At 28.5% G+C, this 288358-nt stretch overlaps 12 protein-coding genes and 3 pseudogenes across 17 annotated transcripts in view; 6 read left to right on the top strand and 9 right to left on the bottom strand.

Annotated features, from left to right (window-relative positions):
- The window catches only part of LOC132945226 (ring canal kelch homolog), a 13351-nt gene extending 8455 nt beyond the window's left edge, over nt 1-4896 (top strand). The window contains exons 11-19 of the mRNA XM_061014898.1: nt 691-835; nt 917-1092; nt 1169-1262; nt 2045-2204; nt 2862-2977; nt 3038-3334; nt 3404-3544; nt 3622-3871; nt 3946-4896. Of these exons, the coding sequence (XP_060870881.1) occupies nt 691-835; nt 917-1092; nt 1169-1262; nt 2045-2204; nt 2862-2977; nt 3038-3334; nt 3404-3544; nt 3622-3871; nt 3946-4133 (1567 nt within the window). The 3' untranslated portion in view covers nt 4134-4896. The remainder of the gene's footprint in view (nt 1-690; nt 836-916; nt 1093-1168; nt 1263-2044; nt 2205-2861; nt 2978-3037; nt 3335-3403; nt 3545-3621; nt 3872-3945) is intronic.
- A 7028-nt stretch (nt 4897-11924) lies between these two features.
- Nucleotides 11925-16257, top strand: LOC132945043 (ring canal kelch homolog). 3 transcript variants are annotated; one of them, XM_061014659.1, is made up of 12 exons: nt 11925-12084; nt 13018-13124; nt 13361-13518; nt 13582-13810; nt 13898-14073; nt 14153-14249; nt 14685-14838; nt 14912-15024; nt 15089-15385; nt 15447-15587; nt 15657-15903; nt 15975-16257. In XM_061014659.1, the coding sequence occupies exons 3-12, from the start codon at nt 13370-13372 to the stop codon at nt 16154-16156; spliced, it is 1785 nt and encodes a 594-aa protein (XP_060870642.1). In that variant the 5' UTR covers nt 11925-12084; nt 13018-13124; nt 13361-13369; the 3' UTR covers nt 16157-16257. The 3 variants fall into 3 exon arrangements, with proteins under 3 accessions (XP_060870642.1, XP_060870641.1, XP_060870640.1); XM_061014658.1 differs by lacking the exon at nt 13018-13124 and having other exon boundaries at nt 11926-12084; XM_061014657.1 differs by lacking the exons at nt 11925-12084; nt 13018-13124 and having other exon boundaries at nt 13319-13518.
- A 35816-nt stretch (nt 16258-52073) lies between these two features.
- On the top strand, nt 52074-52655 carry LOC132945617 (uncharacterized). The gene has a single exon (XM_061015389.1). The coding sequence runs from the start codon at nt 52074-52076 to the stop codon at nt 52653-52655; it is 582 nt and encodes a 193-aa protein (XP_060871372.1).
- An 18864-nt stretch (nt 52656-71519) lies between these two features.
- On the bottom strand, nt 71520-77036 carry LOC132945045 (kelch-like protein 2). Of its 2 annotated transcripts, none has more exons than XM_061014662.1 (11): nt 76333-77036; nt 75617-75770; nt 75325-75553; nt 75086-75261; nt 74904-75000; nt 73074-73227; nt 72953-72999; nt 72527-72826; nt 72325-72465; nt 72013-72259; nt 71520-71944 (listed from the first exon to the last, which is right to left on the bottom strand). In XM_061014662.1, the coding sequence occupies exons 2-11, from the start codon at nt 75748-75750 to the stop codon at nt 71760-71762; spliced, it is 1710 nt and encodes a 569-aa protein (XP_060870645.1). In that variant the 5' UTR covers nt 75751-75770; nt 76333-77036; the 3' UTR covers nt 71520-71759. The 2 variants fall into 2 exon arrangements, with proteins under 2 accessions (XP_060870645.1, XP_060870644.1); XM_061014661.1 differs by having other exon boundaries at nt 72887-72999; nt 76333-77035.
- A 6394-nt stretch (nt 77037-83430) lies between these two features.
- LOC132945616 (uncharacterized) lies at nt 83431-85166 on the bottom strand (annotated as a pseudogene).
- Nucleotides 85167-88835: 3669 nt separating this feature from the next.
- Nucleotides 88836-108385, top strand: LOC132945615 (uncharacterized). The gene is made up of 20 exons (XM_061015387.1): nt 88836-88990; nt 89052-89280; nt 89463-89638; nt 89718-89814; nt 92666-92819; nt 92893-93005; nt 93066-93365; nt 93427-93567; nt 93633-93882; nt 93959-94134; nt 105278-105435; nt 105500-105719; nt 105798-105973; nt 106043-106139; nt 106777-106930; nt 107004-107116; nt 107174-107470; nt 107531-107671; nt 107740-107983; nt 108054-108385. Exons 1-20 carry the CDS (start codon nt 88857-88859, stop codon nt 108230-108232), a joined length of 3549 nt encoding a protein of 1182 aa, XP_060871370.1. The 5' UTR covers nt 88836-88856; the 3' UTR covers nt 108233-108385.
- Nucleotides 108386-113832: 5447 nt separating this feature from the next.
- Nucleotides 113833-122149, bottom strand: LOC132945042 (ring canal kelch homolog). 3 transcript variants are annotated; one of them, XM_061014655.1, is made up of 11 exons: nt 121800-122149; nt 118713-118870; nt 118420-118648; nt 118173-118348; nt 118002-118098; nt 115662-115821; nt 115476-115588; nt 115116-115415; nt 114903-115043; nt 114591-114837; nt 113833-114510 (listed from the first exon to the last, which is right to left on the bottom strand). In XM_061014655.1, the coding sequence occupies exons 2-11, from the start codon at nt 118868-118870 to the stop codon at nt 114329-114331; spliced, it is 1803 nt and encodes a 600-aa protein (XP_060870638.1). In that variant the 5' UTR covers nt 121800-122149; the 3' UTR covers nt 113833-114328. The 3 variants fall into 3 exon arrangements, with proteins under 3 accessions (XP_060870638.1, XP_060870639.1, XP_060870637.1); XM_061014656.1 differs by having other exon boundaries at nt 118713-118854; XM_061014654.1 differs by lacking the exon at nt 121800-122149 and having other exon boundaries at nt 118713-118912.
- Nucleotides 122150-122878: 729 nt separating this feature from the next.
- LOC132945050 (uncharacterized) lies at nt 122879-123539 on the bottom strand (annotated as a pseudogene).
- Nucleotides 123540-124106: 567 nt separating this feature from the next.
- On the bottom strand, nt 124107-135365 carry LOC132945048 (uncharacterized). Its single transcript, XM_061014664.1, has 6 exons — nt 134982-135365; nt 133037-133252; nt 129485-129607; nt 125255-125820; nt 124498-124574; nt 124107-124412 (listed from the first exon to the last, which is right to left on the bottom strand). Exons 3-5 carry the CDS (start codon nt 129604-129606, stop codon nt 124555-124557), a joined length of 708 nt encoding a protein of 235 aa, XP_060870647.1. The 5' UTR covers nt 129607; nt 133037-133252; nt 134982-135365; the 3' UTR covers nt 124107-124412; nt 124498-124554.
- Nucleotides 135366-136176: 811 nt separating this feature from the next.
- LOC132945044 (ring canal kelch homolog) lies at nt 136177-139785 on the top strand. The gene is made up of 10 exons (XM_061014660.1): nt 136177-136376; nt 136442-136670; nt 136753-136928; nt 137008-137104; nt 138093-138246; nt 138317-138429; nt 138493-138789; nt 138851-138991; nt 139061-139304; nt 139374-139785. Exons 1-10 carry the CDS (start codon nt 136177-136179, stop codon nt 139550-139552), a joined length of 1830 nt encoding a protein of 609 aa, XP_060870643.1. The 3' UTR covers nt 139553-139785.
- A 4078-nt stretch (nt 139786-143863) lies between these two features.
- Nucleotides 143864-150170, bottom strand: LOC132945046 (ring canal kelch homolog). The gene is given in 13 exon segments (XM_061014663.1): nt 143864-144400; nt 144474-144717; nt 144783-144923; nt 144989-145288; nt 145354-145466; nt 145540-145693; nt 147404-147500; nt 147577-147752; nt 147825-147918; nt 147920-148051; nt 148121-148265; nt 149534-149647; nt 149716-150170. Coding segments are annotated over 11 exon segments (1761 nt in total). The 5' UTR covers nt 148255-148265; nt 149534-149647; nt 149716-150170; the 3' UTR covers nt 143864-144224.
- A 513-nt stretch (nt 150171-150683) lies between these two features.
- LOC132945047 (kelch-like protein 2) lies at nt 150684-156503 on the top strand (annotated as a pseudogene).
- A 6458-nt stretch (nt 156504-162961) lies between these two features.
- LOC132945614 (uncharacterized) lies at nt 162962-184107 on the bottom strand. Its single transcript, XM_061015386.1, has 25 exons — nt 183785-184107; nt 183621-183725; nt 182176-182331; nt 181880-182108; nt 181626-181801; nt 180924-181020; nt 179455-179614; nt 179272-179384; nt 178915-179211; nt 178712-178852; nt 178399-178645; nt 178149-178330; nt 168631-168699; nt 167559-167675; nt 167300-167436; nt 166791-166946; nt 166495-166723; nt 166241-166416; nt 166072-166168; nt 164418-164577; nt 164232-164344; nt 163884-164171; nt 163681-163821; nt 163369-163615; nt 162962-163297 (listed from the first exon to the last, which is right to left on the bottom strand). Exons 3-25 carry the CDS (start codon nt 182322-182324, stop codon nt 163116-163118), a joined length of 3903 nt encoding a protein of 1300 aa, XP_060871369.1. The 5' UTR covers nt 182325-182331; nt 183621-183725; nt 183785-184107; the 3' UTR covers nt 162962-163115.
- A 7840-nt stretch (nt 184108-191947) lies between these two features.
- LOC132945052 (kelch-like protein 2) lies at nt 191948-212008 on the bottom strand. The gene is made up of 21 exons (XM_061014666.1): nt 211860-212008; nt 211564-211792; nt 211310-211485; nt 210561-210657; nt 208898-209057; nt 208715-208827; nt 208358-208654; nt 208155-208295; nt 207844-208093; nt 207644-207772; nt 206547-206552; nt 206355-206378; nt 195406-195503; nt 195152-195327; nt 194983-195079; nt 193319-193478; nt 193136-193248; nt 192779-193075; nt 192576-192716; nt 192266-192509; nt 191948-192195 (listed from the first exon to the last, which is right to left on the bottom strand). The coding sequence occupies exons 1-21, from the start codon at nt 212006-212008 to the stop codon at nt 192011-192013; spliced, it is 3282 nt and encodes a 1093-aa protein (XP_060870649.1). The 3' UTR covers nt 191948-192010.
- Nucleotides 212009-221461: 9453 nt separating this feature from the next.
- On the bottom strand, nt 221462-241790 carry LOC132945051 (kelch-like protein 2). Its single transcript, XM_061014665.1, has 21 exons — nt 241510-241790; nt 240138-240291; nt 239842-240070; nt 239591-239766; nt 239429-239525; nt 237509-237668; nt 237323-237435; nt 236966-237262; nt 236763-236903; nt 236453-236699; nt 236253-236384; nt 230772-230794; nt 225007-225108; nt 224756-224931; nt 224594-224690; nt 222997-223156; nt 222815-222927; nt 222458-222754; nt 222255-222395; nt 221940-222189; nt 221462-221871 (listed from the first exon to the last, which is right to left on the bottom strand). The coding sequence occupies exons 2-21, from the start codon at nt 240284-240286 to the stop codon at nt 221687-221689; spliced, it is 3285 nt and encodes a 1094-aa protein (XP_060870648.1). The 5' UTR covers nt 240287-240291; nt 241510-241790; the 3' UTR covers nt 221462-221686.
- Nucleotides 241791-288358: the final 46568 nt, after the last annotated feature.

Below are 288358 nucleotides of genomic sequence, written 5' to 3'. Positions count from 1 at the left end.
TCACTTGTTCAAGGTTTCCTCCATCTCTCAACACTTCCGGATCGCAGACATGCGATGAACATCGGATTTGTCGTGAACGGTAAAATCGACTTCCCCACAACTCCTAAGTCATAACAATCGTTAATTGCAATTTATCTTGCCGTTCTACCACACTCGCATAATCAATTCCATACACGTATATCTCCAGCAAACCATCTTAATAATTCTCCAATCGATCGATTAATAAGCACTGAAACCTCGACCCCCTCTCTTTCAATCTAATTGAATATTTATTGCCCAATTTGTAATTTAACTGTTTCACTGTTGCACTGATTTTTTTGTGCTTGTATCGTGTGATGTATAAAATAAAATGAAATAAAATAAAAAATACTTGATATATTTTGAAGGTAAAACTCTAAAAGAAATGGACGCCTTGCAGACTTCATCCTGTGAAAGTGAAAGTGATCCAATCCAATTTCTGACATCCAAAGAATGTAAACCAATAACGTTTAGAAATATCTCTCACTCTTTCAGAATACTAAAATACATGCAATCTTTACGCAAGTATGTTAAAGGTGATTTTTGCTTCATTAAAAATAAATATCAGTAACGCATTTTTGTTTTTAGAAATGAAGTCTTATGTGATATTAGATTTGAAACCGATGACGGCTCTATAGTATCAGGACATAAAAATGTCCTAATCGCAGCTAGTCCATATTTTCGGGCAATGTTTAACAATTTCGACGAAAGCAATAAAGATCTTGTCAAAATTAGAGAATTAGATTCCGCCCTATTACGATTATTAATAGATTATATTTACACTGGGAAAATTAAAGTATCGGAAGAAAATGTACAGGTATAATTAAAAAATTGATTTGTTATAGACTAATTTAGTAACAAAAAATTGTTTTAAATGTGTTATTGTCGATTTATCAAGGGTCTGTTGCCAGCCGGAAATATCTTTCAATTAGATTTTGTAAAAGATTCATGTTCTGATTACCTACAGAAGCAACTGGATGCAACAAATTGCCTTGGTATCAAAGAATTTGCTAATCTACATAACTGTAGGGAATTGTTGTCGAGTTCTGAAAAATACATTAAAAGACACTATTTGTATGATCAACATATTTTAATTCTGTATATCAGTCAGTAATATATTATATTTAATTATAATGATTAATATTTTCAGAAAAGTAGTTAAGAGTGAAGATTTTCTATCTATGTCTGTTGATGATTTGGCGAAGTTAATCGCCTGTAATGACCTTTTTGCGTTCGAAGGAAATGTAAGCAAACAGCAATTAGTGATTGATGTATCGAAAATCAATTTATCAAAAAGAGCAAACATATACATTTAATATGATATTATACTACATTATAGTGGTGGTTTGAAGATAATATATATAGATATAATTTACTATTTTAGAGTAGTCACCAACAAAAAAAAATAAATAGTTCCCTATGAATTAATTATATAAATAATTATTGATAGGTAGATGATTGTAGATATCACGCAGTTAAAAAATAGGCTTTACTGATTCAGTTGTAAAGGTTTATGTTAATCTTTGAGTATCAAAACTAATTGTCAAGCTGTAACAGTGTAGTAATGGAAGCTTTATAAATAAAAATAAATTAAAAATTATTAAATCTCTGTTAACTACATAACCACACCGGCCACAAAGGTATAATATTTAAATTAAATTAAATTAATAACCATTAACACATAACAAATAATAAGCTAAATTTAATAAAATAGCCTTTAAGAATGCGTAAAAATATTATTAGTAATAACATTAATGATAAGTGTACAAAATGTTATCAAAGTAATGAAATTATTTAACTTTAACTAGATTTGATACCATAACAATATAAATATATATTCCTTACCTTGCAGTAAAATGAGACGCTGTATTAATCATAGACTAATGAGTATTAATGAGTATTGGGGTACTTTAAGTATTTAACAAATACATTTTATTTAAGTATGGAAAAAAATAGATAGAAACACCAATGGTCTTATGTAATAAATATTAACTTTTTGTGATATTTTAATTATTTGTTTTTGTAGATATATGAATCTGTTATAAAATGGATAAGACATGATTTGGAACGGAGAAAAGATTTTTTGCCAAGGTTGATGGAACATATATGCTTGCCATCATTACCGTCCTTGCCTGATATATTAAATAGCTTAGTTGAAGAACCTCTCCCGAATACTAGTCCTGAATGTATGTATATTATCAATTCCAAATTATGCAAAATATGCACCCTCCTGGTAACCAGTGAAAACAAAACAATTTTTTTTTTAAATTTTTACTATCCATTTCATTTGCGGACTAACAAAACAAAAGTCAATATGGATACTGTATTGTATGCAGTAGAAAATATTTTTTTGCTTTTGTAAAATTATAAATGTTTAATAATATTAAATGTATATTATCAGGCGGCGACAAACATTACCGTCATGCGTTCCATCTTTCATCGACCTCCGTAAATATTTTTAAATTCAATTTTTGTACGTTAATTAATTTTTTTATAGTTGAGTAATAGTCCAACCCAGGACGTTGCTTGTACTAAAAATTTGTTTTTTTATAATTTTATTTTTTTTTAAATGTATTTTTATTGTAATAATTATAATAGTAGCATAATATACATATGATAACAAATGGAAGCTATTTAAATAATAAACAAAAACAAATATTCTTTTTTCGCGAGCTAAAAAAAATGCTTCACCAACCTTTTAGTTATAGGGGTTGAAAAAATGTTAACTGCCTAAGGGTCCACAAATGTTTAATCCTGCACCGTATATTATTATAATAATTAATAAATATGCCTAAATTGTAAATTTAAATCTTTTATTAATTATTATTTTATAATGTTTTTAGGTGACGATGATTATGTATTTGATGATTTCAGTTCTGAACCACGTAAAACAGTTGAGAATTTCAACCTTCCGCGAACGATGAAGAGTCAACCTCGACAGTTTGATGGTCCACAAAAAGTATGATTCCGTATTGATTATTTTTTCTTCACGATGATTTTATCTATTTAAATGTATCAGGTTATTCTAATTTTCGCACGGTCTAAAACATCGCCAAAGTGTTCTACAGAATGGTATGACCCAATAACCCAGGTACGGAAGGATGGACCAGAGATGAATGATTGTCGTATGACAGCTGGTATTGGCGTAATAAGTGATCAATTTGTGTTTGTTACGGGCGGGGTAAATAAATCAAGTTCAAAATCTGTTAGTATGCTCGATGCATCTTCACAATCCTCCACTTGGGCTCCAATAGTCGATATGTTAGTTAGTCGAAATAGATTAGGAGTCGGTGTATTGGATAATTGTATATATGCAGTGAGTTATACCAAAATTTTACCTTTTATAAAATAAAATATATTATATTATATTATTGTGTGATTCTAGGTTGGTGGACATGACGGCACTAGTGCTTTAAATAGTGTCGAGGTATTTGATATCAGTATTCAACAATGGGAAATGGTGTCGAGTATGTCAACTGCGAGAACAAATACATGTGTTGGTGTGTTCAATAATCGTTTATATGCGGTAAATAAATATAACATATTAATATATAATTTTTTTATTTTAAATGTTTATACAATACGTTTAATTAATCTGCGTAGGTAGGAGGTCATGATGGTGTATCATATTTGAAATCCGTCGAATGCTATGACCCCAGTATTGATAATTGGACACCAGTTTCAGACATGTCTGCACCACGTGATGGAGTTGGTGTAGGAGTCATAGACGGTGTTATTTATGTTGTCGGTGGTTATGACGGAACAGAGTTTCTTAAGAGAGCTGAAATCTATCGACCAAGTGATGGAGTTTGGTCCACCATTAAGAATATGCATATGGCCCGAAATAGGCCAGGTGACAAAAAATATAATTTTTTTAGGCTTGACTTTAATAATCTATTAAATATATGAATTACATTTTTTTTATAGGAGTAGTCGCATTCGGTGGATTACTGTACGTTTTTGGAGGAGAAATTGAAAAATCTATTGTTGACATTGTAGAAGTTTACAGCCCCGACACCAACACTTGGTCCTTGGAAATATTTTCAAGAGATTGTTCCGGAATATTTTTTAATGCAATAGCCGTTGATAAACCATCAGATTTTATAACTAATTAGCAAGGCTGGGCAAATTAATGATTTTTTTTAACTCAGTTAAGTTAAATTAATATGCACCAATAACAAAAAGTTAAAAGTTGAAAGTTAATTTAACTATAGAATAACTCAGTTAAGTTAAAACTTAATACACACTTTTTGTTAACTTTTTATTAAGTTAAAGAAAAGTTAATTTGTTTATAAAACGCTAGCGTACTTAATTTTTTCCAACCCAAAACTAAATTATAGGATATAGTATTTATACTTCATACAGTATTTCCATATAAGTTAGATTCGATTGATTTTAATTTTTAACTTTGAACAATTTACGATACATTTTTTTTTGACATAAAAACGAAATAGACTGAAATAGTGAAATATAATAAAATTCAAAACAAAATAAATTAACTTAACTTACTTCTTAAAATGAAAAATTAACTCGTTAATTAGGAAAGAAATTTAGGAAGTTAACAGTTAAGTTAATGAAAAGCCAAAAGTAACTAGTTAAGTTAAAAAATTTAAATAAAATTAACTTTTTAACTCAACTTTAATTTTTTAACTCATTAATGCCCAGCCTTGCTAATTAGCATGAAGGTTGGTGTCTATGTTGGTCGTTATATTATGCATACAAATATAAAATTATATATCAATTAATATGAACCCTGTTCCTGTACCTATTGTTGTTCTTTTCATTTTTGTGAAAGTCAATGTTCAATGTAAAGATTTTTGTATAACTTATATATTGTTAAATTTAATTAATAAACTATAGTACAATTAATTTATTCGATTGCAGTATATCAGACGTGTTTTATTTACTATTTACAATATATCTTTTAGGCTCTAAGTGGAGCGATGAGTGTATTAATTTTGCAATGACGTAGGTACCTATGTAATTTATATTTAAATTGTTTTGTGTGTCTGTGTTTTCGATAAGCAGTCGAAATCATACTTAAATTTTCAACTTCGGTATATTTTATGGTGAGAAAGTGAATTTAGTAGGTGCTGGCTTTAACTAAGGGGGGGGGGAGGAGTGACGCGTCCCCAGAGCCACGACTGTTATTTTGTTCATTTTTCAATTAAAAAATAATTTTGGAGGTGCATTTATGATGAGTTATATGTTTGGCAGGGTCCATTATTCTATAAATACGGGCCTGAATAGGTGCATTCAAAATGACAAAATTGACAGTTCTAAGTAGTTTAAAAAGCATCAGGAAGAACTTTAAAAAAATTAAGGAAAAATGACAATTTTTAATTAAAATCGATTATGTAATTTGGTGTTATTCAAAAACGTTTAATCATAGATACTAAATTTTTCCATATTAGCATTTTCTGTACGTGATAAAATTTTCAAAATATATGACTCTTTTTGTTCAAGTTTTTGAACTATTTGTAGTTAGGGATAAGACATTTTTGATTTTTACAAATTTGAGTTTAATACAAATTTTCTCATAAGTGTTTGTTACAAACAAACATTTTTCATATTGTATTCAAGATTTTAATATACATATATAGTTCAAGAATTTCCATATTTTTTTCTACCTATAACAAAAAAAAATGTTTAATGGAAAGTCAAATAAATTTTTTAAGAGCGTTTGAAGTACAAATTTTTATTCGATATTCACTAAGTCTTGTAAATGAACGAATTCTCTCAAAAACTAATAACCGTTCTTACTAGACATTTTTACTAAATGTTTATTTTATAATTTCCTACACACGATCAAATTTTCAAAATATTTCGAGCTTTTTAGTAACATTTTCAATTTACATGTCTTTTTAGTTTTTTTTTATGAATTTATAAGTTTCAGTAACAGTGATACACTTAACTATATTTATAGAATTTGTTAATATGAGACAAACATACTGAATGATGTAACTAAATAAAAAAGGTTAAAATTGTATTATAAAATAAAAATATAAGTTAAGACTCTAAAATTCAGTGGTTCTCAACCTTTTTTTGGTTCACAGAACACTATTATACATCACAAATTTTCGTAGCACACTCACGCACTTGACAACAACAATAACATAGGCAACCATGCTAGGGCATTAGTCTTCGCTTCGCGCCTACACATGCATCGTCTTACCTGCACAATTAGTGCACAATTAGTCAGTTGGTATTTTAAATATATGTACAGTTCTAAAAAATACGTCGTATTAATCTACACACGTATGATTTATCTGTACACATAAAACTGTTGAGTCAAATCGTACAGTTTTAACTGCCCGTGTATAGGCCGTAAGCATAAACGTAAAACGTAGTTTGGCCTCGGATCTTTTAATGATGATGTGAGTTAGTATTTAATGTATGTTGTTTATGTGAAAAGAAGAAAAGTCGAAGATGGTGTACCTACCATTGAAGTGTAGTAGAAGTAGTAGCTACGAAAATGAGATGATCCTGTTGCAAGTACAAGTGTTGTTAGTAAAAAGGCGCAGCAAAACAAACAACCTACTCCTATTTTTACAGTCCGTGGGTATCTTGATAGCTATTTAAGCTCTGGTTTTACATTTAATGGTCCTGAAAACCGTCCTGTGCAATAATTTAGCGTGTGTGGAGAAAAACTCAGCAACGGATTCATGGTCCCTAGTAAACTGGAAAGGCATTTGAGTAATAAAGATGGCCATCTACTTGGAAAAGATAAAATTACTTCAGTCGACTGTTGCCATCGGAAGAAAAACAAGCGAAAACCATGGTACAAAAAGAGCTAATATTAGTGAAAAAGCACTATTGGCCTGTTATAAAGTGTCTGAAATTGCAGCAAAATAAATGCAGCCTCACACTATGACAGAAGACGTTATTTTACAGGCCTGCAAATAAATAATTAAATCTATGCTGGGTTACAATGCAAAGAAGGAAATATCATTGTTTCCATTGTCAAACAATACTGTATCAAGGCGTATTGGTGACGTCATGTCTTCAGACATCCAATGCCGTGTGCGTGAAAAGTTAAGTGATAGATGACAGTAGATTATTTTCACTGCAGCTCGATGAGTCAATTGATATTAGTAAGAAATCTAAATTACCAAGCTATATCAGATTTATTGATGACGACTCAGTATCGAATGATTTCTGGCATGTTCTGAACTACCCACAACGTCAACTGAAGCAGACGTGTATGAGTCAATGTCCAATACTTTAACAGAAAATGGGCTATCTTGGAAAAACTGTCTTTCTGTTTGTACTGACAGGGCATCAGCTATGACTGGACAATTCAAACGATTTGTTGCTAAAGTTAAACAAAATTTTCCAAATGTGGACTCAACAAATTGCTTTATACACCGCGAGGCTCTAACGGTTAAGACTATTCCTGCAGAACTGAAAAGTGTTTTGAACCTAGTTGTGAACATGGTAAATTACGTTAAATCGAGGGATCTTAAAACAAGATTTCTCAAAGATATTTGTAATGAAGTGTGTTCCAAACGATAATCTGGTTCTTCATATAGAGATACACTGGTTTTCGAAAGACAAAGTCATATAGAGATTTTATGAGCTTAGAAACGCGCTGTCAAGACTCTTTAGCGCTGAAAAACCAGACTTTACTGCGTATTTGAACGACACACAGTGCTGTGCCAAAATAGCTTGCTTGACTGATATATTTTATCATTTAAACTATATGCAACCTAATCAACAAATTCTGATTCAGCCAATCTATCTTGTAAACACAATTTATAATTTAACTGTTAATATGTAATTTTATTTATCAATTGTATATATATATATTATATAAATATCCAATCTGTTTTTATTAAAAAAAAAAAAAAATGTTGACTAATAACCTAAGCAGTGGAAGCCTGTAAACTTTTAAATAAAAAAAAAAACTGTTTAAATGAGACAATGAAAGATTATGAAGAAAATGTCCAGCCCTCAAGTGATAAACTGAAAGGGTTATTAATGAAACTACAAGTTTGGAAACTGCATGTAGAAAAGAAAAGTTAAAACATGTTTCCTTTAACTTTTGATATAGATCCACATGGTGACATTAACCACTCAACTAGTTGTTAAATCACCTCACAGCTCTTAAGGACAGTATGGCACAGTATTTCACATCTCAGTTGACAAGTATGATTGGATGCGCAATCCTTACGATACTTCGTCAGAATCAATAACTGAAATATCTCTTGAGAAAGAAGAACAGCTGGCAGAAATTAAGGAGGATAAAACATTAAGACTAAAATATAATGAATATATACCACTCATTAGATTTTTGATATATGCAAAGATAGAATATCCTGAAATAACAGAAGAAGCAATGAACATTTTGTTACACTTTTCAACCACCTACTTTAGCGAGTTAGGCTTATCGGCGCTAACAAAATGGAAGTGCATCCATTGATCGGAAAATGCGTGTGTGCTTGTCTTAACTTTGACTACGTATCGAACTTTTGTGTATGAAACGACAAGTTCCTCACTAATAAGTGTGGTTGAGAAACACTGCTTTAAATTAATATAAAATTTTTTTTTACTCAAAAAATATAAATATGCAAATGATACAAACTTACACTGCCAATATGCCGTGTAGTGTAAATTTTTTTCGGATACATTTTTTACTCCACGTAGGCATCTACTTAGCAGAATAGCACTAAATCATCTGTTGAAAATATATCCTCTCCAAACTCTAAAAAAACTGTGTATTCGAGCAGCATTGGAACTTTTAACTTTAAGTTATTTTTAGTGAGAATAATACGCGTTTCACGCCACAAAAGGTTTAAAACAAAGTGATGCACTTTCACCGTCACTACTTAACCTAGTAGGTACTAGATGTAGCAGTAAGAGATGTACAAGAAGAATATCAAGGAATCAACTGTGGCCGAAATATTCCCTTGCTAGCTTGTGCTGATGACGTCGTAATATTAGGCAAAAGCAAGCAAAGCATCTGAAAAGCCACAGAATCCTTGATACGAAGTGCAAAAAGACTGGGATTCATCATTATCAAGAACAAAACAAAATACATACAAGTCGTCAGGAACAGATGTCTGACACAACAGGCAACTGGTTACCTACAGGTCAGCGAATGTACGTTCAAAGAAGTAAATAACTTTAAATATCTTAGTACCAACTTAAGTAGTACAATTTAACAAATTAAACAAAAACATAAACTTTCAATTAATTACTTATCTTAGTGATGGTATATTATAGCAATATATTTTATAAAAATTGTATAAACCAAATTTGAATATATTATTATAAAAACTACGCTTAATTACATACAATTTGAAAGCAATATAGCAAGAATAGTATATGCTTAGCGGCTTAGGGATTACAAATTTCATTCAGAAAAGTGTAATTTACTATATTATATTCATTTGCATATAAAGACGAATTAATAATTATACTGATTTGGGTATTACGGCTCTGATTAAAATGAGGTACTTACAACCGCATGAGTTTTTTGTATTACCATTCAGCCACAAATGACAAATCCTTCATTTTAATCTTGTATTCAGATTTCAGGTACCTACCTATGTAAATGGATTCTAAGTCACTCTCAAGTGTAATATGTTGCTTTATTTTAGTAACTATTGTACAGGTAATTTTTTGTAGTCATGTAGATAAAGCCAAAGGTCTAGTGTTATACCACAGATTATATCAAATATTAAAATATATATTTTTCTTATAATGTGTAGTAATACATTGCTTTATTTTAGTAAGTGCCCTAGAAATTTTGTAATGCAACAAAACATACAGGATTGTTGTCATTTCTGATTTGAATATGCGAATAAATTACTGAACTGCGTTATAACAGCTTGGGTTTTTGCGGTAGGAACTTGAAATTTCCAAGGTATTTAAATATGGTACAATATATGCAGTGTACAAAGTTTCATATTTTTTGGTAAAGTATTGCGGGTATCAGCAGTTCACATTCATTTTGTTAAAAAGGAACTACTTAAATCATTTCTTCTTCCTAGTTCCCGTTAAAGAAAAGAACTAGTTCTTTTCCTCGTTCCCAAATAAAGAACATTTTTCGTACCTCAATCAATTTAAAATAATAAAAAAAAATGAATTGGGTTCTGTTTTTAAAATGTAGTTTGTTCATTTAATACAATATAGGACCGATAAGAACACCCAGACTGACTTGACATTTTGTGAACATAGGAAATCAATATCATCATAGGAGAGTAGTCTACAGATTGGTCAGTGAGACCATTATAATTTGTCATAACTCATGATTCATGAAATCATGAATATGACCATGACGAAAAAACTTACTTCAACACTTCGTCATGATATCATATCATGTCCTACAATGAGAAACCTAACCTAGATTATTATCAGCCTATGAACTAAATAAATTGTAATAAATTAGTGATAGGTTGTGCATAACAGATAACGGTTATTATTTGGAGGTATCAATCGGTTATCGATAAAAAAAAACAGTTCGAAAATTCGAAATAAACGAATGGATCTTTGCAGGAAAGAATTTCTTGGCTTGGTTCAAATCCGCGCAATACGTCACTTGCTTAGTTGCTAAAAGTAACAATAGTTTAGGTATCAAAGCGCAAACACTTGTGCACTTCTTATAGCCAATAAATTGAGAACAGGCGACAGAGAGAAACACAAATCAATCATTATAAAACCACTAACCAGATAATGTTATTTCAAAATATGGGCTTCAGCCTTCAGTTCTGGTTACTGAATCTGGTTCCGGTTCCCGATATTTAAAGGGTTTTTGGGCTCCAGAACCGGTTCTTTTCAGTTTGGTTCCAGTGTCTGGACTCAGTTATTAAAATAATAAAATTTCTATCTGAAAATAAAGTTGTAAACAAAATATAAACTTCAAATGTACAATTTGCATACCCTTCATCACTCAATATCCATTCTGGTTGTATAAATTATATAGTCTAACACACAGTGTTGCAGCATGAATAATCACTAAAAATTTTAATGAGTCAGTAGTGCGATAACTAACTGTTGATCATGATTTCGTGGCCCATAATTGGCCCATTAAATTAATTATATTTTATGCGATTCGTTATAGTTGTGTGTGATATTAAGACTTAAAGAGAGGTGAGTAACCTTGATTTTCAAGCATTAATTGTAAATAATAAAAAAAATTTTAATTTACAAAATGTTCTTTATTATACCTAGTCTTATAGTCTTATGACTCTTGTCTCTTATGAATTATTCATGAGTTATGACTTACGAGTATTATATTAATGTAATGTAATACCTAATATTATGATTTATGATACATATTCAAATTAAATTAATCATTTGTTAATTGTTAGAGAAAAAAACAATACGTTTAGTATAAAATAAGTTTAATATAATTTATAATGTTATTTATACAGAGGGGGTGTCTAGTAGATCAAGGGAGATCTAAACGCTAAATGGGTGATTTAATGCTCTGTCAAACAGAAAGCGTTATTTTCACGTCGCGTGATTTTGTAATTTGTTACAACGCGGCGTTATTCACGCGCGTGAAAGCCCCACGCCGACAAGCCATTTACCGCTTTAACTCGCGTTATAACGCGTTCTGTTTGACGAAACCTTTACCCAACTAGAATGGTGTCAACTAGTTCTCTATGGTTATTTAAATCCCCTGTCAATTAGATCCCGTAGTGTCATTTAGATCACGAGGATCTATTTGGACGGGGATCTAAGTGGCCGTTCGCCAAAATAATGAGTATAATACGCGTTTTCGGTTAATCGTATTTTTAATTTTATACCTATTAATATTATATTGTTAATTTTTATTTTATTGTTTCAATTTTCCATAATGACAATGTTACTGTACTCCGAACGCCGTTGAACTCGACAATTAAGCCGTAGGATCGGACGCGCGTAGCTTTTTCGCTGTTGTCACGTCTTATCAGTTGTCGCTGGCCGTGGTATCACAGAACAAGTTGTTCTGTGGTGGTATACTCGTGTGTCGCACCGCCGTCCGCCGAACCGCCATCGACGGCACGCTGAGAATCGCTGCTCCTACGACCTACGCCGATTTCGCTGCCGCAACTTACACGTACGGACGGCGACTAGGTAAGAATTTCGACAAAATTCGTCTAAATCAAAAACATTTGCAAATTATATTAAGTTTTCATGTAGGTAGTAGGTAGGTGCACGTGTCGTATGATAATATCTACCGGCGTATGTAATCTACAAAAAATGACTGCTTGTGCCGTATGCTATTCTCTAAATTAACGAACCCGGACAGATCCGAACCTACACACTTTCAATCGAACCCGAACCAAACCAAACTCTTAAAATATTTTATCGAACCGAACATTAAAAAGTCAAAATTGGATATTATTTTATTTAATATTTCATATTTATTTATCATTTAGCCACCATACCACAGAATTACTGACTAAAGATTTTAGATTAGTGATACCTAATAGAAACCTTATACAACTGACTTTTATTTTTATTTCTCTGGTTCGGTTAGAAAATCGAACAGTTCGTAACATCTCTAAAAAAAAAAGGTATTCTATACAAATGTGTCTTTATGTCTCTTAAAAAACTTACTTTTACATGTCTCCAAAAACACTCAATTGTTTGTGTTCGATCACCTGTATGGATTTATGAAATTTGGTATGGTTATGAAGAAAATTGTAGTTTGAACCAATTTGTACAAACATTACCTCCCAACTTGAATTTTGTGATTTTTTTTTGCACTGATAAGCAGTGCTCAATTCCTGTGAATTCCTACCTTTTTTAAAATTTCTGCTCAAACCGTTTACCCAGAAAGTAGAACTTAATGTGGTAGGTAGTTTAGACACATCAACCCAGCCACATTCGCCTTTCTAGGGAAACATGTAGAGCAGAAACAATAAAAAGTCGACAAAGTGAAGGTGAAATTTATAAAAATTTTCTTATGAATATTATTATGAATCTAATATAGAATAATTAGGATAGTTAGAATTACATACCTAAGCTATATTTTTTTATTATTATTTAAATAAATTCTTGCAGGTGAGCAAATATTATCACAAACTAACAAGAGATAAACTATACACAGTAGCCAGTTGATAGTAGTTATGACCTAGTATTTATTTTAAAAGGAGCTGTAAACATTCTAGGTAGGTAGCGTCAAAAATTTTAGATTAGGAATAGACCTGTCATTATATTTACATACCTACAATTTAGAATCTTGAACAATGAATATTATTTATTTCTATAATTATTTATAACTAATAATTTCTTAACATCAGTATTTTGTTGGTTTTTACCCTGTCTAAAGTACCTAAATTTAGTATTAAGTTGTAACACAATGATGATATTAAAATTAATTACAATTTTTAAAATATATTTAAAGGTGTTAGGTATGTCGTTGAAAGAAATGGATACCATTCAGGCTTCATCTTGTGAAAATAACCTAAAGCAAGTTCTGAAATCAAATAAATGTGAACCAACTAATTTTAGAAATGACTCTCACTTTGTGAGAATACTAGAAAATTTACAATCTCTACGCAAGTATGTTTACAGTGATTTTACCTTCATTCAAAACAAATACCAGTAACACATTTTTGTTTTTAGAAATGAAGTTTTATGTGATGTCAGATTTGAAGCTGATGATGGTAAAATTGTAATTGGACATAAAAATGTTTTAGTAGCGGCTAGTCCATATTTCCGTGCAATGTTTACTAATTTTGATGAAAGCAATAAAGATCTTATTAATATAAGAGAATTGGATTCCACCATTTTACAACTATTAGTAGATTATATCTATAGTGGAGAAATTATGGTCACAAAAGAAAATGTTCAGGTATAATTAAATATTTAAATTGATATAGACTTCAAAAAACATATTATGCTCAATATTATGTTATGTGTATTATTGTTGATTTCTAAGGTGTTGTTACCAGCTGCAAATGTATTGCAGTTAGATTATGTAAATAGTGTATGTGCTGTGTTTTTACAAAAACAAATGGATCCTTCAAATTGTCTTGGTATCAGAGCATTTGCAGACTTACATAACTGTACAGATTTGTTGTTGAGTTCTGAAGCATATATTAAACAACATTTTTTGTATGATAAACATAATTTAATTCTCTATATCAAGAGTTATTAGATAATTAATTATAAAAATAATGATTATTATTTCCAGAGAAGTAGTTAAAGGCGAAGATTTTCTATCCTTATCTTCTGAAGATTTAGTGAAGCTTATTTCGTCTAATGATCTTGCTGTTCCATTCGAAGAAAAAGTAAGCTAACTACAAATGGAAATTTTTAATATTTTGTATGAAAAATCAACTTAAAAAGGTGGGCAAGTGATTCTGAGTAAATACAGTTTAATAATATTTTTAAGTATATTTTATGATATTGTTAATAAACTAACTTATTTTACTATTAGACATTAGCAATACTGTACTTTTGGACCATAAATAGCTCTAAAAGAGACAAAATATTTTTTAAATTTGGACTGCACGTCTATGATGTGTTTTGTGTTAAAAATAACAAATAATATATAGTTATAACAATAAAAATATAATAGTTAATATTCCTTCACTATAAAAAGTAGGAACCAAAAGCTTGAAGACCTATTATATTTATGTGATCATGTGATAATTATACACTATTGGGTGGTTTAACAAATTATTATTATATTTTAATCTAGTTTTAAATATTTGTTATTGTAGGTATTTGAATGTGTTATCGAATGGGTAAAACATGATTTGGATCGTAGAAAAGATTTTTTGCCAAAATTAATGGACCATGTACGTTTGCCATTATTAAAGCCTGATATATTATTTAATATATCTAGAGAACCACTTCTAAGCAATAGTTCAAAATGTATGTTATTTTTATAAATATGGTATCATTATGAATCTAAATATTTTATGAATTATTATTGTAATTTTTCTAGGTAACGATTATATAATCGAAGCTTTTTATTTTAATCATAAAAAGTCAATTCAGCAATTCACCATACCAAAATCAATTAGGTTTAAGCCTAGACAGTTTGGTGGTTTTCAAAAAGTATGATTCCAAATTGATTAATTCATCTTCACAATAATAAATTGTATGCGTTTAATTTTATAAGGTTATTTTAATGTTAAATGAGTCTGAGACATCTCCAAAGTGTTATACAGAATGGTATGACCCAGCAACCAAACTACGTGAGAATGCACCAGGGATAAATGATTGTCGTGAGACAGCTGGCTTTGGCGTAATAAGTGATCAATTTGTCTTTGTTGTGGGAGGTGGAAATATATCAAGTTCTAAATCTGTTAGTATGCTTGACGTATGTTCACATTCGCCCACTTGGGTCCCAATGGTCGACATGTTAATTAGTCGAAGATTATTGGGAGTTGGGATATTGAATGATTGTATATATGCAGTAAGTTGAATCAATATTTTACTTATTTTATATTAAAAATGTATATCATTTGTAATTCTAGGTTGGTGGACGTGACGACACCGGCTTATTAAATAGTGTAGAGGTATTTGATGTGACTGTTCAAAAATGGCAAATGGTTTCGAGTATGTCAATTGAGAGAAGTAGTTGTGGTGTTGGTGTTTTCAATAATCATTTATATGCGGTGACTAATTTTATTATTTCTTTATTTTTAATTTTTAATATGTTTCATGTCCTTTATTAAACTAAATAGGTTGGAGGTTTTAGTGGTAAAAATTTGAAATCTGTGGAATATTATGATCCCTCACTTGACACATGGACCCAAGTTGCAGAAATGTCAGTATGTCGTAACGGTGTTGGTGTAGGAGTCTTGGGCGGTCTGATATATGCTATTGGTGGCTATGATAGTGGAAAGTATCTTAAAAGTGTTGAGGTTTATAGACCAAGTGATGGAGTTTGGTCATCTGTAACTGATATGCATTTCTCTCGATACAGGCCTGGTGACTAAAATAATAATTATTTTAGGACCAACTTTAATTATATATTTAGTATAAATAACATTTTTTTATAGGAGTAGCTGTATTCGATAGTTTATTGTATGTTTTTGGAGGAGAAAGAGAATCATCTATTGTTGATACAGTAGAAATGTACAACCCCAACACTAATACTTGGACCATTGAGACATTGTCAAGAAATGGAGTACGAATTTATGGTGGACTAGTTGTTGATAGACCACCAAATTTTATTACCTAATCGGCTTACATAATGGTTTCATTGTTGGTAGTATTATAAACATATTTATGTATAATTTAAATTGATGATTTACACATTAAATAAATAAGCTATTATGTTAATTATATTGCATTGTATCAGCTAAAACTTATATAGCTTACAGTATACATATCTTTTAGATTTTGTGCAGAGTGATGAATTTATTGATTTTTCTATGATTTATTTATTTTTTGTATGTTTATGTACAAAACAAACACAGGTAATGGAAATTTTTTCTTCTCCTAAGGTGTACGGGCTGGTAACGCACAATAATAGTCTGGGTCGCCCGGTCACCAAAATAGTATGGAGTACTTTTTCAATTTTTACTTTCCATTGTACTGTTTTTGGAAGTTTCACTATACGTCTATACCATTGAATTCTAAACATTGTTAGATTTCAAAAAAACATAACTGACATATAATACGTACATTGTAGGTGGTACCTATGACCTATTGACTATTATCTATAAAGCTATATGCTTACACATCATTAAAATAAATAAACTAAAATTTAAAAGATTAATAAATAACGGTCAGACTGTCGAACGTAGAAGTTGGTAAAACTATTATCAACGACAAAAAGAGACGATCCGTATGATGCGACTACGGATTAAGAAATCGGCACACACTTATACGGGTAAAACGTTGAGTGTGTGACTTTATTAAATTCCGCCAGAGAAAAGGAAAGCAAAAAAGGGTATCTGCCGCCAAAGAATAATCTAGTTCCCAGGTTCACGATAACCTTTGGATAAAGCCGCCTACCACTCTCTGGTCAGCATGTCCTTGTCGTCCCTTAGATCAGTGCATGATTGCATGAGCACCAACCAACTGAATACCTAACATCCTCTCAATACCGAATTCTACGAGTGACAACTGGACTCCTTGTGCGAGCAATAATCAGTGTGTTCATTATTTCGATTTGTGTTTTATGAAGTATTACTTAGTGTCACCTAAAACTCCTACACTATAATCCACAAACAACTGCGAGTCAGGTAAGGCATTTAATATAATATTTTATATTGATTGCAGTTATTACATCATAAGTGTATTTTACATACAATCATATTGTACAGTGTGTTTGATCAAATTTTCGAATACACGATGTCGAGAACCCTCCGAACAACTTGAGGAAAGTAATAGCGTAATTTTATTATTTTAACATCCGATTTTTATATAACTATCGACAGGAGTCGTTTTTATATTTTTCGTATTTTTGCGTTATAATAATTAAGTAATTAACCGGAAACCAAATGTATGTATGTATGTTAAGGTGTATGACCGCAGTAGGCGAATGTTGACAGTCACCGGTGTAGGTTGACATATACCAAAAACCGTAGTGAATGTTGACGAAATTGTCTTAATGCGTTCATACACCGGTGATTGTTGACATTTACAGTCAGTGTTTGGTAAATGTTGACCACACTTGAAGCACAATGTATGTAAAAGTATTTTTGTATTATTTTGTAAAATTATTAAGATGTTATCGCCCAGCCACAATATGCATTGGAGACGTTTGGACGTTAGTAATGTTATCGCATGAGACAATCCGATTGTCAATCGTTTGCTAGATAATATAATATAAATATACCCTCGTCAGTATCGACGCGTATTCTAAACCGAGCGCAACAGCTTAGTGTAATACAGCGGGCCTTAGTGTAATATTTTATTAATATTATATTCGAATTAAAACTAATAATGGATAAAAGTATAAAAGATATTTTTTATAAAAAGTTTAGTGCACTTTTATTTAAAAAAAGGGAAGATAATTGTTTTTATTTAACCCTCTGCCAGGCGCACCCGTCATTATCACATGGTAATGCGCCCTGCGGCATTTTTGCCGCATTTCATTTTTTTTGTTTCAAGTCCAAATTTTGAATTTTTTATGGTTGATGGTATATATTATAATAGAACATATAAACAAAATATATAATTTTTTATTTTGATAACCCTTATTCAAGAAAAATAACAAAAAGAGATCAAACAAACTTTTTGACTAAGAAATAATCTAGGTTAAATTATTAATAATAATTATTAAAATTAATTTGTTCAATTATATTTATTTATGAATTTATTAGCTATCTATTTGATTATATATTATGTTGTCGTTGTCACACATGTCAACATTCACTAAATAACTATTGCGCATGTCAACAAATACTGGTAAATGTCCGCATTGTGAGATATTTGAAATAATTGATAACATTCACCAAAATTATTAGTGAATGTCGACATACACCGGTGACTGTCAACATTTACTGCCATGCGGTCATACACCTTAACATATAATATAGGTCATGTATAGAGCGCGGATTTGCATGCACTTAAAAGTATTGAAATATGCCATATAATATGCAGTAAAAATCATGAAAATATGCAAAAAATATGCAGTAATATGCAGTAAACAGCATATATTTACATAGCTCTTTCGCAATGTGCTTTCATCTGGGATAGGACGATTAATGTATTTATTCAAAAAATTACGAAACTGTTGGTTTTTCAACTTGTGTAAGGGTATGTCAGAAGAGACCATAGCAAAACATAAATCTTCAAAAAAAGTGTTATTGGTAGAACTTGATCTAAAACTAGTTGAAAGTAATTGTTGTTTTGATAACTTATTTTTTAAGTGCAGACAAATGTGCAGCTAAAATATAAAATTAAAATAAAAAAATATAGAAAATAAATAAATAAAATCTTTTTCTATTTTTATAAGTACCGACCTGTTTTTATGTGTTGATCTACCTGAGACTTTCTCTCACAAACAATAGATTTTCCACAAGGGTTACAAAATACTATTTTCCCGTTAGTAGTGAAAACCTCTGTGTCTGTGTTTGCTGTGGAAATCCATTCGCGAATTTTGTTAGAAAACGAACTCCTTATTTTTGGCATATTTACAATTTACGGACAACGACAATCGACGAAACTCAGTTGTATACTGGTATGTCGATAACTGACTGATACAGCAAGAGCAATTTAGATTATAGGTAGACACACATTTATTTTCGGCTTATTAACGATTTACGGACAACGAAAAACGATGTAACCGAGTGCCAAGTGGTATGTCGATAACCGACTGACACAGCAAGAGCGATTAAGTTTACGTCGTAATCGATTATTTATCTTATAAAGGTTTAAATAAATATATATATACATTATTATTTAGTGACTATGAAATTTAGTTTTAATTTTTCTACTTGACAAAATATTATTTTATACATTTTTTTAAATTTTCGCTTCAATATGCAATAAATTTTGAATTTTGCCAAAATATGTAATAACCTTTAAATATGCAGAAATATGCAAAAAAAATTTTCTCCATTACCTTCAAATTATGATGATTCGTGGAGATAACTGACAACAATCCAAAAATATTAAAAGGAAAAAAATATGCAATTGCATAGAAATCGGCGCTCTAGTCATGTATAATTAATATAAATATTATTTATAGTCATTAAAGCGATTATTGAAACGATAAAGAAACAAATTACGCTACTATTTGAAGTTTTACGGCCATATTGTATACGGTTATGATGGAATGTACCTTAAATGTGGTGAGGTTTACAGACCAAGTGATGGAGTTTGTTCGACTGTAGCTGATATGGAAATATGCTGATTTCGTCCTAGTAAGTATAACAGTTATATTTTTTACGATAACCTTTGTAAAAATTGATTGAATTTAAATTACATTTTGATAATACAGAAGTTTTAGATGGTTTACTGTATGTTTTTGCCTTTTGGCGGAGAAAGAGAATCATCTATTGCTGATACTGTTTAGAAATTTACAACCCCAACACCAATACTTGGACCTTGGAGAGATTGTCAAGAAATGAAGTACAAATTTATGGTGGAGTAGTTGTTGGTAGCAATATGAGCATATTTTTGTATAATTTATGACGAAACATATATTGTTCTACTTATTTTTTTTTTCTGTGAAAGTTTAATAAACGTTGTTTTATAATTTAAGTTGATTATTTACAAATTAAACTAATAAGCTATAAAGTTATTTGCATTGTAGTCCATCAGCAAAAACTTATATAAATTACAATATACATTATATCTTTTAGATTTTGTGCGGAGTGATGAATTTATTGATTTCTCTATGATATATTTTGTTTTGTATTTTTGTGTACACAATTAACATAATATGTACTACAAATGTTTATTTTATCATTTTATATATACATGATACAAATTATGACTGTGCTAGTTATAGATATTTTCAAATTTTTTTGGATTTTTCTAACTGAGGATTGAACTTTTAAAACAAGGTTTCTCATAAGTAATTTATATTGCAACCAAAAAATCTAAAAAAAAATGTATTTGTATGTGTAAATGCTATTGGTGGTTATGATGTATATCTTAAAAGTGGTGAGGTTTACAGACCAAGTGATGGAGTTGGTTTTCTATAGTTGATATGCATTTGGGCAAATACTCAGGCCTGATGATAAATTGTTATATTTTTTAGTATTCACTTTAAAATATATTGAATTTAAAATACATCATCTTATAAGAGTAGCTGTATTAGATGGTTTATTGTATGTTGTGGGCGGAAAAGCTGATGAATCTATTGTTGATACTGTAGAAATATAGAACCCTAACAACAATACTTGGATCCTGGAGAGATTGTCAAGAAATGAATTATGAACTTATGGTGGAGTAGTCGTTGATAGACTACATCATTATAATTTTAATCAGCTTACAGAAGTACTCATTGTTAGTATGAACATATTTTTGTATAAATTATGATAACACGTTAATTGTTTTATATATTTTTGTTTTTTTGAATGCTTAATAAAAATGTCAACCTCTTATACCCCTTTTAACCTCTGTTTATAGATGTTTTAACTATTTTTTGTTCTTTTTCTTATAAGCATTTCAAATTCAAATTTCAACAACATTTATCAAATTGAAAATTTGACAATTATTTTGTAGTTAAAAATGTACAAAATGTTCCATTTTTGTAACTAAACATTGAAAATTTAAAACAAGATTTCTCATATTCTGTAGTTTATATTGTAATATATAAAATCTAAAAAATATGCAGACATTGTTTTTTGTTACAGATATTTTAAGTTCAAATTTGGACAAAATTAGGTATTCAAACAAAGAATAACTATTTAAGTTATTTTGTTATTATTTGAAAATATTATGAATGAATCATGGGTACTGGGAACTTTTAAGGAGTTTCCTGTGTCCGTACAAACTTCTTATTTTTAAATGAGGGCCCTCCCCTTTCAAATTGTTTACGGACATTTTCAATTTTCAATTTTTTAAATTTTTTATTCTTTAATGTCAATTAAATGTTATTTGTTTGGTCAAAAAGCGTGAAAATTTAATACAAGGTCCTTTATAATTTATTGTTACAACTTACAATAGTAGTTAAAAAATATGAAAAATGCATAGCACGATTTTTATTTATAAGCATTTAAAGTTCAACTTTTGACATAATTCATCATAGTTAGAAGGCAGTGGCGTATTTAAGATTTTGCTGCCCTGGGTACACATTTTTTCTAATGCCCTTTTCACCCAGGTACCTGTTTTTTTATATTGGCAATTTTTCTCAACACATATGATGTGTCATGTGATATAATGGTAATAGTATCATGCAAGTATCGTAAGGACACTCATCAGTAGCAACGAATAACGAAATAATCAAAGCCAATTGTAAAATGTATTAATTAATTAATTTTTTTTTTTTATCTATTTTTAAAACAGTGAACATATTAAAAATTAATATTTTTTTAAAAAGTATCGCGCGAGCAGCCGTATCTAACGCACGTCGTTCCGTTGCCCCGTTAAACACCGCTGCGATCTCAAACATCTACGATCAAATTTTTTTTTCCAAATTTAGGATTTTCTGGGATGGAGATGGATAGAAGCTTTTTGATATGGGGATTGGTGTGATTTTGAAGGTGATTCCTACATTTTTTGTAATACAGCCTGGCTGTATCAGTGACTATAGGAACGTGAAGATCAGTATGGAGAGTAGTGTGGTTTGAAATAAATATATAAATAGTTTTAATCCTCATTAATAATATGCATCATTCTGAACATCGGTCAATTACGAGAGTAATTTGTGGTGCAAAGAGGAATGAAAAACGGGTAAGTGTAAAAGTTTTAAAATTATGTTTACATCAAAAATTTTACAATATATGCAGTACTTTTTATCATATTATTACTTATTAGTTATTGTTTTTGTCGTAAGATTTTCATGCTGCAAATCCTATTATGATTTACTATTTACACAAATAAATGTTTTTGTGTGACGTTAACTATTTAATTGGTTTTTATATGATTTTATTGTATTATTGAATATTATTAATTAATTATTAAACACGCTAGTGGAAAATTAATTTGTACAGCTTGTGTGAAATCATGACTAGGTATGTATACTTTTGGTTTTTTTTTTGACCAGCGTGGTGTAAATATTTTTTTTTTATCGACATACGTCATACAGGATGTTTCTGAAATGAATGAGGTAACTAGAATATATGCGTAGGTACTCAGTGTGATGGCCAATGAAGATTTTTTTGAATTTTTTTTTTCTATCTTCAAAATCTGGGTTTATACAAATTATTTTGAGAACATAATCTTAAATACAAAAATAAATGGTTAAATTGTATTTTTTACAAAATTCTTATACGAATCAAGGTGTCACATCATTTTCGCTCTTGTCGTGCGTTTTTAACGCTCGAATCGCTGACAGAAAAAAAAAATTGTGCGGCACGTCAATTTGTATAAGAACACTACAAGATAAACAGTAGTGGTATTTATTTGTTTTCATTTAACATACACAGTTAATTATGTATTATTTTACATTGTCAACCAATAACAATGATAAAATAATAAAAAAATTAGGGTTAACAATAAGTTTTTAATTTTTTACGCATTAGTTGTAGTTTTCAAAGGGAATGAAATTAATACTTATGCACTAATGATTTAAAAATATTTCATAATAATACATATAAATGAAAATAGTTGGTGACGAGGATAGTGTTTTAAATGTTATAATTATAGGGTTCGGAAGTTGTAGGACTGTAGGAGTTGTATATTATTCTATATTATGCTTTCAATTTATAGAACACTAAGCTAAAAAAATCCAAGCTATACAATGGTCAATTTCAAAATTGAATATTGAAAATGCATACTTCGCATATTTCGTCAATTTTAGGGGAAAAGTGCATATTTATTGATCTTCATATTATGTATTTTAATGTATATAAAAAAAAAATTAATTGATCTTTTTTTTTTAAACCGTGTATTTTAATAATAATATTGAATACATAACTCCATATTAATGTAGGTAGGTATTTATTGTTATCACCGCAATCTACTATTCATTTAAGTTTTAACGAAAACTGTGCGATACGCATTTAATCTCTATCGCGATAATATCCGATGTACTATCTTTTCGAATATATTTTTTTTAGTTCAATAAAATGTTAAAATGCCATACAGTTTTTCGACATATTTTAAATATTGTATAACGGGCATATTGTAATAATAATAATTAATAAATACTAATAAGTAATATGATACCTATTATCTTATTGTCTTAATATTCATATTCCAAATGTTTATATTTATAAACAGTCAATATTGTCAGTAGACAAAATAACCCACATGGGTTCACTTTTCGTTCTCGGCTCTCTCAGCACGCAACACAAGATTTACAATACCGTGTTTCAGTGATTTGTGTGAATTGTGTGAATCACATAGTGATTATTAGTGATGGGCACAATCAAATAGTTGACACTATCGAATACATATTCGATAGTTTATTAAAACTATCGAATATTTATTCGAATGTTTTTAACATAACCGATCAGTAGTTTTTAATAGAAACTATCGAATAGTCTGAAAAACTATCGAATAGTTCGGTGGACTATTAATAGCCCAAGAGGTTCTCGTTTGCGCGAAACGGCTCTTAATTTTTTATTATGTTGTACGTTTGTATTGTTTTTAATACAGAGATGACCACAGGAGTACCTTTATCGGCAAACGGGTCGCTGCTCTATTGTATTTTTTAGACTTTTGACTGACGGCGGCATCGCAAACTTATTTGTTAAGAGTGGTGAATATTCCAGCTGTTCTGGTTATTTAATTTGGTTGCGAGTTTAAAACGATCTTATCATAGGTCTATGGACAACCAGTACTATCTATTCGATAAACTATTCGATAAATTATTCGAATAAAAACGATTCGATAAATCGTGATTGGTTTTGAAAGGACAAATCCCCCCATCCACCCTAGTTATACTTATATATTTAACCGGACAAACCACTCAAATATGGCAGAAGAAAATGGAAAACCTTCACGAGGTACCTACGATGTATTTTTCATAGCTTATACCAGAGATGGTGGGGGTAACTGGTCGCGTTAGGATTATTCGGTATTATAGTTTATTTTAATTGTAAAATTATTAAAATTGATACGATGTTCATCGTAAAACGAATAGTTCTGAATTCTTCTCTAATATTGAACTATTATAGTATTCATTCATAATATTTTTAGGGACATAGTTAACATAGCTTTTTTCTTTTATGCTTTATATGTTGTCTGGCCCGCTAGAATTTAGCACTTTAAAAAAAATTGACTCTAGTAGCATTGAGGTGTCCATCCCTACAGGCTAACCTAACCTATAATCAATGTTAACCACAGACTTCTATACTACACTAGATAAGGAAAGTGTAATTTATATTGTTACAAGGCGTGAAGATCAGCTGTGGACCTTTTATCGGTTGGGAAAACATTTCATGCATTGTACAAAATGTATTAGGAATAACATCGTAATGGTAAAATAAAATAAGTAGTAGGTAAATGTAAAATAATTTACATAAAATATTATTTTTTTTTTTCAAAACAACAGGTTTAGAAATAATAAGACACCATACAAGATAAATCATAATTAATCTTATTTGCCATATAAAATACCATACGATTGCCAACCGACTTTTAAGCTTCAAATGGTGGAGGGAGTTTGCTATCAAGTACCTAAGTCTCAGGTTTTTACTACCATCGTATTACAGTATATATTAAACTCACAGGTAATATACAGTTTAAAACTTAACCTTTAAAACATTTTACTAACGTTTAATATTAATTTCTAAAGGATATATGATGGAAATGAACCAGTTGGAAATCTGACAATAATTTCTGCCGTTCCTCACTATCACCTCTTACGCAGTTACAGACGAGCCACACCGAATACTGGATACAATGGTTCGTAATTTTTCAGCATAATATCTCCATGACGATATATCCACTGACAGGTTATTCAGAAATATAAGTACTTACTTTTTTGTACTGTTTCAATATTTAAACGGTTAGAAATTTTATGTAAAACAATAACAAGTACCTGTGATATTTAAAAACAAGTTTTTTTAATTTATTTAACATAATAAGGTTACAACATAGTACAAAAGCAATAATGTTTACAAATTACAAAATATAATCAAGGTACTTATAATATAAAATAAAATAAAAATTAACAACATCTAAAATGTTTACAATTTTCTTAAATAATCTCTAAACAGATTTTAATTTATAATCTGATCATTTTCTAAAATGACAAAAATAACATTTTTTTTTTATTTAAAACATTTGAAATTATAAAACAATTACAAATTTAATTCACATTGTTATGATTTAAAATGTATATTATATTTGTAGATCTATTTTTCTTATAAAATATTTTGAATAAATTTAAATATAGTTGTATATTTATATCCTACAAAAAAAAAACATGGAAATTTAACAAAAGGTACCTAATGATCAGGCCTTGAAATTGAAAACATTTTTGTTACGATTTCATTAAGGTTTCGGATGTCTGCATTTATTACTACCAATTTCAATTTCGGTTTCGGATATAGGTATATTTTTTTTCCTATTCAGATTTTGATTTAATATCAGTATATATTTTTCCGAAATAAGTAGAGTATCTAACAAGGGATGCTAAATTCAATTTTACGCACGTATCATTGGTGACCTTTAGACAGCTGATAGCATTTGAGCTTACTATCAGAAGACTAATAAACAGGGTTGGGATTTTATTGCACTTAAAATTGCATAAATATGTGCTATAATTTTACCTTAAATATGCGCTGAAAAAATGCAAAAAAAAAAACCAAAAAATATGCATAAAAAGGTGGCTGTCACTCTGCTGTACAATAAGTTACAAGTGGGTCACTGTAATGGATGGTGTGAAATTTGAATTCAATGATATAATATCATTGTGTAAGAAAAACGATTCTGAGCGAAAACGGTCAGTCAGCCTATGATATTACCAAGTATATTTGATGATATTATTGTGAATAAAGTGGTTTATATATAACCTTTTTAAGTGGAACCTTGTTTTACATTTTCAATCCTTTGTTATAAAAGTTGAACATTTTATAAATTTTCAACTACAAAATAATTAATAAATTTTAAATTTGATAAATTTTGTCAAAATTCGAAATTTAAATGCCTATAAAAAAAATTTCGCCCATGCATTTCTAATATTTTTCAACTGCTATTGTAACATTATTTCAGGAGTCTTGCATAAAAATTTCACGCTGTTTTACCCAACAAATAAAATTTTTTTGATACTTTTAGATAAAAAAAGTAAAAAAATTGAAAACTGACAATGTTCATTAACAGCTCAAAAAGAGTCAAATTATTTTATAAATTTTATAAATTTTTAATTATTTTCAATTTCTTCCTTTATTATCTATAACTATCAATAAAATTTCATTTATTGGGTAAAAAAACGTTAAAATTTAATGCAAGGCTCCTGAAATTATGTTACAATAGTAGTTGAAAATTTTTAGAAATGTATGGGCAAAATCTTTTTTATAAGCATTTAAAGTTCGAATTTTGACAAAATTTATCTTTTAAGGAAAAAGGAATAAAGAAAGAGGGGATAGCAAAGTGAGTACAACATTCCAATTTTACGCACGTATCATTGGTGACCTTTAGACAGCTGATATCATATGACCTTACTATCAAAAGACTACTAAATGTAGATGTGGAAGAATATAATATTGGCAAGTTCATAAAAGGTGTAATCAATAATAATTAATACGTTTACCTGACACTCAGGGGTTCAAGAATTACAACGTTGTTAACGATTACACGAAGTTGATCACTGAACGAATTCATAGCTAATATGCAGTAAATACGTAATTTTATCAACAAATAACTGAAACTGTGTACAAAAGTTTGAAACATAGGACTAAAATGTAGTAATCTTTTCAAAATCCAAAATGTTCCTTTGATATGACAACTATAAACTTTTTAAAACTTTTTAATCAAATTAATGTATTTTTTAACAAGATATTTTAAATTCGTTTAATAATCAATCACAAACAGCTGTGATTTATACAGATATGTAAAAAGCATTTGATAGAAAAATTGTATGTATTACTTGTAATTGGAAATTGTTTCCATTAAATAAATGATTATAATTATTAAAGGAATAAAGAAAGAGGGGATAGCAAAGTGAGTACAACATTCCACAACATAATATAATATATTATACCTAATTTTGTGTAATTTGTAAACTATTTTTTTTTGTAATGTTAAACCCGTTCAGTAGAACGGAATAGACTGTGGCGTGTTTATCTGTACATTCACTGAGTATCTAACGAGGGATGTTCAATTCAATTGTACGCAAGTAATTTAGCCGCTTCAGACATCTGATAGCATTTGAGCTTACTATCAGAAGACTAATAAACAGGGTTGGGATTTTATTGCACTTAAAATTGCATAAATATGTGCTATAATTTTACCTTAAATATGCGCTGAAAAAATGCAAAAAAAAAAACCAAAAAATATGCATAAAAAGGTGGCTGTCACTCTGCTGTACAATAAGTTACAAGTGGGTCACTGTAATGGATGGTGTGAAATTTGAATTCAATGATATAATATCATTGTGTAAGAAAAAACGATTCTGAGCGAAAACGGTCAGTCAGCCTATGATATTACCAAGTATATTTGATGATATTATTGTGAATAAAGTGGTTTATATATAACCTATTTAAGTGGAACCTTGTTTTACATTTTCAATCCTTTGTTATAAAAGTTGAACATTTTATAAATTTTCAACTACAAAATAATTAATAAATTTTAAATTTGATAAATTTTGTCAAAATTCGAAATTTAAATGCCTATAAAAAAAATTTCGCCCATGCATTTCTAATATTTTTCAACTGCTATTGTAACATTATTTCAGGAGTCTTGCATAAAAATTTCACGCTGTTTTACCCAACAAATAAAATTTTTTTGATACTTTTAGATAAAAAAAGTAAAAAAATTGAAAACTGACAATGTTCATTAACAGCTCAAAAAGAGTCAAATTATTTTATAAATTTTATAAATTTTTAATTATTTTCAATTTCTTCCTTTATTATCTATAACTATCAATAAAATTTCATTTATTGGGTAAAAAAACGTTAAAATTTAATGCAAGGCTCCTGAAATTATGTTACAATAGTAGTTGAAAATTTTTAGAAATGTATGGGCAAAATCTTTTTTATAAGCATTTAAAGTTCGAATTTTGACAAAATTTATCTTTTAAGGAAAAAGGAATAAAGAAAGAGGGGATAGCAAAGTGAGTACAACATTCCAATTTTACGCACGTATCATTGGTGACCTTTAGACAGCTGATATCATATGACCTTACTATCAAAAGACTACTAAATGTAGATGTGGAAGAATATAATATTGGCAAGTTCATAAAAGGTGTAATCAATAATAATTAATACGTTTACCTGACACTCAGGGGTTCAAGAATTACAACGTTGTTAACGATTACACGAAGTTGATCACTGAACGAATTCATAGCTAATATGCAGTAAATACGTAATTTTATCAACAAATAACTGAAACTGTGTACAAAAGTTTGAAACATAGGACTAAAATGTAGTAATCTTTTCAAAATCCAAAATGTTCCTTTGATATGACAACTATAAACTTTTTAAAACTTTTTAATCAAATTAATGTATTTTTTAACAAGATATTTTAAATTCGTTTAATAATCAATCACAAACAGCTGTGATTTATACAGATATGTAAAAAGCATTTGATAGAAAAATTGTATGTATTACTTGTAATTGGAAATTGTTTCCATTAAATAAATGATTATAATTATTAAAGGAATAAAGAAAGAGGGGATAGCAAAGTGAGTACAACATTCCACAACATAATATAATATATTATACCTAATTTTGTGTAATTTGTAAACTATTTTTTTTTGTAATGTTAAACCCGTTCAGTAGAACGGAATAGACTGTGGCGTGTTTATCTGTACATTCACTGAGTATCTAACGAGGGATGTTCAATTCAATTGTACGCAAGTAATTTAGCCGCTTCAGACATCTGATAGCATTTGAGCTTACTATCAGAAGACTAATAAACAGGGTTGGGATTTTATTGCACTTAAAATTGCATAAATATGTGCTATAATTTTACCTTAAATATGCGCTGAAAAAATGCAAAAAAAAAAACCAAAAAATATGCATAAAAAGGTGGCTGTCACTCTGCTGTACAATAAGTTACAAGTGGGTCACTGTAATGGATGGTGTGAAATTTGAATTCAATGATATAATATCATTGTGTAAGAAAAACGATTCTGAGCGAAAACGGTCAGTCAGCCTATGATATTACCAAGTATATTTGATGATATTATTGTGAATAAAGTGGTTTATATATAACCTATTTAAGTGGAACCTTGTTTTACATTTTCAATCCTTTGTTATAAAAGTTGAACATTTTATAAATTTTCAACTACAAAATAATTAATAAATTTTAAATTTGATAAATTTTGTCAAAATTCGAAATTTAAATGCCTATAAAAAAAATTTCGCCCATGCATTTCTAATATTTTTCAACTGCTATTGTAACATTATTTCAGGAGTCTTGCATAAAAATTTCACGCTGTTTTACCCAACAAATAAAATTTTTTTGATACTTTTAGATAAAAAAAGTAAAAAAATTGAAAACTGACAATGTTCATTAACAGCTCAAAAAGAGTCAAATTATTTTATAAATTTTATAAATTTTTAATTATTTTCAATTTCTTCCTTTATTATCTATAACTATCAATAAAATTTCATTTATTGGGTAAAAAAAACGTTAAAATTTAATGCAAGGCTCCTGAAATTATGTTACAATAGTAGTTGAAAATTTTTAGAAATGTATGGGCAAAATCTTTTTTATAAGCATTTAAAGTTCGAATTTTGACAAAATTTATCTTTTAAGGAAAAAGGAATAAAGAAAGAGGGGATAGCAAAGTGAGTACAACATTCCAATTTTACGCACGTATCATTGGTGACCTTTAGACAGCTGATATCATATGACCTTACTATCAAAAGACTACTAAATGTAGATGTGGAAGAATATAATATTGGCAAGTTCATAAAAGGTGTAATCAATAATAATTAATACGTTTACCTGACACTCAGGGGTTCAAGAATTACAACGTTGTTAACGATTACACGAAGTTGATCACTGAACGAATTCATAGCTAATATGCAGTAAATACGTAATTTTATCAACAAATAACTGAAACTGTGTACAAAAGTTTGAAACATAGGACTAAAATGTAGTAATCTTTTCAAAATCCAAAATGTTCCTTTGATATGACAACTATAAACTTTTTAAAACTTTTTAATCAAATTAATGTATTTTTTAACAAGATATTTTAAATTCGTTTAATAATCAATCACAAACAGCTGTGATTTATACAGATATGTAAAAAGCATTTGATAGAAAAATTGTATGTATTACTTGTAATTGGAAATTGTTTCCATTAAATAAATGATTATAATTATTAAAGGAATAAAGAAAGAGGGGATAGCAAAGTGAGTACAACATTCCACAACATAATATAATATATTATACCTAATTTTGTGTAATTTGTAAACTATTTTTTTTTGTAATGTTAAACCCGTTCAGTAGAACGGAATAGACTGTGGCGTGTTTATCTGTACATTCACTGAGTATCTAACGAGGGATGTTCAATTCAATTGTACGCAAGTAATTTAGCCGCTTCAGACATCTGATAGCATTTGAGCTTACTATCAGAAGACTAATAAACAGGGTTGGGATTTTATTGCACTTAAAATTGCATAAATATGTGCTATAATTTTACCTTAAATATGCGCTGAAAAAATGCAAAAAAAAAAACCAAAAAATATGCATAAAAAGGTGGCTGTCACTCTGCTGTACAATAAGTTACAAGTGGGTCACTGTAATGGATGGTGTGAAATTTGAATTCAATGATATAATATCATTGTGTAAGAAAAACGATTCTGAGCGAAAACGGCCAGTCAGCCTATGATATTACCAAGTATATTTGATGATATTATTGTGAATAAAGTGGTTTATATATAACCTATTTAAGTGGAACCTTGTTTTACATTTTCAATCCTTTGTTATAAAAGTTGAACATTTTATAAATTTTCAACTACAAAATAATTAATAAATTTTAAATTTGATAAATTTTGTCAAAATTCGAAATTTAAATGCCTATAAAAAAAATTTCGCCCATGCATTTCTAATATTTTTCAACTGCTATTGTAACATTATTTCAGGAGTCTTGCATAAAAATTTCACGCTGTTTTACCCAACAAATAAAATTTTTTTGATACTTTTAGATAAAAAAAGTAAAAAAATTGAAAACTGACAATGTTCATTAACAGCTCAAAAAGAGTCAAATTATTTTATAAATTTTATAAATTTTTAATTATTTTCAATTTCTTCCTTTATTATCTATAACTATCAATAAAATTTCATTTATTGGGTAAAAAAACGTTAAAATTTAATGCAAGGCTCCTGAAATTATGTTACAATAGTAGTTGAAAATTTTTAGAAATGTATGGGCAAAATCTTTTTTATAAGCATTTAAAGTTCGAATTTTGACAAAATTTATCTTTTAAGGAAAAAGGAATAAAGAAAGAGGGGATAGCAAAGTGAGTACAACATTCCAATTTTACGCACGTATCATTGGTGACCTTTAGACAGCTGATATCATATGACCTTACTATCAAAAGACTACTAAATGTAGATGTGGAAGAATATAATATTGGCAAGTTCATAAAAGGTGTAATCAATAATAATTAATACGTTTACCTGACACTCAGGGGTTCAAGAATTACAACGTTGTTAACGATTACACGAAGTTGATCACTGAACGAATTCATAGCTAATATGCAGTAAATACGTAATTTTATCAACAAATAACTGAAACTGTGTACAAAAGTTTGAAACATAGGACTAAAATGTAGTAATCTTTTCAAAATCCAAAATGTTCCTTTGATATGACAACTATAAACTTTTTAAAACTTTTTAATCAAATTAATGTATTTTTTAACAAGATATTTTAAATTCGTTTAATAATCAATCACAAACAGCTGTGATTTATACAGATATGTAAAAAGCATTTGATAGAAAAATTGTATGTATTACTTGTAATTGGAAATTGTTTCCATTAAATAAATGATTATAATTATTAAAGGAATAAAGAAAGAGGGGATAGCAAAGTGAGTACAACATTCCACAACATAATATAATATATTATACCTAATTTTGTGTAATTTGTAAACTATTTTTTTTTGTAATGTTAAACCCGTTCAGTAGAACGGAATAGACTGTGGCGTGTTTATCTGTACATTCACTGAGTATCTAACGAGGGATGTTCAATTCAATTGTACGCAAGTAATTTAGCCGCTTCAGACATCTGATAGCATTTGAGCTTACTATCAGAAGACTAATAAACAGGGTTGGGATTTTATTGCACTTAAAATTGCATAAATATGTGCTATAATTTTACCTTAAATATGCGCTGAAAAAATGCAAAAAAAAAAAACCAAAAAATATGCATAAAAAGGTGGCTGTCACTCTGCTGTACAATAAGTTACAAGTGGGTCACTGTAATGGATGGTGTGAAATTTGAATTCAATGATATAATATCATTGTGTAAGAAAAACGATTCTGAGCGAAAACGGCCAGTCAGCCTATGATATTACCAAGTATATTTGATGATATTATTGTGAATAAAGTGGTTTATATATAACCTATTTAAGTGGAACCTTGTTTTACATTTTCAATCCTTTGTTATAAAAGTTGAACATTTTATAAATTTTCAACTACAAAATAATTAATAAATTTTAAATTTGATAAATTTTGTCAAAATTCGAAATTTAAATGCCTATAAAAAAAATTTCGCCCATGCATTTCTAATATTTTTCAACTGCTATTGTAACATTATTTCAGGAGTCTTGCATAAAAATTTCACGCTGTTTTACCCAACAAATAAAATTTTTTTGATACTTTTAGATAAAAAAAGTAAAAAAATTGAAAACTGACAATGTTCATTAACAGCTCAAAAAGAGTCAAATTATTTTATAAATTTTATAAATTTTTAATTATTTTCAATTTCTTCCTTTATTATCTATAACTATCAATAAAATTTCATTTATTGGGTAAAAAAACGTTAAAATTTAATGCAAGGCTCCTGAAATTATGTTACAATAGTAGTTGAAAATTTTTAGAAATGTATGGGCAAAATCTTTTTTATAAGCATTTAAAGTTCGAATTTTGACAAAATTTATCTTTTAAGGAAAAAGGAATAAAGAAAGAGGGGATAGCAAAGTGAGTACAACATTCCAATTTTACGCACGTATCATTGGTGACCTTTAGACAGCTGATATCATATGACCTTACTATCAAAAGACTACTAAATGTAGATGTGGAAGAATATAATATTGGCAAGTTCATAAAAGGTGTAATCAATAATAATTAATACGTTTACCTGACACTCAGGGGTTCAAGAATTACAACGTTGTTAACGATTACACGAAGTTGATCACTGAACGAATTCATAGCTAATATGCAGTAAATACGTAATTTTATCAACAAATAACTGAAACTGTGTACAAAAGTTTGAAACATAGGACTAAAATGTAGTAATCTTTTCAAAATCCAAAATGTTCCTTTGATATGACAACTATAAACTTTTTAAAACTTTTTAATCAAATTAATGTATTTTTTAACAAGATATTTTAAATTCGTTTAATAATCAATCACAAACAGCTGTGATTTATACAGATATGTAAAAAGCATTTGATAGAAAAATTGTATGTATTACTTGTAATTGGAAATTGTTTCCATTAAATAAATGATTATAATTATTAAAGGAATAAAGAAAGAGGGGATAGCAAAGTGAGTACAACATTCCACAACATAATATAATATATTATACCTAATTTTGTGTAATTTGTAAACTATTTTTTTTTGTAATGTTAAACCCGTTCAGTAGAACGGAATAGACTGTGGCGTGTTTATCTGTACATTCACTGAGTATCTAACGAGGGATGTTCAATTCAATTGTACGCAAGTAATTTAGCCGCTTCAGACATCTGATAGCATTTGAGCTTACTATCAGAAGACTAATAAACAGGGTTGGGATTTTATTGCACTTAAAATTGCATAAATATGTGCTATAATTTTACCTTAAATATGCGCTGAAAAAATGCAAAAAAAAAAACCAAAAAATATGCATAAAAAGGTGGCTGTCACTCTGCTGTACAATAAGTTACAAGTGGGTCACTGTAATGGATGGTGTGAAATTTGAATTCAATGATATAATATCATTGTGTAAGAAAAACGATTCTGAGCGAAAACGGTCAGTCAGCCTATGATATTACCAAGTATATTTGATGATATTATTGTGAATAAAGTGGTTTATATATAACCTATTTAAGTGGAACCTTGTTTTACATTTTCAATCCTTTGTTATAAAAGTTGAACATTTTATAAATTTTCAACTACAAAATAATTAATAAATTTTAAATTTGATAAATTTTGTCAAAATTCGAAATTTAAATGCCTATAAAAAAAATTTCGCCCATGCATTTCTAATATTTTTCAACTGCTATTGTAACATTATTTCAGGAGTCTTGCATAAAAATTTCACGCTGTTTTACCCAACAAATAAAATTTTTTTGATACTTTTAGATAAAAAAAGTAAAAAAATTGAAAACTGACAATGTTCATTAACAGCTCAAAAAGAGTCAAATTATTTTATAAATTTTATAAATTTTTAATTATTTTCAATTTCTTCCTTTATTATCTATAACTATCAATAAAATTTCATTTATTGGGTAAAAAAACGTTAAAATTTAATGCAAGGCTCCTGAAATTATGTTACAATAGTAGTTGAAAATTTTTAGAAATGTATGGGCAAAATCTTTTTTATAAGCATTTAAAGTTCGAATTTTGACAAAATTTATCTTTTAAGGAAAAAGGAATAAAGAAAGAGGGGATAGCAAAGTGAGTACAACATTCCAATTTTACGCACGTATCATTGGTGACCTTTAGACAGCTGATATCATATGACCTTACTATCAAAAGACTACTAAATGTAGATGTGGAAGAATATAATATTGGCAAGTTCATAAAAGGTGTAATCAATAATAATTAATACGTTTACCTGACACTCAGGGGTTCAAGAATTACAACGTTGTTAACGATTACACGAAGTTGATCACTGAACGAATTCATAGCTAATATGCAGTAAATACGTAATTTTATCAACAAATAACTGAAACTGTGTACAAAAGTTTGAAACATAGGACTAAAATGTAGTAATCTTTTCAAAATCCAAAATGTTCCTTTGATATGACAACTATAAACTTTTTAAAACTTTTTAATCAAATTAATGTATTTTTTAACAAGATATTTTAAATTCGTTTAATAATCAATCACAAACAGCTGTGATTTATACAGATATGTAAAAAGCATTTGATAGAAAAATTGTATGTATTACTTGTAATTGGAAATTGTTTCCATTAAATAAATGATTATAATTATTAAAGGAATAAAGAAAGAGGGGATAGCAAAGTGAGTACAACATTCCACAACATAATATAATATATTATACCTAATTTTGTGTAATTTGTAAACTATTTTTTTTTGTAATGTTAAACCCGTTCAGTAGAACGGAATAGACTGTGGCGTGTTTATCTGTACATTCACTGAGTATCTAACGAGGGATGTTCAATTCAATTGTACGCAAGTAATTTAGCCGCTTCAGACATCTGATAGCATTTGAGCTTACTATCAGAAGACTAATAAACAGGGTTGGGATTTTATTGCACTTAAAATTGCATAAATATGTGCTATAATTTTACCTTAAATATGCGCTGAAAAAATGCAAAAAAAAAAACCAAAAAATATGCATAAAAAGGTGGCTGTCACTCTGCTGTACAATAAGTTACAAGTGGGTCACTGTAATGGATGGTGTGAAATTTGAATTCAATGATATAATATCATTGTGTAAGAAAAACGATTCTGAGCGAAAACGGTCAGTCAGCCTATGATATTACCAAGTATATTTGATGATATTATTGTGAATAAAGTGGTTTATATATAACCTATTTAAGTGGAACCTTGTTTTACATTTTCAATCCTTTGTTATAAAAGTTGAACATTTTATAAATTTTCAACTACAAAATAATTAATAAATTTTAAATTTGATAAATTTTGTCAAAATTCGAAATTTAAATGCCTATAAAAAAAATTTCGCCCATGCATTTCTAATATTTTTCAACTGCTATTGTAACATTATTTCAGGAGTCTTGCATAAAAATTTCACGCTGTTTTACCCAACAAATAAAATTTTTTTGATACTTTTAGATAAAAAAAGTAAAAAAATTGAAAACTGACAATGTTCATTAACAGCTCAAAAAGAGTCAAATTATTTTATAAATTTTATAAATTTTTAATTATTTTCAATTTCTTCCTTTATTATCTATAACTATCAATAAAATTTCATTTATTGGGTAAAAAAACGTTAAAATTTAATGCAAGGCTCCTGAAATTATGTTACAATAGTAGTTGAAAATTTTTAGAAATGTATGGGCAAAATCTTTTTTATAAGCATTTAAAGTTCGAATTTTGACAAAATTTATCTTTAAAGGAAAAAGGAATAAAGAAAGAGGGGATAGTAAAGTATACTGCAAAGTGAGTACAACAGCAGAGTGACATTCACTTACCCACCTTTTATTTATTATGTATTTATTATCAAGTTTTGTATTTTATAAAAATTCAATGATAAAATTAATAATTATATAAATGTTATTTATTTATGGCATTCTTGATTTTTTTATTTTGTTGTCTCGCCACAAAGTTTAGGAAACAATGGACTATACAACGCATTCAACGATCGTTCGTTTAAAATCGACAAAAAAACCCAATAAAATCAGTAGATAACAAAAATTAGAACCAAATACCTAATACCAAATACCTAATTATCGTAATTATTCGATTGACTCTGAAATAGCTACACTTATTTACAATTAATACCAATTAAAAAAGGTTCTTAATTTGTTAATTTTTTTATACGGTTTATAACTGATGAAAATAAAATAAAGAAGTCAAATGTAAAGGGTTAAAACCGGTATTAACTGAAACCGAAACCGAAATTTGATATTTTTAAAAACCGAAACCATATCTGGAAATTTTGGATTTTCGAGAACCCAAAGTCCAAACCTAAACCCAAACTGATAAAATCATAAAGGTCCCTTATCTCATTATTCCAAAACTGTTTATTATAATATATTTCCATAATCACACAAACCTGGGTGTTATTGTATCAACGTATTTCGTTATTATGAACTTATATACTTAATTATATCCATATTACTTAATATGCTATTATATATACAGATTGTTTTATATTTTAAAAATAATATGGTGACTCTCGATATCTCGAACGAATAAAATTCCCCTTCAAATTACAATACCTAACACATTAATAGTTTGATAATTTGAAATTTTTAAGAAGTAGATTTTTTTTCCCTGTATGAGTTATTGAGAGTCACCTGTTATAATAATAATTATAATAAAAAAAAATCATACCTAGTTACTTAATGCTTCATTACGTGCCCATAGGTAAAAGACCTCACTCAATGATGCGCAGGTGTGCGTGTGTCAGGTGGTCGGGCAGGCTCGATATATCTGCGTTGGTGTGTCGAGATCCATATTCTAGACATTGTTATTGGTATATTTATATATACCAAGCTTTATAATCTAGCTATGGACTGTAAAGTAAAACCTTGGAACATGGACTTCTTTATCTGATAATGTTACTAGTGTTTCTTCCATGATTGTTATTGTATCCGTTTCCATAACAATTTCAACTGGCGAAGTTTTGAATGATCGGTTTCTTGATGAATTCTTAACGTCTCGAAGATTCTATGTAGGGACTAGTTTCTAGTTATATTATTTTTCGAATTATGCTGAACGTGAGTTTTTGAAAATTCATCTATACTCTATCCAGCCAAAGGAGCATGGAAATGAGGCCCAGGCGAGCGACCTGCTGTCATTCTTCACGCACAGAACCGACGTGGAAAATATTGAGTAAATTTGAATATTTTTGATATTTTTGGCGTCAACTATTTTACTGTTCAATAAAGAATATTTTTCTGAAAATTCGGGAGACTAGATGATATTCATTCGTAATTTTTTCCTCTCGACATCCGATATAGTGTTTGTGCAGAAAATGTTCTTTTCCCGTTAACTGTATTCGTATGAGAACCTTAATATGTAACAGAGAAAACCTAATTAGTCAACGCCCTATCTATAATAATAAAATAAAACTAACCTTGAATAGTATCGGCAAACTCGGCGTTTTCAAATTTTCCCAAGTCCGCCATGCAAATTTTATCATCAATGGAACAAAAATTGTTGTATACGGTCCAGCTTGAATATTTGGTACAATCTTCGGAGCTATTTGATCTTCCGTTACGCCTGAGTTGTGAATACGCAAACTGCTAAATAGTTTATAAAAAAAATAAATATTAACACTAGTTAAATAAATAAAAGAATATTAAATGTAAAATTAATTAAATAATAATATTATGTGCATACCAAAAACGTGTTTTATGTGACGAGTAAGAAGATAATATGAGATCCGTAACCTAACCTAAAAAATGTACGCGGCATAGTGCATGGGAAACGCACGCAGTCGTACATTATTTATGTCTGACCAAATTACGTTTAATGGCGAAGGCAAAAGTGCATTTCTCACGTTCGAACATTTTTTTACAATTACACATTAAAATAAAACACGCAAAAATAATAAATAATTGACAAGACGTTTGAACACTTTGGAAATGACCACAGAGAGTTAAAGGGCGGAACACGGTATATTACGTGTGCACTGCTGCAGTGTTCGAGTGTAGACTGCACTGTCTGGACTCGACACTGGCGTCGCACCGTTGACGGCCGTTTACCACCACCTCTCGTCGGCGTAAGACGAGTCTCCGGATTAGGGACGCCATGGGTGGGCGTGGGTTGAAAAAGGGAGAAACCATTATTTCTTTTACAGTAGAGGTATGTGTGCAAGTGAACATAATGTGTTCGTGCGAGGGTGATGGGGCCTATACTATATATCTAGATTTTAAGAATTTGACTTGTTTATTGTCTACAGCTGTTATACCGGAGTTCTTTGAATCTTGGTAGTATACACGTCGTGTACCACATCGACTCGAGTAAAAGATTTATAATATAGTACCGAAAACTAACCCGTGACCCCAACAACCCCCTCGCCCTACAACGTCCGGAATCCACGAATTCACAAAACCGGTCACAGCAGTACAGTGTATAAAAGATTATAAAATAAAAATATTTCGAATACGTCAAATAATACAAATAATATTAGGTATCTAACGATAGTTAATGGATGTGTAGGTACCTACCGATTCTTTTAAAAGAACCATTAACATAATGATACTACTGTGTTGTTTCAAATCGTGATATAAAACAAAATAATATTATTGTATACAATGATATTATATAATTGAATTCAAATTTAATACCATCCATTATACAATGACCCACTTGTCACCTACTGTACAGCCGAGTGACATACACTTACCTACTTCATTTTAGTTTTTTTTCCGTTAACTGTATTCGTATGAGAAACTTTAAACGTAACAGAGAACACCTAATTAGTCAACGCCCCCAGTCTATAATAATAAAATAAAACTAACCTTGAATAGTATCGGCACACTCGGCGTTTTCAAATTTTCTCAAGTCCGCCATGCGAATTTTATCATCAATGGAACAAAAATTGTTGTATACGGTCCAGCTTGAATATTTGGTACAATCTTCGGAGCTATATTTGATCTTCCGTTACGCCTGAGATGTGAATACGCCAACTGATAAATAGTTTATAAAAAAAATAAATATTAACGCTAGTTAATTAATTTGATAGTTAAATAAATAAAAGAATATTAAATGTAAAATTAATTAAATAATAATATTATGTGCATACCAAAAACGTGTTTTATGTGACCAGGAAGAATAGAATATGATATCCGTAACGTACCCTAAAAAATGTACGTGGCATAGTGCATGGGAAACACACGCAGTCGTACATTATTTATGTCTGACCAAATTACGTTTAATGGCGAAGGCAAAAGTGCATTTCTCACGTTCGAACATTTTTTTACAATTACACATTAAAATAAAACACGCACAAATAATAATTTGAACACTTAGAATAAACTCGGAGAGTTTAAGACGGAGCGAACACGGTATAATACGTGTGCCCTGCTGCAGTGTTTGAGTGTAGACACTGCAGTCTCGACTCGACACTGGCGTCGCACCGTTGACGGCCGTTTACCACCACCTCTCGTCGGCGTTAGACGTGTCTCCGGATTAGGGACGCCATGGGTGGGCGTTGGTCGAAAAAGGGAGAAACCATTATTTCTTTTACAGTAGAGGTATGTGTGCAACGTGCAAGTGAACATAATGTGTTCGTGCGAGGGTGATGGGGCCCATACTATATATCTAGATTTTAAGAATTTGACTTGTTTATTGTCTGCAGCTGTTATGCCGGAGTTCTGTGAATATTGGTAGTATACACGTCGCGTACCACATCGACTCGAGTAAAAGATTTATAATATAGTACCGAAAACTAACCCGTGACCCCAACAACCCCCTCGCCCTACAACGTCCGGAATCCACGAATTCACAAAACCGGTCACAGCAGTACAGTGTATAACAGATTATAAAATAAAAATATCTTCAGGCTAATAACCTCAGCTGTTGAAGCTTAACTCTTAATAAAAAAAAAAAAAAAATATTTCGAATACGTCAAATAATACAAATAATATTAGTCATCTAACGATAGTTAATGGATGTAGGTACCTACCGAATCTTTTAAAAGAACCATTAACATAATGATACTACTATGTTGTTTCAAATCGTGATATAAAACATAATAATATTATTGTATACAATAATATAATTATATCATTGAATTCAAATTTAATACCATCCATTATACAATGACCCACTTGTCACCTACTGTACAGCCGAGCGGCATACACTTACCTACTTCATTTTAGTTTTTTAGATTCTGAGCGAAGCTAAATGTATTGATTTTACAATGATGTGTGTTTTTTTTTTTGTGTCTGTCATCACCTTTTAGGACAGTAAAATTACTTGGATTTTTTTCAACAGTAACTTTTCTGATAGGAATTTGAATCTAGTTGGTACTTTGGGGGGTCAAAAGTAAAAATTTCCCAGTAATTTTCAAAAGCGACGTGAAAAACAAAAGAAAAATTAAGGAAAAACGGAAATTTTTACGCAAAATCTGTTTTCAAAAAAGATTTTGGCTTATGATGTAACTCTAAAACAAATGACCGTAGGGACATGACATTTTGACTCTTTTTGAGTTGTTTACGGACATTGTCAGTTTTCAATTTTTTTAGTTTTTTATTCTATAAATATCAATACAATTTTATCTGTTGAGTAAAAAAGCTTGAAAATTTAATAGAAGGCTCCTAGGTTATTGTTTCAAAGGCAGATAAAAAAAATTAAAAATCCTTTGTCACAGTTTTTATTTATAAGCATTTAAAGTTCAAATCTTGAAAAAATACGGAAAAATCACGAAAATTAGCAAATTATTTTGAGTTGAGAATTTATAAAAATTTTTCTTTTTAAATCTAAGATTTTACATGTAATATAAGATTACTCATAAGTTTGTCTACCTTTATCAAAAAAAAAAATGTCTACAAGAAACTTAAATTAAATTTTTATGAGCGTCTGAAATATATATTTTTACAACATTTGATATTATTATTGTAAAAGCGTAAAACTGAGGTCTCCATTTTTCTTAACATTATACCACCCATCCACTTATATTAACCTATGACATCTGTGAACTATCATAGGCTAAACCAACTTTCGACGCCACTGAATTTGTGCTCAAAATACTGAGTTCATCATAAGCACCGACGTTGCATATTATAAATGTTACTCGAGAATATAGGTACGTACTAAAGTTACCTAATTATATCGGTGATAAATTATGTGCGTGTCGGTATATATTATTATCTTTGGCCGGTTTATCGTATTTCATTCTCTTATAAAAAAAAAAACGAGCTATTTTAAACCACTAATTCCTGTGTGGTTAGACGAATTATTATTAAAACAGAATCACTTTCGGCCCCCTAAATATATTATGCAGTATTATTTCCGGCCACCAGTTGATTTTACTTCTGGTGTTCGTCACGCGTGGTCAAAAAGTTAAAAAACGTGTTATTATCATAGGAAGTCGAGATATTTTATACACCGATTAACAATAGAATACGAAGACAGTCTGCAGCAAGGAAACTATTTAGCGATAGAACCCTGTGCGTTGTTTTTTTGGTCGTAAAACAAAAACGCAGAGGCAACACGTTTTAATTTTGTCATTTATAAAAAAAATATATCACTGAAGTGTACCTACCTATGGTATTGGATGATTACTGCGACAACTTATTGCATTATTATATTATTATGCTTTCTTGATTAACGTGATTACACGAACAATTAAATTTAAGCACACAAAAAACAAAAATAATGAACGTAAAAATAGAACAATTAGAAAAATAATGAGTCGGGAAAAAGCTATCAACGCTAAGAAACACGGCGGGACACACAGTGTGTCTGTGTGTATATAATTTATATAATGCACAAATGTGTATTTTATATATTTCACAGTCTTAGGTAGTATTATGAATAAAGTATTCCAAATACAGTATTTGGAATACCTTTTAAGTACCTATATAGAATACTTTTAAAATACTTTTTCCACCAGTATTCTGAATAAATATTTAGAATATTTTTTAAAAGTATTTTATTCCTATAGAAAAATACTTATTATTTAGGTACATTGATAAATTGTTATCTTGTTTTTCTGGACATTTTTACAATATTATACACGTTTTAAAATTTTAAACCAAGTATCAACCACTTAAATTATATTATATTTAGAATTATTAAATTATAAATGTTGGCAAATTTTCCCGAAGAAAAGTATCATTGGTTTAATATTAAAAACAAAAATTAAAAATTATTTTAAAAGTATTTAAAATACTTTATTTGCAATACTATTTTTATGAAGTATTTTAATACATATTCTGAATACTATTTTGTATAAGTATTCGAGTATTTATTCCAAATACTTTTTAAGAGGAGGTGATACCTGCGTGTGCTGTCTCCGTCTTACAAGTGCATAACATAGCACATTTTACGCTCAGCCAAACATGTGTAGCTCCGTTAATTTAAAAATTAGAGTAAATTGACCTCTTCGAAAATCTAAAGGTAAGATTATTATCTAGACAACGTCGTGGGCTTTTCATTATATTTTAATTTTCAAGCGAGTTATGAGTACTTTAAGATATATAAACAATTTATAATTTTAAAATACTCATAGCTCGCTTTAAAACTAAAATATAATGAAAAGCCCATGAGGTTGTCTAGATAATAATCTCACCTTTAGATTGTATAAGAGGTCAATTCACTCTAATTTTCAAACTGACGGAGCTACACGTGTTCTGCTGAGCGTAGAATTTGCTATATTACGCACTTGTAAGACGGGGATAACCCATGCGGGTATCACGTCCTCTTAAAAATCTTTTACCCAAGTCTGATATTTTATGTTTTTTACGTATACTTTACGAAAAGTTTTATAATATCTATCTACGTTTAAAAAAAAATGCACTGCAAAATATATCCATTTCAAATTTTAAGCCTAACCACCATATTATAATATTATATTTAAAGCGTACCACCGTGGCCTGAGTTGCACTTACTGCAGCAAGTTAGCACACACTGCAAAAGGAGTTGAACAATCCTAATTTTTTTAAGAATCGTGATTTTTTACGGGCATTGAAGGGTTCAGCTAGTAATATTATATTTGTGTGTACACCGAACATATGTTGTATATGTTTATTTATATTTTCTATAGGAATATATTATGTATGTTAACGACATATTTTAATTTTCGTCTTTGTACAATAGTACGTACCATGCGTATAATATTAAAGTAATTGAACACGGTGGGACACACAGTGTGTCTGTGTGTGTATAATGTATATAATGCACAAATGCGTATATAATATATTTCATGTTTTTTACGTATACTTTAAGAAAAGTATTATTTTATTGATCAATGTTTAAAAAAATAAATGCACTGCAAATATATCCATTTTAAATTTTAAGCCTATATAATATTATATACATAATGTGACAATGTGTATAAACAATATGTACCACTAAGTCACCTTACCGACCATATTATAATATTATATTTGTGCGTATACCGTACATGTTTATTTATATATTTTATAGGAATATAATATTATGTATGTTAACGACATATTTTAATTTTCTTCTTTATATAGCCTGTTTAGCATTATAATACAATTATGAATATTGAAATTTTCGCGTAAATAAAACGCTTGAAGAAAAAAAAAATTCGACAAAGCACGCACGATGTTATAATATGGTAGCTAATATTTTATAACTTTGCGCGATCAAACTTTTTATTAAGTAAACAGAATGACAACTATGAACACAATAATATGTACACGTCATGATATATTGTGTTGTAAGTTATGAGTAAAAAAACATCAGTCTTAGGTATATACATTATACATATACTACTATAACAGATAATAATCATATTATATAATAATTACTAGTAATATAATATAATTGTTAATATTGTATAAGAGGCCAATAGAAGCAATTGTATGTACGGGATACTCTTATGTAAAAGAAATAAAAGAAAATCTTAAAATTTCAAATATAAATAATTGTATATAAGTACCCAAGACTGATGTTTTTTTGGCTCATAACTTATAACACAATAAATAATGACGTATACATAATATTGTGTTCATATTTATATTTTTATTTGGTTTACAATCTAAATTGTATACAATTAACAATTAATTATTATTTTCATTATAATAAATTATTATATTTTGTTAAACGTACGTGGTAATTACTAATTAGGAGTAGAGCATACATGTGTTCACATTTATATTTATATTTCTGGGCTATTTCTCCGCCTACCAATATAATAACCGGTGTTTTTTTTTATATAAGTAAAATGAGTAGATTGTCCCATCGCCCTACCCCCCCCCCCCCGCCGGGGATTTTCTTAACCGTAAAATATGTAATTTCAGACATATATTATAATATGGCATATATCATTTGAGATATTTTCAAATAAACTAAATTGTATTATTATAATAAAAATATGTAGGAAAGTAGTATGTTATATTATAGAATAGAGAATTAAGGTTTACCAAAATGGTTATATATTAAATGTTTTATCAGGAACTGGTTATCGGTACCAAGATAACTTATAACTTATAATTTATATTCTTTCTATATATATAAATATAATATATGTATATTGTTTTTAATTAACTATAATAATGGTTTTTAAAATTATATTATTATTATTTTAAATTAAATTAAATTCAGTAGTACATGTTGGCAACGTTGCACTCGTTTTCGAACGCAATCGTAATGTTTTTAAGGCCTACGTAGAGACATCGTACTCAATCGTTTTACTAAAAGGGACAATCGTACATCACCAAAGTATCATCTTGATGCCATATAATAGGGCGGGTCTGGCATTGGAATGTGCAGCTGCAGCTGGCTTTAGCAGCGTCTTTGTTACCAAAAAAAAGGTCGAACCGGTCGTTAAATCGATAAACATGTATATATATGAACAATGTGTTACCCCAAAACCACCCAGTTAGCTTCCAGACGACAATATATTTTGTATGTACTACCTACGGGCTACGGTTATACGTTTTTGAATTACAACAAAATAAGAAAATCATTCCATGAGAAATCGAGTTAATATAAATATATATATTATACATCGCGCTACAGATAAGATAAAAGGTGTAACAGAAAGACTCGACGAAAAAAAAAAATAAAACGATGCTACTTAAACGTATGACAACAATTGTTAAAATTATATTTTTTTTTTTTTTTTAATTTTTATTAGATGATATACAATCTTTACACAAAGGCATAATAAGTATATGTGCTATAATAAGTTTGAATATGAAAAGGGGGAGGGAAGAAGCCATCCAGTGATCGCACTTCCTGTTAAAATTATATGATTAGTAAATAATTTAAGAAATATTATCATGTCAGCGAATTCCCAAAAATAATATTTTGAAAAAAGTTGTTGCGTTCCAAGTATTTAAAAATATTGATATTTTAAAAAATTCTAAAAAATAAACTCCTTGATTTAAATAAATATTTTTACCATACAAATCGCTAATTATAAGAACAAATTGGCTATTTTAAATATATCCAAACAAATTAAATCAAATTTAATTTTTTTTATTTTCAGTGTTAAAAAATAAAAAAAAAAATGTTTGTATAATATATGTGTAGCATAGGAGACTATAAATTATATATAAAAAAAAATTTTAAATATTGATTAGAACATATTAAATTATTCCAAAAGTCAGTTCTATTTTTTACACCCTGAATGTTGAAATCGAAGCACTCCTTCTGTTAAAACTTTTTTTAAAAAAATAATAACTATAAAAATCATTGTAAAACCACTAGCTCCTTCGCTCCGCTCAGAATCTAATATATATTTTTATAGATAAAATTCAAACACTTCAATAGAACTTGTTTATGTGCTATGTACCTATCAGGGCCTAAAATTGTGTGCAGTAGCACAATTGCACAAACTATGTGCAGTAGCTAATATTAAATGTGCTGTAGCAAATTTAAAAGCGTGAAGTACTTTTTTTCGGCTTTTTTAAATTTTTATTTGATTAATATTCAATGTTGCTTGTTGAAAATTACTAATTAGCATATTGTATTCGTTTAAAATCCTTAACACTAAAAATAATACCGACTTCACCATATTATAATAAATATACTAATTATTAACCCAAGGTATTTCGTTTTTAATTTTAAAATTTTTAGTCATATTGCAATATAGGTATCAAGGACTTATATAAAAGATTGTCTTAGATTGTATTTATTATAACTAATTATTAATAAATAGCAAAAACATTTATGCAATGAAGTTATATGTGGTATGTGCGTTACTGGGTCTATGTTCATTATTTTTAAATATTTTGGTGTGGAATTATAGGTGTGCAGTAGCAAAATATCTTAATTTTAGGCCCTGCCTATTATGACAGAGCTATGATGATCGAAACTTTAACAATCTCTTCCTTTCTGCCCAAAAGGTTATTGCTTATCGCATGCGCCGATATCAACCTTTGCAGTTCAAAACGTTTTAGTTTTTAATGTTCGATCGGCGATAGTATGGTATCGAATATCGTTGAATATCGATAAAACATGATAATTTCGTCCGTATAAGTTTTTATTTATATATCTGAATTGATTTTTGTATAATAGTTATGACGTATTATATGTATTGCAAGACAGATATTTTATTTTTAATGTCGAAAATACGAAGACTAGATTTTTTCTTACTGATTTGTTTTTTAACATTATATTGAATTTTTTACCTATATACTTAAGTCATTTGGTTTTCTAATATTTAATTATCTATGATAATTAAAAGATTGAAACTGGAAAAAATTATTAAATTTGATAATTTATATAAGTATGATAGGACGCACAGCAGCAGTACGAGTGATACCCACTTGTCCACTTTTTAAAAAAATTATCATTTTATTATCGCTTGTAGGAGTTAACACTTTATCTATGTAGGAGATTACTTACATTTTTTCCCCACTATATTACCAAAATCACAAATATCGGACAGTGCAAGAGTTTTTACCATGACCCACATTAACTTTTTGACAAGTGCCACCGAATGAAGTATCTCTTTACGATTTGTGTGATTGTCTGCAGCTTACTGATAATAATAACCTAACGCTTTTTGTCAGTTTGTGTTTGTACAACGAAAACGCGAATAAACATGGCTTTTACTTAGCACCGACTTTTACTTAGCACTTCGCGACCGACGCTATATAATGCTCAATATAATGATGATTTATAAGTTTATTTTGTTCGTATAATAATATGATTAAATAAATGTTTTATTTCCCCACTCTTTTGATTAAAAAATAAAGAAAATAAAAATAAGCGTATTTTATGTCCCGATTTTCTTTGAACTATAATAATATTATTTAGTTTTTGTTTAAATTATTACATAATCGTATAGAATTTACTTTTTCAAAGCTTACATTTTAGAGTAAACCAAACTCGTTCAACAAATAAATCAGTATTTTATCTTTCGAATATTAGGTATGTTTTATTAGTGATTACGCGTTCATAAACACACTTTGTCAACTAAATTATTAAATATCAAGAAATATTTATTTGCTTATTTAAATTTAAGACATAATTATATGTAGCTTGATTAAATTTAAATAATAAATAAATCAGTTTTGACTACAATACAGGTTATAGGTCTTAAATGTTTAGTATAGACTTTATTTTAACTTGACACGCGGTATTATTTTTCAAATTTATTGGAATAATCTATTATTTATTTATTACCTAACCTAACTTATGATAATACTTTAAGTATTTAACTATAGTTCAGTTGTCATGCCGGTTAGAAAATTAACTAACTAGTTAATTAAAAAAGTTTTTAAAAAAAATAATTTTTAATTAAGCTTTGCATTTTTAACTGGTTAGTATAATGTGCTCGCTTTAGCAATAATTGCAGTAGTGTGACGACTGACTGTTGATTATTAAAAATCTGTAATCACTAATAAGTAATCTGTAATCACTATATAGTATATGTATCTTGTACCTATTATATTATATTTTAGATAAAGACTAGTGGTTTTACAATGGTGTTTACTTTTTATTATTTACTACTTATTATTATTATCCTGTATACAAAATTAATACCAGAAGGAGTGCTTCGATTTCAGCATAAAGTAGCATATCTTTTAGCAAATTGGATCAAGATGGTGCTTTAAAAAGGTCATTTTTTGATTTTCTCAATGGTTATTTAATACCACGGGAAAAACTACCGACAAATTACGAAAAACCGCTTAAAATGGGATTTTAATTTCTAACGCTTTGTTTATCACCATAGCAACGAATAATAAATATTAACAATATAAAAATCCAGACTGACACACCGTCTCCGCTCAGAATCGTATTTCGTATACAATGATATTATATCATTGAATTCAAATATTTAATAAAATCCATTACACTGTGACTCGCTTGTAACCTACTGTACAACAGAGCGACATCCACTTATTTTAGACACCTACCTATGAACATAAGTCGTGAAATAAAAAAATATTTTTAAGTACATCTCTTCGTTTAGAAATTATTTACAAACTTGCATATTTACAATGGTTCAATAAGAGTCCTATTGTGCGTTCGATAAATACCTACTGGAAAATCATAATATTCTGTGTATAGTATACATAATAAAATGTATATAATATACTAATGTAAACTATGTAAACTAAGGTAGGTACTGATGTAATGATTATGAATTATAATGATCAAACCCAACATGAACGCAGACACAGTTGTGCATATAAAATAATATACAATTGTTTGCAGTATTTAAATTTTGTTTTACCGAATCCATCTGCTTAAGATGATATTTACGTTATAATTTGAATTTAAGTTGAATAAGTATACACCTAATGAATGATGTTGTTGTGTTTCTCCCGAAAGCGTAGATATACTTTATCAGTATTCATTTGTTACGAAAATCACGAATAATTGCTAGTACCTACGGTATAAAAGTTAAAATCGAATTTACGTATAATATAATATTTATTCCACGTACATCATCAAACATCGATATGTCAAATATTGCCGCTCAAGACAAGAAGTCGTCAGATATCAAGTTGCTATCCAAGACTGAAACGATGAAAAATGATTTTTGACGATCTTCGGTCGAATAGACCAAAACCGCTGGAGAGTTGTAATTTCCATAGATTGCCGCTGCACAATAGATTTATATCGTTACCGAATATGGAATCCGCGGCCGAAGCACCTACAAAGGCCGGTTGGAAATCCACGCCCGACTTGATGGTACCGGCTGTTCTATGTTTTAAACCACCTGCCTAATACCTTGCTATTTTTTATTTAGTTTGTTTATATAATATTACCTACATTACGCTTGTTCATTTCCTAATGTATAGGTTAGGGCTGGAGGTATTCCAAATGTTGATACCGGTATCCGGTATTTGTTCATTACCGGTATCTACGGTATTACCGGTTGTACAGTAATTACCGAGAATATTGTACCTCAGCAAATTTGTTAGGGACTCCAGGTTTCCAACCTAGGATAGGGCTATTATATTATGTCATTACGATTACCTATATAAAAATATTAAATAATAAAAGTAGATATACGGTATTTTCGGTAATTACCGATTTACGGTATACTGGTATTCTAAAATACCGCTAATTATCGGTATACTGAAAATACCACCAGCCCTATAACTCTTTTTCAAATGAGAACGCACCGGGCGGCGGACGAAAACCGGTCGAAACGCGCACATGGCCTCCCCACTCCCGACAGTTTCAGCTGTCGTAGGTGGTGCCACCTTGTATACGTAGTGAGTTGTATTTCCACAACATTGACGGCCGTTCGCACAATATGTGAAACGATATCTACTGTTTTGTTTACGCGCGCTCAGTAAATATATTGAATTTTGGCTTGGATTTGTGCGTTTAAATTATTTTTTTTATCGTGTCCTGCTTATTGGACAAAATTATGGATGACGAAATAATTGTTACACCAACAAAAAAAAATCCAAAGGGAAAGGTTTGTATTATTGTGATTAATTATATTATAGAATAGTGTATATTATGTTATTTGCAATGTATACAATAATATTATTATCATACATTTATTTATTCCAGTATGTTTCATCAAGTCAAAAAGTGATGATTATCAATGCGTACAAAATGGAGTTGAAAAACAATCCGAAAATCACGATTAGGGAATGTCGGATAGTTCTTTCCAAACGCCTAGGCATTGGGCAAAGAACAATTTCAAACACTATTAGTGAGTACAATACCTCAAAGACTGTGATGTCTCCAAACAGAAAACGATGTAAGAAATCGTTTAAAGACGATTTCGATGATTTACATCGTAACACTGTGCGTCGTCATGTACATTCTTTTTGGTACAACAAAACCATTCCTACATTGGCCAAAATATACGCAGTTATTAAGGACGACGATAGTTTACCGTATGTATCAGAAACCAATTTATATCGTCTTTTAAAAACCATGGATTTCGAATACACCAAACGAAGCCGCAATAGTGCTCTCGTCGAAAGAGACGAAATAGTTGTATGGCGTCAACATTACTTGGAGGATATAAAGAAATGGACGAAACGTGGGTCGATGCAGGAGAATGTACCAACAAAACATGGGTAGACAAAACCGTCAAATCGTGCCATGATGCATTTGTTCGAGGCCTCACAACAGGGCCGAAAAATCCAACAGGGAAAGGCAAACGACTGATCATTCTACACATAGGGTCGGAAGACGGGTTTGTACCAGGTGGACTCCTATGTTTTGAGTCAAAAAAAAACACGAATGATTATCATGACGAGATGAACGGTGACACATTTTTTGAATGGATGCAAAATATATTACCAAAACTAAAAGAAAACTGTGTCATCGTTATGGATAACGCATCATACCATTCAGTAAAGGCAGACAAAATACCTACTACATCAACAAAAAAGGCGGACATAATTAAATGGTTGGAAGAAAAAGGTGAAGTTATCGACAAGCCTATGGTAATTCCTCGACTACTTGAAATAGTACGCAGAATTAAACCAATGCACGAGAAATATGTAATTGACGAACTGGCCAAAGAACACAACCGCACCATCTTAAGACTCCCACCGTACCATTGTGAGTTAAATCCGATAGAGCTGGCTTGGTCATCAGTCAAACATCACGTCAAAATAAACAATACCAGCTACAAATTACCTGATGTGAAAAACTTGTTGTTGGAAGGTATCGAACGTGTAAATTCCGTTATGTGGAAAAATTTCATAAGTCATACCGAAAAAATCGAAAAAAAATTCTACGAAATGGATTTCATCGTTGACCAAATGTTGTCTGCAGAAGTAGAACCTGTTGTCATCAATGTAAGTAATTCCTCTTTCGAGTCTGAGTCTGACTAAATGTATTTTTATTTTTTATATTTGTAATTTTTATTTTTTTTTTATGTGTAATAAAAAAGAAATATTAAACAAATGGTTTTCTGTACTTGTTAAAATACCATCCATAAACCTATCCATCGTGTTTCTGTGTATAATATAATCAAATAAAATAATGAAGTATATATATTTATATACATTTATATATATAAAAAAAAAAATTTTTAAATGTTTTTTTGTTGTAAGTGATATACAATTATAAACTAACTACCTATCTGATCGAAATCAATTTAATAAACTGTTTGATTAATTTAAATACATATCTAATAATTATACAATCATGAAGAGCCAAAAAAATCTTTAAATTCAATATTATATAGGTACGATTAGTGTCGTACTTATATAAATGCGTATTATAATATATGAGTTGATATACATCATAATATATTATATATTAGGTATAATAGGTGTGTGTGTGTATATATATATATAAGTATATATAATTATCCCATTTAGACCCTAACACATGGATGTACTAAAAAAAATATATATATAAGTATAGCATTTATATACACGCGTTAATATTGTGTACGTATATAACATAATATAATATAATGGTCCCCACGATGCTATACTTTATATATATATAATAATTAATAACACACCAAGTATATTATCGCCAAAAATGTGTACGAAATCTTCGCCGACCTGCTATGAATGTTCGAATTTCAAAACGTACATTCTCATCACAATAACCTCGTGCGGCCCGCCGCCGGACGTACACAATATATATTATACTATATAGGTCAGAGTTGGGCCAAATTTTATCTAGATAATTATTCGAATAAATATGTATTCGATTAATTATTTATTCGAATAAAATGTTATCTCAATAATCATCTAAATAAAATTTCATTCGAATAACGCCCTACTCTGCTATAGGTAAATACTATGGACTCAACAAGTCCCTGTGGTGAACTGGCACCACAGCCTGCTACGACTGCTATGGACGATTTAATAATTTTGTTTTAAGAATTAAAATATATAGGTATTATTATAGATACCATATTACCACGATGCCATAATATCGACAATATGTATACTATAAGAAATACATCAATAAATAATGAATAATAATAATCCGTAAGTGTTTACGTATTTGAGTATAAAAATAATAATATTCTGTGGCGTGCAACAGTATGATGCGGTAGATAATAATTATAATAATAATTGAACATTCTGTATGCCCGGCGGCGTCGAAAGTAGCCGATCATTGGCGACTAATCAGAAATTAATTACTAACTTTGTGGGAGGGGCTTGTGGTTCCGCCTCTGATAACGATGCGCGACCCGGTGCGTTCTCATTTGAAAAAGAGTATAGTATATATAGTACCTATAGGTATGTTCAGTTGTACCATATACTTGAGACTTTAGATACCGACTGTAGGTATATACCATTATATAAAAACAAAATACAGCTTATAATGTTATATAGTCATTTATACTAAGTAGTAACATAAACTAATAATAGAAAAACTCGTTATAAAATAAGAAAAAGCTGCTAAGGGGATGTCGCTCTGCTATACAGTAGGTTATAAGTGGGTCAGTGTATAAAATGGATTGTATTAAACTTGAATTCAATGATATTATAATATCATTGTATAAGGAAAACGATTCTGAGCGGGGACGGTTTGTCAGTCTGGATTTTTTATAATATTATTATTTATTATAGCCTGTAACTTGAATTAATATATTTTATTAATATAATTACTAATAATATTATTTTTTATTCGTTGTATGGTGATGAACAAAGCGTTAGAAAGAAAAATGCCATTTTTAGCGGTTTTTCCCGTGGCATTAAATAACTATTGAAAAAATCGAAAATCGACCTCTTTGAAGTACCATTTTGATCCAATTTGCTAAAAGATAAAGTACTATATGTTGAAATCGAAGCACTCCTTCTGGTAGAAATTTTGTATACAGGATATAAAAAAAAAAAAATAGGTCAGCGCATTTCGGTGGTGGATGTTTGTCCATCGTCCCTTCGGGCCTCGGACAGGATAGTGTAACTTTACTGTATTCGATTTGAATGCAATGATTGCATTCGATAAAAAACGATTCTGAGCGGACGAGAGAATCTTTTTTATTTAATTTTATTCGTTTCTATGGTGATAAACAAAGCGTTTTAAGAACAGCTTAAGAACGAGATATATAAATAGATAATTTATATAACTATAATTAGGAAATATTATAAAAATGTTTTTAACCGAATTACAACAAAAAAACTCCCAAAGTTAAATGTCTATATATAGCTCAAAAATGGCTAAAAATTTTTGAACTTAAAAACGTAAAGAACAAAATCTAAAATACAACAAAAAATATCTCTTGTCATTTTTCATTTGAAGCAATATTTCTGGTAGAAAACGTCCGTAATTATTTAATATTATAAAATCGTGAAATCGTACGTTTTTTCTCCTTTAACCGCTTTTATTTCGAGTAGCGTTTCGAAAATCGAAAAAGTACCAGCTCAAGAACATTGATATTATATCATTGAATTCAAGTTTAATACATTCCTTAATACATTGACCCACTTGTAACCTACTATACATCAGAGCAACACCCACATACCCACTGTTTTAGAATTTATTTTATTATAAATTATTATTACGCAGATTTTTATGCGATTATATAGAAATTATATTTAATTAATTTAATTTTATACTTGGATTTAAGTCAATATTTTTTAAGAATCAATTAATAACAATCCTATCGAGATAATCACATCAGTTTTTTTGCATATTTCTGAATATGATGATAGTTGCATATATTATTATGATATATCTGCATATTTGACAAAGTTGAATATTATTATTGAAGTGATTAAGTGAAATTAAACTATATGTTTACTGTTATCAAAATATTCTGATAAAAGAGTAAAATAATATTTCATCGAGTCAAATATTCTGTCGATTACGGTCTACGAATACCAATCAGTTATCTATAAACTATAATATATATTTTATCGTTTTTAACAGGAAGTGAACATTCGTGTTCATAATTCTTGCTAAGCATTTACATAAAAAAATTATTTGTTTTAAGTTATGTACCCAATTAAATTGTATAAAATTGTTTGAACTATTATTTTTTTGCATACTATTCGCATATTTTTACTGAAAATTGTGCGTGAAATTCCGTGCCAATATGATTCATGGCAATCGAAATTATATTGTAAATTTATCGTTCGTCAAATATATTTAAATAATATTACAAGATAAATTTCACCAAATATGTGAAATATTTTAGAAGCATTTAAAGTTTGATTTTTTACAACATTTATCAAATTTATAATTTATTTTGTAGTTAAAAATGTATAAAATGTTCAACTTTTATTGCTAAGAATTGAAAACTTAAAACAAGGTTCCACGTAAGTAGGTAAGTTATTCTGTAACCAAAAAATCTTAAAAATATAAACACGCAGTTTTTTTATAGTTATTTTATGTTAAAATTTGGACGAAATTACATATTAAATAACCAAGAATAACGATTTTAGTTATTTTGTTTTAATTTTATAATATTAGTAATTCAATTTACCGGCTACCGTATTAATGATAACTGATAAGTAATAACAATATAAAATAATATAATATATAAAATATCCACACTGACAAACCGTCTCACCTCAAAATCGTTTTTCGTATACAATAAATTAAATACTATTCATTAAACATTGACCCACTTGTAGTTTTAAGTTTGTAACCTACTGTACAGCAGAGCTACATCCACTTACCAGTTACCAGCTTTTTTTTTTTACTTTCTTTTCGGGCGTGCAAATCACCAGTTTATTTATTTATTTATTAAATTTAACGTCATATTTAAATAGAAATTAAAATTATGAAATTTTGTGCTATACTGCCATATTATAATACGTTTGTATTACACGATATAAACTACCTATGCGATTTGAATAAAATATAATATTTTGTAAAAATTAATTATTAATGATTTTAATAATAATGATCGTGATAAATTGAATACAAGTATCTAACTTATATGCTCAGAGCTGAAATCCGAATTATTTTGAAAACAATTTTACGACGTTCGAAAAAAAAACCATCCATTTCATGAAAAGTTATGTTATACGCATTAAATTGTACAAAGATATGTTTTTCATATAATCTGTTTCGTGATGTAGACCAAAGAGAAAAAAATGATCATCGATATGTCTTGAAAGAATTGCATTATTCACGATATGGATACTTTTCAGTAATTTCGCGAAGTGGATGTCCTCTCATATAATTATATGACAGAATAGATTGTATACAATGATTTATGAACAATTATTATTTATTATTACTGAAAGATTCGATGTTTGAAACGACGTTGGTTTCGCAATGATGAGAACTAAAATAAATATCCGGTTGGATGGTCGTGGAAAACGAATTGTGGAATTTTATATTCGCATCGATAAATATATATTGTATATTAATACGAGCAGACCTAAAGTAAACTAAATAAAAATGTAATATATTTAGCCATTTATGTACAGTAATGATTGTAATGCAAATGAGTGTACATAATTGTTTATGTTTTGATGTTTTACTCCTATTAATAGGTTATTATTTTTTCGAACCCTCGTAATATTATGGTCTATACCTAAGGTTATTTAGGTTCCATTTTAATTCCAAAAATCAGATTTCGAATAACTCGGCTGTTATCGAAGATGAAAATCGGGTGGTCGTGCACGGTTTATCATTCCCTATATACTTAGCAACTGTGCAGCGTACACGAATAATATTACCATCATTATAATATGACGGTTACTCTGTTCGCAGCGACTGCGGATCGCATCGGATTATTACTATATATTACACCCAGACACCCTCATCGTGAGAATTCGGAATGTCGGGTGGTTTATGGCGTCGGACAATCGGCAGGTGGTCGTAAACTGCAGTATATAAAACGTGTTCCGGCGTTCGACCATTAGGTATGTTTTGTGCTTCTTTGTATATTATATTAGGTAGATATTCACCCTCGTGCTATCCACTCGGCGTTCAAGGTTATTTTTTATTTTCAAACACTCCTCATCGATAAATTCCGAGAACGTCGCCGCCGGATTCGGGATTCTTTCACCGATAAGCTGGTCGTAAAACCACTATTTTATTGAAAATATAATAGCATGATCTCGACAGAGTTATAATATTATTCGTTAGTGTATCCTATACCCACAACGAATATATTTTTTGAAACCGTCGGAATTTTATTCCACCATCATAACAGCAATCATATTATATCGTCCGTAGGCAGTGCGTCGTACGCATATTATAACTCTATACATAATAGTTATATAACACAGATAACCGGAAACGTATATACGAAGATATTAAGATATTGTTAGGTATATAATTACAAATGGGCCGATCTCTCTAAAAAAAATTGTATTTTCAAATAGGTATACACATTTAACGTAAGGCACCTCACCCAACAAACAAAATTTGTGTTTAATTTATATATTATATTTAATATCACGCCGATTCACACGGGACATATCATTAGTGGAAGTACTATAATGTCTATGAATATATACCACCTATACCCTATTACAGCTATTGTCTTATCAACACATGTAACTGGGGCTCGGAGCCACTGGGTACGAAAAATGACGAGACTGTACCAAATATTCTAAATGACTGGACACCATTTTCAATATCCATACAACTATACAAGTCTCATATTATGGTATGAAGCATTGTTGAATGTTGTCAGTTGTCACTGATGTTAAGAAACTTGTTGGTAAAAAAGTTAAAACAATTATTTTTTTTTGTTTTTGAAACAAGTGAAGATTAGCCATTTTATAGAGTTTATTTTTATGAAAATTTTGACTTTTCAACGTTTTATTTTCTCTAATCTCAAAATGTTTAATAATTTTTTTAATAATTTAACAATTATTATAGGTAAACCGGAAATAAACAGGTTTTTGCCCGGGCGGCGGGTTCCTCGCTGTACGGCTAATGAGTACCTATATATCCTCATTATCCTCACGGGACACCCTATATAATGTTATTGTAAATTAGAGATAAAAAAAAACCTATCATTGTTGCTCTGTTTTAGAAATAAATTCTCTCGTTAAAAAGTATACAAAATTCAAACCATTTAACTAATTTATTAAAAAAATCTTTTTGTCATTTTTAAAATATTATTATAATACTCAATTTATTTCTTATATACAGGGTGTCCCGCGAGGACTTATCCATTGCAATATCTACTGAGATTATAAATACATCATAAATCTGTTTTTTTTATTAGACTCGCAGAGACAAGGACTACACATATTTTATTTTTTAATTTAATTACATTTTATGAATGCACGTGACCACCGTCGTGTACAAGTATGCTTCCAGGTTAACATAACGATTTAAATTTAAAACATAAGAAAAAATTTAAATTGTTTGTACAATTAATCTAAATGTTATAAATAATTTATAGTTTTGATGTTTTTAATATTTTGTTTAAATCGCCTATATTATTATCGAAGTAATAATTGAATTATTAAAACTTATCGTTCGGTATATACCTATATATACGTAATCATGTATAGGTATATACTTAAGTATTTTAAAATATATATTGAAAATTTCACGTAAAATATGTTCGTTTTAGGCAATCTTAAAAATAGTTTTGGTACATATATATTTTATAAAAAAAAAACTGTGTGCAAGTGTGGTACTCTCAATAGCTATTCAATATACAAGGGTGAAGTGATACTTCTTTCGAGGAGAAATTAAATTGATAGCAAAAACAAACACGGTACCTATATTTGGAATTGAAATACGTTAAATACTTAGATAATATACATACTGGTTAGAGGTTAAAACTATGATTTAAAATCTTAAAGCCGATTTGGTCGGCAAGACCACCGCACATGCACAAGAGATTACCGCAATTATGTTACCCCCCTCCCGCGCTATCTTTTTCATTCCTCGCCCATGTTCGATAAATTCATCGGGGCCGACCAAATTGGCTTCGAGCTCAGACTACTCGTGATGTATACGCATAGCTATCTGTCCAGCACATGTTATCTAAGGTTAAACAGTTACCGACGATAAACTGATGAACAGAAATTATATACATTTTTACGACGTCCGTCGTAATTCGTATATAATCATAATGAATATAGTGATAAAAATTAATAATACGCTGCGAGCCCCCTCTTTTTTTTTGACCGATTCATTACAACTCGATTGCGCACCAAATGATGGTATAATATTAAAATAATTTATTTCTCGTATGGTTTGAATCCTACACCGTTGGTTGCACCAAACTGGTCGTTATCTTATATCGGTAAATTATTTTTTCTACAGTATTAATTAGTATTAATTTCTAAAAGTATTAAATTATTAATAAATGCCTACTATATCAACAACGAATAGGTATTACAATAAGAAATATGGATATAAAAATTAAAAAAAAGTCATAAATTGATAAAATGTAGAAACATAAAAACGTAATATAATTAGTTAACATTAGATAAAATAAAATATAATATATAAATGATTGGCCGATCAGTCGGATACTATATTTGTATTGTCTTAGATTCTAATGATGTTTTCCGTATAGGTTGTTCAATAATTTTATAAACTTGTCAGGGTCATTTTAGTGTCCATTCATCAGTCCATTTAGAGTTAAGGTTATAGTCTTCATTAGTTTATCGTCTACGACGTGGTCAACGACCAGTGGCGGCTATCAAACAAAATAAAGGTGTATCAAATTTTGAATTTAACTACCCACCCACCACCCCTGATACACAATTTAGTAACCAATAATTTATATTTTTATACTACACACCTACAAATACAAGAAAAAAAGCGGGTGAGTGGGTGTCACTCTGCTGTACAGTAGGCAGTAGCTGGTTGCAAGTGAGTCACTGTAATAGATGGCGTTAAATTTGAATTAAATGATATACAATTACTGTATACCTAAAAAACGATTCTGAACGAAGACGGTCAGTCAGCCTATGATATATTACTAAGTAGGTAAATTATTTTTTCTACAATATTAATTAGTATTTATTTCTAAAAGTATTAAATTATTAGTAAATGCCTACTATAGCAACAACGAATAGGCATTACAATAAAAAATATAGATAAAAAAATAAAAAAAAGTTATAAATTGTTAAATTGATAAAATGTAGAAACATAAAAACGTAATATAATTAGTTAACATTATAGATAAAATAGAATATAATATATAAATTAATGGCCGATCAGTCGGGATACTATTTGTATTGTCTTAGATTCTAATGATCTTTTCCGTATAAGTTGTTCAATAATTGTACAAACTTGTCAGGGTCATTTAGTGTCCATTCATCAGTCCATTTAGAGTTAAGGTTATGGTTTTCCTTAGTTTATCGTATACGACACAACGTAGACGTGGTCAACGAAGACCGATGACGGTACACAATAATATAGCTATGGCCTAACTATAACATAGTATAATAATATTATTTTGATTTTGTCATTAAATTATTAACGAAAATTATAATACTCTTTTGTAATGAACTACAGTAAATTTTAAATATAAAGTGACCAATAGTACAAAATATTACGATCCGAAAGATAAAAATCTAATAAATTATTAGGATGGACCTAGCTGGTATAGCTATTTCTTTAGGTATAGGTACAGAGGTTAAACTAACACAGTAACACTTATTTTCAAGTACATATAGTATATTACAGTAAATTAATTTTTATTAATATTATGTACCTATATAGGTACGGTTCCAGTCCGGTGAAAAATCCAATATAAATTATTTTTATAAAAACATAATAATATACCACATGACGTACGCTGGTACTGTTTTTTTTTTTTTTTTTGAATTAATATATGCACACATTAAAATTTGTATTGTTGTATGTCAATTTGTTTATAAGCACCTACTTATAATAATATACATAAACAAATATTATAATATACCTACCAATATTATTCATGTCGTATTGTATAACCTGCTGTCATATTATACGAGTCGATGTTTTTAACTTTATATAAAGTTCTAAATGGGGCCGGAGTGGTGCAGTGGTCACGCAGTTGACTACGACTCACACCGTCATCGGTTCGATTCATAGCAAAGTGCAAAAAAAATTGTGTGGTTCTACGCAACCACCATAAATCCCCATGATGTCGTCTGATTGCGTCATCCGGTTTCCAACTAGGTCCCACTCCACTGAGAGTGAAGACCGCACATGTCTCCTCTTGGGGGTAGTATCATGTATATAGTGATATATATGCATAGGTAAATAGATCACATGATCTCCCTACTACCCACTTGTGATAAGCATTGACGAAGACCTTGAGGTCGTTTCAACGAACAAATACAAAAAAAAAAAAAAATATAGAGTTCTAAATGAATATTGTTAGGAATTCGACTATTTCAGTATATATGCCGCCATAATCGTTTTTATTGTATCATGCGTAGTCTCCGTCATAATACGCTTGTCGGCCAATCAGGAACGGGCACGAACGTGTTTCGACAATGTATTGTGTGTGCAGCTGCCAGCTACCCAGACGATTCACGTTGAAGATATTTTTTTTTCACCCCCTTTTGTTGAAAAATTCCAAGGCCGGCCACTGTAAAATGACTATATTGTAGCGTGTAGGACGTAGGAACATAATAATATAATAATATGAAGATCTCCACATCGATTCTAATGATTCTTTATATTTCGATTTTTTTTCTGTTTTGAAACCGATGAAATGTCATAATCGACATCAACAGCAATATTACTCCAATTATTTTCGACGTCGTCCATTAGGGCCCCTGCAAATGTGTCATTTTTAAGGAGTTGTGTTTAGGCAATTATTTCGTTCCTGCGATTATTGATCGTCTTTGTGTGTGTGTAGTAAATGATCATTAGTGTGTGTATACTCCCCTACCATCACCCACATCAATTTACTATTGATTGTTATTTCATATCTGGTTTATGGTCGCTCGCATGCACAATGCACATGCACAAGACGTAATTTAAAGTCATTAGAAAACCAATTTATGGACGTGAAATAGCCGTCGCACTGACAAAAATTAAGACACTTCTAGTGGTTCGATTTAAAAAAATGTAAAGATGTTTGTGTTGGTAAACAAGTTTACTTTGCACCGGTCGGAGCACTTTTTCAATTTCAGCAAATTCTTGACGAGAATAAATATTTTACATTTAATAAATTTATAAATGTTTAATATTGAATGTATTAAAAAATATCTAAAATATAAGAAATATGCTCCGACCGATGCCCAAAGTAGACTTATCGACCAACTAAAACATCTTTACATTTCTTAAATCGAACCACTAGAAGTACTTAAATTTTTGTCAGTCGTTAAAGGTTGTTTCGATGAAAAATTAATAGGGTTTGCAGGGGCCTTAAGACGTGCGTATAAAATATAATTGTTGCAAGGAAATGTTGGTAATATAATTTATAGTCAGTGTTTGGAAAGAACGTCGTTCATGGACGCTAGTTCACGCGTTAACGTTCATATTTAGTGAACGATACGACGTGAACGTCACTCATTTTTTTTTTAAATTGAACGTGAACGACGTTTATGTATAATGAATTTCAACGATTTTTAAGACGTTCGAATTTATTTATTATTTAATAAATATGGATTGATAATACCGTTATGGTATATTATATATTACGAATTATAAAAATATGGAATTACAGTGGGCACGCCTGGACATAAAATAACAATAATATTGTATGATTTTGTATTCGTATTTAAACGAAATGTAATTTAATTAAATGAGCGACGAAATAAACGCATTCATAATTTTCAAATAACGTGAACGTGTTCATTTGAAAAAAAATATGAATTTTAATGTGAACGAGTTCCTTTTTTAAACACTAAACGTCAACGTTCCGAACGCTGTAATATTTTATTAGTTTTTGCGATTTGTTTCTGTTCTGAAACCGATGAAACGTTATAGACGGCATAAGTAGCAATATTACTTTAATTATAATATGTTCGTCGTCCAGCGTATAAAATATAATTGTTGCAAGGAAATGATGGTAGTATAGTGTTACGTGTTACAGTAACTTAAACTTTACATATCACAGTAGCATAATATCGATTATTAAATATTAATTATTATAATACAAATTATAATGTAACAATTTAAAATAATTATAATATTATAATATATTACGACTATCTAGATTTAAATGCAAAGTGCATTGATTCCAAGTATATAGTTCGATTCATGTAACACGCTGCAACAACTAACAGATATACATACTTCAAAGGTGAAACTTTTAGTTTGCATTTTTTAACATTTTTCCGGTCATTTTTAGTGCCTATATCAACACATTGACGGAGCAGTTACTACTGCTATAGCAGTCATACTAATTTAAGTCGTAATATATGACCATGACTGGTATAGAAGTTATATATTAAAAGTCATAAAATGACACGACAGCTAGTGCAGTTGCGTTTCTTATGGATTCACCACATTGGAAATTATGATAAAATTGTGACTTACTAACAATAGTAATTACTATGTATAAAATAAATAGGGCCTGGATTTCAATGGAAAGTGGATTGATTCCAAGTATTTAATTCGATTCATGTAACACTGTAACAACTATAACAGATATACTTCAAAGGTGAAACTTTTAGTTTGCATTTTTTAACATTTTCCGGTCATTTTTAGTGCCTATATCAACACATTGACGGAGCAGATACATATTAAAAGTCATAAAATGACACGACAGCTAGTGCAGTTGCGTTTCTTATGGATTCACCACATTGAAAATTATGATAAAATTGTGACTTACTAACAATAGTAATTATTACTATGTATAAAATAAATAGGGCCTGGATTTCAATGGAAAGTGGATTGATTCCAAGTATTTAATTCGATTCATACGATTTCGAACGGACCTTTTACCGTATATACTCTTTTTACGGACCTTTTCACTATTTTGAACGTTTTTACCTGCCTATTTTCATGTGGCGTTGTCAGATTTGGTGTTGGTCAATTAAAATTCATATTATAAAAATAGATTTAATATTGAGTTCTTTAATTTTGTTTTATTTTCAAATGGTTTTCTGCTATTAAGCCGTGCGATAAGATTTAGGTATAAGTTACTAACATATTTATCTATAATACTATATATCCATACCAGTCAACTGTTTGATCATAAGCATTTAGTTAACAGTCAACAAAAATTGAACGACACGTCTTGAGAAAGAATTGTAAAAGAAAAGCCCACGATAAATGATAATATTTCTACCAGGCCATTAAAAATTATACAAACTGAATAATTAATAAAAGATAATCCGACAGTTTGACAGTATGAGATTACGTATAATTTTCACGAAAATCATGAGGAATAACGAATTTTACTTTGTAACGTAGTTATGATGTAACATTGTATTATTAATATTGTAATATTGAATGATTTTTATTTAAAAAAAATGTTTTAATTGTATCTTCTAACAAAATAAAATATATTTAGAAATTATAAACTTGGCAACGTTTTTTAGAGCATTGTTTGATAGAAGATTTAATCCGGGCCCTAATTATGAGTACCTATAGTAAAGATTTATATTATAAACTTTAAACTTATATAATATATTATTATATTTACAATTATAGAAGGCAAGTGGTAATTAGTAATAATTTGTATAGTAATATAGTACTCTAATCGTATACATGGATAGGTACTATAGGTATATATTTTAATTGTATTGGTTAAATTTTAAATTATAATTTATAAATTCCTACATATATAATTTGAAAATGGATTAGTTTTTTTTCTAGATTTTTTTGCACGATGTGTTTATTCAATACAATACACATGATCGTTTGAGTTAATATATTAAACATGAGTTCTATTTTTTATTTGAGAAGTATTGTAAAGGGTGTTCAAAAAACTTGGAAACGGTTATTAGACTTATATTATGACTGATAAACTATATTATGATATAATTAATGAGGCGATTAAATAATATTTGTTTCTACATTTTTTTGACAACCTTGTATAAGACGTATACTAATTACATTATAACGTATTAATTTCTTAATATTATATTTCATTTTTTCGGTACAATTAGTTCAGAATTGTAAATCACTCATTCAATAAACATAAATTGTTTAATTCTTCGTTAAATTATGATATAATAAAATTATTTTTTTTGTTTACACAGTAAAATGTTGTTTCTTATTTTTCGCATTAAAGAGTACGATTTTATTTATTTAAACAATAATAAACATAATAAAATAATGATAAAATAAACATTTGATGTAAATTTTAAGTATCTACGATTAATCATTTTTTAACACTTTTCTTAAGTTTGGTTTCACGTCTGTCTGTGATCAAATCTTGCGCGCTCGATTTGAGGCACTTTTTGAAGATGAAAAATTCTGAAAATTGGTATAGACCTTGGTCTTGGATGACAATACAATAATCCGTTGTCATTTTGGGACATGGACCAAAAAAAAAAAAGGATTGTCCCCACGACGTCGCCGTAATATCTCTCGCAGATATTGAACTTTCTCTCTTCCCCAAAAAAAACCGCAACCTCTTACGAAGCAAGTATAGGCGTGTCCTATCCATATAACAAAATAAATGTCTTGTCATTTCACGACCACATAAACTTATTTATTTATAAATAAATCATAATCACCAGTAGTTTGATTCTTTTTGTTTCACAAACATATTTCTTAAACGTTTAATAAAAATATTTACTTTCAACTAAAAAGTAGAAAATAAAAAATAAAAAAAAAAATTTTAAAAACACACTTTTCCATAAAAACATTTAAAAAAAAATTTTAAAAATTGCACTAAAAAGACAAAAATAATTCTCTGTACTTAAAAATAATGAAAAATGTATTGATGAAAAATTTAAAAGTGTGTGGTGCTCATACACTTGACATATATTCCCAGTCACTATCTTATAAACATGATTGAACAAAGAAGTGTATGTGAGACTTTCCTTGGCTTTTAAATTTTTCATCAGTAAATTTTTCATTATTTTGCTCTTATACTTGACATATACTGCCAGTCACTATCTTATAAACAGGATTGAACAAAGAAGTGTATGTGAGACTTAGCTCGGCTTTTAATGTTTTGTATGATGCACCACACACTTTTAAATTTTTCATCAATAAATTTTTCATTATTTTTAAGTACAGAGAATTATTTTTGTCTTTTTAGTGCAATTTTTAAAATTTTTTTTTAAATGTTTTTATGGAAAAGTGTGTTTTTAAAATTTTTTTTTTTTATATTACAACCACAAATATTTATATTATTTGTATAATTCTATAGTATAAATATCTGTGAACACAACCAGTGTTGTGCACAGATAACTTTAAAAATATTTAGATAAGATAACAGATAACTAAATAAATCAATTATCTAGATAAAAAACAGACACGGACTAAAATATAATATAATATCTTAGTCCGTGAAAACAGATAATTATACAGTTTTTACTTTTTAGGTTTTGTAAGACTTATGCTCGTAGTATATGTATATAGTAAATTAAATTATAATTAATGGGAAGGTATATATATATATAATATAATATAATACACATATTTATAATTGTATAGTTGTCTAATATTATTTTATATTTTATATAAAAAAATACAATTTAGATTAAATTAAGAAATTTGGATAAAAATAAAAAAAGGAAAATAAATGTTCATATTTTTAGTAAAGTTCTTATCGAATTTCAAACCAAAACTTAAAACTAAATGGCATATCTCAAATAAATAAACTCAAAAATTCAAAATAAAAAAAAAAATTACAGTGTTACAGAATACTATAAATAGCCAAATAGGTACACTAATGGATTAATAATACTAGACTTGTGTCACATAATTTTAGTTTACATATTATAACATAACTACCTACATATTTTAGGATTATTATAACGATTATTTATTATGATTTTTTTACAATGATTTAAATATTTAATGTGAACGATTATTAATTATTATTATGAAAATTATGAATATTATATCAATTTTATGCTCTTAGCTGAATTTTTAATTTTAGATTCTGAGTGAAACGATGAATGTATTGATTTTACAATGATGTGTGTTTTTTTTTTTATTTTTTTTTTTATTTTTTTTTTTTTTTATTTTTTTATTTTTTTTTTATTTTTGTGTCTGTGTACACGATAAGTAGTCGAAATAATGCTTCGATTTTCGACTTCAGTATCTTGTTCGATGGGAAAGTGAATATCGTTGGTGCATTGGGGAGGTCAAAATTTTAATTTCCCAGTAGTTTTCAAAAGCGATGTGAAAAACAAAAGAAAAATTAAGGAAAAACGGGAATTTTTACGCAAAATCGATTTTTAACAAAATCGATTTTGGTTATTGGTGTAACTCTAAAACAAATGACCGTAGATGCATGAAATTTTCACTGGTTGTTTATATTTGCATTTTCTATACACAATACAATTTTGAAAATAATTTGACTTTTTTTGAACTGTTTACGGACATTGTCAGTTTTCAGTTTTTTTAAATTTTTTTTCTATAAATATCAATAAAATTTTATTTGTTGGGTAAAAAAGCTTGAAAATTTAATAGAAGGCTCCTAGGTTATTGTTTCAAAGGCAGATGAAAAAAATTAAAAATCCTTAGTCACAGTTTTTTTTTATACACGTTTAAAGTTCAAATCTTGAAAAAATACGGAAAAATCACGAAAATTTGCAAATTATTTTGAGTTAGAAATTCATAAAAAATTTTCTTTTTAAATCTAAGATTTTAAAATCTAATACAAGATTCCTCATAAGTTTGTCTAACTTTATCAAAAAAAAAATTTCTACAAGAAAGTCAAATTAAATTTTTATGAGCGTTTTAAATTCATATTTTTACAACATTAGATATTCACTCGATTTCTCATGTACCGATTTCCTTATTTTCTTGTAATTCAAAAACGAATAACTGTAGATACATGAAAATTTCACTGAATGTTTATATTAGCATTTCCTATACACCATACAATTTTGAAAATATTTTGACACTTTTTGAGCTGTTTACGGGCATTTTCAGTTTTCAATTTTTTTAGTTTTTTTTTCTATAAATATCAATAAAGTTTTATCTGTTGGGCCAAAAAGTGTAAAAATTTAATACAAGACTCCTGATATATTTTTACAATAGCAGTTGAAAAATATTGAAAATACATAGGCACAGTTTTTTTTTTATAAGCATTTAAAGATCAAATTTGGACAGAATTTATCAAAATCTCGAAAATTATCAACCATTGTAATTAATAAATTATAAAATGTTCAGTTTTTATAGCTAAGGATTGAAAATTTAAAACAAGATTCCATGTAAATAGATAATTCGGTTACCAAAAAATCTAAAAAATACACAAGCACAGTTTATTTGTATAGTCATTTTAAGTTCAAATTTGGACGAAATTACATAAAAACCTAGAATAACTATTTTAGTTATTTTGTTGTGATTGTATAATATTATTCGTGGGCACTTGAAACTTCTAATTTGTAATATTTTCATCGATATATTATGATGATAGTATCACGGTTTGTTGTTGATGTATAACGCGTTATATGTACCTAATGGATATTGTGATATGATTAATTTGGAATTTATTATAGGTCAATTTTTTTTTTAATACCATAGATAAGTGTATAATATGTCTTATACCTAGACATATCGTCTCCACTCAGAATCGTTTTTCTTATACAATGATATATCATTGAATTCAAATTTAATACCATCCATTATACAGTGACCCACTTGTAACCTACAGTACAGCAGAGCGACATCCACTTGCCCACCTTTTTGGCTTCATTTTGATATATTTTATGTAAAATGTATTATTTATATAGAACTATTATATTTTAATGTGGACGACTATTAATTATTATTATTATTTTTAGATTCTGAGCGAGCGATGAATGTATTGATTTTACAATGATGTGTGTTTTTTTTTTTATTTTTGTGTCTGTCATCACCTTTTAGGACAGAAAAAGTGCCTGGATTTTCTTCAACAGTAACTTTTCTGATTGGAATGTGAATCTAGTTGGTACTTTGTGGGGGGGGGGGGGGGGGGTAAGATCAAAAGTAAAAAGGTGGATAAGTGAATGTCGTCCTGCTGTACAGTAGGTTACAAGTGGGTTACTGTAATGGATGGTGTTAAATTTGAATTCAATGATATAATATCATTGTAAAAGAAAAACGATTCTGAGCGAAAACGGTCAGTCAGCCTATGGTATTACCAAGTATATTTGATGATATTATTGTGAATAAAGTAATTTATATATAATCTATTTATGTGGAGCCTTGTTTTAAATTTTCAATTCTTAGCCATAAAAGTTAAACATTTTATACATTTTTAACTACAAAATAATTAATAAATTATAAATTTGATGAATGTTGTCAAAATTTGAACTTTAAATGCTTATAAAAAAAATTGTGCCTATGTATTTTTAATATTTTCCAACTGCTATTAGAACGATATATCAGGAGCCTTATATTAAATTTTCACGATTTTTTACCCAACAAATAAACTTTTATTGATATTTATAGAAAAAAAAACTAAAAAAATTGAAAACTGACAATGTCCGTAAACCGCTCAAAAAGAGTCAAAATATTTTCAAAATTGTATGGTGTATAGAAAATGCTAATTTTTTTCAGCTGCCTTTGAAACAATAACCTAGGAGCCTTCTATTAAATTTTCAAGCATTTTTACTCAACAGGTAAAATTTTAATGATATTTATAGAAAAAAAAAACTTAAAAAAATGGAAATTGACAGTGTTCGTAAACAGCTCAAAATATTTTGAAAATGTTATGGTGTATAGGAAATGCAATTATAAACATTCAGTCAAAAGTTCATGTCCCTACGGTCATTTGTTTTAGAGTTACACCAAAAACCAAAATCGATTTTCTCGAAAACAGATTTCGCGTAAAAATTCCCGTTTTTCCTTAATTTTTCTTTTGTGTTCCACGTCGTTTTTGAAAACTACTGGGAAATTTTTCCTTTTGACCCCCCAAACTCCAAATAACCAACTAGATTCACTTTCCTATCAGAAAAGTTACTGTTGAAGAAAATCCAAGCACTTTTACTGTCCTAAAAGGTGATGACAGACACAAAAATAAAAAAAAAAACACACATCATTGTAAAATCAATACATTCATCGCTTCGCTCATTATCTAAAAATAATAATAATAATAATTAATAGTCGTCCACATTAAATTATAGTTATAGAAGCCAAAAATAAATTAAATTAAAAATTATACAACGGATTAGAGCGTACAATTGATATAATATAATATTCATAATTTTCATAATATCAATTAATAATCGTCCACATTAAAATATAATATAGTTATAAGTAAATAATACATTTTACATAAAACTTTCAGTTTGATAAATTTTGTCAACATTTGAACTTTAAATGCTTATAAAACATAATTCTATAAACGTATTTAGAATATTTGTTATCTGGTATTATAACAATGTATGAGGTACGTTGAATTAACTTATCGACATTTAAAGAAAAAACCAAAAAAAATTTAAAATATCTCTAAATAGCCCAGTCAAAATATTTTGAACATTTTATCATATACACATATAAAATTATACAATAAATATTTGTAACAATTTCCTCGGCAGAAATAGTATGATACAGTTGAAAAAACCTGGAGGAAATCAGTCCATTGGAGGATACCGTAGTGGCGTTGGATAGGGAAAGGTAAAAGAGTGTGGTAGAAGTGGTGATGGTTCTAAAAAAACCGTTGTAACATAATAAACCTTAGAAGAAGAAAAATTTCAAGTACTTAATATGTTTATTGTGAACACAAGCATACAAAAAATAATTAAATCAAAGAAAAATCAACAAATTCATGACTTTTCACAAAATCTAAAAGATACAATGTATAATGTAAATTATAAAAGTTTTTGCTAATACACTGCAATATAATTAACATTAATAGCTTATTTATTTAATTTGTAAATCATCAATTTAAATTATAAAACAACTTTTTTATCAAACATTCACAAAAACAAAAATGAATAAAACAATACACGATTCGTCATAAATTATACATAAATATGTTTATAATACTACTAACAATGAGACCATTACGTATATCGATTAGGTTAGGTAATACATTTTGGTGGTCTATCAACAACAACTCCACCATAAATTTGTACTTTATTTCTTGACAATCTCTCCAAGGTCCAAGTATTGGTGTTGGGATTGTAAATTTCTACAGTATCAATGATAGATCCAACTACAGATTCTCCGCCCATAACATACAATAAACCATCTAATGCCACTACTCCTATATAAAAATATAATTTAAATTCAATATATTTTTACAAAGGTTGTCCTAAAAATTATAATTGTTACCAGGACGAAAACGACATATTTCCATATCAGCTACAGACGACCAAACTCCATCACACGGTCTATAAACCTCAACACTTTTAAGATCCTCTCCATTATAGCCACCAATAGCATATATAAGACCGTCCAAGACTCCTACACTAACACCATAACGGCTTACGGACATATCTGCAACTGGTGTCCATGTGTCAAGTGTGGGATTATAATATTCCACAGATTTCAAACACACTTTACCATTACCACCTCCAACCTACACAATTTGATGAAATTAAATGTAATACAAATTATAGATAAATAAATAATAAAATTATTCACCGCGTATAATAAATTATTGAGAACACCAACACCCAAATCACGTCTTTTAGTAGACATACTAGCTACCAATCTCCATTTTTGAATACTGACATCAAAAACCTCTACACTATTTAAAGCACTATTGTCGTCATGTCCGCCAACCTAGAATTACAAATAATATACATTTTTAATATAAAATAAGTAAAATATTAATTTAACTTACTGCATATATACAATTATCCAATACACCAACTCCCAATTGCCACCTACTAACTAACATGTCCACCATTGGAACCCAAGAGGGCGATTGTGAAGATACATCAAGCATGCTAACAGATTTCGAACTTGATCCATTTACGCCTCCCATAACAAACACAAATTGATCACTTATTACGCAAAAGCCAGCTGTCTTACGACAATCATTTATCCCTGGTGCATTCTCTCGTAGTTGGGTTGCTGGGTCATACCATTCTGTATAACACTTAGGCGATGTGTCTGACCGTTGATTGAACATTAAAATAACCTAATAGAATTAAATGGACAACATTATTGTAAAGATAAATTAATCAATTTGGAGTCATACTTTTTCAGAACCACCAAACAGTCTAGGTTTACATCTAATTGTTTTTGGAATGGTGAAATACTTAACTGATTTTTGTAGATTAAAATGTAATGCTTCAATTATAAAATTGTTGCCTAAAAACATCATAATAATAATGAAGTAAATATATTATATCATGACGATGACATATTTTATGAATATAACATACATTTAGGACTATTATATAGAAGTGGTTCTTCAACTACATTATTTAAAATATCAGACCTTAATAATGGCAAACGTACATGTTCCATTAATTCTGGCAAAAAATCTTTTCTCTGATCAAAATCATATTTAACCCATTTAATAACAGATTCAAATACCTACAATAACAAATATTTTAAATTAAATTAAATTAAAATATAATATTATTATTAGCCACTCATTAGTGTATGCTTGTACCATAAATATAATAGTTCATCAAGTTATTAGGTATCCCCTTCTTTTTATAGCAATCAATGGTATAATAATTACAATTTGATGGTATTAAATCAATTTTCAATAGTTTTAATGCTTTCATAACTTTTTTTATATGTATCATTAATATTAAAATATTTTTTATAGTTGTCAAAACCACCACCTATAAGGTTTTAATATATATTATTTGTTATTTATAAATATAAACAATATAAACGTGCATTAGAGATTTCATGAGCTTCATCTGTAGAAAAACATAATATTTAAACTGTTATATAGTTCAAATCATGTTTTGCCCATTTAATAAGACATTCAAATACCTATAATAACAAATATTTAAAATTAAATTAAAACATAATAATTTGTTAAACCATCCAATAGTATATTATTTGGCCATAAATATAATAGTTTTATTTAAATATTTTAATGTCTGTTGAATAATTATTTTAAGATCATCATACTGTGATCTTTTAATGTATTGCATTTTAAGCCATACATATTAAGGAATTAATAACATTTATCTATTTGTTTTGTAAATTTAATAATGTTTATTTGTGAATTTAAAATTTTCTCATGTATTTGAATATTAATTAGTATGCTGTGTCTTTTGGCAAACTGCATGGTGGGCGGCTCACTTTAAATTAAAGCTGTTTTTCTCTATTAGTTTCAATGATTTCATGACTATCTATAGCTATACACATTATCAAGGCTGGGCATTAACGAGTTAAAAAGTTAAAGTTAAGTTAAAAAGTTAATTTTATTAAAATTTTTTAACTTAACTAGTTACTTTTGGCTTTTCATTAACTTAACTGTTAACTTACTAAATTTCTTTCTTAATTAACGTGAAATTAACAAGTTAATTTTTCATTTTAGGAAGTAAGTTAAGTTTATTTATTTTGTTTTAAATTTTATAATATTTCACTATTTCAGTCTATTTCGTTTTCATGTCAAAAAATATGTATCGTAAATTGTTTAAAGTTAAAAATCTATATCATTCAAATCTAACTTATATGGAAATACTGCATGAAGTATTAACACTATATCCTATAATTTAGTTTTGGGTTGGAAAAAAGTTAAGTAGGCTAGCGTTGTATAAACAAATTAACTTTTTTTTAACTTAATAAAAAGTTAACAAAAAGTGTGTATTAACTTTTAACTTAACTGGGTTAACTATAGTTCAATTAACTTTTAACTTTTTGTTATTGGTGCATATTAAATTAACTTAACTGAGTTAAAAACAAACATCAACTTGCCCAGCCTTGCACATTATTAAAATATTTTTTATAATTATTGTTAAAACCTTATAGGTAGTTTTCATCTAGATTATATTTTGTAAGGTTAGCTAAATATACACAATATAGACGTGATGCATCTGTAAAATTTTTTATGCTGTTTGGATGATCTGTGGGACGCGGTGGTGCAAGTTATGGCCACTAATTATAGTCAAGGTTGACATCGTAAATTCATTATTTAATACATGCTGATAAAATGGATCCGAACCAATAATTTGATTAGAAAATTAAAACTTTGTAAACAACCTAGTCAAAATTATATTATAAATTATCAATTATAGCTTGCTTACTTTTTCTTCGAATGGAACAGCAAGGTCATTACAGGAAATGAGCTTCACCAAATCTTCAGAACTTAAAGATAGGAACTCATTACTTTTAACCACTTCTCTAAAAATAATAAATCATCATCATTTAAATGGTGCAAAGAATTTATTACTGAAAAATAAAAAATATTAAGCTTATTATATCATACAAAAACTGTTTTTTTATAAATCCATCAGAAATTGATAACAACTCCGTAACATTATGTAAGTTAGCAAAAGCTAAGATTCCAAGACAATTTGATGGATGTAGTTGTTTTTGTAAAAAGTCAACACATACACCATTTACATAATCTAACTGTAAGACATTTGAAGCTGGTAACAAAACCTTAAAAATCAACAATAATTCACATAAAATGATATGTTGTTTGAAGTCTGTATTTAATTTTACCTGTACATTCTCTTTTGTGACCATAATTTCTCCAGTATAAATATAATCTACTAATAGCTGTAAAATGGTGGAATCTAATTCTCTTATAGTAACAAGATCTTTATTTCCCTCATCAAAATTACTAAACATTGCACGGAAATATGGACTAGCTGCTATTAAAACAATTTTATGTCCAATTACAATTTTACCATCATCTGCTTTAAATCTAATATCACATGAAACTTCATTTCTAAAAATAAAAATGTGTTACTGGTATTTATTTTGAATGAAGGTATAATAACTGTCAACGTACTTCCGTAGAGATTGTAAATCTTCTAGTATTCTGACAGAGTGAAAGTTATTTCTAAAATATGTTGGTTCACATTCTTTATATGTCAGAACTTGATTTGGATCACTTTCATATGATGAAGTCTGTAAGGCATCCATTTCTTTTACCAACACAACACCTTTGAAAATATTTTTAGAATTGTGATTAATATTAATATTATTATTGTGTTAGAGTTTAATACTAAATTTAAGTACCTATAGACTGGGTAAAAACCAAAATAATACTGCTGTAAATCACTTATTGACTTATTAGTTAGGCTTATTAAATTTAAATAATTGTTGAAATAAATAATATGTAATTAATGATGTTCATAGCTCCTAGATAGTAAATAAGGTGTATAATACCGGGGGCGCCATTTCAGTGAATTGCTGAAATGTTTACAGATTCTTTTGAAATAACTACCAGGTCGCAATTACTACCTACTCTATGTAGTTTCACTATTATTAATTACTTATTCTTTGCTGTCATCTGCAAGAATTTATTAATAATAATAAAAAAAAATAATACAATATTAGGTTAAGTGATTCTTTATTAGATTGAAATTTATAATACGTTCCTATATTGGTGCTTTCATTATATTTTTTGCAGAACAAAGTGATTTTTCGACAATAGAGTAGGTAGGTACCTAACCTGCACGACATGTGCATTTTAACTTACAATAATTTAATTAAAATTCTTACTTCTCGCGTGTCCTGGTGGTGCACGGTATATGGCGTCAGCGGTGTCGGGGTAGAAGCAGCGATTCTCAACGTGGCGACTGGCGAGTGACAACAGCAATTAGCGACCACGTGCGACCACGTAATGTCGCGGTGTACAAAAATAATAAGACAAACTCACAATAATATTATATTGATGAAAATTGCAAATAGGAATATAACAAATAATATAATATTGACCAACAACGCGTATACACTATACTCTCCGACTTCCGTGCAAAATAAACACACGCGAGTATCGTTGGTGTCTTATTCTGTGCTGCGACTGTGCCTACGATATTATTATATTTTTTGATCAGATCCAGATCATAGATAACATATTATTAAGATCCAGATGATCTCTATTCGGCCGGCGTGGGTACGCGAAAATATTGCGAAGTGTAAAACTGTAAACTCCGACTGAACTGCAGTCTGCAGACCTACTGGCTAATATTAGTGCAGACGACTCTGACCGGTGACGACTGTTGTACTCATATAATTGTACTGTTGACTGTAGTTGTAAACGTGTAACTTGTGACTGTAACGAATGTAACGACCGTTGTGGCGTCAAAGCAATACCGTATTACCGTTCATGAGAAAATAAATAAAATAATTATTTTTACTCATGAGTCATGATAGTGATGATACCGTGGTTGTATTGAACTGTGTTTGTAAACTTTGATAAATTATAACGGTCGTCGTCCGCGATCAATGGATTGTTACCGTCAGAATAATTTCGTAACACGTTGCCAACGTTATATCAGATTACGGATACAGTACAACCACAGGATAATGCCCATGGTCGTCACTACCCCGACACCGCTGAACAAAAATATATTTTCCGTCCTAATTCGGCCAAAGACATCGTGCATTTCATACTTTTAATCGTATAGAGCTAAATGTCATGATCATTTTAACGTTTTTTTCTGTTTGGTGCAAACCAAATTTTAAGGTAGTTTATGGCGGGGAAGTGATCTGCAGAAGCGAGGGGACGGAATTTTACGTAAACGGTATCGGTATGGCTCGTCGCTAACAATGAACAGCACGATTTAAGATCTACAACTATTTAAGGTATATCCTAAATCGTGATCAACAGTAACGGCCGACGGGTGATAAATGATAATCATACGGGTGACAATTAAGGCGGTTGAAAGTGGGTCGTTTTTTCGTGCATTTAGACCAATAAGCAAAAGAAAAAAAAACACACTTCTAGAAGTCCAATTTTCATTTTGAAAAAATGTTTGGATTTGTTTACTCCTTGTCTGTGTTATGTAGGAAATTAATTTTTAATTTTATGTTTTTTAGTAACAATAAAGTAAAAGTGAATTTTGGAAAAAAAAGAAAATTAATTTGGTACTATATTAATTAAACAATAGAAAAAATCGAAAATCCATTTCCTACATAACCTAGAAAACAGAATAATGAATTTAAATGTGTTTTCAAAATTAAAATCGGGCTTTTGGTACTGGGTGAATTTTTCTTCCGCTTTTTGGGACTTTCATAGCCACATAGGAGTTCAAACATTTTCAATTGCAAAATATAGTGACGTGTGACTGCGCGTAGGTACGCTATACCGATTTCCGAGAATCTTAGCCGCGACTATTATACGGGCGATAAGAAATCAATTACATAATATTATAATGATACACAGCTGCTAAATAAAATATTATTTAGTATATTATGCCATCGTGATTCAGTCCGTGCACTATTTGTACTCACTACCAATTTTATTTTCTTGTGGTAAAAATGAGTAATTGGCGTTTTGGTAATAAAAAACGAGCTAAATTATTCATAAGACGAAAAAAGTTGAAACACAATTTGGCAAATTTACAAAAAAAAATGAAGAAATTCAAGAACTCGGCAATGACGACAGCAATAACGTTTCAGAAATAAGCAATAATCAGTTAAAAAGTTGTTCAATAATGCGATATTATAATTATTTTAAATCTCAGTGGTATTTTAGATTCTGAGCGAAGCGATGAATGTATTGATTTCACAATGATGTGTGTTTTTTTTTTTATTTTTGTGTCTGTCATCACGTTTTAGGACAGTAAAAGTGCTTGGATTTTCTTCAATAGTAACTTTTCTGATAGGAAAGTGAATCTAGTTGGTACTTTGGGGGGGTCAAAAGTAAAAATTTCCCAGTAGTTTTCACAAGCGACGTGAAAAACAAAAGAAAAATTAAGGAAAAACGGGAATTTTTACGCAAAATCGGTTTTCGAGAAAATCGATTTTGGTTTTTGGTGTAACTCTAAAACAAATGACCGTAGAGACATGACATTTTTACTGAATGTTTATATTAGCATTTTCTATACACCATAAAATTTACAAAATATTTTGACTCTTTTTGAGCTGTTTACGGCCATTGTCAGTTTTCAATTTTTTTAGTTTTTTTTTCTATAAATATCAATAAAAATTTATCTGTTGAGTAAAAAAGCTTGAAAATTTAATAGAAGGCTCCTAGGTTATTGTTTCAAAGGCAGATGAAAAAAATTAAAAATCCTTAGTCACAGTTTTTATTTATAAGCATTTAAAGATCAAATTTTGACAAAATACGGAAAAATCACGAAAAATAGTAAATTATTTTGAGTTGAGAATTCATAAAAATTTTTCTTTTTAAATCTAAGATTTGAAAATGTAATATAAGATTACTCATAAGTTTGCCTACCTTTATCAAAAAAAAAAATGTCTAGAAGAAACTTAAATTAAATTTTTATGAGCGTCTGAAATTTATATTTTTACAACATTTGATATTTACTCGATTTCTCATGTAACAATTTTCTTATTTTATTGTAATTAAAAAACGAATGACTGTAGATACATCTATAATTATTTATTTTGTTTTTACTAGACACTTGTTACGTTGATGTTTAATTTATTATTTAGGCGTCTATCATTGGGTATAGGATCAACAAAGTTCTTTTTATGGGCGTACGTAATAAACACTGTTCAGTTTGCCAAAATAATGAAAATAGTGAAAAAGAATCACCATTTCATCAGTGTTTTAAAAATTGGAATGGGACTTCTACTGCCATGGAATCCGATATAATTGTCGAGGGATTCTGTCAAAGTGTGACTATGCATAATTTAATATATGATAAATTAATTGGAGATGGAGATTCAAGTATAATGAAGAAGTTAACACTTTCTAAACCTTATGCAGATTACGACATAGATGTAAAAAAAATAGAATGTATGAACCATATTTTAAGAAACTATTGTAATAGAATTGTAGACATGTCAGCTCGTCGTAAAAGTTCTTCTGGAACTGTAGTCCCGGGGTTTTTAAGGAAAACATTAAAAGATAGAAGGCTTAAATTAAGGTATATTAAGAATATAATATATAATTATACATTTATGTAGCAATATAATATAATACAAGCAATTGTTTTTTTAAAGACTTACTGTTGTCAATATATAATTTATAATGATTATGTTTTTGATAAAACTATGAACTAGGTACATTATACTTTATGTAAGTACGATGTTGTATTTACCTACCTGTTTTGTCAACACAATGCGCGGTGTGACGGTAATAAAATTATTGTTGAACTGTTTACTGATAAAACGAAATAATTACGCGTTCGGGGAACTAACGCACACCAATGATCAGTTATTACACACACACTCACACAGCAATTCTCAATGAATATAACATATTGCCTATACTCAACCCCTAAAAAACGGTCCACTTTCAACCGCCTTAAGGCGGTTGAAAGTGGGTCGTTTTTTCGTGCATTTAGACCAATAAGCAAAAGAAAAAAAAACACACTTCTAGAAGTCCAATTTTCATTTTGAAAAAATGTTTGGATTTGTTTACTCCTTGTCTGTGTTATGTAGGAAATTAATTTTTAATTTTATGTTTTTTAGTAACAATAAAGTAAAAGTGAATTTTGGAAAAAAAAGAAAATTAATTTGGTACTATATTAATTAAACAATAGAAAAAATCGAAAATCCATTTCCTACATAACCTAGAAAACAGAATAATGAATTTAAATGTGTTTTCAAAATTAAAATCGGGCTTTTGGTACTGGGTGAATTTTTCTTCCGCTTTTTGGGACTTTCATAGCCACATAGGAGTTCAAACATTTTCAATTGCAAAATATAGTGACGTGTGACTGCGCGTAGGTACGCTATACCGATTTCCGAGAATCTTAGCCGCGACTATTATACGGGCGATAAGAAATCAATTACATAATATTATAATGATACACAGCTGCTAAATAAAATATTATTTAGTATATTATGCCATCGTGATTCAGTCCGTGCACTATTTGTACTCACTACCAATTTTATTTTCTTGTGGTAAAAATGAGTAATTGGCGTTTTGGTAATAAAAAACGAGCTAAATTATTCATAAGACGAAAAAAGTTGAAACACAATTTGGCAAATTTACAAAAAAAAATGAAGAAATTCAAGAACTCGGCAATGACGACAGCAATAACGTTTCAGAAATAAGCAATAATCAGTTAAAAAGTTGTTCAATAATGCGATATTATAATTATTTTAAATCTCAGTGGTATTTTAGATTCTGAGCGAAGCGATGAATGTATTGATTTCACAATGATGTGTGTTTTTTTTTTATTTTTGTGTCTGTCATCACGTTTTAGGACAGTAAAAGTGCTTGGATTTTCTTCAATAGTAACTTTTCTGATAGGAAAGTGAATCTAGTTGGTACTTTGGGGGGGTCAAAAGTAAAAATTTCCCAGTAGTTTTCACAAGCGACGTGAAAAACAAAAGAAAAATTAAGGAAAAACGGGAATTTTTACGCAAAATCGGTTTTCGAGAAAATCGATTTTGGTTTTTGGTGTAACTCTAAAACAAATGACCGTAGAGACATGACATTTTTACTGAATGTTTATATTAGCATTTTCTATACACCATAAAATTTACAAAATATTTTGACTCTTTTTGAGCTGTTTACGGCCATTGTCAGTTTTCAATTTTTTTAGTTTTTTTTTCTATAAATATCAATAAAAATTTATCTGTTGAGTAAAAAAGCTTGAAAATTTAATAGAAGGCTCCTAGGTTATTGTTTCAAAGGCAGATGAAAAAAATTAAAAATCCTTAGTCACAGTTTTTATTTATAAGCATTTAAAGATCAAATTTTGACAAAATACGGAAAAATCACGAAAAATAGTAAATTATTTTGAGTTGAGAATTCATAAAAATTTTTCTTTTTAAATCTAAGATTTGAAAATGTAATATAAGATTACTCATAAGTTTGCCTACCTTTATCAAAAAAAAAAATGTCTAGAAGAAACTTAAATTAAATTTTTATGAGCGTCTGAAATTTATATTTTTACAACATTTGATATTTACTCGATTTCTCATGTAACAATTTTCTTATTTTATTGTAATTAAAAAACGAATGACTGTAGATACATCTATAATTATTTATTTTGTTTTTACTAGACACTTGTTACGTTGATGTTTAATTTATTATTTAGGCGTCTATCATTGGGTATAGGATCAACAAAGTTCTTTTTATGGGCGTACGTAATAAACACTGTTCAGTTTGCCAAAATAATGAAAATAGTGAAAAAGAATCACCATTTCATCAGTGTTTTAAAAATTGGAATGGGACTTCTACTGCCATGGAATCCGATATAATTGTCGAGGGATTCTGTCAAAGTGTGACTATGCATAATTTAATATATGATAAATTAATTGGAGATGGAGATTCAAGTATAATGAAGAAGTTAACACTTTCTAAACCTTATGCAGATTACGACATAGATGTAAAAAAAATAGAATGTATGAACCATATTTTAAGAAACTATTGTAATAGAATTGTAGACATGTCAGCTCGTCGTAAAAGTTCTTCTGGAACTGTAGTCCCGGGGTTTTTAAGGAAAACATTAAAAGATAGAAGGCTTAAATTAAGGTATATTAAGAATATAATATATAATTATACATTTATGTAGCAATATAATATAATACAAGCAATTGTTTTTTTAAAGACTTACTGTTGTCAATATATAATTTATAATGATTATGTTTTTGATAAAACTATGAACTAGGTACATTATACTTTATGTAAGTACGATGTTGTATTTACCTACCTGTTTTGTCAACACAATGCGCGGTGTGACGGTAATAAAATTATTGTTGAACTGTTTACTGATAAAACGAAATAATTACGCGTTCGGGGAACTAACGCACACCAATGATCAGTTATTACACACACACTCACACAGCAATTCTCAATGAATATAACATATTGCCTATACTCAACCCCTAAAAAACGGTCCACTTTCAACCGCCTTAATTGTTGATAATAAGAACCGATCAAACAGACAAAAAATGGCTGCTCATCGTTAGTAACAAAAAGAAACAACTATATAATAATATATATATATAGTTAACTTAGATATCAGTAATCACAATTACATATTTACATAATATAATAAATTACAAATTATATTATATAAATCGTCCCTGCGACTGTTCGGCCAAGACACTCAATACACGCCTATTCATACTATATAGTATCCCGGAAGAAGAACGTAATATATGAATAGGCATGTGGCACGTATGAGCGCAATAAACCTAAGAAAGAAAATGTATAAACGGTAGTGTAAATGTATGAGTTAGACGAAAGATGTTAATTGTGAATACTGTGATATCAGATGGTATTTAAATGCCCATTGCTTTGTATGCGTTTATATTAAAATGTTGCTAACGTTCTATGAGATTACGGAAATGGTAACCTCGAAAACGTCGTTTGCCTCTACGCTCTATGCCGCTAGCATCCTAGATCAGGACGGCGTGCGGGTTTACGACGTATCCCTACGGTATGAAGTATTGGACTCTAAAACAGTAATTAGATATATATTTTATGAAACACAAATTTTATGAGACACAAACATGGAAACCATGTAGGAAATATATTTATACATCAAAGTCAACTACTATGATACGATATGGATAGGCATATTATTATTATTATACAATATGGATTTTAAACAATTTTAATTATAATACTAAAATATATTTATATATTATTATAATCTAAGTCAACTACTATAATACAATATGTATAGGCATATTATTATTATACAATATGGATTTTAAACAATTTTAATCATAATACTTATCTAAATAATCTTGTAGTTCTGTACGTTGGGTATGAAATATGTTGTGTGATGTCTGTAGTTGTTGCTCAAGATATTTTGAGGGTGGTGTGGGTGGAATGGGTCTTGTCATGGGTTCTGAAGGAAGTTGTAAATTTGAATTTTCATGATTTCGTAATATTTCATCGGTTGTAAATAAAGAGTCAATGGGAGATTTGGATAAACTATTTAAAATTGTGTGCAATAATTGTTTATATGTTGTTAATTTTGTTGTGTATTGTTTTGATTGTTGTATGTTGACTTTGAGTTATTGAATTTAACATTTTCTTTTATAAATATAACTTTTTGTTGAATGCTGCCCATAAAATTGTTTTCTTGTATTTCAGGTCCGTGCAGTCTTGATGTATATTGGTATACACTCGTTGATAGCTGAAATATGGTACAAATATATAATTTACATTTTTGAACAATATTAAAACCCAATAAATAAACATTACCTCATATTTAACTGATGTTGTTAAATATTTTTCTTTTGTTATGTTTAGTATAACATTAATCATTTCAATATTTTGAAATTTTGAAATTAAGAACTCAATTTTTTCATTGTCCGCTGGTCTATATGGTGTATAATTTGGTTTTGAATATTGATCTATATACCGTTTGTGTATTAAATTGTGTAGAGTAATATTAAGATATTTTATTATTGATAAATTTAAATTTTGTTACATTCATAATTACTGCTATATGTTTGTATATGTTGTTTAGCTAGAATAAAAAAAAATTATTACAATTATTACAATGTGTTTTCAGAACATTATTACATGCTGTATGTGGAAAAGATTTGACTGCATTGCTGAAATATGTTTTCAAACAAGCTACCACTTATTTTAATTATTTGAGTAATATGTACAGTAAAACTTACACAGTATTTGTAAAATGTGAATCAAAATACGGATGCATCCAAAAGTGTTTTTTTTAAATTCAGTGTCAATTGAACACATAACACTTCTGTTGATGAATTTTACGTTATTGATGATTTGCAATCCATCCGGACTAATGATACCATTTGCTTGTATATAAAAAACACCAATGTACATAATTATAATGATTAGTTTTTTTAAATCCACAATATGGACAACTTTAGGACTTTGGAGTCCAATACTTTCAAGACGGCTGTTCTATGGTGGTAGTGTTCTCTTGTGATAACTCATAAATGACATAAATTAGTGTCCCCACTCGGCCATTCACGATAATGAGTCGCAAGTCGCAATAAGCATTACGCACGCACGTACTCATAACATAATCTTTTTTCTATGGTACGAAGTACGGAACGGTGGTCGTCGGAAAATGTTAAATAATAATTTACGGTGAAGAACGCCGAAAATCCCCACGTATGACGTAATCAGACGTATTCATCATGACAAATTAAATTATAATTATAATTATTTTATTTTTTTTATAAATTTGTGTTGTCATGGTATTCATTGTTATGCGTCTGTGCACGGCCGCTGACAGAAGTCGAAAAGCACAACGTATTTAAAACATTGATTATAATACGCGTTTTCGGTTAATCATATTATTAATTGTATTCGTACCTATACCTATTGATATATTGTTAATTTTTATTTTGTTATTTCAATTTTCAATAATAACAATATTATTGTACACCGCACGCCGTTAAACTCGACAAATACGCACAAGCGTCACACGGGCACCGATTTGTGTTTCGCTGTCGTCATTCATAGTCGCGTGGTCACCGTTGTCACTTGTCAGTCACTCATTTCGCAGTTCAACATTTGTCACTTGTCGGTTGTCGATTGCCGTATACTCAATTGTCGCCACGCCGAATCCGCCATCGGCGGCACGCTGAGAATCGCTGCTGCTCCTACGTCCTATGCCGTACAGCTACCGCGACTATAAGTAAGAATTTTGACAAAGTTCGTCTAAATTATATTACCGGCGTATGCAATCTACAAAAACTGACTGCTTGTGCCGTACCAATGCTGTCGACGTATAAAAATAGGAAATCGGTAAAAAAAAACCAAGAAAAAAAAGAACAATTTACAATTTTTGAAATTTTTAAAAATGTTTAACTAGTAACAGTGGCGCAACTATGGCTGAAATGTTGGGGGGGGGGGGCTGTAACCCCCACTTGACATAACACGAAGAGTAACCCGTGGGGGAGATGCCCCCACACCCCCATATATGTCCACTTAAAAATATAAAAAAATTATACAAACAAAATTTATTATGTGATCCAATCATAAAAAGTTATTTTACTTTATATTATACTACTAGTTATGCTTTATGATAAAGTATGAAAAGGTCACTGTGATCTCTATACATAGGGAATTTCCAGTAATAAAAATCTATTTTACTCTGTATTACCTATACGAGGTATTACCACAAGTTATATTGTTTTTAATATAATATTATAGAGATGAAGATTTGTATTTTTAAGGAATTCAATATAGGCAATTTTCTGTGTGTGTACTGTGTACATGCTGGTCGTATAAATATGTATCGGTCAAAAAGTCCGTTTTGAAAATGTTTGATCATTCAAAATATTTTTATTTTATAATCTTTTAAATATTGTATCTACCTATATTAAGTAAAACTTCTAAAATCTACTTCTAATAATAATTATTATTTTTTACATATCATTAAATATTATTAGGAAACGTAATATTTTATTTCGGGGATATATTATAATATATTATATAAAGGTATAAGTAAAAAAATATTATTGATATTATTTGAAAGTTATAATATAAAATATAAATATTAAAAAACAAGGTAATTAAATATTTGAGTAAATAAATAATTGATTTTGTTTGTATGATTTTTATATTTTTAAGTGAACATATATAGGGGGTGTGGAGGCATTGCCCGCCACGGGTTACTTTTCATGTAATGTCAAGGGGGGAGGGGCTACAGCCCCCCAACATTTCAGCCATAGTTGCGCCACTGGTACTTTCTTAACATTTTTGAAAATTTCAAAAATTGTAAATTGTTCTTTTTTTCTTGTTTGGCCGCATCAAAGGATGTTACGCGCAAATGTTACAATTGTACTCGGCTTTAGGCCATATTTCAAATATTTCAATACCATGCCTTTGTCTAGAACTAGTCACCCGGTATTGTTGATTACTGCATTGATTTGAATTCAACTGCAGTAAGTAAGAAAATAGGTACATACCTATTCTAAATAATAATAATAAGTTTATTTCGCCAATATATCATATTATAACAACATAAAATATAAATAAAATATAAAATTATAATATAAATTATAATAATAAAGTTAAGATAATATATTGACTCACTTCTAAAAAGCTAAAAGCTTGTGCTAAGAAGTGAGAGTTTCTTATAGTATTAAATATTAACAATTAATTAAATATATAACAGTATAAAATCTAATTAAATAGGTAGAAATAATGAGAAATACAAAAAGAAAATATATACAAAATTACAATTCATAATTAAGTGTAACATTATCTAACTGGTTAAGCTTAATATATAATTTTAAAGAGTTAATATTATTAAAATGCATAAGATTTAAATTTAATTTACGACACAACAATGTGCATTTGTAAATAGTACTCTGAGAAGTTACTGTCTTATAAAACATAATAGAATTAAGATTAGAATGACACTTATTTCTAGTATTATAATTATGCTCTATGGTTTTTAAACAATGTCTATATTTATATATAAGTAAAAGCAAAGATTTATAATATAATATTGATATAGGTTGTACATTAAAATCAATATATAACTGTTTTGTTGGATACAAAAAAGGCTTTGAGATAATACATTTAATTAAACTATTGATAGTAGTATTTAAAGGTGTCAAATAATCTTTATAAGTACCACCCCAAAATGGCAATCCATAGTAAACTAAGGACTGAACTAATGACATATATATAATTCTCAAATGTTTAAAATCTAAAACATATTTTAGCTTTTAAAATTATAAAATAAATTCCTGATGGTATAAACCAATTTATCTATATGAAAATTCCATTTAAGTTTATCATCAAATATTAACCCTAAATATTTACAGTACTCCCTCGTTAACACGAACTCGGTTAACACAAATTATTGTATAACGCGAACCGGTTTTTCAGTCCAGAGAAAGGCTCTATACTATAAGATAGGGGTTTTTTTATTTCCTCGGTTTATACGAATTATTTCGGTTAACACGAAACTCGAACAAATTTTAGATACCATATTGTCGTTTTGTTGATTAACACGAACAGAAAAATGTCAATCTGTACATATGTATCTAATTTCGTTTTATTACTCGTATACTAGTCGTTAGTAATTTAATCTTTATAACACAGTTTTATCGATATCTTATCTTATCCCTACTATGTATGTACATATTCTCTATTGTAGGTACACATTGAGGATGTAATTGAGGACGATTGGAATAAATTGTTAGCTGTAACTTCTGATGAAAATGCTCAAACTTTTTCAAGTTTTATACAAATGGATAATGATCTCGATATCTGCGATGAAAATGCTGGAGAAGATGGAGAAGATGAAAACCCCGAAATCTCAGATCAAGAAATTGAACCTACTGAACCTCCAGTAGATAAACCCTCTCGGGCTGATGTGTTGGCAGCCTTTGATACCCTCGTAAAATTTTCCCAAACCAGTGCAGAGTTAGATTGCAAATTTGATGACCAGTTGAACAGCATCAGAAAACAGTGCTTAGAAAACTATGAAGTTACATTCACCCAGAAACCTATCACTGACTTTTTTAAACCGACGTGAATTTTAAATTAATTTTTTTTTGAAAAAATGTATTAAAAATATTTCTTTATATATGTAATGTGGCGTAGTAATTAATTAATTAAAAATATTTCAAATATTTGTTTATATGTAGTATGTACCAAAGAAATGTAAATTTTTATTTTGAAGATTACTTAATAAAAAAAATGTATTTGAGTGTAAAATAACGTATTAGATTTAACCTTCTCTGATAACACGAACAAATTCGTGTTAAACCTATCGGTTTACACAAATTTTTTTAACACGAACAGGTTATTTTGTGGTCCCGTCGTGTTCGTGTTAACGAGGGAGTACTGTAATATGATTTACCTTTTGAATATGTAGACAATTACAGGGTACAATTTTGTTTTTACAATTTAAGGAATGCGGACAAATGATAAGATTATTCAAGTTAATTGAATTAGGTCTAAGATTAAATAATATATATATACCTACTAAATACCTATTTTAATTCAATAATTTTTTAATAAATCCAACTTATAATTTAATAATTTCTTCGTCAGTATTTTGTTGGTTTTTACCCTGTCTTAAGTCTAAAGCACCTAAATTTAGTACTAAGTTTTAACACAAAGATGATAATTAAAATTAATCACAATTTTTAATTGTTTAAAGGTGTTAAGCACGTCAGTAAAAGAAATGGATACCATTCAAGCTTCATCTTGTAAAAATAATCTAAAGCAAGTTCTGAAATCAAATAAATGTGAACCAACTAATTTTAGAAATGACTCTCACTCTGTAAGAATACTAGAAGATTTACAATCTCTACGCAAGTATGTTAACAGTTATTTTACTTTCATTCAAAATAAATATCACTTAAATTTTTGTTTTCAGAAATGAATATTTATGCGATGTTAGATTTGAAGCTGATGATGGTAAAATTGTTATTGGGCATAAAAACGTTTTAATAGCAGCTAGCCCATATTTCCGGGGAATATTTAGTAATTTTGCCAAGAGAAGTAAAGATCTTATTAAAATAAGAGAACTAGACTCTACCATTTTACAACTATTAGTAGATTATATTTATACTGGAGAAATTATGGTCACAAAAGAAAATGTACAGGTACCTATAATTAAATATTTAATTTTATATAGACTTCAATCAACATCCGGGGAGTTGTAATACAAATCGCGGTTCTCTCTCCGGTCCTTGATAATACCAAGAAAAAAAAAGACTTATTACCTATAAATAAGACTTATAAACTACATAATATAATTTTATGTGAACTTTTGTTGATTTCTAAGGTGTTGTTACCAGCTGCAAATGTATTACAGTTGGATTATGTAAATGGTGTATGTGCTGAGTTTTTACAAAAACAACTGGATCCGTCAAATTGTATTGATATCAAAGCATTTGCTGACTTACATAAATGTACGGGATTGTTGTCGAGTTCTGATGCATATATTAAACAACATTTTTTGTATGATAAACACAATTTAATTCTCTATATGAAGAGTAAGTAGGTAATTTATTATAAAAATAATGATTATTATTTCCAGAGAAGTAGCTAAAGGCGAAGATTTTTTATCCTTACCTTCTGAAGATTTAATGAAGCTTATTTCCTCTAATGACCTAGCTGTTCCATTTGAAGAAAAAGTAATCTAACTACAAATTTTAATTTTTAATATTTTGTATGGAAAATCAACTAAAAAAGGTAGGTATTGCTCTGCTGTACCGTTGATGTCTAGACTCTACAGGAATTACTGTATTAGATGTGTTATATTTGAATTCAATGATATAATATCATTATAAACGAAAAACAATTCTGAGCGATTACGGTTTAATATTATTACCAAGTATATTTTATGAAATTGTTAAGGTACCTGCAAATGTGCCATTTTCACCCCTTTTGTTGAAAAATTCCAAGGCCGGCCACTGTAAAATGATTATATTGTAGCGTGTAGGACGTAGGAACATAATGTAATATAATAATATGAAGATCTCCACATCAATTCTAATGATTCTTTATATTTCGATTTTTTTTCTGTTTTGAAACCGATGAAATGTCATAATCGACATCAACAGCAATATTACTCCAATTATTTTCGACGTCGTCCATTAGGGCCCCTGCAAATGTGTCATTTTTAAGGAGTTGTGTTTAGGCAATTATTTCGTTCCTGCGATTATTGATCGTCTTTGTGTGTGTAGTAAATGATCATTAGTGTGTGTATACTCCCCTACCATCACCCGCGACCCACATCAATTTACTATTGATTGTTATTTCATATCTGGTTTATGGTCGCTCGCATGCACATGCACAAGACGTAATTTAAAGTCATTAGAAAACCAATTTATGGACGTGAAATAGTTGTCGCACTGACAAAAATTAAGACACTTCTAGTGATTCGATTTAAAAATGTAAAGATGTTTGTGATGGTAAACAAGTTTACTTTATATCGGTCGGAGCACTTTTTCAATTTTAGCAAATTCTTGATGAGAATAAATATTTTACATTTTATAAATTTATAGATGTCTAATATTGAAAAAATAAAAAAAAATATAAAAAATATGCTCCGACCGATGCAAAGTAGACTTATTGACCAATTAAAACATCTTTACATTTTTAAATCGAACCACTAGAAGTACTTTAATTTTTGTCAGTCCCTAAGGTTGTTTTGATGAAACATTAATAGGGTTTGCAGGGGCCTTAATAAACTAATTTATTTTACTATTAGACATTACTAATACTGTATTTCTGGAGCAGTTTTATTTATTTTTCCAAAAAAGTTGCAAATGAAAAGATCAACAATAATATACTGGAAAAGTATCAAGTACCTACCTACAAATAATATTTTTAAATTAAATAACTAATATCAATGATGCTTGATGACTAGTGTCGGCCTGGGTCCTTCCAATTTTTTTAGGGTCTTGTACTAGTTTAATACAATCCATTATTCATTGACGACCCACTTGTAATCTACTATACAGCAGAGTGACATCCACTTAGCTGCTTTTTTTTTTTTATTTGTTTGGCGTGTGCCTGGTTTATATAGGGAGTAAGGACCCCGTAACATATTTATCGATATATTGAATAGTACGCAATTTTTCTTTACAGGGCTTAGATGCTTGCCTATTATTATAGTGTGAGTAGGACACTATAAGTTATAATAGTACAAGTTTCAAGTAATTAATAGTGCTAGGTACTGCAAGTTAAGTTAGGTTTTATATCTTTCCAAAAACAATGGGCTCAGACATAATAGTCTAAACATTTTTAAAATGTTATTATGAATTGAATATTAAGTATCTATCTGTTGAAATTAGTATTAATTATAAAATGAAATAATTAGTTCAAAGCCATTGTATCAGCTTGATGATAATGAATTTTCGCTGTCGGCTCTGACTGAAAGTGGCTATAACTTGCACTTCTACTTGTGGATCATTGGCTAATTAATAGGCCCAAAAAATGTTGCGTATGCAGCACATGAACCTTTTACTGCATGTCTATATTGTGATTTATGTGTATTTAAAAATAACAAATAACTTATGTTATTTAATACCATAAAAATATAATAATTTTAAATTAATATTCCTTTGCTTGCTATAAAAAGTAGGAACCTATGATCTTGAAGATCTATTACATTTTTGGGATCCTGTGATAATTATACACTATTGAATGGTCCAACAAATTATTATTATATTTTAATCTAGTTTTAAATATTTGGTTGTCACCACTTAAAAAATATTCTTTCTCAAATATCAGTTTTTATTAGTATTTTTCACACAATAAACAATAATCTGTATTCTTTGACATGCACAGACTAACCAAAAGTGCAACATACAGAACAAAGCAGCTAATTTTTTACAATCAACCATAACAATTTTAATCAGCTAATATTAATAATTCTATGTTACACAGGTTATTGTTATTACAGTGGCTATAGTATAATATAATTCGTAATTTTGACTAGGTACCTATTTGTTGTAAACTAGGTATAATTGTACAATGTATCAATTACCTAATGAAATAATTGGTTCAGTTCCATTTTATCAGCTTGTATTTAATATTGAATATTCCCTGTCGGCCCCGACTGTACTTAGTGGCTATAACTTTCACCGCCGAGTCATCCCCCCTTCCCCCAATCAATTCAATTGTCTCAACAAATGTTATAGATAAAGCTGATGAACTTTCATGTGCACGTTATATTGTTTATAAATAACAAATAATATATAATAAAGCCTTCTAGATGGAGGTTTTAACAAAGATTATAAAAAATATTTTAATATTAATAATACATAATAATTATATAAAAAGTTATAAAAGCATTGAAACTAATAAAAATTGATTTAATTCCATCAAAATATAATTATTCTACCATTGCTTGCTATCAAAAAAAAAAGGATACCCAATAACCTGAAGAACTATTATATTTGTGGGACAATCATACGCTAATGGGTGGTTTAACAAATTATTTTGTTTTAATCTAGTTTTAAATATTCGTTATTGTAGGTATTTGATTGTGTTATCAAATGGGTAAAACATGATTCAGATCATAGAATAGATTTTTTGCCAAAATTAATGGAACATGTACGTTTGCCATTACTTAAGCCTGATATATTATTTAATATATATGAAGAACCTCTCCTAAATACTAGTTCTAAATGTATGTTATTTACTTAAATTTGCCATCATTATACATTTATATATTTTATGAATTATTATTATAATTTTTTTAGGTAACAATTATTTAGTTGAAGCCTTACGTTTTAATCATCAAAAATCAGTTCAGCATTTTACCATTCCAAAAACAATAAAGTTTAAACCTAGACAGTTTGGTGGTTCTCAAAAAGTATGATTCCAAATTGATTAATTTATCTTTACAATAATTTTGTCCATTTAATTCTATTAGGTTATATTAATGTTCAATCAACGGTCAGACACATCGCCTAAGTGTTATACAGAATGGTATGACCCAGCAACCCAACTACGAGAGAATGCACCAGGAATAAATGATTGTCATCAGCTGGCTGGTCTAGGTGTCATAAGAGATCAATTTGTGTTTGTTATGGGTGGTGTGAATGGAAGAAGTTCTAAATCTGTTAGTATGCTTGATGTATCTTCACAATCGCCCTCTTGGGTTCCAATGGTGGACATGTTAGTTAGCAGGAGGCGATTGGGAGTTGGTGTATTGGATAATTGTATATATGCAGTAAGTTAAATCAATATTTTACTTATTTTATATTAAAAATGTATATTATTTGTAATTCTAGGTTGGTGGATGTGGCGGCAATAGTGCTTTAAATAGTGTAGAGGTTTTTGATGTCAGTATTCAAAAATGGAGATTGGTAACTAGTATGTCTACTGAAAGATGTGATTTGGGTGTTGGTGTTCTCAATAATTTATTATACGCGGTGAATAATTTTATTATTTATTTATCTATAATTTGTATTACATTTAATTTCATCAAATTGTGTAGGTTGGGGGTGCTCGTAATGGTAAATGTTTGAAATCTGTGGAATATTATGATCCCGCACTTGACACATGGTCTTCAGTTGCAGAAATGTCTGAATGCCGGGATGGTGTTAGTGTAGGAGTCTTGGACGGTCTTATGTATGCTATTGGTGGCTATAGTAGTGGACAGTATCTTAAAAGTGTTGAGGTTTATAGACCGAATGATGGAGTTTGGTCATCCGTAGCTGATATGCATTTCTCTCGATACAGGCCTGGTGACTAAAATAATAAATATTTTAGGACTAACTTTAATTATATATTTAGTATAATTTACATTTTTTTTTTTGATAGGAGTAGCCACATTAGATGGTTTGTTATATGTTGTTGGTGGAGTAACTGAAAAATCTATTGTTGATATTGTAGAAATTTACAACCCTATGACCAATACTTGGATCATGAAGACATTGTCAAGACATGGAGTACGAGTTTATGGTGGAGTAGTCGTTGATAGACCACTTTATTATCATTAATCAGCTTACAGAAGTACTCATTGTTAGTAGTAATGTCAACATATTTTTGTAAAAATTATGATAACACGCGTATTGTTTTATAAATTTTTGTTTTTTTGAATATTTGATAAGAATTTTTTTATATAATTTATACATTGGCTTGGAGAAGTGCAGTAAAGATTTTCAGAACTTTATCTCCAATCGTTAATTCACTACAAAGCTGTAAAGCTGAAAAACATCAAAAAACGCCCAATAAAATTTGTTTTAATTTTTTTTAATGTTCTGTAGTGAATTTACTACTAAAGATAAAGTTCTGAAAATCTTCACTGCACTTCTCCTAACCAATGTGAATCCACCCAAACAACGAAATTCACTCTCCGGTTCTATCTCACTAAATGAAAATGAAAATAATTTTTTGTGGGGCTGTACACACCCACATTTTTCTGGATTCAAATTGTTATATACTGCTTGGGTGTGATATCAGTTAATAAATTTCTAAAAATTAAAATCATGCCGATTTCCGACTTGGCAAGCCTTTTTTAAAAGCTTTTAGTTTGAATTTTGTCAAATTGAAAATTTGCAAATTATTTTGCTATTAAAAATGTATAAAATGTTCAATTTTTATAGCTAAGGATTGAAAATTTAAAACAAGTTTTCTCGTAAGTAAAAAATATAAAAACCATGTTTCTTGTGATAGATATTTTAAGTTCAAAATTTTGGCAATATTTGACATTTAAACAAAGAAAAACTATTTTAGTTATTTTGTTGTAATTTAAAAATATTATTCATGAATGGGAACTTGAAATTTTCAAATGCAATTTTTCTATTTAGGCTGAAACCGTCTGCCAAGAAACGTTTTTTGAATACAATGACTGTATCATTGAATTTAAATTTAACACAACAACCCATCTAAACACATACTGTACAGCAGTTTGGTACCTACTTACCCATTTTCATTTTAAATGTAATTAAATTGTATATATGAAGTTTAAAATAGTTAAAAACATGAAGATTTAATAAATTAAATTACTTTTTTTTCTAATCAAGTTTTTAAAATTTTTTTTATGTATTTTACAGACGTCAATGAGTTACACGTAAAATTCTTTATTTTTATTTTTATTTTTTAGTACTAAAATTCAATCAATGTATATACGATCAAAATATGTTTTCAAATAACAATATTTACAAATTTTCGAAAAGAAATTAAATCACATTTAATTTTTTTTTACTTTTAGCATTAAAAATAAAAATAATAAATTGTTATAATATACGTGTAACGGACGAGTGGATAAATTATAATATATTATATAAAAAAAAATATTGATTAGACCAATAGTTATTTCATTTGTCAGGTTTTACCCTGAATATTAAATTTAATTTTCTTGCAGGTTAGTTAGGTTAGGGACCAGGAGGTAGGGATAGTTTATTATGGTAGAATTCTGTCGAATGCTTATGCTCCCAGTCTAAAGTCTTGACAAATATCTATTTACCAGTCCAGGGGAAGTTTCACTGTACAGTGTATACATGTATTTATAAATACAAAATACCTACGAAACCAACATTGAGTGCCTAAAATATTATTTTTATACTCTAGCGCGGAATTCGCTGTCTAAGTAATTGCATTGTTGCAATTGAAAATGTTTTAGTGTACAAAAATTTTGTTTACGATTCATCGTGTAATAATGTTTTGTACAAATATTGGAAAAATATAATCCATAAATTACCTCAAGATACTTCATATTTTACCATTTTCCATACACCATTGAATTTCCCTTTTAAAGTTATTTACATGCATAAGAAAATGTCGATATTTACATTGTTTTATGCTAATTATAGGAATTAATTTAACTAAATGGCTACCGTAGACTTTAGTAGGTATAATGTAAGACACACTGTCTCTGCTCAGAATCCTTTTTTTATGTACAATGATATTATATCATTGAATTCAAATTCAACACTATCCATTACAGTGGCTTCTCTAGACACCTGATGTTTATCATTGATGAGCATCGCTTATTTGCCCCATTACTCTTATATGTACTGTTTTATGCCAATGGCATACCTACCACAAACGTACATGAATTTAGGAAAACTATCTTTTTATTATTCCTGCTCTACATGAAAGTCGAATGTGGCTGGGGTGATGTGTCTAAACTACCTACCACATTAAATTCTACTTTCTAGGTAAACAATTTGAGCAGAAATTTTAAAAAGGTAGAAGTTCACAGGAATTGAGCACTACTTATCGGCGCAAAAAAAAATCACAAAATTTAGGTTGGGAGGTAATGTTTATACAAATTGGTTCAAACTACAATTTTCTTCATAACCATACCAAACTTCATAAATCCATACAGGTGCTCAAACACAAACAATTGTGTGTTTTTGGAGACATGTAAAAGTAAGTTTTTTAAGAGACAAAAAGGACCCATTTGTACCTTTTTTTTAGAGATGTTACGAACTGTTTGATTTTTTATTATTCCTGGTTTACATGTTTCCCTAAAAACTCGAAGATGCTCCGGATGTGGCTGGGGTGATGTGTGTAAAGTGCCCACCATACTAAGACGGGGTAAAAACCAGGGTTGGTAATATACGCATTTAAAACGTTTTATACGTTACACGTTTAATACCCCACATATAAATTGTACAAAATGACAAAAACGTATAAAGCTTTATAGTGTCTAAGATATAAAAAATATTAACTATTAGGTAAACAATGTTTTCTTTGAAATTTATATTTATTATAACAGTGATGATACTGTATACATATTTTAAATTTAAATTTGTATAAACTTATAAATTAATATAACAAATTAACAAATCCCATCAACGGTAAATTTCTTAAATTTAGAATAAGCGGGAAGAGCAGGAATTTTGAAAAGCCGGTCAGGAATTCACAGTAACTAAGAACTAATTAATGGCGAAAAAAATACAAAATTTAGGTAGTGTGTGTGTGGAGGGGGGGAGGGGTAATGTACGTGCAATTTTCTTCACCAAACTAATAATTGATAATACCAACAAGTTTATACAAGCATACCAACAAGTTTTTTAATCCTCATACAGGTGCTCAAACACAAACAATTGATTGTTTATGAAGACATATAGAGTAAAATGCAATATAAGGTCACGTGGAGTAAAAACCTATAACCTATACTTGAAAGTTGAAGGGCAATTAATTACTAATTTCAGGAAGAATGAAGGTTCAGTCAATCCGCCCAATCTATTTTTAAAGTATTTTAAGAGACATAAAAGACACATTACCTAATTGTATAATAATATAGAATAAAATTCTTTACGTAGATAAACATACGACACAAGCAGTCATTTTTTGTATATACTGCAGGGCTGCCACTGTGTTCATAATTTGAAAAAATGATTTATTTTCTTGAAAAAAGTGACCAAAATCATCGATTTTGTTTAAAAATGTTTATTGAAGCATAACGAATAATAAAAATTTAACATATTAATAATACTTACTATAACAACAAATAAAATATTTTTAACTTTGTAACCAACTTTTGAAATTTATAATACTTATATACTAAAATTAAACAACGAATTATTAATAATAATTTTATTAAGATGTTTTTTTGAATTCATTAGAAAAATGAACAAGCAAGTCACTTATGTCTCTCGGATTAATTTCACTAAATAAATCAAAAGTTTTATTTTTTAACCATTCACTTATAACATTTTCTTTGCATACATAACCAGCAATAATACATATATACAAGTTGACTCAATTTTTCATACATTATGTGTATGAGCGGTTCTTGACGTTGAAATTTACCAGCGAATCTTTGAAAAATAGACGCAGACCAAAAAACAAACTCAAGCTCCGTTAAAAATAAAGTGAGAAAGGTGACAATTTTAGGAGAAACTATTGCAGGAGTAACGATTCTGGGATGGCGGATTCGGCGACTGGCAACAGCTGAACAGCGACCACGAGTCACGACTATAGGAAATTTACGTGCATGCGATATGCCTTCAAGTGGTGTCGCGGTGCACAGTAATATATTATTGCTAAAGAAAATATAAAAATTAGGCACAAAATTATTAATCAATCGAAACGCCGAAAACGCGTATACAGTATAGCATAGGCGCAATTTGGAAAACTGATTTGGGGGGGGGGCTAAATTTATAAAATTAATACAGACTCGCTGGGGCTCCGCCCCGCACCCCCTCACCACTTGTTATAATTTTTGCGGTAATAATAAATTACAAAAACATTTAGTTTGGTACTCGACAGTAAAAACAAAATACTTTATACAATATGTAATACAATAACATACAACTCAAGTACTCAACAACTCAATGCTAATTAATTATTTATTTGTAATCATATAAAAATAACATAGTTACCATGTGTTAAATCTTACAATTGCAAACGGTGATTAGACTACATAGCGAAATTTATTTAATTGATCTTCATTTTAATGCTACCAGAAATGACCTTTTCTTTACATTTCACAGAAGCATTTGAAAATCTATCTTGATACACATAGATGTGCGTATCAATTTTTTATCTTCCTCATAGGTAAAAAAGACCCCTCATATTAACTCCTTAGGGGTTGAATTTCCAAAAATCCTTTCTTAGCGGATGACGCCTACATCATAATAACTATCTGTATACCAAATTCCAGCCATATCCGTCCAATGGTTTGTGCTGTGCATTGATAGATCAGTCAGCCAGCTTACTGTTGTATATAATATTATACAGATGACATCTCCGCAAATCCCATATTCTAAAAATAGCTAATATGCAATAATAATATTTAAACCCGTGTTACTACCATGATAGCAGGTTATCTATACTCAAGCTGTTATTCAACGATGTATCCTATTATATTCATATCATTAAAACTAACATTATTACAACAATTGATTATATATTCTATAAATTGATATTAATTATTACTTATTAGACAACATACGTAGGTACACTGATTGTCGAGTTGGCTAAAAAATTCCATATTTAATTTGATAATTTTTTTTTATTAGGTGGATTTAAGAATGAATATATTTAAAAACTTAGGGTGGCTTAAATAAAACTAGAGGGGACTAAGCCCCCTCTAGACCCCCCCCCCCCAAATTGCGCATATGCAGTATAGACAATACTTTACGTGCATGAGTGGTGCGTGTCTGTGTCAATATCTATCACAATAGATCATAATATCGAATGTGACAGATGATCTTCAGATCTTCTTCCGTTCGGCGTGTCGCGTGTGAGTGCCGAGTGCGTAATCCGTAAGCGACAATATTGCGAGTTGCGACGAGTTTAAAGTGTAAACTCCGAGTTTATCCGGTTTATCGTGCGACCGATGTAAGGCCATTGGTCACACTACACTTAGCCCGTTCGAGAGACCGTCAAATTCGTCCCATTTTTCGGGTTCATTATATTTATCGGCCGAATTTTCTGGTCTCGCTGCACCCGTCATCGGTCAAATATACACACACGTCCGATTGAATATATTGTAATATATGCGTCATTCGTGGTTCAGTAGTTGTATGAAATGGAAGTAATCAACCAACTTTATTTTTTGGAAACCAGTCATGTTCTAGAGTATTTACTGTCCAGTGAAAAAGTAGAAAGGCAATGGTGATGGGTCAACAGAATATATTTTGAAAAAAGTGAAACATATGGTGAATTTCACACGCTTTTCCCGCAACCTTTTAAAACAGCCGATCAAATTTTTTGAATATACGAGGGTATCACCTGGAAGCTTTTTTTATATTTTGGAAAAAATTCGTCCATACATAGAAAAGTATTGCAGTTTCAGAAAATGCATAATTCCAGAAGAAAGACTTGCAGTAACTTTAAGGTAAATATTATTATTTGTATTAGTATTAGTATTATTGTTAATAATCGTTACTTTATAATTTCTCAATTAATATATAAAATAAAATAACTAATGAAATGAGATAAATATAATTTTCTGATAATTACGTTTTTTTTTTTAAACAAATTTAATGTAACATGAAAAAAGTTATTGAACAGTATAAAATATTAAAAAAAACTTTTATTGAACAAATTGATAAGAATAAAATAATAAAAATAACTTTTATTGAACAAATTGATAAGAAAAACAACTTTTCGTACTTTCAATTTAAGCAAAAGTAATACATAACTTTTTAATATTATAATAAAAAATTAACTTGCTTATAAAATACACATTTTTTTTCCTTGGTGGTGGGACACGTCATGTTCAAATTTATTTATACCTGAGCTGTACATACGTTTTATTTTTTTAAACAAATTTAACATAGCATGAACAAAGTTATTGAACAAACAGATCAGAATAAAATAATAAAAACAATTTTTCGTACTTTAAAATTAAAAAAAATAAAACAACTTTTTAAAAATATAATAAAATAATTAACTTGCTTATAAAATATACATTTTTTTTTTATTCGTTATTAACGTTTTGCCAAGAAGATAAACATGTATTATCTACAGCGGTAGGATTTAAGTTTGTTTGACCACAAGAAATAGTGTTCTTAATATTAGACTGGCCATTTGATGAAGAATATTTGGGCTGGTTCATATATAGTATGAGGTTATAGGGGGAATCGATGATAATTGACAAAGAATGTTGAAGGAGTAAAAGTATTACTTAATCCAACGGTATTTTCAGTTTGTTCTGTCATTACAACATTTTGAAGTTTAAGCAAGGCTGGGCATTAACGAGTTAAAAAGGTGGATAAGTGGATGTCGCTCTGCTGTACAGTAGGTTACAAGTGGGTCACTGTAATGGATGGTGTTAAATTTGAATTCAATGATATAATATCATTGTATAAGAAAAACGATTCTGAGCGAAAACGGTCAGTCAGCCTATGATATTACCAAGTATATTTGATGATATTATTGTGAATAAAGTAATTTATATATAAAGCTATTTACGTGGAGCCTTGTTTTAAATTTTCAATCCTTAGCCATTAAAGTTAAACATTTTATAAATTTTTAACTACAAAATAATTAATAAATTATAAATTTGATAAATGTTGTCAAAATTAGAACTTTAAATGCTTATAAAAAAAAATTGTGCCTATGTATTTTTAATATTTTTCAACTGCTATTAGAACGATATATCAGGAGCCTTATATTAAATTTTCACGCTTTTTTACCTAACAAATAAAATTGTATTGATTTTCATACAAAAAAAAAAATAAAAAAAAATTGAAAACTGACAATGTCCATAAACAGCCCAAAAAGAGTCAAATTATTTTCAAAATTATTTCGTGTATAGAAAATGCTAATTTAAACATTCAGTGAAATTTTCAAGTATCTACAGCCATTTGTTTTTGAATTACAACATAATAAGAAAATCGCTACTTAGAAATCGAGTGTTGTAAAAATTTGAACTTCAAACACTTATAAAAATTTAATTTGACTTTTTATGAACTTCTAACTCAAAATAATTTGCTAATTTTCTCGTGAAGATATTTTGAACTTTAAGTATTTCTAAAAAAAATTGTGATTGGATTTTTAATATTTTTCAAATATCGTTGTAACAATATATTAGGAGCCTTTTATTAAACTTCCAAGCTTTTTTACTCAACAAATAAAATTGTATTGAAATAATAATTGAAAAAAATTTCAAGCCTATAATTAGCTCAGTCAAAATATATCAAAAATTCTTTTTGCTTTTTGTTTACGTTTTCTAAAACTATATAGAATTTTTAATTTTTACCTACCATAACTACCAACATGATTCACTTTTCTATCAGAAAAGATGCTGCTCTCGAAAATTGGAGCATTTTTACCATCCAAACTGCGATTCTCGGAACCACACTAACATTTATTTATTACTCACACGTAGAAGGGCTGAAATGTATATTGTGTCATGCTAATTGCCTTATAAATATTCCCCCTTCAAACACCATATGCTGAAGCCTACTTAAAAGCTTCAAGTGTCCTTGATTCATGAATAATATTTCTAAATTACAAAAAACTAACTAAATTATTCATTTTCGTCGTTTCATATCTAATTTAGTCCAAATATGAACTTAAAATATCCATAAGAAAAAACTGTTTTAACATTTCCATATAGATTGCAAAAAAAATTACTTATGAGAAACCTTGTTTTAAATGTTCAATCCTCAGTTATACATTTAGTTAGTATTTTATACATTTATAACTACAAAATAATTTGCAAGTTTTGTCAAAATTTGAATTTTAAATGTTTATTAAACATAATTCTATGAACGTATTTTAAATTTTTGTAATCTGGTATTTTAAATAACGAGGAACCTTTGAATATTAACTTAACGACATTTAAAGAAATTTACTACTCACACACAGACACGGTCCAAATGTAAATGTCATGTTAATTGCCTTATAAATATTACTCCTTAAAACACGATATGCTGGACCCCCCTCATTAAAAGCTTCAGGTAATCTTGATTCATATTTCATGAATAATATTTCTAATTACAGCTAGGTGGACAACTAGGTACCACTCCGCTGTACAGTAGTAAGTTGTCGAGTATGTCATTGTAATGGATGTGTTATATTTGAATTCAATGATAAATCATTGCATACGAAAAACGATTATGAGCGGAGACGTTGTGTCAACTGTCAACCTGTCATGTAGTTGAAAAAATAGGTAATTAAATTTAGTTAAAAATAAAAATCGGAAATATCTCTTGGTTATAAACAGCGTAATTTTCCAATGAACATCTTTTTTTACAAAAGTAGAACTTGTTGGAAATCTCCTAATAACATTTTTTATGTTAGCTATGAAAAGAAAAACTTCTATGCATTATTTCCAACAGAAAAATAATTTACAAATAATTTGAAAAATTCCTCATAGCTATAGATAACTCAAAAAGAGTCAAAGTAGTTTAAAAATGTACCGCTTTAAGTCTATATAGAAAATGCCAATATAAATATTTGGTAAAAATGTCAAATGTCCACGGTTAGTCCGTAGTAGGTATATAAATATATAATCAGCTTATTCTATGTAGTATATTTTGCGTAGTCGTATTGATTTACATTGATTAAATATACATTTATATAGGTACCTATATTTAATCAATAGTAGTGATATAAATAATATAATATTATAATATATTAATACAATATTTTGTACATCAACTTTTTAAAATGCTGCTTGCAAATTGAGTTTGACATTGTTCAGCACGATTAAAATTTAAAGATATACTATATACTTAACCGTATATCTTTAACCGTGGTGTTCACTGTTCAGTTTTCTCAAATACTATAAATGTAATGATTTATAGTATTTGGTGTTCTCTTGTGATGACTTCAAACTTGATGTCCACCCTCAGACTCGGCCGCTCCGCGATAACTACAACAGACGTACCTACCGTGGCGATAACGATTCGCAACCGTCATATTTTGTAGCATTCGTTCTTTGGCAATACGCATACCATACAGCTCCGACTTTAGAAGGACGGCGGACGAGTCTCGGCGCGATCTTGACCATGAACTAAGAAGATTCTTATAGTTCATGATCTTGACCAAACGGGTCGACATTTCCGCCTTTTCTCAGTTTTTTTAGCCCAACACGGAGCTAAGCTCTACGCCCAAGTACCTATCGAATGTGCTCACACAGCGCTAAAGTCAAATATCTCCGCCAAACCATTATTCAGAATCGCCATAATATAACCGGAAGACTTTATTATCTATGCACGGCTTATCACTAGCCGCCCGAAAAAATAGTCAACTAGTTTTTTGGTCACGGGTAAGTGGTCACCACCAAAATACATTGCGTTCATACCCGTCGCCACACACAGACCGATCAAAGAAGATCGTTTTATAATAAACACAATGTTGTAGTCGTAGGTAGGTAGGTAGTTCATGGTTGTAGTAACGATCAGAACGCCGAAAATACTCGCGCATATTATTCATCTTACACAGTACACACGCTCGCACCACGGAAAGTACAGTGTGAATAGTGTCTGTAAAAAAAGTGTCTGTATTAGTGTCTATAGTACACAGGTTCAACAGTTGTCGGTTGTTACTTGTCGCTCTCCGTGTACACTAAAAAAAAAGGTTAGCGTCTCGCACCGCCTATAATACCCCGTCGACGGCACGCTGAGAATCGCTGCTCCAGAGTACTGCAGTATAGACCTACGCCACCGCACTCGACTAGGTAAGAATTTTGACGAAATTCGTCTTAAACATTTGCAAATTATACGTATATAAGTGTTCAGGTAGGTACACGTGTCTTGTGCTATCTACCGCCGTATGCAATCTACAAAAAATTACTGCTAACGTATAGTATGCAGCTGTCTATGTAAAAAAATATATTCTATAATCAAATGTGTCTTTCGTTTCTCTTGAAAAACTTACCTTTCCATGTCTCCAAAAACACTCAATTGTTTGTGTTTGAGCCGGTGGCGTAACTAGAACTTTGATTGCCCTTGGTCTTACGAATTTGTACTATACGAAGAGTTTAAACACACAATTTATATCTAGATCCACCCCTGCACCTAACGCTGCACATAAAATAATCTATAATCTATCTATAAGCATGTCGCGTGTATCGGTCATTTTTCTAGTTATTAAATTTATTTTATTTTAAAGTGATTGAACTTTACTAGAACTTAATTTTATCAAAAACTAAAATTTTATAATAATGGTGATCTGTTTTTTGAAGAGCCCTCCCGTCGTGCCACCCTATCGGTACGCCACTGGTTTGAGCACCTGTATGGATTTATGCAGTATGGTATGGTTATTAATTATTAGAATAGTAAATTGTAAGTTGAACCAAATTGTAAAAACTTTACACTCTTAACCTGAATTTTTTTTTTGCGCCAATAATTAGTGTTACTTCCTGTGAATTCCTGACCAGCTTTTTAAAATTCCTGCTCTACCTGTTTATTCAAGAAGTAGAAGTTAATATGGTGGGCACTTTGACACATCACTCCAACCACATCCGGGGCATTTTCGACTTTTTAGGGAAACATGTAGAGCAGGAATAATAAAAAGTGACAAAGTGAAGGTGAAATTCATAAAAAATTTCTTATGAATAATATTGTGAATCTTATATAGAATAATTAAGATAATTAGAATCAAATACTTAATCTATCAGTATTTTGTTGGTTTTTACCCTGTCTTAAGTACCTAAATGTAGTATTAAGTTTTAACACAATAAGGATATTAAAATTAATCACAATTTTTAAAATATATTTAAAGGTGTTAGGTATGTCAGTGAAAGAAATGGATACCATACAGACTCCACCTTGTGAAAATACCCTAAAGCAAGTTCTGAAATCAAATAAATGTGAACCAACTAATTTTAGAAATAACTCACACTCTGCCAGAGTACTGGAAGATTTACAATCTCTACGCAAGTATGTTAATGGTTATTTTACCATCATTCAAAATAAATATCAGTAACACATTTTTGTTTTATAGAAATGAAGTTTTATGTGATGTTAGATTTGAAGCAGATGATGGTAAAATTGTAATTGGACAAAAAATTATTTTAATGGCAGCTAGTCCATATTTTCGTGCAATGTTTGATGAAAGCAATAAAGATCTTATTAATATAAGATCATTGGATTCCACCATTTTACAGCTATTAGTAGATTATATTTATACTGGAGAAATTTTGATCACAAAAGAAAATGTACAGGTATAATTAAATATTTTATTTTATATAGACTTCAAACAACATAATACCATTTTATGTGAATTTTTGTTGATTTCTAAGGTGTTGTTACCAGCTGCAAATGTATTGCAGTTACATTATGTAAATGGTGCATGTGCTGTGTTTTTACAAAAAACACTGGATCCATCTAATTGTCTTAGTATCAGAGCTTTTGCAGACTTACATAACTGTACAGATTTGTTGTCGAGTTCTGAAGCATATATTAAACAACATTTTTTGTATGATAAACATAATTTAATTCTCTATATCAAGTAATTAATTATAAAAATAATGATTATTATTTTCAGAGAAGTAGCTAAAGGCAAAGATTTTTTGTCCTTATCTTCTGAAGATTTGGTGAAGCTTATTTCGTCTAATGACCTTGCCGTTCCATTTGAAGAAAAAGTAAGCAAACTACAAATTGTAATTATTAATATTTTGTTTGAAAAATCAACTTAAAAAGGTGGGCAAGTGATTCTGAGTATGTATTAATAATATTACTAAGTATATTTTATGATATTGTTAACAAACTAATTTATTTTACTATTAGACATTAGTAACACTGTATTTTTGGAGCAGTTTTAATTATTTTTCCAAAAAATTTGCATTTGCAAAAATCATTGTGTGACACAATATAACAATATACTTCAAAAGTTTCAAGTACCTACAAATAATATTTTAAGTTAAATAACTAAAATCAATAAAGCTTGATGAAAAAATGTAAATAATTTTATTGACTGTTATTGAAAATAAACTAAAAAAATGTCTTATTTCAAATGTCTATAAATAGCTCTAGAAGAAACAAAACCTTTTTAAAATGTAGACTGCACGTCTATATTGTGTATTTAAAAATAACAAATAATATATAGTTAATACCATAAAAATATACTAATTAATATTCCTTTGCTTGCTATAAAAAGTAGAAACCCAAGAGCTTTAAAATATATTATATTTATGGGATCATGTAATACTTATACACTAATGGGTGGTTTAACAAATTATTATTATATTTTAATCTAGTTTTAAATATTTGTTATTGTAGGTATTTGAATGTGTTATCAAATGGGTAAAGCATGATTTGGATCGTAGAAATGATTTTTTGCCAAAATTAATGGAACATGTACGTTTGCCATTATTAAAGCCTGATGTATTATTTAATATATCAAGAGAACCTCTTGTAAGCAATAGTCCTAAATGTATGTTATTTTCATAAATATGGTGTCATTATGAATCTATATATTTTATGAATTATTATTATAATTTTTCTAGGTAACGATTATATAATCGAAGCTTTTTATTTTAATCATAAAAAGTCAATTCAGCAATTCACCATACCAAAAACGATTAGGTTTAAACCTAGACAGTTTGATGGTTTTCAAAAAGTATGATTCCAAATCGAATTCATCTACACAATAATTTTATGCATTTAATTTTATAAGGTTATTTTAATGTTCAATGAGTCTGATACGTCTCCAAAGTGTTATACAGAATGGTATAACCCAGCAACCAAACTACGTGAGAATGCACCAGGGATAAATGATTGTCGTAAGACAGCTGGCTTTTGCGTAATAAGTGATCAATTTGTGTTTGTTATGGGTGGCGTAAATGGATCAAGTTCGAAATCTGTTAGCATGCTTGATGTATCTTCACAATCAGTCTCTTGGATGCCATTAATCGACATGTTAATTAGTCGAAAACGATTAGGAGTCGGTGTATTAGATGATTGCATCTATGCAGTAAGTTAAACCAATTTTTACTTATTTTAAAATAAAAATGTATATTATCTGTGATTTTAGGTTGGCGGACATGACAACACCCGCGTATTAAATAGTGTAGAGGTGTTTGATATTAACATTCAAAAATGGCAAATGGTGTCCAGTATGTCTGTTAGGAGATATAATTTGGGTGTTGGTGTACTTAATAACTGTTTATTCGCGGTGATTAATTATATTATTTCTTAATTTTAATTTGTAATACATTTCATGTACTTTATTAAACTAAATAGGTTGGAGGTTATAATGGTAAATTTTTGAAATCTGTTGAATATTATGATCCCACACTTGACACATGGACACCAGTTGTAGATATGTCTAAAAATCGTGAAGGTGCTGGTGTGGGAGTCTCAGACGGTCTTATGTATGCTATTGGTGGTTATGATGGAAATTATCTTAAAAGTTGTGAGGTTTACAGACCAAGTGATGGAGTTTGGTTTTCTATAGCTGATATGCATTTGGGCAGATACAGGCCTGGTGAATAAATTATTATATTTTTTAGTATTCACTTTAAAATATATTGAATTTAAATTACATTATCTTATAGGAGTAGCTGTATTGGATGGTTTCCTGTATGTAATGGGCGGAAAATCTGATGAAGCTATCAATGATACTTTAGAAATATACAACCCTTTTACCAATACTTGGACCATGGAGAGATTGTCAAGAAATGGTATACGGATATATGGTGGGGTAGTCGTTGATAGACCACATCATTATAATTAATTAGCTTACAGAAGCACTCATTGTTTGTAGTAATATGAACATATTTTCGTATAAATTATGATGACATGTGTATTGTTTTATGTATTTTTATTTTTTGAATATCTGATATGAATTTTTTTTATAATTTTTACTGACTATTTTCAAATAAAATAAATAAGCTCTAAAGTTAATTATATTGCACTTTATCAGTAAAATATTATCTATAAATTTCTATTTAAATTATCTTTTAGATTCTGTGTAGAATGATGAATTTTTGATTTTTCAATGATTTCTTTCTTTTTCGCGTGTGTACACGTTAAAAGGTACTTGAAATTTTTACCTAATGTTTATTTTATCATTTTATATACATGATAAAATATTCAAAATATTTTGACTCGTATTGGGCTGTTTATAGATGTTTTGAATCTTGTTTAGTTAATTTTCTAAAAACGTTGTTAAAAAGATGGGTAAGTGGATGTCGCTATGATGTACAGTAGGTTACAAGTGAGTCACTTTAATGGATGGTGTTAAATTTGAATTCAATGATATAATATCATTGTATAAGAAAAACGATTCTGAGCGGAAACAGTCAGTCAGCCTATGATATTACTTAGTATATTTGATGATATTATTGTGAATAAAGTAATTTATATATAACCTATTTATGTGGAGCCTAGTTTTAAATTTTCAATCCTTAGCTATAAAAGTTGAACATTTTATAAATTTTTAACTACAAAATAATTATTAAATTTTAAATTTTATAAATTTTGTCAAAATTTGAACTTTAAATGCTTATAAAAAAAAATTGTGCCTATGTATTTTTAATAGTTTTCAACTGCTATTGTAACAATATATCAGGAGTCTTGCATTAAATTTTCACTCTTTTTACCTAACAAATAAAATTTTATTGATATTTATAGAAAAAAAACTAAAAAAATTGAAAACTGACAATGTCCGTAAACAGCTCAAAAAGAGTCAAAATTGTATGGTGTATAGAAAATAAAAATATAAACATTCAGTAAAATTTTTATGTATCAGTCATTCGTTTTTGAATAAAAACAAGGTAGCAAAATCGTTACATGAGAAATCAAGTGAATATCAAATTGTAAAAATATGAATTTCAAACGCTCATAAAAATTTCAAAATTGTTCATTGATTCAAATCATTGTTTTCACTGCACGTAATAAGCATTATAAATATAATATATCATATTATTGTAGGCCGACGCCTGGGTGCGTTACCATGGTACCACTATGTCTTAATTTTCCAAAGTAAATTATATCATTAGTTAGTATTTTAGTAACCAATTCATAACCAGAAATTCGGAATTCGTAACTTGATTTCCGCGTTAACGTTACACCAGCACCCCAATCAGTGGCGCCGAGCTAATTTAAAAATACTAGAGCAGACTAGGTAAAAAAAATATAAAGCACCACGTACCCCTAAAAAATGTATATAATAAATAAGATATAATAACATAATCAAATGCCCAACAATCACAAATAAATTAAATTAAAATACGACAGTACCTATATGCATAGTGATCTAGACTATAGTATATTTATTTATAAAACTGTCGTGAGCAACGGCCTCACGGATTTATATTATACTATATTAAGAATAACAATGGGTTTAACTTATAAATTATCCTAAACAGCTATTTAAATATCAAGGACCAAACTATGAATCGATAGATTCATTGGACTGTCAGCGCGCACACTACGAATCGCAACGTATTTGCCTTTTGGAATTTTCAAACATAATAAATTAGCATTAGAATTTAGAAATTGGCAAGTCCGAGTAGTAAGGTATATTGTCACGAAAACAACAATTTCTCAAGAGCCGATGTCACGTTCATATCCACACCAAGGAGTTGACATCGCGTATATAGAGGGACCAAGGACACAGGATATTCAGATGTACCTACAGAGGCCAGAGCCGTTGAGAACAGAGCAACTTACCTCGGCGACATACACTTTTATACAATTTATATTATTCGAATAAATAACTATTTAATTTTACTGTTACGACCTACGACTTATTTCAAATCATCGTCTTTTGGGATCACTGCAGACGGTCCGCATGAAACAATACCTATACCTACCCACGGTTACGCCACCTACCACAGTACCACGCCAGAAGGCTGTAATTATATTACCTATGTCCATTATTGTTCCCACACAAGATTAATTACAATTTATTTAAATATAGACTTGAGTTTTTCTCACTAGGTATTTAACTTATATTTCATAAAAAATCTATAATATTAATAGTCAAGACACATAGCGTGGCTAGATCTTTTTTAGGGTGTGCAAGAGCCAAGAAGCCTATATGTATACCAAAGTAAGCCGTGTGGTCCTCGCCCCCAATTTAATAAATTCAACAAAATTCACACTCGGTAATCGGTCAAAAAGTTTGAAAACAGTTGATTAAAAGTACAGTTTAATTTTTTATTTTCAGGCTAAAAGTCCAAGCACATTTAATTTGAATAATCACAAAAAATATTCCATTCAATTTTTATTTATAATTATATTATATAGGTATACATATATACACATTAATACATTGTAGTTAGTAGTTACTTATAGGTAATGACAAAAAAAATGCAAGTAAATTCAATTTTTTGTTTAAACATTTTATCATGTGAGTTCAAAGAGTAATTTATTTAGGAGGGAGGGAGACTATGCGTAACTGTTGAGAGTGCATAGCCTCTCCACTACTCCTGCCTCCTTAGTTGAGCTAATGTCCTAATCTATATCCGTTGCTCATTATCATATTAATATTATCTGCAGATTTTAGTTACAACTTATAACTTATTAGGTAGGTATAACATTAATATCGTATACATACACAAGTACACTGTAGTACACAACTATATAATATAGTCATCCGGCTATAATTGAATAAACAACTTTTCCGTTTTAAATGCTAAAAACGAAATAATATCTTAAATGATGCCATAATGTCATAAATAATAATAGGTCGTTAATATATTGGACCATAGTAACAAGATTCGTTTATTTATATTTAAGTTTTTAAAATTAATTATTCACGAAGCAATACCGGACGAACTTGGAGAGAAACGCTGGTCGAGTGAGATAGAATATCATCGGGGAATGTCCAGCAACTGGAGTGGCGCCTATACAATTGCGAGACATACTGCACCGACGACAAAGAGAGGACTACCGGCGGGCGGTCGGACCTGGACGCCACGGGGCCGATCCCGAGTGGACGCGGTCGGCCTCCTCTGTCGCGTTCTCGTTGGGTCGTGACGACGGCTTAGGGTTGGTGCACTATACAACGTAATATGCGGCCGGCGGCGGCGGCGGAGGAGGAGGAGGAGAATGTGAGCTCGACGGCGGAAAAAAAAATATGGCGTGCAGCGGTGGCACTATCGGAGCAGCCGCAGAAGAGGATGGGGATCGGCGAGGAGGACGAGTTTGGAGATCAGCCGCCGCCGGAGGACCGCCGAAACAAAAATGTCGTGGAAATGCTGCCCGCGTCCGGAAAACCGGCCCGCCCGTGAGCGACGACACACGGTGTTCGTTCTGCTGTGCAGGTCGGGGGCGGGCAAGCGGCCGGGCGAACCGGACGACTAGAAAGCCTGCTGCAGATGTCGAGGTGCGCGTGCCAGAGTTGCAGGTGTCGGGACCGGGAGATGGTGACAACAGAGTCGAAGTCGAGGAAGAACAAACGGAGTGACGGTGAAACTGGATGGGGGGTAAGAAGAGACGTGGCAGTTCCACGAGAAGCGCGAAAACAAACGTAATTATTACGTAAGTTACAAGCATATTATTATTACAGTATTTATGAACTAAGAGTGTTACGACTTAATATATATACTATATAGTATACCATACACAAATAATATGTCGTGAAAAAAAATAAAAATTGTTAATAATTTTCCGTAAAATTACAATTTCAGCATACCTATACGATTGACCGGCGAGCATGTCAATTGGAGGCTCGCCGGAATTCTCGAATCCTTATCGCGCTTTTCGGAACTGCCCGTAACCGTCAAAATTCTTATCCTATTCGATCAGTTTCACTGTCACCTCAAAAGTTCTTCCTCCTCCTCGTATGTCACCATCTCCGCGGGTCCGGCACGCACGGCCCTCACCTCGACCTGCGGGCAGAAGCTTTCTAGTCCGAACCGCCCGGCCGACAGCCCGCCTGCCCCCAGAACGAACACTCGCGGGCAGCATTTCCGTGGTGGCGGTCCTCCGGCAAAGGCTGATTTCCAGACTCGTCCTCCTGATCCCGTGCTGCAGGCTGCTGCCGCCGCTGCATGCCATTTAGTAACCGCCGTCGAGCACCAGAGCATCCTCCTCGCGCTCCGCCCAGAGTACTGCCGGCTCGGGTCGGCCGCTTGTTGTAGTAGTGCACCTCGCGCCGTTGTCGCGGCCCGACGAGAAGCCCCCGAGGGGAGCGGGGGTTGGCTCGGTGGCCGCCCGGCGTCCTGGTCCGACAGTCCGCCGCAAAAATATGTCCTCCTCGTCGTCCTTCGTGCAGTATATGTCCATGAGCCGGACATTCCCTGATTTACAATCAGCGTTTCTACTCCACGGTTTGCCCGAATCGTCCGGTTGAAAACTAATGTCTTAGAATAGTGTTATTATAATATAATAACACATAATATTATGTTAAATGTTAATTATGTTGTAAATTAATAAAAAAAATTGTATGGATTAATTAATATTGATAATATTTTATTATTATTTTTTTTTTTTTGTTCATAACTGATAATAGTATATACCTACTTATAACTAAAATAACTAATATGTTACACGTTCACAACGTTTAGTGTGTACAAAATACAGACCCAGTAAACGTGAACCGAGTAGGTATGTGAGTATAAAATATTGTTTTCAAGAGGTAGGTGTCTTTATACACGCGCATGCATTGTACAACATAAACAACAACAACAATATAGAATGAAAATCAGGAATTGGTGAAATACTTTCAAAAATTGTATTAAAATACGAAATACATTTGATTGAAATGAGTAATTATTGTCAAATACAGAATACTATATAGATACACGATACACTTGAAAAAAAAAAACCTACGTAATTAAATAAAAATAAATTGTAAATTGTTCAAGTATTTTCAATAAATTGTTTTACAAAAGCCTAATAATTGTTTTGATTTTTTTCCGGAAACGTTGACCTAGTCTGAGTTATAAAACATTTATTCAACCAGTCCTAAGTCCTTGTATTGAAACGAATTAAATGTGTCTTAATCAGTGGTAATAGGTTGAGTGAGAAAAACCAAAATTACCTATTTAGTATTTACTTAGAATATTTAAAAAAAAAAATTAATTCTAAGTAGGTAGGTACATAATAATAAATAGTACCTACACACATAACTAAATATTTAGGTAATTTTAAACTTTTATTCGTTTGAATTTTTTTTTATCCACTTTATACATATTTTAAGCAATGTATACATACATGTAATGCTAATGACCTAAGCAATCGCAGCAGAAATTATTATAACTTCAACACTAATAATTAATAATAATAATAATAATAGGTATAGTATAAAATATAATTATAATAGTATGTACAATTTAAATACAATATACAATTATTATTATTGTATTTTAAATTGTATAAGTGTTTGAATATAGGTAGCTACAGTATAAATATAAATATAGGCAGTTCAAAAACCATCCATCCATCCCGACAGTAATTATTAGATACTGCCTGTCATTTGAACAAGTTTTTAATATTCAAAATTTTACATTTTACTAAGTCGCCTGCTATATAGTTTTGCAGGCCTCCTAAAATAGTTCCAAATTGCTCGGTCGTGCGTGTATCGTCCGACTAGAGAACTATAATATAATATTATGCCAGTAAAAAATTGAAAATACACTCGACCGTCGTCGTCGTTTAATTATCAACAATATAATATTATTATAATATATTATGTTAAACACAACAATAAATAATAGAAACGTAATCTTGCTGTAATATTATGTTAACTATTCTATAAATTATAATAATATTATAATCTCGTTGATTTTTTTTCCAGTTTACGTCCAAAGTCCTGTATAATCAGACCCATAAGAAGCTCTTCTGACGCCTGAGGCAAGTTTGAGTTTATTTAGGCAGCTTAGTTAGTAAATTGAAGTGGTCTATCAACAACTACTCCACCATAAATTTGTACTTCATTTCTTGACAATCTCATCGTGGTCCAAGTATTGGTGTTGGGGTTGTAAATTTCTACAGTATCAACAATAGATGATTCAATTTCTCCACCAATAACAAACAATAAACCATCTAATACTACTACTCCTGCAATATCAAAATGTAGTTTTTTTAAAATTTTTTAATTAACAAAGGTTGTCTTAAAAAAATATAACTGTTATAATTACCAGGACGAAATCGGCATATTTCCATATCAGCTACAGACGACCAAACTCCATCACTCGGTCTATAAACCTCAACACTTTTAAGATCCTTTCCATTATAGCCACCAATAGCATATATAAGACCGTCCAAGACTCCTACACTAACACCTTGACGGCTTACAGACATATCTTCAACTGGTGTCCATGTGTCAAGTGTGGGATCATAATATTCCACAGATTTCAAACACATATTATCATCAGCACCTCCAACCTACACAATTTATTTAAATTAAATTTATGATACAATTAAAACAAAGAAATAATTTTATTATTCACCGCGTATAGACGATTATTGAGAACACCAACGCCCAAATCATGTCTCTCAATTGTCATACTAGACACCATTCTCCATTTTTGATTACTGACATCAAATACCTCTACACTATTTAAAGCATTGTGGTCATCGTGTCCTCCAACCTATAATTAAAAAATAATATAATATACTAATAAGTAATAGTATAAAATAATTAAAATATTAGTTTAACTTACTGCATATATACAATCATCCAATACACCAACTCCTAAATCTTTTCGTTTCACTTCCATATCGACCATTTGAATCCAAGAGGGCGATTGTGAAAATACATCAAGCATACTAACAGATTTTGAACTTGATCCATTTACACCCCCCATAACAAACACAAATTGATCACTTATTACGCCAAAGCCAGCTGTCTTACGACAATCATTTATACCTGGTGCATTCTCTCGTAGTTGGGTTGCTGGGTCATACCATTCTGTATAACACTTAGGCGATATTTCTAATCGTTGATTGAACATTAGAATAACCTGTTAGAATTAAATGGACAAAATTATTATGAAGATAAATTAGTCAAAATGGAATCATACTTTTTTTGAATTACCAAACTGTCTGGGTTTACACCGAATTGTTTGAGGAATGGTGAAATGCTGAACTGACTTAAGTAGATTAAATCGTATTCCCTCAATCACATAATCTTTACCTATAAATAATTAAATAATAATTAATAAAACATATAATTACATAATGAAGACGTATTTATTAAAATAACATACATTTAGGACTATTCTTTAGAAGAGGTTCTTCGATTACATTATTTAATACATCAGGCCTTGATGCTAATAAAGGCAAACGTACATGTTCCATTAATTCTGGCAAAAAATCTTTTCTCTGATTCAAATCATGTTTTACCCATTTAATAACACATTCAAATACCTATAATAACAAATATTTAAAATTAAATTAAAACAATATAATTTATTAAACCACCCATTAGCGTATGATTGTCCCAAAAATATAATAGTTCTTCAGGTTATTGGGTATCCTTTTTTTTTATACCAAGCAATGGTAGAATAATTATATTTTGATGGAATTAAATCAATTTTTATTAGTTTCAATGCTTTTATAACTTTTTATATTATTATTATGTATTATTAATATTAAAATATTTTTTATAATCTTTGTTAAAACCTCCATCTAGAAGGCTTTATTATATATTATTTGTTATTTATAAACAATATAACGTGCACATGAAAGTTCATCAGCTTTATCTGTAACATTTGTTGAGACAATTGAATTGATTGGGGGAAGGGGGGATGACTCGGCGGTGAAAGTTATAGCCACTAAGTACAGTCGGGGCCGACAGGGAATATTCAATATTAAATACAAGCTGATAAAATGGAACTGAAACAATTATTTCATTAGGTAATTGATATATTGTACAATTATACCTAGTTTACAACAAATAGGTACCTAGTCAAAATTACGAATTATATTATACTATAGCCACTGTAATAACAATAACCTGCGTAACATAGAATTATTAATATTAGCTGATTAAAATTGTTATGGTTGATTGTAAAAAAATTGCTGCTTTGTTCTGTATGTTGCACTTTCGGTTAGTCTGTGCATGTCAAAGAATACAGATTATTGTTTATTGTGTGAAAAATACTAATAACAACTGATATTTGAGAAAGAATATATTTTAAGTGGGGACAAACAAATATTTAACAGTTTTAGCATAATATACTATACTATATTCATATTAATTATGACTCTATTGTCATTATTATTATTATTATTATTTGCTAATTTATATTTTTGATATTTTAGTTTTATATTTGTGATTTTTAAGTAAAATATATTTGATGCTTTTTACCTTTGCCACCTTTACTTTCCTTTTTTTATCTGTGTCGTTGTATTCTTAAACTCATTATTAATAGTTGTAATTAATTTCAGCATTATATCATATTATGTTGCCGAATATTTCTTTTAAATTTACTTTAGTGCTAATAACAATAGATGTCAGATTTAATATCTTTAAATTATAGTGAGAAAAAAAAACTGATATTTGCAAAAGAATATATTTTAAGGAGAGGATAGACAAACTGAATATTTAAACAGCTATAGCGTAAGCAATACATTTTTCATATTTGTGATTAATTATTATTATTAGGCAATATATATTTTTAATATTTAAATTTCATAATTTGATAATTGGATAATTGTCTAAAAACTGATAGACTTATGATTTTTACCCTACGTCTTTTACTCTACGAATTTTCAGTATCGTTGCAATCCTAAATTCATAGTTAATAGAGGTTTATCAAACGATATTAATGGATTAGCATAAACATTTAAGGCAATTAAGGCGTAGTGGTTTAGATTATTTTTCTCTAGATGTTTGATATCTATTAAACTTATTTATCAAGAATTATTTACCACAGCGGTGCAAGTTTAGGGAATCATAGTCAGAGCAGACATGGAAAATTCATTATTTAATACAAATTGATAAAATGGATGCAAACCAAAAATTCCATTAGATAATTAATACTTTGTACAAATTATACCTAGTTTACAACAAATAGGTAGATACAAATACATACATAATACTTGTTTATTTTATCATTTTCTTCTATCAACTCTTTTTGAGCTATTTATTGACATTTGAAATTCGATAACTGTCAATAAAACTGTATAATTCAGTCAAAAAGCTAAAAGGATAACAATATTACATTTTTATAATTTAAAAATATTATTTGAGGGTACATGAAACTTTTAAAATATATTATTGTATTGTATACACACAATGATATTATTAAATGCAAATTTGTTTAGCAAACATAATAAAACTCACTGCAGTAATACAGTTTGACTAATGTCTAATAGTAAAATAGATTATAATATAATCATACTTAGTAATATTATTAAACCGCCATTTACAATTCTTTTTCGTAAACAATTATTTTATATCATTGAATTCAAATATTAAAAAACACATTTCATACAACGATCCATCAAGACACATATAGAACAATACCCACTTGCCCACCTTCTTTAAGTTAATTTTTCATACAAAATATTCAAATTTAAACTACCAATTGTAGTATGCTTACTTTTTCTTCGAAAAGCACAGCAAGATCATTACAGGAAATAAGCTTCACCAAATCTTCAGAAGATATAGATAGAAATTCTTCGCTTTTAACCACTTCTCTGAAAATAAAAACCATTATTTTAATAATTACTGACTCACTGAAATAGAGAATTAAAAGTTATGTTTATCATACAAAAAATGTTGTTTGATATATGCTTCAGAACTCAGCAACAAATCTGTACAGTTATGTAAGTCTGCAAAAGCTCTGATACTAAAACAATTAGATGGATCCAGTGTTTTTTGTAAAAACACAGCACATGCACCATTTACATAATGTAACTGCAATACATTTGCAGCTGGTAACAACACCTTAGAAATCAACAAAAATTCACATGAAATGATATTATGACTTCTATATAAAATCAAATATTTAATTATACCTGTACATTTTCTTTTGTGATCAAAATTTCTCCAGTATAGATATAATCTACTAATAGTTGTAAAATAGTGGAATCCAATGATCTTATATTAATAAGATCTTTATTGCTTTCATCAAAATTACTAAACATTGCACGGAAATATGGACTAGCTGCTATTAAAACAATTTTATGTCCAATTACAATTTTACCATCATCTGCTTCAAATCTAACATCACATAAAACTTCATTTCTAAAAAACAAAAATGTGTTACTGATATTTATTTTGATTGAAGGTAAAATAACCATCAACATACTTGCGTAGAGATTGTAAATCTTCCAGTATTCCGGCAGAGTGACAGTTATTTCTAAAAATTGTTGGTTCACATTCTTTGGATGTCAGAACATGCTTTAAATTATTTTCACAAGATGAAGACTGAATGGTATCCATTTCTTTTACTGACATAAGTAACATCTTTGAATATATTTTACAAATTGTGATTAATTTTAATATCATAATTTTAATATCATACTAACCTATTAATTTTAATACCATAATAAGTTAAGACTTAATACTTATTACTAAATCTAAGTACCTAAGACGGGGTAAAACCAGGGTTGGTTATATACGCATACAAAACGTTTAATACCCCACATATAAATTGCATAAAATTACTAAAACGTATAAAACTTTATAGTGACTAAGATATAACAAATATTAACTATTAAGTAAACATTTTCTTTGAAATTTATATTTATTATAATAGTGATAATACTGTACAATGTACCTACATATTTTAAATTTTAATAAGTATAAGCTTATAAATTAATATAACAAATTAACAAATCACATCAACTTGGTGAATTATCTGTGATAATTGCTGTTCAGTGCAGCAATAAAAAAAAATGTTATGCAGTATAAAACGTATACAACTAAGTTAAGTTAGATAAAAAATTGTGTGTATTATACCGGGAGTGCCATATCAGTGAATTGCCGTAATATTTACAGATCCTTATAAACTAATTACTAGGTCACAACTACTACCTACTTTATTTAGTTTATATCTGGCTAGTTATGTAGTTATGTACACATTTTCTGTCACCTCGAAGAATTTATTTAAATAATAATAAAAATATAAATACAATAGGTTAGGTGATTCTAGTTATCCTAATGATTCTATATTAGATTCATAATACATATTGGCTTTTTCATTATAGTTTTAGTAGAAGTAGAACAATAATGTTTTTCAATAAGTATATGCCTTTCCCAAAAAAATCTACACCAACTGCATGGAACATTTACTTTTAACTTCACATGATCACAATATTATTTTTGAAGACAATTATTTATATATTTATTGTTATTAAAATATTATAACTAAAATAAGTACTTATATAGAATATGTACCTATTTTCTTACTTATTGCAGTTGAATTCAATTCAGTGCAGTAATCAACAATACTGGACGGCTAGAGTTCTAGACAAAGGTATGCAGGTATTGAAATATGGGCTTAAATATACCTAATCAATATTGGTAGGGACAACCGGTATAAGATAAAGTCAGAAGTTGTGATGTAAGAATGTAAGATGGGAATTGTATGCAAGTTGTAATCAGTTGATTATATCTTAAATTTTCTAACGCACTCTATGTTGGTCATATTGTATTTTGTTGTTTTTATAATATATATATTATATTGTTTATATAACCTATCAACGATAATTATATAATATTATTATCATAACACATAGGACGGTTTTAGTGTTTTACTCATTAATAACGAAGACTAGACATTAGAATATAGTATTCTACTATTCTAACATTGATTAAAGAAACATTTTTATGAATTTCAGTAATGTGGCTGAGTTTTTATAATTCCTGATCTACCTACCCGTTTTCCCAGAAAGTAGAAGTTTTCCTGAATTAGGCTGGGATAACGTTACCAAAGTAGCATAGAATGTACTACTTTCTGGGAAAACAGGTAGAGCAGGAACTATAAAAAGGCAGTCAGGAATTCACAGGAACTGAACACTAATTATTGGCACAAAAAAATTACAAAATTTTGGTTGAGGTGTGGAGGAGGATAATGTACGCACAAATTTCTTCACCAAACTAATAGTTAGTTACCATACCAAAAATTTTTTTAATCCACATACAGGTGCTCAAACACAAACATTCGAGTGTTTATGAAGACATGTTAGATTAAAATGTAATATAAGGTCTCTTGGAGTAAAAAACCTACTCGAAAGGCAATTTATTACAAGGATGATGGCGTTCAGTCGGATCGTCCAATGTCTTTTGAAAGTATCTACTTTAAGAGACATAAAAGACACATTTGTATTATAATTAGAGTGCAGATTTTTATGCACTAAAAAGTATTGAAATATGCCATATAATATGCAGTAAAAATAATGAAAATAAGCAAAAAATATGCAAGAATTTATTTTTTTATTCAAAATTGTAGGGAATTTTCTGAACATGGTGTTTTTTTTTAAATTGTATTTATTATTAAAATGAATAATCATATGCATTCCGAGTTTTTCTTCTGTGAAGCTGTGACGTTGATCGTATTATTAAAGACTGAGAACGTAGCAGAAAAAAATAATAATTTATAAACTGCATTTTATACACTTACATCCACTAAAAGATAAAATAAAATTGGTCAGATAAAATGTTCTGATATAATATGACGTCATATCTTGTATTTTCCAACTATGTTTATTGTTATTAAAAGATGAAATTGTTGATATATCTTACCTAGTAGTAACCTACCAACAATTACTGTGCGACATTATAACAAATTTAATAAGTTTGTTAGTTACGAATTGGTCGTCGATTGTGTTGTACCTACTGCGTTTATATTTGTGTCCATTTTGTATATCGTGTGCATTATGCAATTAGAAAATTTTTATTCGTACATTTTATATTATTTTTTATATTGAGGTTTTTCATTTATTTTATGTAGACATATTATTATTAATACCTACATTATATTTTTCAAATTTGAGCTAATAATCATATAATATTATAATTATGAAAATATAAACATGACGTATTACAATATAGGTATTATGCGATTTACAAGGTAGATCGCATACGTGAGCAGAAATATGTCGGTAGTCCGCATATGAGAGTGGCACCAAAAAAAATTTCACCTATAGTTTCAAATCATGATGATTCGCGGAGATAACTGACAGAAATCCAAAAATATTAAAAGGAAAAAAATAATATGCAATTGGCATAGAAATCCGTGCTCTAATTATAATATATAGAATAAAATCCTTTACGTATAGAAAATATACGACACAATCAGTCGTTTTTTGTGGATAGCATACGTGAACCTAACCCAAAATAATTTGCAAATTTTCGTGGTTTTGAAATATACCTATTGGCCAATAATTCTTACTTTGGAGCGTGTCCGTGTGGTGCACAGGACAAGATGAGTATTTATGACGATTATGACGGCAGTTGTGTCTGTGTCGGAGCAGCGATTCTCGGCGTGGCGTAGATGGCGAATTCGGCGAGTGACAACAGCGACCACAAGTCAACGACTATGGAAATTTAGGTGCGTGCGAGATGCCTTCGATGGTGTACACAGTGTAATAACACAATAATAATATTATTACTAAAAAAAATATAACAATATTATATCGGTACAATATTAGAAATATTCGAATATAGAATATATATAATGTTCGATGTTATTAATCAACCGAAACGAGCGAAAACGCGTAAACAGTCTGTAAACACCATAACAATATAATAGACGATAGGTATGTCAGCAACAATACGAGATGTAGTCCGGCTAGCGCATCCCACCCCTCTCGACCATAATCGTAGTTCATTCTTAGATAATAATATAATAATATAATAAGTTTAATATTATTTATCTATGGCCTCGTTCATTGGCCGTTAAATTACCCGGCGAACCGGCTTATTGACGGGGCATGTGGAGTGGTCAGCGAACACGTTGCGTATCAAAAAGTCGCCGACATGGGTACCTATCTATTTTGTCACTATACCACAGAATACTAGAATAGATGAAATGACTACACTTTTTTGTAGTAGGTACTTAACGGTTTACACGACCAAAATACTAAACAGAAATAGCTATTTCTGAGAATAGATTAAATGGTATCATCACAATTTTGTGATACGCATACCACCCCTTACCTCGTCTATCGCGTAGTTCCCCGCTTCTGAATTTTCAATTCTGATTCATTATTATTAATTTATCTCGTACCTAACCGTGTTGCTCACTATAGTTTTGTTAGACAATTATACTTTGTAGTACTACCACAGAATATTATAGTACAATCACTACAATACTACGATTTACAATTCACAATGCCATATTGTTTTATGATAATACGTATACTCAAAAGTGTCTTAAACTCATTTATATTTTATTCATTGCTATTTACATATTATTTAATGTATGACAAATGATAATTGAGTATTATTAATTTGGAAATTTCCTTTTTGTTGTTTTGTGATTAATTGTTTAAATTATTTAATCTTATGAATGTCAGTGTTATAATAAGACAATGTATTACTTCATCAGTTCATCAGGTACATTAAGTTCCTCAATTTTCGATTTAGCAACCTCATAATATAACGTTTTAAAAACATATGGGGATTTTGACAGTTTAACAGTTGTTAAATGCTCTTTAGAAATATGGGTTGTCCAGCTTTTTGTTTCATTACAATTTGTTTGAGATAAATGAGGATATTTATTTAAATAACGATTAGCAACATATTGACTACACCCTTCTCCAATGTCATCAAATACTGGTTTCTCACAATTTTCAGTATCAATCTAAAACAATACATCATGATGCTGCAGCCATGTAAAAGTAATGAAAATTAAAATCAAGTACTTAGGTAATAGGTATTATAATAAAAGGAAAGTGAAATTGTTTTAGTAGCTGAAAATCAGATTCTGGAACAGTAATACATTCCCTTCAATGTTAGCTTCGTTGTTAGTATGAATGGAAAAATCATTATTAAGAGATGATAATGATATTTGGGCGGTAAAACATTCATTTTCGTCCAACAATTTGTCTTCCATACTACATTCTGAATTTGTATTTTCGGTAAATATTATATTGGAATGCTTGCCTAATATTATGTACCATCTTAGACTATAAATTATAATGTTTAACAAATTAATTACATATTACCTACAATCTACATAATAATAACATTCATTTAAATTGTTTTTTATTTAAGAATCACTTCCTGCCATGCCCTTTAAGAAGCTGAACAAATTTTCCAGTCCAACTGTATTCAATTTCCTGGTTAAAATGTATTCAATGCATTGTGTTTTCTTAAATCAACTAACAAATTTCTCAAAGATGTATTGCATATTATTCCTATTGACAATGTATGCTTTGATTAATAATATTTAATAAAACAAAATGCATGGTTTCTTTTAAAGGATATGAAATATTTGTATATTATTACCTTTTTGAAAAGGTAGTACCTAATGATGTTTTACTTGCTTTGAGATATTTTTTTCTCATACTTTTTCTTTGAGTTTCCTAGATATTTTGAACCTACCATAATAGAATCAGTCCAAAGGCATTCTCTACTCCCTCTCCACAGAATGATTTTTCTTTACTAACAAATATAGAGGGTATATCAAGAAACAAATATATAATTTATAATTACCAAAAATTTATTTATTTAGGTGCTTTCTCTCTCTGGAAAAAACAAACAATAACAATTGTAAATAAAAAAAAAAGAACATAAAAATCCTAAAAACTATGTAGCAATATTAGATTAAACATAATAGTTAATCAACCGTAATATTAATTATACAAACTTAATAATCAATATAATATATAAAGGCATAATACAATTTTTTTTTTAAATAAAAATAAAGTCATGAAAAATTTTTAATATAATTATACAACATTGAAATAATAATATATACGTATTTAATGGAATGTTTAGGGTAGAGTCTGCTTAGCAGTCGATCACAGTCATTTATATGACAGGCATACCAGTCAAGTTGCTGAAAGAAGAAAAAATACATTAATTATATTATTATATAACAACAGTATATTTATTTAACAAATATATTCAAAATATATTATTACTTGGCAGCTACGGGAAGAGTATTTCACCGTTGTTGTCATATTTTTCTTGTACAGTTGTTACAATCTTTCGCGTAGCACTAAAAATAATATAACAACAACAATATTTTTAGAATATTAAAATTTTTATGATTTTTTTTAACTTATATGCCCCTCTCAATTAAAATTCAAACTAGTAGTTTCTGAGTAATTAAAATGTTTATATTAAGAATAATGTTCCACCGATATGGTTTTACAAAAGTATAAAATGTATGTAATGCATAACCTAAAACTGATTATTCATAATATGCAGTTTTTACAAATAATCAAATGATAGTAAATTAATATTAATTACTGTACCTATAGCCCCAAATCTTCCAAACCAATATTATGGACCTAATATTCTTAGTACACAAAATTAAATAGGTAACTCAATAACTCTTCATTTGAATTTTGATTCATGATTTCCAAAAAAGGCTTTAGCTAAACTATTTATAGGAAAAATGGGTGATTCTCATTTACAGAAAAAAAGAAGTTAGTTATAATGAAAGTATAGCTTTTTTCATTTTTCAGATTATTTTTAGAAAAATACTCAACCGAATGATTAGATAGTTGGTAGCCCAAGTAGTCGTAAATTTATACAATTTGGTTAGTAAGTTTACCATTTAACCATGAATTATTTGGTTTTTAGTCATTTAGGACCATTACTCACTACTACTGTATTGTGCATACTATAAATATTGATACTTTTTATATAAATTTTAAATTTCAGTTAAATTACCTCTTACATGATTTTTGACATTTTTAGGGTGTTTAATTCCATTTACTTTGGTACTATTTGAAGATGGTTTAGGATGTATAGGTTTAGCATCTGCTAACTTTTTCAGGTGATCTGTTGGATGTTTGGATTTATTATCAGGAGAAATCATTTTCATCCACCTAATGTAATTATTTGTATCCATCATTTTCTTGGGATCGATGACCCAGATCCTTGGTTTTAGATTTTTAGCTGAGGAATTTTCAGATTCAGTAAATTCATCACAATCAATTAACATGGGTATCTCCTCAGCAATGGTAGAAGCAATTTCTTTATTGGATTTGAATGCAGACTTGAATTGTGATTTAAATTTATGAGTTTGACCCTCTCTAGATAATACCAATTTCAAAACATCTATTCCATTTGTGTCTAACTTCTGCTTTTTTTTAGCAGGCTCGCCATCTATAGATGTATTACTGTAGTTAGATGTTGTAACGACTTTTGAATTTTTATCATCTTTAGATGTTATATTGGTTTTACATGTCTTATCTTGTTTAACATGTCTTGTCTTACATGTCTTAATTAAGCTCCTAAAATTAATAAAAATTATAAACTTAAATAAGTGTTTTGAGATAAGTAGGTATCATATTAATATTCAAAATATCCATGTATTCAAAAATAAAATATTCGTATTTAAGATTATATATTATATTTATAGATTCTAAAAGAGTTCAATACAATTATTTATTTAAAGTATAAATTACATTTAAATATAAATCATCAGTGATGTGACGAATTGTACGAAAATTTAACCAAAACAAATGGTTAATAGATTAATTGATAGGCTATAATGTAGTGTGCGATCTACCCGTTCAGCGTTCTACTATTTAAGATATGGTATAATCGAAATGTGTATAAGCAATCGTCATAATAATACTATATATTATATTATTAAACAAAATTTCAGAACTAAGGGATGGTTCGAGAAAATTTTTGTAATGAATAAAAGAGAAATGCAACTTGACTCAATTATATATATTCTGATAGATAGCTGGTGATGATGATTGATGGAAATCTCAAATGTTGTTCTTTTGAACGTAAAAACTGCGGCGGTAAAACCATTCGGACTCGAAGGTGAAAATACTGCAGTATGGCCGGAATCTTACAGATGAAAATACTCAAACAATTAAAAATCGGACTTCATGTCTTTATGTATATAATTTATATTATCCGTTATAGTTTTATCAAAATTAATATTTTAAAAAGGTGGATAAGTGGATGTCGCTCTGCTGTACAGTAGGTTACAAGTGGGTCACTGTAATGGATGGTGTTAAATTTGAATTCAATGATATAATATCATTGTATAAGAAAAACGATTCTGAGCGGAAACGGTCAGTCAGCCTATGATTTTACCAAGTATATTTGATGATATTATTGTGAATAAAGTAATTTATATATAACCTATTTACGTGGAGCCTTGTTTTAAATTTTCAATCCTTAGCCATAAAAGTTAAAAATTTATAAATTTGATAAATGTTGTCAAAATTTGAACTTTAAATGCTTATAAAAAAAAAATTGTGCCTATGTATTTTTAATATTTTTCAACTGCTATTAGAACGATATATCAGGAGCCTTATATTAAATTTATTGATATTTATAGAAAAAAAAAACTAAAAAAATTGAAAACTGACAATGTCCGTAAACAGCTCAAAAAGAGTCAAAATATTTTCAACATTTTATGGTGTATAGAAAATGCTAATATAAACATTCAGTGAAATTTTCAAGTATCTACAGTCATTCGTTTTTTAATTACAATAAAATAAGAAAATTGTTACATGAGAAATCGAGTAAATATCAAATGTTGTAAAAATATAAATTTCAGACGCTCATAAAAATTTAATTTAAGTTTCTTCTAGACATTTTTTTTTTGAAAAAGGTAGACAAACTTATGAATAATCTTATATTACATTTTCAAATCTTAGATTTAAAAAGAAAAATTTTTATGAATTCTCAACTCAAAATAATTTGCTATTTTTCGTGATTTTTCCGTATTTTGTCAAAATTTGAACTTTAAATGCTAATAAACAAAAACTGTGACTAAGGATTTTTAATATTTTTCAACTGCTATTAGAACGATATATCAGGAGCTTTATATTAAATTTTCACACTTTTTTACCCAACAAATAAAATTTTATTGATATTTATAGAAAAGAAAACTAAAAAAATTGAAAACTGACAATGGCCGTAAACAGCTCAAAAAGAGTCAAAATATTTTGTAAATTTTATGGTGTATAGAAAATGCTAATATAAACATTCAGTCAAAATTCCATGTCCCTACGGTCATTTGTTTTAGAGTTACACCAAAAACCAAAATCGATTTTCTCGAAAACAGATTTTGCGTAAAAATTCCCGTTTTTCCTTAATTTTTCTTTTGTTTTTCACGTCGCTTGTGAAAACTACTATAATTTTTACTTTTGACCCCCCAAAGTACCAACTAGATTCACTTTCCTATCAGAAAAGTTACTGTTGAAGAAAATCCAAGCACTTTTACTGTCCTAAAAGGTGATGACAGACACAAAAATAAAAAAAAAACACACATCATTGTAGAATCAATACATTCATCGCTTCGCTCAGAATCTAAAAGTTTTTAGTTTTTAAGTGGTTTGGAATAGAAAAATTGAATTCGCTAAGCTTACGTTAAATTAAAAAAGTTTGGCTTCAGTTTGGTTTGTCCTCAAAATGCAGTATTCGTATTATATAGTGATCTAGTATCTACTAGTATCTACTATAGACCTGCAAGGGCCGTAAATTTTCGTCCCGGTCCGGTCCATCAATTTTATCCTCAGGCGCGGCCCGGTCCGAAAATAATGCTAAGCTCGTAAAAAGCGGTTCTGAGCGATTCTGAGCGAAGCGATGAATGTATTGATTTTACAATATGTTTTTTTAAAAATTTTTTTTTATTTTTTTATTTTTGTGTCTGTCATCATCTTAGGACAGTAAAAGTGCTTGGATTTTCTTCAACAGTAACTTTTCTGATAGGAAAGTGAATCTAGTTGGTACTTTAGGGGGTCAAAAGTAAAAATTTCCCAGTAGTTTTCAAAAGCGACGTGAAAAACAAAAGAAAAATTAAGGAAAAACGGAAATTTTTACGCAAAACAGTTTTTATTTATAAGCATTTAAAGTTCAAATTTTTACAACACTCGATTTCTATGTAGCGATTTTCTTATTATGTTGTAATTCAAAAACAAATGACTGTAGATACTTGAAAATTTCACTGAATGTTTATATTAGCATTTTCTATAGACCATAAAATTTTGAAAATATTTTGACTCTTTTTGATCTGTTTACGGACATTTCAGTTTTCAATTTTTTTAGTTTTCTTTTCTATAAATATCAATAAAATTTTATTTGTTGGGTAAAAAAGTGTGAAAATTTAATATAAAGCTCCTGATATATCGTTCTAATAGCAGTTGAAAAATATTGAAAATACATAGGCACAATTTTTTTTTATAAGCATTTCAAGTTCAAATTTTGACAACATTTATCAAATTAATAATTTATTAATTATTTTGTAGTTAAAACTGTATAAAATGTTTTACTTTAATGGCTAAGGATTGAAAATTTAAAACAAGGCTCCACGTAAATAGGTTATATATAAATTACTTTATTCACAATAATATCATCAAATATACTTATTTCATAGGCTCCTATCATAAGCTGACTGACCGTTTTCGCTCAGAATCGTTTTTTTATACAATGATATTATATCATTGAATTCAAATTTAACACCATCCATTACAGTGACCCACTTGTAACCTACTGTACAGCAGAGCGACATCCACTTATCGATCTTTTTTTCAATTGAACACGTTCACGTTCTTTGAAAATATGAATGCGTTCATGCTTTATTTTATTTTTATGTATTGTTTAAATACGAATACAAAATCGAGGAAATCATAATATTATTGTTGTTTATGTCCAGGCGTGCCCACTGGAATTTCATGTATTTTATTTTTATAATTCGTAATAGGTATATTATATAACATAATAGTATCAATCAATATTTATTGAATAATAAATAAATTTGAACGTCTTAAAAGTGGTTCAAATTCATTATATATAAACGTCGTCCACGGGCATGTTTTATTTGAAAAAAAACTAATGACGTTCACTAAATATGAACGTGAATGCGTGAACGACGTTCTTTCCAAAAACTGCCTACTTACCTATATATAAATATAAAAATAAACTTACAATTTATAATTTGCAATGTCTTCTGCAGTTAATTGTATCAACGAAACTTCACATGTGTTATAAAAAACATTGTTAAACAAGTTATCGATACATTTTTTGGTATAATACGTGTGCATTTTCATTCTGAAAAAAAACAAAATATCAGCATGAGGTAAGAAATACAATGTTCAAGTTCAAGGTATATATTTTAAATAAAATCTTTTGTTAAAAAATAGCTTTTGCCTATTTAACAACTAATACTGTTTTTAACCTCTATAAATATAATATAGGTAGTATATGTTTCAATATTGAAAGTTAAATAATGAATGAAGTTTTAGTATAAACATATTGCATCTTGAATAGGCACTATCATTAATTTACAAGCATTTTTATTAGCGTCGACCACGATTTAAGATATACTGGTTGCTCAACGGTCAACGGAGAATAATTTTTGATGCCTAGTGTTTATCCTTGATTGTGGACTGCGAGAAATTGGTAATACAGTCGAGTCGCGATAACTCGAAGTTGAAGGGGGATAAAAATACACTTCGAGATACGTATTATTCGAGATATATAACTCGAATTTATCAAAATTAAATCAAAACTTCGAGTTATGTAATGAAATATAATAAAATATAAAAATTATAAAAATGTATGATAAATATATGTAAATAAATGTTGTATAACATAACTAAAATAGATAATAAGTATATGTACATACTACATATGTATTATTTATTAGATACAGTAGAAAAATAATTTGTAATTAATTTTTGGGTTTTCGGCTGTTTATTGACAAAATCTTCTAATTTTCCTATGGCTTCGAATATAGAAGTATCCACACCTGCGACGGATTCAATAAACTGCCTAACAGTGTGTAGTGATGATATTGCTTGGTTCGCCGTTATCATATCTAAAGTTCTTTCAGGCTCATCATTTTCATCATTTTCGGAATCACTGTTTGATATATTGATACCCATGATTTCGTTATCAGTTAATAGTCCAGTGACTTCAACATTTTCATCGATTGTAGCATACAATTGAAATGTAGTCTGTTGATCGATATTAAGCTTATCTGCTACAATTTGCCAATCATATCCACCACCATCATCATCATTGTTTTCTAAACATATATCACCACCAGCAGTGTGCTCTTCATTAAAATAAAATCCAGCTTTTTTGAAACAATTGATATTTGATAATTGTATTCGGTTGTACATTACGCCATGCTTTTTCACACATGCGCATAGATTATAATAAATTTATTGAGCATGGTCTGCCTTCATCAATATCGTAAACAATTTTACTATTTTTTTTGTATCATGATGGATATATTTTTAAATTCTGAGCGGAGCGATGAATGTATTGATTTTACAATGTGTGTGTTTTTTTTGTGTCTGTCGTCATTGTCTGGGGCAGTAACACTGCTGCGATTTTCTTCTAGTTAAAAATTTATAATTTATAAAATTTTCAACTTTTATAGTTAAGGATTGAAAATTTAAAACAAGGTTCTACGTAAATAGGTACCTAAATAAATTACTTTATTCACAATAATATCATCAAATATACTTATTTATATACGTGTATATCATAAGTAAGTACCTATTACTGTTTTGTGTATAAACTAATATGTATGATCATATGAATTTTCTAATATTTCTCATACTCTTAATTAAACCCGCATTCCAGATTGGTGTTTAAAATTATTATACTTTTTGATACCTACCTAAATTTTCAGGAACCGGTACCGAAATTATTTGGAACCGATACCTTTATTATTTTTTTTATCAAAAAACCTGCAGAACCGAACCGGAACAGTTATTTTATTTTTGGAGAACCAGTTACCAGTATCGGTACCGATACCGATAAATTCAAAAGGTTCCAGTCCCTGAATGCAAAATTCCTCATAACTTTGTCTACATCTTTATCAAAAAAAAAATAATGTCTACAAGAAAGTCAAATTAAATTTTTATGAGCTTTTGAAGTTTATATTATTACAACATAGTAATATTCACTCAATTTCTCATGTAACGATTTTCTTATTTTGTTGTATAATTCAAAAACAAATAACATGTAGATATGTGCAATTCACACCATGTTATGTTTATTTTATCAATTCCCATACTAGATGACATTTTTAAAACATTTATTTAATTGAAAATTTAAAAATTATTGTGTAATTAAAAATGTATAAAACATTTTTAACTACAAAATAATTTATTACATTTTGTCGAAATTCAAACTTTAAATGCTTATAAAAAAAAATTGTGCCTATGTATTTTTAATATTTTTTCAATTGTTATTGTAACAATATATCAGGAGCCTGACATTAAATTTTTTACCCAACAAATACAATTTTATTGATTTTCATAGAAAAACAAAATTGAAAACTGACAATGTCCGTAAACAGCTCAAAAAGAGTCAAAATATTTTTAAAAATTTATGGTGTATAGAAAATGAAAATATAAACATTCAGTAAAATGTTAATGTATCTACAGTTATTGAAATACAGTTTTTGAATAACAATAAAATAACAAAACCGCTGTATGAGAAATCGAGTGAATATACAATATTGTAAAAATATGAATTTCAAACGCTCATAAAAATTTAATTTGATTTGCTTGTAGACATTTTTTTTTTTTGATAAAGGTAGAAAAACTTATGAGGAATCTTGTATAACATTTTCAAATCATAAATTTAAAAAGAAAAATTTTTATGGGTTCTCAACTCAAAATAATTTGCTAATTTTCGTGATTTGCCGTATTTTGTCAAGATTAGAACTTTAAATGCTTATATAAATAAAAACTGTGACAAAGAATTTTTAATATTTTTCAAATGTCATTGTAACGATATAGTAGGAGCCTTATTGTATTACATTTTCAAGCTTTTTTACCCAACAAATAAAGTTTTATTGACATTCATAGAAAAAAAGACTAATAAAATTGGAAACTGAAAATGTTTCTAAACAGTTCAAAACAAATCAAAATATTTTGAAAATGTTATTGTGTATAGAAAATGCAAATATAAACTACCAGTGAAAATGTCATGTATATACGATCATTTGTTTTAGAGTTACACCAAAAACCAAAATCGATTATTCGTAAAAATTCCTGTTTTTCCTTAATTTGTATGTTGTTTTTCCCATAGCTTTTAAAAACTATAGGGAATTTCAAATTTTGACCTCCCAATGCACCAACAATATTCACTTTCCCACTGAACAAGATACTGACGTTGAAAATCGAAGCATTGTTTCGACTACTTATCGTGTACACATACACACAAAAAAAAAAATAAAAATCTCATATCCATTAAATATACAAAACATTTTTGCATAAACTTCAATCTATTATGATTCGAAAATTCAAAAATACGAAAAGGAAAAAATATTGGTACAGTTAGGTACATAAGAATCCGCGCTCTACTATAACTTCAGTCATAATATAACATCAAAAAAATAACACAGGATACGACGCCAGTATATAGCTTAACCTAATACAATAATTAATATTTAGTAAGCAATCCTAAGATAGTTTTACCTAAAAAAAAAAATTAATTTAAATTAAATTTACTTACGTATACTATTGTGTCTTGTTGGTTGCTGGCGTCAAATTGTCAAATGAATTGAACGGTGTGCAGAAATCGTATACCTCATCATCCCACTTAATATCGATAAATTAATGATAAATTAAGCTTCGTGTGAGAGAGATCACGGAAATGGATACGATAGACAGACAGAGTCAACGACGTTCATAATGTTAAATATAGATTATTAATTCTATATCGTCAGCCCTGTAATAACCAACGATAAGATAATAATATTTTATATGAGTAGTTATTTAAAAATGTCAATAAATATAATAGAAATTAATGAATTATAATTTTAGTAAATCGGTTGATTTTTTTCAATCTTATAAAAAAAATTGTCAATACTAAATTGTTAAAATATAATACATCGTTCTAAATTTAACAACTATTAACCGTGGCACACATGAATCTAGGATTTTGGCGCTTTCGTAGGATACGACTTTATTTCCAAGATAAAGACCGTTGATAGTCGTAGGTCGATGACCCGGTCAGGCGGCCGTGAACCCCTATTGTAAATCCCCGGGTCGGACTCTATCCACTTTTATCCACTGCACTGTCGTAAAATTATGATAATTTATTATAGATTTAGATAAACACTAGGTAATCTTTTTTCTTTATAGTTTCTAATTTCTATAATAACGTATTTAAATTATTCCATAACTAGGTATCCATCCGTTTGTAGAATACCTATATAAGGTAGGTATAATGTACCAACATGGATTGATCGAATTATGTGTGTGAGTGTGTGTTGTGGCGAGTAGGTAACTTTGTCCGTAGGGGGGGGGAGCTTAAAAATGTCTGAACCAAAGATTATGGTACTAATGACTACCGTAAAAAGGGGTGACTTCGGATAACACTATGTTTTTTTAGTTACCTATCTTATAATTTTAGAAACACGTTTAATAAAAGTTGAAAACTGATACTCCACGTTAATAATTATATATTATAACCTCCATAGAAAATAATATTTATTGATGACATAATGTCATAACACATGTTATGGAGGTAAATACAAAATATTATATTTTTGTAATTTTAAATTTCAGAACTACATTAACTACTGTAACACAACAACAAATAGAAATATTTGATTGCGGTTTTCGGTAGGTAACCTATACTCGTTAACTTATCTGTGTTAATTGGGATATGTGCAAATTTCTAAGTTACTTGATCTCACACAGTCACACTGTAATGTTAAATCGTCTTAATTATTACCAAATGCGTGGGGTGACTTCGGACAAGAGTATGTTAGCGCACTATGGGTTTTCTCTCTCTGGCCCACGCGCAACATAGACAAAACGCATTTGCGCAGAATCGTTTTTTCTATGTTTTTAAGTAATCTTAGAGTAAAATCACCCATTAAAAAAAAAAAAGAGAGAATAATATTTTTGAGGGATTGTCATATCGATTTTTCTAAATATTGTTTCAAAACAATTTAAACGTCATTTAAATTTACAACATTTTTTTGTTTATTTTGAAAGTCAAATAACAATAAAATCTAAAATCGATATGACATTCCTTCAAAAATATTATTCTCTATATTTTTTGTAATGGGTGATTTTACTCTTAAGATTACTTGAAAACATAGAAAAAACGATTCTGCGCAAATGCGTTTTGTCTATGTTGCGCGTGCGTCAAAGAGAGAAAACTAATAGTGCGCTGACATCCTCTTAACTGTGCCCAGATCATATGTCAACAATGTAGGAGGTCGTCCGTATATAAGAATTATAATTCTAATGATATTTAAAATGTCGTTGATGGTGTTAGTTATAAAAAAATGACAACACAATAATTAAAAACAGAAAAGTAAAAATAAATATTAAATAAACTATGTTGTAATTGCGATAAATGTATGGGGTTTTTTTAATTCGATTTATATAAAAACGTTATGCACCCAAGTCGGAAAGTACAGCGTATTTAATATCAATATTACCATAGAACATATTACTGTACACCGCGACGCCGTTGAACTCTACGAACACATCGCGCGCACACACGTCACGCGGGTACTATTTTTTTAGTTTCGTTGACGTGATTCATGATTAGTGATTACGTGGTCACCGTTGTCACTTGTCACTTGTCAGTTACTCAGTTCCACGAACATATTATAGTATTTAGCTCAGTTCACACTTCACAGTTGTCACTTGTCAGTTGTCGCTCGCCGAATCCTCGTGTCTCGCACCGCCGTCCGCCGAATCCGCCATCGACGGCACACTAAGAATAATCGAGCTGCGCAAGAGTAATCATACAGTCATACGACACTACGACAGAACGACCTACGCCGCTGCCGCAACATACCACGTGGCACGTGCCGCCCAGGACGAGACTAGGTAAGAATTTTGACAAAATTCGTCTGAATCTTAAACGTTTGCAAATTATAGTAATAAGTTTTCAGGTAGGTACTAGCGAGTCGTTTGCTGTTTACATAAAAAAAAATGTATTCTATACAAATGTGTCTTTTATGTCCCTTTTAAAACTTACTTTTACACGTCTCCATAAACACTCGATTGTTTGTGTTTGAGCACCTGTATGTAGATTTATGAAGTTTGGTATGGTTATTCCTTATTAGGTTTGTGAAGAAAATTGTATTTACCTTACCCTCCAACCTGAATTTCTAATTTTTGTGACTACTGTCTAGTTTTCATGAGTAACCGGGCTAACCGTCCTTTGTGTTATCATATTATATTATTATCGTACATATTAAAAACAACAGAATACAATATGATCAACACACAGTACATGTGCGATGGAAAATTTTAGATGTAATCAACTAATTATGACTTACATAGAATTCCCATCATACATTCTTCCCTCACACTTCTGACTTCATCTTACCACAGTTGTTCCTATCAACATTGATTAGGTACCTATATTGTATATTAGCCCATATTTCAATACCCATACCTTAGTCTAGAACTTTAGTTGTCCGATATTGTTGGTTACTGCATTGATTTGAATTCAACTGCAGTAAGTAAGAAAATAGGTACATACCTATTCTATATACTTATTTTAATTCAATAATATTTTAATAAATCTAACTAATAATTTCTTAACGTCACTATTTTCTTTGTTTTTACTCTGTCTAAACTCTAAAGTACCTAAATTCAGTATTAAGTTTTAACACAATAATGAGATTAAAATTAATCACAATTTATAAAAACTATTTAAAGGTGTTACTTATGTCAGTAAAAGAAATGGATACCATTCAATCTTCATCTTGTGAAAATAATTTAAAGCAAGTTCTGACATCCAAAGAATGTGAACCAACAAATTTTAGAAATAACTCTCACTCTGCCAGAATACTGGAAGATTTACAATCTCTACGCAAGTATGTTGATGGTTATTTTACCTTCATTTAAAATAAATATCAGTAACACATTTTTTGTTTTTTAGAAATGAAGTTTTATGTGATGTTAGATTTGTAGCAGATGATGGTAAAATTGTAATTGGACATAAAATTGTTTTAGTGGCAGCTAGTCCATATTTCCGTGCAATGTTTAGTAATTTTGTTGAGAACAATAAAGATTTTGTTACTATAAGAGAATTAGATTCCACCATTTTACAGCTATTAGTAGATTATATTTATACTGGAGAAATTATGGTCACAAAAGAAAATGTACAGGTACCCATAATTAAATATTTGATTTGTATACCTAGACTTCAAACAACATATCATTTTATGTGAATTTTTGTTGATTTCTAAGGTGTTGTTACAAGCTGCAAGTGTCTTACAGCTAGATTATGTAAATAGTGTATGTGCTGAGTTTTTACAAAAATATCTGGATCCATCAAATTGTATTGATATCAAAGCATTTGCTGACTTACATAAATGTACAGGATTGTTGTCGAGTTCTGAAGCATATATTAAACAACATTTTTTGTATGATAAACATAATTTAATTCTCTATATCAAGAGTAAGTAGGTAGTTTATTATAAAAATAATTATTATTATTTCCAGAGAAGTAGCTAAAAGCAAAGATTTTCTATCCTTATCTTCTGAAGATTTGGTGAAGCTTATTTCCTCTATTGATGTTGCCGTTCCATTTGAAGAAAAAGTAAGCAAACTTCAAATGGTAATTTACCTACATTTTAATATTTCCTATACGAAATGAACTTAAAAAAAGTGGGCAAGTTGGTACTGGACTGCCGTACAGTAGCCAGTAGGTGTCTATACTCTGTACCAAATAAGAGCGAAAAATGATTCCGAGCGAATACCATTTAATAATATTGCTAAGTATATTTTATGATATTGTTAGTAAGCCAATTTATTTTACTATAATACCTACTTTAGTACTGTATTTCTGAAGAAAGTTTAATTATTTTTCCAAAAAAGTTGCATTTAAAAAAAATCAATGTCTGTATACAATATAATAATATACTTCAAAAATTGCAAGTACCCTCAAATATTTTCAAATTAAATAACTAAAATCAATAAAGCTTGATGACCTAACGAAAATAATTTTAATGACAGTTATTGAAAAGGAAAGAAAACATTTTTTTTTTTTAAATTTAATTTCTAATGTCTATAAATAGTTCTAAGAGAGTCAAAATGTTTTATAACATTATCACTTATAGAAAATTATATAAATTAAATATTAAGTATCTGTTGCAACTAAGTATAATTTTACAAAGTATCAATTATAATTAATATATAATATTATATATAATGAAATAATTGATTCAAATCCATTTTGTCTACATGAATTAAATAATGAATTTTCCCTTTCGGCTCTGACTGAAACTAAGTGGCTATACCTTTTTTGCCTCAGTGGACCACAGACCAATCAACAGGTCCAAACAATTTTGCGGATGCAGCCCATGAACCTTCTACTGCACGTCTATATTTTGATTTGTGTGTTTTTAAAAATACCAATAATATATAGTTAATACCATAAAATTATAATAATTAATATTTCTTTGCTTGCTATACAAAGTAGGAACCCAAGATCATATTTATGGGATCCTGTATTAATTATACACTATTGGGTGGGTTAACAAATTATTATTATATTTTAATCTAGTTTTTAATATTTGTTATTGTAGGTAATTGAATGTGTTATCAAATGGGTAAAACATGATTTGGATCGTAGAAATTATTTTTTGCCAAAATTAATGGAACATTTACGTTTGCCATTATTAAAGCCTGATATATTATTTAATATAGTAAACGAACCTCTTCTAATGAATAATCCTAAATGTTTGTTATTTTCATAAATGTTCATTTGTTATGAATTTATTTCTTTTATTAATTATTATGATGTTTTTAGGTTACAATTATGTAATTGAAGCGTTCCATTTTAATCTACAAAAATCATGTCATCATTTCGCCATTCCACAAACGATAAGGTGTCAACCTAGACAATTTGGTGGTTCTCAAAAAGTATGATTCCGTTTTGTTTAATTTATCTTCACAATTGTTTCATCCTTTTAGTAATTATATCAGGTTATTTTAATGTTTAACCGGTCTGATACATCGCCAAAGTGTTCTACAGAATGGTATGACCCTGTAACCAAACTGCGCGAGAATGCACCAGGGATAAATGATTGCCGTCGGACAGCTGGTCTTTGTGTAATAAGAGATCAATTTGTGTTTGCTGTGGGCGGTGTAAATGGATCAAGTTCAAAATCTGTTAGTTTACTTGATGTATCTTCACGATCACCCTCTTGGGTTCCTATGGTCGACATGTTAGTTAGTCGACATGGATTAGGAGTTGGGGTATTGGATGATTGTATATATGCAGTAAGTTAAATCAATATTTTACTTATTTTATATTAAAAATGTATATTATTTGTTATTCTAGGTTGGTGGACGTGATGGTACCAATTTACTAAATAGTGTGGAGAAATTTGATGGAATTATTCAAAAATGGCAAATGGTTTCGAGTATGTCAATTCAGAGAAGTAGTGTTGGTGTTGGTGTCCTCAATAAACGTTTATATACAGTGATTAATTATATTATTTCTTTATTTTTAATTTGTAATACATTTCATGTCCCTTATTCAACTAAATAGGTTGGAGGTTATAGTGGTAAATTTTTAAAATCAGTGGAATATTATGATCCTACACTTGACACATGGAATCCAGTTGCAGAGATGTCTGAGTATCGTCAAGGTGCTGGTGTAGGAGTCATGGATGGTATTCTATATGCTATTGGCGGCTTTAATGGGCAGTATCTTAAAAGTGCTGAAATCTATAGACCTGCTGATGGAAATTGGTGTCCTATAGCTCACATGCATTTGTGCAGATTCAGACCCGGTGATAAAATTATTATTTTTTTAGGATAAACTTACAAATATATTGAATTTAAATCACATTTGTACACAGGAGTAGTCACATTAAATGGTCTATTATATGTTATTGGTGGAGAAATTGATGCATCTGATGTTGATACTGTAGAAATCTATGATCCAATCACCAAGACTTGGACCATGGAAACATTGTCAAGACATGGGGTCCGAATTTATGGTGGAGTGGTTGTTAGTAGACCACATCATTATCATTAATCAGCTTTCAGAAGTACTCATTGTTAGTTCCTAAAACTTGTAGTAATATGAACAAGTTTTTGTTTTAATTATGATGACACGTGTATTGAAGAATGTTTTTTTTATAATTTATATTTATTATTTTCATAAAAATGTCATAAATTAAATATGTATTTTTTTTGACAAAACTTAAAAGTAACAGTGAATTTTTATAGTTTTGTTTTAAAATGATTAAATTCAAAGTACCACTGTGCTTTATTTTGTTGTTCCATAAACTCAATTAATTTATAATATACACTCGATTTATGTATCGTAATAGATAACCCTATAAAAAAAAAAAAATAAATAGTTTACTTCCAATGTACGTATATATATTTCGGTAAAAGTAAAAATACCGGTAAAATTGTAATATTAGCAGGTGTTCATGTACAAACACAGATACATACTTTAAAAAGATCCTATTTAAAATACGTATTTAAATAATTTTGAATGCTCAGCAAAAATGTATTTGAGTAAAAATATCTACAATTACTTAAAAAAAAATGTGTACTATATATAAATATTTTTAAATACTTTCAAATTGCTTTTATATTTTTTTTTTTATTTTATAAATCAGTTGAATCAAATTTCATATTTTACGTTCATTTTATAATAGTATTTTACACAATATCATCCAGTGGAACTTCAAAATACTCATCTATTTTCTCTATCAAGGTATGTTATATATTAGTGTATTTATTATTCTCAACTGTTATTTTTATTTTACGTGATCAAAATTAAAATAGAAAATATATAAACTCAAATGAATATATTAGATTCTGAGCGGAACGATGAATGTATTGATTTTACAATGATGTGTGTTTCTTTTTTATTTTTGTATGTACACGATAAGTAGTCAAAATAATGATTGGATTTTCAACTTCAGTATCTTAGATAGGAAAGTGAATATCGTTGGTGCATTGGGAAAGTCAAAATTTAAAATTTCCTATAGTTTTCAAAAGCGCCGGTAAAAACAACATATAAATTAAGGAAAAACGGGAATTTTTACGCAAAATCGATTTTGGTTTTTGGTGTAACTCTAAAACAAACGAACGTATACACATGAAATTTTCACTGGTCATTTATACTAGCATTTTCTATACACGATAAAATTTTCAAGATATTTTGATTTGTTTTGAACTAATTAGGAACATTTTCAGTTTCCAATTTTATTAGTATTTTTTTCTAAGGATGTCAATAATACTTTATTTGTTGGGTAAAAAAGTTTGAAAATTTAATACAAGGTTCCTACTATAATGTTACAATGACAATTGAAAAATATTAAAAATTCTTAGTCACAGTTTTTTTTTATAAGCATTTAAAGTTCAAAAATTGACAAAATATAGAAAAATCACGAAAATTAACCAAATTATTTTGAGTTAAGAATTCATAAAAATTTTTTTTTTTAAATCTAAGATTTTAAAATGTAATACAAGATTCCTCATAAGTTTTTCTACCTTTATCAAAAAAAATATCAATAAATATCAATAAAATTTTATTTGTTGGGTAAAAAATGTAATGTCAGGCTCCTGATATATTTTTACAATAGCAGTTGAAAAATATTAAAAATGCATAGGCACAATTTTTTTTATAAGCATTTAAAGTTCAAGTTTTGACAAAATGTATCAAATTTAAAATTTATTAGTTATCTTGTAGTTAAAAATTTATAAAATGTTCAAATTTTATAGCTAAGGATTGAAAATTTAAAACAAGGTTCCACGTAAATAGGTTAGGTATATATAAATTACTTTATTCACAATAATATCATCAAATATATTAGTAATATCATTGATTATAAATTTATAATCAATGGTAATACCTAGGCTGACTGACCGTTTTCGCTCAGAAACGTTTTTCTTATACAATGATATTATATCATTGAATTCAAATTTAACACCATCCATTACAGTGACCCACTTGTAACCTACTATATACAGCAAAGCGACATCCACTTACCAACCTTTTTTATATTTTATTTTAATTAAAGATAGGTACCGTTAAATTATCGACATCAGTCCATACAACCTATAGGATTTACCGATAAATCCTAGGTTCTCAGGTATTTGTAATTTTACTGTTGTATAATATACAATATAATATATAATAGATATTATCTGCGGGAAATGACCTTAGTAGTCGAGGCCTTGTATGTAAAATAAAAATAAATATATATATATATATATGTAATACTGTAATATACATATATATTTATTACACATTATATATGTTTCCATCTCTGAAAGCCGACAGGTTTAATTCAGAATAGCGAGCCAGGTGATACCTATAAATATAAATATATAAATTACAATTATTTATATCAACGATAACTCAGCTAAAATAAACACAAGATAATATTAAGCACGGTTTACCTTCCTAAGACTATTATGTCATTATTAGAATATTTTCGCCATACGTTTGTTGTTAAGAATACTTACCCTACGGGCTACGAATAATATAATATTTAGTTCTAGCACGATCTATTTTTACTTATGATTTGATAGTGTGGGGTAGTGCTTATAATATCGCTGAAACTACTAATTATTTCTCCAACAACCAATAATAGCAACCATTTATAAACAACAATTAAAATCGTAAATCTCAAAATTCCTGTTTGAGCACCTCCCCGGGTTGGGCTTAATGGGTCCAATTGTGAATATAAACCATTCAAGGACCCACTCAAGCACACACAACAAATTTCATTCGAATCGGTCCATACATGATAATATTAGCTAAAACGGCTAGGTGCATATAGTTTTCACTTACTGAATTCGATTAGAAAATTTAATCCAAATAATTTTTTAAGTTTTTTTTTTTAAAAATAACCGACTAAATAATAGCTCTTAACATATGAAACAATTAAAATAATAGACAACTATAAAAATACAATATAAAATGTATTTAAATTTTAAATAGGTACACTCACAAAACCGTTATTTTTCTGTCAGTATGTAAAAAATGAATGGTTTACTCCATAGTACACTATTTTATTTTATGATCGAAGAATAATTCCCTATATTCTATATAGTGTTTGGACACGGGGTAGGGAATCATGGGGTTTGACCCCTCCCCCCTCTTTAGCCGTATTTTTACGCACGTCTTACTGTGCTCCGATACCCCCCCCCTACACATGTTCCTAAATTATATAACGTTTCTCATAAGTTGATGTTAGTTAGCTATAAATACTAGGCATATAAAAGACAAAAAATGCTTCTACCTATGTCCTTTATGCATTCCTAAACCGTTTATCCGATTGCTATGAAATTTGGTACAGAGATAGAGTAGACCCCTGGGGAAGAAGATTAATACGATAAGCCTGTGTATGTTAGTACAGAATGTATCGAGTTTGAACCACTATTTCGGTGGACCAATTGTTTGCATTTTTTGATACTTCATAGTTAAATTATACACTTGCGTACGCTCACGTGGGGTCAGCGATTTACCGCAGGTAGAATGCCGGCCTGATAATATTATACTGCTCGCATAATCACAACAATCCAGCAATAGCAACGCATTGCCGTGTCAGCTAGTAACATAGGCGCAGTTTGAGTTAAATGTAAGGGGGTGCTAGATTCATGTCTAGTAAAGTGATCAGTGAGGACTTTCCCCTCCCCACCATTCATACCACTTAATTGTATACATCTTCGCATTAATCGTAATATAAATAACCACCCACCTATAACATAATAAACTTCAATCTATATTATTATTCTGATAGGTTCCCATGTATTATTATAAAAATGATAAGGTCTTAGAAATAAATGTATCCAAATACCCCTGTGGCATAATATTAGTCCATAAAAATTCGATGATGCTATCAATAATTTGGGGGTGCTAATATGAATTTTGTGGGTGCTAAGCACCCCCAAAATTGCGCTTATGCTAGTAACATAAATATATTATAATATCAAATATGAAAATGCAAAGGCAGTAGACCACAAAATCTCTGTGCAATGCATACGTTTTTTGCCCTAAGTTTAATAAATTATCCTCATGCAAAAAGCACTTTATGTTTGAACATCACTCCCCTCCAGCAATAAAGTACATCCAATATCCAAAAAATATAGTTAGTCATATAGGCCGACAGACCATCTTTGCTCAGAATCGTATACAATGATTTTTATCATTGAATTCAAATTTATAAAATACAATATGACAGTGATCCCTGTAAGCACTTACTGTACCTACAAAAAAACAATACCCATTTCTTACATTTTAATGCTTTTATTCCTGGCAATTTAAAAAAATTATGGGAATTTTTTCAAAGTTGATTTTAAAAGTACCAATAGCAGAATAAATTTCTTTTCAGAAATAACCAAAAAAAAAAAATGAAAATATAAAGGTTTTTTTCATATATACACACACAAAAAAAAAACACATGCCATTGTAAAATCAATACTTTGATTTAGAGATGGAGATAATCTTCATTTAAAATCTCTAAGATATTACAATGCAAATAATAAATAATCTAACACTTTGCTGGTATACTGCAACAGTGCAACCAAATAACTGTATCGCTTGTTTAATTAATTTGTAACATTAAATAATAAAAAATTAACAAAAACAAAAATTTATAAAACAATAAACGTTTCATCATAAATTCTACAAAATATGTTCATATTACTAACAACAATGAGAACATTCTGTTTTATGATGATTATTCATGATGTGGTGGTGGTCTATTAATGACTACTCCACCATAGTATCTATTTTTAGACAATATCTCCATGGCCCAAGTATTGGTATGGGGGTTGTAAATTTCTACAGTATTATCAATAGATTCATCAGATTCTCCGCCAATAACATACAATATACCATCTAATACAGCTACACCTATATAAAAATGTAATTTAAATTTAATATATTTTTAAAGTTGATATTAAAAAGATATTATTATTTTAGTCACCTGGCTTGAATCGAGGGAATAGCATATCAGCTGTAAAAGACCAAACTCCATCATTTGGTCTATAAACCTCAACACTTTTAAGATATTCTTTATCTTGGCCACCAATAGCATACATAAGACCATTCAAGACTCCTACACCAGCACCATCACGACATACAGACATTTCTGTAACTGGCGCCCAAGCGTCAAGTGTGGGATCATAATACTCCACAGATTTTAATGCATTCCCATTACAACCTCCAACCTGCACAATTTTACTAAATAAAATGTATTAAAAATTAAAAATAAATATATAATATAATAAGTCACCGCGTATAAACGATTATTGAGTACACCAATGCCCAAATTATATCTCTTAATTGACATACTAGACACCATTCGCCATTTTTGAAAACTGACATCAAATACCTCTACACTATTTAATATAGTGGTACCATCACGTCCACCAATCTAAAATTGTAAAATAATAAAAATGTATGATATAAAAATATCAGTAATATATTGATATAACTTACAGAATATATGGAATCACCTAATACTCCGACTCCTAATCTATTTCGACCAACTGACATGGGATCCAATTTATAATCCCAAGAGGGTGATTGTGAAGACACATCAAGCATACTGACACACTGTGAACTCGATCCATTTACACCTCCCACAACAACCACAAATTGATCTTTTATTACACCAAGACCAGCTGTCCGACGACAACTATTTATACCTGGTGCATTCTTTTGTAGCTTGGTTGTTGGGTCATACCATTGTGTAAAACACTTTGGTGATGTATTAGACTGACTAAACATTAGAATAACCTGGTAAAATTAAATGGAAAAAATAAATATAATGATAAATTTTATTAATCAAAACAGAATTATACTTTTTGCGAACCACCAAACTGTCTAGGTTTACACCTAATTGTTTTTGGAATGGCGATACACTGAATTGATTTTTGTAGATTAAATTGTAATGCATCAAATACATAATCTTTACCTAAAAACATTATAATAATAATTAATAAAATATATAAGCTCATGACGACAGCATATTTATGAAAATAACATACATTTAGGACTATTTTTTAGAAGTGGTTCTTCAGATATATTAAACAATATGTCAGGGTTTAATAATGGCAAACGTACATGTTCCATTAGTTTTGGCAAACAATCTTTTCTGTGATTCAAATCATGTTCTACCCATTTAATAACACAGTCAAATACCTACATTAGCAAATATTTAAAATTATTAATTTTGGTTATTAAAAAATTGTAGGTATTATCTATTGTTTTAGTTTCTATGCTTTGATAATTTTCAATATGGTACCCAGGGAAAATTCATTATTTAATGCAAGCTGAAACAATTATTTCATTAAATAATTGATACTTTGTACAATAATATCTAGTCAAAATTACAAATCATATTATTATAGCCAATGTAGTAACAATAACATAGCCTGCTCCTCATAGAACTAATAATATTGTCTGCTTAAAATTTATCTGGCCGATTGTACAAAATTAGCCGCTTTATTGCGCATGCCTATGGTTACAGATTATTGTTTGTTGTGCCAATTGAGTGAAATATAAATATTATTACTCTCTCGTAATAGCTTATATAGATGATAGTAATCGGTAAAAACTATAAAATTATAATTTTAAAGGTACACAAGAACAATAATTTTAATTAATTTCAACATTATATCATAATATTACATTGCAAAATATTTTTTAGATTCCGAGTAGATGGAGATTTTGATTTTTTTTTGTCTGTTATCACATTTCTGTTGATATATGTAGTTTTCATTGAATGTTTAGCATAATATTTATTAATTTTTATACACCATATCATTTTCGAAATATTGGCTTTTTTTAAGTTATGTATGCATAAGAACATTTTAAGTTCTATAAAGTTTTTTTTAACCATCTTCGCTGTCAAAAAACATGAAAATGTAATACAATGTTTCTCATAAGTTGTTTTTAGTGGACATTAAAAAAAAAAATGAACGTAAATCCACAATAATTTTTTATGAATGTTTGAATTTGAAATGTTGACAAAACTCATCAAAATCACAAAAATTGAAAAATTACTTTGAGTTGGAAATTCATAAAAATTTGTCTATGTAGATCTAAGATTTAAAATTTTTATACAAGAATCCCCTTATGTTTTCCTACATTTAACAAAAGAAAAATTTGCTTGGAAAGACAATACCGATATTCTTATTTTGTTATTCAAAAACTGTACGTATTAATCGTAGATATACTTGAAATTTTCATGCAATGTTTATTGTATTTTGACTAGTTTTAAGTTTTTTAAAGGCATTTGAAATTCTCAATAAAATTGTATATGTTGAGTCAAAAAGTTTGAAAATATTTCTTATAACTTTATAAAAGATTCCTTATGAGTTATTATAATGGCAGTTGAAAAAATATTAAAGATCCATCGTCACAACATTGTTTTATTAGCATATAAGTTCAAATTTTGACAAAACTCATCAAAATCACAAACATTTTCAAACTATCAATAATAGTTAAGTTAGGAAGTTAAAAAATTTACAAATTTACAAATTATATAGCTAAAAAATTAAAATTTAAAATAATGATTCTCATAATCTCATAAATTGTTCATACTGTAACCCAAAAATCTATTACACAGTTGTTTTTACCAAGTTCAAATTTAGCCGATATTACATATTAAAACAATGAATAACAATTTTAGTTATTTTGTAGTACTTTAAAAATACTATTCGTGGGTACTTGTGACTTTAAGGGAACATTTTCTAATGAAATTTTTTTGGTAAACATGAATTTAACCTACCGTAGTACATTGTAATTAATGCCTAATACTAAAATAAATTACTTAATCTCAATAATATTATAAGCTGACAGACCTTCTCAGTTGATTTTTTATACAATTACTAATTGCAGTTTGCTTACCTTTTCTTCAAATGGAACATCAAGGTCATTACAGGAGATAAGCTTAACCACATCTTCAAAAGATGAAGATAGGAACTCATCACTTTTAACCACTTCCCTGAAAATAATTGTCGCATTATATAGATATTTATTACTGAAAAATATGGAGAATGTAGTTAATTATTATATCATACAAAAACTGTTTTTTAATGAATGCTTCAGACCTTGAGAACAAATCCGTACAGTTATGTAAGTCAGCAAACGCTTTGATACCAAGACAATTAGATGCATCCAGTTTTTTATGTAAAAACTCGGAACATGCAGCACTTACAAAATCTAACTGTAAGATGTTTGCTGCTGGTAACAAAACCTTGTAAATCAACAACAATACATTTAAAACAATTGTATATTATTCCATAACAAATCAAATTATTAATTATACCTGAACATTATCTGTTGTCACTATACATTCACCAGTATAAATATAATCTACTAATATTTGTAAAATAGCGGAATCTAATTTTTTTATATTAACGATCTCTATTACTTTCATCAAACTTATTAAACATCGTTTGAAAATATGGACTAGCTGCCATTAGAACATTTTTATGACCAAACGTTATACATCCATCATCTGTTTCAAATCTAATATCACATAAAACTTCATTCCTAAAAGCAAAAATATGCTATGTACTAATATTTATTTTGGAAGAAGCTATATAATCATTGACAACATACTTGCGTAGAGATTGTAAGTCTTCTAGTATTCTAACAGAGTGAAAGTTATTTCTAAAATGTGTTGGTGCACATTCATTGGATTTCAAAACTGGCATTACATTATTTTCATAAGATAAAGTCTGTAAGGCATCCATTTTTTTTGCACCTATGAAATTATTTAAAAAATTGTAATATACATTTTTATATCATCATTAAAACTTAATACTACTTTTTAGAATAGGAGCATTTAAGGCATACAAAATACTGCTGTTAAGAAATTATGAGATATAAGAAATATAAATAATTGTTGTAATAAATAATAATATGCAATTAATGATGTCCGTTGTTACGAGATTGTAGATTATATTATGTATAATACCAGACGTGTATTTTGAGTTGTGCAATTTTTAGATATAAAACTTTTACAGACTTTATTCAAAATCATTACAAGGCCACAATTATAAATCTGTTGCAGCAAGTAAACAATGAAATCAAAAATAAAAACAAGGAATGTTATTTTTTTTTATTATACCTAAATGTTCTTTACAACATTAGTTTTATACATTTTTTTATTGGTACCTAGTTATGTACTCATTTGCTATGTTACAACAAGAATTTAATTTAAATAATAATACAAAAAATATAATATACTTATTCTACAACTATTAGATTTAAAATTCATATTGACACTTTAATTTTATTTTCATGAGGACAAAGGTGTTTTTCAAAAATTAAATACTTATGATTGCCCGAAAAATGTACAACACCTATATTATTGGTCTCTTTAGATACTGATTACAATATTATTTAAAATCTTAAAGGTGTGGTATATTTTTATTGTTATTAAAACATTATGCTGTGTCTAGATGCCCAATCACTGTAGGTAAGATAACATATTCTCGACGTGTCTAGACTCAGAAAAGTATTATTGAATTGAAATCAATTTATAGACTATCTACCGTTTCATAAAAATAATTATAGCTCTACTTCTTTCTTCCCCAGATCATTAAAACTAGCTAATCTTATTACTGATCATGTAGATTTTTTTTTATGTATTGTTTTTTATAGAAATTTATCCTTAAACTCATTTGTAAATTAATAACCATTATTATGTTATTATTGATCTAGTGTTTGTTTCTTTGTTACTATTATCATTTACGGTTGTCAAATTGTTATTATTTTGTATCAGTATTTTCATTATTATTGTTAAAATTTTAGTTCTTACTGTAAAATACTTAGAAAATGTAAACCTAATATTGCTCACATAAAAGGGTTATTACCCATTCATTATACATAAATAAATAAATATTTTTATTGTTAGAGTAGCATTATGCTGTGTCTAGATGCTCGATCATTGTAGGTAAGATAATGTATTCATGACCATGGTCGGGAGTCTAGACTCAGCAAAGTATTATTGACTATGTATTTTCTTACTTATTTATTGTAGTTGCGTTCAAACCAGTGTAATAATAATTGACAATACCGCAGGACAACAGGTATGGTGTTGAAGTATGGTCCTATTCAATCGATGTAAGTACCTATATAACGCTAAACGCTAATTTATTTATCCATATTATATTGTACAACGTAATTTAATTTATAAAACACCTATATACCATCTGATTTCGAATCTCGATGCACAGAGCACATGGACTACAGTACGGCTCGCACGCTTGTCAGCTTCGACAGTTCTGTGTACAGTTGTAATATTAATATTATTAAAATAATAAAAAAAAAACTATGTATCCATACAAATCGGTATAAAAACTAATAACAATATAATTAAACGAAAACGCGTACGTAAATAGTAAATACTATACAACTTTAGACTAAATTAGACAGTTTAGTGCAATAATATTATAATAGGTTTCCGTGAGTGTAGAATAAAGATTGTTAACCCGTCGTTGGTCGCGTGACGAAAGATTCTCTCGCCATGATACCCATTATTTTAGTCGACGCTGTCTTTTGTATGATAATTAAATTGTATCTGTTTATTGCCTATTAGTTATGCTATATCTTATCAGAAACATTTAATCTAAAAACATAAATACTGAAATATAAATAGTTTATAAGTGCACAAAACAGAATATATATATAAATAAAAATGAATGTGTGTTCATTAATCATTATTATGCATTTCTAAACCGTTCATCCGATTGCGATGACATTTGGTACAGAGATAGATTAGACCTACGGGACCTAAGTTATATAATAAATGTGTTTTGGTTTAAAACGTATTATAGTGATATCATGACATATCGAAATAAGTGAGAGCATCGCTCGACACACGACCAAATGAGTAAAAAAAATGGACGCGACCAACTGCGGGTCTTAAGAATAACGAATATTCGTTATACGACGCCACGCGGACATTATCGGCGTTCTCGTGACAAAATATATTTTGTCATGGGCGTTCTCGCGGGCATCGTGGGCTGTGGCATTGAATAGCATAACAGAACAATAGTAATAATTGACAATATTGTAGACGCCGTCCAATGTCAAACTCGTCAAATCCGTATCGCGCGCACGCACACAATCGCCGAATCGCCCGTCGTTATTTTAGTTACCGCAAGTTTCGTACTCGTGGACCGTGGTCACGTCTGCTGATCAGCTGAACTCTGACCACTCTACACTGTTCTTTGTGTCACTTTTGTCCTTTGTACTACTATAATATATAGTACTTATTTCAGTATTATAGTCCGTGGTCTTTACCGTTCGCTGTTGTCGCTTGTCAATATTGTCACTCGCCGTTTGCGCCGTCGAAGACACGCGGCACGCGCCGAGAGTCGCTGCTCCCCGACACCACCACCACTGCCGCAATATACCGCCGCACGACGAGGTAAGACTTGTCACAATTTTTGTCTTAGTTTTTCGCGTAGGTCGTATTTGTCTATGTATATAAATGTACTTACCTATTCTATTCAAATATCTGTTTTTTTTTTTTTTTTTTTTAAACAGTGACGATAACTTGGGTACAATAAGTAAATTTGATGAATGAACTTTATGATACAGGCCTTGAATGACGACTTGACGGAAGACCCGTAGTCGAGTTACCTTTTACAATGAATTGTTTGCCTACTGTGTAAGCGTGGTCGTATAAGATGAGTAGATCTCTGCACCAGTTGCGTTTGAGGCGTCTACTGTAGAGTTGTCGGGAAGTGTCTTTGAGGCCATTTATGAGATGAGTTGGTTGGAGTTCGAATGAAATTTCCCATGGAACCTTTTGTAGAAGATAGCTGTAGATGGATGGTTTTAATTTGGAGGTTATCGTGGAGTAGTTTGTTCGTTATGTACCATGGAGCTTTAGCGATGATACGTAGAAAAATAGATTGGAAGGCTTGATTCGTTTGGATGTTTGATTTTTTTTGCTGGGCCTAAGAGTATGATGTTGTAGGTCCATAAGAGACGGAAGAGACTCGTAAATAAGAAATTTGTCATGGATGTTGATGTTAGACATGAGCAAGGACCTTAGTAGGTGAAGTCTTCTGTTTTTTTTCGAATTGTCCTCGAGGTGAGGACTCCAGGTAAGTTTTCTATCTAGTGTGAGGCCGAGATATTTTACTTGTGAATAATGAGGTGTAATAGAATTGTTTTAGGGTGATCCGTGAGCATTCATGAGGTCGGAGTGAGAAGGTTATGTGTGATAATTTAGATTCCAAGATCGATTAGGTATATAACATAAAAGCCCATATTTCAATGCCATACTTACTCTCTAGAACTTTAGAAATCCATTATTATTGATTCCCCACATATTTGATTTAAACTACAATACATAAGTTGGAAAATAGGTACATATTCTATATACGTATTTCAATTCAATAATATTTTAATATTAATAAAAATATGAATATTGTTCTTTAAATAATATTGTTTTCATGATGTGAAGTTACAAATAACTGTTCCATAAAGTTGTTGTAGATTTTTTGTGAAGAAAAGGCATTTATACTTATTGAAAAACATTAAACAACTTAGTAATGCTAAAAATATAATGAAAACGCCAATATGTACCTATTATGAATCTAATATAGAATCATTAGGATTGTATAATCATCTAACCTATAGGTAATAGGTATTGTAATTTTTTTATGATTATTATTTAAATAAATTCTTCATCAAATTGAATGTGTACATAACTAACAAGAGATAAACCTACTACCTAGTGTAGGTAGTAGTTGTGACTTGTGATTATCGTAATTATTTTTAAAAGGATCTGTAAACATTTTGGTATCAAAAATTTAAAAAAACTAAAATGGTATGCCTCTCATTAAATCTACATACAATTTACTATCTAGGAATAATGATGTTCATAATTCCATATTTTTTATAATTGTAACTAATAAGTTAATAGTTTCTTAACATCGGTATTTTGTTGATTTTTACGCCGTTTTAGGTACTTAAATTTAGTATTAAGTCTTAACACTAAGATGATATTAAAATTGATCACAATTATTTTTAAAAATGTTACGTCAGTAAAAGAAATGGATACCATTCAGGCTTCATTTTGTGAAAATCCCCTAAAGCAAGTTCTGAAATCAAAGGAATGTATACCAACACATTTTAGAAATTGCTTTCACTCTGTTAAAATACTAGAAGACTTACAATCTCTACGCAAGTATGGTGTCAATAACTTTAGCTTCTTTCAGAATAAATATTAGTACCTAACACATTTTTGTTTTTAGAAATGAAGTTTTATGTGATATTAGATTTGAAACAGATGATGGATGTATAACGTTTGGTCATAAAAATGTTCTTATGGCAGCTAGTCCATATTTTCAAGCAATGTTTAGCAATTTTGATGAGAGCAATAAAGATCTTGTAAATATAAGAGAATTAGATTCCACCATTTTACAAATATTAGTAGATTATATTTATACTGGAGAAATTATGATCACAAAAGAAAATGTACAGGTATAATTGAATAATTAATATAATATTGACTTCAAATAACATATCATTTGAATGTGAATTATTGTTGATTTCTAAGGTGTTGTAACCAGCTGCAAATGTCTTACAGCTAGAGTATGTAACTAATGCATGTGCTGAGTTTTTACAAAAAGAACTGGATGCATCTAATTGTATTGGTATCAGAGCATTTGCTGACTTACATAACTGTACAGATTTGTTATCAAGTTCTGAAGCATTCATTAAAAAACAGTTTTTGTATGATATAATTAACTCAATTCTCTGTATTAGTCAGTAATTAATTATAAAAATAATGTTTATTATTTTTAGAGAAGTGGTTAAAGGCGAAGATTTTCTATCTTTATCTTCTGAAGATTTTGTGAAGCTTATTTCCTCTAATGACCTTGCTGTTTCTTCTGAAGAAAAAGTAAGCTAACTACAATTGGCAATTTGCATTTTGATATTTTGTATGAAAAATCAACTTAAAAAATAGTTGGGCTAGTAGGTATTGTCCCCCTGCTGTCCAGTAAGTGTTTAGAGGGATTGCTGTAACAAATATGTTATAATTAGGGGCTGGAATTATATTTTTTTTAAATAACCAAAATAAGATTCTAATATTCTCTTGAAAAGTTGATAATATTCTTTAAAAATCATAATAAAATATGCTTTTTTATTAAAATATTCTCTTGAACTACAAATATGCATTTATATGCAAAATGAATAAACACTTAACACAAAAAACTGATATAAATAGATACATACTTTACATGTTAAGAGAAAAGAACGAGTTGCATGATTTGACTTTAATATCCCAACAGATAAATTCGCCACATAACAGTAATTTATATCCGTTGCCTCATCAACAGCAAACCAAATATTATTATCGCTTATTTCATTTTTATATTGGATATAGTCTTATAACAATGTGATGGTTAATTTTTTTTAACTGACTTTCATTGTGTTTATGTTTGCCAGTATATTTTTCTAAAAATGCTTGAAATTGTGGATTTTGCAATTCATACAATATCATATCACTATTATCGGACATATAATTTATATTGTTTACACCACTGCAACAAAAAATATTGAATATCTTGAAATATTCCCAAATATGCAATAAAAACTTTTACCATTAACTCACCTGTTTCATAATTTGTAAAGATTTCGAACCCCCGTCTGACTCAAAAGAATATAATTCCGGCCCCAAGTTATAATCTTTGAATTAAAATAAAATCGTTGTATACAAAGGGCGATTGTGATGGAAGACGGTTTAATAATATGACTAAGTATATTTTATGATATTGTTATCAAAGCAATCTATTTAACTATTATACATTATGTAGTAATACTATATTACTGTAGTAAGTTTTGTAATTTTTCCCTTAAAATTGCATTTCAATAGATCACTATACAATATAATATACATTAGAAGTTCCAAAGTACCCACCAATAATATTTTTATATTACAACAAAATAACTAACATATTTATTTTAAGTTCTTATTTCAAATATTTAAAAATAGTGAAAAAGTTTTCATGTATAGAAAATGATATAAATACAATATTAAGTATCTAAACATCTATTGTAAGCTATGTATAATTATATAAAGTATCAACTATCTAATGAAATAAAAAATTGGTTAAAATCCATTTTATCAGATTATATTAAAAAATTAATTTTTCCTGTTGGCCGCGACTGTAACCTAGTTACCATAACTACCACCTCCGTGGACCACAGGTCAATCAATATGCAAAATATTTCAGATGCAGCATATGAACCGTCTACTCCACATCCATATTGTGTGTATTTAAAAATAACAAAAAATAAATTTAATACCATAATAGTATAAAAATTAATATTCTGTTGCTTGCTATAAAAAGTTGGAACCCAAGAGTTTGAAGGTCTATTATATTTATGGGATCCTGTGAACTAATGGGTGGCTTAAAAAATTTATATTATATTTTAATATTTGTTATTGTAGGTATTTGAAAGTGTTATCAAATGGGTAAAACATGATTTGGATCAGAGAAAAGTTTTTTTGCCAAAATTAATGGAAAATATACGTTTTCCATTATTAAAAACTAATATATTATTTGGTATATCTGAAGAATCTCTTCTGAATAATATTCCTAACGGTATCTCGTTTTCATAAATACCATCATTATGAATGTGTACATTTTAAGAATCATTATTTTAATGTTTTTAGGTAATGATTACATAATTGAAGCTTTACGTTTTAATCTACAAAAATCAAAACAGCATTTCGCCATTCCAAAATCAATCAGGTTTAAGCCTAGACAGTTTAGAGGCTCTCAAAAAGTATGATTCCTAATTGATTAATCGACCTTTACATTAATTTTGTCCATTTAATTATTTTAGATTATTCTAATGTTTAATCGGTCTGAAACATCGCCAAAGTGTTATACAGAATGGTATGACCCGTCAACCAAACTACGAGAGAATGCTCCAGGGATAAAAGATTGTCGTCAGACAGCTGGTCTAGGCGTAATCAGAGATCAGTTTGTTTTTGCCGTAGGAGGTGTAAATCTATTGAGTTCTAAATCTGTTTGTATGCTTGATGTATCTTTGCAATCACCATCTTGGGTTCCAATAGTCAACATGTTAGTTAAACGAAAAGAATTAGGCGTTGGTGTATTAGATGATTGTTTATATGCAGTAAGTTAAACCAATATTTTACTTATTTTATACTATTAATATATATTATTTTTTAATTCTAGGTTGGTGGACGTGACGGCAACAGTACTTTAAATAGTGTAGAGGTATTTGATGTTAGTTTTAAAAATTGGAGAATGGTGTCTAGTATGTCAATTAAGAGAAGTCATTTTGGTGTTGGTGTACTCAATAATCATTTATATGCGGTAAATAATTATATTTATTTATTTTTAATTTGTAATACATTTATATTTAATTTAATTTAATTGTGTAGGTTGGGGGTGCTGCTAATGGTAGAAGTTTGAAATCAGTGGAATATTATGATCCCACACTTGACGCTTGGACACCAGTTGCAGATATGTCTGTGTGTCGTCAAGGTGTTGGTGTAGGAGTCTTGAACGGTCTTATGTATGCTATTGGTGGCTATAATAAAGAGTATCTTAAAAGTGTTGAGGTTTATAGACCCAGCAATGGAGTTTGGTCTTATATAGCTGATATGTATTCATCCAAATTTTGTCCTGGTAACTAAAATAATTATATTTTTTAGGATTAACATTGCAAATATATATTGAATTTAAATTAAATTTTTGTATAGGAGTAGTCGCATTAAATGGTTTATTGTATGTTATGAGCGGAGAATCTGATACTGTAGAAATTTACAATCCCAACACCAATACTTGGACCACGGAGACATTGTCAAGACATGGCATACAAATATATGGTGGAGTAGTTGTTGATAGACCTCTATGTCTTACAACTAAATAGCATACAGAATGGTCTCATCGTTTGTAGTAATTATTTAATATAATCATATTTATTTATAATTTATGACGAAACAGGTATTGTTCTATTCGTTTTTGTGAAAGTTTGTTAAAATTTTTTTTATAATTTAAATTGATTATTTAAAAAATAAATAAAAAAACTATTAAGTTAATTATATTGCAGTATATCAGTCAAATCTTTAAGTTTCTGTTTGGAGTGATGAATTTATTGATTTTTGAATATTTTTTTGTGTTTTTATTCATGATAAGCATAGATACTTAAAATTTTCACAAAATGTTGATAAAATTTTCAAAATATTTTGATTCGTTGGGCTGTATATAGGTATTTTCATTTTTTTTTAGTTTATTTAATATAGGTAACTCTTACACGGTTACGGTGTAGATGCTGCTCGCGGTAAGCTGGTCGCTGTTTGTGGTTGCAGGAGAGGGTGACTCTCACAGAAATCGCACAACACAATTTTAAAGTGAAAAGTCTACTAGGGTCGTTTATTCGGGTTAATAACAATAACAATGATATACTACCGACAGTGGTATTAGACCCGTTCAAAAGCGTTCACACGGTGGTCGAAAGCTTAACTTCAGTGATCGGACGAGAGCTGGTGTATTCGACATGGAATGGTCACTGGCAGTGAGTTGTCGTTAAAACTGTCGGTGAACAAGAGTTAGGTCGCCGGCTGCCGGTACTCGCTTTACAAGACTTGCCTTTTCGCGTCGGTGGGAGAGTTGACGGTGTAGACCGCTGCGGTACCTGCACTTTGTACTGGTTGCCGCTGTGTACCGTGTCACCTCATACGTTGTTATAATATCAGTTAAAAATGTATGGGCACAATTTTTTTATAAGCATTTTAAGTTCAAAATTGATTTATTTAAAAATTGTAAAATATTTTGTAGTTAAAAATGTATAAAATGTTCAAATTAATACGTTTGTCTTAAGTAGTTTATATTGTAACCAAAAAATATGAAACATTTATAAACACAGTTTCTGTTACCTATCGATATTTTAAGTGGACGTCACACCCGCGTTTGTTGTCCTCAGTCTTCTACACGTACGTCATGGACAAAATTCGTTTGAGCAGTCGTTGCGTTTTTTCCTTTATACCCAATATGACGTTCATTATACCCTTTAGAAGTAGAAAAAATTTCTTTTAAAAAACCTTTAACTTTTCAAAATTTAAATTTTTTAAAATAAATGCAACGACTTGCCCTCAGAAATATTGTCACAATTAAATTTTATAATAGGTATTTTTATTCTAGAACCAAAATTGTGTGAGTTCTACTCAGACTGCGTAAACACATTTTGTATATATCGTACGTGTGTAAGACGGGGACAACACATGCGGGTGTGACGTCCTCAAAATTTGGACGAAATTTGACATTCAAAGGAAGAATAATTAATGGGTATTTGAAATGGTTTAAGACGTATATATTACTATATTTTATAATCACATTGACATTTTCAAATGTGATGTTTTCTGAATACTCTGATAGATTATCTTCGCTCAGAATCTTTTTTCGTGTAAGTACAATGATTTTTATATCATTTAATTCAAATTTTTTACAGCGGCCCCGCAAGAAACCTATTGGCTATAATTGTATATCAGTTCGGTAATTAAATTGTAAGTAGATGGTTGGAATAATTCACACTGTACAGGAAGACCTGTCAAATTGGACTGTCGGACCATCAGATTTTTTACTAAAAATAAAAATAATATTATATTTAAAAATAACAATATTGATTGGAATGAAAATTGCATTTGTCAGGTCTTCCTGTTATACCTAGTAGGTATATTAAATGTAATTAAATTGCAGGTAGGAGGTTTGGAATAGTTAATTAGGGTAGAAATCTGTCGAATGCTATTGTCCCAGTCTTGACAAATTGACACCAGTCCAGGGGATGTCTTACTGTACATATAATAAAGTTTTTCTTTTCATACATATGATTAAAAATTGTAATAGAAAATATCAAAGAAGTATTCCTACCTATAATAAAAAAAGTGTACTTAAACGAAACGAATTAATTTTTTATAAGCTTTTGAACTTATAATTTTTACGATATTTAATATTTATAGTGGTAAATTATTGATCGATCATTGATATTTTGTTGTACATCCAAAACAAATAACCGTAGACTCATGAAATGTTCACCGAATTGTTATATATGCATTTTCCATACATGGTCAAATTTTCAAACTATTTAGGTGTTAGGCCATGATAGTTGTTTTAAATTTTGTAAACTATTTTTCAGTTAGAAATTCATAAAAGTTTTTCTTTTCTAGCTAACATAAGAGATTTTAATAGAAGGTTCCCAATAATAGTAATGTTATTCTATATCTATCAAAAAATGATATATTTTAGATATTTGTAAAAATTGTTCAACTTTTAAATTTGTTTATTTATACAATTATGACACACGTGGATATGGTTTCTTCTCAAAATTGGTTATCGTGTACAATGATATTATTATTTTATCATTGAAGTCGAACTTAACACCATTCATTACAATTACCGACTTGTAACCTACTGTACCGCAGAGTGACACCCACTTCCCCGATTTTTAAAAATATAATTTGATAAAATATTTTCACTAAGAAGTTCTGTTGAAAAATAATCAGTGTGCGTGGTATAACTAATTATAACATTATTATATTTCACTTATAATTTGCTTTGTCGAGTTTAAAACTCACTCACAAAAAATAACTATATGGTCCGTAAAATAATTTGAATTGTTACATTATTGTTAATATTTTATTAACATCTGTTAACCGGCGCTGTGTATATGCAATTTCACTACATTGACGTGTAGATGGTATCTCTGTTATCGCTAGTCGGTAAACGCATACATTATACGAATGTATTTTAGTTTCGACGACAGTTGTAGCATACGATACAATTTTCAAAATCACAATTTAAACAATTCGTATAAATTAAAAATGTTAACTCAGAAAATGTATATGTTTTAGTTTTTAAATACTTTTTTATAATATTTTATTTTTATACTATTTTTAATTTTATAATTTTGTAATTTGTTAATGTTCATTATTATGTTATCAGGGCCGGATTTCGAACAAGTGCCGCCCTAGGCCCTTTTAAATATGCCACCCCTACCCCAAGAAAAAAAAATGTTGTAATTATTTCTAATACATTTATTTAATTTTAAAGAAATTAGGTCAATAGTCATTATGAACAAAACAAATAATTATAAATTCTGATCAGGCATTAGCAGTATGAATTTTTAATCTTATACGTCCTATGTTATCTATAACATTTACGACGAACTTTTTTAGACGCGAAATCGTCGATTATATCGTCATAATTTATACTTCGAGGCATCTCAGATTCTATGTGTAGCATTGATGTCGCGTTTAATCTATCTGACTCCAAAGTTGAACGAAGATGCGATTTTACTCTTTTCAATGCTGAAAACGACCGCTCTGCTGTACAATTTGTTGCGAACGTGCACAAATACATACGTAAACCAATCAGTGGCGTATACATAACTTTTGTATGGTGGGGGATCAGTTGCAAACAAATAATTATGGAACAAAAATACCTAAACCTAGGTATGTGCACATTTAAATACCTAATAAATGATAAAACATATATATATATTCAATACATTTTATTTTAAATTCTACAAGTAGTTATATGTAGTTATGACTTGTTCGTACAACTGACATAATATTTGTGGTTGATTTTTGTTTTTAGATAATAATATTTATTATTTAAGCTATTTTTAGCTATTTTTATATTTCTTTTTCTCATGTATAGGAAAATGTATTATTTATACGCACGGACATGCCGCGTTGATATCGGTGACGGTGGCGACTGGCGACGGCCCGTGGCTGGTCTGCCACATATTATTATCTTATAATAATTTATTATACTTGTATATATAATATACATTTATCAAATATCACATAATACGATTATATGAATATGAAATAAATATATGATTACTGATTAATATTAAGTAAATTATTTTTAATTAATTGTTGCATGTGTTAAAATAAAAATTTACAAAAAATTCTTGCCATTTTTTTTCCTTGTAATTTCCTTACATTAAGTCATTAAAAACACTATTTTATAAAATTTAAAAAAAGGCCTATTGGGGGGGGATCTGACCCCCACATCCCCCCCTTGTATACGCCCCTGAAACCAATAGTTACTAATGTCGATAAATGTGTACTTCCAAAGAGTCGACATGGTGCCAAGACACTGTACCAGTAGATTTCGAAAACACTAACCGTCGTCGTGACTGTACCATTTATACGTGTTCCAATAAATAATGATTTATTTAAAAATCTATTTATGTCAGGATACTCACGTTTAGAACATGTAAAATCATCATTTAAATTTTGATTTATTCCGTGTTTTGCCACATAATCGCGAGTTACATCATTAATAATCCCATTCAGACGGATCATTATTATCAATATAAAATGTATCTGAATCCATATTATTTTAAAGTAGAAGGTAAATACGGTTAGGTATGTTATTTATGTGAATAATTTACAATTATATATTTATTATGTAACATTGATGTATTTTCATTGCAATTGTAATATATTTATTTATACCTAAGCGGTACTGCGATATAAATATATGTTCATTGAAATTTTTACAAATTTTTAGTGCAATTTTGCATATTTTTAAAGAAATTAAATTCGGTCTTTACTTATAGGTCATAACTTGAAAGAGGAGTGCCTTCCATTACCTAGACATAGGAAAGTGTACTGCCTTGCCTAAACGTTCATAAATAATAATGACTGTAAATGTCTGCACAAATATTTCACACACACATTCCATGATTATATTGCATTATATTATATTGATGAGGAGAATATATTGATGAATTGATCACAACTAGGTCGCTAATTCTCACTGTAATTTACAGTGTTTTTAAACTATGAAAAAATTCCCTAATGTAAAAACTGTAATTATTATGTTTTTTAATAAAAAAAAACCTAAATGATAATAAATAAAAAGTTACACAAAAATATAACTTATATTTGGTCATATATTACTATTCACTATATTAGAAGCAGTATTTTTTATAGATACTTGGACTAATTTTACAAATTATTTATATTGATAGATCGACAGTAGGTACTTATAACTAACATTTTAAAATCATCTAATAACTCATAGCTACTTAAAATATTACTATAATAGACATGGTATTATTTTAGTGGCTTAGTAGTTAGTATACACAAACTAATATAAAATTCAAATACTACTCGTTATTCGAATTTTGATTTAGATATAACGAGATTCTTTACTAAAATCCCTTCAGTATAATTAAAGGTGAAAAGGGGAGTTTCTTAATTGAAAAACGGTCTGTAATTTGTATATTCACAGGTGATCCTAAAATGGTACAAAAATCTCAAGAATACGAAAATATGGTTTTCAAATATAATATTTCAAAATTCCAAAAACCAATCATATCTAAGTTATTAAAATTCTAGTACATTATCCGTGCTTAAGCGTCGGCTTTTATTAAACATCGAACACTTAGGCACAAATAATATTCTTACCTAAAATTCTGATAATTCATATTAATATCAAAACTAACAGCATACTATTGAAATTATCGAACGAAAATTTGCTATACGTTGTACGTGTGTAAGACGGAGTCTGCAACATACTCATGGGTAGCTTCATCTTAAGAACAGTTTTTATATTGACGAAATATTAATATTTAAGTTTGGTTTTTAAGAATAGGTGGAACTCGAAAAATGTTCAAAAAAAAAAAATCAGATATGTGCTTTAGACGAATAAAAAATGCCATGCACTTAATGTAGGTCAATATGAGGACCAATATTTAAATGCTGTGTTAATTCAAACATTTATTGTTTGAATACTCGTATTATTCTGGTTCAATGCTGCAATGTCTTTTTTGTAGTAATGTAAGTTCGTTAAATTCAATATGATCTAATTTATAAATACTTTTTTCAAATTTCGTCATTTGATGACACTAAAACGCGCGTTGTTTACAAATAGGTACCTAAATATGTTATTTTAATTTTTAACCTATTATCATTTTTAAAGCTTGACAATAAACGTCAGACAATTATATTCAATGAAAATTTAAAGAATTACTTTTTCAAACTATGTCGATTCACGAATATGTTAACTAAAACAAGTTTGTACCTATCTATCGTGTACCAATAATGTTAGTTCAACCCATGATTAGAAATTTCTATCATGGTCCAACCCATATTGACCTTACTTGCCTATATACTTAATTGTTCAATCTAGTTTAATTTTTAATTGGATTACCCCCCCCCCCCCCCCCCCCAAAAAAAAATAATATATCCATTATTCATTTAGATATAAGCCCCCTATGGGTTATTTTAAATAAATAGTTTTGTTAGCTCAATATTCGCAATTATTATAATATTATCAATAAATTCATCACTCCGCACGAAATCTAAAAAATATAATGTATATTGTACATTATATAAGATTTTGCTGATAAACTACAATATAATAAACTTTATGGCTTATTTATTTGTAAATAATCAATTTAAATTATAAAAAAAACATTTGTATCAAACATTCACAAAAAGAATAAACAATTCAAATGTTGTCATAAATAATATATAAATATGTTCATATAATCATATTACTATCAACAATAAGACCATTATATATGCTGATTAGTTAATAAAATTTGGTGGTCTATCAACAACTAATCCACCATAAATTTGCACACCACTTCTCGAAAATCTCTCCATGGTCCAAGTATTGGTTTTGGGGTTGTAAATTTCTACAGTATCAATGATAGATTTATTTGTTTCTCCTCCAAAAACATACAATAAACCATCTAAAACAGCTACTCCTATAATAACAAACAGTAATTCAAATTCAATACATTTTTACAAAGGTTGTCCTAAAAAATATAATTGTTACCAGGACGAAAACGACATATTTCCATATCAGCTACAGAAGACCAAACTCCATCACTCGGTCTATAAATCTCAACACTTTTAAGATATTCTTCATAATAGCCACCAATAGCATACAGAACACAGTCCAAAACTCCTACACCAACACCTTGACAGCATACGGACATTTCTGCAACTGGTGTCCATGTATCAAGTGTGGGATCATAATATTCCACAGATTTCAAAACTAAACCATTACTAGCACCCCCAACCTACACAATTTAATTTAATTAAATGTATAACAAATAATAAATAAAGAAATAATATAATTATTCACCGCGTATAAACGATTATTGAGTACACCAACACCAAAACCACATCTTCCAGTAGACATACTAGCTACCAATCTCCATTTTTGAATACTGACATTAAACACCTCTACACTATTTAATGCATTTTTGACATCTCCACCACCAACCTAGAATTACAAAACAATATAAATTTATAATATAAAATAAGTAAAATACTGATTTTACTTACTGCATATATACAATCATCCAATATACCAACTCCTAATTGTTGCCGTTTTACTACCATGTTGGCCATTGGAACCCAAGATGGAAATCGTAAAGATACATCAAGCATACTAACAGATTGTGAATGCACACCTCCCACAACAAAAACAAATTGATCTCTAATTACACCTAGACCAGCTTCCCGACGACAATCATTTATCCCTGGTGCTTTCTCACGTAGTTTGGTTGCTGGGTCATACCATTCTGTATAACACTTTGGCGATGTATCAGACCGGTTGAACATTAAAATAACCTGATATAGTTAAAAGGATAAAATAATAGTGATGATAAATTTAACAAAACAGAATCATACTTTTCGTGTATCACCAAACTGCCTGGGTGTACAACGAATTGTTTGTGGAATGCTGAAATACTGTGCTGTTTTTTCTAGATTAAAATGGTATGCTTCAATTACAAAATCTTTACCTAAAAATATTATAATAATAATTAATGAAATAAATAAATACATAACAAAAATATATTTATGAAAATAACAAACATTTAGGATTATTCTTTAGAAGAGGTTCGTTTATTATATTTAATAATATATCAGGCCTAGATGATATCATTGGCAAACGTACGTGTTCCATTAATTCTGTCAAAAAATCTTTTCTCTGGTCCAAATCCTGTTTTACCCATTTAATAACACTTTCAAATACCTACAAAAACAAAAACAAATAATTAAATTTAAATTTAAATATCTCAAAACGATAATATTTAATAGCATTGGATTTTCTATCTATTTATTCCCAAATTATCAGTTATTTGTTAAACCACCCATTAATGTATGAATGGATCCCAAAACATATTATAGATCTTGGTTTAATTTTTTTTTTAATAAGCTAAGGAATATTTTTATGGCATTAAATCTATTTTTATTAATTTCAATACTTTGATAAATTTCTATGAGTGTATTATTATTAAAATATTTGTAATAATTTTTATAGGTGGTTTTATTATGTATTATTTGTTAATTATAAACCCAATATAAGCATGTGAACGGGTGCAACAGAAGGTTCATATTTGGGCTGATTGTTTAGTCTATTGGATGTGTTATACAAGTTATAGCCACCTAGTCATTATTTAATATGAATAAAATGGATCAGAAACAAATTTTTCATTAGAAAATTGATACTTTGTACAATTATACCTTGATTACAACAAATATGTACCTAGTAAAAATTATGTGATTTTTGCCAATTGTGAAAAATGTGATTGTTTATTCTATTTTATCTGTTTATCTGTGGTTAGTCTTCACATTCCTATGGCTACAGATTATTGTTTATTTTGCTTAATTGTGTGAAACAGATATATTATTCAGCTGTGGAAATATGCCAAATATGGTTGATGATAATCGGTAAAAAACGGCAGATAAAAACAAAAAGGTAAGACAATAAAATTATAATTTTAAAGGTACATAACAACAACAATTGTAATTGATATCACCGTTATATTATAAAATATTCCCAATTATTTGTTTCAAGTTAGTATGATAATTTTCACATTATTGTGAAAAAAAACAGATTTTGTGATATTTATGTACAAGAATATTTAAGTGAAGCTATCAAATACAGACATACCAAATTTCTTAACAGCTTTAGCATATACTATACTAGAGAATATGCGAGTGCTGTAAATTTTACCAGGTAAATTATTTATTACCCAAAAAAATTTTGTTTGGTGCCTCTAATCAATTGCAATCAAAAATGCCTATCCCAAATTGTAAAGAGATATCACTTTTATCAACTGATAATAAATAAAAATACAATAATTATTGTATAATTAATAAAATATGTGTTAAGTATTTTTACCCATGTCGTCTTTTAGTTTTTCTCTACGTTTTTATCTATGTTGTTTTATTCCTAGATTCAAAGTTAATAGAGATTTAATACTCACGGATATACATAAACATTTAAAGCTGTAAGGTGTAGCAGTAAAGCTAATTTTTTTAGAACAGTGCAATACCTATACTCATCTATCAATAATTATTTATATAATTAATTCACAGGAAAACGACATTTTTTTGTGGACGACTGTTCAAGAATAGTCAATTACAACCAATGCATAGTAAAATATTATAATTATATGTTAGCTCTTTGTGTTCAGTCGACTTTCTATACAACAATAAATTACTAATATTGCAGTTTGCTTACTTTTTCTTCATATGGAACAGCAAGATCATTACAAGAGATAATCTTAACCACATCTTCAAAAGATAAAGATAGAAACTCATCACTTTTAACCACTTCCCTGAAAATATTTGTTATTATATAGATAATTTATTACTGAATAATATAAAGAATAACATTTTTTAAACCGTACAGAAACTCTTTTTTTATTAATGCTTCAGAACTTGATAACAATTCTGTACAGGTATGTAAGTCAGCAAACGCTCTGATACCAAGACAATTCGATGCATCCAGTTGTTTTTGTAAAAACTCAGCACATGCAGCTTTTACAAAATCTAACTGTAAGATGTTTGCAGCTGGTAACAAAACCTTGAAAATCATCAATAATACATTTAAAACAATTTTATATTAGTCTATAATAAATTATTTTTTATTAATTCATTATACCTGTACATTTTCATTTGTCATTATCAATTCACCAGTATAAATATAATCTAGCAATATTTGTAGTATGGTGGAATCTAATTCTCTTATACTAACAAGATCTTTATTGATTCCATCAAAATTATTAAACATTGCTTCGAAATATGGACTTGCTACCATTAGAACATTTTTATGTCCGAATACTATACTACCGTCATCTGTTTTAAATCTAATATCACATAAAACTTCATTTCTAAAAACAAAAATGTGTTAGGTACTAATTTTTATTCTGAAAGAAGCTAAAATTATTGACACCATACTTGCGTAGAGACTGTAAGCCTTCTAGTATTCTATCAGAGTGAAAGCTATTTCTAAAATGTTTTGGTTCACATTCATTTGATTCCAAAACTTGCTTTACGTTATTTTCACAAGATGATGCCTGAATGGTATCCATTTCTTCTACAGACATATAACACCTTTGAAAATATTTTAAAAATAATTATATTTTTAATATCATCATTGAGTCAAAACTTAATACTAAAAATTAAGTACCTATGTTGGGGTGAAAACCAACAAAATACTGATGTTAAGAAATTATCAATTTATTACCTAGGTTGTTAGATTGTCAGGTGACACTACTGAGGGTCTTCCTATTCGAATATTTTATAATGTTATATAAACTTTGTCAAATCACCGTGATAATGGAAAATACTGCAGGAAAATAGGTATGGTATTAAAATATAGGCCTATAAATTATAATCAATGTAACACTGTGAATTAAAATTTATATATTCAATATATTTTATCACACAAATTATAAAATAACCACCTGATGTATCTGATGTCGAATCTCAATGAACAGTGCACACAGACTATTAGTATTGAATGTGCAGTTTGCGGTGTGCCGTTTTGCTTGTATATCGAGGAGTGATTGAATGGTGGGTACTTTCTACCTACTATTAACGACTATAAATTTAATTATTCGAAATTGAATAATAATGTATAAAAATAATAACACATGGGTAATAATTTAGTTACATTTGACAATAACAATATTTAGTAAGCAAAAAATAAAATTTGATACGTACGTCACAAAATATAGACTTTAAATAAAATAGGTGTTTACTGTTTATTCCGTTCAGTTTCTCTGGTTTCTCATAATATGAGTCTGGCATAGAACAATAACACGGGTGACGGGTCTTACCCTAGAACAATATATTAATATGACGTATATATCATTTACTAACCAGTAACCACGGTTAAAGATTAATATTGCCAATATTAAAAAAAAATTTAATTTCTACTCAAATATCCCGCCTTAATTCGAAATACTGCTTGGTTAAAATCATGAAGATTTAGATTCTCTGGTTATAACAATAAATCACCTAAATAACTAATTCAATAATTTATACGAAAAATCTGTGCTAAAAATAAACAAATTATGTATGGTTTTTTCTGTTATTTTCTATCTATTATGGTGGAATGCATGATATCATAATAGTATATTGTGGCAAGGGCGGGAAGTAAGCCACCTCAGATCATATACAATATGATTGTATATGATCTAAGTGAGCCACACATACTATTTTTTGTTACGCCCCTGCGTTCATGGAAAATGTTATGCAGGGATCTATGCAATAATTATAGACTATTCTACAAAAACAATTTCATGGAAACAATTTCATATTTTATTATTGTAACTGATAAGATTATTATACAAATTGCGTGAAATAAACTTACAAACGCATTGTTCGACGCACTTATCTAGGAACAGTGCAAATTAAATATTATGTTTAAATGTTTATGCGTCATGCAATGAGGTTATACTATACATTTAAGATGTAACCAAAAGTTTATGTTTTGTAAGGACCGTGGTAAGTATACATTTTAGTTTCTGGTTGTGCAGGGGATACGCGCCCGGCGGCCGGCACTTTTGGGGATTTCCTCTTTTCCGCCCGGCACTTTGGGGAATTCCACTTTACCGCCCGCTGGACGGAAAAAGGACGCTTTCAAACGCTTCAACCGTGGTCGAAAACCAAACTTTCGGTGCAGGCGTGACAAAAAATATTTGGACATTTAATCTCTCATATGCTCATTTTTCTCCAAATATATTTGGTATTTGAAGGGTTTTGTTTTATATACCAACCATTATAAAATTACTTCATGCAAGATTTGTATCTGGTTGGGCATGTTCTGAACTAAGTCATCTTGAATGCCTTGACAAATTAGCTACAAATGTAAAAATAATATTACAATTATTAGTGTAAAAAATACTTTTATTTCTATAAAACAGTATGGTGAATGTAATTTACTCTATCCATTTAAAAGTACAAGTATTTTCGTAGGTAAAATTATATGTTTATTTATAACAAATATTAATAATTTATTAAGAGAAAGCAAGGTTGAAATTAAAATCAAAATGATTGAATTAATTAATTATAGCTTAAAACCAAAAATATTTTTTTAAATTGTAAGTTTTTATTACCTAGTAGATAATATATTAAATGTAAGTATTAACTCTTTTATGTATAAAAATAAATCAAGCAGGTATAAGTTCGATGTACTTACCTATAATTGTTGTGCAATTGTCAAACCATACTTTTATATATTATCTTCTTATTATAGGTACCAAAAATAATTTTACCATATAAACTCAACGCTAGAATGTATGTTTTTTGTCACGAGTTTTATTAGTATATAATATATTCAATTTTTAAATGTAAGTATTAATTTATTCTTCTTAGCATAAAAATAAATCAAGTAGGTATAAGTTCGATATACTTACCTATAATAATTGTTGCACATTTGTCAAACAATACTATTATATATTATCTTCTTATTACAAAGCTGGGCAAGTTAGTCACTTTTTTTTAACTAGTTAAAGTTAAGTTACTTTAATATGAAAAGTAACTAAGTTAGAATATAAGTTAGTTTTTGAAATTTACCAAATTAATACTTAGATAACTTAGATAGGAGTTAGTTTGGTGTAAATAGTAACTTAAATGTGAATAGAGTTAGAAATTAGTTTTTTTTTAGTTGAATATATTAATTTAAAAGAACCATTTTTTCAAAATATGTAATATGTTACATAAATTAATTATTAAGTATGTAACTAAATTGAATTATTTGTCATGAATGAAAAATTTTTGGAATTCAAAATGTTTTTAAATTATTCTGATTTAGTTTATTTACCTATATTATTATTTGAGCTTTATAAATTATGTACCTACTCATCATAATATGTGCCTCCCTTGTTTCCCCGTGAAAACCGCCACTGCTCCTATATAAAAATGTAATTTAAATTAAATATATTTTTACAAAGGTTATAAATATAATTGTTACCAGGACAATCGGCATACCAGCTACGAAAGACCAAACTCCAGCACTCGGTCTATAAACCTCAACACTTACGCATTAAATTATTATTATTTTTATTATCATTATGAGTAAATCTTTTTTCTTTATTTTAGTAGACCAATACCGAAGATTATTCCTTTTTTTGACGCGTAATAATTGTGATGTGTTATATATTATAATTATTTATTTTTGACTATAGATATTACGTTAATATTAACGTTGTTATATTTTTTGAATTTTATGAACTTAATTTATGATATAATTTGTTTTTTGTTTCATGTATATATTATAATATATTAAATAAGTTTTAGTATTGTAAGTAAATCATTAAAGATATTATAGGACAATATTATTGTTAATTTCTTTAATTCCAACAATACAAAATATTTGTTTTGCGCAATCGTTGTTGCGTTTGTTCAAATATTAAAGGTAAAAGGTACGTAAACGTGTTAGGTTTTCTCAAATATAAAAAGGCAAAAAGTGCGCAATCGTGTTACGCCCTTTATAAACACGTGATCTACAATAGTTGTATACTAATATACTTTATCTCCAAACCAATTTATATCAATTACTTATATTGTTTTGATTATTCTATGATTATTATCGTAGTATACGCGATTACGAATTTATACGTAATACATGTACTTGTTATCGAATAATAAATATAGATAACTAAATAAATAAAATAAGATTTTAATTGAATTTTTATAATGATCGACCAGATTTTTTAATATAATAATATGACAAAATAAAATAATTAAAATATCAATAATAAAAAATAAAGTAATTAACATTTTTGGGATACTATTAAGAGCCAACCTCCTCGCGGGGTCTCCTGGGTAACACTAACAGTCTCTAAAAATAAAATGTAAAAATATATAAGTAAAAATGTGCACCTAAACGTTGGTACCTAAACGTACTATTTATTTAAAAATATTACGTCACCCAAACGTTGTATTGATATTTGGGGCCTGAAAAATTTTTGGGACTCCGATTTTCAAGACCAGCATCTTTTCTCATAGATAAGGGAATCGTTTTGTTACTTTTAGGAGGTCATAATTCAAAATTCCAAGCAGGTTTGGAAAGCGTCAAGTAACACAAAAATAAATCAAAAAAATTGGTATTTTTTACGCAAAACCAATTTATGAAAAATTGACTTTGTTTTTTTGGTGTAACACAAAAAAAAATAACCGTATAGACCCTTGAATCACATTATATTTATTATAGCGTTTTCCATAAATGGTAAAAATTTTGAAATATGTCAAATCTTTTATATTTAGTTATAGACTTATACCTTTGAGAAATTTTTTGAATTTTGTAAATTTTTTTTAAATTTTTCATGATAAAATCTTTTTTCCATAGTAAAAATACTTGACAATTTAATGCAAGGTTCTTTTTGAGTTTCATTAATATAAGTTCAAAAATATTAGAGATGCATAAACACGATTATTTTTGATATGCATTCAAAGTTAAAATTTTAAAATTTTCAAACTATTTTTCAGTTGGAAATTCATAAGAATTTTCTTTTCAAAGTTAACATTAGAAATTTCGATATATGACTCTTCACAACTGTTCCTACATTAAACAAAAAAAATTATGAGCGTTTCAATTTAAAATTTTTATGGTATTGGATATTCATCTTTAAATTAACGAATTTTCATCAATCAATTTTTAATATTTTATAGTAATTCAAAAACGAATAATACTAGATACTTGAAATTTTCACCAAATGTTAAAATTACTATATTTTCCAAGTATGGTAATATTTTCAAACAATTTTGAGTCTCTTTGAACTACCGAATAAGAAAACATAAGAAATTTTGTAAATTTTTTTTCAGTTTAAAAATTCGTGAAAGTTTTTCTTTTCATACATATGATTAAAAATTTTAATAGAAAATATCAGAGAAGTATTCCTACCTATAACAAAAAAAAGTGTACTTAAACGAAACGAATTAATTTTTGATAAGCTTTTGAACTTATACATTTTACGATATTTAATATTTATAGTGGTAAATTATTGATCGATCATTGATATTTTATTGTACTTCCAAAACAAATAGCCGTAGACTCATGAAATATTCACCAAATTGTTATATTTGCATTTTCCATACATGGTAAAATTTTCAAACTATTTAGGCGTTAGTCCATGATAGTTTTTTTAAATTTTGTAAACTATTTTTCGGTTAGAAATTCATAAAAGTTTTTCTTTTCTAGCTAACATAAGAGATTTTAATAGAAGGTTCCCAATAATAGTAATGTTATTCTATATCTATCAAAAAATGATATATTTTAGATATTTGTAAAAAATTGTTCAACTTTTAAATTTGTTTTTCATCCCAAATACTCAATTTGGATTCCGATCATATCATTCGACAATCCACCAAATACATAGAATTACTGACAAAATATCATCATCATTCGAAAAAAAAGAACACTGCCCCGGTGTATTCCTAGATATTGCACAAGCATTTGATCGCGTCTGGCACGACGGGTTATTGTTCAAATTAAAATCGTTTTTACCTGCTCCGTATTTCCTCATCCTAAAATCTTACCTTGAAGACCGATATTTCACTGTTAAATTTAACAATTCCTACTCTGCGTACCATAAAATCAAAGCGGGAGTACCCCAGGGAAGTGACCTATCACCTATACTCTATAATATCTACACATCAGATATGCCCAAAACAAACCATACTATCCTAGCGACATATGCAGATGATACCGCTATACTAGCATCAAACAAAGACCCAAACATAGCCATCCACGATATACAATACCACTTAAATTTAATCTCCAATTGGACTCAAAAATGGAAAATCAAAATAAACGAAAACAAATCATTTCAAATAAATTTTTCTCTGAAAAAAAACGAATGCCCACAACTTTTGCTCAATAATTCACCAATCACTATCCAAAATGTAACCAAATACCTCGGAGTTCATCTAGATAAAAGACTTACCTGGGCCCAACACACAAAACACAAAAGACAACAATCAAACACACGTCTACATCTCCTACGTCCATTATTGTCTCCTTCAATGAATTTAAAAAACAAAATATTAATATACAAGACAATTATTACCCCCCTCTGGTCATATGGTATCCAAATTTGGGGCCAAGCCAAACCATCTAATATAAGACCCATTCAAGCTTTCCAGTCTATTTGTCTTAGACAAATAACTGGAGCCCCATGGTACATGACCAACGACGCACTACACAAAGACCTCCAAATACCAACAGTCAACGATATAGCAACTCGTCACTATAAAAAATTTCACTCCAAACTGCACTCAAACCAAAACCCTCTAATTTCCCGGATGTCCTCTATAACCATCCCCAACAATCCTCCGAGGAGGTTAAAAAGAAAATGGCCAAGAGACTCTCTTGCCTAACGGTTTCCATATTTTGAACATTTGAACCCATCAAATTAATAGGAGGTACTGTTGATGGACGGTTTTCCCCCCTCAAGTTATTCAATCATGCACTAATATTATTACCTATGTTATAAAATTTACTTATTGTACATACTGTATAGATTGTAAATATCCTAAATAAATAAAAAAAAAAAAAAAAATTTTAATATATAACTGTAAAAAAAAAAAAAAAAATTTGTTTATTTATACAATTATGACACACGTGGATATGGTTTCTTCTCAAAATCGGTTATCGTGTACAATGATATAATTATTTTATCATTGAAGTCGAACTTAACACCATTCATTACAATTACCGACTTGTAACCTACTGTACCGCAGAGTGACACCCACTTACCCGATTTTTAAAAATATAATTTGATAAAATATTTTCACTAAAAAGTTCTGTTGAAAAATAATCAGTGTGCGTGGTATAATTAATTATAACATTATTTTATTTCACTTATAATTTGCTTTGTCGAGTTTAAACTTACTCACAAAAAATAACTATATGGTCCGTAAAATAATTTGAATTGTTACATTATTGTTAATATTTTATTAATCATTATATTATTAACATCTGTTAACCGGCGCTGTGTATATGCAATTTCACTACATTGACGTGTAGATGGTATCTCTGTTATCGCTAGTCGGTAAACGCATACATTATACGAATGTATTTTAGTTTCGACGACAGTAGTTGTAGCATACGATACAATTTTCAAAATCACAATTTAAACAATTCGTATAAATTAAAAATGTTAACTCAGAAAATGTATATGTTTTAGTTTTTAAATACTTTTTTATAATATTTTATTTTTATACTATTTTATTATAATTTTGTAATTTATTAATGTCCATTATGTTCTCAGGAACGGATTCCGAACAAGTGCCGCCCCAGGCCCTTTTAAATATGCCACCCCTACCCCAAGAAAAAAAAAATGTTGTAATTATTTCTAATACATTTATTTAATTTTAAAGAAATTAGGTCATTAGTGATTATAAACAAAACAAATAATTATAAATTCTGATCAGGCACTAGCAGTATAAATTTTTAATCTTATACGTCCTATGTTATCTATAACATTTACGACGAACTTTTTTAGACGCAAAATCGTCGATTATATCGTCATAATTTATACTTCGAGGCATCTCAGATTTTATGTGTAGTATTGATGTCGCGTTTAATCTATCTGACTCCAAAGTTGAACGAAGATGTGATTTTACTCTTTCCAATGCTGAAAACGACCGCTCTGCTGTACAATTTGTTGCGAACGTGCACAAATACATACGTAAACCAATAGTTACTAATGTCGATAAATGTGTACTTCCAAGGAGTCGACATGGTGCCAAGACACTGTACCAGTAGCATGGACGTAAATAGGGTCCTCAAACGCATAGGGCTTGAGCCCAAATGGTTTCAAGAACAAAAATATTGGGAGATTTATCTTTCTCCTGCTACTTACCTACACACAATTTCATCTATGATGCTGAACAAATCAAAACTAACACAAATTTAATGTAAATTATTTTTTTAAGTAATAAAAAAGAAAAAAATCAAAGAGTTACATACAGTCTTATAATTTATATATTATTATATTATATAAATTACATATTATAATATTATACATAATTCATTTCATTATAATTGCATCCTTCTTTCCTTTTCGGCAAACTCATTTAAAATGTGTTCATTATCAATTAGGTTAGATAACTCTCTTTCAATGTTTATAATACTTAAATTGGTAAATCTATCTATTGTTCCATTTATTGGACCTTAGATAAGTATTTATTCTTCTCATTGAGGAAAAAAATCTCTCACATGTTGCCGAGCTTATATAGGTATAGCTAATGCAACATGCATTAACTTATATTATATATTTGGATAAGTATCATATTAATATATTATGAAATAACAGACTTAAGTTGTTCATTTTGTTTTTTACTGTTGCCAACTTTTTGATTTTCGTAAACTTTTTTAGCGACTTTAGATTCACACTTGAGGACATCTTCTTCGATTTTTAGTGATATTTTTAATATTATAATGTAAATATTTAATAATTTGATTGTAACATTAACAAATAAAAATACAAGCTTTAGTGAAATTACTGACCATGCAGTGGTTTACGAAATAAGAATCCTTTTCATATTGCAAATCTAAAAATATATCAATTATGGCTGATATTTATAATTATGTTTTGACAACGCAGTGAAATTGTACCCGGTGACCCGGCAGTCGGTACCCAGCACTCGCGTCGCACACATCCGCGTGATAATAATATATATGTAAATTGATAGTTTGGGCGGTCGGCCGTTAATAATATAGCCATCAACTGATCATACGAAAACTTATCTACATATTATTATTACTTTTATTTTATTTTGTAGGTATTACCATAGGTTATAATTTATATAAATTTTATAAATTATTATTAATAAAGATAACCTAAATATTAAAATATTTTAGGGAGGGCTTGAGATGGCTCAGGGTGGGCTAAGCCCTCCTAGCCCCCCCCCCCCCCTATTTACGTCCATGACCAGTAGATTTCGAAAACACTAACCATGGTCGTGACTGTACTTCACCATTTATACGTGTTCTAACAAATAATGATTTATTTAAAAATCTATTTTTGTCTGGATACTCACGTTTAGAACATGTAAAATCAACATTTAAATTTTGATTTATTCCGTGTTTTGCCACATAATCGCGAGTTACATCATTAATAATCCCATTTAGCCGGATCATTATTATCAATATAAAATGTATCTGAATCCATATTATTTTAAAGCAGAAGGTAAATACGGCCCTGTATGTTATTTATGTGAATAATTTACAATTTTATATTTTTTATTATACAATTATTATGTAACATTGATGTATTTTCATTGCAATTGTAATATATATATTTATTTATACCTAAGCGGTACTGCGATATAAATATATGTTCATTGAAATTTTTACAAATTTTTAGTGCAATTTTGCATATTTTTAAAGAAATTAAATTCAGTCTTTACTTATAGGTCATAAATTGAAAAAGAGTGCCTTCCATTACCTATACATAGGCAAGTGGATTGCCTTGCCTATGCGTTCATAAATAATAATGACTGTAAATGTACTGCACTAATATTTTACACACACATTCCATGATTATATTGCATTATATTATATTGATGAATTGATCACAGCTAGGTCGCTAATTCTCACTGTAATTTCCAGTGTTTTTAAACTATGAAAAAATTCCCTATTGTAAAAACATTATGTAAAAACTGTAATTATTATGTTTTTTAATAAAAAAAAACCTAAATGATAATAAATAAAAAAAAAGTTACACAAAAATATAACTTATATTTTGTCATATATTACTATTCACTATATTAGGTGTAGTATTTTTTATAGATACTTGGACCAATTTTACAAATTATTTCTATTGATAGATCGACAGTAGGTACTTATAACCAACATTTTAAAATCATCTAATAATCATAGCTACTTAAAATATTACTATAATAGACATGGTATTATTTTAGTGGCTTAGTATACACGAACTAATATATAATTCAAAAACTAATCGTTATTCGAATTTTGGATAAACGAAATTCTTTACAAAAATCCCTTCAGTATAATTAAAAGTGTAAAGGGGAGGTTTCTAATTGAAAAACGGAAGTTTGTAATTTGTATTGTCACAGGTGATCCTAAAGTGGTATAAATAATCTCGAGTATACGAAAATATAGTCTTCAAATATAATATTTAAAAATTCCAAAAACCAATCATATTTTATTGTCAACATAAGTTATTACAATTCTAGTACATTATCCGTGCTTAAGCGTCGGCTTTTATTAAACATCGAAAAATCGCCGACACTTAGGCACAGATAATGTTCTTACCTAAAAGTCTGATGATAGGTTAATTCATATTAATATCAAAACTAACAGCAAACTATTGAAATTATCGAACGAAAATTTGCTATGCGTTGTACGTGTGTAAGACGGAGTCTGCAACATACTCATGGGTAGCTTCATCTTAAGAACAGTTTTTATATTGACGAAATATTAATATTTAAGTTTGGTTATTAAGAATAGGTAGAACTCGAAAAATGTTCAAAAAAAAAAAAAATCGGATATGTTTTAGACGAATAAAAAATGCCATGCACTTAATGTAGGTCATTATGAGGACCAATATTTAAATGCTGTGTTAATTCAAGCATTTATTGTTTAAATACTCGTATTATTCTGGTTCAATGCTGCAATGTATTTTTTGTAGTAATGTAAGTTCGTTAAATTCAATATGATCTAATTCAAAAATAATTTTTTTCAAATTTTGTCGTTTGATGACACTAAAACGCGCGTTGTTTACAAATAGGTACCTAAATATTATGTTATTTCAATTTTTAACCTCTGATCATTTTTAAAGCTTGACAATAAACGTCGGACAAAATTTCTATCATGGTTCAACCCATATAGACCTTACCTGTCTATATACTTAATTGTTCAAAATAGTATAATTTTTAATTGGCTTCCCCCCCCCCCCCCAAAAAAAAAATATATCCATTATTGATTCAGGTATAAGCCCCCTATGGGTTATTTTAAATAAATAGTTTTGTTAGCTCAATATTTATAAGCTCGATATTTGCAATTATTATAGTATTATCAATAAATTAATCACTCCGCATGAAATCTAAAAAATAAAATGTATATTATACATTATATAAGATTTTGCTGATATACTACAATATAATAAACTTTATGGCTTATTTATTTGTAAATAATCAATTTAAATTATAAAAAAAACATTTGTATCAAACATTCACAAAAAGAATAAACATTTCAAATTTTGTCATAAATTATATATAAATATGTTCATATAATCATATAACTATCAACAATACAACCATTATAAATGCTGATTAGTTAATAAAATTTGGTGGTCTATCAACAACTAATCCACCAAAAATGTGACAACCACTTCTCGAATATCTCTCCATGGTCCAAGTATTGGTTTTAGGGTTGTAAATTTCTATACTATCATTCATAGATTCATCTGCAGATTCTCCGCCCATAACATATAATAAATCGTCTAATGCCAGTACTCCTATATAAAAATATAATTTAAATTCAATATATTTTTACAAAGGTTGTCCTAAAAAATATAATTGTTACCAGGACGAAAACGACTTATTTCCATATCAGCTACAGAAGACCAAAATCCATCACTCGGTCTATAAATCTCAACACTTTTAAGATCCTTTCCATCATAGCCACCAATAGCATACAGAACACCGTCCAAAACTCCTACACCAACACCTTGACGGCATACGGACATCTCTGCAACTGGTGTCCATGTATCAAGTGTGGGATCATAATATTCCACAGATTTCAAAACTAAACCATTACTAGCACCCCCAACCTACACAATTTAATTCAATGAAATGTATAACAAATTAAAAAAAAAAAAAATAATATAATTATTCACCGCGTATAATAAATTATTGAGAACACCAACACCCAAATCACATCTTACAGTAGACATACTAGCTACCAATCTCCATTTTTGAATACTGACATCAAACACCTCTACACAATTTAATGGATTGTTGAGATTTCCACCACCAACCTAGAATTACAAAACAATATAAATTTATAATATAAAATAAGTAAAATACTGATTTTACTTACTGCATATATACAATCATCCAATACAGCAACTCCTAATCGTTGCCGGTTTACTACCATGTTGGCCATTGGAACCCAAGATGGAGATCGTAAAGATACATCAAGCATACTAACAGATTGTGAACACAAATTATTCACACCTCCCACAACAAAAACAAATTGATCTCTAATTACGCCTAGACCAGCTAACTGACGACAATCATTTATCCCTGGTGCTTTCTCACGTAGTTTGGTTGCTGGGTCATACCATTCTGTATAACACTTTGGCGATGTATCAGACCGGTTGAACATTAAAATAACCTGATATAGTTAAGAGGATATAATAATAGTGATGATAAATTTAACAAAACAGAATCATACTTTTCGTGAATCACCAAACTGCCTGGGTGTACAACGAATTGTTTGTGGAATGGTGAAATGCTGAACTGATTTTTGTAGATTAAAATGGAATGCTTCAATTACATATTCGTTACCTTAAAACATAATAATAAATAATGAAATAAATAAATTCATAATGAATGCATGTTTATGAAAATAACAAACATTTAGGATTATTCTTTAGGAGAGGTTCGTTTACTATATTTATAAATATATCAGGCCTAGATGCTATCATTGGCAAACGTACGTGTTCCATTAATTCTGTCAAAAAATCTTTTCTTTGGTCCAAATCCTGTTTTACCCATTTAATAACACTTTCAAATACCTACAAAAACAAATACAAATAGTTAAATTTAAATTTAAATATCTCAAAACGATAATATTTAATAGCATTGGATTTTCTATCTATTTATTCCCAAATTATCAGTTATTTGTTAAACCACCCATTAATGTATGATTGGATCCCAAAACATATAGATCTTGGTTTAATTTTTTTTTTAGTTTAGTCTATTGGATGTGTTATACAAGTTATAGCCACCTGGTCATTATTTAATATGAATAAAATGGATCAGAAACAAATTTTTCATTAGAAAATTGATACTTTGTACAATTATACCTTGATTACAACAAATATGTACCTAGTAAAAATTATGTGATTTTTGCCAATTGTGAAAAATGTGATTGTTTATTCTATTTTTTTCTGTTTATCTGTGGTTAGTCTTCACATTCCCATGGCTACAGATTTTTGTTTATTGTGCTTAATTGTGTGAAACAGATATATTATTCAGCTGTGGAAATACGATTGATGATAATCGGTAAAAAACGGCAGATAAAAACAAAAAGGTAAGACAATAAAATTATAATTTTAAAGGTACATAACAACTACAATTGTAATTGATATCAGCGTTATATTATAAAATATTCCCAATTATTTGTTTCATATTGGTTTGGTTGCCAATAACAACGGAAGTTAGTATGATAATTTTCACATTATTGTGAAAAAAAACTGATTTTGTGATATTTATTTACAAGAATATTTAAGTGAAGCCATCAAATATAGACATACCAAATTTCTTAACAGCTTTAGCATATACTATACTAGAGAATATGTGAGTGCTGTACATTTTACCAGGTAAATTATTTTTACCTAAAAAAATTTTGTTTGATGCCTCTAATCAATTGCAATCAAAAATGCCTATCCCAAATTGTAAAGAGATATCACTTTTATCAACTGATAATAAATAAAAATACAATAATTATTCTATAATTAATAAAATATGTGTTAAGTATTTTTACCCATGTCGTCTTTTAGTTTTTCTCTACGTTTTTCTCTATGTTGTTTTATTCCTAGATTCAAAGTTAATAGAGATTTAATACTCACGGATATACATAAACATTTAAAGCTGTAAAGCATAGCAGTAAAGCTAATTTTTTTAGAACTGCGCAATACCTATACTCATCTATCAATAATTATTTATATAATTAATTCACAGGAAAACGACATTTTTTTGTGGACGACTATTCAAAAATAGTCATTTACAACCAATGTATAGTTAAATATTATATTTAAATATTAGCTCTTTGTGTTCAGTTGACTTTCTATACAACAATTACTAATATTGCAGTTTGCTTACTTTTTCTTCATATGGAACAGCAAGGTCATTACAAGAGATAATTTTAACCACATCTTCAAAAGATAAAGATAGGAACTCATCACTTTTAACCATTTCCCTAAAAATATTTGTTATTATTAAAGACCGGATTTATATTCTCTTAAAATACCTTAAATATGATGCTAACATTCTCGAAAAAATCTTAAAATATTCTCATTATATTCTCTTAAAAATTTAAAAAATATGCTAAAATATGCAAAATATACAAAAAAAAAAGCAAAATATGCAAAAACAATATATAAACATCATTATATTTACTTTAATATGCATTTCAAATTTTTTTTTTTCAATTTTATATTAATAGTAAGTTAATTTTTAGGTATTTAAAGTTTCGTATTCTAATGAAATATTATTGCACTTTAGTAAGAGCTGGAAATGATAAAATAAGAAATTGTAAATGTTCAAAAAAATTTTTCTGGGTACCGTAATATTCAAATTAAAAATAAATACAAATTTTTTCTCACAATTTACGAAATATTCCAAAATATGCTAAAAAAACTTTTTTCTATGCATTCAGAATTGAACAAATCATCCACATTTTTTACTCTCATAAGACTGCATAGACCAGTAACGATATGTAAAAACATATAAATCCGGTCTTTAGTTATTATATAGATAATTTATTACTGAATAATATAAAGAATAAAATTTTTTAAAACGTACATAAACTCTTTTTTTATTAATGCTTCAGAACTTGATAACAATTCTGTACAGTTATGTAAGTCAGCAAACGCTCTAATACCAAGACAATTCGATGCATCCAGTTGTTTTTGTAAAAACTCAGCACATGCAGCTTTTACAAAATCTAACTGTAAGATGTTTGCAGCTGGTAACAAAACCTTGAAAATCATCAATAATACATTTAAAACAATTTTATATTAGTCTATAACAAATCATTTTTTATTAATTCATTATACCTGTACATTTTCTTTTGTCATTATCAATTCACCAGTATAAATATAATCTAGCAATATTTGTAGTATGGTGGAATCTAATTCTCTTATACTAACAAGATCTTTATTGATTCCATCAAAATTATTAAACATTGCTTCGAAATATGGACTAGCTACCATCAGAACATTTTTATGTCCGAATACTATAGTACCGTCATCTGTTTTAAATCTAATATCACATAAAACTTCATTTCTAAAAACAAAAATGTGTTAGGTACTAATTTTTATTCTGAAAGAAGCTAAAATTATTGACACCATACTTGCGTAGAGACTGTAAGCCTTCTAGTATTCTATCAGAGTGAAAGCTATTTCTAAAATGTGTTGGTTCACATTCATTTGATTCCAAAACTTGCTTTACATTATTTTCACAAGATGATGCCTGAATGGTATCCATTTCTTCTACAGACATATAACACCTTTGAAAATATTTTAAAAATAATTATATTTTTAATATCATCATTGAGTCAAAACTTAATACTAAAAATTAAGTACCTATGATGGGGTAAAAACCAACAAAATACTGATGTTAAGAAATTATCAATTTATTACCTAGGTTGTTAGATTTATTAAAAATAAAGTATTCTAATTTTAATATTCTAACAGAGTTAAAGTTATTTCTGAAATGTGTTGGGTATTTTCATTAGATTTCAAAACTGGCATTATATAATTTTCATATGATGAAGTCTGTATGGCATCCAATTCTTTTACTGACGTTACACATTTGAAATTTTAAAAATTGTAAAACATTTTCATATGATCATTTCTACTTAATACTAAATTTAAGTAGCAGTGGAGACCAATCAAATACTTCTGTTTAAAAATTACTAAGTTATAAGAAATATAAATAATTTTTGAAATAATTAATAATAAGCAATTATTGATATTCATTGTTCCTAGATTGTAGATAATATTTTTAACTCTTTAGTTTTTGGCTCTAAAATGTGTACAGATCATTATAAAATGATTTCCAGGCAACAAATTACAATTATATAATATGTATTCTATATTTAGCTAATGTATATATCTGTTGTAGCAAGTGTTCGATGAAATCAAAAATAAAAACAAGAAATTATTTAAATAATAAAAAAAAATTGCAATAGGTATACTGATTCTATATTATACTTAAAATTCATTTTGGGGCTTTCATTCAATTTTATTTTTATCAGAACAAAGGTGCCTTTCAAAAAGTAATTGATAATAAAGTAAACGATTGCCCTAAAATGTATTATTTGTCGCTTCTAATGTCACATCATGAATGTCAATATTATTATAAGTTTGAATGACGTGGCATCTTTTTAATGTTAGTAAAATATTAACCTGTGTCTCGACCAGTGGTTTTCAAACTTATATTAAATACTTCAAACAATTTTCAAGGCACACGGACCTTTTTTTTTGCACTAAATAATTAGACGAACAATATTATTTTGAATTGTAATTATATACATTTAATTAGAAATGTGTGCTTGATGTGCGAACAAATTTTAATTAATTTTATTTTTATTCTTAGACAAATAGTTGACATTTTTCAGAAGACTTGACACATAATGAATGCTCGCGGCACACCAGTTTGAAAATCACTGGTCTAGACGCTCAACCATATTAGGTAAGACAACATATGCTTGATCATGGTCGGACGTCTACACAGTGAAAATATAAAATATTATTGAATTTAATTTAATTTATAGAATGTTATGTATTTTCTTACTGTTCTATTGTAGATGGATTCAAATCACCGTAATAATGGAAAATACTGCAGGAAAATAGGTATGGTATTAAAATATAGGCCTCAATCAATGTAACACTACTAACACTGTGAATTAAAATTTATATATTCAATATATTTTATCACACAAATTATAAAATAACCACCTGATGTATCTGATGTCGAATCTCAATGAACAGTGCACACAGACTATTAGTATTGAATGTGCAGTTTGCGGTGTGCCGTTTTGCTTGTATGTCGAGGAGTGATTGAATGGTGGGTACTTTCTACCTACTATTAACGACTATAAATTTAATTATTCGAAATTGAATAATAATGTATAAAAATAATAACACATGGGTAATAATTTAGTTACATTTGACAATAACAATATTTAGTAAGCAAAAAATAAAATTTGATACGTACGTCACAAATTATAGACTTTAAATAAAATAGGTGTTTACTGTTTATTCCGTTCAGTTTCACATAATATGAGTCTGGCATAGAACAATAACACGGGTCTTACCCTAGAACAATTTATTAATATGACGTATATATCATTTACTAACCAGTAACCACGGTTAAAGATTAATATTGCCAACATTAAAAAAAAATTTAATTTCTACTCAAATATCCCGCCTTAATTCGAAATACTGCTTGGTTAAAATCATGAAGATTTAGATTCTCTGGTTATAACAATAAATCACCTAAATAACTAATTCAATAATTTATACGAAAAATCTGTGCTAAAAATAAACAAATTATGTATGGTTTTTTCTGTTTTTTTCTATCTATTATGGTGGGATGGATGATATCATAAAAATATTTGGACATTTAATCTCTCTTATGCTCATTTTTCTCCAAATATATTTGGTATTTGAAGGGTTTTGTTTTATATACCAATCATTTTAAAATTACTTCATGCAAGATTTGTATGTGGTTGGGCATGTTCTGAACTAAGTCATCTTGAATGCCTTGACAAATTAGCCACAAATTTAAAAATAATATTACAATTATTAGTGTAAAAAATACTTTTATTTCTATAAAACAGTATGGTGAATGTAATTTACTCTATCCATTTAAAAGTACAATTATTTCCGTAGGTAAAATTATATGTCTATTTAATACAAATATAAAAAATTTATTAAGAGAAAGCAAGATTGAAATTAAAATCAAAATGATTGAATTAATTAATTATAGCTTATAACCAAAAATATTTTTTTAAATTGTACGTTTTTATTAGTATATAATATATTCAATTTTTAAATGTAAGTATTAATTTATTCTTCTTAGCATAAAAATAAATCAAGTAGGTATAAGTTTGATGTACTTACCTATAATTGTTGCACATTTGTCAAACAATACTATTATATACTATCTTCTTATTACAAAGCTGGGCAAGTTAGTCACTTTTTTTAACTAGTTAAAGTTAAGTTACTTTAATATGAAAAGTAACTAAGTTAGAATATAAGTTAGTTTTTGAAATTTACCAAATTAATACTTAGATAACTTAGATAGGAGTTAGTTTGGTGTAAATAGTAACTTAAATGTGAATAGAAGTTAGAAATTAGTTTTTTTTTAGTTGAATATATTAATTTAAAAGAACCATTTTTTCAAATGTAATATATTACATAAATTAATTATTAAGTATGTAACTAAATTGAACTATTGGTCATGAATGAAAAATTAAATTGAAGAACTGTCAACTAATAATTTGATCAAATATATCATTATATCAAATAGGTAGGTAGTTAATAATCTTAATTTATTGGAATATCAGTCATTAGAATATAGAAAGTTTAACAAAATAAGAAATTGAAAAATTCAATAAATTAAAAAAAACTTATTTATTTATTATTTTTAACGAATTAGATTAAATTATTTTACACATTAAATTCAACTACGAACTACCTAGTTAAGTTACAAAGTTAATATGAATTAAAACTAACTTAATTTTAACTTTCTAACTAGTTAGTGCCAGCTTTGTCTTATTATAGGTACCTAAAATAATATTACCACATATTATACTCAATGCTAAAATGTATGCTTTTCGTCACAAGTCTAAGAATTTAATTCCTTATATTCTTACAACATATTATACTTATTACAAAAATAGTGAAAGTATATTTATTCAGCTATAAGCAGGTGGTTGGTTATTTCTATACCTGATTATATTTATACATAGATAACCTATAAATTGTATGATATAAAAAATGTTATTATACCTACCCAGTGGCCAGTACCCACTTATATTTTATTATTTAATTATTATAAATAATTTGTATCATTAAAAACGAGGTTGGACAGTTTAATAAATTTAATAATTGGATTGAACAAATTTCAAAAAAATTACCTAGGTATACCCTTCTTTGTGAATTTTAATGTACCTATCTAAATCAAAATTTGAACGAGTAGTTTTTGAGTTCTATAACGTTAAATACTGTGTGTCTAATGGTAATGGGTTTATGTAGCTTTTTTATAGAGGCATTTTACCTATGATATTAGACACCTCTATAGTCTATATAATATCATTGTATAAGAAAACTGATTCTGAGCGAAGTCGGCCTATGATATTGCTCAGAACATTTGATAATATTATTGTGAATAAAGTAATTTATATATAACCTATTTACGTAGAACTTTACGTGGAAAAATAATTGTGCCTATGTATTTTTAATATTTTTCATCTGTCATTGAATCAATATATTAGGCACCTTCTATTAAATTGTCCAGCTTTTTTTCTCAACAAAAAACATTTTATTGATATTTATAAAATAAAATAGGTACTAAAAAAAATTGGAAACTGAAAATGTCCGTAAACAACTCAAAATAAGTAAAAATGTTATGGTGTATAGAAAATACTAATACAAACATTCAGTGAAATTTTAATGTATCTACTGTAATGATATGCTCACACACCATTATAATTTTAGCGTAGTACGGTAGTACAGTGTAATACAATTTATGTAATTGGTCGAATTAAGTTTTTTTATATTTATAAAAGTACTTACACAATAAAATTGTACATGTTAAATGCCTTTATTCGGTATTTTTATGTAATTTAAATCCGAGGCCTATTCATCGTAAATATAACTTGGAAACTTTTTTTATTATGTTATTTTAGTGGCCTTGATGCAATTCACCAACTTATGTGTTACAAAATGTTACAAATGTTGACGAAATTGATTTAATTGAAAATTTACATATTCTTAGGTTGTTAGAATTTTATAAAATGTTGAATTTTTATAGCTAATATAATTAAAAATGTAAGACAAAGTTCCACGTAAGTAGTTAATACTCTGACCAAAAACCTAAGAAATATATAAACACAGTTTTTTTATAGTTATCTTAAGTTAAAATTTGGATGAGATTACATATGAAATAACCAATAATAACAAATTTAGTTATTTTGTTGCAATTTAAAAATTTTCTTCGCGGGGAGGGACTTGAAACCTTTTAAAGTATATTATTATAATATACAAATATTGAAATATGATAAAATGCAAATAATATATTAATTCAACTTATTCGTTTTTCGTATACAATGATTATATTATATCATGGAATTCAAATTTAGCGCCATCCATTACAGTGGTCCACTTGTAACTCATTTATATTTTCTAGTCGCTAAGTCGCTAATTCCCAGTGTTCTTAAACTATAAAAAATTTACCTATCGTACAAACATTATATAATGTATAAATCGTAATTATTATATTTTTTTCATAAAAAAAAAACCTAAATAATAATAAATAAAAAAATGTATTATACAAAAATATAACTATTATATTATGCCATACATTACTATACTGTATAGTAATATTTATTTTATGTACTTGGGCCAATTTTATAAATTTTTTATGTTGATAGATTGACAGTAGATACTTATTACTAACATTTTCAAATCAAATAATAACTCGTGGCTACTTAACCTATTACCGTAGACATAATATTATTTTTAGTGGCTTAGTATACACAAAGTAATAATATAAAACTCTTCAATTTTTGATTTGGATATAACGAGATTCTTAACAAACATACCTCCCGTATAATTAAAAGTGAAAAGAGGAGGTTCCTAATTGAAAAACGGAAGTTTGTAATTTGTATTGTCACAGGTGATCCTAAAGTGGTATAAAAAAAATTCAAGTAGGTATACGAAAATATGGTCTTCAAACATAATATTTAAAAAATCAATCATATTTTATTGTCAACCATAAATAATTGAAATACTTGTAGTTTCTCCGTGCTTAAGTGTTGGTTTTTATTAAACATCTAAAAAATCAACGACGCTTAAGCACAGATAATGTTCTTACCTAAAAGTTTGATGATAGGTTAATTCACATTAATATCAAAATTAACAGCACACTATTGAAACTATATTGAACGAAAATTTGCTATATTAATATAATGTTCTACGTTTGTAAGAAGGAGTCTGCAAAAAACTCATGAGTAGCTTCCTCTTAAAAACAGTTATATTGCTGAAATATTGATATTTAAGTTTGTTTTTTAAAAACTAGTGGACCTCGAAAGATGTTTAAAAAAAAAACCTATGAAATTTCGTGTTTTTTTACGAATAAAAAATACCCGTACACTATATGTAGGTCATTATGATGAACAATTTAATTTATGTTGCCCTATCCATTTTAGTTTTTGGTTAAAACAATATTGCTGTGTTAATATTCGAACATTTATTGTTTAAATATTATGCTGGTTCGATGCTGCAATGTCTTTTTAGTAGTAGGTAAGTTCATTATGATGTCATTTAAATATTTTTTAAAAAATTGTCGTTTAATGACAGTGTTAACTAAAACGCGCATTGTTTACAAATAGGTAATGTTATTTAAATTTTTAACCTCTGGTCATTTTTAAAGCTTGACAGTAAATATTTCATTTATTCAATGAAAATTTAAAGAATCACTATTTCAAACTACGTCGATTCATGACCATGCTAACTAAAACAAATTTGTACCTACCTATCGTGTAACAGTAATGTAAGTGGCGTCATTTGGGAGGGGGGGCAACTGGGGCATTGGTCCCAGTCTAGTATTTACATCAACCTTAAGTCGGCACATTTATCAACACAACCCCCCTCCCTTAGGATGCTATGAGAATCTGAGTGACAAAAAATGTTGATTTCGGAAACCAATGAAAATTGCCCTAAAGTCTAATAAAAATTGAAATGGCGCCACTGACTAATGTTAGTCCAATTCATAGACCTTACCTATATAATTAATTGTTAAATCTAGTATAATTTTTAATCGATTCCTTTAAATATTTAATTAATGAAAATATTATATATTTGCGAACTATTGACGTTTTAAAATAATTTGGCTATTCATTATCAGAATTAACATTCATAGAGCATTGCGTTTTTATAAAATATCAAATACCTATGTATTATAACATAATAATATGACAAATCAATCCAATATTTATCAAAGTTTTGCTTTGCATCCAGCCCCCTGCCATCATTGTTGACCATGATTAAAATATACATTTTAATGATTGTTTAGTATTAATAACTTACTTTGGTGCAATATTAAGCATACATTACGTACATTTTCACAAAATGTTGAGCTAAAATCCTTGAGATAAGAAAAACAAACTTAATAATGTCGCGCATAACGATCAAACAAATCACTATTATAACACATAAATGTATTTTCATATTATACTATTTTAGAGTAAAATACGAAAAATTAAAGTGAAATAATTTAATTAAAGTTCGGTTGAAGTTCGGTTCTATGTACGATTAAAAAGTTCGGTTGGACATACCAAGGATTGGTTCGAGACCATATTTTTGAATTCGATCCACCTCTAATTTATAGCTTTTTTAGTTCATATACCTACTTAAAATTACATTATAATATAATATATTCATTATAATTTATTATTTTTTAGAACTAGGTATCTGACCACCAGTTTCTAAAAAAGCTTAGACTTAGTGAGGCATTGGTTCAGAAATAATTAATAGATGTATTAACAACGTACATGATTGAACTTACGTTTCGTATTTCCTATAATATAGCTTACTGAGTGATATTACAGCATGAACACCTATTCTGCCCTCCTAAGCCAAAGGCAGTAAGCGACAAAATTTGAAAAATGAGTTTATTATATCGAAATATTTGTTATTTTAAGGCGGATTTTTTGATTCCTTAGCAAAAATACCGTAAATGCAATAGGTTTTATAATAAACGTGGTTAAACATTTACGTATTTACAAATATATGAATAATACTAAGCAAAAAAGCAGTATCAAACACATGCTAAGCAAAAAGGCAGTAACTGACCACGGTATACGGTAATTTTGCTAAGTATTGGCTCAAATACGGTATTTTGGTTTAGTATTGATGATAATTTCCTTAGAAGACCCCGCTGTTAATATTCTGGTTGTTATTAATTCTGTGATTGTATTTGGCCCATCAACCATGATTATATTATATTATTTTATATTATTTCATGGTTATTCTATTAATAAATGTGCTCATACTGCATTTTCCCTCTGTAAACAATAATTTTTAATGTCTCACAAAACTAAGCTAAAATTACGTATATGCGTTTTGAGGTGTTAAGAGGTATCTTATAGTTTATCCATGAGCGTTATTGGATTCTACAGGAAAAGTTATTAAATCATCAATTATCAATCAGTTATCAATTTATTATTTTATTTTGATAATTTGATAAATATAACAAGGTGATTCAGAAAAAGTTATTTTTCTCAAAACGACTGCATTGTTGCTTGCTGCCTTTTGGCTTAGGAGGGCAGTATTATACAAATTTAAGAGAAGCAGTTTATATAGACTTGTATTATAGGAGTCGATTTTTGATATTTTATTTTCAATGTCCAATATTTAGCTTTAAAACTTGTGATATTTTACTTTTTGAATTTAGTAATTAAACTATAGACAATCCTCATCTACTTATAACTATTTATTATTAATAAGTGTATTTACTCTCAAACCGCTCAATAAACTATATTATTGAAAATACAAAAATACATTTTCATAGAATATTTTAATATTATTCATACCCCTTAAGATTTATTTCTATAATATTAATAATAATTAATTATGATAAAATGTTGTATATTATGTTATTAATATTTGTGTAATAATAATAAATAACCTATAGCAGTTATAGCCTTCTTAGTTCATACCTACTTATAATTACATTATATTCATTATAATTTACTATATTTTTAGAACTATCTGACCACCTGCAGTTTCTAAAAAAGTTTAGACTTCGTAATAGGCATTGGTTCAGGTGTTAATAGATGTAATAACGCTGTACATCATTCAACCAAGTAGATTATCTATTATTTATTTCGATATTATTAACCTTCAGTAGGTACTAGGTCGCGCAGGGTAATTTATTACCCCACTAATTTTAAACTATGTTTTAATATTATTTAGGTTGGTATAAATATTGATTTTATCTAGCTTCTATTTATATGTTATATATTATAAAAATAATGTTAGTAATTTTTTAATTAGTTTAAGATAATATATCATATATTTGTCTACTAAGTAAAAAAATAAAACAAATGTTAAATTAAAAGTATAAATTACATTTAGTATTCTATTTTCGTTATATACTTACAAAAATATTAAATTTAAAATAAATAAATTTGAAAAAAATATATATTATGTTTAATCAAGGGAAATTTTTACCCTGCGCGACGGAATAGGTACTCATAACCCGCGCGACCTACTGAAGGTTAATAATAATTAATTATGATGAAAAGTAAGTGAGCAGATGTATCTGTGAAGTATCAAATGCACTGTATCAGCCGGATATCATAAAACAATACATAGTTATTTCAATTAACACATAGAACTTACCCATATACTCAGTTGTTCAATCTAGTATCATTTTTAAATGATTAATTTAATTAATGAAAATATTATATATATTTGAAGATTAATGACGTTTTAAAATTTATCTATTCATTTCTATGTTAATTATAATGTATCGCAATTTTATAAAATATGTATTTAAGTTATGTGCACTCGAGATATTTGTAATCGATATTTGCAATTATATTATGACTAGGCAATGATAAAATAAATATTTGTGAAAATAACAAGTACCTATGACTATCGTGTACACAAACCAAAATAAATAAAAAAATCATTGAAACATAAATAAATTCATCACTCCGCACAAAATCTAAAAGGTATAATGTATATTGTAAATTATAATATAACATTTTTCTGATATAATAAACTTTATAGCTTATTTATCTGTAAATAACCAATTTAAATTATAAAAAAACATTTGTATCAAACATTTACAAAAAGAAAAATAAACAATTCAAGTATTGTCATAAATTATAAATAAAAATGTTCATATAATCATATTAATATCAACAATAAGACCATTATATATGCTGATCAGTTAATAAAATTTGGTGGTCTATCAACAACTAATCCACCAAAAATGTGACAACCACTTCTCGAATATCTCTCCATGGTCCAAGTATTGGTTTTAGGGTTGTAAATTTCTATATTATCATTCATAGATCCAAATGCAGATTCTCCGCCAATAACATACAATAAACCATCTAAAACAGCTACTCCTATAATAACAAACAGTAATTCAAATTCAATACATTTTTACAAAGGTTGTCCTAAAAATATAACTGTTACCAGGACAAAATCGACATATTTCCATATCAGCTACAGAAGACCAAACTCCATCACTCGGTCTATAAATCTCAACACTTTTAAGATGTATTTCAGCATAGCCACCAATAGCATACAGAACACCGTCCAAAACTCCTACACCAACACCTTGACGGCCTACGGACATCTCTGCAACTGGTGTCCATGTATCAAGTGTGGGATCATAATATTCCACAGATTTCAAACACACATTATCAGCACCTCCAACCTACACAATTTGATGAAATTAAATGAAATACAAATTATAAATAAATAATATAATATAATTATTCACCGCGTATAATAAATTATTGAGTACACCAACACCAAAATCACATCTTCCAGTAGACATACTAGCTACCAATCTCCATTTTTGAATACTGACATCAAACACCTCTACACTATTTAATGCATTTTTGACATCTCCACCACCAACCTAGAATTACAAAACAATATAAATTTATAATATAAAATAAGTAAAATACTGATTTTACTTACTGCATATATACAATCATTCAATACAGCAACTCCTAATCGTTGCCGTTTTACTACCATGTTGGCCATTGGAACCCAAGATGGAGATCGTAAAGATACATCAAGCATACTAACAGATTGTGAACACAAATTATTCACATCTCCTACAGCAAAAACAAATTGATCTCTATTTACGCCTAGACCAGCTAACTGACGACAATCATTTATCCCTGGTGCTTTCTCACGTAGTTTGGTTGCTGGGTCATACCATTCTGTATAACACTTTGGCGATGTATCAGACCGGTTGAACATTAAAATAACCTGATATAGTTAAGAGGATATAATAATAGTGATGATAAATTTAACAAAACAGAATCATACTTTTCGTGAATCACCAAACTGCCTGGGTGTACAACGAATTGTTTGTGGAATGGTGAAATGCTGAACTGATTTTTGTAGATTAAAATGGAATGCTTCAATTACATATTCGTTACCTTAAAACATAATAATAAATAATGAAATAAATAAATTCATAATGAAGGCATGTTTATGAAAATAACAAACATTTAGGATTATTCTTTAGGAGAGGTTCGTTTACTATATTTATAAATATATCAGGCCTAGATGCTATCATTGGCAAACGTACGTGTTCCATTAATTCTGTCAAAAAATCTTTTCTCTGGTCTAAATCCTGTTTTACCCATTTAATAACACTTTCAAATACCTACAAAAACAAATACAAATAGTTAAATTTAAATTTAAATATCTCAAAACGATAATATTTAATAGCATTAGATTTTCTATCTATTTATTCCCAAATTATCAGTTATTTGTTAAACCACCCATTAATGTATGATTGGATTCCAAAACATATTATAGATCTTGGTTTAATTTTTTTTTTAATAAGCTAAGGAATATTTTTATGGCATTAAATCTATTCTTATAAATTTCAATACTTTGATAAATTTCTACGAGTGTATTATTATTAAAATATTTGTAATAATTTTTATAGGTGGTTTTATTATGTATTATTTGTTATTTATAAACCCAATATAAGCATGTGAATGGGTGCAACAGAAGATTCATGTTTGGGCTGATTGTTTAGTCTATTGGATGTGTTATACAAGTTATAGCCACCTGGTCATTATTTAATATGAATAAAATGGATCAGAAACAAATTTTTCATTAGAAAATTGATACTTTGTACAATTATACCTTGATTACAACAAATATGTACCTAGTAAAAATTACGTGATTTTTGCCAATTGTGAAAAATGTGATTGTTTATTCTATTTATCTGTGGTTAGTCTTCACATTCCCATGGCTACAGATTTTTGTTTATTGTGCTTAATTGTGTGAAACAGATATATTATTCAGCTGTGGAAATATGATTGATGATAATCGGTAAAAAACGGCAGATAAAAATCTTCACGATAAAAACAAAAAGGTAAGACAATAAAATTATAATTTTAAAGGTACATAACAACAATTGTAATTGATATCAGCATTATATTATAAAATATTCCCAATTATTTGTTTCATATTGGTTTGGTTGCCAATAACAACGGAAGTTAGTATGATAATTTTCACATTATTGTGAAAAAAAACTGAATTTGTGATATTTATTTACAAGAATATTTAAGTGAAGCCATCAAATATAGACATACCAAATTTCTTAACAGCTTTAGCATATACTATACTAGAGAATATGTGAGTGCTGTAAATTTTACCAGGTAAATTATTTTTTAACCAAAAAAATTTTGTTTGGTGCCTCTAATCAATTGCAATCAAAAATGCCTATCCCAAATTGTAAAGAGATATCACTTTTATCAACTGATAATAAATAAAAATACAATATTTATTGTATAATTAATAAAATATGTGTTAAGTATTTTTACCCATGTTGTCTTTTAGTTTTTCTCTATGTTGTTTTATTCCTAGATTCAAAGTTAATAGAGATTTAATACTCACAGATATACATAAACATTTAAAGCTGTAAAGCATAGCAGTAAAGCTAATTTTTGTAGAACTGCGCAATACCTATACTCATCTATCAATAATTATTAATATAATTAATTCACAGGAAAACGACATTTTTTTGTGGACGACTGTTCAAGAATAGTCAATTACAACCAATGCATAGTAAAATATTATAATTATATGTTAGCTCTTTGTGTTCAGTTGACTTTCTATACAACAATAAATTACTAATATTGCAGTTTGCTTACTTTTTCTTCATATGGAACAGCAAGGTCATTACAAGAGATAATTTTAACCACATCTTCAAAAGATAAAGATAGGAACTCATCACTTTTAACCACTTCCCTGAAAATATTTGTTATTATATAGATAATTTATTACTGAATAATATAAAGAATAACATTTTTTAAACCGTACAGAAACTCTTTTTTTATTAATGCTTCAGAACTTGATAACAATTTTGTACAGTTATGTAAGTCAGCAAACGCTCTGATACCAAGACAATTCGATGCATCCAGTTGTTTTTGTAAAAACTCAGCACATGCAGCTTTTACAAAATCTAACTGTAAGATGTTTGCAGCTGGTAACAAAACCTTGAAAATCATCAATAATACATTTAAAACAATTTTATATTAGTCTATAACAAATCATTTTTTATTAATTCATTATACCTGTACATTTTCATTTGTCATTATCAATTCACCAGTATAAATATAATCTAGCAATATTTGTAGTATGGTGGAATCTAATTCTCTTATACTAACAAGATCTTTATTGATTCCATCAAAATTATTAAACATTGCTTCGAAATATGGACTAGCTACCATCAGAACATTTTTATGTCCGAATACTATACTACCGTCATCTGTTTTTAATCTAATATCACATAAAACTTCATTTCTAAAAACAAAAATGTTTTAGGTACTAATTTTTATTCTGAAAGAAGCTAAAATTATTGACACCATACTTGCGTAGAGACTGTAAGCCTTCTAGTATTCTATCAGAGTGAAAGCTATTTCTAAAATGTTTTGGTTCACATTCATTTGATTCCAAAACTTGCTTTACATTATTTTCACAAGATGATGCCTGAATGGTATCCATTTCTTCTACAGACATATAACACCATTGAAAATATTTTAAAAATAATTATATTTTTAATATCATCATTGAGTCAAAACTTAATACTAAAAATTAAGTACCTATGATGGGGTAAAAACCAACAAAATACTGATGTTAAGAAATTATCAATTTATTACCTAGGTTGTTAGATTTATTAAAAATAAAGTATTCTAATTCTAATATTCTAACAGAGTTAAAGTTATTTCTGAAATGTGTTGGGTATTTTCATTAGATTTCAAAACTGGCATTATATAATTTTCACATGATGAAGTCTGTATGGCATCCAATTCTTTTACTGACGTTACACATTTAAAATTTTAAAAATTGTAAAACATTTTCATATGATCATTTCTACTTAATACTAAATTTAAGTAGTAGTGGAGACCAATCAAATACTTCTGTTAAAATATTACTAAATTATAAGAAATATAAATAATTTTTGAAATAATTAATAATAAGCAATTATTGATGTTCATTGTTCCTAGATTGTAGATAATATTTTTAACTCTTTAGTTTTTGGCTCTAAAATGTGTACAGATCATTATAAAATGATTTCCAGGCAACCAATTACAATTATATAATATGTATTCTATATTTAGCTAATGTATATATCTGTTGTAGCAAGTGTTCGATGAAATCAAAAATAAAAACAAGAAATTATTTAAATAATAAAAAAAAATTGCAATAGGTATACTGATTCTATATTATACTTAAAATTCATTTTGGGGCTTTCATTCAATTTTATTTTTATCAGAACAAAGGTGCCTTTCAAAAAGTAATTGATAATAAAGTAAACGATTGCCCTAAAATTTATTATTTGTCGCTTCTAATGTCACATCATGAATGTCAATATTATTATAAGTTTGAATGACGTGGCATATTTTTAATGTTAGTAAAATATTAACTTGTGTCTCGACCAGTGGTTTTCAAACTTATATTAAATACTTCAAACAATTTTCAAGGGACACGGACCTTTTTTTTTGCACTAAATAATTAGACGAACAATATTATTTTGAATTGTAATTATATACATTTAATTAGAAATGTGTGCTTGATGTGTGAACAAATTTTAATTAATTTAATTTTTATTCTTAGACAAATAGTTGACATTTTTCAGAAGACTTGACACATAATGAATGCTCACCAGTTTGAAAATCACTGGTCTAGACGCTCAACCATATTAGGTAAGACAACATATGCTTGATCATGGTCGGACGTCTACACAGTGAAAATATAAAATATTATTGAATTTAATTAAATTTATAGAATGTTATGTATTTTCTTACTGTTTTATTGTAGATGGATTCAAATCACCGTAATAATGGAAAATACTGCAGAAAAATAGGTATGGTATTAAAATATAGGCCTATAAATTATAATCAATGTAACACTGTGAATTAAAATTTATATATTCAATATATTTTATCACACAAATTATAAAATAACCACCTGATGTAACTGATGTCGAATCTCAATGAACAGTGAACACAGACTATTAGTATTGAATGTGCAGTTTGCGGTGTGCCGTTTTGCATGTATGTCGATGAGTGATTGAATGGTGGGTACTTTCTACCTACTATTAACGACTATAAATTTAATTACCAATATTGCCAATATTAAAAAAAAATTTAATTTCTACTCAAATATCCCGCCTTAATTCGAAATACTGCTTGGTTAAAATCATGAAGATTTAGATTCTCTGGTTATAACAATAAATCACCTAAATAACTAATTCAATAATTTATACGAAAAATCTGTGCTAAAAATAAACAAATTATGTATGGTTTCTTCTGTTATTTTCTATCTATTATGGTGGAATGCATGATATCATAATAGTATATTGTGGCAAAGGCGGGAAGTAAGCCACCTCAGATCATATACAATATGATTGTATATGATCTAAGTGAGCCACACATACTATTTTTTGTTACGCCCCTGCGTTCATGGAAAATGTTATGCAGGGATCTATGCAATAATTATAGACTATTCTACAAAAACAATTTCATGGAAACAATTTCATATTTTATTATTGTAACTGATAAGATTATTATACAAATTGCGTGAAATAAACTTACAAACGCATTGTTCGACGCACTTATCTAGGAACAGTGCAAATTAAATATTATGTTTAAATGTTTATGCGTCATGCAATGAGGTTATACTATACATTTAAGATGTAACCAAAAGTTTATGTTTTGTAAGGACCGTGGTAGGTATACATTTTAGTTTCTGGTTGTGCAGGGGATACGCGCCCGGCGGCCGGCACTTTTGGGGATTTCCTCTTTTCCGCCCGGCACTTTGGGGATTTCCACTTTACCGCCCGCTGGACGGAAAAAGGACGCTTTCAAACGCTTCAACCGTGGTCGAAAACCAAACTTTCGGTGCAGGCGTGACAAAAAATATTTGGACATTTAATCTCTCATATGCTCATTTTTCTCCAAATATATTTGGTATTTGAAGGGTTTTGTTTTATATACCAACCATTATAAAATTACTTCATGCAAGATTTGTATCTGGTTGGGCATGTTCTGAACTAAGTCATCTTGAATGCCTTGACAAATTAGCCACAAATGTAAAAATAATATTACAATTATTAGTGTAAAAAATACTTTTATTTCTATAAAACAGTATGGTGAATGTAATTTACTCTATCCATTTAAAAGTACAAGTATTTTCGTAGGTAAAATTATATGTTTATTTATAACAAATATTAATAATTTATTAAGAGAAAGCAAGGTTGGAATTAAAATCAAAATGATTGAATTAATAAATTATAGCTTAAAACCAAAAATATTTTTTTTAAATTGTAAGTTTTTATTACCTAGTAGATAATATATTAAATGTAAGTATTAACTCTTCTATGTATAAAAATAAATCAAGCAGGTATAAGTTCGATGTACTTACCTATAATTGTTGTGCAATTGTCAAACCATACTTTTATATATTATCTTCTTATTATAGGTACCAAAAATAATTTTACCATATAAACTCAACGCTAGAATGTATGTTTTTTGTCACGAGTTTTATTAGTATATAATATATTCAATTTTTAAATGTAAGTATTAATTTATTCTTCTTAGCATAAAAATAAATCAAGTAGGTATAAGTTCGATATACTTACCTATAATAATTGTTGCACATTTGTCAAACAATACTATTATATATTATCTTCTTATTACAAAGCTGGGCAAGTTAGTCACTTTTTTTTAACTAGTTAAAGTTAAGTTACTTTGATATGAAAAGTAACTAAGTTAGAATATAAGTTAGTTTTTGAAATTTACCAAATTAATACTTAGATAACTTAGATAGGAGTTAGCTTGGTGTAAATAGTAACTTAAATGTGAATAGAGTTAGAAATTAGTTTTTTTTTAGTTGAATATATTAATTTAAAAGAACCATTTTTTCAAATGTAATATGTTACATAAATTAATTATTAAGTATGTAACTAAATTGAATTATTTGTCATGAATGAAAAATTTTTGGAATTCAAAATGTTTTTAAATTATTCTGATTTAGTTTATTTACCTATATTATTATTTGAGCTTTATAAATTATGTACCTACTCATCATAATATGTGCCTCCCTTGTTTCCCCGTGAAAACCGCCACTGCTCCTATATAAAAATGTAATTTAAATTAAATATATTTTTACAAAGGTTATAAATATAATTGTTACCAGGACAATCGGCATACCAGCTACGAAAGACCAAACTCCAGCACTCGGTCTATAAACTTTAACACTTACGCATTAAATTATTATTATTTTTATTATCATTATGAGTAAATCTTTTTTCTTTATTTTAGTAGACCAATACCGAAGATTATTCCTTTTTTTGACGCGTAATAATTGTGATGTGTTATATATTATAATTATTTATTTTTGACTATAGATATTACGTTAATATTAACGTTGTTATATTTTTTGAATTTTATGAACTTAATTTATGATATAATTTGTTTTTTGTTTCATGTATATATTATAATATATTAAATAAGTTTTAGTATTGTAAGTAAATCATTAAAGATATTATAGGACAATATTATTGTTAATTTCTTTAATTCCAACAATACAAAATATTTGTTTTGCGCAATCGTTGTTGCGTTTGTTCAAATATTAAAGGTAAAAGGTACGTAAACGTGTTAGGTTTTCTCAAATATAAAAAGGCAAAAAGTGCGCAATCGTGTTACGCCCTTTATAAACACGTGATCTACAATAGTTGTATACTAATATACTTTATCTCCAAACCAATTTATATCAATTACTTATATTGTTTTGATTATTCTATGATTATTATCGTAGTATACGCGATTACGAATTTATACGTAATACATGTACTTGTTATCGAATAATAAATATAGATAACTAAATAAATAAAATAAGATTTTAATTGAATTTTTATAATGATCGACCAGATTTTTTAATATTATAATATGACAAAATAAAATAATTAAAATATCAATAATAAAAAATAAAGTAATTAACATTTTTGGGATACTATTAAGAGCCAACCTCCTCGCGGGGTCTCCTGGGTAACACTAACAGTCTCTAAAAATAAAATGTAAAAATATATAAGTAAAAATGTGCACCTAAACGTTGGTACCTAAACGTACTATTTATTTAAAAATATTACGTCACCCAAACGTTGTATTGATATTTGGGGCCTGAAAAATTTTTGGGGCTCCGATTTTCAAGACCAGCATCTTTTCTCATAGATAAGGGAATCGTTTTGTTACTTTTAGGAGGTCATAATTCAAAATTCCAAGCAGGTTTGGAAAGCGTCAAGTAACACAAAAATAAATCAAAAAAATTGGTATTTTTTACGCAAAACCAATTTATGAAAAATTGACTTTGTTTTTTTGGTGTAACACAAAAAAAAATAACCGTATAGACCCTTGAATCACATTATATTTATTATAGCGTTTTCCATAAATGGTAAAAATTTTGAAATATGTCAAATCTTTTATATTTAGTTATAGACTTATACCTTTGAGAAATTTTTTGAATTTTGTAAATTTTTTTTAAATTTTTCATGATAAAATCTTTTTTCCATAGTAAAAATACTTGACAATTTAATGCAAGGTTCTTTTTGAGTTTCATTAATATAAGTTCAAAAATATTAGAGATGCATAAACACGATTATTTTTGATATGCATTCAAAGTTAAAATTTTAAAATTTTCAAACTATTTTTCAGTTGGAAATTCATAAGAATTTTCTTTTCAAAGTTAACATTAGAAATTTCGATATATGACTCTTCACAACTGTTCCTACATTAAACAAAAAAAATTATGAGCGTTTCAATTTAAAATTTTTATGGTATTGGATATTCATCTTTAAATTAACGAATTTTCATCAATCAATTTTTAATATTTTATAGTAATTCAAAAACGAATAATACTAGATACTTGAAATTTTCACCAAATGTTAAAATTACTATATTTTCCAAGTATGGTAATATTTTCAAACAATTTTGAGTCTCTTTGAACTACCGAATAAGAAAACATAAGAAATTTTGTAAATTTTTTTTCAGTTTAAAAATTCGTGAAAGTTTTTCTTTTCATACATATGATTAAAAATTTTAATAGAAAATATCAGAGAAGTATTCCTACCTATAACAAAAAAAAGTGTACTTAAACGAAACGAATTAATTTTTGATAAGCTTTTGAACTTATACATTTTACGATATTTAATATTTATAGTGGTAAATTATTGATCGATCATTGATATTTTATTGTACTTCCAAAACAAATAGCCGTAGACTCATGAAATATTCACCAAATTGTTATATTTGCATTTTCCATACATGGTAAAATTTTCAAACTATTTAGGCGTTAGTCCATGATAGTTTTTTTAAATTTTGTAAACTATTTTTCGGTTAGAAATTCATAAAAGTTTTTCTTTTCTAGCTAACATAAGAGATTTTAATAGAAGGTTCCCAATAATAGTAATGTTATTCTATATCTATCAAAAAATGATATATTTTAGATATTTGTAAAAAATTGTTCAACTTTTAAATTTGTTTTTCATCCCAAATACTCAATTTGGATTCCGATCATATCATTCGACAATCCACCAAATACATAGAATTACTGACAAAATATCATCATCATTCGAAAAAAAAGAACACTGCCCCGGTGTATTCCTAGATATTGCACAAGCATTTGATCGCGTCTGGCACGACGGGTTATTGTTCAAATTAAAATCGTTTTTACCTGCTCCGTATTTCCTCATCCTAAAATCTTACCTTGAAGACCGATATTTCACTGTTAAATTTAACAATTCCTACTCTGCGTACCATAAAATCAAAGCGGGAGTACCCCAGGGAAGTGACCTATCACCTATACTCTATAATATCTACACATCAGATATGCCCAAAACAAACCATACTATCCTAGCGACATATGCAGATGATACCGCTATACTAGCATCAAACAAAGACCCAAACATAGCCATCCACGATATACAATACCACTTAAATTTAATCTCCAATTGGACTCAAAAATGGAAAATCAAAATAAACGAAAACAAATCATTTCAAATAAATTTTTCTCTGAAAAAAAACGAATGCCCACAACTTTTGCTCAATAATTCACCAATCACTATCCAAAATGTAACCAAATACCTCGGAGTTCATCTAGATAAAAGACTTACCTGGGCCCAACACACAAAACACAAAAGACAACAATCAAACACACGTCTACATCTCCTACGTCCATTATTGTCTCCTTCAATGAATTTAAAAAACAAAATATTAATATACAAGACAATTATTACCCCCCTCTGGTCATATGGTATCCAAATTTGGGGCCAAGCCAAACCATCTAATATAAGACCCATTCAAGCTTTCCAGTCTATTTGTCTTAGACAAATAACTGGAGCCCCATGGTACATGACCAACGACGCACTACACAAAGACCTCCAAATACCAACAGTCAACGATATAGCAACTCGTCACTATAAAAAATTTCACTCCAAACTGCACTCAAACCAAAACCCTCTAATTTCCCGGATGTCCTCTATAACCATCCCCAACAATCCTCCGAGGAGGTTAAAAAGAAAATGGCCAAGAGACTCTCTTGCCTAACGGTTTCCATATTTTGAACATTTGAACCCATCAAATTAATAGGAGGTACTGTTGATGGACGGTTTTCCCCCCTCAAGTTATTCAATCATGCACTAATATTATTACCTATGTTATAAAATTTACTTATTGTACATACTGTATAGATTGTAAATATCCTAAATAAATAAAAAAAAAAAAAAAAATTTTAATATATAACTGTAAAAAAAAAAAAAAAATTTGTTTATTTATACAATTATGACACACGTGGATATGGTTTCTTCTCAAAATCGGTTATCGTGTACAATGATATAATTATTTTATCATTGAAGTCGAACTTAACACCATTCATTACAATTACCGACTTGTAACCTACTGTACCGCAGAGTGACACCCACTTACCCGATTTTTAAAAATATAATTTGATAAAATATTTTCACTAAAAAGTTCTGTTGAAAAATAATCAGTGTGCGTGGTATAATTAATTATAACATTATTTTATTTCACTTATAATTTGCTTTGTCGAGTTTAAACTTACTCACAAAAAATAACTATATGGTCCGTAAAATAATTTGAATTGTTACATTATTGTTAATATTTTATTAATCATTATATTATTAACATCTGTTAACCGGCGCTGTGTATATGCAATTTCACTACATTGACGTGTAGATGGTATCTCTGTTATCGCTAGTCGGTAAACGCATACATTATACGAATGTATTTTAGTTTCGACGACAGTAGTTGTAGCATACGATACAATTTTCAAAATCACAATTTAAACAATTCGTATAAATTAAAAATGTTAACTCAGAAAATGTATATGTTTTAGTTTTTAAATACTTTTTTATAATATTTTATTTTTATACTATTTTATTATAATTTTGTAATTTATTAATGTCCATTATGTTCTCAGGAACGGATTCCGAACAAGTGCCGCCCCAGGCCCTTTTAAATATGCCACCCCTACCCCAAGAAAAAAAAAATGTTGTAATTATTTCTAATACATTTATTTAATTTTAAAGAAATTAGGTCATTAGTGATTATAAACAAAACAAATAATTATAAATTCTGATCAGGCACTAGCAGTATAAATTTTTAATCTTATACGTCCTATGTTATCTATAACATTTACGACGAACTTTTTTAGACGCAAAATCGTCGATTATATCGTCATAATTTATACTTCGAGGCATCTCAGATTTTATGTGTAGTATTGATGTCGCGTTTAATCTATCTGACTCCAAAGTTGAACGAAGATGTGATTTTACTCTTTCCAATGCTGAAAACGACCGCTCTGCTGTACAATTTGTTGCGAACGTGCACAAATACATACGTAAACCAATAGTTACTAATGTCGATAAATGTGTACTTCCAAGGAGTCGACATGGTGCCAAGACACTGTACCAGTAGCATGGACGTAAATAGGGTCCTCAAACGCATAGGGCTTGAGCCCAAATGGTTTCAAGAACAAAAATATTGGGAGATTTATCTTTCTCCTGCTACTTACCTACACACAATTTCATCTATGATGCTGAACAAATCAAAACTAACACAAATTTAATGTAAATTATTTTTTTAAGTAATAAAAAAGAAAAAAATCAAAGAGTTACATACAGTCTTATAATTTATATATTATTATATTATATAAATTACATATTATAATATTATACATAATTCATTTCATTATAATTGCATCCTTCTTTCCTTTTCGGCAAACTCATTTAAAATGTGTTCATTATCAATTAGGTTAGATAACTCTCTTTCAATGTTTATAATACTTAAATTGGTAAATCTATCTATTGTTCCATTTATTGGACCTTAGATAAGTATTTATTCTTCTCATTGAGGAAAAAAATCTCTCACATGTTGCCGAGCTTATATAGGTATAGCTAATGCAACATGCATTAACTTATATTATATATTTGGATAAGTATCATATTAATATATTATGAAATAACAGACTTAAGTTGTTCATTTTGTTTTTTACTGTTGCCAACTTTTTGATTTTCGTAAACTTTTTTAGCGACTTTAGATTCACACTTGAGGACATCTTCTTCGATTTTTAGTGATATTTTTAATATTATAATGTAAATATTTAATAATTTGATTGTAACATTAACAAATAAAAATACAAGCTTTAGTGAAATTACTGACCATGCAGTGGTTTACGAAATAAGAATCCTTTTCATATTGCAAATCTAAAAATATATCAATTATGGCTGATATTTATAATTATGTTTTGACAACGCAGTGAAATTGTACCCGGTGACCCGGCAGTCGGTACCCAGCACTCGCGTCGCACACATCCGCGTGATAATAATATATATGTAAATTGATAGTTTGGGCGGTCGGCCGTTAATAATATAGCCATCAACTGATCATACGAAAACTTATCTACATATTATTATTACTTTTATTTTATTTTGTAGGTATTACCATAGGTTATAATTTATATAAATTTTATAAATTATTATTAATAAAGATAACCTAAATATTAAAATATTTTAGGGAGGGCTTGAGATGGCTCAGGGTGGGCTAAGCCCTCCTAGCCCCCCCCCCCCTATTTACGTCCATGACCAGTAGATTTCGAAAACACTAACCATGGTCGTGACTGTACTTCACCATTTATACGTGTTCTAACAAATAATGATTTATTTAAAAATCTATTTTTGTCTGGATACTCACGTTTAGAACATGTAAAATCAACATTTAAATTTTGATTTATTCCGTGTTTTGCCACATAATCGCGAGTTACATCATTAATAATCCCATTTAGCCGGATCATTATTATCAATATAAAATGTATCTGAATCCATATTATTTTAAAGCAGAAGGTAAATACGGCCCTGTATGTTATTTATGTGAATAATTTACAATTTTATATTTTTTATTATACAATTATTATGTAACATTGATGTATTTTCATTGCAATTGTAATATATATATTTATTTATACCTAAGCGGTACTGCGATATAAATATATGTTCATTGAAATTTTTACAAATTTTTAGTGCAATTTTGCATATTTTTAAAGAAATTAAATTCGGTCTTTACTTATAGGTCATAAATTGAAAAAGAGTGCCTTCCATTACCTATACATAGGCAAGTGGATTGCCTTGCCTATGCGTTCATAAATAATAATGACTGTAAATGTACTGCACTAATATTTTACACACACATTCCATGATTATATTGCATTATATTATATTGATGAATTGATCACAGCTAGGTCGCTAATTCTCACTGTAATTTCCAGTGTTTTTAAACTATGAAAAAATTCCCTATTGTAAAAACATTATGTAAAAACTGTAATTATTATGTTTTTTAATAAAAAAAAACCTAAATGATAATAAATAAAAAAAAAGTTACACAAAAATATAACTTATATTTTGTCATATATTACTATTCACTATATTAGGTGTAGTATTTTTTATAGATACTTGGACCAATTTTACAAATTATTTCTATTGATAGATCGACAGTAGGTACTTATAACCAACATTTTCAAATCATCTAATAATCATAGCTACTTAAAATATTACTATAATAGACATGGTATTACTTTAGTGGCTTAGTATACACGAACTAATATATAATTCAAAAACTAATCGTTATTCGAATTTTGGATAAACGAGATTCTTTACAAAAATCCCTTCAGTATAATTAAAAGTGTAAAGGGGAGGTTTCTAATTGAAAAACGGAATTTTATAATTTGTATTGTCACAGGTGATCCTAAAGTGGTATAAATAATCTCGAGTATACGAAAATATAGTCTTCAAATATAATATTTAAAAATTCCAAAAACCAATCATATTTTATTGTCAACATAAGTTATTACAATTCTAGTACATTATCCGTGCTTAAGCGTCGGCTTTTATTAAAAATCGAAAAATCGCCGACACTTAGGCACAGATAATGTTCTTACCTAAAAGTCTGATGATAGGTTAATTCATATTAATATCAAAACTAACAGCATACTATTGAAATTATCGAGCGAAAATTTGCTATGCGTTGTACGTGTGTAAGACGGAATTCAACGTTAAATTCAATATGATCTAATTTAAAAATAATTTTTTTCAAATTTTGTCGTTTGATGACACTAAAACGCGCGTTGTTTACAAATAGGTACCTAAATATTATGTTATTTCAATTTTTAACCTCTGATCATTTTTAAAGCTTGACAATAAACGTCAGACAAAATTTCTATCATGGTTCAACCCATATAGACCTTACCTGCCTATATCCTTAATTGTTCAAAATAGTATAATTTTTAATTGGCTTACCCCCCCCCCCCCACAAAAAAAAAAAATATATCCATTATTGATTCAGGTATAAGCCCCCTATGGGTTATTTTAAATAAATAGTTTTGTTAGCTCAATATTTATAAGCTCGATATTTGCAATTATTATAATATTATCAATAAATTAATCACTCCGCACGAAATCTAAAAAATAAAATGTATATTATACATTATATAAGATTTTGCTGATATACTACAATATAATAAACTTTATGGCTTATTTATTTGTAAATAATCAATTTAAATTATAAAAAAAACATTTGTATCAAACATTCACAAAAAGAATAAACAATTCAAATTTTGTCATAAATTATATATAAATATGTTCATATAATCATATAACTATCAACAATAAGACCATTATAAATGCTGATTAGTTAATAAAATCTGGTGGTCTATCAACAACTAATCCACCAAAAATGTGACAACCACTTCTCGAATATCTCTCCATGGTCCAAGTATTGGTTTTAGGGTTGTAAATTTCTATATTATCATTCATAGATCCAACTGCAGATTCTCCGCCAATAACATACAATAAACCATCTAAGACAGCTACTCCTGTAATAACAAACTGTAATTCAAATTCAATACATTTTTACAAAGGTTGTCCTAAAAAATATAATTGTTACCAGGACGAAAACGACATATTTCCATATCAGCTACAGAAGACCAAACTCCATCACTCGGTCTATAAATCTCAACACTTTTAAGATCCTTTCCATTATAGCCACCAATAGCATACAGAACACCGTCCAAAACTCCTACACCAACACCTTGACGGCATACGGACATCTCTGCAACTGGTGTCCATGTATCAAGTGTGGGATCATAATATTCCACAGATTTCAAACATCTATTTTTACCTGCAGCACCCCCAACCTACACAATTTAATTCAATGAAATGTATTACAAATTAAAAAAAAAAAATATAATTATTTACCGCATATAAATGATTATTGAGTACACCAACACCAAAATCGCGTCTTTCAGTAGACATACTAGCTACCAATCTCCATTTTTGAATACTGACATCAAACACCTCTACACAATTTAATGGATTGTCGAGATTTCCACCACCAACCTAGAATTACAAAACAATATAAATTTATAATATAAAATAAGTAAAATACTGATTTTACTTACTGCATATATACAATCATTCAATACAGCAACTCCTAATCGTTGCCGTTTTACTACCATGTTGGCCATTGGAACCCAAGATGGAGATCGTAAAGATACATCAAGCATACTAACAGATTGTGAACACAAATTATTCACACCTCCCACAACAAAAACAAATTGATCTCTAATTACGCCTAGACCAGCTAACTGACGACAATCATTTATCCCTGGTGCTTTCTCACGTAGTTTGGTTGCTGGGTCATACCATTCTGTATAACACTTTGGCGATGTATCAGACCGGTTGAACATTAAAATAACCTGATATAGTTAAGAGGATATAATAATAGTGATGATAAATTTAACAAAACAGAATCATACTTTTCGTGAATCACCAAACTGCCTGGGTGTACAACGAATTGTTTGTGGAATGGTGAAATGCTGAACTGATTTTTGTAGATTAAAATGGAATGCTTCAATTACATATTCGTTACCTTAAAACATAATAATAAATAATGAAATAAATAAATTCATAATGAAGGCATGTTTATGAAAATAACAAACATTTAGGATTATTCTTTAGGAGAGATTCGTTTACTATATTTATAAATATATCAGGCCTAGATGCTATCATTGGCAAACGTACATGTTCCATTAATTCTGTCAAAAAATCTTTTCTCTGGTCCAAATCCTGTTTTACCCATTTAATAACACTTTCAAATACCTACAAAAACAAAAACAAATAATTAAATTTAAATTGAAATATCTCAAAACGATAATATTTAATAGCATTGGATTTTCTATCTATTTATTCCCAAATTATCAGTTATTTGTTAAACCACCCATTAATGTAGACTGGATCCCAAAACATATTATAGATCTTGGTTTAATTTTTTTTTTAATAAGCTAAGGAATATTTTTATGGCATTAAATCTATTTTTATAAATTTCAATACTTTGATAAATTTCTACGAGTGTATTATTATTAAAATATTTGTAATAATTTTTATAGGTGGTTTTATTCTGTATTATTTGTTATTTATAAACCCAATATAAGCATGTGAATGGGTGCAACAGAAGATTCATGTTTGGGCTGATTGTTTAGTCTATTGGATGTGTTATACAAGTTATAGCCACCTGGTCATTATTTAATATGAATAAAATGGATCAGAAACAAAATTTTTCATTAGAAAATTGATACTTTGTACAATTATTATACCTTGATTACAACAAATATGTACCTAGTAAAAATTATGTGATTTTTGCCAATTGTGAAAAATGTGATTGTTTATTCTATTTTTTTCTGTTTATCTGTGGTTAGTCTTCACATTCCTATGGCTACAGATTATTGTTTATTTTGCTTAATTGTGTGAAACAGATATATTATTCAGCTGTGGAAATACGATTGATGATAATCGGTAAAAAACGGCAGATAAAAATCTTCACGACAAAAACAAAAAGGTAAGACAATAAAATTATAATTTTTAAGGTACATAACAACAACAATTGTAATTGATATCAGCGTTATATTATAAAATATTCCCAATTATTTGTTTCATATTGGTTTGGTTGCCAATAACAACGGAAGTTAGTATGATAATTTTCACATTATTGTGAAAAAAAACTGATTTTGTGATATTTATTTACAAGAATATTTAAGTGAAGCCATCAAATATAGACATACCAAATTTCTTAACAGCTTTAGCATATACTATACTAGAGAATATGTGAGTGCTGTAAATTTTACCAGGTAAATTAATTTTTACCCAAAAAAATTTTGTTTGGTGCCTCTAATCAATTGCAATCAAAAATGCCTATCCCAAATTGTAAAGAGATATCACTTTTATCAACTGATAATAAATAAAAATACAATAATTATTGTATAATTAATAAAATATGTGTTAAGTATTTTTACCCATGTTGTCTTTTAGTTTTTCTCTATGTTGTTTTATTCCTAGATTCAAAGTTAATAGAGATTTAATACTCACGGATATACATAAACATTTAAAGCTGTAAAGCATAGCAGTAAAGCTAATTTTTTTAGAACTGCGCAATACCTATACTCATTTATCAATAATTATTTATATAATTAATTCACAGGAAAACGACATTTTTTTGTGGACGACTATTCAAGAATAGTAAATTACAACCAATGTATAGTTAAATATTAGCTCTTTGTGTTCAGTTGACTTTCTATACAACAATTACTAATATTGCAGTTTGCTTACTTTTTCTTCATATGGAACAGCAAGGTCATTACAAGAGATAATTTTAACCACATCTTCAAAAGATAAAGATAGAAACTCATCACTTTTAACCATTTCCCTAAAAATATTTGTTATTATTAAAGACCGGATTTATATTCTCTTAAAATACCTTAAATATGATGCTAATATTCTCGAAAAAATCTTAAAATATTCTCATTATATTCTCTTAAAAATTTAAAAAATATGCTAAAATATGCAAAATATACAAAAAAAAAAAGCAAAATATGCAAAAACAATATATAAACATCATTATATTTACTTTAATATGCATTTAAAATTTTTTTTTTCAATTTTATATTAATAGTGAGTTAATTTTTAGGTATTTAAAGTTTCGTATTCTAATGGAATATTATTGCACTTTAGTAAGAGCTGGAAATGATAAAATAAGAAATTGTAAATGTTCAAAAAAATTTTTCTGGGTACCGTAATATTAAAATTAAAAATAAATACAAATTTTTTCTCACAATTTACGAAATATTCCAAAATATGCTAAATGAGTTAAATATTCTCTAACCCATAAAATATTCTCAAATATGCAAAAAAAACTTTTTTTTATGCATTCAGAATTGAACAAATCATCCACATTTTTTACTCTCATAAGACTGCATAGACCAGTAACGATATGTAAAAACATATAAATCCGGTCTTTAGTTATTATATAGATAATTTATTACTGAATAATATAAAGAATACAATTTTTTAAAACGTACAGAAACTCTTTTTTTATGAATGCTTCAGAACTTGATAACAATTCTGTACAGTTATGTAAGTCAGCAAATGCTCTGATACCAAGACAATTCGATGCATCCAGTTGTTTTTGTAAAAACTCAGCACATGCAGCTTTTACAAAATCTAACTGTAAGATGTTTGCAGCTGGTAACAAAACCTTGAAAATCATCAATAATACATTTAAAACAATTTTATATTAGTCTATAACAAATCATTTTTTATTAATTCATTATACCTGTACATTTTCATTTGTCATTATCAATTCACCAGTATAAATATAATCTAGCAATATTTGTAGTATGGTGGAATCTAATTCTCTTATACTAACAAGATCTTTATTGATTCCATCAAAATTATTAAACATTGCTTCGAAATATGGACTAGCTACCATTAGAACATTTTTATGTCCGAATACTATACTACCGTCATCTGTTTTAAATCTAATATCACATAAAACTTCATTTCTAAAAACAAAAATGTTTTAGGTACTAATTTTTATTCTGAAAGAAGCTAAAATTATTGACACCATACTTGCGTAGAGACTGTAAGCCTTCTAGTATTCTATCAGAGTGAAAGCTATTTCTAAAATGTTTTGGTTCACATTCATTTGATTCCAAAACTTGCTTTACATTATTTTCACAAGATGATGCCTGAATGGTATCCATTTCTTCTACAGACATATAAAACCATTGAAAATATTTTAAAAATAATTATATTTTTAATATCATCATTGAGTCAAAACTTAATACTAAAAATTAAGTACCTATGATGGGGTAAAAACCAACAAAATACTGATGTTAAGAAATTATCAATTTATTACCTAGGTTGTTAGATTTATTAAAAATAAAGTATTCTAATTCTAATATTCTAACAGAGTTAAAGTTATTTCTGAAATGTGTTGGGTATTTTCATTAGATTTCAAAACTGGCATTATATAATTTTCACATGATGAAGTCAGTATGGCATCCAATTCTTTTACTGACGTTACACATTTGAAATTTTAAAAATTGTTAAACATTTTCATATGATCATTTCTACTTAATACTAAATTTAAGTAGCAGTGGAGACCAATCAAATACTTCTGTTAAAAAATTACTAAGTTATAAGAAATATAAATAATTTTTGAAATAATTAGTAATAAGCAATTATTGATGTTCATTGTTCCTAGATTGTAGATAATATTTTCAACTCTTTAGTTTTTGGCTCCAAAATGTGTACAGATCATTATAAAATGATTTCCAGGCAACAAATTACAATTATATAATATTTATTCTATAATAAGCTAATGTATATATCTGTTGTAGCAAGTGTTCGATGAAATCAAAAATAAAAACAAGAAATTATTTAAATAATAAAAAAAAATTGCAATAGGTATACTGATTCTATATTATACTTAAAATTCATTTTGGGGCTTTCATTCAATTTTATTTTTATCAGAACAAAGGTGCCTTTCAAAAAGTAATTGATAATAAAGTAAACGATTGCCCTAAAATTTATTATTTGTCGCTTCTAATGTCACATCATGAATGTCAATATTATTATAAGCTTGAATGACGTGGCATATTTTTAATGTTAGTAAAATATTAACCTGTGTCTCGACCAGTGGTTTTCAAACTTATATTAAATACTTCAAACAATTTTCAAGGCACATGGACCTTTTTTTTTGCACTAAATAATTAGACGAACAATATTATTTTGAATTGTAATTATATACATTTAATTAGAAATGTGTGCTTGATGTGCGAACAAATTTTAATTAATTTTATTTTTATTCTTAGACAAATAGTCGACATTTTTCAGAAGACTTGACACATAATGAATGCTCGCGGCACACCAGTTTGAAAATCACTGGTCTAGACGCTCAACCATATTAGGTAAGACAACATATGCTTGATCATGGTCGGACGTCTACACAGTGAAAATATAAAATATTATTGAATTTAATTAAATTTATAGAATGTTATGTATTTTCTTACTGTTTTATTGTAGATGGATTCAAATCACCGTAATAATGGAAAATACTGCAGGAAAATAGGTATGGTATTAAAATATAGGCCTATAAATTATAATCAATGTAACACTGTGATTTAAAATTTATATATTCAATATATTTTATCACACAAATTATAAAATAACCACCTGATGTAACTGATGTTGAATCTCAATGAACAGTGCACATAGACTATTAGTATTGAATGTGCAGTTTGCGGTGTGCCGTTTTGCATGTATCTCGAAGAGTGATTGAATGGTGGGTACTTTCTACCTACTATTAACGACTATAAATTTAATTACTCGAAATTGAATAATAATGCATAAAAATAATATTAAGATAATTTAGTTACATTTGACAATAACAATATTTAGTAAGCATAAAATAAAATTTGATACGTACGTCACAAAATATAGACTTTAAATAAAATAGGTGTTTAGTGTTTACTGTTTATTCCGTTCAGTTTCACATAATATGAGTCTGGCATAGAACAATAACACGGTCTTACCCTATAAAACAAAAAATAGAACAATTTATATAATAATATGACGTATATATCATTTACTAACCAGTAACCACGGTTAAAGATTAATAAGGCCCATATTAAAATAAAATTTAATTTCTACTCAAATATCCCGCCTTTATTCGAAATACTGCTTGGTTAAAATCATGAAGATGTAGAATCTCTAATCTTCATGGTTATAACAATAAATCACCTAAATAACTAATTCAATAATTTATACGAAAAATCTGTGCTAAAAATAAACAAATTATGTATGGTTTTTTCTGTTTTTTTCTATCTATTATGGTGGGATGGATGATATCATAAAAATATTTGGACATTTAATCTCTCTTATGTTCATTTTTCTCCAAATATATTTGGTATTTGAAGGGTTTTGTTTTATATACCAATCATTTTAAAATTACTTCATGCAAGATTTGTATGTGGTTGGGCATGTTCTGAACTAAGTCATCTTGAATGCCTTGACAAATTAGCCACAAATTTAAAAATAATATTACAATTATTAGTGTAAAAAATACTTTTATTTCTATAAAACAGTATGGTGAATGTAATTTACTCTATCCATTTAAAAGTACAATTATTTCCGTAGGTAAAATTATATGTCTATTTAATACAAATATAAAAAATTTATTAAGAGAAAGCAAGGTTGAAATTAAAATCAAAATGATTGAATTAATTAATTATAGCTTAAAACCAAAAATATTTTTTTAAATTGTACGTTTTTATTAGTATATAATATATTCAATTTTTAAATGTAAGTATTAATTTATTCTTCTTAGCATAAAAATAAATCAAGTAGGTATAAGTTTGATGTACTTACCTATAATTGTTGCACATTTGTCAAACAATACTATTATATACTATCTTCTTATTACAAAGCTGGGCAAGTTAGTCACTTTTTTTAACTAGTTAAAGTTAAGTTACTTTAATATGAAAAGTAACTAAGTTAGAATATAAGTTAGTTTTTGAAATTTAATACTTAGATAACTTAGATAGGAGTTAGTTTGGTGTAAATAGTAACTTAAATGTGAATAGAAGTTAGAAATTAGTTTTTTTTAGTTGAATATATTAATTTAAAAGAACCATTTTTTCAAATGTAATATATTACATAAATTAATTATTAAGTATGTAACTAAATTGAATTATTGGTCATGAATGAAAAATTAAATTGAAGAACTGTCAACTAATAATTTGATCAAATATATCATTATATCAAATAGGTAGGTAGTTAATAATCTTAATTTATTGGAATATCAGTCATTAGAATATAGAAAGTTTAACAAAATAAGAAATTGAAAAATTCAATAAATTAAAAAAAAACTTATTTATTTATTATTTTTAACGAATTAGATTAAATTATTTTACACATTAAATTCAACTACGAACTACCTAGTTAAGTTACAAAGTTAATATGAATTAAAACTAACTTAATTTTAACTTTCTAACTAGTTAGTGCCAGCTTTGTCTTATTATAGGTACCTAAAATAATATTACCACATATTATACTCAATGCTAAAATGTATGCTTTTTGTCACAAGTCTAAGAATTTAATTTCTTATATTCTTACAACATATTATACCTATTACAAAAATAGTGAAAGTATATTTATTCAGCTATAAGCAGGTGGTTGGTTATTTCTATACCTGATTATATTTATACATAGATAACCTATAAATTGTATGATATAAAAAATGTTATTATACCTACCCAGTACCCACTTATATTTTATTATTTAATTATTATAAATAATTTGTATCATTAAAAACGAGGTTGGACAGTTTAATAAATTTAATAATTTAATTGAACAAATTTCAAAAAAATTACCTAGGTATACCCTTCTTTGTGAATTTTAATGTACCTATCTAAATCAAAGTTTGAACGAGTAGTTTTTAGTTCTATAACGTTAAATACTGTGCGTCTAATGGTAATGGGTTTATGTAGCTAGAGGCATTTTACCTATGATATTAGACACCTCTATAGTCTATATAATATCATTATATAAGAAAACTGATTCTGAGCGAAGTCGGCCTATGATATTGCTCAGTACATTTGATGATATTATTGTGAATAAAGTAATTTATATATAACCTATTTACGTAGAACCTTACGTGGAAAAATAATTGTGCCTATGTATTTTTAATATTTTTCATCTGTCATTGAAACAATATATTAGGCACCTTCTATTAAATTGTCAAGCTTTTTTTCTCAACAAAAAACATTTTATTGATATTTATAGAATAAAATAGGTACTAAAAAAAATTGGAAACTGAAAATGTCCGTAAACAACTCAAAATAAGTAAAAATGTTATGGTGTATAGAAAATACTAATACAAACATTCAGTGAAATTTTAATGTATCTACTGTAATGATATGCTCACACACCATTATAATTTTAGTGTAGTACGGTAGTACAGTGTAATACAATTTATGTAATTGGTCGAATTAAGTTTTTTTATATTTATAAAAGTACTTACACAATAAAATTGTACATGTTAAATGCATTTATTTGGTATTTTTATGTAATTTAAATCCGAGGCCTATTCATCGTAAATATAACTTGGAAACTTTTCTTATTATGTTATTTTAGTGGCCTTGATGCAATTCACCAACTTATGTGTTACAAAATGTTACAAATGTTGACGAAATTGATTTAATTGAAAATTTACATATTCTTAGGTTGTTAGAATTTTATAAAATGTTGAATTTTTATAGCTAATAGAATTAAAAATGTAAGACAAAGTTCCACGTAAGTAGTTAATACTCTGACCAAAAACCTAAGAAATATATAAACACAGTTTTTTTATAGTTATCTTAAGTTAAAATTTGGATGAGATTACATATGAAATAACCAATAATAACAAATTTAGTTATTTTGTTGCAATTTAAAAATTTTCTTCGCGGGGAGGGACTTGAAACCTTTTAAAGTATATTATTATAATATACAAATATTGAAATATGATAAAATGCAAATAATATATTAATTCAACTTATTCGTTTTTCGTATACAATGATTATATTATATCATGGAATTCAAATTTAGCGCCATCCATTACAGTGGCCCACTTGTAACTCATTTATATTTTCTAGTCGCTAAGTCGCTAATTCCCAGTGTTCTTAAACTATAAAAAATTTACCTATCGTACAAACATTATATAATGTATAAATCGTAATTATTATATTTTTTTCATAAAAAAAAAACCTAAATAATAATAAATAAAAAAATGTATTATACAAAAATATAACTATTATATTATGCCATACATTACTATACTGTATAGTAATATTTATTTTATGTACTTGGGCCAATTTTATAAATTTTTTATGTTGATAGATTGACAGTAGATACTTATTACTAACATTTTCAAATCAAATAATAACTCGTGGCTACTTAACCTATTACCGTAGACATAATATTATTTTTAGTGGCTTAGTATACACAAAGTAATAATATAAAACTCTTCAATTTTTGATTTGGATATAACGAGATTCTTAACAAACATACCTCCCGTATAATTAAAAGTGAAAAGAGGAGGTTCCTAATTGAAAAACGGAAGTTTGTAATTTGTATTGTCACAGGTGATCCTAAAGTGGTATAAAAAAAATTCAAGTAGGTATACGAAAATATGGTCTTCAAACATAATATTTAAAAAATCAATCATATTTTATTGTCAACCATAAATAATTGAAATACTTGTAGTTTCTCCGTGCTTAAGTGTTGGTTTTTATTAAACATCTAAAAAATCAACGACGCTTAAGCACAGATAATGTTCTTACCTAAAAGTTTGATGATAGGTTAATTCACATTAATATCAAAATTAACAGCACACTATTGAAACTATATTGAACGAAAATTTGCTATATTAATATAATGTTCTACGTTTGTAAGAAGGAGTCTGCAAAAAACTCATGAGTAGCTTCCTCTTAAAAACAGTTATATTGCTGAAATATTGATATTTAAGTTTGTTTTTTAAAAACTAGTGGACCTCGAAAGATGTTTAAAAAAAAAACCTATGAAATTTCGTGTTTTTTTACGAATAAAAAATACCCGTACACTATATGTAGGTCATTATGATGAACAATTTAATTTATGTTGCCCTATCCATTTTAGTTTTTGGTTAAAACAATATTGCTGTGTTAATATTCGAACATTTATTGTTTAAATATTATGTTGGTTCGATGCTGCAATGTCTTTTTAGTAGTAGGTAAGTTCATTATGATGTCATTTAAATATTTTTTAAAAAATTGTCGTTTAATGACAGTGTTAACTAAAACGCGCATTGTTTACAAATAGGTAATGTTATTTAAATTTTTAACCTCTGGTCATTTTTAAAGCTTGACAGTAAATATTTCATTTATTCAATGAAAATTTAAAGAATCACTATTTCAAACTACGTCGATTCATGACCATGCTAACTAAAACAAATTTGTACCTACCTATCGTGTAACAGTAATGTAAGTGGCGTCATTTGGGAGGGGGGGCAACTGGGGCATTGGTCCCAGTCTAGTATTTACATCAACCTTAAGTCGGCACATTTATCAACACAACCCCCCTCCCTTAGGATGCTATGAGAATCTGAGTGACAAAAAATGTTGATTTCGGAAACCAATGAAAATTGCCCTAAAGTCTAATAAAAATTGAAATGGCGCCACTGACTAATGTTAGTCCAATTCATAGACCTTACCTATATAATTAATTGTTAAATCTAGTATAATTTTTAATCGATTCCTTTAAATATTTAATTAATGAAAATATTATATACTTGCGAACTATTGACGTTTTAAAATAATTTGGCTATTCATTATCGGAATTAACATTCATAGTGCATTGCGTTTTTATAAAATATCAAATACCTATGTATTATAACATAATAATATGACAAATCAATCCAATATTTATCAAAGTTTTGCTTTGCATCCAGCCCCCTGCCATCATTGTTGACCATGATTAAAATATACATTTTAATGATTGTTTAGTATTAATAACTTATTTTGGTACAATATTAAGCATACATTACGTACATTTTCACAAAATGTTGAGCTAAAATCCTTGAGATAAGAAAAACAAACTTAACAATGTCGCGCATAACGATCAAACAAATCACCATTATAACACATAAATGTATTTTCATATTATACTATTTTAGAGTAAAATACGAAAAATTAAAGTGAAATAATTTAATTAAAGTTCGGTTCTATGTACAATTAAAAAGTTCGGTTGGACATACCAAGGATTGGTTCGAGACCATATTTTTGAATTCGATCCACCTCTAATTTATAGCTTTTTTAGTTCATATACCTACTTAAAATTACATTATAATATAATATATTCATTATAATTTATTATTTTTTAGAACTAGGTATCTGACCACCAGTTTCTAAAAAAGCTTAGACTTAGTGAGGCATTGGTTCAGAAATAATTAATAGATGTATTAACAACGTACATGATTGAACTTACGTTTCGTATTTCCTATAATATAGCTTACTGAGTGATTTTACAGCATGAACACCTATTCTGCCCTCCTAAGCCAAAGGCAGTAAGCGACAAAATTTGAAAAATGAGTTTATTATATCGAAATATTTGTTATTTTAAGGCGGATTTTTTGATTCCTTAGCAAAAATACCGTAAATGCAATAGGTTTTATAATAAACGTGGTTAAACATTTACGTATTTACAAATATATGAATAATACTAAGCAAAAAAGCAGTATCAAACACATGCTAAGCAAAAAGGCAGTAACTGACCACGGTATACGGTAATTTTGCTAAGTATTGGCTCAAATACGGTATTTTGGTTTAGTATTGATGATAATTTCCTTAGAAGACCCCGCTGTTAATATTCTGGTTGTTATTAATTCTGTGATTGTATTTGGCCCATCAACCATGATTATATTATATTATTTTATATTATTTCATGGTTATTCTATTAATAAATGTGCTCATACTGCATTTTCCCTCTGTAAACAATAATTTTTAATGTCTCACAAAACTAAGCTAAAATTACGTATATGCGTTTTGAGGTGTTAAGAGGTATCTTATAGTTTATCCATGAGCGTTATTGGATTCTACAGGAAAAGTTATTAAATCATCAATTATCAATCAGTTATCAATTTATTATTTTATTTTGATAATTTGATAAATATAACAAGGTGATTCAGAAAAAGTTATTTTTCTCAAAACGACTACATTGTTGCTTGCTGCCTTTTGGCTTAGGAGGGCAGTATTATACAAATTTAAGAGAAGCAGTTTATATAGACTTGTATTATAGGAGTCGATTTTTGATATTTTATTTTCAATGTCCAATATTTAGCTTTAAAACTTGTGATATTTTACTTTTTGAATTTAGTAATTAAACTATAGACAATCCTCATCTACTTATAACTATTTATTATTAATAAGTGTATTTACTCTCAAACCGCTCAATAAACTATATTATTGAAAATACAAAAATACATTTTCATAGAATATTTTAATATTATTCATACCCCTTAAGATTTATTTCTATAATATTAATAATAATTAATTATGATAAAATGTTGTATATTATGTTATTAATATTTGTGTAATAATAATAAATAACCTATAGCAGTTATAGCCTTCTTAGTTCATACCTACTTATAATTACATTATATTCATTATAATTTACTATATTTTTAGAACTATCTGACCACCTGCAGTTTCTAAAAAAGTTTAGACTTCGTAATAGGCATTGGTTCAGGTGTTAATAGATGTAATAACGCTGTACATCATTCAACCAAGTAGATTATCTATTATTTATTTCGATATTATTAACCTTCAGTAGGTACTAGGTCGCGCAGGGTAATTTATTACCCCACTAATTTTAAACTATGTTTTAATATTATTTAGGTTGGTATAAATATTGATTTTATCTAGCTTCTATTTATATGTTATATATTATAAAAATAATGTTAGTAATTTTTTAATTAGTTTAAGATAATATATCATATATTTGTCTACTAAGTAAAAAAATAAAACAAATGTTAAATTAAAAGTATAAATTACATTTAGTATTCTATTTTCGTTATATACTTACAAAAATATTAAATTTAAAATAAATAAATTTGAAAAAAATATATATTATGTTTAATCAAGGGAAATTTTTACCCTGCGCGACGGAATAGGTACTCATAACCCGCGCGACCTACTGAAGGTTAATAATAATTAATTATGATGAAAAGTAAGTGAGCAGATGTATCTCTGAAGTATCAAATGCACTGTATCAGCCGGATATCATAAAACAATACATAGTTATTTCAATTAACACATAGAACTTACCCATATACTCAGTTGTTCAATCTAGTATCATTTTTAAATGATTAATTTAATTAATGAAAATATTATATATATTTGAAGATTAATGACGTTTTAAAATTTATCTATTCATTTCTATGTTAATTATAATGTATCGCAATTTTATAAAATATGTATTTAAGTTATGTGCACTCGAGATATTTGTAATCGATATTTGCAATTATATTATGACTAGGCAATGATAAAATAAATATTTGTGAAAATAACAAGTACCTATGACTATCGTGTACACAAACCAAAATAAATAAAAAAATCATTGAAACATAAATAAATTCATCACTCCGCACAAAATCTAAAAGATATAATGTATATTGTAAATTATAATATAACATTTTTCTGATATAATAAACTTTATAGCTTATTTATCTGTAAATAACCAATTTAAATTATAAAAAAACATTTGTATCAAACATTTACAAAAAGAAAAATAAACAATTCAAGTATTGTCATAAATTATAAATAAATATGTTCATATAATCATATTAATATCAACAATAAGACCATTATATATGCTGATTAGTTAATAAAATGTGGTGGTCTATCAACAACTAATCCACCAAAAATGTGACAACCACTTCTCGAAAATCTCTCCATGGTCCAAGTATTGGTTTTGGGGTTGTAAATTTCTACAGTATCATTGATAGATTCATCTGCAGATTCTCCGCCCATAACATATAATAAATCATCTAATGCCAGTACTCCTATATAAAAATATAATTTAAATTCAATATATTTTTACAAAGGTTGTCCTAAAAAATATAATTGTTACCAGGACGAAAACGACATATTTCCATATCAGCTACAGAAGACCAAACTCCATCACTCGGTCTATAAATCTCAACACTTTTAAGATATTTTCCATTATAGCCACCAATAGCATACAGAACACCGTCCAAAACTCCTACACCAACACCTTGACGGCATACGGACATCTCTGCAACTGGTGTCCATGTATCAAGTGTGGGATCATAATATTCCACAGATTTCAAACATCTATTTTTACCTGCAGCACCCCCAACCTACACAATTTAATTCAATGAAATGTATTACAAATTAAAAAAAATAAAAATAAATAATTATTCACCGCGTATAATAAATAATTGAGAACACCAACACCCAAATCACATCTTTCAGTAGACATACTAGATACCAATCTCCATTTTTGAATACTGACAACAAAAACCTCTACACAATTTAATGGATTGTCGAGATTTCCACCACCAATCTAGAATTACATAACAATATACATTTCTAATATAAAATAAGTAAAATACTGATTTTACTTACTGCATATATACAATCATCCAATACACCAACTCCTAATCGTTGCCGTTTTACTACCATGTTGGCCATTGGAACCCAAGATGGAGACTGTAGAGATACATCAAGTATACTAACAGATTGTGAACACAAATTATTCACATCTCCTACAGCAAAAACAAATTGATCTCTAATTACGCCTAGACCAGCTAACTGACGACAATCATTTAACCCAGGTGCACTCTTTCGCAGTTTAGTTGCTGGGTCGTACCATTCTGTATAACACTTTGGTGATTTATCAGACCGATTGAACATTAAAATAACCTGATATAATTAAAATGACTAAATAATAGTGAAGATAAATTAAACAAAATTGAATCATACTTTTTGTGAATCACCAAATTGCCTGGGTTTACAACGAATTGTTTGTGGAATGGTGAAATACTGTGCTGCTTTTTGTAGATTAAAATAGTATGCTTCAATTAAATATCCAATACCTAAAAATATAATAATTAATAAAATAAATAAATTCATAATGAATGCATATATTTATGAAAATAACAAACATTTAGGATTATTCTGTAGAAGGGGTTCGTTTGCTATATTTAATAATATATCAGGCCTAGATGCTATAATGGGCAAACGTACATGTTCCATTAATTCTGTCAAAAAATCTTTTCTGTGATCCAAATCTTGTTTTACCCATTTAATAACACTTTCAAATACCTACAAAAACAAATAATTAAATATCTCAAAACGATAATATTGAAGATCATTGGCGTTTCTATCTATATATTCCCAAATTAATTTATTTATTTGTTAAACCACCCATTAGTGTATTACTGGGTCCCAAAACATATAACAGATCTTGGTTTTCATTCTTTTTTTAACAAGCTAAGGAATATTTTTATGGTATTAAATCTATTTTTATTAAATTCTATACTTTGATAACTTTCTATGGGCGTGTATAATTATTAAAATATTTGTAGTAAAAATTGTTTGGGTACTAAGGAAATTTTTATGGTTAAATAGCATTTTATAAGAACTTAGCTTAAATTTCTTCTTCTTCAAAAAAATTTAATATAATATTCTTTACTAATAAGTAATATTTCTATTTTTATTATGTATCGTTTATATGACTTCAGCTAGATAGCCTAGATAATGAAGGCTATAATAATAAAGTATACATATCAAAAGCTCTCTAATTTCAGCTTTACAAAACAAAACTTGCCAATAACTGTCTAAGTTTTTTATTTTAAAATATTAATTAGCATCTGGATAACCAGGGATATAATGAAAAAGAAAACATAATGAATATACCTACCTATCTAAATTTTATTTCATGTTTGTTTAAATTGGTTTTAATTTTTCAGGGCATTTAATTGAGCTATTCATATTAATTTGTATTAAATAGTATTTTTTTAAGGCATTTTTCTTGTTTTTTATTGCATTTAAATCCATGCCGTACATATAACTGAATCTGACGTTTATTATATCCAAGACTAGCCAACGAGTAAGTATAATAATATTAGATACCTAATATATCGTGCATGGTACACGATTAAAATACAACTAAAATACAGTTTCGTACATCCAATGTAACATTCTTAATTAATAAAAGTGAATTTATTTAATTGTTTTTTATTTTATTGTAGTGTGTTTTTTGGTGATTTTGTAATATATACTTCACTATTGATTGTTTGAAACAGAAACTAAAAGAAAGTGTGGTGTTAAAAAAATTATAGAGGGAGGGAAAAAGGAAAATCTTAGAAAAATCAAGTTAAAGCAGTTAAAGATCGATCTATGTTTTGCATCCATTATGACTCAGTTATAGAGTAGGTAATGGAAAATAAGTAATACATTATACTCTGTACTTGCAACCCTCATCTGTTAAAACATACATTGGTACCATATTTAAGTTTATACATTTTATGATAATGTAATAGCAATGAGCAGAAAAGTTGCCTCAGTCAAATATCCTCTGGCTGTGGATATAATATAGTTGATGAAAATCAGTAAAAAACAGCAGATAAAACTCTTCACAATAAAAACAAAAAGGTAAATATTATAATATTATATTCATATGTTAGCTCTTTGTGTTAAGTTGCCTAAAAAATATTATATATTGAAATACAACTAATATTAATATTGCAGTTTGCTTACTTTTTCTTCATATGGAACATCAAGGTCATTACAGGAGATAATCTTAACCACATCTTCAAAAGATAAAGATAGGAACTCATCACTTTTAACCACTTCCCTGAAAATAATTGTCATTATATAGATAATTTATTACTATAAAGAACTAAGTTATTTAAATCATACAGAAACTCTTTTTTTATTAATGCTTCAGAACTTGATAACAATTCTGTACGGTTATGTAAGTCAGCAAACGCTCTGATACCAATACAATTAGATGCATCCAGTTGTTTTTGTAAAAACTCAGCACATGCATTAGTTACAACCTCTAGCTGTAAGACATTTGCAGCTAGTAACAACACCTTAGAAATCAACAAAAATTGACATCAAATGATAAGTTATTTGAAGTCAATATTAAATTAATTATTCAATTATACCTGTACATTTTCTTTTGTGATCATAATTTCTCCAGTATAAATATAATCTACTAATATTTGTAAAATGGTGGAATCTAATTCTCTTATAATAACAACATCTTTGTTTCGCTCACCGAAATTACTAAACATTGCAAAGAAATATGGACTAGCTGCCATTAGGACAATTTTATTACCAAACGTTATATTTCCATCTTCTGTTTCAAATCTAATGTCACATAAAACTTCATTTCTAAAAACAAAAATGTTTTAGGTACTAATTTTAATTCTGAAAGAAGCTAATGTTATTGACACCATACTTGCGTAGAGACTGTAAGCCTTCTAGTATTCTATCAGAGTGAAAGCTATTTCTAAAATGTGTTGGTTCACATTCAGTTGATTTCAAAACTTGCGTTACGATATTTTCACAAGATGATGTCTGAATAGTATCCATTTCTTCTACTGACATAACACCTTTGAAAATATATTAAAAAGAAATATATTTTTAATATCATCATTGAGTCAAAAATTAATAATAAAAATTAAGTACCTATGATGGGGTAAAAACCAACAAAATACTGTTGTTAAGAAATTATCAATTTATTACCTAGGTTGTTAGATTTATTAAAAATAAAGTATTCTAATTCTAATATTCTAACAGAGCATCAATTTCTTTTACTGACTGTACACTTTTGAAATTTTAAAAATTATGAAACACTTTTATATCATCATTTCTACTTAATACTAAATTTTAGTAGCAGCAGAGACCAACCAAATACTTCTGTTAAGAAATTACTAAGTCAAATGAAATATAAATAATTTTTGAAATAATTAATAATAAGCAATTAAAGATGTTCATTGTATTTAGTTGAACGCCATGGGTATATTTTCATTTCTTTAGTTTTTGGATCTAAAATTTGTACATACCATTATAAAATGATTATCAGGCAACAAATTACAATTATATAATATGTTTGCTATATTTAGTTAATGTATATATTATCTGCTGAGCAAGCAGACGATGAAATAAAAAATAAAAACAAGAAATGTTATTTTTATTATTCATCGTTCTTTACAAAATTACTTTCATCTATTTTTTATTGATAATTATAATTATATTAATTTGCTATGTTTCAGCGAGAATTTATTTAAATAATAATAAAAAAAAAAAATATAATATAGGTATACTGATTCTATATTAGACTTGAAATTCAGATTGGGGCTTTCATTTTATTTTATTTTTATCAGAATAAATAAGGTGTTTTTCAAAAAGTAAGTAAGATTGCCCTAACAATATAGGTACAACAAATGTATTATTTGTCACTTCACATTTCACATCATGAATGTCGATATTATTTAGAGTTTTAATGATGTGGCATATTTGTATTGTAAGTAAAATATTACCCTGTCTCTAAACGCTCAACCATAATGGGCAAGATAACTTATGCTTGACCATGGTGGGGCGTCTAATATTATTGAATTGAATTTAATTTATAGATTATTATACATTTTCTTACTGATTTATTGTAGTTGGATTTAAACCACTGTAATAATGGTTAATACTGCAGGAAAAAAAGGTACCTATGGTATTGAAATATAGGCCTTTATTATAATCAAAGTAACACTGAGAATTAAAATTTATATGTTCAATATAGGTATTATATCACACAATTTAAATTAGAAAATAACCACCTGTATCTGATGTCGAATCTCAATGAACAGTGCACATAGACTATTAGTATTGAATGTGCAGTTTGCGGTGTGCCGTTTTGCATGTATCTCGAAGAGTGATTGAATGGTGGGTACTTTCTACCTACCATTAACGACTATAAATTGAATCATTCAAAATTTAATAATGAAGTATGAAAATAATAACACAATAATTTAGCTGTACATTGGACAATATTTAGTAAGCATAAAATAAAATTTGATAGGTATGTCACAAAATATTATAATAAACATTATTACATTAGTGTTTACTGTTTACTATATATTATTTTAATATTTTATTCCGTTCCGTTTCCCCACCATAATATTACGAAAAATATGACTTACCAAAGTGGTAATAAGTACTAACCAGTAACCACAATTGAAAAAAAAATTAATTTCTACTCCAATACTCCGCCTTTTTTTGAAATACTGTTTGGTTATAATAATATATCAACTAAATAATTATTAATTCAATAATTTATAGAAAAATCAGACCTGAAAATAAATAAATTATGTATGGTTTTTTTCTATCTATTATGGTGGGATGGATGATATCATAAAAATATTTGGACATTTAATCTCTCTTATGCTCATTTTTCTCCAAATATATTTGGTATTTGAAGTGTTTTGTTTTATATACCAACCATTATAAAATAACTTCATGCAAGATTTGTATCTGGTTAGGCATGGTCTAAACTAAGTCATCTCGAATGCCTTGACAAATTAGTCACAAAAGATAAAAATAATATTACAATTGTTGAATTGTCAATTAGTGTAGAAAATACTTTTATTTCTATGAAACAGTATGATGAACGTAATTGACATTCAAAAGTACAATTAGTTTTGTAGATATGATTATAAGTCTGTTTAATAAAAATATTAATAATTATTTATTAAAAGAAAGCAAGGTTGTAATTAAAATCAAAATGATTGAATTAATTTAATCTTTATATAGCTATAAAACCATATATTTCTTTAAATTGTAAGTTTTTATTACCTAGTAGATAATATATTAAATGTAAGTATTAACTCTTCTATGTATAAAAATAAATCAAGTAGGTATAACTGTATAAGTTCTATGTACTTACCTATGATTGTTGTGCAATTGTCAAACCATACTTTTATATACCTATTATCTTCTTATTATAGGTACCAAAAATAATTTTACCATATAAACTCAACGCTAGAATGTATGTTTTTTGTCACGAGTCTAAGCATTTATATTATCCTTATATTCTTACTGTATTATTATACTGTAACGATTATCGTCATCGACATCGTACGTTATTCCTACGCTGAGCACGGCTTATATGCTGACTGTTAGTAATGGCAAATGTGTATATATGTATGCAATATAAATTATGCTGACGCGATGTTTAGCACGCGTCGTGTTAATAACCGAACGCGGGACTCCTGGCAGGGGACAGTTAGGTAGTCGATGTGGTCTAGTGTCGGAGTCGATAGTTTGATGTTCGAGAGTCAGTATATACTCATAGTGGATGGTCGATAGTGGAAGTCAAGGGCTGACAACGGCCTAAAGAGGACCCGCGGACGACCAGCTCAACCCACATTGCTGATATCGGCACCCACGACACACCATGGCCCGATCGGTAACCCTCAGTTATAATTTATAAGTATACCTAATACATATTATTTGATGTTCGATATATTATAAGATTCGATATGTAGTAATAATTATACATTAATATTTAATAATAGATACATAAATATATATACGTATTGAGTACTTTGCTTCACAAAAGATGACCCTGAGTCCTAGTAATAATATCACACACCGAGGTCGAGTCTCCGAGACCTCGTTAAACAGAACGACACCTAAAGCGGTGGTAAGAGCGAAAGGTGAAGAGGATACGTTACAATACCTATTACAAAAATAGTGAAAGTATATTTATTCAGCTATGGTGAGTGGTTATTTCTATAAAAACTTTTATTATACCTACCAACTTATATTATATTATTTGATTATTATAAATAATTCGTATCATTTAAAATGAGATTGGACAGTTTAATAATATAAATAATTTAATTGAACAAATTTAAAAAACAAATACGTATGTATACCTTTCTTTGTGAATTTGGAACTATCTAAATCAAAATTAGCTAGAGTAGTTTTTGAGTTGTATAACGTTAAATACTATGCGTCGAATGCTTATGGGTTCATGTAGCTAGACTAGCTCGATGGATTAGATAATTTGAAAATGGTTGTAATTTATTACTATTGATCTGTCATTATAAATAATTTGCGAAAATAAATATATGTATATATACTACATATAATATTACATAATATATTTTATATTTTTGTAAAAGCATTTATAGGATAATTATCTTTACTCCTTAGTATAAACATTTTAATGCCATTGAAACAACTGATGAGAATTTTTATGTAGAAACATACAAATTTTCTTAATTAAAAAATTGAAGTTTGTACCTCACTGGACGAATATACTAGTTAAGTAGTTAAAAACATATGATACATTAACAAATAAATAGATCATAAAATATCATAAAATTCTAAACATCAGAATTTGAAAAATTATTATTTTTTAAAACGGCACGAGTCATATTCAAAATAATGTAAACCAATAACACTGTATTAATATGTATTATTAATATTTGTTATTACACTTGCACATATTAGAATTAAGCATGAATAACACAATACAATTTACCATAATGCAATAGGTACCTACCTATTTTATAGTACTATTGTACATTGTACATAAATAATAATTATTAACTATATTGTGGAAAATTATTACTACTATCCAATAATTTTCATAGCTAGTTATATTTGGGACGCAATATTGCACAACTATAGAATATGCACCCAATATTTTACTTTTGACTCTCATTTTATAGTCCAGTCTTCACAAAAGGGTGGACACCCCTGCTTTAAATAGTAAAATGATTAATGTAAAGTAAAGTAAAAGTAAATTTTAAAATGCATCATTGGTGTTAAGGCAGTACTTTAAATCTTATACCTCAAACACACCGAGCCGATATATTATAATGATTTTAGTTATTTTAGATTCTGAGTGGAACGATGAATGTATTGATTTTACAATGTGTGTTTTTTTTTTTGTTTTTTTATTTTTGTGTCTGTCATCACCTTTTAGGACAGTAAAAGTGCTTGGATTTTCTTCAACAGTAACTTTTCTGATAGGAAAGTGAATCTAGTTGGTACTTTTGGGGGTCAAAAGTAAAAATTTCCCAGTAGTTTTCAAAAGCGACGTGAAAAACAAAAGAAAAATTAAGGGAAAACGGGATTTTTTACGCAAAATATGTTTTCGAGAAAATCGATTTTGGTTTTTGGCGTGACTCTAAAACAAATGACCGTAGGGACATGACATTTTGACTGAGTGTTTATAATTGCATTTCCCATACACCATAACATTTTCCAAATATTTTGACTTATTTTGAGCTGTTTACGGATATTGTCAATTTCCATTTTTTTTAGTTTTTTTTTCTATAAATATCTATAAAATTTTTTTTGTTGGGTAAAAAAGCGTGAATATTTAATATAAGGCGCCTGATATATCGTTCTAATAGCAGTTGAAAAATATTAAAAATACATAGGCACAATTTTTTTTTATAAGCATTTAAAGTTCAAATTTTGACAAAATGTATCAAATTTAAAATTTATTAGTTATTTTGTAGTTAAAAATTTATAAAATGTTCAAATTTTATAGCTAAGGATTGAAAATTAAAAACAAGGTTCCACGTATATATAAATTACTTTATTCACAATAATATCATCAAATATATTAGTAATACCTAGGCTGAATGACCGTTTTCGCTCAGAATCGTTTTTCTTATACAATGATATTATATCATTGAATTAAAATTTAACACCATCCATTACAGTGTCCCACTTGTAACCTACTGTACAGCAGAGCGACATCCACTTAACCACCTTTTAGTTGTAATTTAAAATATTATTAGTGGGGACTTGAAACTTCTCAAGTATATTATTAAGTACAAATATTGAAATATGATAATAATGCATATACTATGCAAATAATATTTAAGTCAACAATAGAAATATAATATAATATCCCAGGCTGACAAACCGTCTCCGCTCAGAATAGTTTTTCGTATACAATCATTGAATTCAAATTTAACACCGTCCATTTCAGTGACCCACTTGTAACCTACTATAGTACAGCAGAGCGACACCCACTTATCCGATTTTAAACAATTTTATTTTATAAAATATTTTCACTAAGAAACTCTGATGAAATAAAATCAGTGGACATGGTATAATATCAGTATATTTCACGTATAATTTGCTTAGTTGAATCTAAGACTTACACACGAAAAAGAACTTTATGGTCTGAAAAATAATATTAACATCTGTTAGCCGGCGCTGTGTATATGCAATTTCTGCTTCTCTGCTCTGTATTATCGCTAGTCGGTAAACGCATTAATATACGATACAATTTTTAAAATCACAATTTAAATGATATGTTTATATTTAAAAATTTTAATTCACAAAAATAGTGTTATAATTTTTAAATACCTTTTTATAATATTTTATTTTAATACTATATTATAATTCTGTAATTTGTTAATGTCCATTATGTTATTTATGTAAATAATTATCAATTATATATTTTCGATTTTATTGTTTAACTTAAATGTTTTTTCTTTGCAATTGTAACATATTTATACCTATAGGTACTGCGATTTTAATATATTTTTATTGTAATTTTGACATATTTTTAGTGCAATTTTGACATATTTTTCTACAGAATTAAATGTAGTCTTCATTTATAGGTCATGTGAAGAAAAATTGCGCCCTCTATTACCTCGACATAGGCAAGTAGCTGCCACATCTATATACGTTTATAAATTACATACAACAAGACTGAAAATGTATTACACAATTAATATTTCACACATACATTGCATCATAATATTGCATTATTATATTATATTGATGAGAAGAAAATTTTGATCACAGTGTTATCATTGGAAAATCGTTTTAATATATTACCTATATATTTATTATTTATATTACTAGGTCGCTAGGTCGCTAATTCACACTGTTTTTAAACTATAAAAAAATTACCTATTGTACAAATATTAATGTATAGATAATCATAATGATTATGCTTTTTCATAAAAAAACCTAAATAATAATAAATAAAAAAAAATGGTTATACAAAAATATAACTATTATATTATGCCATACATTACTATATATTAGATGCAATATTTATTATATGTACTTGGACCAATTTTAAAAATTATTTATATTGATAGATTGACTGTCATATTACGTATTACCAACATTTTCAAATTATCTATAATAACTCATAGCTACTTAACCCATTACCATAGACGATAAACATAATTTTATTCTTAGTGGCTTAGTATATATAAAGTAATATATAACTTAAAAACTACTCGTTCAAATTTTAATTATGATATATCAAGATTCTTAATAAAAATACCTTCCGTATAATTAAAAGTGAAAAGGAGAGGTTCCTAATTTAAAAACGGAAGTTTATAATTTGTATTGTCATAGGTGATCCTAAAGTGGTATAAATAATCTCAAGTATAAGAAAATATGGTTTTCAAATATAATATTTAAAAATTCCAAAAATTAATCATATTTGATCGTCAAACAAAACATAAGTTATTAAAATTCTTGTATATTATCCGTGCTTCAGCGTTGGCTTTTATCAAACAAAAAAATATCGCCGACGCTTAAGCATAGATAATGTTCTTACCTAAAAGTTTGATGATAGGTTAATTCACTTAGTAATATAAAAACTAACAGCACACTATTGAAACTATATCGAACAAAAATTTGTTATATGTTATACGTTTGTAAAATGGAGTCTGCAACATTGGTAGCTTCTTCCTAAGAACGGTTTTTATATTGCCGAAAAATTAATATTTAAGTTTTATTTTTATAAATGCGTGGACCTCGAAAGATGTTTCAAAAAAAAAAAAAACATTTTGAATTCGTGTTGCTGACGAATAAAAAATACCCGTACACTTTATATGTAGATCATTATGAAGACCAATTTAATTTATGTTTCCCTATCACTTTTCGTTTTTGCTTAAAACAATGCTTTGTTAATTCAAACATTTATTGTTTAAATATTTTGCTGGTTCAATGCTTCAATGTCTTTTTTGTAGTAATGTAACTATGTAAGTTCATTAAATTCAATATGATCTCATTTATAAATACTTTTTCAAAATGTGTCGATTGATGACAGTGTTAACTAAAACGCGCGTTGTTTACAAATAGGTAAATATGTTGTTTACATTTTTAACTTATGGTCATTTTTTCAATGAAAATTTAAAGTATTACTATTTCTATCTACGTCGATTCACGACCAAGTAACTGAAACAAGGTTGTTCCTACTTATCGTTATATTCTCGAAAACTACGTAAGGAAAACGAACGAGTAAAATGCAAGGCTGGGCATTAACGATTTAAAAATTTAAAGTTAATTTAATTTAATTTTAACTTTTTAATTTAACTAGTATAACTATTGGTTTTTTATTAACTAACTGTTAACTTCATTTCTTTTTTAATTAACATGAAATTAACGAACTAATTTTTCATTTTAAGAAATAAGTTAATTTAATTTATTATATATCACTATTTCAGTCTATTTCGTTTTCTGTAGGTTTGCAAATATTATTAAATCATTTTAATTTAATTTTGAGGAATTAATTAACCTCAATTAGACGTAGATCTTAGTTCATTTACTAATTACTATATGTAAGAAACTATTAAAATAATTAACACAATATTTTTATAATTTTAATCGTTTCCATTATTTATTTGGATAAACAAATTTCTAATAACTATCTAATAAATTTTGCCCATCATTCTCCATGCATGATTGAAATCGATGAATCACTTCTCTTTGAGTAGCTGCTAATATCTGTTCCTTTTTAAGTTCTGCGCAAGCAATTACAATTTTATTTTTTAGATCTTGAATACTTAAAGGTGGAGTTGAATAAACTTCATTCTTTAATTAATGTCCCCACAGAAAAAAATCTAATGACGCGAGATCTGGAGATCTTGGTGGCCAAGCTACTGCACCATATGTATCCATCGATTGCCAAATTTATTTTGTAAATACTCTCTTTTGTTTATCCAAATAAATAATAGAAATGATTAAAATTATAAAAACATTGTGTTAATTATTTTAATCGTTTCTTACCTAGTAATTAGAAATGAACTAACATTTACGTCTAATTGAGGTTAATTAATTCCTCAAAATTAAATTAAAATGATTTAATAATATCTGCAAACCTACGGAAACAAACAAAATACTTAAAATTTTATAATAATTCAAAAAATTCTAGTATGATTGTTGAGAAATTCAATAATTTTAATCGAAACTGGTTGCCATTTGGTCAATTTTGATTTTAGAGCTATGGTAAAAAGGACCAAATCGACTTAAAATTTGGTCTATCCGAATTTAGTATTCAAAACACCCGTTGCCATTTAAAAAAATGCAAGTTGTATTGCGCATGCGCACACGGAAAGATCTAAAAATGTAAAAATCATCAAGAAATGTGTATTTATGTATTCCCTATCCCCTCCCGAAAACCGCATATTAATCAGATGTCACTGGACAGAATTATTTAGTGTTACCTTTAAAAGGAATCATACTGTATAGTCTATAATTTAGTTTTGGAAAAAAATTAAGTACGCTATAGCGTTGTATAAGCAAATTAACTTTTTTAACTTAATAAAAAAATTAACAAAAAGTGTGAATTAAATTTTAACTTAATTGAGTTAACCTATTGTTTAACTTTTTGTTATTGGTGTAGACTAACTTAACTTAACTGCGAGTTAAAAAAAATCATTAACTTGCCCAGCCTTGGTAAAATGTAAGTAATACACCATTTTTACGTATTGTTTCAAAATTTCGTATTCTCAAAAATTTTTGAATGAAACTTTTACGTAAATATTTGTAATCGGTGTTCATCAACCTCTGTATGCAGTGTTCGGATTAGATAAGTAGTGTTTCATCTAGATAAAGATAAAGATAATGCAACTCTAACGTATCTAGATAGAGATAAAAGATAACTTAACTCATATATTTTATCTAGATAAAAAAAAGATAAAATTTTTTTTAAATGGGTTTTAAATATAGGTATATTTTAGTTGGGCACTAGGAACATAATAATTACATTATTTATAAACCATAAACTTGGTTTGAGAATCTATATAAATATTTAAATGCGTTTGTACAATTTCGCGATTTTTATCTATATAAAATGTATCTAGATGAATTAATTTAGATGAGGAAAAAAAATTATCTAAGATGAACATTTAGATACCTTGTAACTATTTATCTAGATAAGATAAAAGATGAACAAATAATTATCTAGATATTCATCTAGATAAGTCCGAACACTGTCTGTACGTAATGAATTGATAGTTTTCTATTAATTTTCATTTAGTAACTTATTTATTTATATTATCATTTTTGTCTATTGGTTTATTGTGTTATTTGCGTTTATGAATGTTTAATGTTTATACTTCCATTTTAAATACTGTAATTGAATCATATATTACTTCCTTAAGTATATTACTATTATAATCTACTAATTTACGATATTACAATTTATTATTTTCGGGACTTGTGAAAAATGGCTCTTGAATAAATTGTGCACTTAGAAGACTTGAGAGCTTTAGAGAAAGCTGAAATTAGAGTGGTAGAAAATTGACCAAGGCAATATAATAATGCCCAAAATGTCATGGAACGTTGGTTTGTATAATAATAAATAACCTATAGTATATTTTATAGCCTTCTTAGCTCATACCTACTTAATCACATTATATTGATTATATTTTTAGAACTATCTGACCACCAGTTTCTAAAAAAGTTTAGACTTAGTAATAGACATTGGTTCAGGAGTTAATAGATGTATTAACACTGTACATGATTGAACCAATTAGATTACTTTCAATCTCGAAAGGGGTATGAATACCAACCGTTTACCTTACCAATATACTCAGTTGTTCAATTTAGTATCATTTTTAAATGATTCAGTTAACTAATGAAAATATTATATATTTAAAGAATTGATGACGAAATAAAATTTGTCTATTAATTTCTATGTTAATAATAATGCATCAAGTTTTTATAAAATATGTACTAAAATTATGCTGCACTCAAGATATTTGCAATCTAAATTTGAACATTTTATCATATTGTATTTAAAATTAAAAAATAAACATTCGTGAAAATGGTAAGAACTTATAATTATCGTGTACACAAACAACTAAATTAAATAAATCATTGAACAATCAATAAATTCATCACTCCCCACAAAATCTAAAAGATATAATGTATATTGTAAATTATATAAGATTTTGCTGATATACTACAATTTAATAAACTTTATGGCTTATTTATTTGTAAATAACCAATTTAAATTATAAATAAATATGTTCATATTATCATATTACTATCAACAATAAGACCATTATATATGCCGATTAGTTAATACAATTTAGTAGTCTATCAACAACTACTCCACCAAAAATGTGACAACGACTTCTCGAAAATCTCTCCATGGTCCAAGTATTGGTTTTAGGGTTGTAAATTTCTACAGTATCAATGATAGATCCAACTACAGATTCTCCGCCCATAACATACAATAAACCATCTAATGCCACTACTCCTATATAAAAATATAATTTAAATTCAATATATTTTTACAAAGGTTGTCCTAAAAATTATAATTGTTACCAGGACGAAAACGACATATTTCCATATCAGCTACAGAAGACCAAACTCCATCACTCGGTCTATAAATCTCAACACTTTTAAGATATTTTCTATTATAGCCACCAATAGCATACAGAACACCGTCCAAAACTCCTACACCAACACCTTGACGGTTTATAGACATCTCTGCAACTGGTGTCCATGTATCAAGTGTGGGATCATAATATTCCACAGATTTCAAACAATTTTTACCTGCAGTACCCCCAACCTACACAATTTAATTCAATGAAATGTATTACAAATTAAAAAAAAAAAAAATATAATTATTCACCGCGTATAATAAATTATTGAGTACACCAACACCCAAATCACATCTTTCAGTAGACATACTAGCTACCAATCTCCATTTTTGAATACTGACATCAAACACCTCTACACAATTTAATGGATTGTTGAGATTTCCACCACCAACCTAGAATTACAAAACAATATAAATTTATAATATAAAATAAGTAAAATACTGATTTTACTTACTGCATATATACAATCATCCAATACAGCAACTCCTAATCGTTGCCGGTTTACTACCATGTTGGCCATTGGAACCCAAGATGGAGATCGTAAAGATACATCAAGCATACTAACAGATTGTGAACACAAATTATTCACACCTCCCACAACAAAAACAAATTGATCTCTAATTACACCTAGACCAGCTTCCTTACGACAATCATTTATCCCTGGTGCTTTCTCACGTAGTTTGGTTGCTGGGTCATACCATTCTGTATAACACTTTGGCGATGTATCAGACCGGTTGAACATTAAAATAACCTGATATAGTTAAGAGGATATAATAATAGTGATGATAAATTTAACAAAACAGAATCATACTTTTCGTGAATCACCAAACTGCCTGGGTGTACAACGAATTGTTTGTGGAATTGTGAAATACTGAACTGTTTTTTGTAGATTAAAATGGTATGCTTCAATTACAAAATCTTTGCCTAAAAATATTATAATAACAATTAATGAAATAAATTAATTAATAATGAAAATATATTTATGAAAATAACAAACATTTAGGATTATTCTTTAGAATAGGTTCATTTGCTATATTTAATAATATATCAGGCCTAGATGATATCATTGGCAAACGTACGTGTTCCATTAATTCTGTCAAAAAGTCTTTTCTCTGAACCAAATCCTGTTTTACCCATTTAATAACACTTTCAAATACCTACAAAAACAAACAAAAATAATTAAATTTAAATTTAAATATCTCAAAACGATAATATTTAATAGCATTGGAGTTTCTATCTATTTATTCCCTAATTATCAGTTATTTGTTAAACCACCCATTAAAGTATGACTGGGTCCCAAAACACATTATAGATCTTGGTTTAATTTTTTTTTTAATAAGCTAAGGAATATTTTTATGGCATTAAATCTATTTTTATTAATTTCAATACTTTGATATAATATTATTCATGGGTTAATAGGCTGATAACGTTACATAGTTTCATAAATCCAAATCGTAACATTCTTAATTAATAAAAGTGAATGTATTTACTTGTTTTTTATTTTATTGTAGTTCGTTGTTTAATGATTTTGTAATAGATACTTCACTGTTGATTGTTTAAAATGGAAACTAAAAGAAAGAGTGGTGCTAAGAAAAAAAAGACCTACGATCGACCTATGTTTTGCATCCATTAAGATTCAGTTATAGAAAAAATAAGTAATACATTATACTATGTACTTAAGATATTACTTAACTCAACTTAAGTTGTTTCCTGAGAAAACAGAAGATGAGTAGAGGATACAATCATGCAACCCTCATTTGTTAAAACATACATTTTATATGAACTTCTTAGCTTAAATTTCTTCTTCTTCAAAATGTAATATAATATTCTTTACTAATAAATAATATTTCTATTTTTATTATGTATAGTTTATATGACTTCAGCTAGATAGCCTAGATAATGAACGCTATAATAATAATGTATACATATAAAAAGCTCTCTAACTTAAGCTATACAAAACCAAAATTTGCCAATAACTGCCAATAAGTTTTTTATTTTAAAATATTAATTAGCATCTGGATAACCATTGCTATAATGAAAAAGAAAACATAACGAATATACCTACCTATCTAAATTTTATTTCATGTTAATTTAAATTGGTTTTAATTTTTCAGGGCATTTAATTGAGCTATTCATATTAATTTGTATAAAATAGAATTTTTTTAAGGCATTTTTCTTGTTTTTTATTGCATTTAAATCCAAGCAGTACATATAACTGAATCTGACGTTTATTATATTCAAGACTAGCCAGCAAGTAAGTATAATAATATTAGATTAGGTACACGATTAAAATACAATTAAAATACAGTTTCGTACATCCAATGTAACATTCTTAATTAATAAAAGTGAATTTATTTACTTGTTTTTTATTTTATTGTAGTGTGTTGTTTGGTGATTTTGTAATATATACTTCACTATTGATTGTTTGAGACAGAAACTAAAAGAAAGTGTGGTGTTAAAAAAATTATAGAGGGAGGGAAAAAGGAAAATCTTAGAAAAATCAAATTAAAGCAGTTAAAGTCGATCTTTGTTTTGCATCCATTATGACTCAGTTATAGAGTAGGTAATGGAAAATAAGTAATACATTATACTCTGTACTTGCAACCCTCATCTGTTAAAACATACATTGGTACCATATTTAAGTTTATACATTCTGTGATAAAGAAATAGCGATGAGCAATAGCCGATAAAAACATCGATTTCCCGTGCCAAAAAGTTGCCTCAGTCAAATATCCTCTGTGGATATAATATAGTTGATGAAAATCAGTAAAAAACGGCAGATAAAACTCTTCACGATAAAAACAAAAAGGTAAATATTATAATATTATATTTATATGTTAGCTCTTTGTGTTAAGTTGCCTAAAAAATATTATAATATATTGAAATACAACTATTATTAATATTGGAGTTTGCTTACTTTTTCTTCATATGGAACAGCAAGGTCATTACAGGAGATAATCTTAACCACATCTTCAAAAGATAAAGATAGGAACTCATCACTTTTAACCACTTCCCTGAAAATAATTGTCATTATATAGATAATTTATTACTATAAAGAACTAAGTTATTTAAATCATACAGAAACTCTTTTTTTATTAATGCTTCAGAACTTGATAACAATTCTGTACAGTTATGTAAGTCAGCAAACGCTCTGATACCAATACAATTAGATGCATCCAGTTGTTTTTGTAAAAACTCAGCACATGCATTAGTTACAACCTCTAGCTGTAAGACATTTGCAGCTAGTAACAACACCTTAGAAATCAACAAAAATTGACATCAAATGATAAGTTATTTGAAGTCAATATTAAATTAATTATTCAATTATACCTGTACATTTTCTTTTGTGATCATAATTTCTCCAGTATAAATATAATCTACTAATATTTGTAAAATGGTGGAATCTAATTCTCTTATAATAACAACATCTTTGTTTCTCTCACCAAAATTACTAAACATTGCAAAGAAATATGGACTAGCTGCCATTAGGACAATTTTATTACCAAACGTTATATTTCCATCTTCTGTTTCAAATCTAATGTCACAAAAAAATTCATTTCTAAAAACAAAAATGTGTTAGGAACTAATTTTTATTCTGAAAGAAGCTAAAGTTATTGACACCATACTTGCGTAGAGACTGTAAGCCTTCTAGTATTCTATCAGAGTGAAAGCTATTTCTAAAATGTGTTGGTTCACATTCATTTGATTCCAAAACTTGCTTTACGTTATTTTCACAAGATGATGTCTGAATAGTATCCATTTCTTCTACTGACATAACACCTTTGAAAATATATTAAAAAGAAATATATTTTTAATATCATCATTGAGTCAAAAATTAATAATAAAAATTAAGTACCTATGATGGGGTAAAAACCAACAAAATACTGTTGTTAAGAAATTATCAATTTATTACCTAGGTTGTTAGATTTAATAAAAATAAAGTATTTTAATTCTAATATTCTAACAGAGCATCAATTTCTTTTACTGACTGTACACTTTTGAAATTTTAAAAATTATGAAACATTTTTATATCATCATTTCTACTTAATACTAAATTTTAGTAGCAGCGGAGACCAACCAAATACTTCTGTTAAGAAATTACTAAGTTATATGAAATATAAATAATTTTTGAAATAATTAATAATAAGCAATTAAAGATGTTCATTGTATTTAGTTGAATGCCATGGGTATATTTTCATTTCTATAGTTTTTGGCTCTAAAATTTGTACATACCATTATAAAATGATTATCAGGCAACAAATTACAATTATATAATATGTTTGCTATATTTAGTTAATGTATATATTATCTGCTGAGCAAGCAGACGATGAAATAAAAAATAAAAACAAGAAATGTTATTTTTATTATTCATCGTTCTTTACAAAATTACTTTCATCTATTTTTTATTGATAATTATAATTATATTAATTTGCTATGTTTCAGCGAGAATTTATTTAAATAATAATAAAAAAAAAAAATATAATATAGGTATACTGATTCTATATTAGACTTGAAATTCAGATTGGGGCTTTCATTTTATTTTATTTTTATCAGAATAAATAAGGTGTTTTTCAAAAAGTAAGTAAGATTGCCCTAACAATATAGGTACAACAAATGTATTATTTGTCACTTCACATTTCACATCATGAATGTCGATATTATTTAGAGTTTTAATGATGTGGCATATTTGTATTGTAAGTAAAATATTACCCTGTCTCTAAACGCTCAACCATAATGGGCAAGATAACTTATGCTTGACCATGGTGGGGCGTCTAATATTATTGAATTGAATTTAATTTATAGATTATTATACATTTTCTTACTGATTTATTGTAGTTGGATTTAAACCACTGTAATAATGGTTAATACTGCAGGAAAAAAAGGTACCTATGGTATTGAAATATAGGCCTTTATTATAATCAAAGTAACACTGAGAATTAAAATTTATATGTTCAATATAGGTATTATATCACACAATTTAAATTAGAAAATAACCACCTGTATCTGATGTCGAATCTCAATGAACAGTGCACATAGACTATTAGTATTGAATGTGCAGTTTGCGGTGTGCCGTTTTGCATGTATCTCGAAGAGTGATTGAATGGTGGGTACTTTCTACCTACCATTAACGACTATAAATTGAATCATTCAAAATTTAATAATGAAGTATGAAAATAATAACACAATAATTTAGCTGTACATTGGACAATATTTAGTAAGCATAAAATAAAATTTGATAGGTATGTCACAAAATATTATAATAAACATTATTACATTAGTGTTTACTGTTTACTATATATTATTTTAATATTTTATTCCGTTCCGTTTCCCCACCATAATATTACGAAAAATATGACTTACCAAAGTGGTAATAAGTACTAACCAGTAACCACAATTGAAAAAAAAATTAATTTCTACTCCAATACTCCGCCTTTTTTTGAAATACTGTTTGGTTATAATAATATATCAACTAAATAATTATTAATTCAATAATTTATAGAAAAATCAGACCTGAAAATAAATAAATTATGTATGGTTTTTTTCTATCTATTATGGTGGGATGGATGATATCATAAAAATATTTGGACATTTAATCTCTCTTATGCTCATTTTTCTCCAAATATATTTGGTATTTGAAGTGTTTTGTTTTATATACCAACCATTATAAAATAACTTCATGCAAGATTTGTATCTGGTTAGGCATGGTCTAAACTAAGTCATCTCGAATGCCTTGACAAATTAGTCACAAAAGATAAAAATAATATTACAATTGTTGAATTGTCAATTAGTGTAGAAAATACTTTTATTTCTATGAAACAGTATGATGAACGTAATTGACATTCAAAAGTACAATTAGTTTTGTAGATATGATTATAAGTCTGTTTAATAAAAATATTAATAATTATTTATTAAAAGAAAGCAAGGTTGTAATTAAAATCAAAATGATTGAATTAATTTAATCTTTATATAGCTATAAAACCATATATTTCTTTAAATTGTAAGTTTTTATTACCTAGTAGATAATATATTAAATGTAAGTATTAACTCTTCTATGTATAAAAATAAATCAAGTAGGTATAACTGTATAAGTTCTATGTACTTACCTATGATTGTTGTGCAATTGTCAAACCATACTTTTATATACCTATTATCTTCTTATTATAGGTACCAAAAATAATTTTACCATATAAACTCAACGCTAGAATGTATGTTTTTTGTCACGAGTCTAAGCATTTATATTATCCTTATATTCTTACTGTATTATTATACTGTAACGATTATCGTCATCGACATCGTACGTTATTCCTACGCTGAGCACGGCTTATATGCTGACTGTTAGTAATGGCAAATGTTTATATAATATGTATGCAATATAAATTATGCTGACGCGATGTTTAGCACGCGTCGTGTTAATAACCGAACGGGGCACTCCTGGCAGGGGACAGTTAGGTAGTCGATGTGGTCTAGTGTCGGAGTCTCTAAAATGGTTGTAATTTATTACTATTGATCTGTCATTATAAATAATTTGTGAAAATAAATATTTATATATACTACATATAATATTACATAATATATTTTATATTTTTGTAAAAGCATTTATAGGATAATTATCAACACACAAATTTACTCATTTAAAAAATTGAAGTTTGTACCTCGAGACGAGTATACTAGTTAAGTAGTTAAAAACATATGATACATTAACAAATTAAAATATCATAAAATATCATAAAATTCTAAACATCAGAATTTGAAAAATTATTATTTTTAAAACAATACGAGTCATATACAAAATAATGTTAACCAATAACACTATATTAATATGTATTATTAATATTTGTTATTACACTTGCACATATTAGAATTAAGCATGAATAACACAATACAATTTACCTTAATGCAATAGGTACCTATACCTGTCCTATATTATAGTACTATTGTACATTGTACATAAATACTAATTGTTAACTATGTTGCGGATTATTCCTATCCAATAATTTTCATAGCTAGTTATATCTGGGACGCAATATTGCACAACTATAGTATATGCACCCAATATTTTACTTTTGACTATCATTTTATATATTTTATTACACCTTAAATAGTAAAATCATTAATGTAAAGTAAAGTAAAAGTAAAATTTAAAATGCATCATTGGTGTTAAGGTAGTACTTTAAACATTATATCTCAAACGCACCGACCCGATATATTATTATTATTTTAAGTATAAATTTGTACGAAATTACATATTAAATAACGAGAATAATGATTTTAGTTATTTTGTTGTAATTTAAAATATTATTCGTGGAGACTTGAAACTTCTCAAGTATATTATTAAGTACAAATATTGAAATATGATAATAATGCATATAATATGCAAATAATATTTAAGTCAACTTCCCGGCTTTCGTATTATTAACAATAACAATATAAATATAATATAATATCCCAGGCTGACAAACCGTCTCCGCTCAGAATAGTTTTTCGTATACAATGATATTATATCATTGAATTCAAATTTAAAACCGTCCATTTCAGTGACCCAATTGTAACCTACTATAGTACAGCAGAGCGATACCCACTTATCCGATTTTAAACAATAATTGTATTTGTTAAAATATTTTCACTAAGAAACTCTGATGAAATAAAATCAGTGGACATTGTATAATATCAGTATATTTCACGTATAATTTGCTTTGTTAAATCTAAGAATTGCACACGAAAAAGAACCTTATGGTCTGAAAAATAATATTAACATCTGTTAGCCAGCGCCGGCGCTGTGTATATGCAATTTCGCTACATTGGCGAGGAGGTGGTATCTCTGCTCTGTATTATCGCTAGTCGGTAAACGCATTTAATATACGATACAATTTTTAAAATCACAATTTAAATGATATGTTTATATTTAAAAATTTTAATTCAGAAAAATAATGTTATAATTTTTAAATACTTTTTTATAATATTTTATTTTAATACTATATTATAATTCTGTAATTTGTTAATGTCCATTATGTTATTTATGTAAATAATTATCAATTATATATTTTTTGATTTAATTGTTTAACTTAAATGTTTTTTCTTTGCAATTGTAACATATTTATACCTATAAGTACTGCGATTTTAATTTATTTTCATTGCGATTTTGATACATTTTTAGTGCAATTTCGACATATTTTTTTACAGAATTAAATGCGGTATTTCTTTATAGGTCATACGAAGAAAAAATGCGCACTCCATTACCGCGACATAGACAAGTGGCTGCCACTTCTATATACGTTTTTTAAATTACATTTTACATGACTGAAAATGTACTGCACAAATATTTCACGCCTACATTGCATATCTAGTAATATTGCATTATATCATATTGATTTGATTTTCAAATTATCTATAATAACTCATAGCTACTTAACCCATTACCATAGACGATAAACATAATATTATTCTTAGTGGCTTAGTATATATAAAGTAATATATAACTTAAAAACTACTCGTTCGAATTTTGATTTGGATATAATATATATAAGAATCTTGATATTATCAAGATTCCTAATAAAAATACTTTCCGTATAATTAAAAGAGTAAAGGGGATGTTTCTAATTGAAAAACGGAAGTTTGTAATTTGTATTGACACAGGTGATCCTAAAGTGGTATAAATAATCTCGAGTATATGAAAATATGGTCTTCAATTAATATAATATTGAAAAATTCCAAAAATCAATTATATTTTATTGTCAAACATATGTTATTAAAAGTCTTATACACTATCCGTGCTTAAGCGTTGGCTTTTATTAAACATAGAAAAAAATCGGCGACGCTTAAGCACAGATAATATTCTTACCTAAAAGTTTGATGATAGGTTAATTCACTTAGTAATATCAAAACTAACAGCACACTATTTGTTTGGCAATAGTATCAGATCTCCGTAGAGTTGTCTCTAAGGTTAAGTGTATTTAATAATATGAATAATAGATCACGCACTTCGGATAAGGATAATATAATATTATTGATATATTTTTACATGTTACGACAGTCAAATATAAATTATTATGTTATACATACATACGGCAATACCGTTTTTACAGATCTCTATTATATTATAAATTCCCTAACGGACCTAACCGGTCTCAGAGATACGTATATGTAAATATCGACAGCAATAATAATTCACATTAAATATTAGTATGAGAAAAAATATTTGACAGTTTGACAATCTTAGCACACCACGTGGCTTTACAGCAATAATAATTAATAACGATACCCGACCGCATATGCATTTGCCGGGAACTGTGCTGCCGCCGCTCGTCGATCGCCGACCAAGGACCAGTGTTCGGACTTATCTAGATAATTATTTTTTCATCTTTTATCTTATCTAGATAAATAGTTACAAGGTATCGAAACGTTCATCTTAGATAATTTTTTTACTCATCTAAATGAATTATTCATCTAGATACATTTTGTATTGATAAAAATCGCGAAATTGTACAAACGCATTTAAATATTTATACAGATTCTCAAACCAAGTTTATGGTTTATAAATAATGTAATAGTGTGGTATAAGTGTATAACGACGGATATACCCAGTACGTTAGACTGTATTTTACTTCCAGACATTTTTTTGCCTTATTTGAAAGATTGCTTATGTATATTTTTTTTATCATGTGGTAATATTATTTTTATTATTATTGTATAATACAATGTATAATGAATAAAAAACAAAAATACACAAACAAAATAATGTATAACTTAAAGTTGCTCGCTTTCCTTGTATGTAGGTACTTAGTAGTACTTACTATAATACGTTGTATAGGTATTATTAAATTATTATTTTTTTTCCTTAAACATTGTTTTGCAGTAGATGCCTACCTACATACCTATATCAACAAAATTAGAAAAGCCATGGTCCACAATTCCACGTGAATAGTTAATAGACTTATACTTTTATGTACGAAATAATATTGAATTAACATAATAATAATTTTAAGATAATATTATTTATATGAAAAAAAAATTGTTGAATAGAGTACGCGAGCGGATTTTTACTAAGGGTAGGGTAGTTTTACCCTTAATACCCACGTGCACGTATTATATTGAGAACTAATTTTATTCAACCGTAAATTAAGTGCACAAGACCTATAAAATACAATCGAATATAACTTGGTTTAAAAACATGATTTGATATTCGATTTATTCGATTTAATAATACAAAATATATAATACGATAATATAAGCTTGAAATATTTCAAATATTTATCATATTATATAATGACCCTTCGATTGGCATGCTGCAGCAGGAACCGCATATATATGACAAATATTTTGGAGCCCAATTAGTGTAAATTCCGAAGAGGATTTACACGAAATTGGATTACGGGTGTGTTTTGAATGCGCATAATATACGAAATCGTACACATTTTTTATACAGTGGCGAAACCACGAGGGGCGGTTGTCACCATCCCACCCATACATGTTTGATTTTTTTTTTTTTTAATTCTACGTAGAACATAGTATACCTATTTGTATATAATTTGTATAAGTAGCGATTTTAAATATGTACAAAGTTGTTACGTATGTAATGTACCTACATATTATATATATAAAAATATTTAATATGAGACTAAATTTTATTCAATATTATGCATTATTTATAAATAAAAGGAATACGTAATTTAAATATTTGAGCACACATCGTTTCCGCCAACAACTAAACTTTTGTTTCCGTTAAAACTAAAAAAGTTTGGTTTTCGTTTCCACCAAAATAATGAGTGGTGACAATCCAAACGTATTGACATTTTTTTATTTTTTTTCAATAGGTATATGGGCAAATTTGTGTTTTAAAATTCTGGAATGTTGTACATTTAATAATGAATAATAAATAAACTCAGTTTCCTATGGAGATAAATAATTATTATAACTTTTATAAAGTTAACAAATTGTTTTTAAATATAATTTAATTGATAATATTTACTTAAGTAAAATAATATACATTTCAAAATATAAAATTTGGAAATAATACCTACGTTTTGACTTATAGAATCCTTGTTGGCAGTAGGTACATTAACATAAGAAATAGTGCGTTTTACTGTAATGAATGGAAATAGTATAGGTACCTTTTGAAAAAAACATCGACAATAGCTCGTTTTGTTCTAACTTTGATAATAATATCATGGTCTAACACAGGCAATAGTACGTTTTGGAGAATGTTTAAATTCTTTAATTTACAAAGATTCATTGGAAATAGTACGGTTTGGTCTAACTGCTATTTATTGTTATGATAATTTATACCAAAAATAATCATTTTTTCATTTGTTTTGTGACACCGACGATTCCCCGCTATGTTTACAGTTTAATTTGATGTTAAACTCAATTTCTCTAAAAATGCCAATAGTAAGTAAGTTTTGGATTATCATCCCTCAATTTATTATAGTTTGAATTTTGAGAACCTGCACTATAGTCATAATTCTGATTTTTGTTATTATTGTTTTATATGGTATATATTATGTTACTGTGAAAGACCGCAATTGGTGAATGCTGACAGTCACCGGTTAATGCCAACATACACTAAATTCATTGGTGAATGTCGACTTATTGATTAAATTTGTGACCTTAGTAAACATATACTAGTGAATGTCGACATTTATACAACGATATTGGTGAATGTTGGTAATGCCGATATTATTTAATCGCAATTATAAGACAGGTATTATACAAATTGATAATTTTGATAAAATGTTTTGTTACATACTATCTAGTACCTATGCAGCATAAAGTATTGTACAAGTTGATAATTTCGATAAAGTGTTTTATTGCCTTACCCAACTACTTTTATTATATCTAGATAATAGATAAATCTAGAAGTTCCAGATGTTGATCGTAGTAAAATGGATCCCCAAAATATTTTAGCTGTAGTATTAGATATAGTAGATAATGATTTTTATAAATTAGCTACCAAAAACGGTGTTATAAAATAATCATAATTTAAATACCAAATAATTATACAAATATAATATAGTATAATATTGTTTGTCATGCTGTAATAAGTAATATTATAAGATAATCATAATTTAAATACCTAATAATTATACAAATATAATATTGTATAATATTGTTTAATAATAATAGTAATAATAATATTTTTTTTGATTTAATTAAAGATATTATGTTGTTTCTACTTTATAACATAAAATACATTCAACTATTAACTATATGTATAGTACTTTAATAATAATATATGTGCGAATACGTATCTATGTAAACATTAACCAAAATCTTGTTGTGTATGTCAACATTGTCCAAAATCCTAACGTAAATGTCAACATCCACTAGTAAATGTCTGTATTATTTTAGTTTTTCAACATTCACCAATTCATTAGGTGTATGTTGACATTCACCAGGTGACTGTCAGCATTCACCAATTGCGGACATTCACAGTAACATATACAATAATTTCCATTTTTCTTTAAATTTGTTTTTGTTATTCCACTGTTTTTTAATTAATTTTTATATTACTCTTACTTAATTACTTTTCAGTTAGAAATTCGTAAAAGTTTTTCTTTTCATAGGTAACATTGGACATTTTAATAGAAGATTCCCCACTAGTTTTGTCCACCTTTAACAAAAAAATAAGGTTACCGGAAAGTTACATTAATTTTTTATGAGCGTTTGAATTTAACATTTTTACGATATTTGATATTTAGCTGTAACAATTGTTGAATTCCCCCCATTAATCGGTTTTTGATATTTTGATATAATTCAAAAATGTATAGCTGTGACACTTGCAATTTGCACCAAATTATCACTTTTTATAAATTTTTCTTTTCATAGCTAATATAGAAATGTTAATAGCGGATTTCCCACAAGTTTTTTTACATATAACAAAAAAAGTGTAACGCTATTTATAGTCATGGTGTGGTTTTAAGAAATTCAGTATTTTTAAAAAAACATTCATTATTAATATTATTTAACTTCCTATATGCGCATATATCCAATATTCCTATGTTTACCAATTTAGTACTTGAACAGTATAACATATGAATACGATTTTAATAAATAATAATATTATTGAATATAAATAAAAAGAACCTAGATACATTCTCGATTTAAAAAATCTATAAAAAATATGGTTGCCACGGGTGTACCTAAGTGTTTGAAACATAAATAATTTGTTTCTGTGCGTCACAGTATATTCAGTACCTAATCAGGTATAAGTACTATTATTTGTTACAACGAACTTTACGGATCATTTATAATACATTATAAAAGTCTAAACGTTGTTTTCGTTTAATATAATTAACTTAACCGTATCAGATCAATATGTCAAATATTGTAGCACTGGAAACTTCGCCCAAATCCATGATCCAGTCCGTTACCGACAGTTATTTCGAGGTTTTCGACGTGCTCCAGCAAAATCGAGCGAAAACGTTGGAATCTCGAGATATCAAGAGTCCACAGGCACACCGCAGGCGATATAAATCGACGCCTAATGTGGCTCTGCAGAAGAACTCCGCAGGTGCAGATGAACCCGAGACAGAGTGGCCGCTTACAACCGGAATTGTGCGACGATATAAATCGATGCCTAATATGGCTCTTCAACGATCTAACTCCGCAGACGATGTACCCGATATCGAGTTACCTTCCATCACATCCATGGTGGAGTTGCAAGTTTCGACAGATTTATCGTCCACCGAGTTGTCAGTAACGGCACCTACCACTGCAGAAGTTGACGAGATCGAGGCGCCGTCCAACATCTCGTCATCTTTGCCACATGTTCGGCCGATCGAAGCCGACGTGCTACAGTCAAGTCTGATGTATAACACGGCAGCAGTGCAGTTTGATGGTGCCGAGTTTGAAAACTGTTCGGCGAAACCATCCGTCCACCAGGCAAATGGTATCCGGGATATGGTGGTAACCCACGGCGGCTGCAGTGATGCAGTCACGAACCCGACGGTAACCGCGGTAATTCCCAAACGCCGCTCTCTGTGGAGCCGGACGAAGAGATTCGTCCGGCGAATGCTTTGTTGCGGCGCTGTATCGGCATAGACTGCAATGTATGTGCGTGTTTGTGCCGAGTTTGCCCCGCATTTTTGTGTCCCCGGTTGAACTTGTTCACCGGAAAATCAGTTAAAATCCTTTTACTTCCGCCATTGCACGCGCGTTCATTCTGAGTTCGCTCCGACGTTTGAACGTTTCCCCAAGTCACACGCACTATACTGACTTTAGTTACCATTGAAATTGCACCGTTTGAGTCATAGATCTGCTGTGGAAATGGTCGGTAAATAGTGCTGCCCTCCGCTCCTATGTTTAAGAAAATAAATAATTATACCGATCGAAAATAAATTATGGTTATTATACTGCCGTAAAATATGTAATGTAAAATGTAAAATGTATAATGTATAATATGTATAATATGTATAATGTATAATCGGATAACCTATATTATGTAAGTTTACACGAATAATAAACGTTTTTGTTTTATTATTTATTTGATATTTATTTGATATTATTATTAATAAACGCGTCAACACGCTGGTGTAAACTTAACTAGTGGATATGTTGTCTAGGTATATTGTACAGGTATACTTTCAATTTTTCTTTACTAGTGTATAAATCTCACGAGGAACCTTGTATTAAATTCTCAAGCTTTTTGACCAGAAAAAAAACAATATAATAATATCAACAACCATAACAAGGTACGTCAGGGTCACGTCGGACAGTGTTCTTTACTGTGAAAAAAAATGTAAAACATTTCGAGCGTCCAAGCAAATCATATAGCCACCATCTTTTTTTGAGTGTCTTGCAGGTCAGTCACCTCGAATGACGTTCGCCTTAGTAATAAGGGTAGGCTATCCGACTGCGTCGAATCGCGGACAGCGTTCATTACTGTCACCGAGAACGGAAAAATTAATTACGTAGAAAAAAATTCAAAACATTTCGGGCTTCTATGCAAATCATATAGCCTCCGTCTTTTTAGGGTATCTAGCAGGTCAGTCACCTCAGTGGTCCGAGTAGGCAATCCGGCTTCGTCGGATAGCAGACAATATGCGACGGCCGGGTCACGTCGTCAGGTATGCAATCCGACTGCGTCGACTCGCGGACTTAGGGAAAAAAACACGCGAATGCATATAAATCCTAGCCCTACGTATGAGTTATGGGTATTTTTCATCCATAACACGCTGGCGGAGGTGAATATTTTTGTAAAAGCTATGTTATTATTGTTATGATATTATTATATAATATATATACTATAGTATAAATTATTAAGGTATTTCTGTATACTTTTTTGGTAACTTATTCTATTTTACAACGCAACAACAATATATTATGTACCTACCTATATAATATGATATATTATAATATATTATATTGTATGCCTACTTAAAACGGATTATGGAAAGTAAAAAAGGTTTTCGACAATGTCTCCGATTAACTTTATACAGCTGTGTACATTGTACAAAATACAAATAGGGACCGGCATTACCAGCTATTAGTAAGTTTCTATGATGGCGTTGAAATGGTTTAACAGACTCCGCAGCTATACCTACTCACTGTTTTACACTGATATAATGTAAATATTAATAATAATTATTATTGTTAGGAGTCGTTTTTCAAGTTTTACCTATCTATACAATATTTAAAAGATTAAAAAATAAAATAAAATAATATTTCGAATGATCGATACGTTAAATGATACAAATAATTGTTAATGGATGTAGGTATATCTAATCTTTTAAAAGAACCATTAACATATTATGTTGTTTCAAATTGTGATATAAAACAAAATAATATTATTGTTAATGTTTTTTATGATTTACAATATATTAATTTTTTTAATGGTAAGTATGCCTATATTATTATAAGTATATAATATATTTGATATAAAATATTAATAATATTGTGGTAATTACACTAATTAGCTTTTAAAAAATATTTGATCCATCAATTGCATGTGGTTGTCATTAATATAAATTATAGCTTACCAATATGCTGACATAAATCGTTTCCTTATAATAATTTCAGGTAGTTGTACAGCTATAATGATATTAATTACCATATTATATTTTATCATAGGCAATATAAAATAATTATAAAGACGTATACTCTAGGAAATAATTGAATATTTCATTTTGGGGGAGGAGGCTTTAACAAGTTGGGGGGGGGGGGGCTAGGGGCTAATTATGTAATACTAACAAATATCATAATAGACATTTTTGAGTATTAAACTATAATGATTTAACGTTTTTTATTCAATTTATTATTTGAGCCTCGGATATTTTAACAATATAATGGGGTTGCCATTGGGCTGGAATTTCGATGCACTTTGCATTGTTTTCTAAGCTTACTGTGCAATGCTCGTCTTGTCACAAATTTGTTTTTATGTACATTTGAATGAGAATAAAAAAGATTATTTTGCATTTTTTTGCATTTCTTTGCATTTTTTAGATTTTAGGTTATTTTCTTAACTTTTTAGGGCATTTAGAGTTTTTGGAGCATTTTTTGAGTTTTGGAAACCAAGTATGAATTTGAAATTTTATTTTAAGATTTTTACACCAACATGGTTTAAATAAATATAACAGATTATAAGTAGGTACTCGTAATTCGTATTATATTATCGGACAAGGTTTTCCGATATATCTGATATTTTGAACGGTCAAGGCGCAACAAATGAAATTCCGGATGATCTTACAGCGAATGATTTAGCATTCTTCGAATATTCGCCAATCACTTCAGTAGATGTTGAAAGTAGTTTTTCTATCTACAAGAACTTACTGGCAGACAACAGAAGATCATTTTTATTTGAAAATCTGAAACAAGCTCTCGTGGTTCAGTGTAACAGTTGAGAATGTACAGGTAAATAAATATACGATCTAAACCTATTAAATAATTTATAAAAATATTTTTTTTTCAGATTGAACGAATTCCACGTCTATGAGATTAAGTTTATCTAGCTTTGTGTACAACTTTTTTTTTAGATTTATACTAAACTATGTTTTGACAGCTTACACTTGTAATAGATTTTTGTAATGCATTTTTTAAAACTTTTTATTGTAATTTATACTAAAATTATTTTAAAAAAAATGTTTAGATCATAAGAGCATTTTTTTAGGGCATTTTTCGGGTTTTTTTAGGGCATTATTTAGAGTTTTTAGGTCATAAAAGCATTTTTTTAGGACATTTTTTGGGATTTTTTAGGGCATTAAAATCCCAGCCCTACTTATAAGTATTTTGGGTGGCCGAGCCACCCCAGGCCACCCCACCCCTTAGCTGCGTACCTGTACCTAAAGCTGAATATAGCTAGGCGTATATAGGTGATATTATAGGTATATTATGCCTTGTGGACATTGTCTACTCGTCAGATATATGTATATACAGATAGAAGTATAGACTATACCCTATGTGCAAAATCTAGTCACATAGCTATTACACAACAGTCGCACTGTGAAATGAGAAGTTTATAATTTTTTCTCAGTGATCACTCTGAGACAACGCACAGGCGCTTAACGCCCAGTTTTGTGAAGTTCATCTGTATGATGTCTCAAAAAGTATATATAGATGTACTATCACAATGTAACTACTATGTGATATCTATGTTAAGCGTTAGGGAATGCTTTTTTATAATTCAAATGCTAATCACAGATTTCATATTAATATCTCATTAAGTGCATATAGTCATAGTAAATACTCGTTAAAACAGTAATGTAATAACGTACACTTCGTAGTGTATTAAGAAAAAAAACACATACGTAATTATTGTTTAAATCACTGTGATTTGTTTCACGAAGTCGATAATAACACGCGTATAACAAGGCGATGACAAGGACTGGCTTAGAAGTGCAAATCGACTTCCATGGAATATCCGATACGATTAATCGGGTTAACGAAACGCCAGATGCTACGGAAGGATAATATCGTGAGTTGTTTCAACCTCAAAACAAAATTAAATCTCGGTTGAGGCTCCGAAATGAATAATTTCCATTGATCACGTACAGCCATAAGACGTACCACGCCAATCCGATCACACCTAGAATAAAGTACATAATATAGCTTAGGGCCGTTAGGGGCCTACCCATTGTTGATTAATATGCAATTATTATCCCAATATTATGTAAGCAGTGCTCATTATGATTTAATTGTAATAGTATATACCAATAAATAGAGATGTAAAATTTACGTCAATTTTTTTTTTGGTAAATTTTGATAATTTTGGTTTGTTACTATAGGAACACCACCAGAAACTCATCTCTGACACAATTTCATGAACTTATAATTATAGTAACATACATTTTTTTTATTTACCGGAAAGTGGGGTGTTCAAGTAGGGTGGTCGTTATTTTTAAATTTTTTAAATTTTGTGACTGGGGTTTTAGTTCTATTATGTGCAAAAAATACTAAAAATGATGTATAGTCGTATAGAACATATTTTAAAAATAATCAGAGAAGTTTAGCCGGTGCCCCAAAGCCTTCAAAAGTTTAACATAACTAATATTTTAAAGATAAAACAAATTTTAATTTAATTGTTTCTACATTTTTAATTAATTTCAGTTAATATTTTATTTTGCATGGGTGTATTATAATTATTCCGTCAGTGCTTTTGCTGGAATTTAAATATATCTATATCCGTGATAAAATCAAATTTATATTATTTGCGATAATAATTGATCGTATCAGATAATCTTATGGTGTATTTGTATGTTGAATGTTATGCAGTATACTACACTATCAGTGGTTGTGGACGTTTTACATTTTATAATATAAACTATTCCATTATAGTTGTGACTCATCTTAATATGTTATGACTGATGAATATTGGCACCGTGAAGACGTTTAATTTGAGGTGGCACATGCTATTTTTTTCGGTAAAAAAATATTTACTCCAGGTCCTAACTGAGATGACTGCCCTGTTAGACACCCAAAAAACACTGCGGCTATATAATTTGCATGGCCGGCCGAATTTTTTTGAAATTTGTTTTTACGTAATGTCGCGTTTTCGGCGGCAGTAAAGAACGTTGTTTGCGATCCGACGCAGTTGGATTGCATACCTGATACCGTGACCCGGCCGTCCCACATTGTCCGCTATCCGACGAAGTCGGAATGCCTACCCGGATAACTGAGGTGACTGACCTGATAGACATCAAAAAAATCGCGGTGGCTATATGATTTTTTTACGGAATTTTGAATTTACAGCGCCATAACCCGGGCTACCACGTCGAACCGCGGTGGTCCTAACCTTATCACAGTTCATTATCACCTCCTTATCACATACCAACCGGCTCGAGACGGACAACCATACCAAAAGACCACTGCAGCTTCCGACATCGGTTAAAACTTTTCGCCCACTCGGGGGGTTTGGGGGGTCTCCCCCAGCGACGCTCGGAGAGCTAGTATAGTATAAATAACCGCCATTTTCTATCTCCTATAAAAAGTTGTAAGAAACAATGCGTTTAGGTAACAAGTGTTTAAGTAACTCATACTCATAACTACGATTAAATGACCGATCGACGATAACATGGTGATGGAAATTCCTAGAATACTGAAAATGTTATCATTATAAAACTAAACCACATTATGATAATTTTTAGGCGAGGTAGGGCTAGGGTTGATACGCATTAATTTTTTATTAGTACTAGGTATGCAACACTCTATTTCGAACTTAGTTATACGAGATAATGAAAACCACGTAATACAGTTACAATGTAATTAGGTACCTATTTGCATATTTTGGCATATTTTTGCACTAATAATACATTTTCTGTTGTATATTTCTTACAGCACTCAAGAAGTAATAGTGATTTTTATACATTTTGTTTTAAATAATTATATTCAAAGAAGACAATAATATATTTTATTTCGTACCTTGTATAAGGGGAGCAGCTGGAGCGTTTCATGTTTTAAGGAGTAATATTTAGGCAATTTATGTGGCGTGTGTACATTTTGGGCTGTCGAAATTTTAACTCTCATATTACGTGCACATTATGCACACACATACCTAATTCCAGCATAATTATAAAGTTATTAACTGTGTCTTTATTAATTATTCAGCATATATTATTTAATATGCATGTATGTATAAATATAAAATTTAAAAATCTGTGACTAATTTTATTTAAATGTATCGTTTATCGAATACCGATAATAGAGTAGGTATCTAAATTCTAGTATCACAAATCATAATATTCCAAAGTCATGCTTGTGGTATCTTGAATCGCGATACTAAATTTTAAGTATCTTGCAAGGATGCTGCACACATGTCAATACGTCGACGAAAATGAAATATAAAATACATAATACCTACACATTTTTGTTTGTATAGGTAACTGGAAAATTAATTGTTTGGATTTTGAAGTATGTACCACAAAATGTTCAGAAAAACTACCAACTAAATAATTTATACTGTAAAAAAGTGGGGTTCTCATTTGATTAACAGAAGTTTATACGACTACAAGGAGTCAAGACATCCCCTAAGTACAGTGGTTGGGACGCTACTTCTTTTTTGTAGCACGCTAACGCTACTGCTACTCCCCCCCAAAAAGTAACTCACTATCGCTAAAGCTACTTTTTTTAAATGTAGCGCGCTACTTTTTCACTACATTTTTTTAAAACATTTTTTTGATTTATTTAGATATTCACTTGAGTACTTGGTCATTATTTGTTAATGCCTACCATTATTTTCTTGTTATTTTGGAAGACAGGTTCATTCAATGTATCTCATGTATTTTTTTAACAAAACTCAAAACAAATAAACGTTTTATTGAAAATTGCTTAGTTTAAAAATTAGAGCAAATTAACCTCTTATACAATTTAAAGGTAAGATTATTATCTAGACAATGACATAGGCTTTTTATTATATTTTAAAGCGAGTTATGAGTATTTTAAGATGTACAAACAGTTTACAATTTTAAAATACACATAACTCGCTTTAAAATTAAAATATAATAAAAAGCCTATGTCAATGTCAAGATAATAGTCTTAGCTTTAAATTTTATAAGAGCTCAATTTGCTCTTATTTATAAACTTACGGAGATAAATGTGTTCTGCTGAGCGTAAAATTTGCTATGTTACGCGCTTGTAAAACAAATGTCACTGTAACGTCTTGTTATATTAATATTATTATTTTTTTAAAAATGTTTTTTTCCTTTATTGTTTAAGCATAAACTACACAGGTTTTAGCTTTAATATTATTATTATAATTATAATATGGACAGATACTATCAATTCCAAAAGTTATCTTGGTATTACAGTTCATTTTCTAAGTTTGTGCAAATTAAATTTAGAAAGTGTGGTACTTGGAGTGTTAGAACTTGATGAGTTACATACATCTGAAAATATTGCCAAGTGGCTGGACAGTGCTCTTCAGGAATGGGGTATTGAAAAACTTCAAATTTTTTTGGTCGTAACTGACAATGGTGCTAATATTAAAAACGCTGTGAGCGTGTGTTTTGGTAAGGATAAACATTTCCATGCTTCGCACATACGATAAATCTTGTAGTACAAAACGCATTGGACAACACTGACAATAAAAAATTAAGGGCGTATCATCCTCCCCCCTGTGACCAGCTATCACCATTTGGACACTGTCACTGTTCATTGAAGTGGTGAGTTCCGTTGTGATTGATGTAGCCATACAGGTACAACACTTTCCAGTGTCTACTCGCTCCGAAATCAAGTGCGACTAAGGCAGGGAGTACTCGCACTGAAATTAATGAGTACAGAAAACCTTTATATATGAATCAATATGAACCAGGGCGTCACAAGGGAGAGCTAGAACATGACGTCAAAAAGCACCATCTAGTTGTTTAAAAAATCGTTATTTTAAGAATCGATTCTCCAAAAAATCGATTTTTTGGGCAACGATTTTTTTTGAAACAATTTTTTTTTCATTCCGATTTAAATCGATTCAAAAATCGATTCACCGACCTGAATCGCCCATCACTAGTTCGGGGTCGTCTATTGTCGCCTATATTTATCAGAAAAACAGGTTCTAGAATGTTCGCGACCCGGCACGCCACCTAACCACGCGACGGTTCGCGAACATTCGTAAAGCCGATATATAATAATACTTTAATGTACGTAATACGTACGTTCCCAACAATTAATGTGTAATAAAAATACACTAATATAATATACTTTGGTAGAGAAAACAGATAAGTAATTTAAAGTTCCACTGGATGACATTGTGCAAAATACTTTTATAAAATGAACGTAAAATATGAAAATCAATTCAATTGATTTATAAGATAAAAAAAAATTTATTTAAGCAATTTGAAAGTATTTAAAAGTATTTATATATAGTACATACTTTTTTTTAAGTATTTGTAGATATTTATACTCAAATACATTTTTCCTGAGTATTCAAAATTCAAATACGTATTTTAAATAGGAACTTTTCAAAATATGTATCTGTGTCTGTACCAGTGTTGGGAAGGAACTCATTCCAAAAGGAACGGATTCCTGGAACGAGTTCTTTTTGTAGGAACGAAGCTTGGAACTGCTTCCTTTAAAAATAAAGGAAAAAGAAAATGAACGAATTCTTTGTTTTGAGGAAAATGAACGAAAAACACAGTTCCTTGAAATTTTTATACAGTTTTCTTTATTTTTATGCGTTAACACATAAGAAGGTATTTTTAGTTGATTCATGACTAATGACATGAAGTATGGACGATGGACCCCAGTCCCCTACACACACCAACACCTCAGCCAATATTTTAGGAAGTTAGAATTAGAAATTTATCATAGTTTATAATAAAATATAATATAAATAATATAATATTAATTTATTATCGGCGTATTGATGCCGGTAGAATATTATCGTCATAATAATAATATTATGTGTTAAAGATATAAATAGATTTTGGTGTTTTCTGAATGATTATTACTTATTTGTTATTTCTATGTTGTATATAGACATTATCACATATTACATAATAATTTAATTTAATATTAGGTATTACCATTACGTAACACCTGCTGTTAATAATTTAATATCACGGACTTTTTAAGTGGACTCCAATAAGTACTTTTAGATAAGGGTAACCGTTACTATGCATTTGATTTTGATTTACCATAAACCAGAATAAATTTTTATAACATGTTGACATTTCAACATTTGGCATAACTGCAAGTTGCATCTTCATAAATGACAAAAACCGAATTATGTAGACACAGAGACACTAGCTATAAAATTGTTGCCTACTTGCCTCCTACGACCTGTGTAATGTGTTGACTGTTGAATACCAGTGACCAGTCAGTAAAATGTAATTGTTGTTTAATTACTTTTACTTATTCTTATTTTATAAGTTAAAAAGTATATTGATTAATGATTAGTAATTACTACCTACCTAATTGCTAAATTGCCTACTTGGGCTCGGATATTTATGAACTTAAAATTACCTTAATATTATATTGTATATACCTATTTTATATTTATGAACTAAAAAATTACGAAATAGGTACCTATGCAATCAAATATGTATTACAAATTTAAAAATCATAAAACATTAATTTTTATCTACAAATTACAAAAAAAAAATCTAAAAATATTTCAAACAATCTTAACACGAGAATACTATACAAGTACCTAGTTTAATAATTACAATATTATACATAGATAAACAATTTATATTTTATGTAAAATACAATATTTAAATTTGAAATGTGTATTTTAAAAACAAACCATTAAATATGCAACAATATGCAAAATAAAAATAGTATTTTGTTTCAGTAGATAATTAATAAAATTTGTATCTAGGTAAGCATTAATTGGATAAATAGAAAAAAAAACATATAGGTAACATCATAAACATTCGAGCCCTAGCACCAATTACCTACTAATATAAAGTTGTAACGTCACATTTCCCCAAAGCCCTAAAGTATTATTTGATTTTAGAACTTAGTAATTAGTTTAATTTAAAGTAAATAAAAAGATAACGCTGTTGTTTTTTTAAGTGTGTGTGCCTTGAAAATTATAATGTCATCTGGATCTGGAAATAGTAGGGCAAGATCTATTCTCGAAAAATGTATTCGTCAACCAATACAACCTCATGATCATGATTCTTCTGACAAAGGCTGTCCGTCTGTTTTAGATTCATTAGATGTGTCTGAACAATCTTTGAAATGAGTGTCAGTGTCTGATTCAGTGATCAGCTCCAAAAATAGTACAACAGAGTTTACACCAGATCCTATAGTTTTTTTTTTTTTTTTTTAGAATTGACTTTATTTGAAAAATTACGATCTATACAGTATGTACAATAAGTAAAATAATTAATTTACAACAGTTGACAATGACTATTCACATGAGGAGGGAAATCACACAATTGCGACACCTCTTACATTTATAAGTTTTAACTTAAGTTATAAAATCTCGGCACCATTTTCTCTTGAACATGTTATTACAAGGTATTATTTATATAATAATGATACGGTTAACAGAAAATAATAATGATGTTATTGTGGAATGAAAAATAATGGGAGATAAGATACTATATAAATGTAAATTTTAATTATTAATTTAATTTTAATGTGAATTGTCTGGTCGATAAGATAATATTATGGAATGCTATTAGTTGTGAGTGCTTTTAGGACTGACGAAAGAAGGGAGATAAGGGAAGTTATAAGTGAGTTTAAATTTGAAATAAGGCTTGAGAGTGTCGGTGATTTTGAGTTCCGCGTGTAAATTTTGATGATTTTTGGTGGCTTTAGCGTAAGATTTGGTTTTTGATAGGTGTTGGAATTAGATAATTTGGCTGGATTGACAGTTTTTTTGAAGGCAGCTTTGTAGACTGGGCATCCTTTAAAGTTTGCGGTGTGGTCTTCAGCGCATAGGGCGCATTTGGCTGGACTATTTTGGTCCTTGGTGCGCTCGATTGTCAGGTGGTTTTCACCACATTTGACGCATCGAGCTTTATGGCTGCAATAATTCTTTGTATGTCCATAGTCTTGGCAATTATGGCATTGCGGTGGGCCACGTCTTTTTTTGATTGGTTTTTCGATTTTCACTATTGTGTTGAGAAGATATCTAATATCATGGATATCATTGTTATTTTCTTGCTGGCGGATATCCACGAAGAATACTGGGAGTGGGTAGTTGTTCCTATTTTTGGCATTGTAAATACTCTTGACTGAATGTCCCAGTTCAGTAAGAGCAGAAGTAATATCGGTGTGTAAGGTGGAATGATGTAAATTTTTGATGACGGCTCTGTAAGTGCGATAGCTTGGGAGGGGTAAACGAATGAAAACTAGCGCTTGTTTCGTGTAAATGATCTATTATTGCATTGTAAGTTCGTTTATCGGTGGGTTGTACAATGAGGTATGACGGAGTTGACTTACAGGTGAAACCGTTAGGTCCGGTAATATTTTTTAGGACGGCGTTGAATGCTGAGAAGTTGGATATGTTTTTGATGTGGATAGGAGGGGCCACGGGTTTAGATCCTATAGTTAATGGTAAGTTTTATTACTACTAAAATATGTTGTTAGTATTTATTTGTGTAATAAAATAGTAAGAGTAATTTAAGTCTATATAACAATAATATTGGTTATGGATAAAGCAATGTGATATTTATTTATTTTCTCAATGTAATGGGAGGTGGAATGTTTACCTTGGAGCGGTTTGGAATCACTTTGTATATTCAAAGGAATGAAAGGAATAAATAATAATGGGCCATTAGTATTAAAATGGTAAATACTTAATAGGTACATTTAAAATTAAATTATAAAAGTATTGTTAAATCATGTCCCTATGTATGAGTTAATATCATAATTATATATTTAGAATAGAAATAACTCATATATAGTAATAATTAATGATACAACTTAAATTAAATTTAAAAAAAAACTATTATCAAAATATATTATAAAATATAGAAGGTCAAGACATAATTTTGAAGTACAATAGTACAAATAACAATTTATTTTTCTAGGTATCTATTATAAAAGTTTTCTATAAATTATTAATTTTATTTAAACTTTTTAGTAGTAAAATCTCTCAAATATTAAAAAAAAAAAATGCTGAGAAAATATTATTTTTAAATATTCATTTAAAAAAAAAATATACATAATATATTATATTATATAGATTACATAAACGAATAATGATTGGTATTATGTTATGCTTCGTAACTTTTTACTATAATATTCATTTATAAAATTTTAACTACTTTATTACTATATAATATTAAGTACATTATTAAAAAAAAATGTATGAAAAATTTAAATTTAAATAATAATGAAATAATAAGATAGGTATTCCACAAATCTATTAAATATACCTAATGTGTATTTTAACTTAAAATATATTTTGTTGTTAATTTTGTAGAGAGTTCATCCATTCAAAATGGTTTCCTTTGAAAATGCTATAAATGAAGGTAAAAAAAATGCATTTATTAAAAAGAGAAAATTGGAATTTGGATCACCAGAATATGTAAAAAAAGAATCTGTGGAATCTACATTTGACAACTACAGAACTGATAAAAGAGATAACTACTCTAAAGTAAATCAAAAACATTTAGATGAACTTGTGATAAAATTTGTAATTAGTGAAACCCAACCTTTAGCTATAGCAGTGGCGGATTTGATTCGTCTTCTAGGGGGGGGGGCCAATATCCTTTGGGTCCACAAATGATACTACTTTTCAACCAACAGAGGAAAAACATGTAATAGGTAGGTATGAAGGTAAAAATGTAAAATAAATATTGTTATCAAGTGGTACATTTGATTTCTTTCGAAAAAATTGAAAAATGGATTTCTGTTTCCTTTTAGAAAACGACATAATTAATACAAATAATACAATACAATACACTGTACACTTTTCTCTGGAAAAACAACTGCGCGAAACAAAGCATCAAACAATGACAATTAACTTAAAAGTTAATAGTAGTCGCTAGTCGGAACACACTATAATACACAGTACACACTACTACACTATACTACTATAGACAATTTGAAAATTCAATATTTAATATTATAGTTTAGCGAATAAGCGCGAAGCGTAGAGATATCATGAGAGATATAAGATAAAAGATTCAAGATTATATTATCAATAACATGGCCAGATAACATACCAAAACTATTTACACCCTACAGAGGCCGTGATTATAATTCTTAGAACTTCTATACAGATTTCTGAAAAAAATTATTATTTTTACGTAGTTTGATTCTAGGCCTCTAGGGAGGGGCCATGGCCCCTATGGCCCCCCCCTAAACGCCGCGCCTGAGCTATAGTCGATAAACCATCATTTGTGAGTTTGGTGCAATTAGGCCTTCCCAAAGGCTTTAAGGTTTTGTGCCGAAAAACCTTAAAATTACATATTAATAATATGTATTTATATATGATTGACAATATTATTTCAACGCTTGGAAACGTTATGTATGTTGAAACCACAGCTGACTGTTGGAGTAAAGGTAAACGAGGTTATCTTGGAGTTACTTGCCATTGTATAGATTCCAATTCTCTCCAACGCCATTCAGTATCTTTGGCTTGTAGCTGTATAAAGGGAAGACATACGTATGATGTTGTGGCTTCTGCTTTGTACAAGATTTATGCAACCTATAAAATACAAAACAAGATAGTTGCTACAACAACAGACAGTGGTTCAAATTTTGTGAAACCTTTCAAATCGTATCAGACTTTCAGATGGAGAGGAAGATGATGACGAAGATAAAGATGAAAATGAAAATGAAGAGGATGAAATCATAAATTTGTTTGAAATTTTGGATAACATTACTCATGAACAAGAAGAAGCTAACTCATTTATTCAATTACCTCCACATTTAAGATGTGCTAGTCATACACTTGACTTGATAGCAAAAAATGATGTTGACAAAATGGTACAGAATTCAGACACTACTTTTAAAAAATGTTATAGGAAAGCACTGGGCAAGTGTTCTTCGTTATGGACTAAACAAAATATGTCAAATTTAGTCGCAGAAAAAATTCATGATACACTTGAGGTTTATTTAAAAACACCAAACAAAACAAGATGGAACTGTACCTATGATAGCTTATTACGAATACAAAATATTTTGTTAGGCCCTAATGGACATAAAAAAATTAATAATATAATGGATTTTTGTGAAATACAGAGATTTACAAATCAAGAAGTACAATTAATTCAAGAATACTGTGAAATAATGACTCCTCTTGCTGAATCTCTGGAGAAAGGACAAGGAGAAGATTCAATGTTCATGGGTTATTTGTTACCTACACTTTATGCTTTGGATCAAAAATTAATTATTTTACAACAAAAACCTATGACATTTTGTGGTCTACTTGTTAAGACATTAAGAACTTCAATTCGAAATCGATTTAGTACTATATGGGGAAAAAAAGAACTAGTATTAGCATCATGCCTGTCACCACGTTTTAAATTATTATGGCTTGATGGTGCCAAACGTATCATGGTAAATGCCTGGTTAAGATCCCATTTTGAAAATATGGATTATACTTCTAGTTCTGAAGCCAGGGAAACTGAATCTCCGATATGTCTAGCAGGTACAGCTACATGTAAAGAAGATTTTTTCTGTTTACCAGTAGATAACAACAATTCAGTTACAAGTTCTAGTATTGAAGAATTAGAGTCATATTTAAAAAGTCAATCAAAAGAGTTATCTGTGTTGTTATTATATCCAACATTAAAAGCCTTTTTAGAATTTAACACACCTATTCCGTCTAGTGCTCCTGTAGAGCGACTTTTCTCGACAAGAACCAATGTGATGACTCAAAAAAGGCACAAATTGAGTGACTCACTATTTGAAAAATTAGTGCTATTAAAACAAAACAAGGTGTAAAACTGTAAAGTTTAAATAGTTTAATAACTATTTGTATTCATAATTATTACTTATGCGTCGATGAGACTGTAGGTTCAAGACGTTCTGCTGATATTTTGTTTTCCATAGACGACGGTACTAAAAAAGTTACTATAGGTATAATATAATATGTATAACAATCGGCAGTATTTTGATTTCTAAATCAGTAAACTCTTAAATATTGTCATGTGCGTACCTATATAATCGAAGTCAGTGGAAATAAGGAAAACAAGGAGTTCTACTTTTCTTTACTTACTTACTAATCCACTTTTATTTAAAATTTTTATAACATAGAAAACTATTAATAGTGTCATCCTCTGTAATTACTGATTTAAAAATCCAATTAATACTGCAGACTGCTGACGACTCGTTCTCGCTTTTACTATCAAAATTATAACCTAAGAAAATCTAGGAAAACAGTTTTTAACAAGTAGTATAATTTCTGACAGCTCTCAGTTATTAAGAAAATGCCGACTGATAATTACGAAAAATTCAAAGGGGGGGGGGGGGGGGGTGACGACCTATTGCCGCCGGCCTTGTTGACTACGGAAAACAAAATATCAGCTATTTTATTTTACTAACATAACTATGTGCATAGAACTGTTCAAAATGTTTTAGTTCAATTTTTTTAAATTTTTTTTATAATGATTTTAATATAATATTTATCAAATTTTAATTATTAAGGGAAATTATACAGATATATTATAACCTATTATACAGAAAAACCAGGAATTTTTATAGGTGCTTCACATAGTTTGTTTTAAGAAATTTATTACGGGTCGACATTTTTACAGTCAGCATAAATTATAATACTTCAGTCGACAAATACTTGATCTCAATGGCAGTCATCACAGAGCAAAAAAATTCAAATTTTGGTTAATCTTTATATAATATTTTGGCCGGGTTTTTATGAAAATATCCCACTATGCACTGCAGCTTCACATAAGCCTTCAAAACAGCAAATTTAGATTTGTATATTCTAATTTTCTTTGGTCTTACGTATCTAGTGTTGTAATGATATTCACATTATTACGCCACAAAGCCATACTTTATAATATAATCATTATAATACTATTAATTATGTTATTCTTAAAGCCTAATAAAATAACTCTACCGTGTACTATAGTATAATCAAAAAATATGCATAGCACTTAAGATAATCATATATTATATTAAATAATATGACAAAATGTGCGTTAACAATAACACATTTTGTATCGTAACCTACCGTTACTACTTATTGCGAGATATTTAATTAAAACGGTTTTATTCAAATTAAAAAGTGTTTTTAAAATTATTTAACATATAGTATTATATTATTCAATAATTTACTGACTGTTTATGGAAGTTATACTATATCATTGAATTCTAAACATTTTGAGAATTCAAAAACATTACTAGTGTATGTATAATACGTATATTGTATATGACTAGCAAAACCTAAATAATAATATATTATTCAAAACATAACTAGGTATCCATTACCTACCTGTTTTATTAGTTAATAAATAATAATATTACAATTTTAAACTACAATAATAGACAGAAATACAAAACATAAAAATTATAATATAGTGGTAAGATAATCAACGATGTTTTAAATAAACAACTTTATTACAGTATATTATAATATTAAGGAGATGTATAGGTAAAAAAATGCCTAAATAATAATATGTGTTAGATAGTTATTATAATATCTATATAATAACATGATATAACAAAATAAAAATAATCAAACAACAGCTAAATGGATGTGGAGTAGTGAACAATATTAAATGTCTATAATTTATTCAATGATTATAATACACGGTAGCTGTTTGTGGACAACAAGTACGACGATTAGAAAGTTTAGAAAGTTTTAAGCAGTTTATTTAAATTATTTTTCCAAATGTATACGGGGCATGGGACCCAGCTAAGCCGGGGCTCGGGATTCGATTGCATCCCGGTATCAATTACCAGTCTGAAACTGTATGGACGTAATTTATACATATTGAGATTTTCATAACAATAATTTGTGAATGCAGTTCGATAAAAACAAAGACTTTATAAATTAAACGATAATATATTATCTGGTTTAATTATTTAAACATCAAAACATAACATGATATAAATTATACATGACTACGGATTGCATATAAACAAAATGCTCATAATATTTTTTTTGAACGTTGAACCTTCATTTTGTTGAACATTCGCTGAAAAATATATTGCTTAAAAGAATTTTCGTACGGAATATCATTTCCTTGCATCAATTTAGCTGCAATGTCATTCTTTTTATCAAGATGGACAAACCAAACCACCAATAAACGTGATCCAAGAAATATGGAAGAAGTCTTGGAGGTAAACAAAATATAATACATATTATATAGGTTAATATTATAATAATGAAATAGCTCGGCGTATCTTACCTACTTAGCGTAGCCAAGTTAGAGGCAAGCTGCAGGTAGAACGGATACGAGGGTGATTAAATTTCTTTAAATCTGTATTATAATATATTATGATTCAGTATTAAATAAAAAAAGGTGGATAAGTGGATGTCGCTCTGCTGTACAGTAGGTTACAAGTGGGTCACTGTAATGGATGGTGTTAAATTTGAATTCAATGATATAATATCATTGTATAAGAAAAACGATTCTGAGCGAAAACGGTCAGTCAGCCTATGATATTACCAAGTATATTTGATGATATTATTGTGAATAAAGTAATTTATAAATAACCTATTTACGTGGAGCCTTGTTTTCAATTTTCAATCCTTAGCTATAAAAGTTGAAAATTTTATAAATTTTTAACTACAAAATAATTATTAAATTATAAATTTGATAAATTCTGTCCAAATTTGATCTTTAAATGCTTATAAAAAAAAACTGTGCCTATGTATTTTCAATATTTTTCAACTGCTATTGTAAAAATATATCAGGAGTCTTGTATTAAATTTTTACACTTTTTGGCCCAACAGATAAAACTTTATTGATATTTATAGAAAAAAAAACTAAAAAAATTGAAAACTGAAAATGCCCGTAAACAGCTCAAAAAGTGTCAAAATATTTTCAAAATTGTATGGTGTATAGGAAATGCTAATATAAACATTCAGTGAAATTTTCATGTATCTACAGTTATTCGTTTTTGAATTACAAGAAAATAAGGAAATCGGTACATGAGAAATCGAGTGAATATCTAATGTTGTAAAAATATGAATTTAAAACGCTCATAAAAATTTAATTTGACTTTCTTGTAGAAATTTTTTTTTTGATAAAGTTAGACAAACTTATGAGGAATCTTGTATTAGATTTTAAAATCTTAGATTTAAAAAGAAAATTTTTTATGAATTTCTAACTCAAAATAATTTGCAAATTTTCGTGATTTTTCCGTATTTTTTCAAGATTTGAACTTTAAACGTGTATAAAAAAAAACTGTGACTAAGGATTTTTAATTTTTTTCATCTGCCTTTGAAACAATAACCTAGGAGCCTTCTATTAAATTTTCAAGCTTTTTTACCCAACAAATAAAATTTTATTGATATTTATAGAAAAAAAATTTAAAAAAACTGAAAACTGACAATGTCCGTAAACAGTTCAAAAAAAGTCAAATTATTTTCAAAATTGTATTGTGTATAGAAAATGCAAATATAAACAACCAGTGAAAATTTCATGCATCTACGGTCATTTGTTTTAGAGTTACACCAATAACCAAAATCGATTTTGTTAAAAATCGATTTTGCGTAAAAATTCCCGTTTTTCCTTAATTTTTCTTTTGTTTTTCACATCGCTTTTGAAAATTACTGGGAAATTAAAATTTTGACCTCCCCAATGCACCAACGATATTCACTTTCCCATCGAACAAGATACTGAAGTCGAAAATCGAAGCATTATTTCGACTACTTATCGTGTACACAGACACAAAAATAAAAAAATAAAAAAAAAAATAAAAAAAAAAACACACATCATTGTAAAATCAATACATTCATCGTTTCACTCAGAATCTAAAAATATTTGTTTTTTTTTCAAATAGTACTTTCCGTATTTTATAATTTGTAAGTTGTAATACAAACTGAGTAGTACATATTATATTATAAAAGTACTTATTTATATTAATAGGACGAAACTGATGAGTTTTTCTATGCAAAAACTAGTGATTCTACTAGGAATGAAAGCTTGAATAAAACGACACAAACGGAATCAATAGAAGGTTATAGTCTTGCACATAATTAAATTATATTGTTGAGTATTATTTTTTAAATATTTCATATAATTCCATTCTTTCTAGAACTGTCTATGAACGCTGTAGATAAAAAGGCATTCAAAGATATACAAGTATGAAACGAATAACGACTTAAAAACAATCGATTAATATCGCGGTACTGATAAACGGTTTTGATTTGATTTTCAGCATAATTTCAAAGTATGTAAAATGAATTGCCTGGCATTAAAACATCACGTGGCCGACGCCGTATACGCTTTGCAACAAACGGTCGACGAGCAGCGCCTATCTTTCAACAGCTTGAGATTGGAAGTATCTCACGTTAAAAAAGATTTAAACCATTTGATAGAAAGCGTCGACCAGATGAAAAACGCAGAGACGACGTCCGCAGAAGGTAATATACTATAATATATCAACCTGACTATATCCATAACAGTGTAACACATTAGTCGTTTCCGTTCGTTTAGGAAACACAGACAACTCAGAGGAGAATACCGACTGCTGCAAGCTCCGCAGACTCAAGATACGGGTCTCAATTCTCGAAAGTAAAATATAGAAAAATATCAGTTAATAGATAATAAATTACTAATGCCGTGTGCCCGTGTAGGAGATGTGACGAAAAACTCATCTGAAATCGTTGGAATGAACAACACGATGATGTTACGGAGCTTGGTCTCGCGCGCGACGGTCGCCGCTGCTGTAACGTCGGCTGGGGTAAACAGTTTCGAGCGAGACACGCCGAATGCGTTATGCCACAAACCTACCTCGCCGACGTCCCGCTTTACACCAGCTTCAGGGCCACCACCGGCACTTCCGGTCCCGAGGCCACCGCCCACTCCTCCTGCATATTTCGGGCCACCTCCGCCGATGACGACCGGCACGGCGGTGTTCCCCAGTAACCCCGTGCAGAAGCCGCGCACTCCCGAGGTGGCCGGAGCTCGGGGAGCCGTGAGGAAAGCGGTGAAAACCTTCTGCCGCCGTATACCCAAAATTGAGGATTTTTTCAGCGATGGTATTTTGCGCCAATTTAATTACTTATAATTTGCACCACCAATAGGTACATTTAAGCGCGTATGTAATTTGCGCCACCTCTAAATATTTATTTTGGTAATTTGCACTACGACGGAAAACGAAATGGAATATGTAATCTGCGACACACTTTCAATTTTAATTGTTGGAATTTACCAGCAGGTAAATTTACTGCCATTGCATCGAAAATACGATGATACCAAAGCGTGCTGGACATAATATAATTGTTGTGTTCTACTAATAATATAAGTAGAGGAGAGATCAAATACGTCTAATCTAATAAAAAATATCAACTGTCAAAATATCGAACAATATTGAACAGCAGTATATCCAAGCCTGGGCATAAACGAATTAAAAAGTTATAGTTAAGTTAAAAGTTAAATTTAAATTTAATCACAAATGTACAATTATTATGAACATAATATCATTGAATATTTTTGCCGAAAATACTTTATTTCTTAATTAAAATAAATTAGGTTATGCTCATATATTGGTTATTTCATGTATCCAACAATATTTATGATTTTTATTATTTTAAACCTTACGAATGGGTATTTATAAATATATTAAAAAAATAATAATAATAATACTTAAGTTAAGTTAATAAGTTAATTGAAAATGTTCATATTTTACTTTTACTTTTTATTTTAAACTAAAATGTTTACTATCAATTAAACTTAAGTCAGTAAAAAATGATCATGAACTTGCCTAGGCTTGAGTATATTATGATATTTACAGCAAAGCTGGGCATTAACGAGTTAAAAAGTTAAAGTTAAGTTAAAAAGTTAATTTTATTTTAACTTTTTAACTTAACTAGTTACTTTTGGGTTTTCATTAACTTAACTGTTAACTTACTAAATTTCTTTCTTAATTAACGTGAAATTAACGAGTTAATTTTTCATTTTAAGAAGTAAGTTAAGTTAATTTATTTTGTTTTGAATTTTTAAATATTTCACTATTTCAGTCTTTCGTTTTCATGTCGAAAAATATGTATCGTAAATTATTTAAAGTTAAAAATTTTTATCATTCAAATCTAACTTGTATGGAAATACAGTATGAAGTAACCTAAACAAAGCTCTCGTATACGGGGTGTTTCAAATGCTGCACGCCGAAAGACTGCGAGGTCTCGGTCACGCGACATTTAAAACACCCCATCATTAACCCATATCATTATGAAGATTTCACTATGTTAGCACACTATTGGTTTTCTCTCGCTGACCCATGCGAAACACAGCAAATAAGTACATACCTATATTATTGAAGTGACTTCACCTATTATCAAACTCTTAGCTAAGAACATTACCCGTGTCCCTGCGTTGGCTTTTCATCGGTGTTGTAATTCTTAAGCAATTTAAACGGTCATAACTCGCATAATATTATGTAAACTAAAATATCATAAAATAGCCAATGCCATATGGACACAACTGTTGTTCTTAACTTAAAATTTAGCAACAGGTGAATTCACTATAATATTAAATGTAATAAAACAGAGATCGTTCTGCTTAACGTAAAATATTTGTTATGTTGCGTGTGGATCAGAGACAAAGAAAGCCAATAGTGTGCTAACATAGTGACATCTTCATAATGATATGGGTTAATGATGGGGTGTTTTAAATGCCGCGTGACCGAGACCGCGGAGTATTGTCTCCGTTGTAATATTATGTAAAACTTAATACGTCTCTTGTTTTTAGATATCCCATATGCTGTGAAGTCCATTATCTTCATGATTTTACTTGTGATAGTCGTTCATCTGGAAAATAATAAAATAAGTGAGTTTTTCCAACCGTTCTAAGGAGACGAAATTAATAAATAAAATAAAAATTAGATTACCAGAGACAACTTGGATATTACAAAGAGATAGACGGTTTTAAGTGTGAAAACGGCGGAATCAGGATGTACACAGAGGAAAATGGATTATCGTGCTGGTGCACTTCAGACTACGTCGGCGAACGCTGCCGTGAGTTTTATAGCGCAGTGGTTTATTAAATTATATATTATTATTATACATTCGGGTAGGTTTGTTATATTATCGCAACATTTGTACCGATAATTTTACTGATTTACTGGGTATCGAATAGAAAACTAATAAATATCGTTGCCTACAAAATATTGCAACAAAGTAGGTACCTATCGGTATTTACTTATATTGGTAAAAAAAATATAGTAAATATTAATATTAAACTCTGTAGCCTGTAAAGATGGAAAAAATTACACTTGAAAACCTACACAATAAAAAACCAATCATGAAATACGTAAAAAAAGCGTTAAGAATTTTAGCAAATTATTTATTTAATGTTTATATAATATATTATAAACGAAAAATAAAAGAATAAAAAAAATGTACAGTTTATTTATTACTTTAGCAATTACATTTGATAAACTATGAGAGCCCCATTAATTTTGTTGTTAAATCTGCTAAAATATCGAGTGCTTTTTCTTGCGTAGAACTAGAATTCGTGACTGAGTCAGGTGGCGTAACTATAAAATTAATATTGAACCGTGTACCAGTTTACCTTAACAAGATACATTTGGCGATGTATAGATAATTCGTATAGATAATTTTACCAATATGATATATAATATAATGCTGAATAGTGTAAACCTTAATTATATATGTCATAACATTTTTTTCCTAACCTCAGAGGAACCCGTGTCGTTTTTGTCACGTGCAGTACCACTGTTTCGCTTTGGACACTTGGACGTCAGTAGAGGCAGGCCGACGATGTGGTGGAGCATTTTACCATAGTAGTATATAAATGTATGTCCTGGGACAGTTTTCAATTTTCATATTATATCAATAAAAGATCACAAAGAAAACAATATGCAAAAAGATCAGAAAATTGAAATGCAATAATAATAAAAATATTTTCCGCAAAACTTATTAAATTAATTAATTAAATTCCAAATGCAATATTTCTTAAAAATATTTTTTAATAGAATTGTTCTATTTAAAATAAAAATCTAAATGAAAAAAAATGTATTAAAAACTTATATATTCAAACGCGTTAAATATCAAATATTTTTCTAATCTTTTTGATTTTGATTTCTAATTAGTGTATTGAGATGGTTTACAAAATCATTTCTATCTATATTTATTTTATGATGTCCCCAAGCTAATGTATCAATACAATTTTTCAAAATAAATCTTTTATCATCATAAACACTTAAAGCTTTTTTGTTTTGTTCTACAGTAAAAATATCATGTTTCTTAGTTCTAAATAAATTTTGTTTAATATATTTTGATTTTTTTTGTTAGTAAACAATTTTCAAAATCATTAAAACATATTTTATTTTCTACAACATTTGTTTTAACACCTTTAGCTTTTTTAATTTCTTTTTCAGTATCTAAGATTCGATGTGAATATAATTTGGATCTTAACCTATAAATTCAGTCATAATTTTTCCATTCAATTTGTCTTTGAACTTGCTTAAGACTTTTTTGTTAACTAAAGGTAAACCATAAATATTATCTTTTGGATAATCTGAAGTGTCAAAATGATCTAACATAATTTTCATATCTTGATAAAAATCATTAGTTTTTATTTCTAATATAAGTGAATCTGTATCTGTATATAACAATCTAACTCTATTTCCATATTTTTTCTTTATAATATTATAATAAAATTCATACATTAACATTTTAGATAAATCTAAAATACACATTCCTAAATATATTGGTTGTTTGAAAGTTATTTCACATCTTTTCATATGTGCTGCAGCTAAATTTTCTGTAAAAATTGTTCTTCGATCAAAATTTGGTTTTGCAATCAATTTTTCTAGTTGGACTGCATTAGAACATAATCTTATATCAACATGATTTCGAACATTCATCATAGTACGTCCATAAACACTGTTGTTCATTAATTTGAAATATTCTTTTTCAAACTCATTCTTAGCTTCTGATCTGAGATTAGTATTAAAATTAATATAAACTTTTAACCAAGGAGATTGACTAAATTCTAACACTCTGTGAATTTTCTCTATTTTTAAACCTAAATTAATATATAATTTTAGTGTTTCATAATGTATTATATATTTTTTCTTATCATACAAAGTTGTTAATAATTTTGGGAGTTTTTTGTCATCAAAACGTCTTTCAGGTGCTAAAGGGAAATCTGAATGTAGATCATGAAGTTCTTTAGGGTAAGTTAAATTGACTTCTAAAATATAACCTTTACATGATTCATCAGAAATATTCATTACATTAAAATCATTCAGATTATCAACCCATTTGAAATCTCCAGTAGGTAAATATTTACTCATTGCCCACCCATAAAGAGTATTTGCATCCAAGTATTCTAAAAATATTGATTCCTCTTTTTTTTTAAATATATCTCCCATGTATTTATTGTTTGCTTTTGAATACCTTTGACTACATTGAGATAAACCCCCTCTTATTCCATTTTCAAACATCAACAATTGATCGACATCTGTTAATAAACCTAATTTTACTTTTTTCATTCTTAACATACTATTCCACGCAAATCCTGGTGTTGTGTAATACCACATAGGATCTAATTTATAATTTTTTAAAGAAATGTCTCTAAAATTTTCTATTATATCTGTTAACAATAAAACATCGATGGTATTATATAAACTAGTGAATTCACGCATATTTTGTATATTAAAAACTTTCCAAATTTTTTGTGAGTTTTCATATTCCTTTTTAGTTATATTTTTATCAGTGAGAGAACTATAAAATTTTTCAATAGGAGGTAAACATGTTTCATTGAGTTTTTCTTCACAATCCATATACTCATAGGGATAAGCTAACTTTCTAGTAACTAAATCTAAATGTTCTTCAGGAAAATATTTACTAAGTTCTTTAAATTTATTTTTTAAATATTAATTTTGAATCATTTCTTAAATTATTTGTTAACTTTTCTAAAGAACTAGGTAAAAATTTGAACGAATCTATAAATCTTAATTCTGTAGATAATTTTATGTTTTTACCATTCCTAGTTACTACACGTGATATCACTTTTGAAAAAGAAATATATTTTTCCTCATTATCTGCGATTACTTTTATTCTTTCATTATCGTTCCCAAATTCTTTTATAAATAGATGGGCATCATAACCTGAAAGATTATGAAAAACAATTGGAATAAAACGAGGATTTTGGTAATTAAGATTACATATAGAATGTGCTGCTCCTCTATATTCTCCAGTTAAGTGGTCATGATCCCGAACTTTTCTCATATTTTTATTTTTATTTTCGATTTCGTTTTTAAGTTTATCTTCATGCAATTTTAATTTTTTAACATCATCAGTATTTTTATAATATTCAATAGTGTCTTTAATTATTTTAAATTTTTTCTCTAACATTGGAGGTAAATCTGATAAATATCTTTCACAAATATGACATTTATCAGATTTATTATAATAATTATTTAATTGTTCTGCATTCAATGATTTCATAGGAACTATTTTATCATATAATTCAGAAATAAGTATTTCTTCATACATTCATAAAATACTTGAGCTACGTTTGGACCAGAATATTCTACAGGAGGTTTATAATCACCATTACTATATTTAATATAATAACAAAAATTATTAGGTATATGTTTCTGATAACATTGTGTAAAAGACTCTGTATCATTTGGTTGACAAGTATATATTGGTTGAAGTGTACATTCAAAGTCAGCATAAATCATAAAAGGGACTCTTAATGAATGATTATAATTTTCAAATTCTAAAGTTTTATTATAGGGTTCTGGTAGAATTATTTTAGCTGCTTTATTATTAGTACAATAATGTTTATGGTCATTTAACATATTTTCTGTACCAAAACTAATTAAACACATTTTACATAAAAATCTTTTTTTAGTATTTTTAGTTTGTTGTTTACCTACTAGTTTCCATAAATCTTTAATCCAACAATAATGTCCTTTATTATCCTTATCATCCACTGTCAAATATAATAAATCTATATGATTAGTTTTTTCGATTTCATTTATTTCTAAAGGTACAATTACTTTGTTATCTAAACAAAAAATATTAATAGAAATATCTTTTGTTCTTTTAACAAATTTCGGAACGTCTGTGATTTTTATTGGAAATTCAATATCTTTAAATTCTTTATCAAATTCATGTTCCCATTTTTTATATTTAGTTACTCTTTCTCCATGTTCTTCAACAGGGTGTAAAGCAGAGAGTATTGCCCAAAGAAAACATTTATCATCTTTATTTTGAACATTTATAACAGCTTTTTTATCTCCAATATGTTTAGGTAATGGAATATATGAAGAACCCCTAAAAGGAACATATTTATTTATATTTATTCCCAAACTTAAAATTTGATGAAGTCTCCATTGAGATTTTTTAGACCAACTGTTGTATTTAACTGTTAAATTACAAATATCACAAGTTTTATCTGCAGGTCTTTGTATTCTCTCTTGTCTTGTTCTTACATTTGTTGTTGTTGTACCTCTGTATGTTCGTCTAAATCGAGGCATAATTGTTTGATCTGGATCATTGTTTTGATGACGAATAGATTTCAAATGTCTAGACCAATTTTTGTAACTAACTGTTAAGTTACACTTATCACAAGTTTTGTTATCCATTTTATTATTGTTAATATTTCTTTTAACAAAAGATTCAATTTTATTTATATGTTCCATTTATTATATAGAATATCATTTTTTTTTTTACATTCATTTTTTAATAAAAATAATTTTTATTAAAAATAACATTTAAATAATATTAAGATCCCATACTAAATTCACATATTTTAATATTTCCTAAATCTTGAATAAACTTAATATCATTTAGAAAATGGTGAGTATAATCACCTGTTGTAATAATTTGCTCATTTGCTATTTTACAAAGTTCTAACCAAGTTGGTGAATGTAATAGTTTAGAAACATAAGGCTTTCCATTTCCAAAATAAACATCTCCTTGACTAATAATGAAAATATTTCCATCAATTGGAATTTCATTTAGATTATATTTAACATTCTCAGAATTTTCTTAGTATTCAAAATCACAAAATTTCACATAACATATATTTTTTTTCATACTTTTTTTTATATTATTTCGCATTAATTTCAAATAATTAAAATTTTTTAGTCTATATTGATTAATTGGTATACCCTTGTATGTTTTATTAAATCTAAAAGGTAAAACTGTTTGATCTATATCATTTTATTGATGTTTATAAGATTTTAAATGAGTAGACCAACTGCTGTATTTAACTGTTAAATTACATTTATCACAAGTTTTAACAGGATATATTTTTTTATTTAATACATCCATTTTATTATTGTTATCATTTTCTTTAATTAAAGGTTCAATTTTATTTAATCCATCCATTCTTATCCATTTATTCTTATCAGATTTTTATTTTTAATAGAACAATTCTATTAAAAAATATTTTAATTATTATTGCATTTAATATGTTTTGAGAAAAATATTTTTTTAATTATTAATATCATACGTTTTGCGAAAAATATTTTATTATTATTGTATTTAATAAGTTTTGCGGAAAATATTTTTATTATTATTGCATTTCAATTTTCTGATCTTTTTGCATATTGTTTTCTTTGTGATCTTTTATTGATATAATATGAAAATTGAAAACTGTCCCAGGACATACATATTTTATATACTACTTACCATTCACTTCGGGACTCCAGCTAAAAAGCAATTACGCTTGTAAGTTACATTTACAATATAACAAGTTAAGGTTATTTTCGTTTAATGAAATATATAGACAGTAAATCCTTCCTTAATAAACACTACCCCACCACTCCTCCTAAATAGCTCAGTTTTTTTTTGGAACAAAAAGTGGACAACTATTTTTCAGGGGTTTCACTGTACTTATATAGTATTATATATATTAAGTGGCAAGGCTGGGCAAGTTAAAATTAAGTTAAAACGTTAAGTTAATTAACTCGTTACTGTTTTTTCAAGATTAACGTGTTAACTTTAAGTTAATTTTATTTCAAAAGTATCTAAATTAAGTTAATTTTCGTCCGAAGAATAAACCAAATTTTTGAATGGGTTTTTGCTTTGATGTATCATTTTAAATTTCCCCAGTAATTTTCTTGAGCGTATAGAAAAACTATTTAATAACCATATTATGTGTCTAGAATTTTTTATTTTTGTAAATTCGAAAATTTTATGTTTACACTAAGTTAAGTTACTGTTTTTTCAAAGTTACCTCTTAACTATTAACTCTTAACGTGGTTGCCCTTTAAATTATTAAAATTTTAATATAGTATAATATTATATTTTAACAACCTAAATTAAAAACAAAACCCTACAGGAACTCGATATAATTTTTAAATATTATATATTATGATTAGCGATATTTTTTAATGCTTGTATACATTTCAGCAGTTGTACATCTTATAACATTGTCCACTTTGTTAATATTGGTTCTTTTCCAAGTCTAGAGTTTACAAACATTAATCTAGAAAATAATTCTATATTATCCTCACGAAATGTATCTAATTAACGTTGTTCTGTAACTTTTAATGCATAAGAAATGCAAATTAAACAAGATCTATAATTTAGCTTGCAGCGATTGATTGAGTGTATTAAGAAGCTAAAATATGTTTTATAAATTATTTCAGTTTTACGTATACATGTTACATAATAATATTAACCGTACTATAATAGCATGATATAATATATATATTTATTTTTGATTAGTCCATCAAACAGTTGTGAAAAGATTAGAAAACGTGTTCGCTGGTGCCAACAACAGTGTATATTCCGCCAGAATATTGCCTCCAGCATGTCCACTGGAATGCTGTGCAAACGACAGTAAATATTTATGCCTCACAAATATATTATATATTATTATCATTATTTTATTATAATAATATAAAATAAAATACATATTCGCACAAACAACGTAAAACTGCGTATTGTCTGTTATTGACGAAATGTATCGTCGTATAGTAACGCGCAGTTATTAACACTTGTTAAAAGGAAATTCAGAAAATTAATTTTTTCAGAAACTTTACCGCCGGTGAAAACACTGTACAGTAAAATCCTCAGACGGAATTCCGGTCAGTCCATACCGGAGCGGAAGTCCAGACATTTGCTGTTAAGGTATACTTAAAGGCGTTGACAAAAGGCATTTCGACCAACAGGTCGTGGGTGAGCGAGGCTTTTATTTTACACAAAACAAAATTGTTGGATAAAAGTTAAATTTTTACTTTTCTGAATGACAACATATACATATAGGTACGTTTTAAATTATAATACCGAAGCTGAACTATAGTTCTGCACTTATTATACCTATGAGTATATTTTAATGTCTATTTAATGGACGGAATTACAAATGTAGGTACCTACCCCGCCAAATATCAGTGTACTACAATACTGCTAATCCAATAATTTAACTATTAATATACTTTAAACAAATTAACTGTACGTCTGTAGGTACTCGTTCGTAATTTAATTGTAATACATCGAAATTCTCGGTAAAAATATTTTTTGTATGCCATCGTTCATGAAAGTAAATAAATTTAAATAAAAAAGTAACGATAATAAATACTATTTCTTCAAAAATGTTGTGTTTTGCAATGATTTAAATTAATAACATGGTCGATTTGTGAAACAGCTCAACAGAATGATCGCCCGGATATTCAAACGGGCCGAGATGTTGAACACAAGCACAATGCTTCACGTACTGTCGACCCTCTGGGTACGTGAACACAACCGATTGTGCGACGAGTTGTCACAGAAGTGGCCATTGTGGACACACGAAGAGGTGTATACCAAGGCAAGGACGATTGTAACCGGTCAAATGATGAACATAATGATGACCGAAATCCTAAATTTGGAACTGAGACCGGAATCGTACGACCGTCAAATGGAAAACATCCGTGGTTCCGGAAAACCTATAGAACTCTACTTTATGATGGCTGTATCAAATCTGCCGGAAAAATTTCATTACAGCTCAACAAATTTGACATCCTACAGTAACACCAGGTCAGTCTGAGACTTTTTATGGATACATCAATAATGACTTAAGAAACGTTTACTTTACATTTTGGCCTTTTCGAATATTATGTTTGATCAGTGATTTATAGAGCAGCCCGAACAGGGGTATATAATATTATAGTGTATAAAAAGCTATTTCGTTTTTCTCGATTTATTGACATTGATGTATCTACGCACACTAATGATCATTTACTTCGCACACAATCACACTGCGTAACGAGATAAGACATCGAATTGCCTATACGCGACCCCTTATTAAATCACCGACTTCAATCCCCATAAGACGCATTTAATTAAATATTGACAAGCATATTATAGACGCTCTAAATCGACTAAACTTGATCCTACGAAATCTTAGATATCTTTTTATTCGTGGGTACTGTACGTCTGTTGTACCTGCATAATATATAGCCACATTGTTCAACTAATGATAAATATAATATATTTTTTATAGAAATCGTTATGATTTATAAAAATATAATACGCTTCAAACTATGATATTATAAATTATAATCACCAACTATAGTATAGGTACCCGTATTATACAACCCTAGATGGTGACCAGAAACTATAGATGTACGCTAGGGAAGTGAAACCAAACATGTAGGAAACTGTTCTAGTCCCCGGAGAACTATAGTTTCAGAAAAATAAGCGATTTCAACAACATTCACATATTATTATATCATTATATATGTATACGATTCGATTTTACTATACTTTTAGTCAAGTTTCGGAAGCTGGTTTAAAAGACGCCCTGCAATTAATGATGAGTTCAAAGATGCGCATGGCCACGGCCCACGATGACGGCTCCTTGACTGGACAGCTTACCAAGACACTAATGACACTCTCGAGAGAACAATGTTTACAGGGTTTCAATAACTACAGAAGACGGTTAGGGCTGCCTGCTTATAACAGTTTTTTCGATCTGACCGGCAACTTCGAAACGGCAATTGAATTGGAAAAATTTTATAGTACCGTGGAGAAAGTGGAGTTGTTAACTGGCGTGTTGACGGAAAAATCCAGTTCCGGAGTTCTACCCACGGCCAAAGTCCTGTCTAACAGCTTTATCGTTAACGCAATATTGACAAATAGTCTCACCTCCAAACACATGTGGGCACCGGACACGTTCGGTGGAGTCGAATTTTTTGACTTGGTCAAATCTTCAAGCTTAGAGTCGTTGATGTGTCGAAATGTGGACAATTGCGACGAGTTAAAAGTTGGTCGTTCCGTGAAATAAGAACATTTATAATATAATATCACGGTTGTAGGACCAAGGATTAAAATATTAGTAAATAAGTACTTTTATAATGTAATATCATGGTTGTAGGAACAAGGATTAAAATATTAGTCTTTGTATTACTGGCGCACCGTCATCAAGCCAAACATAATATTTTATAATTTAACCGTATTCGGTAATTTATATGATAGTATTTTTCGATTATTATAAACATTAACATATCATCATCATTAACCCAATAACTCATATTCATTTGTTTACTATGTTCAATTAAGGTTATAATTCTTGTTTTTTTAAACCTCCTTAAGCAATTGCTTATTAATTGTTTGAAGCGTTCTTCTTATTTTTAGGTCCATAAAAGACTAAATTATTTTAATATAGTTGTTTCTATATTATTATATTTATATACGTTTGTCTTGTTCATTTTGTTAGCCAACGTGTGCAAGGGTATTTTATCATTATATTTTTCTTCTTGTTAAATTATTATAATGGGCACAAATCAAAACGCTTTATAATTTATTTTTTAAAATGTGTGAAAATCACCACAACTCATTATTAAATCGCAGTTGCGATTCGCCAATTTAATTAATTATTATCATGCGCAAGCACAAAGTTTTTTACTATAAAATAGGTAAAGAGTTTTTTTCTTCTTGTTAAATTATTTTTTAAATAAAATATGTGTCAATCAAAACCTTTAATATTTTATTATTTCAAATGTATGAAAGTCACCACGGCTCATTGTTAAATCATTCCACAGCTCATTATTAAATCGCACCACGACTCATTATTAAATCACACCACGACTCATTATTAAATCGCACCACGGCTCATTATTAAATCTCAGTTGTGATTCGTTAACCTAATTAAATATGATCGTGCACTAGCACAAAGTTTATTATAATAAAATATGGAAAGAGTTTTTAATCTTGTTAAATTATTATTTAAATCAAATGGGCGCAAATCAAAAGGGTGGTTGACCAGTTGCCCCCCCCCCCCCCCCACGACTATTATTGGTGTTTTACAAATATACCATTTGCCCTCAACCAAATGTACCAGTTGCCCTTACATGTTAATATATACACGATTACAATATATAGCCCGTAAAATAGAGGAGGTAGTTACAAATAATAAATATAATTATGTATAAAAATAAAGTAAAATATTATTAAATTATAAAATTAAATTTTGATTTTTGCAATACATATAATGATATATTATACAAATAATATGAATAAAATTAAAATTGTAATAATAATAATAGCCTATGAGGAAACTCCCAAATTCAGAAATTGAATAATATAATTTTAATGACCGAAAATTAAGTGAAGCCATTTTCCAATTTCTGAATTTGGATCCATATAAACCGGTTTTAATCCTAATTGTATGCATTTCCACCAAGTCATCACTCTGAGTTAGATGAAATCTAAACCTCATCTCGCTTTGCACCAAGTAAGCAATTATTATTATTACAATTTTCATTTTATCCATATTGTTTGTATAATATTTCATTATATTATATTTATTGCAAAAATCAAAATTTAATTTTATCATTTTATACTATTTTACTTTATTTTTATACATAATTTTATTTATTATTTGTAAATTTACCTCCCCTATTTTTAGGGCTATATATTGTAATCGTGTACATATTAACATGTAAGGGCAAAACTGGTACATTCGGTTGGGGGTAACTAGTTTATTTGGTTGAGGGCAACTGGTATATTTTTAAAACACCGATAATAATCGTGGGGGGGGGGGGGCAACTGGTCAACCACCCTTTTGATTTGCGCCCATTTGATTTAAATAATAATTTAACAAGATTAAAAACTCTTTACATATTTTATTATAATAAACTTTGTGCTTACGCTTGATCATAATTAATTGGGTTGCCGCATCACAACTGAGATTTAATAATGAGCAGTAGTGCGATTTAATAATGAGCTGTGGTGTAATTTAATAATGAGTCGTGGTGACTTTCACACATTTGAAATGATAAAATATTAAATGTTTTGATTTGCGCCCATTGTATTTAAATAATAATTTAACAAGAAGAAAAAACCTTTATTTTACTTTATTTTTATTTATATTTGTATTTATTATTTGTTACCTCCCCTATTTTAAGGGCTATATATTGTAATCGTGTATATATTAACATATGAGGGCCACTGGTACATTTTTCTCTTGGTAATTTGGATGGTATTGGTATAAAAAAAGTACTTTTGGGGGCAACTGGTACATGCCGATCAAAAGGTTTTAATATTTAATTATTTCAAATGTGCGAAAGTCACCACGGCTCTTTATTAAATCGCAGTTGCGATTCGCCAACTTAATTAATTATTATCATGCGTAAGCGCAAAGTTTGTTTATTATAAAATATGTTGTTTTTATTTTAATGTGATGTTAAATTATATTGGCTTTATAACACTGTCTTGTCAGCTTGTATACTTGTATTAAGATCAACAGGTATTAACTGGAAAGTCAACGCATCAACTTATTGTGAGTAACTATAAAATTATTATTAATTTGTTCTTATATTGTTAAACGAGCTCAAACAGCTTCATTACCTACGTTTTTATTGATAATTATTATGTATATTATAGTATTGCTGTCAAATCTGTGGGTTATTCATATTATTTGGCTCTAATTATTATTTATATGGATTGAACCAAAATAATGGCCCATTTGTATCCCGTTCAACCATTGTTGACATTTATATTAATAATTTATTTATTTTAACTTGATAAACATTTGTTATTCAAATTATTTCATTAAAAATTGAGATTATAAACACTCTACTAAAATATATTAATTAAATAACTAATAAATGTGTATAGTTATGTTCTAATATTAAAAAATTGGAAAAATTTTAGTCTGATGACAGTTGGAGGAAACTGTTTTTTAGTTAAAAATATGAGAAGTTATTTAACAAAAATTTCAAACGTAAGATGATGTGTGCACTCATTTCTAGTAAGATACTCAGAAAAGTGTCTTTACCTTCTTAAATTGCAGGGTTTTTTAACAACATTAAAAAGACTGGGAAATATATTTCAAACAATTTTTTATGTTAGTAAGTACCTATAGAAAAATTGATATTAAATATTCAAATAAAATTTATAGTTTAAATTTGGTATGGAGCATATTATTTCATAATTTTTTTTTATTTAAAGCTCAGATGTGATATTCTACTAAAAAATATATTGTAATAATGTTAAAATTAAAAAATAGCTGTATAGTATTTCTCTTATAAGAAAAACAGTTTTATAATAGAAAAAATTGCGAATTATTACTTTCGAATAATGATGACTGTGTAGACATATATTTTCTAGTTAGCTACTCCAGTTATTGTCCAAACATCCTGAAATTTGGCTTCCTTCAGATCAAAATGAGTGCTTTCGAAAATTTTCTAATTGAATATTAGGATAGGTGGGTGTTTTAACAAACTTAAGATACCGGAAATTATATTTTAAAGGATTATAAATGATAGAATAAATAAATTAAATACCTTTATTTGAGTAAAAATTATAGATAATATGATACTCTACAAAAATTTTTATTGTTAAAATGTTAAAATTAAAAATAGCTGTAAAATATTTCTTTCATAAGAAAAACAATTTTAAAATAGAAAAATTTGGGATTAATTTGCGAAATATTTCTTACGAAAGATGATGACTGTGTAGTCATATGTTTTCTAGTTAGCTACTCCAGTTATTATCTTAATGTTCTGAAATTTGGGTTAAAATGGTAGTGTGTTTTCGAAAATGTTCTAATTAAATATTAGAACAGGTGGGTGTTTTAACAAACTTAAGATACTGGGAAGTATATTTTAAAGAATTTTATGATAGAATAAATTAATAAAATACCTTTATTTTACTTAATTTTTATATATACCTAATTGTATTTATTATTTGTATATTTACCTCCCCTTTTTTAAGGGCTATTTATTGTAATCGTGTATATATTAAAATATGAGGGCCACTGGTACATTTTGCTCTTGGTAATTTGGATGGAATTGGTATAAAAGAAGGTACTTTTGGGGGCAACTGGTACATGCCGATCCAAAGGTTTTAATATTTTATTACCTATTTCAAATGTGCGAAAGTCACAAAGGCTCTTTATTAAATCGCAGTTGCGATTCGCCAACTTAATTAATTATTATCATGCATAAGCACAAAGTTTATTTATTATAAAATAGGTAAAGAGTTTTTTCTTATTAAATTATTATTTAAATAAAATGGGCGCAAATCAAAACATTAAATATTTTATTATTTCAAATGTGTGAAAGTCACCACTGCTCTTTATTAAATCGCAGTTGCGATTCGCCAACTCCATTCATTATTATCATGCGTAAGCGCAAAGTTTATTTATTATAAAATATGTTGTTTTTATTTTATTGTGATGTTTATATTATTTGGCTCTAATTATTATTTATTTGGTTTGAACCAAAATAACGCCCACTTGTATCCCATTCAACCTTTGTTGGCATTTATATTTAATGGGAATTTAAAATGTATTTATTTTAACTTGATTAACATTTGTTATTCATATTATTTCATTTAAAATTGATATCATAGACACTCTACTAAAATATATTAATTAAATTACTAATAAATTTGTATAGTTATCTTCTAATATTAAAAATCGGAATAATTTTAGTCTGCTAACAGTTGGAGGAAACTGTTTTTTTTAGTTAAAAATATGAGAATTTATTTAACAAAAATTTCAAACCTAAGATGACGTGTGCACTCATTTCTAGTAAGATACTCAGAAAATTGTCCTAACCTTCTTAAATTTGTATAAAATAATAGGATGTGTTTTCAAACATTTGCTTGTCAATTTTTGAAATTGGTGGGTATATTAAAAAAGTCAATATACCGAAAAGTCTATTTTAAAGAATTTTATGATAGAATAAATTAATAAAATACCTTTATTTTAGTAAAAATTTTAACTAAATTCAATAGTTTTAATACAATTAATACTTAAATGAAACTTATTTTATTTAAAGCAGAAATTACATACGCTATTAAAATTGTTTTATTTAATTTACTTAAAGATGTATATATATTTATTATTTACAAATTTAAAAAAAATTGTATTTATTTTAGGCGTATAAGAAATAGAGAAAACTAGTTTTTTATTTAACAATTTAAGATTTGTTTAATATATTTAAATTAAGTTAATATTTTGGGGTTTATTTAACAAACTAAAAGACTGAAAAGTATTAGATAGATAAATTTAAAAAAAATATTTAAATAAAATTCATAATTAAAATTTGGTATGGAGCATTTTCCTTAAATTTATTTTATTTAAAGATCAGATATGATATTCTACTAAAAATTGTTCAAATTTGTTTTTTAAAAAATGTTTTGTTATAATGTTAAAATCAAAAATTAGCTGTATAATATTTCTTTTATAAGAAAAAAACAGTTTTATAATAGAAAATGTTCGATTAATTTGCAAAATATTTCGTATGGAAAATGCAGCCCTCTCACGCCACTTAGGTGGGAATATTTTAAATTGTAAATTATTGACATAGGTCAGGCCAACGAAGCAAGATGTGCTGAGGCGACAATAATATTTTCTTTATAATTATGCGCAGTTACAGGAGCCCGGATGTTGCTGAGTGATTCGGCGAGGACGTAGGTACGACGTGCGTGTGAAATGCCAATCGTAGTACGAGCCAGGCAATCTGAATTTGCTAAGTGTTTTATTTATGTTTGTTTTAATACAATAAAAGTGTTTCCGACCTGAAGACCCGAGTTAAACATTATTTTAGTCATTCTTACGTTGTTAACTTTTATAGGAGCAGTGCCGGGATATACGTACAATGTGTCAACGAAGTATTATTAAACTGAATAGTGCCAAGGTATATGTAATCTTAGAGTCATTTCAACTAGATAGGAACGAACTAAGAATTGACAAGCGCATACCATCATACCTCAACGAGTTAACAGTGCCATTCTAATTAATTTTAGAGAGTGTCATTAACTAGACAATACGAGGGAAAGGCGTATAGTTGGTTTACCACGTATTGTCCAATACCACCCGTATTTAAATTGAGTAAATATTGTGGGGTTTTTAACAAACTAAAATACTGAAAAGTATTAGATAGATAAATATTTAAATAAAATGTATTATTAAAATTTGTTGTTGAGCATTTTTCTTATATTTGAGATTGCAGGCGTACTATGGTGATGTACAACTGTATGAAATGCGAGTGAGCCCTCCACTGCACTAACTTTCAACATTTCAGGTGTAATTTTGTTAATAACAAAATTACCTAAATTGTTAGATGATGAAACCGCAGAACTAGCTATTCTTGACTTATGTTTAGTTGTGTCTAAATGAGCTTTTAAATCAAATGACCCTGACAAAAATGTAAAAATACTAAGCATATAAATGAATTTCAAATATTATATAAATCTGTTGAAGGAAAACATACCTTTATTCTGCCGTGTTAATCTAAAATAGGGTATCGTCGCGCGATGGTCGTCCAATAGAAAATAACAAAGACTCTTCTCTATAGCTATGAAAACGAAACAGTCTAATAAAATTAATTTGAAACAATTGCGGGGGGGGGGGAAGGTGAACCGTACATTATAATATTATCCATATTACGAACATCCAACGTGCGG

Source organism: Metopolophium dirhodum, chromosome 5 (genome assembly GCF_019925205.1).
Source record: "Metopolophium dirhodum isolate CAU chromosome 5, ASM1992520v1, whole genome shotgun sequence".
NCBI classification, from domain to species: Eukaryota; Metazoa; Arthropoda; class Insecta; order Hemiptera; family Aphididae; genus Metopolophium; species Metopolophium dirhodum.
Note: the sequence above shows the minus strand (reverse complement) of the source record. Positions and strands in the feature narration are given on the sequence as shown.

Excerpts from the sequence above, each read along its gene's own strand:
- LOC132945043 (XM_061014657.1), top strand. The coding sequence starts at position 13,319 with ATGATATTAAAATTAATTACAATTTTTAAAATATATTTAAAGGTGTTA. Across the intron at positions 13,519-13,581 it reads AATTTACAATCTCTACGCAA|AAATGAAGTTTTATGTGATG; the intron begins GTATGTTTACAG and ends TTTTGTTTTTAG. Across the intron at positions 14,074-14,152 it reads TATATTAAACAACATTTTTT|AGAAGTAGTTAAAGGCGAAG; the intron begins GTATGATAAACA and ends TATTATTTCCAG.
- LOC132945051 (XM_061014665.1), bottom strand. The coding sequence starts at position 240,286 with ATGTCAGTAGAAGAAATGGATACTATTCAGACATCATCTTGTGAAAAT. Across the intron at positions 230,795-236,252 it reads GAGATTTTCGAGAAGTCGTT|CGGAGACGGTTTGTCAGCCT; the intron begins GTCACATTTTTG and ends AACTATTCTGAG. Across the intron at positions 225,109-230,771 it reads AGACGGTTTGTCAGCCTGGG|AAAGATGTTGTTATTATAAG; the intron begins ATATTATATTAT and ends GGTGAGCGAAAC.
- LOC132945614 (XM_061015386.1), bottom strand. The coding sequence starts at position 182,324 with ATGTCTGTAGAAGAAATGGATACCATTCAGGCATCATCTTGTGAAAAT. Across the intron at positions 182,109-182,175 it reads GGCTTACAGTCTCTACGCAA|AAATGAAGTTTTATGTGATA; the intron begins GTATGGTGTCAA and ends TTTTGTTTTTAG. Across the intron at positions 166,169-166,240 it reads TTAATAAAAAAAGAGTTTCT|GGAAGTGGTTAAAAGTGATG; the intron begins GTACGGTTTAAA and ends AAATATTTTCAG.
- LOC132945042 (XM_061014654.1), bottom strand. The coding sequence starts at position 118,912 with ATGATATTAAAATTAATCACAATTTGTAAAATATATTCAAAGATGTTA. Across the intron at positions 114,838-114,902 it reads TCAATAATCGTCTATACGCG|GTTGGAGGTGCTGATGATAA; the intron begins GTGAATAATAAA and ends TAAATTGTGTAG. Across the intron at positions 114,511-114,590 it reads AATATGCCGATTTCGTCCTG|GAGTAGTAGTATTAGATGGT; the intron begins GTAATTATAACA and ends TTGATATTGCAG.
- LOC132945617 (XM_061015389.1), top strand. The coding sequence starts at position 52,074 with ATGAACGGTGACACATTTTTTGAATGGATGCAAAATATATTACCAAAA.
- LOC132945052 (XM_061014666.1), bottom strand. The coding sequence starts at position 212,008 with ATGTCTGTAGAAGAAATGGATACCATTCAGGCATCATCTTGTGAAAAT. Across the intron at positions 208,296-208,357 it reads TGAATGATTGTATATATGCA|GTTGGTGGTGGAAATCTCGA; the intron begins GTAAGTAAAATC and ends TTGTAATTCTAG. Across the intron at positions 193,479-194,982 it reads CTGTTCCATATGAAGAAAAA|GTATTTGAAAGTGTTATTAA; the intron begins GTAAGCAAACTG and ends TTGTTTTTGTAG.
- LOC132945045 (XM_061014661.1), bottom strand. The coding sequence starts at position 75,750 with ATGGATGCCTTACAGACTTCATCATATGAAAGTGATCCAAATCAAGTT. Across the intron at positions 75,001-75,085 it reads TTTATAAAAAAACAGTTTTT|AGAAGTGGTTAAAAGTAATG; the intron begins GTATGATATAAT and ends TATTATTTTTAG. Across the intron at positions 72,827-72,886 it reads TGTTTGGTGGTTCTGAAAAA|GTTATTTTAATGTTCAATCA; the intron begins GTATGACTCCAA and ends TAATTCTATTAG.
- LOC132945044 (XM_061014660.1), top strand. The coding sequence starts at position 136,177 with ATGAGATTAAAATTAATCACAATTTATAAAAACTATTTAAAGGTGTTA. Across the intron at positions 138,790-138,850 it reads TGGATGATTGTATATATGCA|GTTGGTGGACGTGATGGTAC; the intron begins GTAAGTTAAATC and ends TTGTTATTCTAG. Across the intron at positions 139,305-139,373 it reads TTTGTGCAGATTCAGACCCG|GAGTAGTCACATTAAATGGT; the intron begins GTGATAAAATTA and ends ATTTGTACACAG.
- LOC132945048 (XM_061014664.1), bottom strand. The coding sequence starts at position 129,606 with ATGAAAATGCACACGTATTATACCAAAAAATGTATCGATAACTTGTTT. Across the intron at positions 125,821-129,484 it reads GACATTGCAAATTATAAATT|GAGCTTAATTAAGACATGTA; the intron begins GTAAGTTTATTT and ends TATTAATTTTAG. Across the intron at positions 124,575-125,254 it reads TGTCAAAAATCATGTAAGAG|TGCTACGCGAAAGATTGTAA; the intron begins GTAATTTAACTG and ends TATTATTTTTAG.
- LOC132945615 (XM_061015387.1), top strand. The coding sequence starts at position 88,857 with ATGGATACCATTCAAGCTTCATCTTGTAAAAATAATCTAAAGCAAGTT. Across the intron at positions 94,135-105,277 it reads ATAGACCACTTTATTATCAT|GTGTTAGGTATGTCAGTGAA; the intron begins TAATCAGCTTAC and ends ATATATTTAAAG. Across the intron at positions 105,720-105,797 it reads TCACAAAAGAAAATGTACAG|GTGTTGTTACCAGCTGCAAA; the intron begins GTATAATTAAAT and ends TTGATTTCTAAG.